The sequence below is a fragment of the Dermochelys coriacea genome, chromosome 1 (genome assembly GCF_009764565.3).
Source record: "Dermochelys coriacea isolate rDerCor1 chromosome 1, rDerCor1.pri.v4, whole genome shotgun sequence".
Classification (NCBI taxonomy): domain Eukaryota; kingdom Metazoa; phylum Chordata; order Testudines; family Dermochelyidae; genus Dermochelys; species Dermochelys coriacea.
In genome coordinates, this window is record NC_050068.2 from 23,341,209 (window position 1) to 23,609,949 (window position 268,741).

At 42.3% G+C, this 268,741-nt stretch overlaps 1 protein-coding gene across 1 annotated transcript; it reads right to left on the bottom strand.

Annotated features, from left to right (window-relative positions):
• Nucleotides 1–1,318: 1,318 nt before the first annotated feature.
• NOX4 (NADPH oxidase 4) lies at nucleotides 1,319–167,592 on the bottom strand. Its single transcript, XM_038415634.2, has 18 exons — nucleotides 167,469–167,592; nucleotides 166,234–166,329; nucleotides 152,784–152,894; nucleotides 151,527–151,611; nucleotides 150,536–150,633; nucleotides 148,148–148,175; nucleotides 142,335–142,407; nucleotides 138,138–138,218; nucleotides 129,401–129,620; nucleotides 126,599–126,763; nucleotides 126,382–126,444; nucleotides 100,882–100,942; nucleotides 80,015–80,096; nucleotides 31,259–31,378; nucleotides 18,562–18,670; nucleotides 17,697–17,765; nucleotides 15,091–15,191; nucleotides 1,319–8,442 (listed from the first exon to the last, which is right to left on the bottom strand). Exons 1-18 carry the CDS (start codon nucleotides 167,523–167,525, stop codon nucleotides 8,322–8,324), a joined length of 1,740 nt encoding a protein of 579 aa, XP_038271562.1. The 5' UTR covers nucleotides 167,526–167,592; the 3' UTR covers nucleotides 1,319–8,321.
• Nucleotides 167,593–268,741: the final 101,149 nt, after the last annotated feature.

The window sequence follows — 268,741 nt, forward strand, 5'->3', positions numbered from 1 at the left end:
AACAAGAGAATTCAGCCCTTAGAGTAACAATTAAGATCAAAATATACAGGAAAGACAGGTGCCTAGGTGCTTTTGATAATCCCACTATAGGTTCCTTACATTCCTTTGGAAATGCCTACTTTTTTAACCCAGTGTTTCAGCTGGGAACATATGTAAACTTGGAGCTGAGATGGTGTTTCCACAGGTCAGTTTGAATAAAATGCACTTTAGGAGAGGGAGAAATAATGGAACCTTGTGTTGTTATGGGGCAGAGGTAGTGCTTAACCAATGGGCTCTTGACTATTCTGGGGTGGCCTCTCTTTCCACCTTATGTGAATTTCCAGCCTGGTCCTGAGGAAATTGTTGTCAAAACCCAAAACAACTTCCGCTCACAGTTTTAGTTTTGATAATTCAACATTTTCCGAAGAAAAACATTTTTTTTTAAATTCCTGACCCACTTTACTCACACCGCTGCTGTGTTCCTCTTTCAAACGGCTGGTTCCCCTCTGTCTATATCTTGCCTCTGCCTGGGAGTTCACAGAGAATGCTGTGCAGCATTCCTAACCACACTGCACTGAGTGCAACTCAGGACACATTCCACTCATTACATGTGCTATCTGGTCTTTTGCCTTTCCGTGGGATTATTAGTGGGAGAAGGCAATGCTGGGATGCTTTATTTATTCTGTTCAAAGCAAGTGTTACATTTTGAACATGCAAACAACTCTACTCGGAACCAGGAGAGGATTCTTCATCACTGAAAGAAATGATGCAGTATTTCAAAACTGAAATAAATGCTCTGATATAGATGAATATATTCTTGGCTACATTACTACAGTGTGAAACGAAGGTTCTCACTCTCTTTCTCTTCTAAAATTCTTCCCCAGGGGTGGAGGAGTATCAGACTAACAATGTGACCTTGCAATGACAGAATTGTAATGTGCTACTGGTGCACCAGAAGTAATGCAACAGCTTTTCCCCCCTCAGTGTTGCTATGTACAGTAGACATTTACGGAACACTGCTTCTCATTTTCAAGTCTGTCCTTACCTAGGGTCAACAGCAACTAACCCAAGATTTATTTATCAAACCGTCAGTGCCACTTGGAGTGAAGGACTGTGCTTGCAAACAGGGAGTGGCTGTGAAGCAGTTAAAAAAGCATTGCACTCCGAAAAATAAAATGCAGTAAAGACAAAAGCTGATACGGCCTTTTAAAAATTGTAAATTAGAAATAGCCAGTGGTATTTGTATTTCAAATGTACTACATACTTCTAAGGCATTTAACAAATTATTACAGATTTCCTCTGAGTGCCAGTATTTTTACTCTGATTTTTGCATAGGAAGGGTTTTTCTTTGCAACCATTAGTTCAGAATCATTGCGATAATATATCTGCACCTTATTTGACAATGGGAATGATTCCTATGGGTTCTGGTAAACCAGGGAAAATTTCCCTTCTGCATCGTGGCTGCTCCCTGGCTCTAAATATTTCCTATCTACTCCATTTGAGGAAAATATCCTTCCTCCCTCCCCTCTAGCTAGAGCTTTTTCTTGAAGGATCTTTGGATTAATATATTATGACACCATTTACCCGCAGCTTCAGGATCTTCTCATGGCTTCTCCCCCTGCCCTGGGTCAGAATATTACAAATCACCAGGCAAAAGGGTACATCTAGGGTTGGAGGATAGGAAGATTTTGACAGGAGGCATAGAGGAAGGCACTTATGTTGTGTGTGGGTGATTTTATTGAAATTTGACATGGTCCTGTGCTCAGACTTTCAAGGTCTCTGCTAAAAGCCAGGCTGTCATTTGATTTGTTGCTTTCCGCACCTCCCCCATTATAATGGTATGTATCTAGAGCAGGGGTTTTCAAACTTCATTGTACCAAGACCCCCTTCTGACAACAAAAATTACTACAAGTCCCCAGGAAGGGGGACGGAAGCCTGAGCCCACCTGAGCCCCGCTGCCCTGGGTGGGGGCTCCAAAGCCTGACCCTGAACCCCACCACCCTGGGCAGAGGGACAAAAGCTCAAGGGCTTCCACCCAGGCAGGGGGCCTGTAACCTAAACCTTGGGCCTTGGCCCCGGGCCCCAGCAAGTCTAAGCCAGCCCAGATGTTCAGAAGTGGGCCATAATGTACTTGGCACATTACGTGATGGATTTCTGTGATACTGTAACTGCTCCCCTCAGTGCTACAAGGTAGGTAATGTGATAATACAATAGTGATTAATTATTAATCAACATACATTAATATAAGCACTTGAAGAAATGGCCTTTGTTGCTTTAAACCTTTGGGTATGACAATGCATTGCACATGTTGAGCCACTGAAAGGTGTCGTAGGGCCGACTCTGACCAACTCATGGCACTGAGCACCCCCAGCTTTACTGGAGAATCCTTAAAACTTCCAGGATTTGCTCAGCTCCTTGACAAATCAGGCTCATATTGGGGACCAAAGAGTCTCATCTTAGTGACATGCTCTTACACCAGTGCAACTTCACAGTAGCCCCAATGCACGTTATTACTCTTGATTTCCACCAGCAGAAGAGGAGATTCAGACTTGATATTAAAATTCAGAGCACGGTGGAAACTCTCCAGTTGGAATATATGTACCCATGCAAGATGCACTTCCATTACAGTAAAGGTCAGTTCAGCTTGCAAGCCTGAAATATTTTTATGAGCTTCCAATCTTTACTCTTTTAAAAATATTGCCTCTGTGAAAAAAATGGTAGTAAAATGGGATGTATAATCTACAGAGGAGCAGATCCAGCTTTTTCTTAAATCATGCTGATATGCATATGAAATAACTGCTCAGCTGAGGTAGAAATTAATCCTCATACCAGTTATTTCATTACAAGTAAACCTTGCTTTTTAATAGCTGTGTCTTCTTACTCCTTGCCTGCTACTGGCATCAACTTGTTAGCCTCCTGCAGGCTTCTTCAAACAATGTCTTACTGTTTAAAACCACAGCCCGGTGGGCTGGCTCTCTCTGAATGCAGGGTTTTTAGCTCGGAGAACAAACCTCTTCCTAAACCATTACTCCTGTGATGTATTTTTTAAATGGGAATAGAATTACAGCTTCCCAAGCAGTCAGCCTGTCATGCTCACTATTTACACCTTCCCAGCCAACTCCTAGTCGGCCATTCTCCTCCCATTCACATGCTAGTAGTATTTAAAGCCCTGGAATGAATTCTGTTCTTGTTTGTGCTGGATGTGAATCTAGAGGTATTGCAGTGAAGCCCACGGGTTATGTCAGCATGAGATCAGAACTGGCCTCTGGTGTGGCATGTCTACTAACATGAGACATGAAAATCATCAACATAACATAGGACTGGAAGGGACTTCCCAGGCCATCCAGTCCAGTCCCCTGCTACTGCAGGAAACCCCATCATATAATCCCGTTCATAAATTTATCAACTTCCATCTTAAAGCCAGTTAGGTTTCTTGCCCCAGCTTCTCTTATTGGGAGGCCGTTCCAGAACCTCACTCCTCTGATGGTGAGAAACCTTCTTCTAATTTCCAGCCTGAATGTAATCATGGCTGGTTGACAGCCCTTTGTTCTTATGCCAATGTTGACCTTAGGTGCTTCTCCCTCCCTGAGGTTTACCTCATTGAGCATGAGGGCTGAAACTCAGCCATGCTGCAAAAAGCCCACACGCAAGGATCACTACAAAACGTACGTAGTGGGATTGTGGTGGAGATGGCATGTGCAGCTGCACATCCTGTGTGCTATAGAAGGGGTCTCCATGCTGGCCCCAAATAGGCTGCTGCAAAGGGAGATTTATGGGAAGGCCAAGAAAGGGGCCATAGGACATTGACTATCCAGATCCTACAACCCTAATTCTCCTGTAGAAGAAGCAGCACTTTCTACCAGCACATGGACTGAAATAATGGCCCCAGAGGTGTGGCAGTGCAACTCAGGAATGTGCCTGCAAATGGTGGGAATGGATATCATCCTTTGCCAACCCTACCCAGTCCCCAATTGTCTCCATTCAGGCTCAGTTATGCAATCCTTAGTGCCAAATGGCAAGCACTTACTCACATGAGTAGTCCCAATGACTTTACTGTGACTGCTTGTCAGAGTCAGCACCCGCCAACGTAAATGCTGCACTAGTCTCCTGCACCAAGTCCAACTCCTCAGGGGTTGTTAGAGAGGGCAGAATGTCACACAAGACAGTGGGGGTGGCTTCAATCATGGGATGAGAGGAGTTCGTGCCATTTTCAATGCACAAAAATAAAAGCACTGAAAGATTGGTGACACATAAGGCAGAGAAAGGCACCTCCTGTAAAAACCTTTGTGTAGTATCAAGCAAGAAATGGTACAATACCCAGAGGAATTCTCCCTAACAGTATGGAGTTCCTGATGGCCTGGCTTATATGGCAAGTTTCAAAGCGCAAAGAGACGTTCAGTTATGTAAATCTGGTTGATCTGTAAATGTGGAATTAAGCACTCACTTTCCTGGCATTTATTTTTCTATCTTCTTTGTCTAGGGGTGAAAATGCTGTGTAGTAGAAGGGCACTACACTGTTTTTTTGCCAGTCTGTACACTCAAAAGCACTGCGTGTAGTGCAGCCTCCAGAAGGGTCTATTTGTCAATAACATTTGCTGCTACTGAAGTCAACAAGGCAAGATTTCAGTGTCAAAATCCCCAGCTCTTAATCTTTTTGCTGCTGTAAAAAGCATGCCTCAAGGAAAGCAAAGTAATTCAGGCTTTGAGCCTCTTCAATTCACTCCACAATGTAGAGAGAGTACTCAGACCTGAGCAATTCTGAAAGATCCAGGATTCAGAGCACCACAAAAAATAATAATGCAAATAAAGACAAAAGCAACTTTTGTTGTAGCACTGCCAAAGTGGTTCAAAAACATCAAGTAAGCCTAACAAAACCCCTCTGAGGTAGATGGTATTAATCCCATTTTATAGATGGGCAAACTAAGATACAGGAAGGCAAAGTGATGGCCCCCAAGATCAGAAAAGCCAATGCCTTAAATGGAAGTTGAAGCCAAGGGTTCTAACTATTTATCCCCTGTTCTGTCAACCCTCCCTAGCTATATACTAGTCTTCTAAAATTCATAAGGACAGTACCAGCTCCTCCTATCATTTGGATTAAGAGGAGAGTTCATTATTCTTTTAGTTATAAGGCATCACTTATATTTGAGTTGTGTCAAGCTATACAACCTAGAAAAGTGTTTGCTCTTTGTATGTTAACAGAACAGCTATATACCAGAGAGAAAGCAAGCAACCATAAACATTTTTATAGGTAGTTGCTAGAGAAGCTAAAGCAACAGAATAAAGATCATTATATCTGCACTTGTGGTTAACACAGGGATTCTCAAACTGGGGGTCGGGACCCCTCAGGGGGTTGTGAGGTCATTACATGGGGGGGTCATGAGCTGTCAACCTCCACCCCAAATGCCTCCAGCATTTATAATGGTGTTAAATATATTTAAAAGGGTGTTTAATTTATTAGAGGGTTGCACTCAGAGGCTTGCAATGTGAAAGAGGTCACCAGTAAAAAAGTTTGAGACTCACTGGTTAACAAATAAGAACATAAGAACGGCCATACTGAGTCAGACCAATGGTCTATCTAGCCCAGTATCCTGTTTTCCGACAGTGACCAATGCCAGGTGCCCCAGAGGAAATGAACAGAACAGATAATCATCAAATGATCCATCCTCTGTTACCCATTCCCAACTTCTGGCAAACAGAGACTAGGGACACCATCCCTGCCCATCCTGGCTAACAGTCACTGATGGACCTGTCCTCCATGAACTTATCTAGTTCTTTTTTTGGAACCCTGTTGTTATAGTCTAGGCCTTCACAACGTCCTCTGGTAAAGAGTTCCACAGGCTGACTGTGCATTGTGTGACGAAATACTTCCTTTTGTTTTAAACCTGCTGCCTATTAATTTCATTTGGTGACTCCTAGTTCTTGTGTTATGAGAAGGAGTAAATAACACTTTATTATTTCGTTCTCCACACCAGTCATGATTGTATAGACCTCTATCATATCCCCCCTTAGTCCTTTCTTTTTTAAGCTGAAAAGTCCCAAACTTATTAATCTTTCCTCATATAGAAGCTGTTTCATAGCCCTAATCATTTTAGGTGCCCTTTTCTGAACCTTTTCCAATTCCAATATATCTTTTTTGAGACGGGGTGATGCAGTTATGATATCACTTGTCATAAACTAGCCACAAAACCCCCCCTGTGCATGGCAATATCTCATCGCTGTACAGATTGCTGGCAGCATTGTATTACATTTAATTTTAAGCTAATACAGATGGCAATAGAAATATTCATTATTAATATAAAGGGTCTGATTCTGCAGTTTTACATTGCAGTAACTATCTACAGAAGGTCTGACTAGCTGACCATAATGGTCCCTTCTTGTCTTAAAACTCTATTAATCTACAAATCATTTAGTGAATTAGGCCCAAAAATCAATGAGTGGGATTTAGGCAGCCACTGAACTTCAAAGGGATTTGGGCACCTAACTCCTTTAGGCTCCTTTGCAAATCCCAGCCAACCTGAAAACAACCACTTTCCCCCTTCCATTTACTTCAAACTGAGTAGAGTCAGGGGCTGGTGGCATTTGTTTATCTTTGGCATAGACAAGTGCCAGGAAATTTTCTCCTCACCTCTCTGCCAAGGCCCTTCAGACCAACTATTCCAGTCATGGTGTCTCCTGAGCAGCAGCTGCAAAAGCCGAGACCAACCTCATTTTCACTTGTCACACAGGCAGCAAGCCAATATATGAGCTACTGAAAGAATGCACCCCTCTTATTACAGACATTGATATTAACAGACACCAGTGCAGGGCCACTTCTGCATGCTGAAAATTAAAAAGTCCAGGTGATAAAAAAGGGTGAGTTGAAAGCCATAAACTAAATCAAAGTGCTAACATATGGAAGAGTCACAGTTATGAGTGGCGCTGAGACCCTCCTGCTTCAGGGTATGCCACAAACATTCTAGAGGTGATGCTCTTGAGGTGTGGGTGAAGATTAAGGGCCAGATCCACTCAAAATCAATGACATTCTATTAAAATCAATGGAACTATACTGATCCCCGATTGTGTACGTCTTTAGTGCCCTATTTATCCTCAGAGCAGAACTTGACTATGAGGAAACAGAACTGGGGCATTAAAGAAGAAATAAAAGAGACCAAGGCAATGGGATATGGTAAGTGTTGCTCCTCAGGACCAGTGGGTTCTGATTTCCTCCCACTTATTATGTACAGATTGGGAAATGGACGGTAGGAGAAAGAGCTCATGTTCTGAAGCTCTGGGAAAAGAAAAACAACAACAATCCTGTAGACCTGGCCAAGGCTTCCATTAGCACACCCCAAGTTAAAGGGTCACAGAATTGAGGCTAATTCCTACCATATTATAAATGGTGATGCAAATGACACATCTGCCCCAATTCTCCTCTCAGTTATATCGGTGTAATTCAGCATCAATGCACTCAAGTCAGTTGAGAGGCTGAAGTCAATTTGAGTCACTATGGAGTACGTGAGCTGTAAACTCATCAGCAGAGGCACCTAAAAAGGACAGCTTGAACTCATTCATCCTTGTGTGTGTGTGTGTGTGTGTGTGTGTGTGTGTGTGTGTGCAAAGTGAGTGTGACTTCCAGGGTGACTTGGGGGTATAGCAGAAATATCCTATCTTGCCTTCTCCTGCTAGTTGTTTTTCCTGATCCAATTCCCACTAGGTGCATAAGTCATACGCTTTTTGTGAACTCATTCAGTATCAAACTGGGGTAAGCCCTCCATATATATCCCTACCAGACAGCTATCCAGTATGTAGGTAGGCTAGGGAGAATAAACTTTTATATTTTACATACAGAATCCCAACTTCCAATATTTAAATCATCTAATATTTTTGGCCTGGAGCTTCTCCATTTCAAAGCCATTTCATTTGTGTGCCAGTAAAGAGCACCATCTGTCTTGCAGAGCACTTTTAATTCTGATCAATCTGGTGTTCGTTTAACCAATCCCAATTTTAGAGGACTGAGGTTAGCAAGCTGAAGTGGAGAAATTTCAGATGTTCCATGGATTGTTCTTGAATCAGCTATAAAAGCAACCGTGTGTTTCCGTTTTTTAAATTAATTTACAGACTGATAAATGAATCATCCCCACCATCATAAATATTTTCTGAGATCTTTTGGCTTTGAGCATAAACACTTGATGTGACTTGGTACTCTGCTGTGTCCCTATTTCAGAATTTTAAATAATCATAAATAAGAAAACCTGCTACTCTTTGGTATATTGTATCTGCTTAGTACAAAGCTCTGACTCTTAAGTCTTACAAAAAATAATTGCACTTCTTTCTTCCATAGAGTCCTGTTAGTCCCAAGACTTTCAGCTGAAGGATTCTTTATTGTATTCGAACCTTGTCCCGTAGGAGTTGCTGCTGTTGCTCAATTTGTGGAGTACCTTGGAGATTTCATTTGGTCCACAACAGAAAACGCCAACAGTTTTCCTATTAAGAATGAAAAGTGAATCACCACATGCCAGATAAATTGTGAATCATGTCTAAAGGCACACAGAGCTGGATTCTAATCTCACATGCCACAGAATTACACTAGTGTCATATATTTTAAGGCCAGAAAGGACCATTAGTTCATTTTATCTGACCTCTTGTATATCAGAGGCCATAGAATTTCACCCAGTATTGAATGCAATAACTGGTGTTTGATCAAAGCACATCTTCCAGAAAGGCATCCTGTCTTGATTTGAAGACATCATGAGCTCAAGAATCCACCACTCCCACCGATTAATCACCCTCACTATTACAAATCTGTGTCACTGCAATGACTTCATTAGTGTAACTTTTCATTTATACCACTGTGAGATCACAATCAAGTCTATGATGATTCAATCCTAGCTTTACCTTTTAAAGCTAATTAAAAGGAAGCACTACCAGATCATGCATTATTTCTAGCAGCAGCAGAATGCCTCTATTGCTACAATGTTCTTGATTGAAACATTCAGATTGAAATTCTGCCCTCCCGCTATCACACAATCATAGAAGATTAGGGTTGGAAGAGACCTCAGGAGGTCATCTAGTCCAACCCCCTGCTCAAAGCAGGACCAATCCCCAACTAAATCATCGCAGCCAGGGCTTTGTCAAGCTGGGCCTTAGAAACCTATAAGGATGGAGATTCCACCACCTCCCTAGGTAACCCATTCCAGTGCTTCACCACCCTCCTAGTGAAATAGTGTTTCCTAATATCCAACCTAGACCTCCCGCACTGCAACTTGAGACCATTAGTCCTTGTTCTGTCATCTGCCACCACTGAGAACAGCCTAGCTCCATCCTCTTTGGAACCCCACTTCAGGTAATTGAAGGCTGCTATCAAATCCACCTCCCTCACTCTTCTCTTCTGCAGACTAAATAACCTCAGTTCCCTCAGCTTCTCTTAAGTCATGTGCCCCAGCCCTCTAATAATTTTTGGTGCCCTCCACTGGACTCTCTTCAATTTGTCCACATCCCTTCTGTAGTGGGGGGACCAAAACTGGACGCAATACTGCAGGTGTGGCCTCACCAGTGCCGAATAGAGGGGAATAATCACTTCCCTCAATTTGCTGGGCCTGATGAAATTCCTCCTAGGGAATTTAAGTAACTAGCTGAAGCAATCTCGGAACTGTTAGCAATGATCTTTGAGAACTCATGGAGGGTTGAAGTCCAAGAAGACTGGAGAAGGGAAAACATAGTACACAACTTTAAAAAGGGGAATAGAGTATGTGGGAAATTATATACCAGTCAGCCTAGCTTTGATACTTGGAAAGATACTGCAACAAATTAATACACAATCAATTTGAAAGCACCTGCCAAACCAACCTAATTTCCTTCTTTGACCGAGTTACTGGCCGGGTGGATAAGAGGAAGCAGTAGCTGTGGTATATCTTGATTTTAATAAGGCTTTTGACACAGTCCCACATGATATTCTCTTAAGAAATTAGAGCAATATAGTCTAGATGAAATTACTATAAAGTGGGTGCACCACTAGTTGAAAGACCTCCTCAAAGAGGAATTATCAGTGATTTACTGTCTAACTTAGAGGGCATATCTAGTGGGGTCCTGCAGAGGAGGTCAGTCCTGAGTCCAGTACTATTCAATATTTTCATTAATGATTGGGACAACAGAGAACCGAGTATGCTTATAAAATTTGCAGATGACACCTAGCTGGGAGGGTTGCAAACACTTTGCAGGACAGGAATAGAATTCTAAATGACCTTGACAAATTGGAGAATTTGTCTGAATTCAACAAAGCAAAGTACTTCATGTAGCAAGGAAAAATCAAATGCACAAATGGAAAACAACTGACTAGGTGGTAGTACTGTTGAAAAGGATTTGGGAGTTATAGCAGCTCAGAAATTGAATATAAGTCAACAATTTGATGCAGCTGCGGAAAAGGTTAATATAATTCTGAGGTGTATTAACAGGAGTGTTATATGTAAGACATGGGAGGTAACTGCCCCACTCTATTCAGCTCTGGCGAGGCCTCAGTTGGAGTTCTGCATCCAATTCTGAGCACCACTCTTTAGGAAATATGTAGACAAAGTGGAGAGTGCAGAGGAGAGCACCAACAATGATAAAAGGTTTCCTGCTAACAGTCTTCAAATATGTTAAGGGATCGTCTAAAGAGGAGGGTAATACATTGTTCTCCATGTCCATTGAAGATAGAACAAGAAGTAATGGGCTTCATCTGCAGCAAGGGAGATTTAAGTTAGCCATTAGGGAAAACTTGCTAACTCTAACGGTAGTTAAATTTTGGAATAGGCTTCCAAGGGAGGTTGTGGACATCTCCATCATGGGAGGTTTTTAAGAACAAGTTTGACAAACACCTGTCAGAGGTGGTCTAGGTTTACTCAGTCCTGTCTCAGTGCAGATGACTTCCCAGGGTCCCTTCCAGCCTTACATTTGTATGATTCTATGATTATTTAAAATGAAAAAGAAAAAGCTGAAATGAGCATTTACCAATTTTTAAGAAGCACATGCAGAGATGCGGGTTCTTATTATACATTCATTACTGAAGACTTAGAATGTACAGTTACACCTGTTACCATTTATCCACAATACTAGTGCACACCATAGCAGCGCCAAGGAACCATTTGGCCAGATGATGTGAATATTAACGGTAATCCGTGTTCTATGTTAGGAATTCATTATTCAAAAGGCACACGATTGTTAATGTAGTTGGATCAAATCCAGATCCCAGAGTCCTTACTCAATTCTTATGCAGAGTAAACTCCGACTGAAGTCAATGGCAGTTTTGTTCTAGGAGTCTCAGTTTCAGCATCCAAAACCTGAGGCACCCAAAATCAGTGGCCACTTTTGAAAATTAAGGCCTATGTATATTGCAGAGAATGACAGTGGCAGCTTACTGGTACATATACTCTATTTTAGTGTGCAGTTAAGTTCACGTCACAATTAACTGCATTGTCCCCTAAATTGCACTGAAGAAAGTCTGCACTGCTAGACAGAAAAAAAAAGTATACTCTAAGGGTACTGACAAATTTCTGGAAATATGTGCCTTTGAAAGAAGCAAATGTATCATATAAAGTCCACACTTTCAAACTTAGGTATCTAAAGTTAGCCAGTTAAATCCATAATTAGGCCACCTGAATAACAGATGGACACTGACTTTACACAACGAAGGGAAGCGAACATTAGCATTGCAAAAGTCAGGAAATGTCACCCCAAAAGTTGTATGTGCAGCCAAAACAATGGCCGTGTCCCGATGTATTACAATACCATTTTTAATTATATGATCCCACATGGTTTACGATCTTTCCATACACATTCAGTACCCCCCCACCCTCCCGCACTGTTGTGTATTTACACTGAATTCCATTGTCGTAATGGTCCAGTGTTGCACTATTGACAAGGGGAGAAAAATAAGTGGCCTGATTTTCGGATGCATTGAGCAAATTTTTGACCGTTGACTTCAACAGGATCTGTTGGTGTTGAAAACTTTTGAAAACCAGATAGTTTGTGCTTTTGTGGATGAGGAGAAGGGCAAGTAAGCCTTGAATCAGAATTTTTAATCTTATTGTGTATTTAATTGAAAGCCTTAATGTTATTAAATATTTGTATCCATTAGTTTAATTAAGTACAGTGAGGTACTTAATTAAACTCACTCTAGGTATTTACATAACCGTAATCACCATAGTATCTGGCCCCTCACAATCACTAACAGATTTTTATCCAGACAGCACTTCCATGAGTAGGAAGCATTTTACAACAGGGAACTGAGTCAAAGAGAGGTTAAGTGACTTGCCCAAGGTCACACAGGAAGTCTGTGGCTGAGTCAGAAATTGAATCCAGGGCTCTCAAGTCCCAGTCAAATCAATGCCCTATCCACCAGACCACCCCTAACAATAATACTTAGCACTGCTATAGCACTTTATACTTTCAAAGTATTATGCAAATACTAATTCATCAATCCATACAACACCCCTGTGAGGCAAGTAGGCATGTGAGCATTATTATTTCCATTTTACACATGGAATCACTGAGAGAGAGATGAGGTGACTGGCAATACAATAAGAGCCAGAGCTAGGACTTGGGATTTTCTGATTCCAAACCATGCGTTACATTCCTTATAGATGATTCTCTTTTCTAGCATAGAGAAAATGTGCCTTATCTTTCCCCACCTTCTTTCCCCACATGTTTTAATTTCTTCGGTCTAGCTCATTCTCAGCTTTATGTAAGAAGCATATTGCCATTTGGACCCAGCAAAATTTAAAAGCTATGATAATATCTCAGAAGTATATAGCGCATTTTTATCCTGAAGATAAAAGAATAAAAAAAGGGTACAACCCTTTCCCCAAATAGTTTGCACGAAAATCCTGAAAACTGGACGCATAACGTACGCTCCGAACTGTCCCAATGCAAATACTGTAGATGTGGTATAAAATATCAACAGTAGATGGTGCACTTTTGCTCCTCTTAGTTGAACTGAAAGAATCTGAACCTGATGCTGGATTGAATTAATCTGTTAACTGTTCAGAGAACTATTACATTCTAGCAGACCTCATACTCTTAGACATGAGCTTCCCTGTCTGGGAGTCATGCAACCAAAACCAATGGTATGGCTGAACTGATCCCTAGTTGCATGTTTGTTTATGTAGGGCTTTTAGTAACCATAGCCAGAGTCATAGAATCACAGGAATGGAAGGGAGCTCAATGGGTCATCTGCACTTGGACAGGACTAAATATTATCTAGAACATCCCTGACTGGTGTTTGTCTAACCTGTTCTTTTTTACTAGAAATGTAAAATAAAAACTGGGAAATACTTTGGATGTCACCAAATAAAGACTGCAAACCAACCATGTGTGTGTCTGCAAACACATCCAGAATCCTGAATGCCAATGCTAGACTTGTTTGGCTAAAAGAGGAACTGTTTGTCTTGCCCTTATTTAGTGGTGTGCATATTGCACCAGGGCCATTCAGAGGGAGTTACTGACAAATGGGAAGAAGTAGGAGAAGACGCAAAAGGTCAGTGAGCTGAAAAATTGAATTATGGTGAAAGGTTAAAGTCCCGATCTTGCACCTGTTAAGTTCTATGAAAGTTAATGGGACGCCTTATCTACACAGCGCACGTAACTAAAGCGTCTGCAGGATGGTGTCCTTACTGAGCTAGTCTATAGCCTCAGCAAAAGGGTGATATGGGCTGAGGAAGGACATAATAAGAGTCTACAAATAATGTAAAAGGTGTTCACAGTCAAGGATGCAGAAGCATTACAGAGGTTGTATAAGACATTTTGCTTAGAAATCAGGATGATGGGCATCTTAGAGATACAAAGATGTAAGGGAAAGTGGTACTTGAGGATCTAACCAGGAGGGATGAGATGAAATGTAGAAAGGAAAAATCATGAAAAACATCTTGAAAGCGATGTGCATTTGGGTGTGCAAGAGTCTCCCAGGAGAAATGATGGAAGCTCCCATTATTTTGGTCTTTTAAAAAATAGAATGGACAAAAGATTAAGAAAGAAATAAGAATGACACTTAAAGAGTTAACATTCCCCAAACTGTGCAGGAGGCTGTGATTACAGGACCAACCTAGCAGCAGATCCACCTCTCACACTCTCCCAGTCTCCTTTGCCATGCCCCTATCTCTCCCCACCATAAAAAGCAGGACTGCCCAGAGCTAAGCCCCTGCACAGCTGTTCTCCATGTTGCACAGGAAGTACACACCTCTACCTAGGCCCCAGTTCCTGCCTTTCCTCCTGCACATCACCGAGTGGCAGTATTCATATATATTGGTTTGCATTACAGTAACTCCCTAACAGGGAGCATGGCTCCATTGTGCTAGGCAATTTGCTTCTTTGGGGGAATAGCAAGACTAGTACCACAGTGTATAGATTAGATCTTAAGTCCTAACTCTAAGAGATATCACATACCAAGTGCTCACAGTGAGATCAAATAAGATTTGCTGGGGCCCAGTCCTTCTCAGGATCTAATCCTCAGTAACCACAGCATCAAAGAGACTGGTTTAACAACTGGGTTAAATTAAATCCAGAAGAGGTGAGTCAATACTTTGGTGTGTGTCTCATTTATTCTACATCTGACTTGTCTAGACTGTAAGCTCTTCCTCGTACAGTACTGATTACAGAGTCAGCTCTTAACAAACAATAAATAGCACATGTAGCCCTCAAAGAAAATAGATCTTCTGAATAAAGACATAACACAGTAGAATACAGCCAGAATACAGCATTTCTATTATTCAAGCAGTAAATCATAAAAGTCACTGCAGAAAGCACCAATTATATCTTTCAATATAAAACTGGCATATGTTGCAAAATACTGATTATAGCAAAGGATTAAAACATGTACAATCTCTGAGTAGCAACACAGAAATATGATTTTTATTTCTTGGGCCACTGAACAGTTTAGTTGCAGGAGAAAATGAATGGCTTTGATTGCTCAAAGTGAAAGATTTTTTTTTTTACAGTCCATCTCTCAGCTGCAACACATTCGATAATATCAACATCAGCAGCTTGAATGTTACATGATAAGATAAACCCTGAAGTCATTTCCATACAAATATAGCTATTTATTAAACATACACAATCCCCATCTCTCAAACTCTGGCAAAACCTATCAAGATTGGTACTTACTGTCTGTTACACTTGGCTATTTCATCAAAAAGGAGTTTCCAACGAGGTCGTCCAATCAAAAGCCTTGAATTCAGGACCTGGTATTTTTCACCAATTATCTTCTGTGAGAAACAATAAATTCAGTTGCTGTGTGTTTGTAAATTGTTACACATCACTCAGAGCTTGTATACTGGTCTGGTAAATGCCCTGGCTGATTTACCAAATAGTTGAAATGTAAAAACTGAACTAAGTATCAAACCATGTGACTTAAATTGCAGCCATTTCTATGTATCAATACCTCAGCTCCTTGCCTTTTGAATAACCATCTTCAGGCTTGTGTGCTGTTTCTTATATAGCTGGTTATTAGTCTCCACATTATTTTTAAACCAATTTGTCAATTCATACATAGAGCAATAGTTATATTCTCATTACTCACTCCCTAGTTTGCCTTCACTGCTACCCTTAAAGGGACACTATCCATATAGAAAAATCACATTTCTATCTGAAGTATTTTTACCTACTATTGGTACAGGTAACACCTAAGCTAACTGGGGCTGAAAAAGTGAGAAGGGAAACCTTTAGAGGATGGTTTACCAGTTGCTTAGAACAGCCTCAGCAGCATCAAGCACCAAAGCTGCATCCTTGGAGTGAGCACAGGATTCTTCTAGCAATTCTAACAAACTAAAATCCCAGCGGCCTCTCTTTATGAAGCCAAACCTGTTTCAACTGCATTGTATTACCGTTCCTTGTTTGACTGTCCTAATATAATGTAACATGGCTGGAGAAGAATTATATCTGATTTGATTTTCTGCGTTCACCCCATAATCGAATGATCTAAACCATTTATTATACTAATACAAAAGTACATTCTAAGCTTGAATCGTTTTACATGTTTTTTTTTTTTTTTAACATGGCTGAAAGCAATTTCTGGAAATAAAAATGGGTTTGATTCTCTGGTTCCTGCATCTCGGGTCACTCATTTACACCAGTGCAGAGTGAGTAAAACGTGACACTATTCTGGTTTGGTAGCATTTTACACTCACTTTGGATTGGTGTCAACGACAGCACAAGTGCAGGGCAATGGAGACTTGCTTCCAGTGCTCCCTTGAACTATCTGGAGTAACTGTTCAAATCTGGATTTATGCTAGTGTAACTGAAGACAAAATTTAGCCCTCACTATACACTTCTATACTTGATGCCACTTTTTCTACCAAACAGTCATAAAAAAGAAAAGGAGTTCTAATACAAATTCAATTGCTACTGGACACATAGTTTAAGAGTAAATATTCTAAACTTCATTTCAGTGATATTCAGGTTTATTCTCCACCCCCCACTGTTCCTCAGACGTTCTTGTCAACTGCTGGAAATGGCCCACCTTGATTATCGCTACAAAAGGTTTTCTTCCTCCTCCTTCCCCCCCACTCTCCTGCTGGTAATAGCTCACCTTAAGTGATCACTCTGGTTACAGTGTGTATAGTAACACCCATTGTTTCATGTTCTCTATGTATATAAATCTCCCCACTGTATTTTCCACTGAATGCATCCGATGAAGTGAGCTGTAGCTCACGAAAGCTTATGCTCAAATAAATCTGTTAGTCTCTAAGGTGCCACAAGTACTCCTTTTCTTTTAGTGATATTCAGCTTCATCTTGGATGTTCTGCCTTGAACCTGGTCATTTCTTACCTGATAATTAATAATATATTGGATTATCTCCATGCCAGCAGAGACATCCCATCCAGATATTTGGAATTAGCATTGAATATTTGGAAGATTGTTCAGAATTGTTGCTAGCAGATTATTTAGCTGAAGCCCAGCAGCAAGCCCTTTATATTGGGGTAGTTCTCATCAGAACTATACATTTTATCTTGTCTTCATCTGCTAGAAAGGAGAGCTAAACCCAATGGACCTGATTCTTGACTGCCTTTCACCTTTTGTAATAATTTAAGGGTTGATCCTATGCCAATCAAAGTTAACGGCAAAGCTGACATTCATTTAGAGTGTGAAGAAGCGGGTCCTTACATTTGTGCTACATCAGTGAAAAGTGGATGTAAAACGCTAACACCCAGGTCACCGCATCCCATGTATAAATGGCTACACAAGGTTCCAGCTAGTGGGGAATAAATCCAACTCTCTAAACTGGCATGCTGTGAACAGTTCAGTACATTTTCTGGCTGCATACTTTTAAAAGTTTAACTTCTTCAAACATTCGAGACAAAAACAAAACAAAAAGAAACTAATCGGGATTTTTAAAAATAGTCAGTTTCTCACAACGTGTTTGCTTTCAAAAGTTTGGGGCTAAAATTATTCCAGCCTGATTCTCAGCCCAGGAATGATGCAAGTTTCCCACAAAGCCCTGCCAACTGTCTAGTCTGTGGCCGGGCCTGGAAGGACCTCTTTCCTAGAGGAGGGAGATATGGATCTCTGCCCACTGATAATCAACTGAATGCTACCAGACTTTTCTTCTAGTATTCTGGGGCTGGACTTGTGATGCAGTCTTACTGAGAGAATTAGCTTTTATTCCCTGCTTAAATCATCTGCAATCATTCCATGTCATGCTTAACTGGCAGTTTGTGTTGTCTACCATCATCAGATCTACTTAGGTTTACAAACAGCATTTAGCCACATACCTGTATCCCATCTGTTTGACTGAGGTACAGCTGGATGTTTATGTAGTCTGGGCGGTTTTCCTGCCAAAGCTGGGAAGATCAGAAAAACATCAAGTGAACTAATACGCCTCTTCTTATATAAGAATGCAGTTGCTCTTGTTCAGTACCCTGATTAAGCTTGATCTTCACAGCAGATACAATGGACACTTTAATGAAAATGACACATTTACATATCTTTCTTTTACCCAGAAGCTTCTTTACATCGCAGGATATGTGAACAAATTCTTCTAAAAAGACTTTAAAATAGTTTTAAAATCCACCTGATCTCTGTTTTTACAATTAGAGTTGACTTCCAATTCCCATAAACTCACCCACCCACCTCCTTCAGTCCGCTCACCAGATGAGTAGGGGTTTCACTTTTCTTCAAAGGAAAGGATGCACCCAGACTCCTTAGATGCATGTTCTTTTCCCTTCTAGCAAACTTCTTGACCATGCAAGGAGACTGTGCATCCCTGAAGAAAGGTCACATAACCCAGATTTCAGGGCCTGTCCCAATATCCTTGCCTGTTTTAGAAAAAACAGTGAGTAAAATCCTGGCTCCACTGAAGGAAATGGCAAAACTTCCATTGACTTCGGTGGGGGGCAGGATTTCATCCCTGTTTGGTCCCACATGACACTTTGAACCTGTCCTTCCATGTACATCAACAACAAATTTCATCTGCCATTTTGCTGCACAACCACATAACTTACTTTGGTCCCTCTGAAATCCCAGCCTTCTCTAGTCATGTTTAATGGAAACACTTTTGTTACTAATCTAAATATTCAAACAGATGTGTTTATTGTCAGTAACCCTTTAAAACCAGCCCTGTGTAATCGTCCCCTTTACCTTGTTATACAGCATACACAGCAAATCTGCAAACCAGCGAAAAGACTGGATTTCCCTGCACACCCAAATAAAGTAAAGTCTTCTGAGCTTGTAGCATTGCCAGTTATCACTATAAAATGAAAATGATATGTTTGGGGAATTAATTAACGCTAATTAAGATGCTTTATATTAATTGTGCAAATGTTAATTTCCATTTCCATTAAGTGACGTTAGTTTTCCCCCCATCACAATGAAATGCCCAAATCAGTCTAAAATGATGGACTTAAATACTGAACTCATAACACAGAACAACATGCTTTACAGATACTGTCTTTATAGCCAAACAGTATATACTGCACACTGACTGCATATATGACATAAGGTAAGAATGTTGATTCATACATCATAACCAAGATGAAAGTTATCTAAAAGCAAAGCTGCCTCTGCATTTCAAATACATAGTGTGGATTCTTTATTGCAATTATTATGAAGAGTTCACAAACTCAGTTCTTCCCAGAGGAGGTGATGCTGATGAATGCAAACTTCACAGAATGCAACTCCAAAGCAAAGTTAGGGGCAAATTCTGCATTCAGGTGCATGCAAGCATCAGATTATTTCTATTATTACTTCATATTTATATTGTGGTAGTGCACAGAGGCCTAAACAAGGTCAGAGCCCATTGTGCTGGGCAAAGGTATAGTTCCCAAAGAGCTTCAACAGATAAAGCATGTTCATGGACAACATTTGGCACTTAGTTTAGAGAACATGACACTTGTGCCAGGTTTCCTAATGGCGATGGAGACAAAACATGATTTTAGTAAAAGAGGGATGATCACAATGAACCGGGCTAGAAAATAAACATGAAAAAAAATATACTGAATAATAGATTTTTTTAAAAAGTCTGCATGATTTTTTCTCAGATCAGCCATGGCTGGTTTTATGTTATTGTTACTTATCTGTAATTTAGCCATTTAGCAAAAAGAAAAGGAGTACTTGTGGCACCTTAGAGACTAACAAATTTATTAGAGCATAAGCTTTCGTGAGCTACAGCTCACTTCATCGGATGCATTTGGTGGAAAAAACAGAGGAGAGATTTATATACACACACACAGAGAACATGAAACAATGGGTTTATCATACACACTGTAAGGAGAGTGATCACTTAAGATAAGCCATCACCAGCAGCAGGGGGGAGAAAGGAGGAAAACCTTCCATGGTGACAAGCAGGTAGGCTAATTCCAGCAGTTAACAAGAATATCAGAGGAACAGTGGGGGGTGGGGTGGGAGGGAGAAATACCATGGGGAAATAGTTTTACTTTGTGTAATGACTCATCCATTCCCAGTCTCTATTCAAGCCTAAGTTAATTGTATCCAGTTTGCAAATTAATTCCAATTCAGCAGTCTCTCGTTGGAGTCTGTTTTTGAAGCTTTTTTGTTGAAGTATAGCCACTCTTAGGTCTGTGATTGAGTGACCAGAGAGATTGAAGTGTTCTCCAACTGGTTTTTGAATGTTATAATTCTTGACGTCTGATTTGTGTCCATTCATTCTTTTACGTAGAGACTGTCCAGTTTGGCCAATGTACATGGCAGAGGGGCATTGCTGGCACATGATGGCATATATCACATTGGTAGATGCGCAGGTGAACGAGCCTCTGATAGTGTGGCTGATGTGATTAGGCCCTATGATGGTATCCCCTGAATAGATATGTGGACAGAGTTGGCAACGGGCTTTGTTGCAAGGATAGGTTCCTGGGTTAGTGGTTCTGTTGTGTGGTGTGTGGTTGCTGGTGAGTATTTGCTTCAGATTGGGGGGCTGTCTCTCCTCTGTTTTTTCCACCAAATGCATCCGATGAAGTGAGCTGTAGCTCACGAAAGCTTATGCTCTAATAAATTTGTTAGTCTCTAAGGTGCCACAAGTACTCCTTTTCTTTTTGCGAATACAGACTAACACGGCTGCTACTCTGAAACCTGTGATTATGCAAGGCACTGAATTTAGCCGTATAGAGTGGAAATCTGTCAACTTCATGAAAAAACTCGCACAGATACAGACAGACATCATCTTCCTCTCCAAATGCAAACAGATGGACATCATACCGAAAGGACTGAAGGTAAAAAATCCATTACAATCTACATACCACACAGACTATGCTGACAGCTTGTGCCACACTCTCTCAAGGAAACTGCGGAACCACCTGATCAACATCCTCTACAGCAAACAGGGAAAGATTAAGAATGAGCTCTCAAAACTGGATACTCTCATAAAGAACCAACCTTCCACACAAACTTCCTCGTGGCTGGACTTTACAAAAACTAGACAAGCCATTTACAAAACACACTTTGATTCTCTACAAAAGAAAAGGACACTAAGCTATCTAAACTACTATATGCCACAAGGGGCCACAACAATGGTTCCCGTAACCCACCCAGCAATATTGTTAATCTATCCAACTATACTCTTAGCCCAGCGGAAGAATCTGTCCTATCTCGGGGCCTCTCCTTTTGCCCCTCCACCCCCACGAACATGATACAGTTCTGTGCTGACCTAGAATCCTATTTTCGACGTCTCAGACTCAAGGAATATTTCCAACACACCTCTGACCAACATATTAACCCACAGAGACCTTCCTGCCAACACTACAAAAAGAAGGATTCTAGGTGGACTCCTCCTGAAGGTCGAAACAGCAGCCTGGATTTCTACATAGACTGCTTCCGCCGACGTGCACGAGCTGAAATTGTGGAAAAGCAGCATCGCTTACCCCATAACCTCAGCCATGCAGAACACAGTGCCATCCACAGCCTCAGAAACAACTCTGACATCATAATCAAAAAGGCTGACAAAGGAGGTGCTGTCGTCATCATGAATAGGTCGGAGTATGAACAAGAGGCTACTAGGCAGCTCTCCAACACCACTTTCTACAAGCCATTACCCTCTGATCCCACTGAGAGTTACCAAAAGAAACTACAGCATTTGCTCAAGAAACTCCCTGAAAAAGCACAAGAACAAATCCGCACAGACACACCCCTGGAGCCAGGACCTGGGGTATTCTATCTGCTACCCAAGATCCATAAACCTGGAAATCCTGGACGCCCCATCATCTCAGGCATTGGCACCCTGACAGCAGGATTGTCTGGCTATGTAGACTCCCTCCTCAGGCCCTTCGTTACCAGCACTCCCAGCTATCTTCGAGACACCACCGATTTCCTGAGGAAACTACAGTCCATTGGTGATCTTCCTAAAAACACCATCCTAGCCACTATGGATGTAGAAGCCCTCTACACCAACATTCCACACAAAGATGGACTACAAGCCGTCAGGAACAGTATCCCCGATACTGTCACGGCTAACCTGGTGGCAGAACTTTGTGACTTTGTCCTGACCCATAACTATTTCACATTTGGTGACAATGTATACCTTCAAATCAGCGGCACTGCGATGGGTACCCGCATGGCCCCACAGTATGCCAACATTTTTATGGCTGACTTAGAACAACGCTTCCTCAGCTCTCGTTCCCTAATGCCCCTACTCTACTTGCGCTACATTGATGACATCTTCATCATCTGGACCCATGGAAAAGAAGCTCTTGAGGAATTCCACCATGATTTCAACAATTTCCATCCCACCATCAACCTCAGCCTGGACCAGTCCACACAAGAGATCCACTTCCTGGACACTACGGTGCTAATAAGCGATGGTCACATAAACACCACCCTATATCGGAAACCTACTGACCGCTATTCCTACCTACATGCCTCTAGCTTTCATCCAGATCATACCACTCGATCCATTGTCTACAGCCAAGCGCTACGATATAACCGCATTTGCTCCAACCCCTCAGACAGAGACAAACACCTACAAGATCTCTATCATGCATTCCTACAACTACAGTACCCACCTGCTGAAGTGAAGAAACAGATTGACAGAGCCAGAAGAGTACCCAGAAGTCACCTACTACAGGACAGGCCCAACAAAGAAAACAACAGAACGCCACTAGCCATCACCTTCAGCCCCCAACTAAAACCCCTCCAACGCATCATCAAGGATCTACAACCTATCCTGAAGGACGAGCCATCGCTCTCTCAGATCTTGGGAGACAGACCAGTCCTTGCTTACAGACAGCCCCCCAATCTGAAGCAAATACTCACCAGCAACCACACACCACACAACAGAACCACTAACCCAGGAACCTATCCTTGCAACAAAGCCCGTTGCCAACTCTGTCCACATATCTATTCAGGGGATACCATCATAGGGCCTAATCACATCAGCCACACTATCAGAGGCTCGTTCACCTGCGCATCTACCAATGTGATATATGCCATCATGTGCCAGCAATGCCCCTCTGCCATGTACATTGGCCAAACTGGACAGTCTCTACGTAAAAGAATGAATGGACACAAATCAGACGTCAAGAATTATAACATTCAAAAACCAGTTGGAGAACACTTCAATCTCTCTGGTCACTCAATCACAGACCTAAGAGTGGCTATACTTCAACAAAAAAGCTTCAAAAACAGACTCCAACGAGAGACTGCTGAATTGGAATTAATTTGCAAACTGGATACAATTAACTTAGGCTTGAATAGAGACTGGGAATGGATGAGTCATTACACAAAGTAAAACTATTTCCCCATGGTATTTCTCCCTCCCACCCCACCCCCCACTGTTCCTCTGATATTCTTGTTAACTGCTGGAATTAGCCTACCTGCTTGTCACCATGGAAGGTTTTCCTCCTTTCTCCCCCCTGCTGCTGGTGATGGCTTATCTTAAGTGATCACTCTCCTTACAGTGTGTATGATAAACCCATTGTTTCATGTTCTCTGTGTGTGTGTATATAAATCTCTCCTCTGTTTTTTCCACCAAATGCATCCGATGAAGTGAGCTGTAGCTCACGAAAGCTTATGCTCTAATAAATTTGTTAGTCTCTAAGGTGCCACAAGTACTCCTTTTCTTTTTGCGAATACAGACTAACACGGCTGCTACTCTGAAACCTGTTAGCCATTTAGGGGACACAATCCTTCCCCTTAAAACTATCTGAGTGTCTGTTGTGGGGACAGTTTCACCATGTGCTTGATTGGTTGTTTGAAAAGTGTGAATTGGGAGTGCTTTGTTCCAGTTAAGCCTTGAGTGGGCCTGACTGTAATTAAAAGCCAGTCAGCTGCAAACCAGCTGAGCAGCGAACAGCAGAGAGGCTAACAGAGGGAGTTTGCCTGGGAAGAGCCCACTGAGGCTTACATCTTGCCAGCTTCTCCGAGTAGTTACCACAACTCCTGAAAAAAGAAAAGGAGTACTTGTGGCACCTTAGAGACTAACAAACTCACGAAAGCTTATGCTCAAATAAATTTGTTAGTCTCTAAGGTGCCACAAGTACTCCTTTTCTTTTTGCGAATACAGACTAACATGGCTGCTACTCTGAAACCTACAACTCCTGAGGAAGCTCGTAGAAGGAAGGTAATATGGTTTGGGAGTATTCAGCTGTTGTGACCTGCACTGGATGTGTCATGTTTGTCTTTCTTCCATAGGACAGAAGCGACTTTGTCTGTACAAAGTCTTCATATTGGAAGAGAAGGTTCCAGGTCTGGAGCAACTGGTATTGACCCTGAATTGCATAAGAAAAACTGAAGATTTCCTGGACAGACGTCAGGATATGCTTCTACGGACACAACGTTCTGAAGATTCAGAGCAGGCTGCACTGCGGGGACAGGAGGATGGTGAAGAAATTTGGCAGCATGTGACCTCCAGAAGAAAAAAGGGGAGCGTCCATATACCAGCAATGCAGATACAGGTAAGTAGCCGTTTTCATGTTCTCTCCACAGGTATTAATGCGGAGAGTGGATTAGATGATACATCTGAGGGAAGGGAACAGAAGGAGACTCCGCCGATTGGAAGGCATGAGATGCACTGTCCTAGGGATGGGGGTTCCACGACCACCGCTCCCAAGAGAAGGAAGCGGGTGGTGGTGGTCGGGGACTCTCTCCTCCGGGGGACTGAGTCATCTATCTGCCGCTCTGACCAGGAAAACCGAGAAGTCTGCTGCTTGCAAGGAGCTAGGATTCATGATGTGACGGAGAGACTCATCAAGCCCTCGGATCGCTACCCCTTCCTGCTTCTCCACATGGGCACCAATGATACTGCCAAGAATGACCTTGCGCAGATCACTGCAGACTACGTGGCTCTGGGAAGAAGGATAAAGGAGTTTGAGGTGCAAGTGGTGTTCTCATCCATCCTCCCTGTGGAAGGAAAAGGCCAGGGTAGAGACTGTTGAATTGTGGAAGTCAACGAATGGCTACGCAGGTGGTGTCGGAGAGGCTTTGGATTCTTTGACCATAGGATGGTGTTCCAAGAAGGAGGAGTGCTAGGCAGAGACAGGCTCCACCTAACAAAGAGAGGGAAGAGCATCTTCGCAAGCAGGCTGACTAACCTAGTGAGGAGGGCTTTAAACTAGGTTCACTGAGGGAAGGAGACCAAAGCCCTGAAGTAAGTGGGGAAGTGGGATACGGGTAGGAAGCACGAGCAGGAGCACGTGACAGGGGAGGGCTCCTGCCTCATACTGAGAAAGAGGGACGATCAGCGAGTTATCTCAAGTGCCTATACACAAATGCAAGAAGCCTGGGAAACAAGCAGGGAGAACTGGAAGTCCTGGCATAGTCAAGGAATTATGATGTGATTGGAATAACAGAGACTTGGTGGGATAACTCACGTGACTGGAGTACTGTCATGGATGGATATAAACTGTTCAGGAAGGACAGGCAGGGCAGAAAAGGTGGGGGAGTTGCATTGTATGTAAGAGAGCAGTATGACTGCTCAGAGCTCAAGTATGAAACTGCAGAAAATCCTGAGAGTCTCTGGATTAAGTTTAGAAGTGTGAGCAACTAGGGTGATGTCATGGTGGGAGTCTGCTATAGATCACCGGACCAGGGGGATGAGGACGAGGCTTTCTTCCGGCAACTCTCGGAAGTTACTAGATCACAGTCCCTGGTTCTCATGGGAGACTTCAATCACCCTGATATCTGCTGGGAGAGCAATACAGCGGTGCACAGACAATCCAGGAAGTTTTTGGAAAGTGTAGGGGACAATTTCCTGGTGCAAGTGCTGGAGGAACCAACTAAGGACAGAGCTCTTTTTGACCGGCTGCCCACAAACTGGGAAGAATTAGTAGGAGAAGCAAAAGTGGATGGGAACCTGGGAAGCAGTGACCATGAGATGGTCGAGTTCAGGATCCTGACAAAGGCAAGAAAGGAGAACAGCAGAATACGGACCCTGGACTTCTGAAAAGCAGACTTTGACTCCCTCAGGGAACTGAGGGGCAGGATCCCCTGGGAGAATAACATGAGGGGGAAAGGAGTCCAGGAGAGCTGGCTGTATTTTAAAGAATCTTTATTGAGATTACAGGGACAAACCATCCCGCTGTGTAGAAAGAATAGTAAATATGGCAGGCGACCAGCTTGGCTTAACAGTGAAATCCTTGCTGATCTTAAACACAAAAATGAAGCTTACAAGAAGTGGAAGATTGGACAAATGACCAGGGAAGAGTATGAAAATATTCCTTGGGCATGCAGGAGTGAAATCAGAAAGGCCAAATCACACTTGGAGTTGCAGCTAGCAATAGATGTTAAGAGTAACAAGAAGGGTTTCTTCAGGTATGTTAGCAACAAGAAGAAAGTCAAGGAAAGTGTGGGCCCCTTACTGAATGAGGGAGGCAACCTAGTGACAGAGAATGTGGAAAAAGCTAATGTACTCAATGCTTTTTTTGCCTCTGTCTTCACGAACAAGGTCAGCTCCCAGACTACTGCACTGGGCAGCACAGCATGGGGATGAGGTGACCAGTTCTCTGTGGAGAAAGAAGTGGTTCGGGACTATTTAGAAAAGCTGGACGAGCACAAGTCCCTGAGGCCCGATGCGTTGCACTCGAGAATGCTAAAGGAGTTGGCGGATGTGACTGCAGAGCCATTGGCCATTATCTTTGAAAACTCATGGCGATCGGGGGAGGTCCCGGACGACTGGAAAAAGGCTAATGTAGTGCCCATCTTTAAAAAAGGGAAGGAGGAAGATCCTGGGGACTATAGGTCAGTCAGCTTCACCTCAGTCCCTGGAAAAATCATGGAGCAGGTCCTCAAGGAATCAATTCTGAAGCACTTAGAGGAGGGGAAAGTGATCAGGAACAGTCAGCATGGATTCACCAAGGGCAAGTCATGCCTGACTAATCTAATTGCCTTCTATAATGAGATAACTAGCTCTGTGGATGAGGGGAAAGCAGTGGACGTGTTGTTCCTTGACTTTAGCAAAGCTTTTGACACGGTCTCCCACAGTATTGTTGCCAGCAAGTTAAAGAAGTATGGGCGGGATGAATGGACTATAAAGTGGATAGAAAGAAAGTTGGCTAGATTGTCGGGCTCAACGGGTAGCGATCAATGGCTCCATGTCTAGTTGGCAGCCAGTATCAAGGGGAGTGCCCCAAGGGTTGGTCCTGGGGCTGGTTTTGTTCAATATCTTCATAAATGATCTGGAGGATGGTGTGGATTGGACCCTCAGCAAGGCTGCAGATGACACTAAACTGGGAGGAGAGGTAGATATGCTGGAGGGTAGGGATAGGATACAGAGGACCCTAGACAAATTAGAGGATTGGGCCAAAAGAAATTTGATGAGGTTCAACAAGGACAAGTGCAGAGTCCTGCACTTAGGACAGAAGAATCCCATGCACCACTACAGACTAGGAGCCAAATGGCTAAGGCAGCAGTTCTGCAGAAAAGGATCTACAGATTACAGTGGACGAGAAGCTGGATATGAGTCAACAGTGTGCCGTTGTTGCCAAGAAGGCCAATGGCATTTTGGGATGTATAAGTAGGGGCATTGCCAGCAGATCGAGGGATGTGATCGTTCCCCTCTATTCGACATTGGTGAGGCCTCATCTGGAGTACTGTGTCCAGTTTTGGGCCCCACACTACAAGAAGGATGTGGAAAAATTGGAAAACATCCAGCAGAAGGCAACAAAAATGATTAGGGGACTAGAACACATGACTTATGAGGAGAGACTGAAGGAACTGGGATTGTTTAGGAAGAGAAGAATGAGGGGGGATTCGATAGCTGCTTTCAACTACCAGAAAGGGGGTTCCAAAGAAGATGGATTTAGACTGTTCTCAGTGGTAGCAGATGACAGAATGAGGAGTAATGGTCTCAAGTTGCAGTTGGGGAGGTTTAGGTTGGATATTAGGAAAAATTTCTTCACTAGGAGGGTGGTGAAGCACTGGAATGCGTTACCTAGGGAGGTGGTGGAATCTCCTTCCTTAGAAGTTTTTAAGGTCAGGCTTGACAAAGCCCTGGCTGGGATGATTTAGTGAGGGATTGGTCCTGCTTTGAGCAGGGGGTTGGATTAGATGACCTCCTGAGGTCCCTTCCATCCCTGATATTCTATGATTCTATTTACAGATCGTAAAGACCCATTGGGGACCATCACAGCTGCCTTCTGGACTTCCAAAAATTCAGCAGTATAGATGCTTATTAGGCCAAATGTCATGGCCAGGGGGCAAGGTGTGGGATAATGGCATAGCTGCTCCATATCTCCTACTGCACAACATGACTTGCAGTAGCCACTATGGTCCCATATACCAACTTTCTAATTGCTGATAACTGGACCCCCCTGCCCTGCCTCATTCCCCTAAGGCCCCACCCCTGCCCCACCTCTTCCTCCAGGCCCTGCCCTACTCCTTTTGCCCCCTGCACCCTGCTACTTTCCTCCCTCTCCTTTCCTCACAGCTGGATCCTCTCCAGCTCCCCGCACCCGCCCAAGCTGGGCTCCCTCTGCTCTAGAGCTGCAGCCTGATGTGGAGCCTGCCTGTCTGCCCAGGAGATGCAGGTAGGAGGCAGTCCTGGCTGAGCAGGGGCTGGCACAGTCTGATGACCTGGTGCCTCCCCACCCTGCCTGTTGTAACCAGACTTTTGGTGTCCCATCTGTACACTGCCAGGTCCCCTATTCAACTGGATTTTCTGGTTGAAAACCAGGCACCAGCGAACCCTAACATCTGGGCCATTTTGCTAACGCATCTGTGTAACTGATGGACATGCCACCGTCCCTTTCCATATGCCTAAACCCTCCTCTGCAGGCCTGCAGAGGAGCTGTGGAGCAAATACTTCATGGCACACAGGGTATGGGGACTCTGACCCCTTGTGTGAACTATCCATAGCCTGCAGAAAGGTGCTGGCTGCCCTGGGCTTCATGCCTTGCATGTCTGTAGTGGAGTGTAGCATCCTTAATGTCCTGACACCAGCTGCTGCATGTACAATGCTGTCCTGCAGACAAATGTTATTTCTCCCAATTTTGCGTGTCATTTGTGCTGGGAGAAACCAGAGCCAAGGTAATGGTCTGATCATATGGGGTGAGATCACAAATACAGTATCCTATGTACAGTACGTAAGCAATAAACTGTAATCATTTACTCCAGCGCATCATTCTAAAATGATAAAAGAAAATAAATGTGTCTCAGCATAAATGAACTGAAAGATATACAAGAGGATTCACTGGGGACCACCTTTTATCAATTCAGACTTTTGACTTGAGCAAACACATGCCAGTGGGAATGAGCTAAATTGAATCAATGCGAGGTTGATCTGTCGTGTTTTGTGGCATGCATGTGAAGTGAATGGCATGTCAAACATACATTGTTGGGTTTACCTACCGTAAGCTGTGACATGATAAATGTGCAGTATCATTACACAGCTAAAGATGTGTGTATAACATGCCACGTCCACTGATACGCACGTTACTGAATATTACTACTTTAATTAATCATTAATGTATAGACACCTGACCCATGCCAAAAAGCTTCTGACTCTCTTTAAAAAAACAATCATGATTTATAATAAATAGACAACATTTATTAGATACCTGAGTGGAGTATATCTAGGCTGGGAGACCCCAGCTGCTCAGAAAATATCAAAATCACCAAAACCAAACAGAAAACAAAAGACTGCATCCTCATCCTGAAGGATACCCCGATATCCTCCACAGCTGCACGTCCTTAACAAAAAGGGCTTTGCCTTCCTACCCCCTCAAGTTTGGACACAACAGTTACCATTTTCACCCCGCCAATCTTAATTTCTTTGAAGAGACAAAAAACAACAGTCAGCCTATCCAGAAGGCAAGTGCTCTGTATTGCTGATATCCTTACATATTAACAGCAAAACATATCTTGCTGTTGCTATTGCATAATATTGCAGTGCATGACACGCAAGGTTCACTGTAATGCTGGGCTACGTCATGCAATATCTGGAATCATCCTATTTATCTGGTATTGAAAACATTCACTGGACACTAAGCTGCTGTGGCAACGTCTGTACAAGCCTCTCACTGCCTCTAATAATATGCTGATAGAGACAGCCGTCTCATTACCTAACTGCTGGCCCATAGTTATGATATGTGACTTTTTTCTCAACACTGTCAGGGATAATCCATCCTGGAGAAAATGGTCAGGATATCCATGGGGACTCCAGTCTTTTGGCAGAAACGAAAATGCGCTTCAGAAAATGGTACTCCCCATTCAAAAGTGTATGACCTCAAGAGGTCAACTAGTCCAGTCCCCTGCTCCTAGTTGAACAATGGACTTTCAGAGATGAAAATTAGTAGGAAACCTGTTAGGTTCTTTGAGGGCTGCACAAGGGCACCAGGAGCTGCCACATAAGAGCCTGATTTTCAGAAGCGCTGAGCACCCATGACTCCAACTGAGATTGAGGGGAGCTGAGTGAGCTCAGCATCTCTTAAAATCAGGCTTTAAAAGGTTTTAATTTTACTCCAGCTACCACTGATCTCTGAACAAGTATGTCATGTATGAATTGTAAAACACTTTGTAAGCTTATTTCAACTGTAAGCTCTTTGGGTAAGGGACAGTCTTTGCTCTGTTTGTACAGTGTCTAGCACACTGGGGCATTGGCCCAAGCCTGGGTAATAAAAATAATAATGAAGATTCACTGTTGTGTAAGAGTGGGATTGGGAGAAGTTTGACAGCCCTGGTGACTCATAGACAGCCACTGAAAACTGTGTCTTACTGGATTTTAAAATGTTTTAAATTAACAATAATAATAATTTTAGAAGAGGCAATTAAGGTTAGGATTTTCAAAGGGGCTTAAGAAAATTAGGTGCCCAAGTGCCATTTAAATTCAATTGGAGTTGAATGCCTGACTCCTCTGAGTTCCTGTAAAACACTTAGCTTAAGTGTTCTTGAAATGACAGGCAAAGAGCTTTGACTGAAGCCAAATATACATCACACTGATAATGCTCAAGCTTCCCCACGTGAGGAAAATGTACCTCAGTCCTGACTCTCAGCACCCCTGTTATCTCTGTCCCTGACCTTGCCCGAACACAGACTGGGGAGTTTTCCAATTAAAAGGTTGGGATTGTAAACAAATATCCCCATGGACTCGGCAGAGCTCAAACTCAGTTTTCACTGGTCGCTGGATGGGAAGATGTGTCTATAAGGCCTTTAGGTACCACTGTGCCACCTAAGGTACTTTTTCAGCATTGCACTTTTAGCATTCATTGGGAATGAACAGCCAGCATGAATGGATTTGGGATTTTCAATGGCAGATCTCAATCCTCCTCCCTGTTCCTCTCTCCACAGGAGGGTAGTGTTACATGAACAGGAGTTATGCACATGCTGGAAACATTTACAATATGCAACTTGGAAGTAACTCTGGGAAAATGGCTTTAAACAGGGTAGGCTCACATACAGCAGCGTGTTGAGTATTGATGCGAATGGAGTTACTCCAATGCCTCCTGCCACACAGAGGCTAACCTCATAATTCAAGGATTCTTCAGAGGGGCTCCCGAAAGGACCGTCTATGTATAGCCTGCAGAAAAAGCAGAAATACTTTTCAAAAAACACATTACAATACAATACAATACAATACAACACAATACAAAGGATGCAATGAATTTAAAGCCTCTACAGAAACAGTTTAAGTTAAATATTATTTCTGGAACTCAGAAGATGAAAGCTTTCCCTGGGAAAGTGCATGTGATGGAGGCTGTAGAGAGTAACCTAGGTCAAGATTGCACAAAAACTTAGGTATACCGGATCTCTAGAGACTCTGCATGATTACATGGGATGGCACATTTCTCAATGATGTGGACAGAGAGGGCCATACTATGGCTGCCCTTGCTACAGTGGAGACCGTAACAACTTGGCTGGTTCTGCTGGGGAAAGCAAGAAGCACTGCCTTGCATTGCCCATTAGGCTAGCAGTCCCAGAGGAGGCCTGCTTCCTGAACATCAGGCATGGCTGAGATAGCTAAACTGCCTACTCCACATTTTCGTAAGTGTAGCAAGATCCACTCCCCAGCAACCTTCCCCTCGTGTCCCATTATACTTTACATGGGCATAATGACTCCAGGGAACATAAGGGTGATATTGCACATCCTGCTCATGCCCTGGAAGAGGCATAAATTAGCACAAATGACACAGTAACAAACTATAAAAGGATAACTGAATGATCAAGAATGGCAACAGGGTGTGATACCTCTAGCATTTCAATTTTAATAAAATAAAATAAAAAGGGAATTTCAATAGGAAGTCTTCACTTAGGGTAACATGTTCAAAAGTGCCTATGTGATTGGGAGTCTAAGTCTCATTTTCAAAAGTCACTGAAGCACTGAGAAGCTAAGTCTCATCGAAAGTCAACGGAACTTACGCTCCTAAGCCACTAAATCACTTCTGAAATGGGATTTTGGCATTTTTAAAAATGTTACCTCTAATTTTCTGTGGCAACTTCAAAAATCCCGGCCCCAGTCATTAGAAGAATTACAGACAACTCTATAAAATGTGTTGAACAATTTCACATAAATCAAGGTTATCTTTTTATTAATATAGTAAGCATTTGATGCAGTTTTAACCAGAAGTACTAAGAAAAGGAGTACTTGTGGCACCTTAAAGATTAGAGACTAATAAATTTATTTAAGCATAAGCTTTCGTGATCTTATGCTCAAATACATTTGTTAATCTCTAAGGTACCACAAGTACTCCTTTTCTTTTTGCGGATACAGACTAACATGGCTGCTACTCTGAAACCAGATGTACTAAATATCAGAATAGATGGACTTACACAAAAAAGAGCTAGGACTTTGTTTCTCCATTGCATTACATTTGCTGTAGCTATTTACACTTGTGCAAAGCAAGCATAAAACACCAACATTTTGATGGGCTCAGGTGTAAAGGTAGTGGAGAATTGAGCCCAAATAGTCCCAGAATATCCCATATAGGCAGCATCTGGATGTTCAGCTAAATATATTATTCATATGACAATGATTTAGGAAAACAGGTTACCTTATTTGTCCCAGAACAAACATTCTACCCCTAATTGGTCAGACTTTATACTGAGGTCCCATTTAAAAATAGTTTATAAAGTGTTAGTAGATAATTCCTAGCAATTTTATGGTTACTCGGTTGTTATAGTTATTAAATCCCCAAAGTCATCAGGTAGCTTATACCCATGGGTTGTAAACATCTACAACATCTTCTAATGAAGTGCATATGACCCCTACTATGCATCTCTCTGATGTGCTTATAGCAGCTATTAATCATTTATTAACCATTTAGAAACCATTTATGAATGGAACCTTAATATTATAAGTGACTGTGAAAACTATTAGTTTGATGTGATTGATTTTTAGTGCACTTGCATGCAAAATGAAACCAACATATTAAATGTTTAATTTCATCATTTTCAGTAAAGTTCTATAATTTCTCTCCCTACCCCAGAATTCACCATTTATAATGTTTAGTGTTTCATTTACCATCATATATGAATCTCATTATGCCTCCATAATTGCTTTTGCCATTGCACAAAACAAAGGTGCAACAATATCAGAAGCACTGCCAACCTCCCCTCTTTACCTGGTTGACTCTTCTCAAATTAGCAACTGATCCTTCTATAACCTAGCTAGATTTCTTTTTTAAAGTCTTGGGGCTATTACATTATTGATCCTATTAATGACATCATAAATACCTTTATGAAATCCCAGTACTAGTCAATACCAGAAAGCACAGTGATGAGCATGGCACAAAAACAGATTAGGCAGAAATATGGTCAGATAAAAAATGGTTACTTACTTTCTCGTAACTGTTGTTCTTCGAGATGTGTTGTTCACATCCATTCCACATTGGGTGTGTGCATACCGTGTGCATGAGCATCAGAAACATTTTCCCTTAGCGGCTCCCCTCAAGCCAGCGGGCCCCCCGAGTGGCGCCACTGCACCGTGCATATATACCCCTGCTGGCCCGACCCCTCCAATTTCTTGTTGCCAGCGACTCCGACAGAGGGGTAGGAGGGTGGGTGGTGGAATGGATGAGAACAACACATCTCAAAGAACAACAATTACGAGAAAGTAAGTAACCGTTTTTTCTTCTTCAAGTGCGTGTTCACGTCCATTCCACACTAGGTGAATTACAAGCTTACCTCTGGAAGAGGGTAGGAGTCATGGAACAACTGCTTGGAGGACCGCTCTGCCAACTGCCGCGTCCTCTCTGGCCTGCTGGTTGACCACATAGTGGATCGTGAAGTGCACCGAGGACCAGGTGGTTGCTCTGCAGATCTCCTGGATCGGGACCTGTGACAGGAACGCCGTGGAAGTCACCTGCGCCCTGGTCGAGTGGGCCGTGACCGCCGGGGCCGGAACACCTGCGAGCTCATAGCATGCCTGGATGCAGCTTGTAATCCAAGACAAAATCTGCTGCACCAACACTGGGAGGCCTTTTATCTTGGCCACAGCCACAAACAGCTGCGCGGATTTGCGAAAGGGTTTGGTGCGCTCCAAATAGAACGCCAGTGCTCGACGCACACTCAGGGTGTGCAAGCTGCGGTGACTCGGGTCCGTATGGGGTTTCGGGAAGAACACCGACAGACAAATGTCCTGGCCCAAATGGAACTGGGAGACCACCTTAGGGAGGAACTTGGGGTGCAGCCGGAGCTGCATCTTGTCCTTGTGAAATACTGTATACGGTGGCTCAGAGGTGAGGGCCCTCAGTTCGGACACCCTTCTGGCTGAGGTAATGGCAACCAGAAGTGCCATCTTCCAGGAAAGGTGGAGGAGAGAACAAGTAGCGAGGGGCTCAAAAGGGGGTCCCATGAGTTTAGAAAGGACCAGGTTAAGGTTCCATGGAGGGACTGGGAGGCGGGAATAAGGGAACACCCTCTCCAACCCTTTAAGGAACCGTCCCACCATTGGGTGGGAAAACACCGAGCCCCCAGAGAACCCTGGATGACAGAACTACCGGGGCCTCCACCGACAGTTCTAGGAGTGATGTGTACCAGTGCTGGCAGGTCCAGGCTGGGGCGATGAGGATTATCGCCGCTCTGTCCCTGTGCACCTGGCTGTTGTCACTGGAAACTGGAGCAGGGAGGCCACCGCTTGTTGGATAGTTCGGAATCGGGATACCGGAAGGCTTGACCTGGCCTGCACCGCATCCTGGACCGCCCCTATGAATCCCACCCTCTGCGTGGGTACGAGCGTGGACTTGGGGACGTTGACCAGGAGCCCCAGCTCACAGAACAATCTCAGGGCCACCTCCACATGGCCCTGCACCTCCGCCTTGGGTCGGCCCACCAGGAACCAGTCGTCGAGGTACAGGTACACCCGGATTCTCTGCCTCTGTAAGAAGATTGCCACCACCGCCATGCACTTTGTCCTTAGGGCCGCTGATAGACCAAATGGGAGTACCGCAAACTGTTAATGTTGTTGGCCCATGGTGAAGCGTAGGAACCACCAATGTGCTAGGAAGATGGCAGTATGAAAGTACGCGTCCTTCATGTCGAGGGCAACGTACAGTCCCCCGGATCCAGGGAAGGGATCATGGTGCCCAGAGAGATCATGTGGAACCAGGCCTTGACCTGGAATTTGTTGAGCCTGAGCAGGTCTAGGATGGGGCGAAGGCCCCCTTTGGCCTTGGGGATGAGGAAGTATTGGGAGTAGAACCCCTTTCCCCTGAAGCCGTGCGGCACCGCCTCTACCGCCCCCGCCTCTAGCAGCAAGCGGACTTCTTTCTCTAGGAGATGCTTGTGAGAGGGGTCCCTGAAGAGGGACAGGGAAAGGGGGTGGGAGGTGGGGAGAGAGGCGAACTGCAGCGAGTACCCGTTCCGCACCGTGCGCAAGACCCAGTGGTCTGACGTAATGGTGGACCATGCACGGGAGAAACGGGACAGGCGGTTCAGGAAACAAAGGAATGGATCCGGTGACTGGTCTGGTATGCTGTCCTCGAGCACACCTTCAAAAGCCTGGCTTAGTACCTGGCTGGGGTTTGTGCTGGCCTTGGTTGTGGCCTGGAGCGTTATTATTATTGGTATTGCGCCGTCGCCTGTTATCCCTGCCTCATCTATGGTAAGGTTCATGCCTATGGCGAGGCTGGTACTGGCGTTGAGGGGGAGGCTGCAGCTTAAAGGGCTTCCTCTGGGTCGCCAGGGTGTGCATATCCAGCGACTTGAGCATAGCTCGCGAGTCCTTGAGGCTATGCAGCCTTGCGTTTGTCTGGTCCAAGAAGAATCTGGACCCTTCGAAGGGGAGATTCTGGAGTGTATTCTGGCCCTGAGGGGGCAGGTCTGACTCCTGGAGCCACGCTGAGCGCCTCATGACCACCCTGACGCGATTGTTCTAGCCATCGTGTCTGCCGAATCTAGGGAAGTCTGGAGAGAGATCTTGGCTACTGCCTTGCCCTCGTCCACCAGGACCATGAACTCCTGTTGGGAACCTTGTGGAAGGTTGTCCTTAAACTTCCCCACTGCCACCCAGGAGTTGAAATTGTGACTGTTGAGGATGGCCTGCTGGTTCGCAATCCTCAACTGAAGACCCTCAGATGAGTAAACATTTCTGCCAAAAAGGTCCAGGCGTTTCAGCTCCTTGGCCTTAAGGGCCGGGGCCTGCTGTCCATGGTGCTCCCTTTCATTCATCGCCGAAACCACTAGGGAGCATGGACTCAGGTGGCAGAATAGGAACTCATAGCCCTTAGATGGGGCGAAGTATTTACGCTCCACTCCTTTAGCCATTGGAGTGCTGGAGGCCGGGGTCTGCCATATAGTTGGACTGAATGGTCTTAATGAGCAGGAGCGCTATTCTGGATGGACCTTTGGGGCTCAAAATGTCCATCATGGGGTCCTCCTGCTCAACCGTCTCCTCGGCCAGCAACCCCAAATTTTGGGTGACCCTGTGCAGCAATTCCTGGTGGGCTCTATGGTCTATCGGCGGAGGACCGGACACCTCTGTACCCGCCACCGCCTCATCGGGGGGAGATGAAGAGGTTAGCTGCTGCTCAACCCCCTCTGGTTGGTCCTCCTGCTCCACATCTCCCGAGGTAGGGGCGTCCGGCTCAGACCAGGGCGGGAGTCCATGGGACGGCATCAGGCTTGGTGCTGGACTCTCCGGTCTATGCTGGGGGGATGCTGGAGGCCTGGATACTGTTGCCTCTGGCACCGCCTGGTGTCAGAGCGGGGACCGGGACCGCTGCACCGAGTAACTTGCCCTAGACGGGGCCCCTTGGCGCTCCTGATAGGCCCAGGGGGTCCAGAAGGGCCAATGGCCTGGCAGCCCCCATTGAGGTTGCTAGCTTCCCTGAGGGTCCCTGCTGTCCGGGCCCCGGCGCAGGTAGCTATAGCGGCCAGAGCCGACGCCAGACTGCAGCGATGCCAATCGTGAAGGCCATGGCAGTGCCAATGATGTGCACAATCCTGGCTGAGTGGGACCGGGAGCAGTACCAGTATCCTCGGGACCGGGACTGGGATCGGGACCGGGACCAGTGTTCCCTGGACTGGGACCATCTGCGGGAGTCCTCTGGTGAGGGCCGTCTCAGCTCCTCCCGGTGCTGGTCTCTGGGCGGTACCGGAGAGTAGCATGCCCTTTCTGGTGCTTCTTTGCGTTGACCCGCTGCCGGTGCTGCAATCTTCTTCTGGACCACTGGCAAGTGAGAGTCTGCAGAGTCAGAGCTCAACCGGGACCAACTCCAGCAGCGGTGCTAGGACCATTGCAGGCTTACCCCTCAACGGCTCCCGAGACATGGATGCCGGAGGCTTCTCCCCATACAGGAGGGGGCTCGCCGCTGACAGCTCGATGAGGTCCTTTGCAGCCTCAAAGGTGCCAGGCGTAGAGGGCTGATCCGTTATGCCCTGGAGCCCATCGTCCGCACTGAGCTCACTTAGATTTGGGCTCAGTAGGGCTTGTGCTGCCGGGACCGCCCGTGTCAGCGCCGGTACTGCGGCCTTCCCGCTTTTGTCGGCGCTCGGGGCCTTGGGAGGTGCCAGCCTCCTGTGTGGGGAATGACCGTGCCTTCCTTTAGGCTGTGCCGGGGGCCGCACCGGGGAGGACAAGTGGTGCTGGGGCCTAGCCTGGCGCTCCGGGGCCAACAGTTTACGGTGCTTAGCTGGTGCCGGGTCTCTCAGCAGCTCTGGGGCACTATGCACAGAGGAAGCCTGAGCCAGCATCGGGTGTTCCGGGCCCGGCGGCTGCAATGCAGCCTCCATCGACAGCTGCTTTAGGCGAAAGTCTCTTTCTCTCCTTGTCTTTGGCTTAAATGCCTTGCAAATCCTACACCTTTCAATTTGATGTCCGTCCCCCAGGCAACGCAGACACAAGTCGTGGGGGTCACTAACTGGCAAGGTTTGCAGCACGTGGCGCAAGCTTTGAAGCTGTGGGGCCGGGGCAGGTGCTGGAGGCCTCCAAGCACCTAATCACTTAAATGTCCACAATCTGTATATAAACAAACTGATAACACATACTCTAAAGGCTAAGGGACTGCTCTTCTACGAGAGAGAGAGAGAGGTTGTTCCAACGCCGCCACGGATGGTAAGAAGGAACTGGAGGGGGTCGGGCCGGCAGGGGTATGTATGCACGGCGCAGTGGCGCTACTCGGGGGGCCCACCGGGAGCCGTTAAGGGAAAAAATTTCCGACGCTTGTGCACGCGGTGCGTGCACACCCAATGTGGAATGAACATGAACAAGCACTCGAAGAAGAACTTCATTTCCAGGCTGGGGAAGAAATTTAGCAGGATGTGTGCATGCATCTTGTAAAAATAGGACTTTGTTTCTATCTTTTCATAAAATATGTTACATTTTTCTCTAGTTACTTAATAAATGTACCAAATTGATATATAAACTATATAAATGGGTGACGTCACTCATTACTGAACCGATGCCACTTCTCAAGTGGAATAAAGCAGTTGCTTAACAGACCACTGCAACACTACATAGCCATTTAATAGAGATGGTAAAAAAGCATCCATTACCTAAATGAAATAGCAGTGGGAATGTAGATAGCCACACTGTAATTAATCAAACTGGGATTTGGACCAGAGACCTCTAAAGTATACCTAGACTGCAATGTAAGCCCAGGGTTAGTAAAACTCAAATGAGCAGACCTTGGATTTGTTAACGTAGGGCTTGAACATCTACCCTCATTTGTAACCCCAGGCTAGGAATTGTTGAACCTGGGTCGCAACCTGGGGCTCCAGCCTCTACATTACATTATGTCGGCCTGAGGCCAATCACTCACATCCAGCTTACCTAGCACCCTACCAAAATGTGGCTGCTCTAGCCCTTTGTTCATGATGCAGTAAGGGAAAACTGGACTGTTCACCAAACTTGACTGTCCAGAGGACAAAGAAAGTCAGCCCATGGGGTTTTGGAATATTTTTGGTGGACTCCCAGGGTCCAGTGGGGCTGTGTCTACATTGCAAAGCAATATGGCTTGAACCCTGGGTTAGCACCATTTGTGCATAGATAGAAAGGGGGTTAGGCTTGAACCTGAATTCAAACCCTGGGTTTACATTGCAGTGTAGACTTACCCTTAGAGAAAATTGCCATAGACACTTTAATGACAAATAGTATGCCTCTCAGATGTACATCTCATCCCTAAAATGGCACTTCCAACAGCAAAGTAATACCTAAGACAGTTGAGGTCTAATTCTGGAGTATTGGTGGAGAGATAAAAAATCTGTACTAATCACTAGGACCAATTCCTGCAGCCCATAGGCATTCCTTGGATGTTTCTCATCCTTGTATTAACCTAGCCAGACCCTGCTTAGCTTGTGAGATCTAACAAGACCACAGCCAAGATGACATTGAAACAAGCACAGAACAAACACTTGTCTTGCATTTTTTACAAGTTTCTTTTTCTTTCTACTACAAGGTTTTGGTTCTTCCTTGAATATATAGAGTCATGGCCAAAATCATGAAAAACCAAAAGCAAATCAGGCAAATTGGACTTCTTTTACGTCATGTCAACACTTCCCCCCACTCAACTGATAGTAATGAGAAGTTTTGCATAAAACCGGCATGGCCACAAATGAAACCTAACCGTGTTCTATTGAGACAGCCAAGCCAAAGGGAGTTGATTTGATTTCTTGTCTTGAGCTTAGTCCCAGATGCATCCTGTTACTAAGAAGTTTTTATTTAAAAGCATCATTAATTTAAAATGTATAAAGGGATTACAATCTTAATAAAGTTTTATTAACTCCCCCTAGCAAAGCAATTCAAATGAAGTCCCTTTTTTCACATTTATTAATTTTCAGGCTTAAGGGCTGCTCTCAATTATTTTAGCACAACATCTCAAAACACCGCAGAGGGGAAGCACAGGGGAAAAAAATGTGCCACAGGAAGAATCACGGCATGGTGTATACATATATATTTTTAAAAAAAACCCTCAAAGAAACTTGGAGCGTGTATGAACTCTGTAAAAGTAGAACGCCTCTGTTGTATTCCACTAAACAACTCCAAATGCTGCGGCTAGGTCTTGCCTTTTTTCAAGGCTTTGGGGGGGAAGTTAGGGGGACCACAGGTGATGTTAATGGAGCAATAAGCTGGATAAGGGAGTTCATTTAAGAGTTCATATAGTATTCTGATTAAGGTAGTATCAGAATTTGTATCTTGAAGAAAAACAGTTGGAATCTGCGTACTGAATGTTATTTAAATTTTATAAAACACCAAAAGGTGTAATCCTAGCCCCACATAAGTCAGAGGCAAAACTCCTATTGACTTGAGTGTGGACAGGATTCCACCCAAGGAAATGAGCGTTGGTACCATAGCTACCTGATCCAGAGCCCATTTATGCCAATGGATGGACTCACACTCACTTCAACAGGCTTTGGATTAAGTCTAAATAAATAGGAATGTGTAGGTTTTAGTCCCTCCCTTTGTAATCTGCTAGACCAATACTTACCTGCCTCACAGGGATGATGATGATAATTCTTTTTCCTTTATGATGCTTTTCCTGGTGAGGGTTGTGGTGGAAGCATGGAGAGTAGGGAGGACCGGACCTTCTTTTCCTCCACAACAGGTTCCAGCTCCTCCTGGGGGATTCCCCAGTATTCCCAGGCCAGCTGGGAGATCCCTCCAGTGTGTCCTGGGTCAGTCTCAGGGCCTCCACCCGTGGGATGTGCCTGGTAGAGTTCCGACAGAAGCCACCCAGGGGGGCATCCTTATCAGGTGCCTGAACCATCTCAGCTGATTCCTCTTGATCCAAGGAGTAGGAACTCTACTCTGAGGCTCTCCTGCATTGCTGAGTACCTCACCCTGTCTCGGAGAGTAAGCCCAGCCACCCTGCGGAGAAACCTCATTTCCACTTGTGCCTGCGATCTTGTCCTTTCAGTCATTACCCAAAGTTCATGACCACAGGTGAGGATGGGGATGTAGAGAGACCTGTAAACCAAGAGCTTCATCCGAGAACTCAGCTCCCACTTCACCACCATGGATTGGTACAGCACCAGCATCCTTGCTGCCGCCACACCAAGCTTCTGGTTGATCTCACGCTCCCACTTGCCTCGTGAACAAGAGTCCTAGATACTTGAGCTCTTCCACTAAGGGCAGCTGCTCCCCGCCTCACCTTGAGAGAGCGGCCTTTCTTCCAGGAGAGGAACATGATGTCCAATTTGGAGGTGTTGATTCTCATTCCAGGTGCTTCACACTCCGCAGAGAAACGTTTCTTAACTAACATTTGTAAAGGACTTGGACACAATTGAGTAAAAAGTGCAGAATATCTCTAAGATATGGCCTTTCCTATCCATGCATACAGCTACAACTCTCGCCCAGGCCCTTATCATCTCACTTCTCAACTACTGCAGCATCCTTTTCCCTGGCCTTGACAAATGCAATCTTACTCCACTCTTATCCATGTCACCCCTCTCTTTATATCTCTCCTCTACTCCCCTTTCTCTATTGCATCAGACGTACGAAGCTTCTCTTCACTTCCATGGTCCTTCGCAGCCTATCACCCCTCATTCACTATCCAGATGTCAACTCCTGCTTCCAATCAGCCCAGGAGGTCAGTCTCCATCACCCACACGTTACATTTTCAAACAAGTATCTTTGTGCTGTCTCCCATGCTGCCCCTTGTGTTTGATGTTGGAGTCCTCCCACATCACAAAACTACTTCAATATGCCTAGATAACTGCCTATCACACTGACCAACATTGTCTCATTGTTTCCTTGTACCCCCTCCCGCATTTGTCTGTCTGTAGCCATCTGTTGTCTCTTGTTTTACACTTAGATTTAAGCTCTTTGGGACAGGATCTATCCTTTTGTTCTGTTTTTAAATAGCATCTAGCACAATATGGTCCTGGTTTATGACTAGGACTCCTAAGCACTATGGCAATAAAACTGATAAATGGGCCAGTACTGGAACGTTAAATCTGGGTATATATAGAACATAAATTAGGCACACAGTATACAAAGGTATGTGAACAGTTGTTCCTGTCTCATTTTGAACATTTGACCCAAAATATAGGTTGCTTAGATTATATTAGTACAAGTATAGAGGTTCACATTATTTTACCTTCCAAGTAAACCATATCTGTCATTATCGCAGAATACATGCAACAGCAGGGCAAGTTAATAAACAGATCTCCAAGTAGTTGCTTGGTCTTAGTTAGGTAACATACTGTATCTTACATTAATATTTAAACTTCACATAATTAACCTAAACTCTGAAAGCACTGTGCTCAGAAAACTTGTCATTGTTGACAGCATTTCAATATCCTTAGTCTTTTTCACATTACACAATAATTAAATCACGTAGGAGCAACAACTGAATAACATTGGAGTGCACCTTGGTTTGGAAGCATTTCCAAACCTACAATATGCATTGCTTTCCCTGATTTAAAGTGTAAACAAAAGGTGACATCTGGCATGTGAAACTGGAAATTCCCTTGTGTTCTCCTGACATTGAAAAGGATGTTTTCATTAAAGAAAACAGCAACCACTTAGACATCAGCTTTTTGAAAACCCAGTGGGTCCAATTAGCTTCATATATTTCTTTTTACTTCAGATGTCAAAGTACTAATATTTTAATTCAATTTATATTAGGGTTTTCATTTTGAACGGCTTGTGCTCAATTTCTATCTGATTGACTATGCAATTCTTTCTTTTCAACATCAAGCACTCCTTTTTTCTTAGACAATGCACAGTGGCTTTTAGAGGTTTTTTCCCCCTTTTTATAGAATCTGCTTTCTTTACAGTATTTATTGGTACAATGTCTAAGTTATAATAAAAAGTTTGCTCAAAACCCACATGGAATCAATTACCTTCATATTTTATTTTCACAGAAAGATTCCAAATTATTATTTCAGTGTAAGTTCTAGCAAATAGTTTGTTTTGAAACATCTCCACTAGATTCCTTTCTTATTGACTGTGCAAATCTTTTCTTTCATATTTTCCCTTAGACCATAAAGATTGTTATCTTCTTTCCCTTCCAGACAGAATCAGGTCTTTTTAGAGAAACATGTACTAATCTGCAGTATAGAGATGGAAATTGTTCATTTCAGAAGCTATCTAGTAGGTTTTTAAAGCATCATACAGGAGAAGCCTGCCTCGGAAATTTCCCAAAATGTTACATGGCTTCCTGAAATAAGGGGAAATTTTTTTTAAAATAAGACCCCACCCCTCCGCTCCTTGCATTTATAGGATACAATTTCCAAGTAGGATACAGTGGGTATGCCGACAAAAGTGCATGTGTACCTAATGCACCTTTAAAACCACAAATCTGTGTACACAAAAGGTAAAAAAATTCTCTCCTTTTGCAGAAGGACCTTGGGGCATACGCAGGACATAACTGGGACATAGGCTTTGTTGGCTCTCTGCACACAGGCATTTGGAGGTGGTGGACCTGCCGTGATTCTTAACACAGGTGACTTGGGATGGATTTCCTTTGTTTCAATTGACATTTTTATATCAGAAAAGTAGAATGCTTTAAAATAAGGGGTTGGATTCTCTGCTAAGGTCTCAAAGCGTGTCTACACTGCATCTAAGAGGTATGATTCCCAGTCTGGGTAGACAGACTCATGCTAGCTCAGTTTGAGCTATCACGCTACAAATAGCAGTGGGGACATTGCTCAGGCTAGCCACTCAAGTACAGACCCAGGGGGGGTTGAGTGGGCTTGGATTCAGGTGGCTAGCCTGAGCCATTGCCAGTGCTGCAATGTGCACGCCGAAGTTCCCTGTAAGCTGTGCGGCCATGCAGCAGCCTATTTAGCACCAAGCAGATGCTTAGGGGACCCGCCACAGCTGGGGGAGCGGCGCCCCACTTAGCCCAGCCCCCAACCTGCTGGGGTCGGGTGCCTATCCTGCAGCCCCAGCCCCGGAGCTCCCACGGCGGGAACAGATGCCTCTCCCCCCAAGCCCAGGTGCTGCTGCAGGGAGAGCGTGCTGGGGGGGAATCCTCTCTCCAGCACCCCAAACCCCTCATCCCCTGCCACACCCTAGAGCCTGCATACCCAGCCGGAGGCCTCACCCCCTGCGCCCAACCTCTGCCCAGCCCTGAGCCCCTCATCCCCGGCCCCACCCCAGAATCTGCACTGCCAGCCAGAGGCCTCACACCCCTGCACCCCAACTCTCTGCCCCAGCCCTGGGCCCCCTCCCACAAGAACCCCTCCGTCCCATCCCCACCACATGAATTTTGTTATGTGCACCAATATGGAGGCGATGTATCACACATCACCTCCATATTGGTGCACATAACAAAATTCATTCCGCCATAGGTGGGAAAAATTAGAGGGAACACACTTCTGTTTTTAGTATGCTAGCGCATGCTGAGCTAGTGCAAGTCTGTCTACCCAGGCTGGGAATCACATCCTCCCCGTTGCTGTGTAGACATACCCAAAGTGGCTGGAGATGGTTGGTAAAGAATCTTCTCTCCTGTGTCAATTGCCCACAACCTCTGGCCATACGATGAAGGAGGGAGTGTGCTGGAAGCATGGGCATGATGGACAGGACATGAAAGGGGGTGTGGAGTAACAGCTTTGCTACACCCAGTTCTCCAGCCCTAATCTGCACAGGGGCTATGTGGCTGTGATGGGGTGTACTTACCCTGCATTGGTTCAGCAGGGGTTAACCACACAATGTGGGCTGAGGAGGATACGCCCCCATTGCCCCTGCTGGGACCCAGGTATAAAAGAGTAGCTCAGCTCAGTCTGGCTGGAAGCTGAAGGGAGCAGATGTGCTTTGCAGGCTCCTGCAAAGAGGCTGCTAGAGCTCCAAGACACAGAAGCCAGATGGGCTGAGCTCCAGCTGACCCCCAGCCACCTGTCACTACTGATGGAAGAGAGACAGCGGAAGCCTCAAGATGGCCAGACTCAGAAGGAAGGGTAGGAAGTAGCCCAGGGGAATTAGACTTTAATCCCGTTGTGGAACTGGGGATGGACTCAGCATGTTTTGCAAGGACCCCTGCTGATCCTGTGGCGGACACACTTGCCACAGACAAGGCCCTATGTGAGTAGGGAGGGCCTGGGTCCTCCTGTCCTGGTTGCCACCACCCCTAGTGGTGGCCCACTCTCCTCTGGCCACTAGGCTGTGCTGCCTTGCCTAGGAGGGAAGGTCCCATGGACTCTGACCACTAGGCTGTACTGCCCTGGGAGCCAGGGCTACTATGGCAATGTGAGAGATTAGGCCACTTGGGTCATGAAACCCCTGCCTTAATTCCCCCACGACCCAGTGTACCTACGCCGTTACAATGGTCCTGAGTTTAGGAGCCACAGTTCCTCCCTCTCCAACCTGCCTGACACAGCAGGCCGGAGTAGAGTATCCAGGCCAAAATGTTTACTTGTTCGCTGTCAATAAAATCCTTATTCATTTGTATTTATTGATAACAGAACATTTAATAACTTAGGCCCCAATCCTCCATTAGTTCCAATAGAATGACTATCAAGGAGAATCCACATGAGTGCAGGGGCTAGCAGATCCCAGTTCAGTGTTGGGGCTCAGATACCACAGTGGTGAAGACCATGTAAGTACAGAGTGAAAGATAATTTTAGAGAGAAAGTGGCCCTATACATAATTAAATGTGAGATTTTCAAAGATGCTTAGTGCTGGCCTAATTGCTTCATTGCTAAAGCTTTCATTGAAGCTAATGGGAGTAGAGCTAGACCAATGCTGAGTGCTTTTGAAAACCCCATCGTTCATTGGTCAAGACATGATCCTGTACCATCTAGGAGGCAATAGGTGTGTTACTGCTAGCTTCCCTAATAACTGCTTGGATTCCTTCATAACTGAATAAATATTGTGCAATGTACTTAAAGAGAGAACCAAAATTTCTTATTACAGTCATTACTGTCTTTATTGTAGACAGGTAGCAAGAATTTAGTCCATCTACTTATTGAAGTAAAAAGGTCTGTAAAAGCGTGTATATGAATTGCAAGAATTAAGACGCTTTTGTTCTCTCAAAGAAGTATGCATATTTTCTGGACCAAAATTTTTGGTTCAATATTCTTAATGTTATATATATTTTTTTTTCCTGAGAGCTTTTTTATTGCCTCTTCACAGAATGTGTCTAAAATGTTCCTGTGATTAAATGTTACATATAATTTAATTTCATTATAACAAGAAATCCAATATTCTGTTATTTCCTTACTACTTTCCTAATTACATCAGATATTCTCCTAAACTTCCTGAGAAATGTTTTGCTCTTCCACAACATTGTCTCATCAGTGTTGTCTACATAAATAAAGTTAAACAAGCAAAACATTTACATCTTTAATAGTGTCAGCCTTTTGAGAACAGACATGCTGACTAGTACAACTTGTCTCTCTGAAGGCTAGATTCAGATATAATATAGGGATACCAGAAGGTTTCCTTGGGCATCTGCAAACGCATGTAGGAATCTGAAAGCTGAGGTGTATATACTGAATCCAGTCCTGAAAAGCGATGTTGAAGGTGGTTGAGGGGATGTCAATTGGATTTCAAATCTCTCCTTTGTATATTATTTACTGATTTATTAGGTGCCATGGTGATTATCTGTTCGTTTCCTACAACAAATTATAATTTAGTTTTAAAATAGTCAACAATAGCAATGCATTTTCCCCTGGTGTCCCGTTTTTATTACTATGGGAACTCATAATCCCCTGTATTACGATGCTTGGAACCCACACTGGAGTTTCTGTCTGTCACACAGCCTGCCCACTTCTCCTTAGCAGCAACAATACTCTGTTCTGTCAGTGTAATCACTGTGCCCTGCCTCTGCTGGCATCACCAAATCAGACCCTTGACGCTCACTAGGCCAAATTCTATGCTGAGTCAATGCAATGCCACTGACTAAATCCCCATTTAGGATTGCACACAGCATACAAATAAGTGCAGAAATTAGCCTGCTATCTTTAGACTCCAATTCAAGTTTTTCGCACCTACAACAGTTACACATGCTTCTTGGCTATTTGAACTAACACTGAAGATAGATGGGAATCTAACTATGCAAGAGACCAAGCAGTACTGCCAATGCTCAGATATTTGCAAGTTTAAAAAAAATCACAGCATAAAATATTTTTTATGTTGCCTTAGGATTCACCAGCAACTGCCAATGAGGACTTTGCTGTGCTAAGAAGCAGATCCTCATGCAGCTGCTTTGCATCTATAAAAACCTTGTTTTGTGTTGCTTTGCCTTGCTCAAGAAAGGATCTTACCTCCAAGGCAAACATTATTTTCTGGCAAAGCAGCTAAAACAATAAATAAAATCATGGAAATTTTGTCCCAGTTTTTCAACAAAAATGTACAACAAAAAATTTGCAACCAGCTCTATCAGCTTGTCCAAAAGTGGGGGGGGGAGGAAGTGGGGAAAATATCGTAATTTCTCTATTTTTCATCAAAAACATTACTTGATCACCATTTTCTGATCAGTGCTACTTAGTTTTCTTTTCAAATCCTGAAATGCTGAGTTGCTGCAGAAATGGAGAACTGCCAGTCAAGAAGGAAAGGCTAGATGATAGGTAGAAATCTAACCACCCAAGAGACCAACCCAAGGATAGGTAGGTGGGTGGGATGTAGGATGCTGGAAGAGGAAGACTATAAGAAACAGAATTACTGGTAGGTAATTTCCTCTTCTCATATATATAATTTCCCATTTTACAATGCAAGCTTTGCACTAAATAGGAGTAGCAAGCAGAAAGACTCAGGAGGAGGAGCAGAACACCACTAACCATCATTATGGATGATTTTTTCTGAGTACAGGAGAGAGAGGTAAAGCATACAGCTAGCTAACTGCCCACAGTGCTTAAAGGTTCTCTCAACTACGTCCCAAGATCCACTCAAGGGACCTGAGTAAGAGGAGCTAACCTCATCCTGGCAGATGCTAAGGCTTAGCCTGACAGACAGATGTAGGTGTGTAAAATCCCGGTTAAATATCTGCAAGAAGGAAGGCGGAGGATAAAGAACACTCCATGAGCACTGGAGGAGTGAACTGATATAAAACCTATTCTATCCCAATACATGTGGCAAAACCAGGAATGTCAAAATCTAGGTCAAGCTCAGCCATTCCAGGCTCCTCTGACTATGCAGCAGGTGTAATTTCAAAGTGAAAGGGATAGATAGAAAGAAAGATAAAGAGAATAGACTGGTTTATATGGTAAGTTCTCCAGTGAATTAGGCACTTAGAACAGGGCAGATCAAAATGAACTAAAATCTTTGAATGCAAACATAACTGACTTGTAATGGGGCCACAAAGACAAGGGGATCTTAACATATCGCATAGCTAAATATAAATCCTTTGCTACACAATATGTAATAAACTACAAAGAAAGGTGTCCATAAATCATTTCCACACACTGAAGGTGAGCTGGGTAAGTAAAGGAGACTAATCAAGGCAAAAAGCCATCATCCCCCTGGAGAAACTCCCTTGATTCATAGCAAGAAATTCTCTCTCACAATCAGGGTCTTTTGATGGAAAGATCTACTCCTGAATTAACCTACCCAAAGCAGAGAAAGTTTCCATGATAGGCAGTCTCATTGGGGGACAATAGCGGGAATAGCTAAAGAGGTTAGAAATCCAGTAGGCTTGAGGCTCTACAGAAGGCAGAAGACTAACTTAGGCAGACTACCTCAGTCCCATAGTTTCAGTATCTTGCTGATTAGCCTGTTTTCCGGAGAGGAAGATGCAAAACTAGCAAGACAAAAATGGATGGGATCCATATCCTCTGAAAGCTGCAGTAAACCAGGCTGTGGGTGGTCAGGTCTAGTAGTCTAAATGAAAGTTCAGCCTACTGGTCAGAGCTAGGTCCAGCGGGACAGAGTCCAAGAGAAAAGCAATGTTCAGTACTGAAGGGACAGAAGCTGAATCCCAGAGCTTGGGTATAAACCAAGGTCACAGTCAGAAGGTGTAGCCTGGAGTCAGAGCTGGCAGTGAGAAGCCAAAGCTGAAGGATTAACCAGAGTCACAGTCAGGAGGCGTAGCCGAGGGTCCGAAGCCAGTCCCGGGCTGGGGCAGGACCCGGTACAGGCTGGCATTGGGACTTTAGCAGGAGCAACACTAGGAGGAAGCTAGCCTTGCCCCTGACACCAGAGTTGAGGATCAACACCAGTAAATAAAACGACAAGAGAAGAGCAAGAGCTACTGGATCTGTAGTGGAAGTTTCTGGAGGAGACATAGGTCGAGGGATGAACCCACAGAGCAGTCCATGGATAAAAGCTGATGTTGCTACCAGAGAATTCCACCACATCCAATTATTCCAGCCCTGAGTAGCTACTTGACATCTTAGTTGCCCTTCACTGAATATCCTCCGTTTCCCCTCCGGCCCCCCCAAATAGTGAAGGGCCCACTACGCAGCATTCCAACCTCAGTTTGCTAAGACTGTATATCACAGCATCATTATTCGTAAGTAGTACAGTCTGCATGTCCTAGGATAGAGTTTCTCAATCTTTTCAGGTTGTTGAGCCCTTTTAAAGCCAAAAATATTCAGGACCCCTTTATATTTACTGTAAAAGAAAGAAGAAAATAATGATTCAATGAGAAAAGTGAAAATCCTATAGAATTTGTTTGTGTTTTCAAGAAGTTGACAGAGAACATATGACCTTGAAGGGCAAGAGTGTACAGAGAGTGGGACAGTGAGATTTTCTTTGCTTTACACTGCAATAAAATTTTCAAACCCTTCTGACCCTCGAGATTGCCCTTCATCACCTGGGGTTTCATTACAACCAGCTGAGAAACACTCTCATAGGATTATGTTATTATAAGAAACTGAACCAAATGAGGGCCTGATCCTGTGCAATTATTGTCACCACAGTGATGTCATATCCTTCCTCGGTGTGAAGCCGTGAAGGAATAAGGATGTATGAGGTAACTATCTGCATGATTCGGCCCAGCATATAAGCTCATCTCCCCTTTTTATGGTCCAGTGGATTGAGTAGAGACGAGGGAGAAAGGAGATCAGGTTCCCCACCTCTCGCATTGATTCTCTGTGACAATTTGAGGAAGACATTTAACTCTTCCCAACCGGGGGAATGGGATAACAATACTTTTCATATCTAGGTGCCACTCTACAGTGCAAAGTACTATCCTAGCTCATTTTTCTGTATTACTGTTTTTTGAGCAGTCGTCTCCCTTTTAATTCTTTGATTATTTTACTCCAGGTGTATTATTGGACATTTATGCATATTAAAGCTCATCTCCTTTTTACTTGCACTAACCTCTTTAAGCTTGCCAGATCATTCTGCAGTTTCAATCCAATTGCTCTGGAATTTACTATCCTTCCTGGCCTGATATCACCTGAGGTTTTAATGAATATGACATTTACATTTCCCTCCTTGTCGTTCAATATTTAATATATTGAAAGGAATGGGTCCCAAGATGGATTGCTGCATATTTGATACTTCGCTCCATTTGAAACAGTCTGATTTAAAACTTTTCATTGCTTGAAATCTGTCAGCCACTTTTTTTAAAATCCATACTAAAGAACTCTTATTTATGCCGTACTTTTCTAAATTTTCTGTAGATCAAATTCTGGAAAAATTAAAAGAAGTTAGTGGAAAAAATCTCATTGACTTCACTGGGACTAAGATTTGGCCATAGGTGATTTGAAAGTTCATCAAGCACTTTTATCTACCAGAATGCATCCGATGAAGTGAGCTGTAGCTCAAGAAAGCTTATGCTCAAATAAATTTGTTAGTCTCTAAGGTGCCACAAGTCCTCCTTTTCTCATACGACCTTTGTTCATCACAGGATGTAGTGATTTAAATCACCAATTTTAATCATGATTTAAATCTTCTTTTTGTATGTTTTACAACCTGGTATCTAGATCGTTCAACCATCTAACTACGGCATCATTGAGGAGGACCAGGTGATGTTGTCCACCCTCCAATCTTCTAATTGTGCACTCCTTTACTACATGTTTGATCACCTGCATCACTGCCCCACAGTCACCTGAGAAGATTTGGGTAAACCGGATTTCTGAATCGTAGCAGACACTCTGGCCATTCCAATAAGCAGCCTGTTACGCCTAGTCCAGGATCTGTGCCCCAGGTTGCAAACTGGTGGGTGTAAATTAGGACTTCTGAAGTTCGTCAGAATGTCTCTCTCTCTCTATCCCAGAGGTGTTGTCCCTCTGCAAGAACAAAGCTGCCAGCCCTGATATGCCATTGTTCATCCGAGACTGACTGTGGACCAGCGGCACTGGACACGAATGGCTGCTGCAAAAGGATTTTGTGAAGTTAGATATGGTAAGTCAGCAGGAATTGGAGGTGCAGGCATTTTATTTTGGTGGTGAGCTGATCTCCTTCAACTCCAAATCAATGAGATGCATATGCTGACTTCTGCCCCAAACATTCCGCTGGAGCAAATACCAGTGCCAGGATTGAGACTTGTAGTACATTTGCTTCTGCTTATCAAGAGGTCCCTGCTAGCTTTTGTATCAAGACAATGCAGGAGGGTGATCTTTTTCTTTAAATCTTGTAGACAGATTTAGATACGGTCCAGTTTTGACTCCTAAATAAGTGACAACTGTCTGGAAAGGGAGGGGACGATCTTCAACACAAGGGGTTGATTGGCCAGGCGATTGTACAGATGGAAAGTTGTGGTGAATAACTTCATCTTGGGTGGACTGCCCTCAACTGAATCCAGCCTGAACAAAGGGCAATTGTGGTTTAATAACCTGGTTGATGCGCATCAGAAACAGTGTCTCCATAATCTTGTATGTGACACAAAGGAAAGAGATAGATGGATAGCTCTTCGGATCTCCCAGCAGCGTTCATGGTTTCAGAATGGCTATGGCCTTTGCCTTGCGCAGGATTTTTGGATCAACAGCTCTTGGAATCTTCCAGCATTTTTCCTGGGGATGCAGTTGTCCTCGAAATATCAAGTAAAGAATTAAAGCAGCCAGCTTTTGGTCCTATGTGAAGTAGGAACTCTATATGGATATAATACAGGCCAGAAGCCTTTCCTGTTTTCGTAAATGCTATGGCACACTACAGATCTTTATCTGAAAAAGAAGTTGCAGCTTTGAATCTGCACAGGAGCCTGCCAACTCTGTAACATTAGTTTTGACTACACAGCTGAAGGACTTACCCATGTTCTGTGTACGGCCTTGGGATGGGATGTATAACAGCATTTGTGGTGACTGAAAACTCCTTTGTGCTGAGGATGGTGGCTCCAGAAAGTCTTCTGATGGTCTGCCAGGCTTTCTGGCTAGAATGATTAAAGTCCATCCTTTTCATTGATTATATCTGGTTTGAACTGGCAGTTGAATTAGTTCCTTGCTCTTATTAATGGCTTCCTATTTGTTACCAGCGAATCTGAACTTCTGGTAGAGCTTACTCTCCTCTGATGACCAGCCCAGGATATACTTTCAGCGACAGCCTCTACGGATTGGTTTCTTAGCAACTGCCTGAACTGATTTGCAGAAAATTTGATAGGGCATATGTACTATCTTTTCATGGTGTCCTCTGTGAGTGGTGCAAAGTGAAATGAAAGCATACAAAATGCAGAATGCAGGCTCATGTTCTAAGCAAAAATCAGCCTGAAATAGATGTCCTTTGAGGGGGCACCTTTCAGGGCCGGCATCGCAAGCACTAGCCCTGGGGCCAGTTCTCAAAGATGCTGCAGTTCAATATCAAGGGGATATTGGCAGCACAAAGGGATATCCTTCTCCATATAGCTACAACCACAAATGCATGTAATCTTCCCCCAGGATATGCACTCCATCACAGATTATTTAAATCAACATTTCCTGCTTGTTGAATGTAAATAATCAATTTTAATCGTGTTTTGCATTTCTACATTTTTAGTTATTTTCCTAAAGAACGGCTGACTCATTAGTTGGCAGCCACTAAAACACATTTATTTGCAACAAAACACAGCCTTTTCATTAACTTTGGTGTTTGCTAACCATGAGGATACACTATATCTATATACATTTATTGAAAGTTATAATGCTAAACTTACATTCATGCAGATGCTTACTTTTTTATTTTAAAAAATGGTTAAAGATGCATTTCTTATTTACTAGATGATGGTTATTTTTTAAACTTTTGGTTTGTGCCATGCTGGTTGGATGGAATTTCAAATTCAATTAAGAATGCATAAAACAGCAATTTTATTCATTTTAGTTAGTTAATTAAATACAACTACCTTAAATGTGCTGGAAACATAAAAAAGTTTATCAACAGGTTTTGTATTTAAAATTAACTGATTAATTAAACAAAGGAAATGTTATCTGTAGTTAGCAAAGTGAACCGATTATTTCTGGTCACTATATCCTTCAAGATTTTAGAAACTAGTAGATCTCATTCCCTCACACCTAGTTTGCTCAAAAATTAGAAGAAGAAAACAAGCTTTCCTGCTGTTTTCAACTCCCAGTTGGTTTTGTAACTTTGAATGAGCTAGTCATTCACAGAATCATAGAATATCAGGGTTGGAAGGGACCTCAGGAGGTCATCTAGTCCAACCCCCTGCTCAAAGCAGGACCAACCCCAACTAAATCATCCCAGCCAGGGCTTTGTCAAGTTTGACCTTAAAAACTTCTAAGGAAGGAGATTCCACCACCTCCCTAGGTAACGCATTCCAGTGTTTCACCAGCCTCCTAGTGAAAAAGTTTTTCCTAATATCCAATCTAAACCTCCTCCACTGCAACTTGAGACCATTACTCCTCTTTCTGTCATCTGCTACCTCTGAGAACAGTCTCGATCCATCCTCTTTGGAACTCCCTTTCAGGTAGTTGAAAGCAGCTATCAAATCCCCCCTCATTTTTCTCTGCCGCAGACTAAACAATCCCAGTTCCCTCAGCCTCTCCTCATAAGTCATGTGTTCCAATCCCCTAATCATTTTTGTTGCCCTCTACTGGATGTTTTCCAATTTTTCCACATCCTTCTTGTAGTGTGGAGCCCAAAACTGGACACAGTACTCCAGATGAGGCCTCACCAGTGTCGAATAGAGGAGAACGACCACGTCCCTCGATCTGCTGGCAGTGCTCCTACTTATACATCCCAAAATGCCATTGGCCTTCTTGGCAACAACAACACACTGTTGACTCATATCCAGCTTCTCGTCCACTGTAAACCCTAGGTCCTTTTCTGCAGAACTGCTGCCGAGCCATTCGGTCCCTAGTCTGTAGCGGTGCATGGGATTCTTCCGTCTGAAGTGCAGGACTCTGCACTTGTCCTTGTTGAACCTCATCAGATTTCTTTTGGCCCAATCCTCTAATTTGTCTAGGTCCCTCTGTATCCTATCCCTACCCTCCAGTGTATCTACCTCTCCTCCCAGTTTAGTGTCATCTGCAAACTTGCTGAGGTTGCAGTCCACACCATCCTCCAGATCATTAATGAAGATATTGAACAAAACCAGCCCCAGGACCGACCCTTGGGGCACTCCACTTGATAGCGGCTGCCAACTAGACATGGAGCCACCCACTGAGTCCAATCTTTCACTTCTTGTAAGCTTCTTTTTTGGGTTTAAGATCAGCAAGGATTTCACTGTTAAGCCAAGCTGGTCACCTGCCATATTTACTATTCTTTCTACACACTGGGATGGTTTGTCCCTGTAACCTCAATAAGGATTCTTTAAAATTCTTTAAAATCATTGTACTGAACGAGTTGAATTAACTGAAATAAAGAAAATATTCCCTCTGCACCTGCAGAGGAAGAGGCTACTGCTGTCAAAAGCTGGCTTCACACTTCAACAAACTCTGGTTCCAGATGCTTAGCCAGTGACTTCCACCAGTTCAGTGGTTTGACTTTCAAACTTGGCAGCAAATGTATATCAGTTAATATTTCTGTATTTAATTTAAAGGATTTTAATAGATTACAATAAATTTAGGCCCTAACATAGATTGCCAATTTCACACTTAATTTTTCATAAATCTATTTAAAAATACATTTAATTTAACTTAAATTAAAATTAAATCTGATTTAAATAAAAAAATCTGATTTTTTTTTTAATTAAAAATCAATTTTTATGCACCCTGGTCCACCAAATTGCACTCAATAAAATCAGCTATAAATAAATTATGATTATTGTCATGGCAGTAGCATACAAGGACTGCAAACAGAGAGGGGGCACCAATACCCTAAGTAAAGCACAGCACACACACACACACACACAAAAGGCTGTCTCTTCTTCTGATAGGTAATGTACTGGTAGTAAGCTATGAGGTGACTTTTATGAATCCATGTTGTTCATTATGAATCCAATATGTCCCTCCTATCCCTTTGTCTTCTGTGGAATCCCCTTACTGTTTCAAATATTAGTTCAAATATTTTACTTAGATCATAAACTTTTGGGACCTGTCTTTTTGTTCTCTCTTTGTAGAGTGGGTTCCTGGTTCTTGGCTCAGGCTCCTAGTCATGACAGTCATACAAATACATAATAATCATAATAATAATAATAATAATAATAATAAAATACTTTAAATAAAGTCAGACTAACAAGTTAATCATTTTGTCACTGTCCCTTTGTAGACTCTGAGATCATATTTACCTTTTCCCTAATTGTTACGTACTTTACCTCTTTGCCAAGACGTCAACATGTATTACTAATGCAATTATTATTATTTCTATTGTGGCAGCACCGAAGGATCCTCACACATAGACTAGGGCCTCATTGCACTAGGCACTGTGTAAACATTTAACACAAAGACAGACTCTGCCACAGAGAGGAAGGATGGTTCAGTGGCACTAAATCCAAGCCTGAGGAGACCCAGGTTTAATTCCCTGCTCTGTGACCTTGGGCAAGTCATTTACTCTGTGCCTCAATTCCCCATCTGTTACATGGAGATAATAGCACTGCCCTATCTCACAGGGGTGTTGTGAGGACAAATATGTTAAAGGTTGTGAGATGCTCAAATACAACAGGAATGAGGGCTGTATAAGTAACTTAGATAGACAGAGAGCTCACAATAAGTTAATAAGGGGGAAGGAAGGAGAAGATAACAGTGCACATACATGTATTCCTATAAATTAATAGTTATAAGTGATCACCAGCCTAACTGATAAGGTGGTAGTTCTGTACATTTTGATGGGGAATTCTTGCCAAGTGCCAGAGACAGCATGGAAGAAAGTGTGAAGACATCTGTGGGAAAAGCTAACAGGTCTGCAATTTCCTCTACTAATTTGTTTGGAATTCTTGAGTGTTTCTCACATGGCCATGATGAATTTTAACAGTAATAATGATATGATACTTGACTCAGGAGCATCTTTTCTTTAAATTATTTTCTTTTTCAAAAGCAATGTCTCTTGAGTTTTGCATCCACAACAAAGTTTCTCAATAGGGAAGGGCTAACTATCCACCAGTTTGGAAAAATAGCTCTCAAATATTTCAGTGATAAGAAATCATCTTCTTGGACAACATAAAATGGATATAACAGGAGGAACAGCTATCAATTTTAAAAACAGAAGTAAAACTGGTAAAGTAACAAAATGTTTTGTGTTGGGGTTTGTTTACTCATCAAAGCAAGATGCTTTCCCTTATACTAAAGGCTTTACATGGAGAGCACAAAACATTAGATTTAAGGACTCAAACATTCCGGTGCAATACAACTACTTTGCAATGGTGGCAGAATCTGACCGCAGATCCAACCTAATTACCAATGGAGGGATTACACACCGTAAGAGGTATCCTCTGCTAATGTATAGCTGATACAACCACACATTTGCACCACCCCGTCAATATGTGCCATGCAGTCATTGCATGTAGCTGAGGATCTGGGCCAATAAGGACAGCAGATTCAAAAACAGAGATCACGATGCCAAACATCCATGTGAATCTCAAGAATCCAGCTATTAATAAAGCGGTCAGTTCGATTAGGTTGTTTAATAATGTGAAAACAAAAGCCATATGAACAAAGAGCAAAATCCTACCTTGACCGGCACACTGAAAGGGAACAGAGAGAAAGCTCAGTGCCACAGGAATGTGACGGGCTCATGGCCCAATTCTATGGGGAAAGGCAGGGAACAGTGCCTTGACTCAGATGCACTTTGTTGCCCTTCTGAGTAGGAACCAAATGCTGACCAGCATTCTGCTGGCTAGTGCTTGATGCTAATGGGAGCACATGTGCTAGCCAGTTTGGAGGGCTAGCAGACACCCTGACCCAGAAACTACTTTCCATTGAGGACACAGAGATCAGGCAGGTAGATTAGCCTAATATGTTGCTGCTACTTGTGCAGAGCAAAGAGGATCCTCTCCTACACCTCCTTGTGCATCAACACAGCATAAGGCAAGCATCCACTCCATGTCAATCAATACCTATAGCATATCATTATTTTTCTGAAATATAACTGCAGCATCCAGAGACCCCTAGTATACAGTCAGGGCCCTGTTTGCTAAACAAGCTCAATAAAATTGTTTTCACCACCCAGAATAAAACCGTTCCTTCAAATTTCAGTCATCTTTCCCATTAAATGCGTAAAGAGTGATGATACACAAACCCACACTTCTATCTTTTTGTCAAGGGCAGCATGAAATGGAGTGTCACTCTGCTCCCTTCCAAATCAGCTGGACTCAACTCAAAACTACAAAACTTTTTCTTCTTAAGTTCACTGACAAGTTCGAGGCCCCATGAACTGGGGCCAACTTTCACATACATGTCTCCTTTGAACAAAATAGGGTCAACCCAGAGGCCAGCTCAGAATGATTGCTCTATATAAGGAAAGCTTCCTCTTTGTCTTCCTTTCATTTAAAGATAGTAAAAATATTTTGGTCAATGCCTTAATATATTTTTCCGGTCAGCTGTGATCCATTAATATGGTAGCACCTGCTCTCCCTTCCCAGATAGGAACAGAGACACAGACACTGAATAACTTAGCCGTCGTCAGCCTTTAACTAATGGGTTTTGAGACTTTATTTATAGACTCTTCTAGTATGATGTGATAGCATTTTAGCCATAGACAGTAACAATACAGAAAGGCTGGTTTTGTGATTAAGGCACTGGACTGAAACTTAGGACTTCTGGGTTCAATTCACAGCTCTGCAAGAATGTCTCTTATCCCAGGATGAATCTAGTTCTCAATTCCTGGGTTTGGATAAAGTAAGCAGATGCTTTATGTGTCACTTTTCCTGTAGGCACTACTGATGTAGGAATTCACTCTAACTAAGCCAAGCCCTGATCCCGTATATCTGGATTCTCTGGAAGTCTGCAATGATGGGAGAGTTCCATGTAGATTTTCAGGCTCCCACAGCATCACTGAGCCTTTATAATCCACAAATAACTAGAACATCAGTTTTATGACTCATTCAGAAAGATAATGTTGTTTCAGCAAGAAATTTACATTATCTCCCTCATACAAGTTAAAAATACACATCATGGTTTAAATTTGTGTACTCTCACATGGTATAGAAATATACAGAGTAAAATTCTGACATTCTTAACTGTCCCTCACTCTGCAGGAAGTCCAAACTGACTGCCCATGTGCTGCGAAATTGCCACTGATCACATCCATTTCTCCACTCTCCCTAGCCATATAAAAATTTCTGCAGAGAAAATGTTATAGATTTTGAGCTTTCCACCAGGCAATTTCAATGCATTGATTTTGCAAAAAATCTTGAAAATAACTGGAGATATTTCAAACTCTGCATGGTAGGGTCCTGAGATAAGTTAACAGCTTTAAATGACTGTTCTAGGAGCTGCAGAACACTGCTAAACAGAAGTGATATGATGATAATTCAGGTTCTAGCCCACGAAAGCTTATGCCCAAATACATTTCTTAGTCTCTAAGGTGCCGCAAGGACTCCTCGTTTTTGCTGATACAGACTAACATGGCTACCACTCTGAAATCAGAAATAAAGTGTTTCACAAGGAACTACTGTGAAAGGAGGGGTAATTATATCTTAAATACTCAAGAGTTTAGAAAAGCCGCAAGAAGGGTCATCCTGCAATTACACTTTTTGCCCACCAGGGGCTCATGTGGCGCCAGAAGAGAGGGTAGCTGGCTCATGGGCTGGAGCAGCCAGCCGCGGAGAAAGGATAGAGTAGAGGCTGCTTCCTCACAGCGCCCTGCCTGCAAGATCAATTGAGGAGCCATGGGATATGGGGGGGATGGACAGAGTGGGACACACGGGGTTGTTGGGGGGGGGTCATACAAGCTGGGATTCAGAAGGGCAAGTGGGGGGGCACAGATTGGGATGGGGGCCACAGGAGCCAGTGGGGTGACAATATTGAGCCAGGGACTGAATGGGAGTGGGGGTGCAGGGCCACACAGGGATGGGGGAGGGGCGTGCAAGGACACATGGGGACATGTGCAGATATGCCTGGCTGAATGGGGATCCAGGGATAGTTGGGGACAGGGCAGATGTGCCTGACTAAATGGGAGAGGCTAAGGGTCAGCCAGGGTCCACATGCGGGAAGCTCCCCAACTCCCTAACAATCCCTCACCCCAAAATAAACCCTGTTCAATATTTCTCCCACCCGCACCCAACAACCCTCCAGGTTCACTCCCAAGCGCCTTCCCAGTAATTACTCCCCTCTCCCTCAGCTTGCTGACAGGTATTTTGAAATAAATTACAAAAATAATTGAAACTGGTATGATTATATTGTGTTACTTTGACAACAAAATATGCTGCATTTTAAAATATTGTGCACATATTTTTTAATTTTTTGGCACAGAATTAGGAGTACAGAGTACCCCAGGAGTACAGAGCTTTAAGACACCGTGCATGTAATAAGGTGTTTACAGAGGATGACTAAGGAGTGGGGAAGTCCCATAATATGCACCCATATGAAGACCAGGCAGATTCTGGCACTAAATCAGTCTAGTACTGTATGCAAATGTTGTTTGACTTCTTATCGGACATAAGATACCTCAACAGGAATGAAAAATAAAGTCATAAAACAAAATGTCACATGAAGCCTGGTTGGTTTCTAAAAACAAAGCATATTATTTTAATATCTTTTCCTTTAGCTTAAGAATATAATAACAGCCATACTGGGTGAGACCAAAGGTCCATCCAGTCCAGTATTTTGTCTTCTGACAGTGGATAATGCCACCACGCCCCAGAGAGAATGAACAGAATAGGTAATCATCAAGTGATCCATCCCGGTCACCCATATCCTGCTTCTGTGCAGCTTTTGTCATTACGGTGGGAGGGGGGAACAATCTCGTTAGCTTCTACTGCAGTGAGTACAAAGACAGACTCATTTCACAGGTGCACTGCTTTCTGTTAGGCGAAGAGACTGTTACCAGTAATTATGTGATTAGAACAAACAACATAAGACTACATCAGCGCCCACTAAATCTGTGCTGTAGTTTACAAGTTTCTTCCTCTCTGCCACATTTTTATCCCTCAAAACATTTCCGCAAGAAGGGAATAAATAATCAGGGACTCTAAACACCATCCAGTATATTGTATCAGCGCAACAGCTCATTAAGGATCCTTTATTCTAATAGCTTTTGTGTTTGGGGTTTACCTACTTTAATCTCCAATTCTCCTCACAGAACAGTTTCAGAAACACTCAGGATGGATTTGATACCTAATTTGACTGGCTCTTCCTGTTCTACAGCTGCTAATAGTGTTTTCCAGCTGCTAACTGTCCAGCTGTTCAAAATCACTTATGATTCTTAAAGTATATTTAATATGGGGTTCAAAGTATTTTTCCTAGGACCAGATTTGGCCTACTAGGCTTAATCTCTCGGGTGTAAATTTTTAACCGTGAGGGTAATTAATCATTGGGCAACTTACCTAGGGATGTGGTGGATCCTCCATCACTGGCACTCTATGTGAAAGCTGGATGTCTTTTTCTACAAGATGCACTATAGCTCTAACAGAAGTTAAGGGCTTCATGCAGGAATTACTGGGTGAAGTTCTTTGGCTGGTGTTATACAGGAGGGTCAGGCTAGATGCTCCTAATGGTCATATCTGGCTTTAAAAGCTATGAATCTCCTGTGCTTCCTCAAGGCTCATGCTTCCTCTACACAAGGTAGGGTTGTCTTCTCTATATGCAACCAACTAGTTTGACTAGTGTAAAAGGGAGTGGGACAGGGGTGGGATCATGGCTCAATATCCTCCCTGTCCCTCCAAACCACCTTTGGGGGGGCTGGCACACCAAGGAGGGAGTGACCCTTGCACTAAGGACAGCTCATGGAATATAATTTTTCTTAGGTCCCACATGGGTGTATAAAGGGGGGGATGGTGGGAGGTTTCTTGCTCCCTCCTGCACTTTGTTCACATATTCAAGGGCCGGGAATAGTATGGACCATAATATTTTCCATGTTTCCCTTTTTAATCGTACATGAAATTCATATACCTTCATTTTAAAAACAGAATGCTCCTGATTTTAAAAATCTCTAGGAACATTTGTGACGCAGGCACCCGCCACCTAGGAACTGGACAAAGACCCATCAAGTCATTTCTACAAAGCCCAACAGACAGACTAGACATTAGCAATGACTTTCAGTCACTTCTGTCTGGGACTGAAGCAAAAACGAATGCCTACAGCTGGTCGAAGTTTGCAAAATAAGTAAATAAATAAATAAAATACATCTGGAGGGTGGGGGCAAAGGGGAGAGGAGAGGGCATTTCTCAACCTGCTCTGATCATAACCTAGCAGTGAAAGAACCTGGATTATTTTACCAATTCTATCAAAATTCCTCATCCTGATCAGGAAATTTGAGAAAATTGTAGGTGCTAGACACAAATCCTGAGGTGCTAATGCACAGGCGTGGGAATAGTATGGAGTGAACGACGTTGCCCCTTTGTGGCTGGCCCACAGCCCCGAGAAGGAAGCTGCTAGTACCATCATTCGTGAGTCTTTTGTTCGTGATTCTTTTTGTTCAAGAAGAAAGGGTTTCTGGAGCTGAAGGATTCTATGCCTTCCCTGGGTATGAGTCCTATATAAGGCCCTTTGTTGTCAGTTTTTACCAAAATATTCCCAGGTTTTACAAAAGCCATTATTAGTTTTTACCAATTTCATCTAAACTTTGAAAGTGCTGGAACTCCCCAGACTTAGTTTCCTGCTCTGGAAGGACAGATGGACAGCCCAGGTTACCAATCAGTAAGCTCTCCTTCCAGAGTGGGGAGCTGGGTTGGAAATAGCAGAATGACTCAGACATCGGTGTATGTACTATTCTGAATCCCACATCCACTACATACACAATACCAGCTTTATAGATAACATGGATAGTTATCAACATTCAAAAAAATAAAAGCTAGTGAACAAGTTTTCATGCTAAAATGGGTCAAAAATTTAAAAAAAAACAAAACACCTGACTATCTTTTAGAACTTAAGGGTTTGGTTTTTTTAAAGCTTTGGAAAAAAACAAAACAAAACAGGAGAAGAGAGTGATAGTTACCCGGATATTTACCCAGATATCTACTACATTCATTTTTTGCACTGATTTTCACTCATTTTTAAAAATTTTGTAATACACGATACATTTGTACTGAGAACAAATGGCCTTAGTCATACAGTAATTCTGTCTGTTGACTGCAATACAAAGTTTTGTGGTTTCTGGTTTTATTTTACTCTAATTGCAACAGCAAAATCACAGAGAATAATTATCTTGCTAAAATCATTAGTAATATGGATAAAACAGTGTCATTAAAGAGAGCAACGATTTGCCCAAAGCAACAAGCAGTGCTATGAAACTGGAGCAAGGTAGGCTATTTCCAGCAGTTAACAAGAACATCTGAGGAACGGTCGGGTGGGGGGGAGAAATAACATGGGGAAATAGTTTTACTTTGTGTAATGACTCATCCATTCCCAGTCTCTATTCAAGCCTAAGTTAATTGTGTCCAGTTTGCAAATTAATTCCAATTCAGCAATCTCTCGTTGGAGTCTGTTTTTGAAGACTACATTGTCTACAGCCAAGCTCTACGATATAACCGCATTTGCTCCAAACCCTCAGACAGAGACTAACACCTACAAGACCTCTATCATGCATTCTTACAACTACAATACCCACCTGCTGAAGTGAAGAAACAGATTGACAGAGCCAGAAGAGTACCCAGAAGTCACCTACTACAGGACAGGCTCAACAAAGAAAATAACAGAACGCCACTAGCCATCACCTTCAGCCCCCAACTAAAACCTCTCCAACGCATCATCAAGGATCTACAACCTATCCTGAAGGATGACACATCACTCTCACAGACCTTGGGAGACAGGCCAGTCCTTGCTTACAGACAGCCCCCCAACCTGAAGCAAATACTCACCAGCAACCACAAACCACACAACAGAACCACTAACCCAGGAACCTATCCTTGCAACAAAGCCCGTTGCCAACTCTCTCCACATATCTATTCAGGGGACACCATCATAGGGCCTAATCACATCAGCCACACTATCAGAGGCTCGTTTACCTGCGCATCTACCAATGTGATATATGCCATCATGTGCCAGCAATGCCCCTCTGCCATGTACATTGGTCAAACTTCAAACTGGACAGTCTCTACGTAAAAGAATAAACGGACAAAAATCACACGTCAAGAATTATAACATTCAAAAACCAGTTGGAGAACACTTCAATCTCTCCGGTCACTCAATTACAGACCTGAGGGTGGCTATCCTTCAACAAAAAAACTTCAAAAACAGACTCCAATGAGAGACTGCTGAATTGGAATTAATTTGCAAACTGGATACAATTAATTTAGGCTTGAATAGAGACTGGGAATGGATGAGTCATTACACAAAGTAAAACTATTTCCCCATGTTATTCCCCCCCCACCCCATCCCACCCCCCACCGTTCCTCAGATGTTCTTATTAACTGCTGGAAATAGCCTACCTTGCTTGTCACCATGAAAGGTTTTCCTCCTTTCCCCCCCCCTGCTGCTGGTGATGGCTCATCTTAAGTGATCACTCTCCTTACAGTGTGTATGATAAAACCCTTTGTTTCATGTTCTCTGTGTGTGTATATAAATCTCCCCACTGTATTTTCCACCAAATGCATCTGATGAAGTGAGCTGTAGCTCACGAAAGCTTATGCTCAAATAAATTTGTTAGTCTCTAAGGTGCCACAAGTACTCCTTTTCTTTTTGAGAATACAGACTAACACGGCTGCTACTCTGAAACCTTTTATTAACAAGTTGTGTTCTATTTCCACTGATATGGCAAACTTTGTGCATTCTAGAAGAAGGTAATGTTGTCTTATCATTATGAGCTGATTATGGCCTTCATTATTTTTATAAAGAGCCTTGCTACATAAATAATTTTCAGGTAAAATTGATGTGTGACCAATTCTACAGAAGGTTCACAAATGCTGCTCAAATTTTAATTCTCATTATAATCTGCTGGTTCTTGTGTAATATGAAGAGTAGGGGAGAGATGTACCTAACTCTCCCTTGTATTTACTCTCAGGAACAATAATAAAAATGTAGGGCTGGAACGGAACCTCAAGAAGTCATTAGCCAATATTCGCCTCCCTCCCTTGCAATGAAGCAGCATTAATTGTACCTAGACCATCTCTCTACATCCTCTGTAAGTGGTTAAAATTCAACACGGGTCGGAAGTGCTCAAAAGTTCTTACCACTAAGTGGATATTCAGTTACCTATGTGACAAGACCTTTCTTATTCAAAATACTGATTCTAAGGGACAGGTGTCTTCATTGGAAAATCACCAGCACGTTTGGGAAACCCAATGACATGTGTAGAAGAACTGCCATGGATTGAATGGACAATAAATCAAAATTACCTTCTCAATCATAGAGTTTTTCCTTCTAGGTCAGATCTAAGTCATACTGGTGGGGTAACAGGGAAAGTTTGCAGTGACACTATTGTGTGCTATACTCACTCTGAGGTACAGGATTCCAGGTTCCAGAGAGATCAGTCTGGCACTGTTCACACATATTGAAGTTTATAAAACATGTTAAAAATATTTACAGGTAAATTTTATGAAGCAAGAATGATGCATATTTCTGAACTGGGAACATCTTGCCTTTAACTCCATTGACAGATCTCCTGTGAGACCCAGCACAGTGTCAAAGTGCATTTCTGGTCTCAAAAGTGATTTTGGAAATAGTGCCATCGAGGGTGAGATGATTTCCGTATGTACAGTTCCTCAGTTACTCTAGATCACAGTTGTCTTCATAACAAATTAAAAGACTGGATCAGCTCAGCCCTTCCCATGCTCAAACCCAATGCAGGGGACGAAAGAGGGAAATCTCTGTGAGGAATACCCATGGAAATTCCCTGCATTGTCCCACTGATGGGCAGGGTTTGCCCTCGCAGCAGAAAAAGCCAAACGGTGATGCACCCAAACCTGGTGGATTCCCAGCAGATTTTTGTGCAGTCAGGTCACACAAAGGTCATACACTCTGCCTCCCTAGTGGTGCATCCTGGCCCCCAGTGGGCACAGATGTCTATAAGAAAACTGGAAAGATCTACAAAGGAGATAATACCGCCATGTTACCATTTCCTGGGTATCTCTGCAAGGAGAACTGCTCCCTTGAGACTGCTGTGTAGATTCTAGATGCACAGAGAAGCTTCACTGCACCTGAAGAGGTTTGTTTTAAAATGTTCTCTGGAAGAACACTGCCAGAGAAAACAAAATATGCACTCTCTTTAATTTCAAGCTGACCCAGTATAAGAAAGCAAACACATTTTGAGTTGCAAGGTCAGTCTTAAACTGGTTTTAAGCACAGAGATGCTTGTTTACCCTGGGAAAGCTGATGACTTAGATGGTAAAATGTCATAAAAATAACTGAGCCAATGGGGGCGTAAAGCCTGGAAGAAATTCTGCAAGTAATTAATTTAAATCTTCCTTGGGGAGGGGGAATGGTTTCTCATCTCTTACATGAAGACACATGCCTCATGTCAAAACAGGGAAAATGTAATCTGAGAACCAGGTCAAGCTCTTGAACAGCCAACATGTCTTACTGTGAAATGTGTCCAACAAAATGGCTGGCAAACTTTAAAGAAATCTGGAACCATCAAAACTGTGTTTTACAAAAGTGAAGGCCATAACAGACCAGTCTTGGCCCAGTCATTTAGGTTAGTTGAAATTTATCTGTTGACACTATTTTTTATCACGACTGTCTGCTTTCGACAGAAAATTTTGCTTTTTCATACACAAACTGAATGCTCAAAAACCGACTTACTTTTGATTTTCATCTGAAAACTGAAATAATTCTGAAAGGCTACTGTGGTGTCTCATGGAGTTGTAGGTTGGGTGCCTTGTGCTCCAGTTCTCCTCCATGGGCTGGGTTCATCTCCCGTAATGCACTGCAGCCATGTGATTGCCATGATGAACTGTGACCCCTCACTGCAAGGGAAGCCTGTTGTGCATCATGGGTGATGCTGTCCAACCACAGAGTCCACTTACAAATTAGAATGGAAACATGAAGCACCAAAACGACAACTCTCATGAGACCCTGGGGGGGCATTTCAGAATCCAAATATTCCAGTTTTGGGCCAACATACTATGGGTTTTATTTATTTTTTTTGCCAAAAATTCAAATTTTTTCATGGAAAGTTGTTACAAAAATGACCTGGCCCTTCCCCAAAGTATATCCCAAATATCCTACGGCATGCATCCGACGAAGTGAGCTGTAGCTCATGAAAGTTTATGCTCAAATAAATTTGTTAGTCTCTAAGGCGCCACAAGTCCTCCTGTTCTTTTTGTAGCTACAGACTAACATGGCTGCTACTCTGAAACCCAAATAGGTTGTCTCTTCTGTTCCTATCCTATACTTTGCTGGCTTTGCAGTTAGCCCAGCCTTCTATAGGAACCAAAGTACAATGACAAATTGTGCAAGGGTGTTCCTTCTAATCTCTAATCTCGGCTGTAAATAATCACCTCATCTACATGAGGTTCCATCACATCCCTCTGTAAGTGGTTAATTACCCTCACTGGGGGCAGGTATACATTAAATCAGTATGCACACAGTTTTATGAAAAAACAATTGTTTTTTATATCACCAAATAAGCAAAATCAAATCAGTTGTAATGTCCTATCTTGCATGATATTTGCAGTGCTGTTTTAACAGTGTTGGTCCCAAGATCCCACAGCTCCTCCTTAGCTCTGTAAAACAAAAAAGTTTCTCCCTTCCACCAGCAAAAGTAATATACTATACACTATTATGACTATCTTATATTAGTCATTTTTAAACAAATGCATGATTTCATCTCCCAGATATTTTGAAAGGTTTATGAATCTTTTATTTCCAGTCAGCAAACCCCACCCTCAATTAGAAGTGATGAGAGGCTTTGAATAAAACAGTTTAACTATGTTGTACTATACAGACCACCAAAGCTAAAGTCGAATTGTTGAAATTTAGATGACTTAAAGCTTAAAAAAGCATATGTAGCCATATGGAACTTTAAAACAGCTAATATACAAGTAAAATTAAACTCCCAGTGCACAGAAGATTTTGTCTCACATCTACCTTTTCAAAGTGTTTGTAATTGCATCTTCAAAATTTGTTAGACTGTGGGTGAAATCTTATCTCCCTTGAAGTCAATAGCAAAACTCCATTGATTTCAGCGGGGCAAGATTTCATCCTACCTTTTTAATACTTGCATTTGTAGTATCTGAAATCTACTACTACCATTTTTAAGACTAACACTGCTCCTGGAATGAGCTTCATGTACTGCTCCATTGACTCGACAGATTCTGATGTAACCTACACTGAATTCAGCAGAAATCTGTCCACACAGAGTTCATTGTAGGATCAGGGCCCCAGCAGGCAAAGGACAGGGTGGAGTTCTTGCCCTTTCTCTATCTGGGGCCCCAAAATTTGCAGCTGTGCTGTTTCTTTCTTTGATTCTAATCCCACAATCTTTGTAGTTTTGCGTAATCCAGACACAATCCTTGCACTTTTATTAACATGGATACTGCTGTGGCGTGATCTTTTTCACCTGGATACCAGTTACTAGCACAATTTGGTTATAATCAGAAGGCGTGGTAGGCTTCACTAATACAATATCATAGATCTAAGGAGCACTTCTTAGAATCAGGACTCAAAATAAGATCTTCAGGACAAGATCCTTCTTTTAACCAATCTGTTAGCACAGGGGCCAGAATTATGAAGTCCCAAACCTGAGTGAGAACTCTGGATGCTACCTAAATATAAATAATAATAACTAATAATTACTGATTAATTATAAACATTGGCACAATTCATAAGCAACTGTCCCATGGAATTTCCCCTCACTGCTTCCCCTTCATCCTCTGTATCAAGTTCAAACTCCTTGTTCTTGCATTCAAGTTCTTGCCACACCACACCATCCTGCCCTATCTTCTACTGTGTTCCTTCACCCCAGCTCCCTCTAGTCCACTAATACCACAAACCTCAACCATCCCTTAGTTTCTCTTCCCCATTTCATACGGGCATCCTCTCAATTTCTCCACCAAGCAACCTTCTCCTTGTTAAAATCCCTCCTAAAAAAAACAATTTATTTTGTGCTGTCTACAAGAGGCAAATACATTTGTCATAAAAACTCACAAAAAAGGAACCCACAAAGACAAATGAAACATGAACGGAACCATCAAAATGTGCATGGGCTGTAATTGATAGCCATGTGATCTTCACAATGTGACTCCCCTCCTGAAACTCTGTAGATGACTGCTGTGCTCACCAAAAGTTATCTGAGCAACATACAGAGGGAAATGAAACAGATGAATATAGGGTAACTGTTACAATTGTACCAGGTCAGTAGGTGGTGCTGCAATAGTACAACTAATAATCAAAGGCAACATACACCTCGCCAACACTCTTAGCATTATACAGAGACTCACCCCGTCCCTGCGTGCGGACGATACCTTAAGTTTATAATCCTGGGCCTTCTCTTGCATTGGCATGCTGGGTGGGCAGCCGTTCAGGCCAGCACCCTGTAAGTCTGGCAAAGGCAGTCCCGCGTGAAACAAGGAGGAGTGAGGCAATTCTGTATTGTGACATCCTACGCTGCACAGTACTAGCTGGCAGTAACATGTGTCATATCAGAGAGCAAGAGCCCATATTATAAACCCCCCCACATTTCTTCTTAGATTTAATGTAGCTACATCGAGTCTTAACACATCCTCTTCAACCAGAGAGTAAAAAGAAAAGGAGGACTTGTGGCACCTTAGAGACTAATAAATTTATTTGAGCATAAGCTTTTGTGAGCTACAGCTCACTTCATCGGATCCAGAAGAGTACCCAGAAGTTACTTACTACAGGATAGGCCCAACAAAGAAAATAACAGAACACCACTAGCCATCACTTCCAGCCCCCTACTAAAACCTCTCCAGCGCATCATCAAAGATCTACAACCTATCCTGAAGGACGACCCATCACTCTCACAGATCTTGGGAGACAGGTCAGTCCTTGCTTACAGACAGCCCCCCAACCTGAAGCAAATACTCACCACCAACCACACACCAAAAACACTAACCCAGGAACCTATCCTTGCCACAAAGCCCGTTGCCAATTCTGTCCACATATCTATTCAGGGGACACCATCATAGGGCCTAATCACATCAGCCACACTATCAGAGGCTCATCTACCAATGTGATATATGCCATCATGTGCCAGCAATGCCCCTCTGCCATGTACATTGGCCAAACTGGACAGTCTCTATGTAAAAGAATAAATGGACACAAATCAGATGTCAACAATTATAACATTCAAAAACCAGTCGGAGAACATTTCAATCTCTCTGGTCACTCGATTACAGACCTAAAAGTCGCAATATTACAACAAAAAAAAACTTCAAAAACAGACTCCAACGTGAGACTGATGAATTGGAATTAATTTGCAAACTGGACACCATTAAATTAGACTTGAATAAAGACTGGGAGTGGATGGGTCATTACACAAAGTAAAACTATTTCCCCATGTTTATTCCTCCCTCCCCCACTGTTCCTCACACGTTCTTGTCAACTGCTAGAAATGGCCTACCTTGATTATCACTACAAAAGGGTTTTTTTTCTCTCTCCTGCTGGTAATAGCTCACCTTACCTGATCATTCTCGTTACAGTGTGTATGGTAACACCCATTGTTTCATGTTCTCTGTGTATATAAAATCTCCCCACTGTATTTTCCACTGCATGCATCCGATAAAGTGAGCTGTAGCTCATGAAAGTTTATGTTCAAATAAGTCTGTTAGTCTCTAAGGTGCCACAAGTACTCCTTTTCTTTTTGTGGATACAGACTAACACGGCTGCTACTCTGAAACCCAGAAAGTGTAGCTCAGCAGTAACTCACTCTTTCCTCAATCATCTGCAGCACAATCAATAGCTGCCGCTCTCAGTGCCTAGCTGTGGTGAAGGAGTCCATGACCTAGTGATCAACACTGACAAGTTGTCAATTGGAATGTAGTTTTACCCTTGGTCGTGTGACTTCAACCCTGGCAACTCAACAAAAGGGCCCTGTCACAGCTTTTTCTTGGCCCAGACCCCACAGAGCAGCAGCTCTCTGCTCCAGCTCTCTGCCTGGGAAATGGAGCCTGCTAACCCTTCTGCAGCAGCTTCTGATCCAGGAAGCTTAGTCCAGCCCCAGCAGGTGCCCACCACTGCATCATGGAATTTACAGTCCTTCAAAACCAGCACACAGCAGTGTTTCTCAACCTTTCTGAAACCAGGGACCAGTTTGCTGCCTTCCTAAATTGTGTCAGGGAGATCTCTCAAACCGGTCATTGAGAAACCCTGGTGTAGAGAGGCCTGTCTAATCAGTATACCTCTGATAGGGTTCAGAGGCTCCTTGAACAAGGGGCCTAACTTTAATTTGGCTAAATTAAAGTTAAGAGGTGAATTGATCACAGGCTACAATTATCTACATGGGGAAGGGATTTCTGATAGTAGGGGGCTCTTTAATCTCACAGAAAAAGACATAAAGAGATCCAGTAATTAGAAGCTGAAGCTAGACAAATTCAGACTAGAAAAAAGGCCCCGATTCTGAACATTGAAGGTATCACAGGGTACCTCTGGCACTACCTAGTGAATCTCACTCCCTGGCTAGGTCAAGTAGTTTCACAAGCACACACCAGGCTGTTTATCTCTCACCGAGATGAGTATTTATTCCTCTCTTACACAGTAATACAATAAAACCTGTTTACACGCGAATGTCAGGAATCAAGCCGTCATGACTGTGTGTTAACGGACCGCGGGTTAAGAGAGCCATGCTAAAATATTTTAAGATATCTATATATACAGATGTATAATTATCTAGGATTATATATGTATTCACAGCGTACCAAATACTGCAGGCCTATCTGTTAATGGCGCTTTGCAAGAATATAAATTCAAATGTGTAATCTAATAAAAACATTTTTATTACTACACGGGGTGAAAGTAACTCAGGACACTTACTGGTACAGGATGGGGGCGGTTCTGGCCCCCGGAAGGGGTGGGGTCTCGGGCAGAAGGGGTGGGGTTAGGGGTCAGCATCCCCAGGCAGCCCTTCCAGGCCGCCTAGTCTGCGCTGCCCGGGGTTCCCGTGGCAATTTAAAGGGCCCAGGGTGCTGGACGCTGCTGCTGTGGTAGCGGTGTCCGGAGCCCCGGGCCCTTTTAAATCGCCGGCGCAGCTGCTCCCTTTGCCCCCCACCCCTGTCCGTCGGCGGCCGAGGGAGGGCAAAAGGGGTAGGGACCTTAAAACGCTGCAGGGTCCTTTGCTATGGCAGTGCTTTAACATTGCTGCAGCCTCTCTCCCCCCCTACCCCGCGTCGGCAGCCCAGCGCTGCCGCGGCAAAGGACCGTCCTTAAAGTGCTGCCCCTTCCCCATGCCCCGTCGGCGGTAAAGACATACAACACGTTTCCGCTCTGCACTTCCAGTCGATTTCTATGTCAGTGAGTTAGTGAGCAAATCTGTAGTACTACATAGCAAGTTCCTGTACCGCGTGTTAAATAGGTAGCACTGGGAGGCATGGCGCTACCGCCCGTTAAGCAGATTCGCGCGTAAAGGGGTCTGTACTGTATCATGCAATGCAGGTTTATAGTAAGGGTATGCTTGCCTGCAGCCCTCACCCCTCACCCTAGCCCCAGCCCAGCCTTTAAGCTGCACCCTGGCCTTCTGTTTCTTCCTCTTATATTCTCCCCAGTTACCTTGTTAGCCCAGTGATTGCCACGCAGGTGCTAACAATCCCCCAACAGAAAGTGTGTAACTGCCCTCAGCTGGGCCTGTAGCCTTCTCCAGATTGTAGCAATGTCAGTGATCAGCGTGCTGCTGATACCTAAAATGTTACCTACAGAGGTGGTGAATTTTACATCACTTGAAGTCTTTAAAACTAGACTGAATATCTTTATAAAAGATATGTGCTAGGTCAAACGAGCAATGGGCTTGAAGCAGAAATTACCAGCTGAGGCTATATGACCTGTCTTATGTAGCAGGTTAGATTAAATGATCATAATGGTCCCTTCTAGGCTTAAAATCTACGAATCACCCAAGAAGTTTCCTTCCAAGACAGGGAAAATAAGACTTGACATTATTGGTATTTCTATGGTAAAAACAAATAGAGAAAAACACAACATACTTTAAAACATTGTATCAGGCCTTCTGTAGTATCACGAAGATGCAAAAGGGCCACAAACCTAGTTTAATTATTTCTTTCAGGTAACTTTTAAGTAGGGAGAAACTTGCTAGAAGTGGATGGTGCTGAGAATATTTTATGCAAGGATTTGCTGTGTCTCTAATTAGCACAGTTCTGTGCAATATTACCTTCTTTCTAGCATGCTTAACTTAACAACATAATTCCCTATTCAAATGCAGTGACTCTCAGCTCTTTTATATTTTTCCCCCTGATCATTTTCTTTTTATCTTTGACAAGCATCCAATTTGGCCCCTTTCAGAAGTTTGACATTAGGCAATGTGAGATGATTACATGAATGCTGATTCTCCTCTCACTCACAGCAGAGCACATCAGCAGTAACTATACTAAAGTCAATGGGAAATTATATGGGCTAAGTGAGAGGACAATCAGGCCCATGATATTTAGAACTAAGCTGGATGTTCTCTGAGAATTGTTCAAGTGTCAGAGTCAACAACTTGATTAACGAACATAATTTTGTCTTCTTCAAGACCAATCTTTTATAGTTTGTGTCTGCCGCTCACTCTTGCCTCATTTGTGGATTCATGTGTAAAAGGCAGACATCTCATAAGGTAGGCAGGATATTGAGTCAAGTCAGATCTCATAATTACCTTGAGGTATTACAAGACTATGCTAAGGGCAACATTTTCAAAAGCAGATAAGTGAGTTAGGAGCCTAAGGGCATGGCTACACTGCCCCACATTTCAGACTCAGGGGGTGTGAACAGCAGTGCGCACCAAAGTGCTGCACGGTAACTTCCCAGTGTGGACACTGCAGATGTGAACTTAAAGAACCCGAATTTGCACATATGTAGTACTCGTTGAAGAGGAGTTACACCTGATATACACTAGTGTGAGTGGAAGAACAGGTCCTAGGCATTTATATGTTACAGTTCCTGTGCACAGACTCTTACCAGGCTGTTACTATTCTGTGTGCTATGTGCCTCACCCTGTTTGACCACCCTATGGCATCCTCAGCTGTGTGCTTTATGCTTGTATTAGGATGTGAGAATTCTCACATGACAGGATGTTTTAACTTGCGCTAACAGTTGGATTTTGTTCCTAAAAATATTTTACATTGTGGGTGGGCTTCTTGGGGAGGTGGCAGCTTCAAATGATGCCTGCCTTTGATTTCATAACCATAAGCCCCATTCTCTAAAAGTTACCAAAGGAACTTGGGTATGTAGGAATAGCCCAGTCTGTGACAGTGGCCAGTACAAGTTGCTTCTGAGGAGGGTTCAAGAAACCCTCCAGTTGGCAGTTACGGGATAACCTACCCCAGGGAAAGCCTAAATAGTTAAGTCCCAATAGTTAGAGGCTGGAGACAGTGGAGAGGAGACAGAGCTCTCTCGGGGGTTGGCCCAACACTGTGGAATGAACTCTCCCAGGAATTAAGGACTATCACAAAACTCCCCAGCTTGTACACCATTTCTTTGCCTTTGCCTTTTCAAACAAACACAGAGCAACATGAGTGTATTTATGTACTGTTATTATTAAAAAAAAATCTAAAATAAAATACCCCCCACTCTCCCTGAGGGAGGAGAGGATGAGAGAACTAACAATGACAGATGTTAGTCACATTGCTTAATGCACTATTGGAAGGTGCTCAGATACTACAGTGGTGAGTGCGGTGTAAGAACCAGAACGGAACAGAATAGAATTAAGCCCTGAAGCATGAAGGTTTATATCCCTTTCAAAAATGCTTATTTCTTTAGTATTTACTAATACACTTCTGGATATCCATACAAATATTTGGTTCCTGTCTGAAACCTAAGCTCTTGATCTCAACGATATCATGTGGCAATGAGCTCCACAGGTTAATTGTGTATTATGTGATAAAAGTACCAAGTTTGGTACCTCCCATTCATGTCACAGTCACTTTAGGGATCAGAATACCATGTGAAACCAAATCATCACCAATGAGTTTACAAATTATTCTGCTGCAGGCTGATAAATGACAGACTGCATAAGCATTGCCAAAGTTTAAAGGACGGTAACATCAAACATCCGAAGTCAATGCAACAAGCATTTGTCCATTGTAGGGTTTTACAGTACTATTTGAGGTTTATGACCCTTGTGTGTATGTTGTATTCTTGTCCAATTCAAAGCAACAATACAAAACTTAATGCACGTATAGACGGCTGCCAACATGAAATTGATTTTCATTTCCATTCCAAGATCAGTGCCTGCAGCCCATTTCAAAACCCACTGATGCTGCCATTGGTCACCATTAGAAACTTTAAACGTTAATTTGAGTTGCTTCCTGCAGGAAAGCTGCTTCATAGATCTAACTCCAACCCTACTGGACTGTGGAGCAACAGCACTTCTGTTGCAGTCTCTCATTCTCACTCCATCATGCTGCTCCCCAGTTTGGGGATGCGCACATTGTTGTTTTTTTACCTCATACCATCCAATCCCACTTCTTCTGCCCAAGGTCTGCTCCTCTTATCTGTCCTTCCCATCCCACCAATCCCTAATCTGAGAGCCGCTTTCCTACTCCATGGGCCCCTGTCCAAACAAAAGATGCCTCATGTTTCTGAAGAAGAAGCAGAACAAGCTGTGAGGTGGGTAGGGGTGAAGGGCCAGGGGCAGGGACCGTGTACTACTCTGTGTTTGTATAGTGCCTGGCACAGTGGGGCAACATTCTTAGTTGGACCCTATGCACTACTGTAATAACTAACTATGAATCTTAGTAAAATCTGGAACACATGGACAACCCTCCTTTCTCTCTTCTCCTTTTTCACTGCCACAGACAGCAGGCACAGACAGGTGACTTGACAAGCTCAGCATTCATAAACTCATTACATTAGTAAAGCGAGAACCTGAGACTATGGGGTAGCAAGGACCTAGAGAGAAGTGCTAGGGATGTTTAGTTCCCATTCTCTTTCTTTGGTGCTTACACCCATCATATATTTGTCAGCTGGTCTCATGTTCACCCTCCCACCACTGGACATTACTTAGCCAAGCTATTCACAATTTTTCCTATCTTGTTTCCAGGCTCTCTCTCTATGAGCTCTGCAAACTGCCTAGATCCCATGACGCCTTCATATTAAGATGAATTTATGGGCCAGATCCTCAGCTAATGCAAAGAAGTGTTGTTCAACTGAAGTCAATGCAGAGGTGCTGATTTACAGGATCTGGCTTTATATGGTCTCAACTTCCATACAGTGGAAATCGACACAGAATAGGACAAAGGTGAAAGGGGAATGAGGGTAAGGTCTATATTATGAGGCTGACTACGTTCCCCATATTGATGAGCTCAAACGTATGCTCAATGGTAAATGGGACAAAATACAACATGGTTTTACAAAAGGTAGATCGTGCCAAACCAACCTAATCTCCTTTTTTGAAAAGTTAACAGATTTTTTAGATAAAGGAAATGCAGTGGATCTAATTTACCTAGATTTCAGTAAGGCATTTGATACCATGCCACATGGGGAATTATTAGTTAAATTGGAGAAGATGGGGATCAATATGAACATCAAAAGTGGATAAGGAATTGGTTAAAGGGGAGACTGCAACGGGTCCTACTGAAAGGTGAACTGTCAGGTTGGAGGAAGGTTACCAGTGGAGTTCCTCAGGGATCGGTTTTGGGACCAATCTTATTTAATCTTTTTATTGCTGACCTTGGCACAAAAAGTGGGAGTGTGCTAATAAAGTTTGCAGATGATAAAAAGCTGGGAGGTATTGCCAATTCGGAGAAGGATCGGGATATTATACGGGAGGATCTGGATGGCCTTGTCAACTGGAGTAATAGTAATAGGATGAAATTTAATAGTGAGAAGTGTAAGGTTATGCATTTAGGGATTAATAACAAGAATTTTAGTTATAAGTTGGGGATGCATCAATTAGAAGTAACGGAAGAGGAGAAGGACCTTGGAGTATTGGTTGATCATGGGATGACTATGAGCTGCCAATGTGATATGGCTGTGAAAAAAGCTAATTCGGTTTTGGGATTCATCAGGAGAGGCATTTCCAGTAGGGATAAGGAGGTTTTAGTACCGTTATACAAGGCACTGGTGAGACCTCACCTGGAATACTGTGTGCAGTTCTGGTCTCCCATGTTTAAAAAGGATGAATTCAAACTGGAGCAGGTACAGAGAAGGGCTACTAGGATGATCCGAGGAATGGAAAACTTGTCTTATGAAAGGAGACTCAAGGAGCTTGGCTTGTTTAGCCTAACTAAAAGAAGGTTGAGGGGAGATATGATTGCTCTCTATAAATATATCAGAGGGATAAATACAGGAGAGGGAGAGGAATTATTTAAGCTCAGCACCAATGTGGACACAAGAACAAATAGGTATAAACTGGCCACCAGGAAGTTTAGACTTGAAATCAGACGAAAGTTTTTAACCATCAGAGGAGTGAAGTTTTGGAATAGCCTTCCAAGGGAAGCAGTGGGGGCAAAAGATCTATCTGGTTTTAAGATTCTACTTGATAAGTTTATGGAGGAGATGGTATGATGGGATAATGGGATTTTGGTAAGTAATTGATCTTTAAATATTCAGGGTAAATAGGACTAATCCCCTGAGATGGGATATTGGATGGATGGGATCTGAGTTACCCAGGAAAGAATTTTCTGTAGTATCTGGCTGGTGAATCTTGCCCATATGCTCAAGGTTTAGCTGATCGCCATATTTGGGGTCGGGAAGGAATTTTCCTCCAGGGCAGATTGGAGAGGCCCTGGAGGTTTTTCGCCTTCCTCTGTAGCATGGGGCATGGTTGACTTGAGAGAGGCTTCTCTGCTCCTTGAAGTCTTTAAACCATGATTTAAGGACTTCAATAGCTCAGACATGGGTGAGTTTTTTCATAGGAGTGGGTGGGTGAGATTCTGTGGCCTGCGCTGTGCAGGAGGTCGGACTAGATGATCAGAATGGTCCCTTCTGACCTTAGTGTCTATGAATCTATGCTTCTACCAGAACTCCCAGAGAAATCAGGTGCATCAATAGTCACCAACCAGTTTGTAAATGAACTGCAGCCAATGACTCATGTCAGTAATGAGCAAACAATTTTGTACTGATTAATGACATTATAAGCGGCAGTCAATTACTTATGAAAACATCTGTAAAGAATTTTTTTAATTAGCTGCCAAACCCTGGCTGATTCCATGTGTTAGGATCAGTCATTCTTGTCAAGCAATGGTACATGTTCAGCCAATCATATTGTTGTACGATAATGCAGGAACATTACAATTTAAAACAGCATTACAGCTCAGTAATATAAACAGCTTGAGATTCTGGTGAAAATAATTTACTGCATGATTTTCAGAGAGGCTGAGGACCTGCAGTTCTCACTGACTTCAGCAAAGAACTGCAGCTGCTCAGCATCTCCGCAGACCTAGCCATTAGTTACACTACAAGTATACTATACCTTCAGGAAAACTAGCCATAAATCTTACTGTTTTTACACAGTGACATAGTCAGAGACCTTGATCGCAAAAAATAAAAACACATATGTCTTTGTTTAGTCCTCAGTGCATAATTCTTTATAGAATACAAACATAATTGAATCGGTCCGCCAGTGTTATCACTACTATCATTAGAACCAAGCAAATTACACCGGGGAAGAGAACGTGCCTGTGAAACCAAAAAGGGAAGGGCGAGGCAAAGAAGAGAACTATGGGCAATACTTTCAAGAATGCAATGAAGCAACAAACCAAAACTAAAAACTGACCCTAGCCCAAACAGTTTCTATACTACAAAAAAGGAGCCCAACCAGAGCCTCCATAAAGGTTACTAGGAATATTGCTATCCCATCTACTTTACATGGAAGGCACTCAGATACTCTGATGATGGTCTGCAGTACAAACCCACAAAACAGGTAGGTTTTGACAATGAAATACTGGCTTTCAGAAAGTCAATGGCACTGACTTTCCATCAACTTCAGTGAATCCATGATTTTATCCTCGGTATTTTAAGATTTTTGTGCTCATGGGACATGTCTTTTTTTCAGCAAGTGATGAACATCTAACTCTTTAATTATTGCATGTTCTAGAAAAATAAGGGCTTGCCTATACAAACTTGGTGCACAGCAAGCTGGGTGTAAATCTACCTTGCACTAGCCTGCCACACATTAACTACCAGTATGGACCCTGTTGCCGTGCATTAAAATTCCATAGTGCACTTTAATCCCATTTTGAAATTAAGTCTGAAATTTTAATTTACAGTACACAAGAGTTACCTTCTTACAGCAAACAGTTTCCCAATCATTTCAAGGATTCAGTTAAAAAATCGCCCGCTTGTTTTCAAAACTACTCTTGGACTTGCTCCAGCCGTTCTCACGTACCTCTCCTCCCCAACCCTGCTCCCTCTGTTCATCTAACGCTGGCCTTCTTGCCATTCATCCACGCAATCTGGCCATGGCTCAGGAAAGAACCTTCACTTCTGCAGCCCCTGCCATCTGGAACAGCCTTCCCACCTCACTGACTCATATCAACCCTCTGCTGAAAGCACCTTCCTTCCTTTTTCATGTGACTCAGTTTTCTTTTTTCTCTTTGTTTTAATTAAGTCAGCAAAAATGTTATTTATTATCTAACTCTGCTTTTCTTTAGCTTTGTAGGAATAGCATTAGAATCATAGAAGATTACAGTTGGAAGAGACCTCAGGAGGTCATCTCCTGCTCAAAGCAGGACCAACCCCAACTAAATCAATCATTATTGTTCAAGACACTCAGTAAAATGACACATTATTGCACCGTATGAGATTTTTGTCAGGAGCAATGTTAAAGGAAGATATGTCACATTAAAACCTTTGAATGGATTTAGAGGCTGAAAGACAGAAACTTTCTAACGGGGGTAATCTCTTAGCTCCCCCACATCACTTATGGCATTGCTTTTATAATAGAGAAGCATAACATGAGGGGTGTTATACTGCTTGCTCCCTAGCATGCATGGCTGTTCCTTTGGTTTGGCTGCCCACGTGTCCTTAAAAAGGGCAGTCAAACTGTTTTTAGCACTCACATGATTCCATAGGAAAGCTTGTTAAAATCCAAATGAGTCTGTCAGCACGAATGATGGAATCCCACAAGACAAGAGCGGGGATTAGTGTGACAAAACATCTGCCTATGTCGACACATAATGTCAAGTGAAATGAAGCTCCACCAGACACTGATCCATGCAGCTTATCATCCACACTCTGCCACTGACTCCTCTGTGACAGCTGGGTGCACTTGCAAGATATGTCTGTTTCTTCCTGCCGCATGTGTGAAGAGCACAAGGCTTATTCTATGGGAGGCTCCCTGACAGCTCTGCCTCGGAGCTTATGCTGAAAGCATTTATAGTGCTATAAATGCTTCACCCTCACTATGAATTCACAAAGACTGGTTCTCCTGAAGAGGCAATTTACTTACTTGGGGTAATTCCTTTGTTGAAAGTTGGGTAGAATCTCTGTGTGCTGACTTGAATGGAGAAGCAGTAAATCTCGAAATCTTTCTGTCAAAGGGGAAAAAAAAATAGATCCAAGGTTGTGACTTCACGTTGTAAAAGTTCACCCCATGAGTAAGCAAGCAGTATCCAACATACATTCTCTTCCGTGGTGTTGTTTTAACTGAGGTACAAAAGCTAGATAATTAATAATCAAAACACTTCCACTAAAACCGCTGAAAACACTAGAAATCACTCTTCTCTATTACATTTTATAATAATAATGCTGTTGTATTTACTATTGGTTATTTTTTCATTCCAACCCAGTAGCACCTATAGGCCCCAACTGATGATATCAGTCTCTACTCTAGTTTTAGGTATTATTGTAATGATATTCTAATTTGGAAAGGATCCTGCCACGTTCGTGAAGGGGTCAATTCTAAAGGTTAAATGTCTAAGTTGATTTGATTAGATCTGTCAGCAGTCTTTGATATAACTGGCCAAAATGTACTGAACACATTTCTGACAAGCCTGCAGGATCTGGTAAGGTAAATGGGGATAGTGGCTTCATTCCTTCCAGTCTAAGACATCTCTAAGAGTCACTTCTCATCCATCCATATCCCCACATGTGCTTTCTCAGAGGTTTCATTCTGTCATTTCACCAGCTGAATATGAGTACAGTGCCATCTATGCACTACATTACACCTCTTTGGCTCCTTTATGTCAGATCCTGATGGCACAGGTTCTTTGCTTTCCCTGTGCCTGGTTGAGACATGGATCTGGAAGAGACTGACACGAATGAAACACTATGCTATAAAGATAGATATGAATCTGACTGGAAGGGGAATCAGTGTCAGGAATTGGTGGAGGCTGTGTCCGCTCATTCCCTAGTCAAAGAAGCTTGCCGTTTTCAATTATTTTTTGATCTGTTTGCTCTTGGCTTCTCAGAGAAGTGTAGTGACTTGATAATGCTGACTGTACCACATCTATCCACGATCTTCCTGCCTCTAGGTTGGTACCCTACAATGTGCTCTATGGACATGGCCTAACACCCATTGAAGCTTCAGCCGGTACAGAATCAGTTAAATGGAAAGTGAGCACATTAGTCCTATGCTCTGCAAACTGCAGGGGCTTCCCATCTCTTTCCCAATGCAATTCAAGTTATTGGTACTAATCTGTAGAGGTCTATATAATCAGGGACCTAGCTACCTTACAGATAACAATGGTTGACACCACATTTATCAACAATCTTTAGATGTGGATGGTGGAGGGCTGGAACTGGTGTGGGGGTTCTGTGGAAAATACTTGGCTGCGGAACCGACTCCCCCGGCCACCTTCCAGAACTTGAGTTTGTTGGCCTACAGTACATGGTGTATGACATCTATTTGGTTAAGCATTTGCTTAATGTTACATCTTCCAGGCAGTTTAAATTAGTGTCTGATGAATTTATTTTGAAGACATGCAGCCAAGTACCACAGCAATAGATGCCTGTAAAGAATCCTACAGTAAATCAATATTTTCTGATCCATGATATACACACATATCTATCACCAAAGTGGAATACCATTCTGTGTTTAAGTGGCTAACAGCTGTCTCTATGCAAAAGGGAGTTACGCTCAGATGCTGCAGTTTTCTAAAATGCACATTAAGACAGACACACATGTGAATTGCTGATGGTTGAACAGTCCCCAAATTGTGCCATGAGTTTGACCAAAAACAACCTTTTTATTCCCATAAACTAGTATCAGTAAACTCATCTGAAAATCTTCCACACACGGGTCTCATCGTATCCCTGCTCATTAGGGAACTTTCACACATTTTAGCTAACTAAAATTTCAAATGTTGCATTCATTGACATAAGAATTTCTGACTCTTCCCTGTGACATTTTAGGTTCCTGCGTGGCTGCGCCCATGAATTACTCTCTTCAATATAAAGCAACATTTAATAACCAGTAACAGATGTAATATGAGCAATGTGTTTCATTTTGGGCTAGAATTGGGCTAGATTGCTGGCATTTAAAATTAAAAAGGTCATAGAGCTGTTTTTAAACTAAGGGCTGGGGGAAAGCCAACAGGTGCAGAAGACCACATGCTTCAGACAGAGACATCCCTTAGCGGAGGATCTATTCATGGAGATTCTCTATGTCCTAGTAAGGACGAGACGATGGAAGATGATAAAATACAGATAGGATCTGATGAGAAACAGTCAGATGAAAAATAGTCTCATTCAACTACATCATGTAATGGGAGATAGCTAAAAAGTGACAAGTTTTCAAAGTGCTTATATACCAATGCTAGAAGTCTAAATCAGTGGTTCTCAAACTAGGGGCACCGCGTGTTCAGGGAAAGCCCCTGAAGGCTGGGCCGGTTTGTTTACCTGCTGCGTCCGCAGATTCGGCTTATCGAGTCTCCCACTGGCTGTGGTTTGGGGCTCCAGGCCAATGGGGGCTGCAGGAAGGGCAGCCAGCACTGCTTTCTGCAGCCCCCATTGGCCTGGAGCGTCAAACTGCGGCCAGTGGGAGACATGATCAGCCAAACCTGCGGACGCAGCAGGTAAACAAAGTGGCCCGGTCCACCAGGGGCTTTCTGAACAAGCGGCGCGCCTAGTTTGAGAACCACTGGTCTAAATAATAAGATGGGTGAACTAGAGTGCCTCATATTAAATGAGGATATTGATATAATAGGCATTACAGAAACTTGATGGAATGAGGATAATCAATGGGACACAGTAATACCAGGGTACAAAATATATCGGAAGGACAGAACAGATTGTGCTGGTGGGGGAGTGGTGCGATATGCGAAAGAAAGTGTAGAATCAAATGAAGTAAAAATCTTAAATGAACAAAACTGTAGCACAGAATCTCTATGGATAGTTATTCTATGCTCTAATAATAAGAATTAGCAGTAGGGATATATTACCGACCACCTGACCAGGCTGGTGATAGTGACCATGAAATGCTCAGGGAGATCAGAGAGGCTATTAAAATTAAAAAAACCTCAATAATAATGGGGGATTTCAACTATCCTCATATTGACTGGGTACATGTCACCTCAGGAAGGGATGCAGAGATAAAATTTCTTGACAACTTAAGTGACTGCTTCTTGGAGCAGCTAGTCCTGGAACCCACAAGAGGAGAAGCAATTCTTGATTTAGTCCTAAGTGGAGCACAAGATCTTGTCCAAGAGGTGAATATAGCTATACCGCTTGTAATAGTGACCATAATATGATTAAATGTAATATCCCTGTGGTGGGGAAAACACCACAGTGGCCCAACACTGTAGCATTTAATTTCAGAAAAGGAAACTACACAAAAATGAGGAGGTTAGTTAAACAGAAATTAAAAACTACAGCACCTAAAGTAAATCCCTGCAAACTGCATGGAAACTTCTTAAAGACATCACAGTAGAGGCTCAACTGAAATGTATACTCCAAATTAAAAATCATAGTAAGAGAACTAAAAAAGAGCCATCGTGGCTAAACAACAAAGTAAAAGAAGCTGTGAAAGGCAAAAAGGCATCCTTTAAAAAGTGGAAGTTAAATGCTAATGAGGAAAATGGAAAGGAGCATAAACTCTGGCAAATGAAGTGTAAAAATATAATTAGGAAGGCCAAAAAAGAATTTGAAGAATAGCTAGCCAAAGTTTCAAAAAGTAATAGCAAAAAAAAATTAAGTACATCAGAAGCAGGAAGCCTGATAAACAACCAGTTGGGCCACTGGCCGATCGAGATGCTAAAGGAGCACTCAAGGATGATAAGGCCATTGCAGAGAAACTAAATGAATTCTTTGCATCGGTCTTCACGGCTGAGGATGTGAGGGAGATTCCCAAACCTGAGCCGTTCTTTTTAGGTGACAAATCTGAGGAAAAAGTATCAGGGGGAGCCATTTAGGGTTAGGGTTACTACTGATGTCACTCTCTCTCGCACCTCCCTCCCATCCATGCATGTCTAAATTAGACTAAGTTCTTTGGGGCAAGGAGCTGTGCCTTTATTTTACTGTGTTTATTCAGATTTAAATAACTAAATAACTAAAAAGATACCTAAAAAGATACCTATCCAAGACTCTAGGCACCCTAACACACCATTAATACCACCAATCAAATCTCAGCAGCATTAAAATAATCAGTTCCACAGGATCTCACCAAGATAGACACCTACCAAAACCCCTTTCCATCCCTACTAAGCATCTACAGCTCCCACTTCACTAGCATAGATAATGTATTGACTTCTACTCCAGTTCTGAGTACACAGCAGCTCTGAAAAGACATATCCTATTCTGCTTTGGCCTCACATTTCCAAAAGACCACAAGCCCCCGGTTACACTCATGCAATTCCATTTACTTCCATGGAATTATTGTATATAATGGAGAAGAGAATACTTTATAAAATTTGTAATTACTCTGTCTTCTAGTAGTTAACAATTTACACAGGCAGACTGGTGCATTTCAAATGACATTTTCCCTTTTTATTATATCACTATCCATGACGTTCTCAAATAGACTTGTGTGATACAGTCGTCTGTAACTGTTATGGAAATTAAATGGAAATGACTGGAAAATATGGCATACTAAGAGCATTCCAAACGATCTACCAAGTCATGTTTTCTTATTCCAAAATGTGCCATTAGTGGAGCAAAGTGTCTTGAATGGAAATTAGAGCATGATGATAATACCTTGCATTTCTCTAATATTTATCAACCAAGGATCTCAAAGTGCATAACAATTAAATCGCACAAAAATCCCTGGGAGGTAGATATGCATTATTATCTCCATTTTATAGATGGGCACAGTATGACAAAGAGAGGTTAAGGCCTGATTTTTCAGAGGTGCTGAGCACATTCAGCTCCCATTAATTTAACACTTCAGAAGATCATGCCATAAGTGATTGCCCAAGCTCACATAGTTCATCTGTGACAGAGCTGGAATAAAAATCCAGGTCTCCTGACTCCCATTCTTGTGTCCCCCCGTTTATGAAATACATAGGAATTAACAACAATACATTATCTATGCTAGTGAAGGCAGAGGATCCTATTTCTGTTACTAAAAAGCATGTTGAGAATAGATCCATTAAGTCAGAATAATGCACAAATACAGTTTTAGGTGTTCCCCTCTATACCTAAGCCTCCTCCCTTTTTTTGAGAGCTTCAGATGTCCCTGAACTCTTAATGGAAACATTGTTTGTACTGGACCAGATTAACAGTACAACTGAAGTTAATTGCTTTTTACAGGATATGAGGCTGCTTAAGCATATCTGTACAATTATCAGGGTTTTTTTTTTTTAATCAATGTTAATAAGAATGAACAGAAATGTAATTAGAAAGTGACTGTAAAATGAGTGAAGTGAGAGACCAAAAATGCTTCCCTTTGTCAGCGATGCAGAATAGAATATTGTGGTCCAAATGCTTAGCTCACTCCAAAGTTCTCCCCATAGGGATGCACTCATAGTTTGGAATATTTGTAATTATCCTTCTGTAATTATCTATAGCACTTCTGCTTTCTTCTGAGACACAGGTCTCAATTCTACCCTAAGCTACATGGGCGTTTGCAGCCATCATCAACTTCAAACTTAAAATACCTGCTTAGTTTTATGTAAATTCACCCTGTTTTTATACATCCCACTTGTTGTTACGAATAGGTCCTTAAGCTGCTGTTTACCATCTTGCAATAATTTTTTTTTTGCTAAGTCAGCTTTCATAAAACTGTCGAGTGCTTTAAAATGAAGTCCAGACCCTTCACTCAGGTCTTGTCTCTGAGCCTTGAAAATTTAGAAGCACAATCATAAGCACTTCCTCAGTGCCCTATTTTAAAAAAAGTAAGAAGGGTTTAAGGTGATGTTTTTGCCAGTTAAGGGCTTAAAATGGCAACTATGCTGAGCAATAAGAGTCCAGTGTCCACTGTTTGTTTTTGTCCTGTGACTTATTAATGTCTGAAAGTTTCGGAAATTAAGGAAATGCTGAATATGCATCTCCTCTTGAAGAAAGTCTGTATTACAAATATTCTAGGTAAGACTGAGATGTGGGGAAAAGAGACTTAATGAGATAGAACATTCATAAGTGGTTAGAGCACAAACCACAAAATCCCTGAAACAAATTCCTTTTGCTACTACTAACACATAAAAATGGTTTCCTATCAACACTAACTGCTATCATTTGCACACAATTAATCCATCCTGTATTTAGTTCACACATTTAAGAATAAAGAAAAGGAGTACTTGTGGCACCTTAGAGACTAACAAATTTATTAGAGCATAAGCTTTCGTGAGCTACAGCTCACTCACGAAAGCTTATGCTCTAATAAATTTGTTAGTCTCTAAGGTACCACAAGTACTCCTTTTCTTTTTGCGAATACAGACTAACACGGCTGCTACTCTGAAACCTGACATTTAAGAATGCTGACTTTCCTGCCTCCCATGCCCTCTCCAGTATCTCACTCATACAGCAGAATGATCTGGGTATATTTTTATTTGTAGAGCTGGTCCGAGAAAATATTCTCCCCACAGAAGTTTTAAGGTTTTTGGTGAAAACCTGAAACCTGCAAGTTTTCATTCAAAATCTTTTGACTTTGGGCCAAAGTATTTTGATGACAATACACTTTTCGTGAAAAAGAAATTTTTTTGTCAAAAGCCCAATTTTCCATTGTAAAACACTCTTGATAGAATATTTTCTACCAGCCCTAATTATTTTAACTACAGTAGCATCGATAGGTTCCAACTGAAATGTGTGTCCCATTGTGCTAGGCACTGTACAAACACATACTAAAAGACAGCTCCTGCCTGAAAGACCTTACAGTCTAAACAGACAAGGCAGACAAAGGTGGCAAAGAGGGAGTATTATTAGTCTCATTTTATAGAAGGGGAAGTGATGCACCAAGAGATTAAGTGACTTGCCCAAGGTAACAAAGAAAGTCCATGGCAGAGCTGGGAACTATTCCCAGATCTTCCAAGTTCCAACCCAGTTCCTTAACCACAAGATTGTCCTTCCTTTCAAACACACTTCATGTTATACCTATTTCCCTTGGGAAGGTACAGCCAACTCCACAACACAAGTTCATATAAAGTGCTACAAGGCTAATAGTGCTTAGAATGAATATAGAAAGAGAAGGAAAAAAAGAGTTATACTTTATACCTAATCTTTTTATGTAAATGTTTTAAGCCCTGACATTGGTGTTTGCCCTGAAAAGTTTGTGCACGCACAACAAAGGGCTCCCATTGTACCTGCTCAGAACTGGGTGTAGGAGGATTTGGGGGAATTCTCTTTGTGCTCTCTCCAGTCCTTGTAAACCTGTGGGGGGCGGGGCAGGAACATTAACACTGGAATCAGGATATTGGTTTACTTATTTATTTCACTATAAAATAAACATTGATGCACTGAGACCAGCACATGGCCATGGCTTCAGCGAGTATGTGTAAAAACAAACACTATATATATACATACACACACACACACACATACATACACACACACACACACACTATAAAAAACATTAACCAGATCCATCAAGATACTCAGAAGTGTAAGATATTTTTATACATATTTGTCCAAGTGAGCAGCAGCAGCCCTACTTTGCATGTAGATATTCAAGTAGCAGCAATGAAATACTGGAATGAATTCCATCCCAGACTGAAACTTTGCATCCATCACCAGCAGAAACATCACCCCATGACTGTGATCTTTTGCAAAGTACCAGCTGGCCTGTCCATTCGCATTTGGTCTTATTTTAGACCTTAAGTACTGGATCATTTCACGAATGGTTTTCAAATACACATTCATTATGGCACTCAAGAGAAACACACAACTAACTACTATATAATGGCTTAAAATTAGAGTGGACAAAGCACTAGAACTGGAGGGAATAATCTTGCACTTGCAGGGCTGGACTCATGGCCTTTTCCATCTGTAATTTCTGAGATATCCAAAGGGTATTTTGAGGCTGTTAAAAGGCCATTGTATGCAACATCCCCTTCATCCACTATTTTTTTAGTACTCTGCAGCTCCCTACATCCCCAAACCATACAATTAACCATCCTCTGAACAAAGTGTGTTCACATTCCATTCCAATAAAACACTAAAGTAGTATTAATGGGCTCCCCCTACACAAATCTAGGTGGCAGGGCAGGGGAGGGAAGAGAGAGACAGATACTATATGTAGTAGGAAGTGAGCCTAAGACATAAGCCCTTGTATCAGAGGCCGGTATGAGGCCTGAGCTAAAGTAGTAGTCAAAGCTTTACTAATATAAAGCAAAGACAAGCTGTGAGCAAGAGGCAGGACCTGCTCACAGAATCTGGTAAGAACAGGGCTGGATATTGCAGAAATACATATTCCTAATAAGTGCTAGGCACAGAGAACTCACGCAAACACATCCCAATATAAAGGATGGTACAAAAACATTCCCCAAGGATAACAGGAACACACTTTAATTTAAAAACACTGACCCCTCCTAAAAGATAAGGTCAAGATGATCGTATGTAATAAAGATGTTCTGATTGAACCAACATGTATTAGGTGATGGCTAATAACTAGGGGGCAGTAACTAACTATGTCAGATTTGATTCCAACTGGGTCAGAAATAGCCAAACCAACTCCCACTGTGTTTAAGTACATCTACTTCCAAACACAGAACAGGCTCCCTACTAATTGCTGAAAGTGCACTGATGATCTTCCGAAGTAGGGAACAGCACTAGCTGAAATACATGGGAGATGTATTTGGATAGATAATTGGGCTTTTGACAAAACAAATGTTTTCACACAAGTGTCCGCTTTCTGATGAAAATTATAATTTTTGTTCAAAAAACCCAAACACTCAAACACCAAAATATTTCAGCCAAAAACCAAAATATTTCAATTTGGCTATACCATTTCACTGCCTCAAGTCCTTATTCTCTTCTATGCGCCAGGATTCCCATTCAGACTACATCTCCCACGATGCAGGATGGCCAGGGACTCCCATGATGCTTTGCCTCTCCTCTCCAAGAGGAGAAACTATGGTCATCATGGGAAATGTAGTCTGATCTGGAAGGTTGGCCTATAACAGAATGAAAGCTTCAGGCAGCCGAACTACAACTGCCCTGAGGCAACACGGCAATATTTCCAAATCAAAATTATTAATTTTTAGCAAAATATTTTGGTAGTCAAATTTTTGGTCCCCCAACGCCCACCAAAATCAATCTGTGAGAATGTAAACAAACAATTTTTCTGGTTTTCATTAAAGTTTTCTGCAGAAAAAAAATCATTTCCCCAGTAGCGCAAATATTGATGTTTCTGCTGAATAACCAGCGTTGCAATAACTAATATGAAAGACGATTTTAATATAGAGTATCTGGGACCAATTTAGTAAAAAATGTCACACATTACATAAGCCCAAAGTCACATGATATCCTTTTTTACCTCACCGTTACCAAGAAGTGGGGTTCAAAATGAAAGCAGGACTAGGTGCAGGAGGCTGGTGTATTTATAATGACAGTGAAATGAAAAGCATGGTGAACAATGGCTTGTCAGATGTTGCATTTCATGGTGGTTGTGCCAAGCCCTTGCTAATTACTGTCACAGCAGACCCTCCTCTGCTGAGCATGACCCTCATGCCTTTCATTGCCATGCAAATACACAAGGCTGCAACGCCATTCACATTTTTGATAAGCAATTGCCATTCTGCTGAAATCTCTCACATGATTGTATTTTCTTGTACTATCAATCACCTGCTAAATATTAGATAATCGTTAATAATCACCTGTCTCATTAAGGGGTGCCATGTACATCATATTACAACCATCATTATTTGCTCATGCACTAGAAATTCAACCAGAAAACTGTGTCCCATTTCGCTCATCTGAAGTTTCAAAATTCGATGCAATAGTCTGGTGAATTTGGTGCTCACAGAAGTTACTGGACTGACAGCCACAAAGACTGAAGCCTTTTTTATTCTTATTCTTCTTCACAGAATGGGTACAGCGTGGACAGCAACAGAGAAATGCCTCTATCTCCACACAGCCCTGCCAATGTCTCAGAGCTGATCTGGAGTGACAACATCTACGGGGAGAAGATAATTCAAGTTCCCATGCCTATTCAATACTTTAACTCTGCTGAGAATGCAGTGTGATACACTCAGGACAGACAGCTTCAAGGGCTGGGGGGGAGGAGAGGGGTTAGAAAACAGTCCCAGAAGGTTAAAAGGCCTTCCTCCCTATCAACTGAGGAGGGGTAACTACAGATCAATCAGGTTCAGCTGAGAAGGAGTTACCAGAGATCAATTAGAACCAGCTGAGAGAGAGTTACCTGAGGTCAATTAGGATCAGCTGATTCCAACTAAGGGCTGCCTGAGACCTTTTTAAACCCTCCCCTGTTGGCAGAAGAGCCAGGAAAAGAGAGAGAAGGAATCAAGCTGCCAGTAGGCTAGGAGCAGCAAAACAGCAAGCCTCATCGGGGGGTGGGGGAGGCTGCATTCCCTCCCATAAGGGAAGAAAAACCAGCCCAAAAGACTGGCTGAGAGAAGGAATGCACTGCCCCTGTGCATCCTAGAATGACTGTTTTACCCAAGCCCGTCTCACCAAGGCTAAAAACAGCTGAGGTTGGTGACACCGAGATGGTACCTTGCCACAGCAGTTAGTGAAAAGTTTAGTTATCCTAACACCTGTTCACTCTACAATGGTCGGAGACCATCAAATCATTTGTCATACAATCAGGACCATCTAAAATAGGTAACCATCAATCTTCAAAAGTAAGTCTTCACTGGTGGCACCTTGCCTGAATTGAGTGCTTCTGCCTTGACATGTACAGAAAATTGCTAGTTGGCCAGATGTCACAAAATGATGCTTTTGATTCTAGGCTTCATCACCGTTAATGTCCTCTCTTGAGCCGTGCCCTACACCCTAATGGATTGGGGTGTTTATAGTTTTTTATTTTAGCAGCCATGGCAGTTGATCGGTGGTGCTTGTTATAACTTGGGAGGAGGAGTGGTCTTTGCAGATAAGCAGTTGAATGTGAGCTCCTAGCAGGCTGCTGTGGCAAAAAGAAGTTAACACAATCCTAGGATGTAGAAATGGAGCATACTGACCAGGATATTACTGTGTATAGCATTGCTGATACCACTACTGGAACAATGAGTCCAGAACAATGATTCCAGTTCTAGTGTGCACTTTTTTAAAAGATGTTGAAAAGCTGGACAGCATGCAGAGAAGAGCAGCTAGAACGATCTGATGTCTTGACACATGATTTATGATGACAATTTAGGAGCTCAATCTATTTTTTTAATCAAAGAAAAGGTTCAGATGTGAGTTGATCACGGTTTCTATGTGCCTACACACATGTAGAAGATATCTGACTTTATGATTCTCTTTAATCTAGCAGCCAAAAGAATAACAAGATCTGTTGGCTAGAAGATGAAGTCACAACCATTCAAATTAGAAATAAGATGCAACGTTTTTAATGGGATACTCTAGTTCAACCACCAATTATTGGGCTGGATTGCGTTCACTCCAGGATAGGAATTGCTGGGTGAAATTCTGTGCCCTGTGTTGTGCAGGTTTGAGTAGAAAATTGCAGTAGTCCTTTCTGGTCTTAAAATCTATGAAGCTATAAATAACTGTAATTTATTATAATAGTTAATATTGTAAATTTTTTTTGAATTTTTCAAATTTTACGTGTCTAGGGGGGTGCACTGTGTTCAGGGACATGCATCAACAGATGGTCATGCATCAACAGATGGCACCTCCATGTCTCCCTGGAAATCCACAAGCACCTAACGTTCTTAAAAGGTACACACAGGACTGGGAAGTTCAGCCAGGCACCCTAAATTCATGGTTTAAAGCACCCCTGCCCTCTCTAGGGAAAGCTGGCACATCGAGGATGGAACACCACTAAACATTTCTAAACCAGAGATATTAAAATCTGTCTAATTTAGCATAGAAAATCCCAGGACAGAGACCTTGTATTCTTCAATAACTCATAATGTAGCATACAGGATAATGGTAATGATTACAGAGAGAGATGACCATACAAAAGGTGGACCTTTGCTTATAAAGCCACAGGATAACCTGGATTTGGACCTTTATATTCTAATGATCTTCTTTAGTAAAGTGTAGCAAACGCTACTAATGGCCCTCTCTCTCTTACTATATTTGCAAAGTTTAAGCAGCATAATTGTTTTGAAGACCAAGTAATAAGGGTAACTCCTATTCCAATTATCTGAGAAACTGGACCTCTTTGATACTTGCAAATTAATGTGTCATACATACACAACATATGCACTGCCACCCAACAGTCATTAGACTGTTTCAAATAGTCTTACAAGTTCTTTGTGGCAGACATTATCTGAACATATGTGGACAATAGCCAGCAAATTGTGGATGCCACAAGTAATTAAAAAAAATCAATTACCACACACACCTGTGAAATATTACTGCCCTGATTTACAAAATGGGAAATAGAGGCACAGAGAGATAAAGTGTCTGTCAGACACAATGAAACAGATCAGAAAAGTCAACCCGCAGTTGATCTTTCAAGTCACAGTTCAGTGTCTTAACTACAAGATTAATCATCTTCTCCTACACATAATACATTGAAACATAAGAAAAACCTAAATCATTCAATCATAGAATCATAGACTCCCCAGAACTGATCCCTACAGGACTCCATTCGATATGCCCTTCCAGATTGACAGTGAACCACTGATAGCTTCTCTCTGGGAACGATTTTCCAACCTGTTATGCACCCACCTTATAGTAGCTCCATCTAGTTTGTATTTCCATAGTTTGTTTATGAGAAGGTCATACAAGACAGTATCAAAAGCCTTACTAAAGTCAACATATATCACGTCTACCGCTTCCCCCCTACCCACAAGGCTTGTTACCCTGTCAGAGAAAGCTGTTAGGTTGGTCTGACTTAACTTATTCTTGACAAATCCATGCTGTTATTTATCACATTATTATCTTGTAGGTGTTTGCAAACTGATTACTTAATTATTTGCTTCATTATCTTTCCAGGTACTGAAGTGAAGCTGACTGGTCTGTAATTTCCTGGGTTGTCCTTATTTCCCTTGTAGCTGAGCACTGTATTTGCCCTTTCTAGACCTCTGGAATCTCTCTGGTCTTCCATGACTTTTCAAAGATAATTGCTAATGGTCATGTTAATGTCCCCTTCTTTATTTTTTTAAAAGTAGTCATTGAGAGTTTGAAGTGCAAAAAATGAAGGTTTGGGCATAACAGGAATTGTCAAAATAGGATCTTCATTGTAGGAAGGCTGTTGCTATAGGCTAATTTTCAAGCCAAACAATCTTGACTGTTTCCTTTAAATTAGGAAACAGACTACTCCAAGAAAAGCTGACTCAAATAACAGGGTGTATTATACTAAATCAGATGGAGATCAGTTTAAGCAAAATCATCCAGGTTAAGAGTAAAAAAATTCACAAATGTAAACTGGCTGTCATTAACTTTCCTTTTGTAATAAGAGCACTGAGGATTTCATTGTCTAGCTAGTAAGCGAAATTTGTCTCTGTCTCCTTTCTGTTAATGATTTATTTTAATCAATTTACAATAATAAATCAATCAATCAACATTAATGGCTCTAAAGAGTAAAACTTATATTACTTATGGCAATCTTTGGCGAATGACATAGCTATCTAATTTTTATGTTTTTATTACGAATATTCAGTTTTAGGGCTGGGCAAAATTTTTCAGACAAATAGTTTGTTTGCCAAAAAAACACAGTAAACCTGAAACTATTTGTGAATTGGCTACAAATAGTTTTGGCCATTCACAAAACTGCAGGATGAGGAGCTGCTGCTGTGGCTCCCACCTGTCTTTATAACCTTCAGCCAAGTGATCTGAGCATCATGTGGGATGTGGGAGACCCAGGTTTGAATCCCTGCTCTTGTACAGACCCCAAAACGGACCTTTCTGTTTCACTGAAAAGTCCCCACAATTTCAGTTTTGGTTCAACCTCAACTGATTTTTCTTTTCAGTTTTTCAGAACTGCACCAAACCGATAAATCAGTTCTTCGCCCAGCTCTATTTAGTTATAAAAATAAAATAAAATAAAATAAAATAAAATCAAAGCTCTTTACGGCTCATTTCTGCAACTCTAAAGCATAGAAGTACTGAATTCAGTGGGGCTGTGGGTAAGGGTTGCAGAATCAGGTCCTTATTGAACTGCAAGATCAGAAGGCTTCGTCAATAATGTGGGAGTTAGTCTGAAAATCGGATAGTTAAGCCTAAAGCCTTAGCGTGCCTAACAGAGTCCTACTGTTGCTGATTCTGGAACGTTAAACTGAGATTTAATTCTGCTGGTGTGACCGACTGTACAGCTCTGAACATGGTATCATCTCTCGTGCTGCTTTTACTCCCAAAAACTAATGTAATAGAAGAGGAATATTATTAAAGCATATTAGCATGAAATGAAATAGACCAGGGGTTGGCAAACTTTCAGAAGTGGTGTGCCAAGTCTTCATTTATTCACTCTAAGTTAAGGTTTCGCGTGCCTGTAATACATTTTAACGTTTTTAGAAGGTCTCTCTCTATAAGTCTATATTATATAACTAAATTATTGTTGTATGTAAAGTAAACAAGGTTTTTAAAATGTTTCAGAAGCTTCACTTAAAATTAAATTAAAATGCAGATCTTATCAGTTTAGTGCAGTGGTTCTTAACCTGGGGTCCATGCACTCCCTGGGGGTACAAGATGCCCTTCTGGGGGTGTGAGACATGCAAGATTTTTTTAAAAAGTAAATCATCGAAAACACAAATTAAGCACAGGCACATAAGTACAACTACTTTGTTTAACAAAACCTATGTATTTATTAACATTATACATTTTTAACGATTACTGTAATACACAAAGTTTTTACGTTTTTAAGTTTTCAAGTTTTTAAGCTAATTGTAGTGTAATTTTTTGTAAGGGCTGCAGAGCGCTGGGCCCAGATCAGGAGCAGAGTCCTGGGCTGGCTGCCAGTACCCCAAGCCAGCAGGAGGGCTGAGTAGGGCCGGAAGACCAGACCCCGGCTGGTAGGGAGTTGGGCGGCTGGAACCCCAGACCAGCAGTGAGGTGATTGGGGTCGGCAGTTGGTATCCCAGCCGGCAGCAGGCTGAGCGGGGCCGACGGCCTGGACCCTGGCTGGCAAGAGGCTAGTGGCTGGAACCCCAGACCGTCAGCGGGCTGAGCGGGGTGGCGGACGGAACCCCAGACCGGCAGTGGCACACCCGCTGCCGGTCTGGGATTCCGCCAGCTCCTGCCAGCCAGGATCCCGGCTGCGGGCTGAGTGGGGCCAGCAGCTGGGACCCTAGCTGGCAAGGTGCCGGAACTCCAGACCGTCAGCAGACTGAGTGGGGCCGGCAGACAGCACCCCAGACTGGCGGTGGGCTGAGCGGCTCAGCCTGCCGCCAGTCTGGGGTTCCGTCCGCTGGCTCCTGCCAGCCGTGGTCCCGGCCGCCGGCCCCGCTCAGCCTGCTGCTGGCCGGGGGTTCTGTTCACTCAGGCTGGCAGTGGCTGAGTGGGGCCAGCGGCTGGGACCCTGGCTGGCAGCAGTGTGCCAGTAAAAATTGACTCGCATGCCGCCTTTGGCACACACGCCGCAGGTTGCCGATCCCTGTAATAGACCCAAAATAGAAGGGATCTTGAGGGAATGTTGATCACTGTTTTTATCCTTTATTTGTTTACTAACTAACAACTGGATATTTTAAAAGAAACTCAGCAGCAATCAATAACTTATTAAGATAATAGGACAAGTTTGTCACATCTTTCACTCAAACTCCACATTCTCTCTCTCTCTCTCTCTCTCTCTCTCTCTCTCTCTCTCTCTCCATTCTGAACCAAACTCAATTAGGTTGTGGTGACTATTGATTACATGTTCGGCTATCTCAACAGTTTTAATTGCATCCCTTAGGTTTCTGAAAATGAAATTTCACTCTCTTTCCAGTTCCTACATTTACCACTAAATTTTATCTGGCTGAAATGGCTCACAGCACATCACAACTTGCCCCCAGGAATACCTTCTATACTCAGAGCTGTGAGGGGTTAACCCAGAGCCCATGCAGCCATGTCATCACTACATGAGGATTCCCCATCCCAGAAAATCCCCAGCTGACTGTTCAAGCCAGTTTTCCAGCTCAAATAGCAAGAATCAGAGTCCGAAACATCACAAGATTGGCTTAAAAATCATGAAACTGTATTTGGTTTCTGGCTTTGAAGCCTCCAGGGTGCATTCAGTTCATGTTTTCAGACTTTTCTCACATCCATGAGGAACAGAAAGTTATTTTTTTCCTGTTTAAATGAAAGCTGGGATTTTCCTGAAACCACTTGACTCCAGGAGCTAGAGCTTTAAGAAAATCACCAAGTGTGGCAAGAGTTGGCAACAATGATAAAGGACATACTGTATCTGATTCAAACCAGGATGGTCAATATCTAAAGCTGAGGAACCTCATTGCAATATTTATCCTCATCTCCAAACCAAGCAGACCAAAGTCACACGTCTACTGCTTCCTGGGCCCATGTAGTAACATACAGGATAGTAAGAGTACCAAATTCAATTGAAGGCCAACACAGTGCTATTATACTGTCCTTATAACAACGTGATAAACAACGTGATAAACAGTCTGATAGCAGAATGATATCATTACAGAATAAAAATTATTAAGGCACAGTACAAAACCAATGCTTTTAGTATAACCCTAACCAGTTTGTCCCAGCAGACATTGTAATATATTTCAGCCTTTTTACTGGATTTATGAAAAATACACAGTTCACCTTAATTCTTCTGTGTGCTGTATATTTATTTTCCATGACAACATCTTCCAGAGCTGCAGAAGACCATGTCTATTTCAGTGCTATCAATATCACTTTCTGTCTAAAAACCTGAAGTACAGTTAATGAGCGAGACACATTGTTTGCTACAGTGTGGTGTTTTGCTGCTGGACAGATCATCATGGCCTATGGCCTCTCAATTCCCTTCAGGGGTGCTAGTTGAAATTTCAGCTTTAAAGCACAACTAGCAACGGTACTCAAAGGAGCAGCAAGAGAAAGAAGCATAATAGGCAACAAAGCTGACAACAAATATTAAGCCAAAAAAAATTGTAAAAGGACATCTGTAAATGTTCAGCTAACAAACTTCCCGGGTCTGGAGGAGAACAGGGTCACCAGCCAAATATCAGAGAAGTAGGACAAACAGGTGTTAATCAGCCAATGTTTATTTACTGAATCTGAGACACTATAAGGCTTTGTCTACACTGAAAAGTTTTGCACTTTAACTATGCTGGCAAATGGCAAATCTATCTTAGGTACTTTTATGGCCCCCATCACCATTGTATCAGATCTCCTCCCGATCTTCAATGCATTTGTCTTCCCAACACCCCTGTGAGGTAGGAAGTGCTATTATCCCCATTTTACAGATGGCGAATTGCCTAGGGCAAGGTCCCCTCCTCTCCTGGTAGATACTGGTCCAACAGCGCTTTACTCCAGTTTGGGAAGCAAAATAAACTATACTGGCATAGCACTTTTATGCTGGTAAAACTGCACATACACTAGGGCTTTTAATGCCATCGCTATATCAGCAAAAAAAATCTCACCCCTAACCATCACAGCTCTGCTGGTAAAAGTTTTAAGGGCAGATCAGGCCTAATGAATCACTTAGATGGCACTTCCCATCTGCCAAATGCTTTATCATCAACTTATTAATCCTCAAAACACCTATGGGAGACAGGAAAGCACCTTACAAACAGGGAAATTAAGGGGAGAGGGTTATATTGCTTGCCCGGCCACAAAAAGAGTAATTGCCAGAGGATAAATTAAAACTTGGGCATTCTTTATTGGCAAGCCTGTGCCAAAGGCCCACCTGTGTTGTGACCTTACCTTAAAAGAGGGGCCTGATAAAGTTTTGGGGTGATACCCAGTACATTGTATTTCATTAAGCATAAGCAGACTGGTTTATTAGAAGCCCCCATCAAGTCATTTAAAATAAAACAAAATCTTGCATGGATTGTGATTTCCTTTAAGAAATCTTACACAAGGAATTTCTTTGGGCACAATCTAGCCCTTTCAGATAGATGTCTTCCAGGATTCCATCTCTTCTTTCTCTGCCAGTTAAACACCAACCTGTGGCCCTGGAACAATGGGTGTGGCGTTCACAGGAGTTGCACAGTCTAGCCCTACAGCCACGGATGCTTGAGCAATTCTACAAGGGACCACACATACACCCCCAGCAAGGTGGCTGTTCCTTTCCAGGAACAGAATTAGACACTCCACCAAGCCCCACTGCCCTAAATGGATACAAATCAGGTTGCTATGGATTCAAATACAGGAAAAAAGATTGGTCTTGTGTTTGAGGAACTAGACTGTGGTGCTGCCACATGCTCCCTGTATCACCTTGAGCAAGTAATTTAGTTTCTCTACGCCTCTGATCCCTATCTGTAAACAAGGAATAATTATACCTTCCCTCCCACCCTTTATCTGGCCTGTCTATTTAGACCAGGGGGTGCCCAACCTATGGCCTGCGGGCTGCACATGGACCACCAGAGCATTTCATAAGGCCTACTTCAACACAATATACTAACGGCCAATTCACTAGCATTCTGTCATCATGTTAGTTTACACAACCTATCTAACTACATATGAAAAAAGCTGAACTTAAAATATAAATCAATACAGGTGCCTTTAAATCTTATTAAAATATGTAGAATCCATTTGGCCCACACAAGGTTGTGCTTTGGTTTATGTGGCCCTCCTGTGTAATAAGGCTCGGCACCACTGATTTAGACCATAAACCCGTGGGGCAGAGACTGTTTCACGATATGTTTTTGCAGGGCTTCCCACAATGGGATCTCCAGTACTACTGCCATATGATTATAAATTAAAAGTCCTCTTATCTGCACCCAAAAGTCACCTTCAGGATGAAAGTTCTGCTGAAAAAAAGGGAGACCATGCGCAGCCTTTCTGAAAACGTATTAATTAATGTGCCAGATCCTCAGCTGGTATAAACTGGCATGGCTCCACTGACTTTAATGAAACTACTTTGGTACAAATTGGCTGAAGATTTGGCCAACAGGCTATTCCCTTTAAATGAGTCTCAAACCTACATTTTTCCTCCCTGTTGAAATATATTCCATTGTATTAAATCACTATTTCTTAGGAGTGAGTAATTATATTGCCTGAAGATCCACTAAATATCTGCTTCTGGCCTGAAAATGTACTTCTGAAGTCATAATTATTCATTAAGAAGCTACTTCCTGCATCTACTGGGATGGTAAATTTATATCTGCTGGAACCTAGGCAAGAAATGATCTTCCATCAACAGAAACCTCCCACAAGCAGTTGCCAGCTCAATTATCCTTCTATCACCGCCTGCATCAGGGGATGTGGTAATCACTCTTTCAAACTTGTTCTGACTTCAGCACTACACACATCTCCTACCCACGTGCAGTTGCCTCCCTGCCCCCAAATACCCAGGCCACAAGGTTTTCCACTCAATTTTTAGAAAAGCACAAAGCCCACATGAGTGACTTAGCCCCCTCCCCCCCAAAAAATCTATTGTAGGTATGCCTACAGCAGCAGGGCATATCTGCTCCCTCAAGTGGTTAGAGCCAGAAGGAACCCAGATTACCACTTCTTCATGGCATCTCACAGGTGCAGACAGCAGGAGCAGCAGCCAGGGACGTGGGAAAGTGCTCTAAACTAACCAGACTGTCTCCGATTCACCATATATCTGCACCACCGCATCTCTTTAATTTACACATTTAATTGATCTCTCTGCAATACAGTGTGAGTTCTCAATGGTATCGGGTGTAAATTATTTGAAATGTAATGATGGGATACAGGAAGAGAGCTGGAAATAACAGGAATTCAAGCTGAGGAGACAGGCCTGAAGGAAAGTACAACTGTCTATTTTTATTATTATTTATTAACCAGGCTTATTATGGTTGAGCCTAAGGACCAACTGAGAATGGGGTCCCACTGTGCTAGGCACCGTCCAGACACAGAGCAGAACAGAGTCTCTACCCCAGAGAGCTTACAATCTAAACTGATAGCACAAACACTAGCTAGGGGAAAGGAGTATAACATACCAAACCATGTCTACTAAAACCAGGCAGCCAGTCGCACCTGCTGAAGTTCCCACCCCCTCAAGAAAGATCAGTTAGTTAACACCTTCCCCACCTTGTTTGTTCTTTAAGCAGCTCTCTGGTCCTGGGGAGAAGTGGTGAGTAACAAGCCCACCCCACATTGATGAATCAGAGTAAGTGAATACAGAAGACATTCTTCTACAAAAAACAAATGAGCCGGCTTCCTGCTAAGACAGAAAACACAAAACTGGAAAAAATCAGCCATCAGACACCAGTGACAACTATCACCTCAGTAAACAGCTGTCACCTCGAGCAGCAAATTAGAATTCTCCTCTGCATGGAATCCGGGTTGACACCTGTGGTCTGGAGAACATTGACAGAGCAGCGGAAGAGCAGAGGAGAACATGAAAGCAACCTGTAATCTCAGTGTGCCATAGGTGTTAATTAACCTGGCAGCCAACCAAACTGCTGGTATTAAAATCCCCTTATCTAGGGAGTGCACATTTCTGCAGGCACCATTACACTTGGCACAGAGTCAGCAGGCTATTGTAAAAAGCATAGAGACTAAGGCACATTACTAATAATTAGCTGACAATCAGAACACCTGTTAGTACTAAAAAAAAGTGTTATCTAAAGAAATACACATCTGAAAAAGTCAGTGGTGGCATTGATAAAGCAATAAAAGCAACTTTTGAAAAATAAATATGAATGACTTCTAGTGAGAAATCCTCATAATCAAAGTATGATCATTGTATTCAAGCCTTCAGGGGATAAAATTTCAAGTGAAGGAATTTGTGCCTAAAAAGGAAAGTTTGTTTCTACATACCTGTCCAGTCTCCCACTATTTTAAGATGGACCCCAAATGTTGTTTTGGTATCTGTAGGACACTGAAAAAATTAAATAAATTAAGGAACATTTCTGAAAAATAATTAAATAAACTGAGATTTAAGCACAATTTTGAGGCCAGATCCTTAGCTGGTGTAAATGAGAGTAGCTCCAGTGATTTACACCAGATGAGGAGCTGTCCTTTTATTATAAAGCAATTGCAACTTCAGTAAAATGCAGAAGGTCTAGAACAGAATGATTAAGGCTCTAAACATTCTTATCTCTCATCGTGATCAGGGAACAGGCCTGGGATGTATCCACCTTGGATGTGATTTAGAATAGCCACTCCTCTAAGTTGCGCCTAGCTACAATGGCTCACAAGAGACTGTTATGGTAACAGAGGATTGCAGGAGTGCAGCAATGCTCAGTATTGCCAACCCCAAGCATTCAAAAATCACTAGCCAGGCCCCCAAATCACACATTGGGAGTTCTTTTTAGTTTCCTTCTGGCTTTTCAGCCTTTAGGGTTCATATTTTCAAGCTTATCCTCACAACCATGGGGGCTAAAAAGTTACTTTTGTTTTTTTTAAATGAAAGCTGAGAGTCTCTTGTATTCAAATGACTCCAGGAGATCAGACTTTAAGAAAAACACCAGATATCATGGGATGCATGATAAAATCAAAAGAGTAGGCAATATTGCACTTCAGCCATGCCCCTATTCTGGAGGCCACACAGCGGCTTACGCTGGACAGATGCCAACTGAGGATTCCCCCCACACCAAGCTTCTATTAAAATAAAAAACTCAATAATATTGGGGGATTTCAACTATCCCCATATTGACTGAGTACATGTCACCTCAGGATGGGATGGAGAGATAAAGTTTCTTGACAACTTAAATGACTGCTTCTTGGAGCACTTAGTCCTGGAACCCACAAGAGGAGAAGCAATTCTTGAGTTAGTTCTAAGTGGAGCACAGGATCTGGTCCAAGAGGTGAATATAGCTGGACTGCTTGGTAATAGTGACCATAATATAATTAAATGTAACATCCCTGTGGTGGGGAAAACACCACAGCAGCTCAACACGGTAGCATTTAATTTCAGAAAAGAGGACTACACAAAAATGAGGAAGTTAGTGAAACAGAAATTAAAAGGTACAGTACCAAAAGTGAAATCCCTACAAGCTGCATGGAAACTTTTTAAAGACACCATAACAGAGGCTCAACTTAAATATATATCCCAAATTAAAAAACATAGTAAGAAAACTAAACAAGTGCCACAGCAGCTGAACAATAAAGTAAAAGAAGCCGTGAGAAGAAAAAAAGACATCTTTTAAAAAGTGGAAGTTAAATCCTAATGAGGAAAATGGAAAGGAGCATAAACACTGGCAAATGAAGTGTAAAAATATAATTAAGAAGGCCAAAAAAGAATTTGAAGAACAGCTAGCCAAAGACGCAAAAAGTAATAGCAAACATTTTCTAAGTACATCAGAGGCAGAAAGCTTGCTAAACAACTAGTGGGGCCACGGAATGATCAAAATGCTAAAGGAGCACTCAAGGATGATAAAGCCATTGTGGAGAAACTAAATTAATTCTTTGCATTGGTCTTCATGGCTGAGGATAAAAGAGAGATTCCCAACCCAAGCCATTCTATTTAGGTGACAGATCTGAGGAACTGTCCCAGATTAAGGTTTCATTAGAGGAGCTTTTGGAACAAATTGATAAATTAAACAATAATAAGTCACCAGGACCAGATGGTATTCACCTAAGAGTTCTGAAGGAACTCAAATGTGAAAATGCAGAACTACTAACTGTAGTCTGTAACCTATCATTTAAATCTAGATAAATTAATGGAGGATAGGTCCATCAATGGCAATTAGCCAGGATGGGCAGGGATGAGTGACAGGGAAAGGATCACTTGATGATTACCTGTTCTGTTCATTCCCTCTGGGGCACCTGGCATTGGCCTCTGTCAGAAGACAGGATACTGGGCTAGACGGACCTTTGGTCTGACCCAGTATGGCTGTTATTATGACATTAGGAGCCTGAATACCTCAATCTCTGTGCCTTTGTTCCCCATCTATAAAATGGGGTAATAGCACTGTCCTACCTCACACAGGGCTGTTTTAAGGATAAGTACATTACATACTATGTGGTGCTCAGATACTACAGTATTGGGAGTACCTGAGATAGATCTCTGCACCTCTGCTGTCCCATCTATGGAATGGGGGCAATAATACCTTCCAACATCTCAAGGCTGTCACAGGGATAAATTAAATTAATATTCGTGAAGCATTTTAGAGATGAAAAATGTCATTAGAGCTGGGAGAGTCTTATAGAATCATAGAACTGGAAGGGACCTTGAGAGATCATCTTGCCCAGTCCCCTGCACTAAAGGCAGGACTAAGTATTATCTACACCATCCCTGGCAGGTGTTTGCCCAACCTGCTCTTAAAAATTCCCAATTATGGAGATTCCACAACCTCCCTAGGCAATTTATTTCAGTGCTTAAAATGAAGGACTAAAGAATATCTGGTTCCACTTTAATTTATTTGATTTAAGGGACTGCTTTTTGTTTGTTTGTTTTTTGAACAAATCCCAAATTCAGGACACAGTTTTATTAAGATTTATGATCGTGAGACAATTTGGGGTATCAGAAGGAAACCATGCAAAACAGAACTGTTCCTTATGATTTCCTCCCCAAACCAGCAGAACTCATGGATCGTGAAGCCAGATGAAGCAAAATCAAAGGAAAGTTTTCATATCTCCCTGCAAACTGCAACTACGAAGTTCTGGGTAGCCATCGCACCTTCTATTCTATCCAATCCTGTTCACAATCTTATACTGTACTCACCACCATGGAACCTGAACCCCTTTGGAATAAAGAGACTTTGCTCAGACATCAAAATTCCAAAAAGATGTATGAAGCCCCTGAAAAGAACTATACAGTTTAAAAATGAGTTATATATTGGTATATGTTGTTAGCTATGTTAACATTCAGATAGTGCTAGAATGCAGGCGTAAGCATTCAAACAAACACTCACCCACTTGCCACTGATGGGCATGTTTGTCATAGATTCATAGATACTAAGGTCAGAAGGGACCATTCTGATCATCTAGTCCGACCTCCTGCACAGCGCAGGCCACAGAATCTCACCCACCCACTCCTATGAAAAAACTCACCCATGTCTGAGCTATTGAAGGCCTTAAATCATGGTTCAAAGACTTCAAGGAGCAGAGAAGCCTCCCTCAAGTCAACCATGCCCCATGCTACAGAGGAAGGCGAAAAACCTCCAGGGCCTCTCCAATCTGCCCTGGAGGAAAATTCCTTCCCGACCCCAAATATGGCAATCAGCTAAACCCTGAGCATATGGGCAAGATTCACCAGCCAGATACCCAGGAAAGAATTTTCTATAGTAACTCAGATCCCATCCATCTAATATCCCATCTCAGGGGATTTGGCCTATTTACCCTGAATATTTAAAGATCAATTACTTACCAAAATCCCATTATCCCATCATACCATCTCCTCCATAAACTTATCGAGTAGAATCTTAAAGCCAGATAGATCTTTTGCCCCCACTGCTTCCCTTGGAAGGCTATTCCAAAACTTCACTCCTCTGATGGTTAAAAACCTTCGTCTGATTTCAAGTCTAAACTTCCTGGTGGCCAGTTTATACCCATTTGTTCTTGTGTCCACATTGGTGCTGAGCTGAAATAATTCCTCTCCCTCTCCTGTATTTATCCCTCTGATATATTTATAGAGAGCAATCATATCTCCCCTCAACCTTCTTTTAGTTAGGCTAAACAAGCCAAGCTCCTTGAGTCTCCTTTCATAAGACAAGTTTTCCATTCCTCGGATCATCCTAGTAGCCCTTCTCTGTACCTGCTCCAGTTTGAATTCATCCTTTTTAAACATGGGAGACCAGAACTGCACACAGTATTCTAGGTGAGGTCTCACCAGTGCCTTGTATAACGGTACTAAAACCTCCTTATCCCTACTGGAAATGCCTCTCCTGATGCATCCCAAAACCGCATTAGCTTTTTTCACAGCCATATCACATTGGCAGCTCATAGTCATCCCATGATCAACCAATACTCCAAGGTCCTTCTCCTCTTCCGTTACTTCTAATTGATGCGTCCCCAACTTATAGCTAAGATTCTTGTTATTAATCCCTAAATGCATAACCTTACACTTCTCACTATTAAATTTCATCCTATTACTATTACTCCAGTTTACAAGGTAATCCAGATCCTCCTGTATAATATCCCGATCCTTCTCCGAATTGGCAATACCTCCCATCTTTGTATCATCTGCAAACTTTATTAGCACACTCCCACTTTTTGTGCCAAGGTCAGTAATAAAAAGATTAAATAAGATACTGGCCAGACAACCTATGGACTGCAATCAGAAGCTTGGACTAATGGGACCACTTTATCCATGCAAAGGTAAAGTTTGCAGTTCCTCACCTAGACTGCTCCTATTGAAGCTTTTCTGAAGCCCACATGGAGCATGCAGCACCTTTGCCCAGCTGTTTGCCAGCAGGTCTCCAGTACAACCCTGATGCAGAGCTTAAGTTCTGAGGTGGGGTTTTGTGCTGGATCTCTGCTCTGTGGGTAAATTTCTCTACCCAGGGAGATGGAATGATTTGCTCAATCCAGATGTCTGGAATTCCAGTTCAGCACCTTTTCTACAAGACAAGTTTGTGGCCGGCGCTCACTGGAGGTACCACCCCAGAGCCCGACTGCCCCTGAATCTCATGCCCAGCGCCTGCAGGAGGTGCCAGTTGCCCTCCTGCATTCCGATCATCACAAAGCCTGGTTTTATAAAGAAATACAGAGGTGCCGAACCAGATTTAGAAAGAAAGAAAGAAAGAAAAACATTATTTTAATTAATATATAAGAAAGATGAATTTTCACTTTTAACTGAGGGGCCACAGGCAAGAATTAACCCCACCCTCCAACCTGCCCAGTCACTGTCAATGCACACTGCGAAAAAAGACTATCCTTCCTCTCCTGCTAAAACCTCCCTCCATCCAGTGTTAATAGCAAAACTCCCTCGACTCATGTGGGTACAGGTAAAGCCCATTGTCCTTTACATCAAGGCTTCTCAAGCTATCGGATGTGGGGGACTGGCAATTTTTTTTTTCCAATGTGCACTCAGACCGGCAACTGATGGCTCACGGACCGGCACCGGTCCACAGGCCACCACTCTGAATAGCCCTGCTTTATATGACTTATGTGAATAATATTCCCTTCTGCAGTACTCTGAACAATAACACCGTAACATCAGGATTTATTTCTTCTCACATTTTAGGAAGTATATTCTGACACCACAGGCCTAAGGGTCCCTTGGAGGGCTCTAGAAAACCTTATTGTGCTATTAAATCTTCAGAGAGGAAACAAACCCATCATGTAGGATATATAGAGCCTAGTTTTTAAAGCCTTAGTCATATTTTTATTATATAAATAGTACATTCACATGTTCTGTTCCTCTGAGATCAGCTAAACTTGAGAACCCTGGCCTTATCCAGACTGCCAGACAAATGAGTGCTTGGGTGGACATTAGAAACTGATGTTCATCATCAGAAGCAAGCTCCGCACAGACCAGGACCCACAATTCAAAGCAGCCCCAGACTCTGCCAGAACAACAGATGCAAAACCTGCAGACATCTCTCCACTGCTACAATAATCAACACGCGCCCAACCCAACAACCTATCTTTCAAGATCAATGGATCCTACACATGCCTATCACAGCATGTGGTATACCTCATCCAGGACACTATATGCCCCAATAACAACTATGTGGGTGAAATCAGACAATCACTATGCTCTCAAATGAACTCATACACAAAAACAATAAAAGACAAAAACACCACAAAATCGATGGGCAAAGGCTTTTTATAAAACAATCACCCCATATCTGACCTCTGAGAGTATGTCTAGACAGGGATAAAAAAACAAACAAACTCTCGGCTCACCCAAGGCTCGGGTTCCCAGTCTGAAAAATTGCTGTGTAGACATGTGGCCTTGGCCCAAACATCTACATAGCAAGTTCTAGCCCCAAGCCCAAGTCAGCTGACCAGAGCCAGCTGCAGCCATCTTGTCATTCAGAAGTGCAGACATGAAAATATGCAAGCCTTGGCATATCTAAATAACACATGCCATTGACAGGTCTCTGCACACAATTACAGTAAATGCATACATGACTTAAAATCTGAAATTTAAGCCTATACTCTTTGGCATCTCTGGTCTCCAGAATAGAGTACCGCTAATCCCTGATTCAGGAAAACAAGTCTATTCAGGACAATATTTAAGCATATGCTTAATTTGACAGTGATAAATTGCACTGAAGTCAAAGGGACATAAGAATATTCTTAAAGTTAAGCACAAATTTATGTGCTTTCCTGAATTGGGACCCTACAAAGTATGTATATGACCTTTAGCCAAACTACAAGTGTCTGCGTGACTTCAGGAATGCATGAACGCTTTTTGCAGCTCTAATTAAAGACAATAAAACTTCTCCGAGATCCCTAGAAGATAATTTAGCGACTACAAAACTTGTTAGGATTATCCACTCCTAGGACATACAAGTTGTTTTAAGAACAGTATTTTAGTCTTTCTAAAAAGACGTATTCACTAGAGTACCAATTTGAGAAGGTTATTTCCTAACCATATTCTAGGACTGTCACAGCAAAGGAAGACCTTGGACAACGTTAAATGGATTATTTCTGTACAAGGGAGCTGTGAATGAACCCTATTTGATGTACCAACCTGATAAAAATGCTAGAGAAATTATTCAAATTTGTTGTTGCAAATAAACTGTCTGTGCTTTCATGAAGCTATGCTCATCTTAGTCTGTCCTCAAACCAAACATGCATATCTCAAAAAAGTGGAATATTTGATGTCATAAGGTCTTCCAGCAATTTTTGCTAAAATGTTCATCTGCAGGCATTCAGCCATCCTCCAGAGATTATGGGACAGAACCTCAACAAGTGTCAATTGGAATAGTTCTATTGACTTTGATGGCGCTATGCTTATTTACATCACCTGAGAATATGGCCCTATACCTTCAGAGATAAAAGTCTTTGTATTTGAAATGGTAGATTTCCTGCTAAGAGGTTTAATGAAAAGTGAGATGTAGAATGCCGCCCCCCCGCCGCGCACATGCGTACGCACACATACATCCTTTTTGTTTGTTTTGCATTCTGCCATTTGTAACACTGGAATTGACATTTTATAACTGGAGCAAATTTATGGAATATAATTTATTCTGCTCCCTTAGCTGAGAAAAAAACCTACTGTTTCTGAGTCTTCACAGACACATGTTTAATAGGAAGTTGTCTGCCTATATGTGATTTTCAGCTAACTCCATGATGTAAATGCAAAATCTAGCACTCAGGGGACTTCATGTGGATTTGTGACAATGCCTGGAAGACTCTGTGTTCATAAACCAGTTTATGGATTAGCACTCATCTGTAGATGTCGTTTATTTCAATCATCAACAGAAAGAATATGGATAATATTCTTAATTTAACTAATCCAAGTTTAATGTATTACTATTACTAATACATACTAGAAATATACTTGATTTTATTTAGTGGCATCAAAAAATTATGGACCAGTTTCTCTAGTGCAAAGAAAGTGTAAAAGGCTACTAAATCAGAGTATAACAGTTTACACCCACTTTACACCAATGTCAATGACTATACCAGGTGCAGAGCAATGGAGAATCTGGTCCCATATGTGTGAGAGCACAACAGACAGGAAATGAAAACAGATAGGTCTTGTAAATTATATAACCTACAGTATTTAAGGTTCTTAGGGCACTGGTACCCATTCCCAGCCTAGAACTCTTGCAACAACCAGGGGCATGTTCACTAGATGGCCCTTGACTACAAATTTGCTCTCTGTGGTGGTTCACTATGGATTTGGTGGCCTTTGGCATATGTTTCTGGCTATACTATTACTCTGGAGGAGCCATTGGCTGGTGGATGCACAGACAGCACTGTGGAAAGTTCATCATCATCACGTAAGAAACAGAGGCTCAGAGGCATCAGAAGTCACATGACAGGACAGTAGCAGAGCCTGGCCTAGAGCACCAACCTCCTAAATTCCAGTCCAGAGTCTTACTCACTAAGCCAAACAATACCTCCAGTTTGAGAGAAATATTTTTCCTGGATTACCTCAAGTAATTTGGCTTGGCACTGGGGATAGCAATGGAGGGAAGAGGGAAAGAACTCTCTTTCGACTGTGGCACACTACACAGAATCAACATCAGCCTAAGGCACAGAGTGGTTTCCACAAACCTAGTACTTCCAGCAAAAGTGAGGAGCCAGACAATCTGGATCTCAGACCTCTCCAAACCACCCACCTGAGATGGCTGTGCAAGAATCCCTTTCTGAGCTGGACTCCACTAATGCAAGGCATGTGCCTCCAATGGAGAAGCCCCCCTGCATTCTGCCTTCTGATGAAATGGAACTGCTCTGAATCTACTGCTCAGGGGCCCTCTGCACAGGCAGAAGTGGGAACAGGACTAGTCGTTTATTGGCAACGACAGCTATGATGTGTGCTATGGCTGGCAGAGGAATGAAAAGGAGCCCTGTCCCCATTTCGACAGCTAAAAGGAAGGTCATGGCAGAGCTGGATTCACACAAATGAACAAGCAGAGAGAAATTCTTTCTAAGAGGTTATTTCACTTTGGGAAAGAGCCGCAATATGATTCTAAGCTGGAATTTACAGACATCCTGGCAGGCACTGTAAACACCATGCACTCCTGCAGCTGGTTCATTGTCATGGTGATTGCCTCCAAGGATAAAACTGCTCTTTTGCAAACCTTTGCTGTATTGTCCAAGTTTGTGACCTGGAACCAGTCAGATCAGTTATGCAACTCAGACAGAAAAGCACTGAAGAGTTAATGTACATGAGAAACTGACAGAACTAAACCCAATTGAGCTATATTTTTTTTCCCCTCACAGAGGAGGTGGGGGTGGATTTTCAACTTTGCCAATCAGCTGCAAAAAGAATTTGGGCTTCAAAAGTTCAGTGAGCCATAGTTTGTCTGGTTTTCACAGAAAACTGATCTAAATATTCCCAAAACAATTTATCCTGAGATTAGAAAACAACGAGGAAGAATGATGACAAATACAGGCATGCTATATAAAGAATATAGCCAATACAGAACAGCTAGTCTTAGGTCGGACTCATGGAAAGTGACCATGCTAAATCAGGCTACCCCAGTTTTAACTAATGAACCACACAGTTTAAAAGACAGATGTCAGAAAAAGGTGCCTGTAAGGTTGTTGGGGGTTTTTTAAGACATGTTAGTGTCTGAAAGAATGAGCTGTATGGGAAGAGTCTTCAAGGTGGCTCCATTTATTTCTATTGTGGGCTACTTTGCAAATTTGGCTTTGTTTAAACTCTCTCCATATTGGGAACTTGGCCTTACGAGTGACTTAATTTAACTGAGAAATGTCTGCAGACATTATAATTTGGTTGTACAGGGGACAACCCTAAAACAGAACATGATGTTGCAACAGGGGTGTCTGAATGAACAAGGTGAGATCGTTGTCTTTAAATCTAACATCCCTCTGAGGCAGCCAGAGAACTCACAGCAGGGCTGCCTCTCTTAGAGCTCTATGTAGCTCAAAAGCTTGTCTCTCACCAACAGAAGGTGGTCCAGTAAAAGATATTACCTCACCCACCTTGTCTCTCCCTTAGGGCTGCCTAACAGCGGCAACATGCCCCAAAGAGTTCTTTCACTTTCCATTCCCTTGTCCTCTTTCTGACTCAAAACACTTGTAATCCAACTAGTGAAGGAAAACACCCTACAATAAAGCCACAAAAGGTGCCTAGATTCTACATTTTAAGGCCAGAAGGGACCAGTATGATCATAGACTCATAGGACTGGAAGGGACCTCAAGAAGTCTTCTAATCCAGTCCCCTGCACTCAAAACAGGACTAAATATCATCATCTTCTTACCTTCTGTATAACACAGGTCACAGAACCTCGCTCCATGATACCTGCATCAAGTTCATATCTTCAGTTTTGCTTTTAAAAAAATATCTAATCTTGATTTAAGACTTTAAATAATGGAGACTTCACTACATCTTTGTGTAATTCTTTCATTGACTTGTCACCTTTACTGTTAAAAATCTGCACCTTATTTTTAGCCTGAAATTATCCAACTTTTTGTTTCTTTGTTTTCTCTGAAGGCAAATGCCAATGTACAACATACAAGTTGTAGATGTCTTGGAAATGTCAATAGGCCAACACTTTCCAGACACCCAGAGACCAATCTTCAGAGGTGCTAAGTATCCAAAACTCCAACAAAGGTCAAAGAGTGTTTGGTATCTCTGATTTTGGGTGCCCCGATCTTTGCCACCCTAGGCTGAGACATCAAGCGGATGATTTTCAGAGGCCACTTTGGGAAATTTTGACCATATTCAATAAATAATAAATAACAGTATCTTAGCTTTTGTGGATACAATTAACTTAGGCTTGAATAGAGACTGGGAATGGATGAGTCATTACACAAAGTAAAACTATTTCCCCATGGTATTTCTCCCTCCCACCCCACCCCCCACTGTTCCTCTGATATTCTTGTTAACTGCTGGAATTAGCCTACCTGCTTGTCACCATGAAAGGTTTTCCTCCTTCCCCCCCTGCTGTTGGTGATGGCTTATCTTAAGTGATCACTCTCCTTACAGTGTGTATGATAAACCCATTGTTTCATGTTCTCTGTGTGTGTGTATATAAATCTCTCCTCTGTTTTTTCCACCAAATGCATCCGATGAAGTGAGCTGTAGCTCACGAAAGCTTATGCTCTAATAAATTTGTTAGTCTCTAAGGTGCCACAAGTACTCCTTTTCTTTTAGCTTTTGTGGTAAGTAAAGGATGAACAGCCTAAGCTCCACAAAGTTTTATTGCTACAGATTTACCACTAAGATATACTTCTATTGTCCAGATCAGTATTTCTCAACCTTATTCAAGGTTAAACATTTTTGCAACCCTTTTCCCCTTACATGTACTATAAAAGTAAGAGTACAAGAAGCATCACTTATCATATAATTTATCTGTGTGTTTCAAGAGGTTGGAAAATAATACTTGACCTTGAAGGGTAAAGATGTGTGGGGAATGAGGGAGCGAGATTTTCTTTGCTTTAGATTGTAATAAAATTTTCAACAACCGCCACCCTCCCAATTGTATTTTATGACAAAAACCCTCTAGTTCAGAAACACTGGTTAAAACTGTGTCTGGCACTTAAATGAATTTGGGCCCAGCTCTCCTGTTCCAGTCCAGATGTACTCTAGTTTGGTGTAATGAGGAAGGCAGAGCTGCCCCTGTGAGTTTTATGAGACAACCCAAAAGGAAGAGGAGATCCAGAATCCAGAAGGGCTGGGGCTGTGTGAATATTTCTAGAGAAATAGAAAGAGCTCAAAAGAAGAGCAGAATTGGGCTGAGAGATTCAAGAAAGGAATGCCTCTGAAAGTCGCGGTGTGGGAGTTCGCTGGTTGAGCAGAGGAGCCAGATTAGACTGGCTAAAGCAGAAGGCAGGGATTCAGTCAGGGGGTCACCTACAAACTTCCCTAGGGCAGAGAACCACAGCCAGAGAGGGCTAGAGAGGACTGAAAGCTGAGAGAAGCAGAGGGAGATGCCTGCTTACTGTCTGAACGGAAGAACTGAAGCCAGAGAGCCAGAGAGAGCTGAAGGGTGGTGAATGATAGAGGGATATGGAGGGATGAGCCTGCTGATGTCTCCAGGTGACAGCTAGAACAAAACAGGAGTAAAATAGGGTGGAAAAACACCCCAGCTAGAGGACTGGGGTGAGGCATGATGAAACATGCGGGAGCTGTACCTGAGTGGTAAGAGACGCTGGAGCTGTAGTCAAGAGATGGATTGTGGTGAGAGTCGCTGAAGCTGAACTGGTGTATTGATGTACTGTCAGGACTTGAAAAATTGAATGTACTGTTTGAATGATGCTGGGGAATTCTGAATTAGAGGGTTGTGAGACTGTTGCAATAAAATAAATCCCATGAAGAGCTATTTATATTCAGACAGTTTGTGTGGAGTTATTGGGGACTCTGGAAGAGGGAAACTGAGGCGGGGCTGCTTTCAGGGATACCTTGAGGACACAAGGGGGTGCCCCGGAAGCAGCCACCCTGTCGCACACTGGCATGGATAAGGAGGGTGAGCAGTATGCCAAAAGCATCTTCCTATGCATGCAATTTTGCCCCTGCACAGGGGTCATGCACAACAGCAGCCCCTGCGTACAAGAACTATCTGCTAGTTCTTCCAAAGAGGGCAGGAAGGATACCACAGTGATGGGAACAATATCAGACACCAAATAGAACAGAAGGGGGAGGGAGGATGGCTGGCTCTGCTCATAGCGGTGCACCGAATGGGATTCCCCTCAGAGCCCTGGGAGCTCCTTTTGGGGTTCCACCACTCCACACTGCCTCCAACACCAGCCACTGCCTGGCAGAGACCAACAGATCCACAAACAGCTGTGTAACTGGACCCTTTCCATGCCTTTCAGCCACGTTAAAAAAGTTTGTAGCAACCAGATGTGGAACTGGTTAGAAACACCCAATGAAGAGAGAAATGCAACCACAAATTTGACTAAAAATTTGAAGAGGAACTCTCAGAAGGTCAAAAGAAGTGAATTGTGGACCTATGGAGTGGTGTCTCAGGACACGATACCATTATGGAACCAGAATTAAAATATTTACGGACTATTGCACTACCAAGCAAACTGAAACAAATGATTTTGCTAGGCTCTCTCCCCTCCAGACCTTCCATCCCTGCTACTACAAGTGCATGGCTTACCAATACTTCTAAACGGCAGTTGATTGAGGAACCTACTCAATTCAACTCTGCCAAGAGGAGCAGTCAGAATGGCCATGTCTCCTCCCAACCTTGGAGGTGTCATAGTCAGATGTGAAACTGTGTCCTTGCACAATGAAACACTGAAAGTAGCAAAGACAGAGTGAAATCAGAGTTCAATGCATAACATACAGTCAATTTTTTTCCAGATTATGAACCAGAGTGTGGCTGGTCAATGCGTGGATGTCCACGGAGGCAGAGGAGGAGAGTGTAAGGAACCGCCCACACGCAGAGTCTGGTACAAGCACAGTCTCTGCACTTTGAGTGTAGAGACTTCTTTCTGCTGACACCTGCTAGAGCACAAGCCATCCCAAAAGGGGCCAGAGTAGAGGCCGGTCACAGAGTTTAAGCACAGAAGGGTCTACAACATTGTCTACTCTGACCTCCTGTATATCACAGGCCACTAATACCGTCCAGTACCCGTACACCAAACTCAGGTCCATGGCAGTTTTGTGAAGTCCATGATGCCTCTTGCTGAAGGGTGATGCAGGGGCTAGTCTTCTTTTTTACCCCATGTGGTAGTGAGATGGGGAGGAGCTCTGACTGGGGTGAAGCAGCTTTGTACCACCCCAACATGGAGCATCAATTAATTGCCATTATCTGGTCCTATCTTCCTAGGCTGACCAAAATATGGAAGAGTTTTATTCCAGTTAAAAAACACCTCCGCACTCCCAACTTCATTAGCTAGCCATTTCTTCGGCTCTCCTTTATCCTGCAAGGCTCAGAAGTCCAGATCCTAAAAGGTGGCTGGGCTCCTAATTTTCACTGAAATCAGCCTAAATACCTGTGAAGATAGGGGCCAGAATGTTGTATCCTGAGCATATGTATTTAGAACTCCCAAACATACAAACAATTTTGTCTTGCAAAGGTCCATCCAGCCAGGATGGACCTTTGGTATGACCCAATATGGCAATTCTTATGTTCTTGACAAAGCAGGAGCTATCAGCAAAAGAAAATCTCAGTGACTATGTAGCAAACCCTAAAAGATCTCAGCTCTTGTAGCTGTTATAGGTGGATATTTGTAAGTATCTGAAGTATAAGTCTACATGTGTAAAGTTTTTTGTTTAGATAAACTGGATGTGTAAAACAAAAATCTAAAAGCAAATGGATGTAAGGCAGCACACAATGAGCAAGAGAAAAGTTAATCTACACTATTTTTGTTGCACTTAAATTCTTTTCCACACAGCTGTTTGATTTTCTCTTTGTATGAAAAGCAGACAAGCCCCTGGGACTTGCATAAGTTTGCCAGCAATTTACTTCACAATATCTGCATCTCCCTGAGTGTTCTGTAGATCATCTCATAAAGCCAAGTTTACCATATGCAAAAGAATTAAGAACTTAATAAAGCTCATTAAAAACATATCACTTTTAGATTTGTTTTTTTTTCTTGTATTAATCTGCTAGCATTGGGCCACTTCCTGATGTTCTTACCTAGTTTTTACAAGGGCAGACTTCTAACAACTTAAAAAGATTAGCTATCTCGGAATCCGGCCCTTGGGCTTTTCCTGTTGTACATCATTTGTTTCTGGAGTTTACCGTACAGTACATAGGCATCTCCAACATTTCCCAGTTTTGTTCTTTGCATAGTACTACATTACTTGCTTGAAGACACTGAGAATCAAACTTCACTGAGGGAATGTTAAAATTCCAGTGAAGTCAATGGCAGACTTCCCATTAACTGCAATGAATTTTGGACCAGGCCTCCAACAAGACAATAATGCAATCCACGGCTTTGTAAAATAAAAACCTACCTCACTAAAGCAAAAGGAAGCATTTGCTTCCACATTCTTCTTTACATTTGTTTAAATAATGTTCACATTTTCATTTGTTCAGATCACTAACAAGGTGTCAGGCACAGACTTGACAGCTTCAGAGCACTAGTCCTCAAACCACACATGCCTAAGTTAAATTTGTCAGGCTTTTTAAAGCCTTAGGTCAACTGAACTTACATATTTCTGAGTCAAAGTGGGAAGTAAAAAAAATAAGGAAAGATCAGAGTTCAGAGGAGAAGCCCATGAGGATGGAAAATGCATAAATAAATAATAGCCTGGAGACACCTAGAAGCAATATTAACTTTTTTCATGTACACAAGTACACTATTTTAGATAATTCTCTCTCTCGGCTTCATTAACTATCACTTCTTTATAGAATTTTATATTTTGAGAATGTCTAATCAAACAAGATTTGGTAACTCCCTCTGCTCATTCCTTTATACATGTTTGGATTTTGTGCTAACATTTTGAATATCTCTATATAAAAACATGCCTTATTACCCATGGAAACAAGTCTACATAATACAAAGGAAACCCTGGTACATGCAGTGAGCCATGAATTGGATCTATCCAACATTGTACATGAATAAGGAACTCAAGTTTAAATGAGTCCCTCAATTTTTCTGCTCAGACAGAAACTGTCATTCTAAAAAGGCAAGGTCTAAAGGTTTTTAACTGCAAATACTACCACAGTGATTTGCTTCACATTAATACATTGGTTTTCAACCTTTTTTCATTTGCGGACCCCTACAAATTTTCAAATGGAGGTGCAGACCCCTTTGGAAATCTTAGACATAGTGGGTCCACAGACCACAGGTTGAAAACCACTGTTCTAGGGTAATGACATCCTTTTGTGTACCACTTAATCATAGTCTGCAGACCCGCAATGGTCCACAGACTCACTGGTTGAAAATCACTGTGTTAATACATAAATACTGGATTTTGGCTAATGCAATGCAACGAACAGATAAAAGCACCAATGATATTGTCAAACTTTTTGGACCCTACCCATACATTATTTCCAGACTTGTCCAGCTGCAACAGCAATAGCATTTAGAAGTAAATTTTTGATCAAACACTCAGTCAACAGACAGGAATAGATAGCCTACTGTAATACTACATGAAAATATTAAATTTCAACAATGGTCTATGGCAGGGAGCGGCGCCCAGCACATCCCTCGGCCCATGCCGCTTCCCGCAGCTCCCATTGGCCTGGAACGGCGAACCGCAGTCAGTGGGAGCTGCAATCGGCCGCATGCAGACGCAGCAAGTAAACAAACCATCCCGACCCGCCAGTGGATTTCCCTGATGGGCCACGTGCCAAAGGTTGCCGATCCCTGGTCTATGGCCTACTTAGAACCTCCTTCCTGTGGGGAAGTTGATCTCACACCTATGGGATGAGAATCTAGAGGACATAATGAAAAGCTAGTCATTGGAACCGAAGGCACAAAAACTGGGGAAGAAGTCTCCTCTTCTCTAAAAACTGTTGCAGCAACAGGCCGGAAAAATTTTTTGGCTGTGCAGGTGCCACTATGATGGTATCTGTCCCCATTATCTATATTTCATGGAGATAGCGATTGGAGAGATGGATGTGTAGGCCAGGTCTTGAATCAAGCGATTGAGGTGTCTTTGGGTATGTCTAGTCTGCAGTAGATGTATCTGAGATAGCTTTGATCTAGCTAACTTGAATAACAATAACAGTGAAGTCGTGGCAACAGGGGTTGTACAGCCCAACTCAGGACCCTGGGTAAGTACCTGAGTGGCTAGCCCACACTGCCCTGGCTTCACTCCTATTGCTATTTGAGCTAGCTAAATTAAAGCTGGCTCAGATATGTCTACACATGCTGCAATCACACTTCTCACCATCGTGTAGACTACCCTATATGACCTGCCAGTGTGTCTCGGTACACGACAGCATCTTGGAATCTATGCATTTAGTATACGTGCAAACAGATTCATTGAAGAATACGCCACCATAAGACATATTCATCTGAAAAGTCAGCCACAGTCATAACCATGCTCAGTAGTGGAGGCTGTAAACCATTTGCAATCACTAATGAGACCAAGGCCAGTGCTTTGGAGGCACTCCACACAAAAATGATATTCACAAAAAGTGAACAGGCTAGCATTATCATGTTATTCACAGAAAGAGAAGAGGCTAGAGTCGCTCTGACCTGCATAGGTTGGACTAAAGAAGTCTTAACAGTGAGCCTTCATAACTTAACAGCGTGTGGATTTTTAATGTTAGCCACAAGTGAGTGTTGGAGGATTTATGGTGGGTGGCACATACTTCAACTATTGCTAACAACAGAAGGTTGGCGTGACACTACACCCAATATCCATCATAGTAATATTATTATGATATGATCATGGCATAATTATGATGCATTTTGTACAAGATGGCTCACGTAAGGTGTCACTGGAAAAGTTATGATTTGCTGACTATGATTATCCTATTTGTATGCATGTACCATTTTTGTATCTGAAGTTATAAATATTGACTATGGATCTGTATTTCAAATGGGCTTACTCTGGGAAACACCCACAGCCAGTCTTTCAGGTACAACAACGAAGAAGCCAGACAGTGCTAATGGCTCATCAACAAAGAAAATGGGCTGTGCAATAGCTTAGCTTTCCTGTAAACGTTTCGGCCAGCTTGTATATAATGGCTGCCATGACTCTGCAAGGACATGTGACCAGACCACATGACTCTGACCTCCGTTTTGGGTACCTGTATTTTTTCACAAACTGGTCTGGGAACCAAATTTGAAACAAAGGGTTCCCGCCATATGGAAAAGCTATATAAGGCAGGGAGTGACATCATCTCTTGTTCTTCACTCCCCCACAACTCAACACGTGAGAGAAGTTCTGAAAGAAAAGGACTTGGAACCAGGGTGGGGAGCCCAAGCTGCAAAAGCAAGTGCAGCTTGTGCCTTGAGAATCTGCAAACCTACTTGTATCTGCACTCAGGGTGAGAAATTCCTAATTCATATCCAATCTTTCTAGTATTTTAGGCTTAGTTTGCAGTTTTGTTTATTTACTGGGTAATCTTTTTTTTTAATCTGTTTGCTATCACTTTATAATCACTTAAAATCTATCTTTTTGTAGTTAATAAACTTGGTTTTGCTTTATCTAAATCAGTGTACTTTGAGTGAAGTGTTTGGGGAAAACTCTCAGCTTGGTTAACACAAGTTTGTTGCATATTCCTCTCCACATTGAGGGAGGGGCGAACCGGATAATAAATTCATATTGGTCCGAGTTTTGACCAAGGCAGGGCGGTACAGCTCTGGGGTCCTAGGCTGGGAAGCTAGAGGTATCTTGGTTGTAGCCTCTCTATTGTTGGTTCACGTGCAGTGGCTGGTCAGAGATCCTGCATGTAACTGCAGCTGGGTGTGTCCCTGCCTGAGCGAATGCTGGTGGGAGTGTAGGACTGGGAGTGGTCTACAGCTTGTCACAGCAGCACAGTGAGAGAGGCTGCTGTGGGTCAAGCTGGTGGGTCAGAGGGAACAGTGGAACCCCAGTTCCAGGTGGCACCCCGGGGGGAAACCGTCACAGTTGGGTTACGAGGAAATGATGGAGAAAGGATGAAATCTCCATGCGTGAAGTCACAGAAAGATTCCTAATTCATATCCAATCTTTCTAGTATTTTAGGCTTAGTTTGCAGTTTTGTTTATTTACTGGGTAATCTTTTTTTTTTAATCTGTTTGCTATCACTTTATAATCACTTAAAATCTATCTTTTTGTAGTTAATAAACTTGGTTTTGCTTTATCTAAATCAGTGTACTTTGAGTGAAGTGTTTGGGGAAAACTCTCAGCTTGGTTAACACAAGTTTGTTGCATATTCCTCTCCACATTGAGGGAGGGGCGAACCGGATAATAAATTCATATTGGTCCGAGTTTTGACCAAGGCAGGGCGGTACAGCTCTGGGGTCCTAGGCTGGGAAGCTAGAGGTATCTTGGTTGTAGCCTCTCTATTGTTGGTTCACGTGCAGTGGCTGGTCAGAGATCCTGCATGTAACTGCAGCTGGGTGTGTCCCTGCCTGAGCGAATGCTGGTGGGAGTGTAGGACTGGGAGTGGTCTACAGCTTGTCACAGCAGCACAGTGAGAGAGGCTGCTGTGGGTCAAGCTGGTGGGTCAGAGGGAACAGTGGAACCCCAGTTCCAGGTGGCACCCCGGGGGGAAACCGTCACAGTTGGGTTACGAGGAAATGATGGAGAAAGGATGAAATCTCCATGCGTGAAGTCACAGAAAGATGATGATTGATCTATGTTCACTAGAGGTACTTGGGCCTCAGATAGTTGTTCCTCTCTCATTGAGGAACTTGAAAATAGTGGGCTAAGATTTACTGTGGTCTCCACAAATGCTGCAAATGGCAGTACAGAACTCTACAGCCAAAAGAGATCTGATGTCACAGTACCTCAGTGCCACTGGATTTCAGTGCCTCAAAGAAAGGAGATTTCTTCTGTGTCTCCTCTGATATTTCAGCCATGTTAAGATTGGAACTTGTTCATTGGAGCTAAGCATGCTCTAGAAAGGACTGAGAGAAAATAGCTCCTTCTGCTTTCTCTGAGAATGGCACAATTAAACTGTGATGCTGGGAAAGAAAGGGTGGTGAGTAAAATTCTGCAATGCCAACAGTAGTCCTGCCTTCTCACTATCAGATGAAGTACCAAAGCCCATACCTGTGAACTGACCTGGCCTCAAACTGAATAGAGCCTCCATCTGAAATGCAATGCCAAAGGGACAGTCTCCAGCAGACACCAGGGTACTGCTTCGGACAGTAAAGCAGGGTAACAGAAATACCTCAGCATTACCAGGAGATGTGTAAAGCCAGAGAGCAGCATCAGCTCTAGCTCAGAGGGGTCTGTGCTTGCATAGTTTTCAGTACCTTAAAAAAAAGCCAAGAATAAAAAGCTTCCCTTTTCTGCCTTTCGCCCCCCTTTCATTATGACCCAACGCAAAACAGAGGGACACAGTGTGATGTGAGCAAGTTAAAGAAGAGAAGTGAGGGCTTATGGAACATACCCCTTCTTGCTAAAGGAATCAAGTTACGGCTCCACCTGTTCCAATTAAACGATGTTCTGCATACTAGAGAGCAGTAGAATGAGCAACTTGAATAACCTTAATGAAGAAAAGAATTATGGTCTTGCCAATTAAACGCTGGACAGGGACGCAAGAGGCCAGGGTTCAGTTCCCAATGCTGCCACAGATTCCCTGTGTGACCTAGAGCAAGTCACTCAATATCACTACAGCTCAGTTCCCCATCTGTAAAGTCCTTCCCTTGGTCTGTCTTCTCTAAGTAGATTACAAGCTTTTGGGGGCAGGGATTGTCCCTTACTATGCATATGTACGGCACATGGCATAGTTGCGTCCCAATCTCAGTTGGGACTTCTAGGGGCTACAATAGTAAGTGTTGATATACTGTTATGCTGAAGTGTTGAACTACTGAAATCTCTCTCGTATAAAATTTAGGAAACCCTTGTTGGACACTAAATAGGACAGCCCTTTGGCTTCCAATCTTTTTGAATTTAGAACGGAATCACCAGTTTCAGAATCAGCTATACTTTACTGGCATAAAACAGAAGATAATGAAGCCACTTTACGTGATAATTCAGCTTTGCCATAATGCCTAGATACCATGGTGATGGGCATATCGGGAGTTGATTAAGATCATCATAACAGGCACCCAATGGACAAGTCTCTAAAACCACCACCACAACACGCCATTATATAACAGCCTTGTTGGCAGTCTCAGTAGCAAAACCAAGGACTGAATGGGCCATGGAATCTCTCCCATCAGAGGTGGTGCTTCCAGGCTACACATGAGGCACATCAGCATGACGTTTTTGAAGAGCTTGCTCTATTTCTGTATGTGCTAGAACAGGGGACGTCAGTCTGCAAGGTCGTCAATACAGGACTAAAGTCACATCAAAACAGCTGAAAGAAATAGCCCCTCTTTGTGAAATACAGTGTTGAATTCTAATTAGAGATGGGAGCACCACTAAAAGGCAAAGGGGATCCAAACAGCTCTACATTTCTGGAAAGTTCTGCCCCGCTCCAAACCACGTGGCTGGCTCACACCTCTATAATAGTCTGAATCAAAACCTCAGATCTGAACCACTCCAACCTTTAGCTCAGATCCACAACTGAAATTTGGTTGTCAGTGAATGATCCTGGTGCAGGATAAAGGCTTAACACAGTCAACATTCCGTGTGAAGACATACCAAAAAGATGCACATTCTTTTAGTCCTGTAAAATAAGCTACATTGCATCTCCACAAGAAAGTCAACATAATTAAATTAGCACAGCTACCCCATACAATATACTTAATGATATTTAGGGTAGATGCAAATTTATTTATTAGCCAAGCTACATATTATAGCTTGTAAAAGATTGTGGCTTGCTTTGATTCCTTAGTGGGTTTAACTGAGACCACATGAAAGGACCCTGTAACTTCTATAGCTCTTTACATTTGCAAAATGTAAAGTTGTATGCTCCAAGGCATAGAGCCAAGCACCATGTGCCAACACAAGAAGTGATGCCAACATTACATAAAAAGCTACTTCTCTTCTAATATTGCAATGAATATTTTAAATGAGAATCCCTCTTCTGAAGTCATTCATCAGTAAAAAGGAAACGTGCAACCATAAATTACTAGGATTGTGGTTTCATGCTGCTAGCAAATAATCATCTTTGTGGTTAAAATGGGGAAATTTAATACTCATGAGTGGAAGATCTAGAACTGAGACTGAAAGAAACAGAAGACAAAGATTTCTACAAAACTCTCCATATAAACTATTGGCCTTGATTCTCCTCTCACTCGCGTAGTTAAGATCAGGAGCAACGTTGCTGACAACAGTGGAGTTGAACCATTTTAAAAATGGTGTAAATGAGAGGTTCCCCCCATAAATGTGTACATTTTTTTTGGAAGGGGGAAAGAAAGGGGAGGAGAATTTTGGTCCGATGGCACCAAAAAGAGTGAAAGCAATGCTTTGAAAATCTGAACTGAACTTTTACAGGACCAGCACTATGGTGTTTGAAACAAACATAACATAAACAAACATGATGTTTGCTATTACTGAAGAGCCTTAAGAGATGGCTCCAGGCATTAAGAATTAAACTGCATGACAGAATACATAAAGTCCACCCTCCCAATCACAGAGAAACTGCTGAGCAATTAACACGTGTAGAGAGATGTTCTGGAGACTAAAGGCATGATTTCCAGACATGACTACTGATTTTGGGTGCCTCAATTCTGGGTTCCCAACTTGCAACACCTTAAATGGGCCTGATTTTCATAGTATTCTGAGCATCAGCCCTCTGAAAATCAGGTCCCTTTAAGGAATTTCAAATCAGGCACACAAAAATGGAGACATCCAAAAATCTCTAGCCCCTTTTGAAAATCCCAGCCAAAAATATATATTTACCCAGAAATATAGGACTCACGAGATTAATCTGTGTAACACAGAGAGAGGAACATCTTGTATCCTAATTAAAAGTGATATACAATTTTTTTTAAAAAAAATATCCTTGCCAACAAAAAAAGTAAAATGCCTTGAACATTCTTGTTATCTTGTTAGGCAAGCCCCCTATTAAAGTGCATAATGAGCCTGTCGCCCTGATCCAAAGCCCCTCAAAGTCAGTGGAAAGATTCTCATTGATCTGAATGAGCTCTGGACAAGGCCCTGTGGGAGTTCAGAAGCCGTGGCACACAGGCTGCAATAAAGGAAAGATTCCATATTTATTTTATTTTACTCCACTAGGGTTTTGTTGTGAAAAGTGATAGAAAATTCTCATCTAACAGTAAAGAAATTGGGCACACAAGGGTCCAAGTAGAAGAGTTTTTGAATACCACACCAACCAGCACTTCGGGAGTGACTGTTCGATTCTCTGAAAGGGACCTAGGAAAATAAATATTCTTACATCTGCTTAATAGAGAGCATATTGACAAAAGTTGTACAGAGGTAGCTGGGAACCAGTGGGGAGGGTGATGTACCCTATTCAAGGATGGTGCAACTTCTATTCTATTGCAAGCTACCTGAGAGCTCCCAAAATAATTTGCTGAGCTGGCCAGCAGGATTCCTCCAGGGGACTGCAGAAGCTGTGCTACCTCTTCTTCACCACTCTGGAAACTTGAAATTTTGAGCAAGACAAAATGAAAGCATGGATAAAAATAAATGGAATTTTCATATTAGAAAAGAAAAATGTGTTTTCAAGTAGCAAAATGTTTCAGTCATTGGGGCAGGCTGGAGGAGGATCAATGACTGCATGGATCCAGTGATTTCACAGGCTGCACAAGTGGCACTGAAGCCTTTGATTGCTGATCCAGCTTAGAGGGTAAAATAGCAGCCACAGTAGGAGTAGGAAGGAGAGCAGCTCTGAGCCCTAGGTAGTGATACGGACGTTGTCTCGCCAAACCCATGTACAAGTTTCATGCCTTACCCCTTCCACCGGGGGGGGGGAGGAAGCGGGGGGGAACCTATTAAATTGCACAAATTACTCCACCTCTTTACAAAATGTCATCTCATTTACCTCACTTGGCTGGGATCTAGTGTACACTCTGGCTGCAATGGAGACAGGTGGGAGTTTTGCCAGAGGCTTCAATGGAGCAGGTATTGGGCTTCCATCCCAGCCTTCATACTGGGCATTAATCCAAGCAGCAACATATTAAACCTTTTTTTTTTTTTTTTTTTTTTTAAAAAGAGAGAGATCAATAAAGATGCAAAGCCCTCCTTCTGTGCCTATACTCCCCTTCCCTCCAGCCTTTGTCTATTGGCATTGCTTGCTGCATTATGACCATTGTAAGCTCCCAGATCTAACACTTTTACTTGTCTATTAAGCACCATGCACATTATAAAATAACGAGATTATTATTATTATTATGATTATTATTATGTAAAAGACTAAGAAAAGCTGACAAAACTCACACTGAAATCGTTAATGTTTGCTACCTACAAGTAGGTCAGACAGAAGCAGGGGGGGGAAATTACTGAGTAAAGATATTGCCGACATACCGTTAAGCCTCGTCCTATGTCTAGCATTATATTGCAGCGAAAAAAGCTTTCTAAGCAAAGAAGCAGCCCAAGGCAGAACAATTACCTAGAAAGACATCTGGAAACTACTGTCCCCTGCCTAAGCTGGACAGAGAAGACTATTATAAGTCTAGATGTTTCAAGTCCTTATTATGCAATAAACCACCCAGTAATAGCATCTACTCTAGTGTAATTAAAGTGCTACTGAAATACATTTGGGGCAATAAAAATCAGAACTAATGTCAAAATAGCAATTTAATATGAAGGAATATTTAAAGCAGTACATACTATGTTATATAAGAACATAAGAACGTCCACACTGGGTCAGACCAATGGTCCAACTAGTCCAGTATCCTGTTTTCTGACAGGGGCCAGTGCCAGATGATTCCAAGGGAATGAACCGAACAGGGCAATTGTCAAGTGATCCATCCTCTCTCGTCCAGTCCCAGCATCTGGTAGTCACAGGCTTAGGGACTCCCAACACATGGGGTTGCATCCCTGACCATCCTGGCTAATAGACATTGATGGACCTATCCTATAGGATGTTAACATCACCCTACTTCAGTATAGAATGCACTGTACATAAGAGAAAGCTACTTTACCATCTCTTCTGCTACAGATCTAAACTAAAAGGAGTACTTGTGGCACCTTAGAGACAAACAAATTTGTTAATAAATTAATAAATTTGTTAGTCTCTAAGGTGCCACAAGTACTCTTTTTCTTTTTGCGAATACAGACTAACACGGCTGCTACTCTGAAACAGATCTAAACTAATGTATCAACTAGATATTTGTACTCCGCTGAAAATATATAACACTGTATTTGAATATAAAGGATTTATATTGACTGAGAAACCATATCTGTCTCACCCAATCTTGAGATTTGCTTCTTGCAACGGGTGCCATCACTGTAACAGAGTTTTCCAAATAGTGGGCCAGATCCTCAACTAGTGCAATCAACTTGATGTCAATGAACTTGCCAATTTACACCACTGAGCCCACTTCTGCAGTCTTTCCTTTGGCAAAGTTCCCATAGGGGTCAATTCAAAGATTTGCCAGAGTAAAATCTGCAGGATCTAGTCAAGTGTCCTTAATTATAATGGTCAATTCCATGCTAGCTTCTAGCAGCAGTTATTATTTTGGAACCTGACATCACACTGGCCATTTGTCCAATCTGTCAACTTCAATACAGGGAGAATAATCAAAAGATATTTTCTATTTAATATTAAATTAAATGGGTCTGATTCTGGTCTTTTCACACTTACAATGGGGTAAATCAGTTATAATAAGAAGACAAAATAGGCCCATACTCTCCAACTGTACCATCTCACTGGTCCTACATCACTGGTAAACTTCACAACAAATCACAAACACAGTAGAAGACTGAAAAAAGAACTTACTTATGGACTAAACTAAAAGAAACTGATGCAATGTCTTTGTTTAAGTTTATTTCACCAAACAGACAAAAAAAAATTTGTGCCTAATTCCACATAAAGATTTTCAGTGCTATTTTGTTTATATTTGAATGAGCAAAATAGAATGGATATTTTATTAATTATTATTATTATTATTTCCCACTAATGGAAGTTAGAAAATAGGTTCCTATTATTATTTTCTCAACAGTAGACAAAATTAAATACACAAAGTGCTGAGAGACATAACAATCACTTTATATTCACTGTAGCCTCTGAAATGAACCGTAAGCTCTTATTCAAGGAATTTTCATTGTGAATGAGAGAGAACACTCCCTCACCAAAAATAAATAAATGGGAAACTACTTCAAATGCAATAACTCGAAGTAAATGGATTTCTTACCATTGTGAGCGTAAATGGATGGCTTTCTAATGCTGACACTCTTGGACAGTGCAGAACAATGTACTGAAATAAATCACCCAGAGAAAAATGAATGGTAAAAAAAGCTATGTTCAAAACATTCGGTTATGGCTGCTACTAACAATACCCCAAAGTTAAAAGCATCCCTCAACCCTTGCATAAGAGAAGCTGGAGTTCTATGTGCTGTGAGTCAACTCACCTGACCAGGCCTTGCTTTAAAGTTTTCTTTCCTCATTCGTAGTTCAAGGACATTAGAGGGATGGCTTATCACTGAAGTTATCGTGACTGGTTTGTAACTGCGGATATAGCGAAAGAGCCTTTCAGCACAATATAAGCACAAAGGTCCAGAAATCCAAAGCCAAGTCTGCAGAAGAAAAGCAAAAATATTATTTCAAGGAATCTTTTTCCTTTTTTATTTCAATGACTCTTATACAGCCTAGTTCTATCATCCTTATGGTGACTAATGTCTTAGGCTATGTCTACACTTATGGCTGCATCTGAAATACAGGCACTACACATGTAGCCACAGGTCGCAGTGAAAAGCCGGCTGTGTCCACACATGCCACGGCGGTGTTTAGGTCAAAATGTGGGAATTCGACTAGATGACCCTCACATTTAACCTTATGGCTCTGTGATTTTACATGTCACAGTGAAAGGCTCCAATGAGGCAGTAGGACACTACACTGCTAAAAATAGCAGGGTAGTTACGGGAGGCACTGCGTGGGCATGTAGAGAGCCATGCAGAGCATGTACCCTGGGGGTTCAGGCAGGTAAAGCACTCTACACTACGCTACTGGCCTAAGCCGTATCTCAGCATGCTAGCTGAGCATGCAATGTCTGTACTCTTATATGCCGCCATAAATGTAGACACAGCTTTAGAATCATAGACTCATAGAATATCAGGGTTGGAAGGGACCTCAGGAAGTCATCTAGTCCAATGTCCTGCTCAAGGAGGACCAGTCCCCAATTAAATCACCAGGGCTTTGTCCAGCCTGACCTTAAAAATCTCTAAGGAAGGAGATTCCACCACCTCCCCAGGTAATGCATTCCAGTGCATCACCACCCTCCTAGTGAAATAGTTTTTTTCTAATATCCAACCTAAACCTCCTCCATTACAACTTCAGACCATTACTCCTTGTTCTGTCATCTGGTACCACTGAGGACAGTCTCGATCCATCCTCTTTGGAACCCCCTTTCAGGTGGTTGAAAGCAGCTATCAAATCCCCCCCTCATTCTTCTCTTCTGCGGACTAAATAATCCAGGTTCCCTCAGCCTCTCCTCATAAGTCATGTGCTTCAACCCCCTAATCATTTTTGTTGCCCTCTGCTGGACGTTTTCCCGTTTTTCCACATCCTTCTTGTAGTGCGGGGCCCAAAACTGGACACAGTACTCCAGATGAGGCTTCCCCAATGCCAAATAGAAGGGAATGATCACGTCCCTCGATCTGCTGGCAATGCTCCTACTTATACAGCCCAAAATAACGTTAGCCTTCTTGGCAACAAGGGCACACTGTTGACGCATATATAGCTTCTCATCCACGGTAACCCCTAGGTCCTTTTCTACAGAACTGCTGAATAGCCACTCAGTCCCTAATCTGTAGCGGAGCATGTGATTCTTCTGTCCTAAACTCAGGACTCTGCACTTGTCCTTGTTGAACCTCATCAGATTTCTTTTGGCCCAATCCTCTAATTTGTCTAGGTCCCTCTGTATCCTATCCCTACCCTCCAGCATATCTACCTCTCCTCCCAGTTTAGTGTCATCTGCAAACTTGTTGAGGGTGCAATCCACGCCATCCTCCAGATCATTAATGAAGATATTGAACAAAACCGGCCCCAGGACCGACCCTTGGGGCACTCCACTTGATACCGGCTGCCAACTAGACATGGAACCATTGATCTCTACCGGTTACTTTGCAAGTAGTCCCAATGGAGGAGGAGGAGGTGACTGCCGTAATCACAAGGCAACAGAATCATTCTAAATCTTTCTCTGGCCCAATTAATATTGAATTATTCAGTTATTTAATTAAAGTGGAGCAACTTCAATAGGAGAGATTCCCACATCAGCATGTCTCATAGCCCAGCAGTTAGAGCACTTGAGGGGTGGTAGACCCCCATTCAGATCCCTTCTCCTCATCAGGCAGAGGGGAACTTGAACCACGGGTTTCTCACATCCCAGGTGAATACCCTTATGGTTAGATTAAAAGTTATAAAGGAAGTTCTCCTTTCCTTCCTCACCCCAGCTGTTTTGTGTGAACTTGCCTGAGCGGCCTGCTCCAGTAGGTGGCTTTTGGGCTCACCTATTGAACTGGGCCTGGCACACAACATAGGTGTTTGTCTGCCTACCTTCTCTGGTTGTGAATTGCTCTGGGGCTTAGGCAGGACATAGACACCCAGATATCTAGAGGGAGCCAGCAGTACGCATGCCCAGAGGCAGAAACACAGGTGCTGAGGGAACGTTTACTGCAAAAAAAACTTAGCCACTGAGTGAATTTAGGCACTTATGGTATTCACCAGTTTTGTGGATCACAGTGGAGCACAAACTGAGACTTAGGTGCCTACGTCTTGGGTTTAGGTATCTAAATAATTTTGTGAATCCCACCCTCACAGTCTAAATAGACAAAGGATGGGAGATAGGAAGCATTCTTAGTCCTATTTTACAGATGGGATTTGGCCACAGGGAGATTAAGTGACTTGCCCAAGGTCACACAGTGTGTGCCTATACAGTCTGCCGCAGCCAGTCTCCCAGGCCGGTTCGACAGACGTGGGCTAGCAGGGGCTCACGATGCTGCCCTAAAAATAGCTGTGTAGACATTGCGGCTCTGGCTGGAATTCAGGCTGTAAAAGCTGGGGGGTGGGGTGGGGTGGGGTGGGCTGATGCCTCATAAGGTTTTAAAATTTTCCATTATTAAAACTTCCGGTCCAGAGAAGTAATAATTAGTGGTCATGGCTGACTGAAAGACTTGGCATTGCCTGTAAAACCTGAAACAATGGATCATACAGACCTCTGGGAAGTGCGACTGGAACTTGGGTTCCTCAGTGCAAATTCTCACAAAATTATTTTGTACAAATGGTTCCAGTTCTGCTGGGAAAGGCTCAGGAGCGTATTCAGGAAAAGGCTCTTCAGAAGTGCCTGGCACTGGAATATCCTCTTGGAGAGTTGCGTTAGGATGAAAGCAGCCAGGAGGGTGTTCCTCTAGGTTAGTCTGGTATTTAAGCACTCCTCTACAGGAAACAAACAAACAAAAAAGACACTGAAACAGCAATCAAAATCAACCGACTTCTCTAAATTTGTAGAGGATTTTATGGGCCATCACAAAGCTGATCACAGGCTGATATTCCGCAAGCATTTTAACTTTGTTTTACCTTCAGGAGTTTGAATTAACTTGACACGTTCCAACAATAGATCCCTTTGTCACTAGAGTGGAGGTTCTGCAACCCATCTGGCACTCCTGATACTACTTGAGGGTAGGAGAAATCCTCGGAGAGAAATTAAATAATTCCATTTGCAATTCAATCACACCACTGCTATTTTCAGCCACACTCTGTGTGTTATACAAGCCCTTGTTTTAATGCAATCTTAAACACAAGTGGCCTAACAATATTGCAGAATTATAAACTGCAGGGAGCATTCCTATCATTCAGTGTATTTCATGTTTGTGCATGACAGCATCATACATGAGCTACATCCCACTTCTGAAAACCCACTTGTCAAATGAAAAAAGTCATTATGATGGGGTGTTCACCCCACACTGGCCCTGACGGAGTTAAGGAGGCTCCAGATGGGGACAATTAATCTTCATAGTTGCACCTGAAGGGAGGCCGAGGGATTTATAAATACTAATTGCTGGTAACGCCCAGCTGGGGGAGAAGCTGGGTAAGGAATATAAAGAGATGAAGTCTTTAGTAGCAGGAGGCCACAAGGAGAGAGTCTGTAGTCACTCTCTGAGAACAGAGAGGTGGGGAGGAGGAGGAGGAAACCCGGGGGGGGGGGAGAATAAGCCCTGGGATCCTGGCCCTGGAAGCAGGATCAACTCCAGAGGAGTTGTGGGAAAATAAAGGCTGAGAAGCTTGGGTACGAAGAAGCCCAGGGAAACAATAAAAAAGGGTGGGGGGGAGCCTGAGTTCCCGTACCAGTCACTCGGAAAGGGCACAGCACTGTTGGTGGTGCCACCCAGACATCTGGTCTGTTGAGACTTTGATACCCTGGAAGGGGGGGACTATACAGTGATCTACCCGGAGGGCTGAATTGCAAAGAGGGAGCCCTGTGAATTATGGGAAGAGAGACCATCGCAGCCATGGATTGACTATTGGCAGGGACTGCCATTTGGGACGAAAGCCACTATGACATGCCTGGCCAGGAAGAGGAGCTCTTGTGGTGAGTGTACCCCAATACAGTGCTCCATCAAATGTGTAGTATAGAGAGAGAGCCTGGAGCACTGGGCCTGGTGCAGGGCCTGAGGCCTGAACCAGCGGCCGTGAACCAAAAAGTCAGGCCATGTATTAAAACAGATGCTCACACGTTCACTGTTCGGTACATAAACTTGGCAAAGTTGCTGCTAGCATACATATACACATAAATATATTTCAGAAGGTTAGTACAGACACATCACAATCTAGTACAAGATAAGATGGTTTAACAGAATAATAGGGATGTTTTTCTGAAATATTAAGAACCAGGTACAAGGGAAGGTAACAAACAGATGTCATGAAACATGTAAGGCAATACATAACTTGTTAATCCCAGTTGTTTGCCTCAGTCTGTAAATGTCGAGGTACCTTACCTTAGCCCTTTGTGAGGCCAAGGGGACAGCAGAGACTCCCGCTGCTGACTAAACTGCTCCTTGCCACAGGGCACTCATGTGTTAATGTATTTGTCCAAGTTGTGCGAGTCACTAGGACTGTGCCTTGAGGGCAATAAACCTGGCTGAGTGCCTTTGTCACCGAACCATGCCTGTGGTTTCTCTCTGAGTAACATCGAGGTTTGCTGGCTGAGCAAGCGGTGCTCTCTGCTAGTGCTGATAACACTGGAGCTCCAAGGACAGAAGCACTGAGCAGCTGTAATGGCTTAGCAGCTTTGACAGCGTTGCCGCAGCAATGACATTCCACACTTCTACAAAAAGCAGGGATCCAACCTTACAAATGATACTTCTGGAGCTGTGCATGTTTCTCAGGTGAGAGTTACATTTATATTAACATGAACGTGCATGGGATTTTACAGACACAGTTGGAGAACAGAAAGAGGAAAAATACTAAAGGAAAACTAGGATTCCTCTAGACACTATATGAATCATTAAGAAGGTAATGAGATAAGTAATATAACTCCTTGTTCTGCTGAAGCCTTCCTTTGCCATCCAAAGAATTTGGGCTTGAATTATATCAAAATCATGGCCTGGGATGGTAGAAATATAAATGGCTAAATTATACCTTTTAAGAGGCACGGCTTTGCTGGGGAGAGGAGGAGGTTTCTGGCCTGTGCAGCAATGCTTGGGCGAAACGTCTGTAGCATTACACCTCCTGAGTGCTGGATTCAATGTGGTGAGCAACGCTCCTAGTTCCACCTTTGAAACACGTAATCGATACCCCACCCACACACCAGCCATCCTGGCACTGTTTGGTTCACAGGAGTGGAGGGAAGCATGGTGGTGGCAGCAACCTTCCCAACCCAACCTTGCCCTCCTGACAGGATACATGCTGCCAACATGGTCTAATGGTTAGGGCACAAACTGGGGACTTGGGAGACCAGGATTCAGTTCCCTGCTTCACTACAGACTTCTTATGCGACCTTAACCAAGTCATTAAATCCTACTGCCTCAGTTCCCCCATCTGTTACATGGGGATAATGACACTGCTCTACCTCACAGGGTGTTGTGAGGATAAATAAATTAAAGATAGTGAGGCGCTCAGATACACTGGTAATTGGTGCACACAGAAGCACTTCAGACAGATAAGATAGCAGCATTAGCTACTCACCCCACCAGAGCATTGGAAACCCAACTATGGCTTCCCCCTGCATGCTTAGATATCCTGGTAATGGGCTAGACAGATGAGATAAGTTTCGGATACTCTGTCACCCCTAACACAGAAGATACCCAAAGTGGGATAGTAATATTAAAACACACTTTTAATATTTGTCCATTACAAATTGTCACACACAAGCCCTTTAATGGTTGCACTTCACTTTGCCATGCATGAACTCATCTACCACTTGGCACAAGGTAATCGAATCATTTACAAGGCCCCATGATAGAGTGTCTCTAGGCATTATTTCTAATTAAACAAAAAGTTACAAAACCAAAAAACAACACGGGTTAACTAGATTTTTGGGGCTGTCAGTGTTTCAGGATTGCAAGATGAGTGAGTGAGAATTTTCTGATGGTTCACATGACAAATTTCTGGTTTTGCGATTTCTACAAGTTAACTAATAATTATGGGAGCTGAAAGTGAATTCACTGATTGAAGCCTACTAGTCATGGTTGGCAACATTCTGTACAACAGGTGCCATTGCCAGGGCGGCATCTTTAGTGCTATGCTATGAGTTCAGAAGCTCCTAAGGTGAACTGCAATTCCACTACACTGACTCTTCCACCTATTCAATGTTATTCTCTCATTAACAACAACAATAAAAATACCTCGCTCTTGTATAGTGCCTTTCATCCATAGATCTCAAAGCACTTTACGAAAGAGGTCAGTATCATTATACCTATTTTACTGATGGGGAAACTGAGACACATGAAGTGACTTGCTCAAGGTCTCCGAGCAGGACAATAGGAGAGCTGAGCATAAAACCCAGTTCTCCTGAGTCCCAGTTAAGTGCTGTAGCCACTTGTCCACACTGCCTCTCTTGACAGCATGCTGTACTTCGCTGTGAAATACATTCCAAAGGTTGAAAGACCCACCCATAAAATTAGACTGGAAAAAACACTAGACAATATCCTCAGGGAAGATTTGCAAGGAAAGGGGCTAGAATTTCCTCAGAAAAACATAGTAAACCTTTTCCCATTGTTAACTTCCACGATTTTTGTGGGAATCTACAAAAAGAACAGAATCAGTGATATTTTTCTACCTTCTACTCAATATTTGTATAGAACTTTTGTTTTTATTGTCATTAATATTGGGCCAAAAGTAAATAGGCATAGCTCCATTGACATCAACTGAGAATCTGGCCAGTGTCATTATTATTATTTATTGTCGTGGTAAAGACGCCCTCAGAAAGATCAGAGCCCTATTGTCCTTGGCACTGTTCAAACACATCATAAAATAGCAACAGCCCTGATGAGCTTAAAACTAAAGCTGGTTGAAATGTGTCTGTCACAAGATGCCCTTTTTCCAATTTGTAAAAAATTGTTGACATTGTTTAACTTTTTTTGTTTTTTCTCAAAAGATTTCATGCCTTTATTTTTTTTCAATTCTTAACCATTCCTAAAATGTTTTCAATCAAAAAATTATGTTTATCAAAAACAGCGCTGTTCCATAAATACAAATCTTATTTACCAAAAAACCCAGTCTTGGGTAAACCAAAATCAAAATTGTTGTTAACTATTCTGATAACGTTTGAAATAAAAATTTTGAACAAAAGAAATTGAAAAGGAATCAAAAAAAAATTTTTTAATGGTTAGTTTCGAGTACTTCAAAAAGACAACAAATTTGAAAATTTTCATGAAACTAATTTTGGTATTTTGACTAGCTCTACTTATAATCTAAACAGACAAGAGAGAAAAAAGATGGGATGAAAGGAAAAATTCAGTAAGATGGCGAACTAAGGCACAGACAGATTACCAGATTTCCCTCAGAGTATCCAGAATATCTGCAGCAGAGCTGGGAATTGAACCCGAAATCCTGTGTCACCTTAGGAAGAGGGCTACTCTTCCTCTCATAGACTACTCTTCAAACTTCTCTATACAGAAACGTAGTGCACAGCAAGATGGGATGTAAATCTACTGCACACCAGCCTGCCACCCACTAAATGGCCATGGGGACCCTGTTGCAGCACACTAAAAGTTCTGCAGTGCACATCAAAATGCACTTCAGAACATCTAGTGCTCGGTAGCAGGGTTTACATGGCCACTTAGTGTGTAGCAGGCTGCTGTGCTGTAAAATTACACCCCAGCATGCTACACATTAAGTATCTGTACAGTCAAATCCTTCCCTCCCCCTACCCTTTAAAAGTGTACATGTATACATATATTATATATAATCTGGTCACCTCTCATGTCATGTCAGGATTATAAAATCTTCATTTTGATAATAGCGTTTTTGCTTTCATGTAGTGTAGCCCCAGCTTTCACTGAAAATGGAATCTTAAACAAGCTACAATACATCCAAACCCACATTATATAAATGAAAGACTAATCCTGTTCTTTGAACATTATACTTTTTGACACATTGTGTCCAATACACAAGATATTATCGACTAAAAGCGACACACAATCATGAATCATTGTCCAAAGGCACCGATTCTTTGATAAACTATAAAAGCTATTACCATAGCTACAGCCACTGAGAAAGCTATGCGCTCCTTGATAAATTCAGTAGGACCACATTATTCACTTCTATCCCCTCCTCCAATCTCCGATGAAGAATATATTTAAAACACAGGAAAATAAAACTTACAAACATGTCCCAGTTTTCAGATCATCAGCCAGTATTTAATAAAGTATATGCTGTGAAGACACCATTCCAGCAAAGCACTTAAGCATGTGCTTAACTTTAATACATTAATTTAATTACTTAATATTTAGTCCTACTGATGTTGAGTTAGCTGCAATGATGTATGATTTATGTTTGGGGTTTTTTGAGGATTATCTTGGCATCCTCTCTCTGGTGTCCCAGGGTGGGTTAAGCTCTGGTACTTCTGGATCTGATCGAGGACAATGAATGGGTACAATCTTAAAAATTCTTCACCGGGTAGGAGATGTCTAAGTCCTTTGACAACTATAGTAATATCACTAGGGTCAGATCCTCAGCTGGTGCAAATTGGTGTAGCTCCTTTGATTTCAGAGGAGCTAGCCCAATTGGCACCAGCAGAAGAGCTGGCTCCAAATGTTTTAGTAATCCTTATGTTTGTAGAATAATGTCATGAAAGCATCTGCTTTGTGTTTCCTATTGACTTTTTGCTATTGTTGGCTTTAATACCAAAGCCTACTTAAAGTTTGGGGCATCTGTAAGTCACTGAAATGCTTTGTAGGTCTTGCTGCAAAAAGTACCTCAACAGCACATGCATTAATTATTAAGGCTTAGTTCTCTTCTCCCCCTGGGGTGAGGATGAAAGAAACAACAAAGCATACATGACAGATGTTAGTTGTGTCACTTAACGTGCTACTGGGAGGTGCTCAGATACTGTAGTGACCCGGGCAGTATAACAAAATACATAGAATAGAACCAGGAAACACCCCCAGGAGAGGATCTGGGAGGAAAGGGCATGGAATATCGTAAAAAAATCCCCTTTCAGAATCTTCCCCAAATCATTCCAGTGCTGCGAAGACTTTTGTCCTCTGAAGAATGAGCTGCCATTCCCATGCAAATCTCAGCCACCTTGGGACCCCTTGTCCATTCCCCTGCTCCTTGACAGCTCAGCTCCTTTGGAATCATGCTGATAGTCTTTCCTCCAGCTGCCAGTGCCCTGGGTGGGGGAGGGGGGTGTTTACTGGTAACTTTATTCAAAAAACCTTGCCAACGGTTAGGTGTGCTGATACCACAGCCTATCAAGCCAGGTCAGGCTTGACAAAGCCCTGGCTGGGATGCTTTAGTTGGGGGGTGGTCCTGCTTTGAGCAGGGGGTTGGACTAGATGACCTCCTGAGGTCCCTTCCAACCCTGATATTTTATGATTCTATGCTAATATTGTCTCATTGTTTCCTTGCATTCTCACCTGTCTGTCTCTCTCCACCTGTTGTATCTTGTCTTATAATTAGATTGTAAATTCTTTGGGGCAGGGATCATCATTTTGTACAGCACCTAGGACAATGAGGGTCCTCGTCTATGACAAGGGCTCCTAATCATAATAAAAAACATCTGAATTAAAAGAAAAAAACATGCTTCTGTTTGAAATGTTTTTTAGCTTCTATTGTTACAAGTTACATCTTACATTTACTGTAACTGATAGAGGGTAGAAAAATGTTTTCCTCTAGATTTTAGTTTGTGTATGAGACAGCACTTTGTGCAGAGTCATTGTCACCAATTCCCCTGTATAGCCAGGCAGGTTCCAGTCCTGCAAGAACAGGGGTCTGCACAGGGAACCACCTGCCTTTTATTCAGTGAGAGATGGGGGCCTTAGTTTGTCAGATTCCCCTGTGGGTCTTTCATACAGCAACAGTGAAGGGGTGGGGAGAACCTTTTTAAAAAAAACATGAAAAAGTTAGGAATCATGGTCCAATGTAAGAACCTGATACTTGGAACTCTTTTTTTAAAAATGCTCTAGATTTCAAGTTTACAGTGCTATATTTAACAGCTTGTAAAATCCAACAGCTACTCATTGTTTACCTTCAGACCCTAACAAGAGAGACAAGATGAGTGAGGTAACATTTTTTACTCGACCAACTTTTGTTGGTGAAAGAAACAAGCTTTCAACCTACACAGAGCTCTTCAGGTCTGGGAAAGGTACTCAGTTTCTCACACCAGTGCAACTCCTGTATGCATTTAGCTCTGACTATGAGTAGCTTTCCCAGACCTGAAGAAGAGCTCTGTGCAGCTCAAAAGCTTATCTCTTTCTCATCTCAGTCTAAATCAGGAGTAATTCCAGGGAACTTAATGGACGAGGTCCTTAGCTGGTGTCAATGATGCAGCTGCTTTGACTGAAATGCAGCTGTGCTGATTTACATCAACTAGGGATCTGGTCCAAAGGAGTTGCATTGGTGTGAGAAACTCCACAGCCTTGCACCTTGTGTGGTTCTGTGAGGATGTAACCAGAACCTGGGTCTGCAGGACAGGTGACACCTCCACACCACTACCTGGCAGCAATGGGAAACCTGTAGGCATCATCACATACCTCCTGTGGAGATACAAACACCGGCTTTGACCTCTGGCTTCAGTACTGGGAGGCCAACTCCAGCTTTCAACCTCTGGTTTTGGAACCTGGACTCTGACAGTGGCTTTGATCCTGGGCTTCAGTACCTAAATTCTGACTCTGGCTACAGACCCTGGCTTTGCCTTTTGAATGCTGGCTCCATCCCTGCCCACTGGCATGAGTACTAAACAGCCCCAGTCCTGGAGTCCAGCTATCACTCTTAGATTCTGATCCTGGTCTACCTGGACTCTGGCTCTGGCCATTGGGATGGTCAAGCCCTGCTTGTAACACTTGTGTGGTCATTTACACCCATAGAATGGTTGTTTAAAATGGTTGAGGAGACAGAAATAATTGTTGTGATACAGCAATGGGGATGTGGAGAAAGGAGAGACAAAGGGAAGAGAGTGACCTCACTTCACCCTTTGCCAGCAGCCAGCCAGGGTGGTTCTGGGGCCAGACATAAACAACATTTATTTTAATTACCACCACAACTTGGTGGAATGGGCAAGGCTTGGGGTTTGGTTCAGGTTTTGACCCTGCTGTGTTCTAATCTGCTGTACCAAATGATGCACCAACCACAACACAAGCTTTACCTGAGCAATTGCCACGGTTAAATACTGACCAGCACAAGGTCACGTCAGGAAGATGCCACTTGGCTCCCTGCCTCAATGCTCTTCTTTGTGAGCTGTACCCTCCTCAGTGTGCTTATGGAACAGGGACTGTTTATTTTGTTACGTACCCAGAAACGTGCACCAGCAGCAGCACATAGAAGACAAAGAAAAGGTTGTGTGTGTACCAGAAGATATCGTAGTTCAAAAACCTGCAAAGAATAAACTGTGGTTTAATGTCATTTGCAGGTACTACACTCAGTCATTGCTAATTACAAGCAGCTCTGTGTATCTACATGAAAATTATAAACATAAAAAAATCAAAGTCCAATTCAGCTATGGTCCAAAATTCAATTCAGTTATGTAAAAAATATACACACACATTTGCCTACATTGAGTTGTTGAAAAGAAGGAGAGGCGACTCGATAGGCATGGAAGTGAGGGAAGGAGAGCAGGGACTAGGAGTCCATGCAGGGAACTAAGGTATGGAGACTAGCCTGTTTTCCCAGGTCTCTACACAGCCTTCTACCCCACCCCTGCTGCCATAATGGCTCCCGGGCCCCAAAATTCAGCCTATAACCACAGTTCTGCCACCAACATTGGCTCATTCAGGACACACCATTCGCCCTGATGCTCTTGTAGACATTTATATTTTAAAATATTGAAAGTAGCTATTAAGCATTTTAAATACAAATGGGTGTAATGGGAAGTGGGTAACAAGGTGTATGGAAGGGAGGTAGTCAGAGAGTTGAGGGAGAGGGGAGAAGGACTGAAGTAGGTACAAGTAGCCATGATGCACACGCAGGGAACTGAGGCAAAGGGCAACATGGAAGAAAGTATGAAGATACTTCAGGAGTTAGAGCTGACATACAGAGAGGGTTTTCTGGAATCCAGGGCACACAGAGATAAATTGCAGGGAACAAGCAGTGCCACATAAGTGCAGGACAAAGGGGAAGAAGGACTTCCTTCTATTGATGATTTTAAAAACCAGGGAAATTCTCCCCACATAAAAACTCTGTGAACTGTCACTTAACTTTATTCCTTTCTCCATGAATACAATCATCTCTCAAAAAAACTAGGAACTCACTAGCTAAGGAAATATTCACCCATAAGCTACCTTTCTTCACAAATACACAACACAGCACATTCCAACCCTATACAGCAGCACAACATATTCTCTTCCAATACAAACCCTTATCCCCATCCACAATACAAATCAAAAATTAAATCAAACACAAACTTAACTCTGACTATATAATTTAAGAAGCTATTCTTAAGACATTGCAAACATACACTAAGTCCCTTTCTGAAATGTTTTTGTCTCCTTTTACCTAGACAGCTTATATCTGGCACATTGCCTAAATATATACATTATTTCTTTTTACTAAATCAGAACCTTTTAAAACACATCAGACTGCTTCTTATCTACTATCTGTCATTCAAAATAGACATTTATCAAAATCTAATTTCCTAGAAATCAGAGTTCTTGAAACCCTGAGTTCAAATTGTGTATTTAATTCCTACTTTGGAAAATTGGCCTTGGTATGTGCGTGGTTGTAGATTTGCATTGGAAGGAAATGTGTATGTGATGGTTTATAGGATAATAATGTGAATGACTATTGTTATATATGATTGAGAAGATAGCTTGTGTATGAGCAGTTTGGAACTTATTTAGGAAGCCCTGAATAAGTGGTGCCCTATATTTTAGTGATTGAGTTCATGGGAAAGGCCCTGGAATAAATTTAACTTGTAATTGGATCACACTTCAACATTTTTCTGTATGTTTTATTACATTTTATAATAATTCAACCCCCCTTCTAGCAAATGGCTCTTGAATGAAAAATGGAGAGTTTCTACACAAGCTATTGCATGGAAGAAAAACATTTTAAAAAAATTAAGAAGATTTTTGAAGAAGTGTATTCAACTGATTTTGTTCTAAAATTCATATGTCAGAAACTGTTTATCCATTTCACCTCACATTTGTATCAAGCCTTTATGTATTGCAAATATAGAGATAGCATGAAGGGAAGTGGAAAGAGTTTTCAGGAGAAGACAAAGAGGACATTAAGGAGCAGATGGGATTACAGGAGGAGAAACAGGCTTAGACATGATAGGTGGCTGCAGAGCTGTGGAATGCTTGAAGAAAAGAAGCTTGATCTTTATACAGAAGAGGAAATGCCACTGTAATGAATCTAGAAGAAGAGGCATTGTTGGAGCACTAAGAGAGAAAAATGAGTTTTTGATGGGAGTGGAGTTTTAGGGAGGGGAGACTGAAGGGCAGGAGGTTGCAGTAGTCAAAACGGGATACAACTAGTACACAGTCTTGGAAACAGAGAAACCTTTGTTGCTTGGATCAGGAAATTACTATGATAAAAATTTAACACTGTTCATTATTTCTAAGAATGTTTGCATTGCATCTCTTTCTCTTTTTTTATTTAAACAAATGCTGCTATTATTTTCTAATTTATGTTGGCCTTGGAGAAAACAGACTTTTGCTTTTGGAAAAGCCCTGCAGAGCTGTATCAGTCTGAAGTGGTCATTTAGTGTTTCCAACTTTTATGAAATGGGTTTGGCGTTGGAGGCAAAGCCTTTAGCATAGCTTACATCCTGCCCAATTATCTTGAGATCTTATCTTGAGTCTAGCAGCACTGCAGTCTAATCCTGCTCAAATTCAGTGCTTCTGTAGCTCCACCTGGGGCTGCCAATTAACATAAGAACGTAAGAATGGCCCTAGTGGATCAGATCAAGGGTCGATCTAGCCCAGTATCCTGTCTTCTGACAGTGACCAATGCCAGGTGCCCCAGAGGGAATGAAGAGAACAGGTAATCATCAAGTGATCCATCCCGTCGCTGATTCCCAGCTTCTGGCAAATTCCCAGTTTCTGACCTCACTAAGGTCCTGATACAGGAAAGCATCCGTGTTCAGGAAAGTTTCTTAAGTACATACTCAACTGATTCCTCAATCGAGGCCTAACAATAATAATAATAGCTAGCTAAGACATGCTGGTTCAGTAATGTAACTTACATATGCCTAACTGACCTAATTGGGACTAATCTCTCATGCTTTGAGTTAGGCACATCTGGAAGTACCTTATTGAATTGGGATCTAAAACCCCAATTCTGCAAACACTTGATTCTTGATTCTACAAAATCATTAATCTACCCAAGTGAGTACTTGATAAGGACTACTACATTAGCAAAAGTTATGCATGTATTTGCAGGATCAGGGCCTAAGGCTATAAAGGCTATCAAACTCGATCCTGTAGGCTGTTGAGCACTCTGACACTTAAGTCCTTGGAGCAGGCACCACACAGCATTAAGTTGCTGGTGTTCACAAGGACTCTGCACTGAAAAGGGAAAGATACAGTTCCCTGCTCATTTTCTCTCTAGACCAGGGATCAGCAACCTTTGGCACACGGCCCACCAGGGAAATCTGCTGGTGGGCTGGGCCGGTTTGTTTACCTCCGGTGTCCGCAGGTTCAGCTGATCGCGGCTCCCGCTGGCCACAGTTCACCTCCCCAGGCCAATGGGGGCTGCGGGAAGCAGTGGCCAGCACATCCCTCGGCCCGCGACGGCAAACCACGGCCAGTGGGAGCTGCAATCAGCCGAACCTGCAGACACTGCAGGTAAATAAACCGGCCCAGCCGCCAGCAGATTTCCCTGATGGGCAACGTGCCAAAGGTGGCCGATCTCTGCTCGAGACTGTCATCTCCATTAATAAGGTTACCTGAGGCTTTGACCAAGAATTATGTTCAGTTCATATGTTCATATGTGTTCAGTTATGAAATATGGTACCCAGAATTCTTAATATCCCCTTAAAAAGACACTAAGTCAACTAAATGGCACATTTCAATCTGAAGTATTTTGTCAATTTATTGCTACAAGTAACACCCAAGAAAGGATGAAGTAAAACTACATTAACCTCTGATTTTTCCAGATTTACTTTGTGTATTTGACAGCACTTGAGTACAATTAGTTTCACTGGTTCTGTACAGTCAGTTTACTGTGTTGGTTGTGTGGATCTTTCACACAGTGACAGGGGAGAGTAAACTGTCCAGATTCCGAGTTGACCATGTCTCTTTAATAAATCTACGCTCTGAAAACATCATCTATTTGCATATTTATTGTACAAATACTGATTCCAAAACTTAATGTGCTAGTTTACCTACAAGTTAGTGCAACAAATGGAACAAGATATTTGATATTTTCCTTCCTATTATATAATGCCTGTTACATATCGTTGTAGTTGCTCTGTATTCCTTCTAATCTGTGGCAGAATATGATTGCTCAGATTGTGATGTTCAATGTAATAATCAGATTAAGTCTTACCTGATAGCATATGTAGAAGCTGTGCACATTAGGAATAAAACTAACACCATCAGGACCCCAGTCAGTCCTGGAACTGCAACATAAACACACATAGATTTAAAATTGTATTAGGAAAAGGTACCCTCATCTTTTATGACCATTTAAAGTGCTGGTCTGTATTAGGAACACAAATCATGTATTGACCAAAATGATTTATTTCATTTGTGTAATTTATTTATTTCTAAGAGCCAATTTTCCAAATGAACATATTTCAGAGAATTTTGTGCAAAAGAGATTTTCACTGTTATTTTCCCCTCTCCAGATGGAGAATATGTTTTCTTCCTTGCATTAGTCCAACTATATACAGATATATCTAAAATTCACAAATTACTGTTCGCTTCTCCTCTTGTATCCCCTTTGCATCATGAACCAGCTGGATCTCAGCAGGTACCTTTCTAACAGCACAGGCTTTCAGTTTGCTGTAAAGGCTGGTTTTATAATAGCTTTTGAAATCTCTGTCAAAGCAAGTTACTTGCAGAACATTTCCATTTTAATTTTGAGTGTTACATTTTTTTTAAATGTACAGCTCTCCAGAATAGCACAATTAAAAAACTGGTCACAGAAAGAGAATTTCAAGCAAATCAATTGCAATGCCAGCTGTTGCTAAGATCATTTGCAGACCCATTTTACCCTGAAATGGGAAAAATGCTGCAATTAGTCTTCATGACATAGTATAATGTTTGAAGTTGTTGACTGTAGAACAAAACCTGCGAGAATGAGCTGCAGTCAGCATTCCAGAGTGATAGGACAAAGATTTTAAATTACCTACATTAATGCTGGCATCTGATTTTCAAAGTTGGTGGCTTAAGAATTATGTATAATGAGCAAACACTTAAAAGCCATGAAGAGTTACATGCGAATATTTTACCTCTTGAAGAAAGCAAATCATTCAGGGTTTTAACATGTAAGGACCCAGGCCTGCAAAGCCACATACTTAATATTATTTAAAGCCAATAGGACCACTCACAGTGTATAAGGTTAAGCATATGCCTAAATCTCTGCAAGATTATGCTCTAAGAGCTTGATCCTGCTTCCACTGAAGTCAATGGAAAAGCTTCCATTGGTTATAATGGGGCAGGATCAAGTCATATTTGCTTCCAAGTGTAGGCCAAAATTTTCAGAAATGACAAGTGGTTTTAAGTGTCTCAATTTTTGAGTGCTCCATTTGAGACTTGACTTTTAGAAAATACTGAGCACCAGAAAACCAGACTACTTTAATGTGCCTAAAGTTAGGGACCCAAAAATTGAGACACCCAAAATCAGTACTCATTTCTGAAAATCTTAAGATGAAATCCTGGCGCCACGATCAATGGGATTTTTGCCAAGGACTTCAGTGGGTCCAGGATTTCACCCTAGATCTTAGAAAAAACAAGGAGAGTTGCAATACAATTTGTCTCCTTTCTCTTCATTTATTCTTTTTAAATATAGATTTTCAATCTGTGCATGCCTAAAATGTTATCCCATCCTCCTCCCATTACCCCTCCACTCCACTCAAAACACAGCTGCTAAAATCAGCTTCCTAAGCCTTCATTCCAATCATGTGAGCCCACTCTTCAAATCCACAAACACACTTGTCCTTCTCTTCTGCATCAAATTCAAGATTCTTGTTCTCACCTACAAACCCCTTCTCAACTCTGTCCCCTCCCTTCTTATCTGCTTTTATTTATTTTCCCTTTATCCCCCCTCCCCCACACCATTCCTGATACTCCTTTAGTGATGGCAACCTTCAACATCCATCTGTTTCTCCCACAAGCCTCTTCACACTTCCTAGTACGCTGTCCCTCAGCATTGAGTGTCCTCACCGGATTAATCCATAAAGTTGTCATCCTCCTCTGCCTCCAAAACCCATTTCGGATGTGTTGCCTTCAAGAAATCAGCCACCAAACCTGACTGTCAGCCCTTGGGGGAAGGACAGTCTTTTTGTTCTGTGTTTGTACAGCCCCTAGAACCATGGGGACTAGTCAATGGCTGGGGCTCCTAGGGCACTATGGCAATAATAATGACTAATGGATAGCTCATTTTATTTAAAATGAAGATGAATGGGAACTATCCGTTTGTGCAATAGCTACCTATGCACCCCTGCACTCTTATTGCTGCAACCCCTGTCCTTCCTTCCATCCTCTTGTTGTTGCATTTGTTGCCTCCTGTCTCAAATTAGATTGTAAACTCTTCAAGGTGAGGACAGTGTCTACCAATGTGTTTGTACAGCACCTAATAACAACAGGTCCCAAACTTAGTTGGGACATCTAGGCACTACCACAATTCAAATAACAACAATAATGGTGATTCAAAATGGTTGCTGCATTCTCACCTGAATGCTTCTGCTATTTTTTTTATAAGTTAAACTCTTAAAAATTTAAAATTATACTAAAAAAAAAAAAATTAAACCCCCCACACCTTAAGCCTTAAACCACCTGTGCCAAGTATTGATTCATACACTGCAGGATATGCAATCCCCCTGCATGGTTTTGATCTCTCTAGGCTGGGGAGCATAAATGAAAACCTGGCCTCAGTGAAGAAAATGGAAGGTCTGATACTGACTTCAGTGGGACAGGACTTCAACACGTGGGCACAACGGGCTGAAAGAAGGATGCTATTAAATTACTGATCTAGAGAGTCAGGCCAAAACATCCCTTATGAGTGAATACACTGAGATGTGAAGAGGAATGAAAATGACACAAGGTTTTCCCCTTGCTCCCTTAGAGAGACGGGTTCCACTTTGCAGGCTCTCACCCTAATACAGTGCATTCCCCAAGATCCACACAGCTCTCAAGGTATCCACAGAAGTAGGGTCACTCATGGAGAGGCTGTGAGCTGTACAATGTGCACTCAGGGCCTCTCCCTGATCCAAGGCAACGCTGTTTATACTTTATTTGCACCTCCTATTAGATGTTGGTTTTGATGAACCCTCCCTCTTCCTCCTCCTTAGTCTGTGAACAACCCTCACCTTGAACACCCACTGAATGCCACCTGCACTACTTTTATCAAAAGAAGGCTGAATGGAGAGATGATTACTATCTATAAAAACATCAGAGGAATAAATACCAGGGAAGGAGGGGACACAAGAACAAATGGATATAAACTGGCCATCAACAAATTTAGGCTTGAAATTAAGTGAAGGTTTCTAACCATCAGAAGAGTGAAATTCTGGAACAGCCTTTCAAGGGGAGCAGTGGGGGGCAAAAAACTTAACTGGCTTCAAGACTGAGTTTATGGAGGGGATGATATGATGAAACTGCCTGCAATGGCATGTAACCGATCTACAACTGCTTGTAGCAAATATCCCCAATGGTTAGTGATGGGACACTAGATGGGGAGGGTTCTGAATTAATACAGACAATTCTTTCCCAGGTGTCTGGCTATTGGGTCTTGCTGAAATTCTCAGGGTCCAAATTACTGCCATATCTGGAAGGAATTTTCCTCCAGGTCAGATTGGCAGAGACCCTCGGGAGTTTCTGCCTTCCTCTGTAGCATGGGGCCCGGGTCAACTGCAGGTTTAAACTAATATAAATGGTAGATTCTCTGTAACTTGAAGTCTTTAAATTTAAAATGAGGACTTCACTAACTCAACCAGAGATTATGGGTCTATTACAGGAGTGGGTGGGTGAAGTTCTGAGGCCTGCAATGTGCAGGAGATCAGACTAGATGATCATACTGGTCCCTTCTGGTCTTAAAGTCTGAGTCTATGCCAGTTAGGCAACAGAGTTACATTACCATTTAGATTATCACTGGTTTTCTATGGAAGCTGCACCAGCTGACACCTGGTCTAGATTTGGCTTAGAACCTTTGACAACTGTGTTTTCTATAGACTTCTAATTCCAGTAAGTGCAACAGGAGCAAGAGACACCGGACCCCATCCTGTAGTCCTTTCAAATGAAACTTTTTTTGGCTTGTTTCTATGCTGTCTTGCACCAACCCCTACCAAATCAGAATAGCAGCATTCTATATTCGTTCTGAACAGGGGTGCTCAAGGTGAAACACAGTAGAAAATCAGACCCCGTAGGTGCCAATGGGAGTTGTGTCTGAGCCAGGAGAGCCTGCATCAGGCCCAGGGAATCCATTCCATAATAATAATAATAATTCCATAATTGTTCTCTGTCATGTGCATACAGCTAAAACCTCTTTGCTCATTTATTTTTATGATTATAGTTGCTTGCTTTCATGTTGCAGCTGAATCATTCTAAAGTTGAACTGATCCTGACATAAACCAGCTGAGACAACCAGTCAGTGTTTTGGTTACATTTCTTTTTCTAACGTTAGATAATACAGAAATTTAGTTTTAATATTATGTAGAATCTCTGTTTGAAATTATGTTCCACTGACTCATCTGCAGAATAACAGCAGTGAAGACTTTGCTCACACCACTCCAAGAATTTCTATAACTCCTCCTTCCTGACTACTGGATAAGCAAACCTAGGTTCATCTCATCATATGCTTGATGTAACAAATGGCAGATTTGTATAATACCAACACAGAAACTAAATATTTTGTCTGGAGTGCGATGATGAAAAATGGCGAACAGTTATGGGGTGTTTTTTTTTGGTTTGCAGATAACAAAGCAATACATTATCAAGCCATTATATTGAATGCATATTTTCTAAATATTCTAATTGAGGTTACTGAATCAGTATTACATAGCCTCAGTTAGATCACAGTTTTCTTTTGAAAATAGTGAAATTTTCCCTGCAGTCATTTCAAGTTGGGGGGAGGAGTTATTATCCACTGACACTCTGTGGGGCAGCAGCTTTCACCTTTGTTTAAGGTTAATCTCGCCTCTGAGGGACTGAACACCCTCAAATCTCACTGAAGTCAGGCAAGGAAGTTGAGGTTCCTCAGTACCTTGCAAGTGCTAAGCCTTGCAGGACTGGGCAGTCCATAAAGGACAGGTAAGCAGATGAAGTGGGTCAGTTGTCATAGAATATCAAGGTTGGAAGGGATCTCAGGAGGTCATCTAGTCTGACCCCCTGCTCAAAGCAGGACCAATCCCCAATTTTTGCCCCAGATCCCTAAATGGCCCCCTCAAGGATTGAACTCACAACCCTGGGCTTAAGCAGGTCAATGCTCAAACCACTGAGCTATCCCTCCTCCCCGATGTCCTTTAACAACAAAAAGCCCCTAAAGTCAGGCTCAGGCTACAACCTTGCCCTTCAGTTTGCCTCCTTCAGAGACTCACTCCGCTTCTAAATATTAGGAGAGATCTATTGAGTGGCCTGTATTAACTTGGAGCAACAACCTGGACTAGTCATCCCCCATTACTCCCTGTCTCCATCAACTTTGCTCCATGACATGAGGCTCTACAGCAGTGGTTTTCAACCTTTTTTATTTGTTGACCCCTAAAATTTTCAAATGGAGCTGCGGACCCCTTTGGAAATCTTAGACTTAGTGTGCAGACCCTGAAGTACCCAGGGACCACAGGTTGAAAACCACTGGTCTAGAGGGTCCACCCTCTGATTTATTTTCTCTCTTCTCCAAAAACTAAAGGCCTCATCCTTCTCTTGCTGAAGTCAATGGAAGTTTTGATTTTGACTGGAACAGCAGCAGGATAGGTCACCACAATCATTTGTATATTGCTGTGTGGATACAGTGAAATACCTTTAAGAACACTTAGGTACACTATGGTCCCAGCTCTACCCCTAGAGACATGGAGGTAAATCCCACTGGGGGTGGAAGAGAGACCCTTGTCTAGCTGACAATATGTTTCTGGTTTGATTGCAATATGAAATCTAAACTAACTAATCAGCTTATCAACTCTGTGCAGAACATTACCAACTTACCAGTAGTGAAAAGGAGTTTCCTGGGGTCCTTAAAAATAGACACAAAAACAAACAAAAATCAGTTGCTATTTATCATTTTATATTTCTTAATATAAGAAACTGCTTATAATTTCCACATGCCTTGCTATGACAGTTGATCCCTAAACCTGGCTGTAAAAAGTGGACTGTGTAACTGGTAATAGAGAACAATGACAACTACGTTTCATCAATGTAAACTGAACCTTTTGCCAACCCTTGCAACCATTTGCAAAAACCAAATGCACACTGAATAAGAAAGCAGAGTAGTGAGACAATCAGACACTTCTCTGCTTTCATAGATAATCATTTTACAAAACAACTTTCCCTAGCTACTACTGAATAGTTGTAGGAGAGGGATGAGATTTTAAAGCTGAATATAAAGACAAGGGGCAACTATGTTGCTCCCATTGAAGTCAACTGGAGTTTTGTCATGGACTTCCCTGGGAGTAGGAGTGACCTTAACATGGCTGCCTCAAGGAGTTCACAATATCAAGCCAAATGCTTCTCTCCACTTCCTTGTGGGAGGTTCGGGGGGAAAGAGCAGCAGATCTGAGTGGCGGGGAAAGGGCAGAGTGCCAACTCTATAGCATGCTTCCACAATCCCCTTGATCCTTAGGAAGTCCCTCTATGGCCTTGTCTTCACCAGTGGGGGGGGAAAGTGTGTTCTTAACTCGAGTTAACTACCTCGAGATAAAATCCTACTGGAGGCAAGGCAGTTAGTAGTTTTGGTACGAGTTAGCTGGTTGCGTTAAAGACAAGGCTCCTCCATAGGCTTTAACTCAACCTGCTAACTCATGTGAAAACTTCTAACTGCCTTGCCTCCACCAGGATTTTGCCTCAGGTTCATTCATTCAAGTTAAGAACGCACCCTTTTTTTTTTTTTTTGGTAGTGAAGACCAGGTCCATGAGGATCAGGGGTGAGAGGGGCAGGCTGAGGGAAGAAGCAATTATGGAGCAAAGGAGACAGTCACCCTCCATGGAATAATTCCTCCACTCAACTTCAGAAGGACTCTGTGAGCATAAGTTAATGCTGACCTTATAAGCACTAAATAATTCCTATTTCCCCACCACTTTGGGCAAAACCTACCACCCAAAGAACAGTTAGGGAGCAATGCGCAGTGGGGAAGCCTGTGGGAGCATTGCTCCTGTAGGCAGTGCAAAGGCAGGAGAAGACTTTAAGATTTCCTCAGGCGAGAGTGTTTCCCACAAATGACTTTAGGCCCTACATTCTGATATGATTTAAGGAGGATACATCAGAGATAGAAGAGCCAGCTGAGTATGGCATTTTGCAAGCAGAATGCAGCTTCCAGCCTAATTCAGGCAGACAACTAAAGCCAAAATAAAAGTATCTGATACTGTTCCCATTCATGCCAACAGCAGTTTTGCCATGTCTTGACTTGAATGAGAGCAGGATTGGCCCAAATCTTGTCATCCTTTAATCCATATGTCACATTACACTGCCTGCAAATGCAGCATCTATTCTCCTGCCTCTCCCATTTTATAAGGTCCAATGATAGCAGCATAAATGATTCAACAAGGCCTGCCCAGCAGCAGGGCAGTAAACTAAGACAGAACAGTGAAGTGACTTGCCAAAGGGCACACAGAAAGGCAGTGGGGGGAGACTGCTGCTGGAGATGTGGGTCTCCCAGAACCACCCTCGCTCACATGTCTGGGGACTCTCAATCCTTTTGTTTAGACGTCGGTAGGAGGATTAAAATGATAACGGATACCACCTTAAAAATTAAACCATCATCCTGAAAACTCTCCACCTCCACGGAAATCTTGGTTCTCTAGCTTGGTTCTCTAGCCAAACAACTCCTGTTACATAAACGGAAAAGAAGCCTGCCTCCAGGGACAGAAGCTTGGCTCAGCAATGTGGCTGTCCAGGCAGCTAAAGAGCACGTAACATTTTGGAGAAGAGGGACCACAAGACAAATTGGCAAAGATATGGTCTAACTTTTTAGAAATCTATAATTCCTAGCAAATAGAAACCAAGCTGTTGCTCTCCTTTTCCTTCCCTTCCCCCTTTCCTTTCTTTCCTTTCCCTCCCTTCCCATTCCTTTACTTTTCTGTTCTTTTTGTCTTTTTCTCCCCTTATTTTTGGGGGAGTGAGGATTAATAAAATATAAATAAATAAGTGAAGTAACTTGCTCAAGGTCACACAGAAAGTCAGTGGCATGCCCAGGTCTCCTGACTCCAATCCTAGCACTCTAGCCATCGAAAGGAAGAAAAAAAAAATCAACAGGATACTGCATTTTCACAGTATACAAGACAAGCACCACTTGTAGATACACATCACTCATGGAAACTAAAAGGCACCATACAAGTTACAACTATTTCAGGGAAAATATAAAAGAACAGATCACCCACCTCACCGCGGTAGTTTGCTGCATTTAGTGCCAAAAATTCTTCAGTATAGTTTACAGAGAAGTTAAGGACATTCACCAGGTGTGCGGCAACATGTAAGACTATAAAACAGAACAAATCTCAGTTCACTAAGATGCATTTTGAAGATTATGTGAAGCCCCTAACCCTGATAGCTCATATGTGTAGGTGGATCCCTGTTCTTACACACATGAGTTTGTAGATCTGGGTCCCAAGTGACTGACTAGGCTGATTCCATCATTATAATTTAGTCTATCCTACTCCTAGCCTTTAAATATAAACTACCTGTTTATCATTTTCTTTTGCATATTTGGAACATTAAATTTACTGACCTGCAGATTTTATATAAGACCCTTCTTTATGGAACTGATCCAGCTCTGACTGAAGTCAATTGGAAAACTCCCATTCCCTTTAGGGGAAACAAGATCAGTCCTAAGACACCATATGCTATTTTTGTACTAAGTGAGTTGGACAGATAGGCGGATATGAAAATACTACTCATTTTGAACCTTTTAAAGTACTGTAATTTATTTTCCCATTATAATTTTGATTAGGAAACTGAATCAAAGGACCGTGTCAAAGCTATGTTCACACTTCATTGAAAGTGGCAATATTTTGTGATATTTACCTGTATTGCCCACACGTTCGCAATAGATCTTTTCATCTCTAACATTCATACCTCCTCATTTAAATGGACTACATGTAGTCTGAAATGAGTTAGGACGGCAGCTTTTAATTTGATTTCATATATGAAATAAGAACTGACACTTCAGAACCTGTAACTTTTAAGGAAAGTCTTTCCTCCCAGATTTAGATCCCAGACTTCAAAAATGTCTGAGAAAACATTCATATATCTAAACAAAGAAACACAGAGAAAAACTACCCCAAAACGTACTGCACAAGAAAAGTCACAAGTGACTTGTATTGTTTAATATGCTTCCCACATGAGCTAGTGCTCAGCACAATAAAATCTTACCTGAAAAGACACATATAGTAACACCACATGTTACATGGAAAGTTTTACTTTTATCCAACAGCCTTCTTGTTTTCCTGCTGGCAACCTAGTAAAAAAAGAATTCAAGCAATCTCTCTTCTAAGATGAAGCAATGGAAAATAAAGTTAAAAGTAACTGATGTTCTAGACATGATTTCTTTGTCAAATTAACTTTTATACGAGGCTTAATGCTATTTGATCACAACACCTACATTTAGCAGGAACAGGATTAGAGACATAGGGTAACTCCATGGGCTTGATGCAGAAGTTACTGGAAGATGTTGTTTGGTGTGTGTTATTCAGGAGATCAGACTAGATCAGCATAATGTCCCCTTCTGGCCTTAGGATCTATGAATCTATACACTAAAAGTGAATTAACTTTTTTAATGTAAATGATCAATAGCACAGGACAAGGTATTTGTTTACACCATGCATTTGTTCACCTCATATCATTGTCAGGCACATGACAGAGGACACAGGATAAGGACAACAGTTATCTTCAATTTGCAACCATCCAAAAAGTGCATCTAGTAAGTCTGTATTACTTGAACAGTGTTACTTACATTTTTGTCACAAGTAACTAATGAGTCACAACTCATGGAAATTACTGTTGACTGGATATTTATTGAGACCAAAGCTTCTTTAGTTTGTCAGATTTCTCTTTCTAGAATGCCCAATATGTTATTTATTTGGGATTCAATCACGTCCAATAGCTCACACAGGAGGCAGCGTAGAGTTGCAGAGTAAGGGAGGTATGTCCACTTTTATACTCTTGGTGCTCTGTATTTAATCACTGCATGGCTTGGGGTGGGGCCACAGCCCACATTTCTCTGTGGTAAGGTAGGAGCAAATAGTCCTGATATTCAAAGCACACACCAGCTATTGAGCACGAGAGGAAAATGGGGGAAAGGCTTCACTTGCGCTCAGTCTTCTTGTGCACACGGGCACAAGATGACCTTACTTACCAAAGCAAGAAATGTTCTTAGCACTGGGTCCAACCCAGCTACCAGCCAAGTCAATATCAATACTTTCCTTGGCTTCAAAGGGATCCGGAGCAGGGTCCATACACAATGCATCTACCGTGCACATCTAGGATACCTGTCTGCAGACCAGCACTATCTACAGCCAAGCAAATTAATAATAACTAAATATGTGTGTACTGTAACCTTTCTAATATTTCTTAGAAATCTGTCTATGTGCATGGTCCTTATTAACTGATTGTATTCTAAATGTTGTTTACCTTCTGAGATCCTCGGAGGAAGGCCAGGAGAATACGGCACATCGGTAAAAGGACCAGGCTGCAGTTCAGGTTGAGGACAGATGCTGAAGCTCTGCTAATACACAATCCTAGCTGAACAAACACAGCGAGAGTCAGATTATAGAGTGATAGTATGGTCCAGTGGGTAGGGGGCTAGGCTAGGCTAGGATTTGGGAGACCCAGGTTCAATTCCCTACTCTATCACAGTTTCCTGTGTGACCTTGGCCTCTCTGTGCCTCAGTTACTCCTATAGATAAATAATAGTACTTCCCTAATAGATAGGGGAGTTGTGGGGATAAATGCACTAATGACTGTGAGGGGCTCAGGTACTTTGGTTGGGGGGGGGGCTTTGATAGATTGTAACAAAATATATATTACACCCTTAATGTCAAAATTTAAGGTGGCTTTACAAAATGAACTAAATTTGTCCCAAAATAAACAATTTTGAAGACCCTGTAGAGGAGGGCGACCAGATAGCAAGTGTGAAAAATCAGGACGGGAGTGGGGGATAATAGGTGCCTATCTAAGCGAGAGCCCCAAATATCAGGACTGTCCCTATAAAATCGGGACAGCTGGTCATCCTACCGTAGAATAATTAAAAGAATTCTTTGTTCTTCCCTAGAGGAGCTTTGAGCTGCCCAGTTGTTGCCTCTGAGAGCAAAAGAATCTGGAAAGTTTTTATAAGGGGCAGGATTCAGTAAGTAACTATAGTATCTATTATATATACTATATATAGTATCTATATAAGTATCTATTATAAGTAACTATAGCTATAGTTCAGTCCTAGCTACATAAAAGGAGAGAGAAAATCTACTGTGAGGATTTGTTGACCTAATCAAAGGCCATGGGAAAGTAGCCCAGGGAGTTGTAGCCGTCACACAGCAGTTCCAGGAGGCACTCTAGACAGCTGCATTCCACAGGGCCCTGGGCTGGAACCCGGAGTAGAGGGCGGGCCCGGGTTCCCCCCAAATCCTCCCAACTCCTGGTCAGACACAGGAGGAGTCGACCTGGACTGTGGGTTCAGAAAAACGGCCAAGCTGAGGGCTGCCACGAAGCTCCAAGGTGAGCAAATCTGCCAATAAGCACAAGACCCACCAAGGTAGAGCAGGAACTTTGTCACAGTGACCATAGGGGTTACACAGCCATAGTTAAAGAGAAGGAAAGGATTAAACAGCATGAAGATCCTCATTAGCCACTTAACTAAAATTTAATGACTTTGTGATAAATGAGCCAAAGAACAATGTCATACATTAATTCAGCTAAAATGGAAATAATTGTGCCGCTTCAGAGACTGTTGGAATAGACTCACAGTAGGTCCTTACCAAGTCACACATGCTAATAAGCACATTCCCTAATTTGGACCCCAAATCAGCAATGGGGAGTCGATAGCTGGGAACTCCACTCACCAAAGCTTTTATAAAATATGCTACATCACATTTACTGGTCCACTTGGATCCTAACTAATTAAACCTAAACCTCACGTCAAATAAATGAGCAACGTACACCTTCTGATGCCTTAACCCTGTATTTTGTTGTCTTATTGTATTGTGTTTGCTCATTCCTTTGCTAGTTCACAAAATTTAGCAATTTGCAGCAGTCTCCCAGTTATTAGTCTGAATTTGCATTTTCCTGTTAGCTTTTACAAAAGATGCAGTTAGACTGTCAGTAGATAAAGACATTTTATTCCTAAGAGACTTCTGTAGAAATACATCATCTCGCACACACAAAAAAAAGATTAAAAAAGTATACATGTTAAAAGACAAGTCATTTTTGCATAGGTGTATTTTTAAAATATAAATAAAAATAAAAATATAGTATCAATTTTTAGGTTACGGCTGATTGAAATTTTTGTCCTTTTTCAAAAAAAAAATAAAACATAGCTATTTTTGTAACATGTAACCTCAAATGTAATCAAAACAATTTCAGGTTTTTTTCACTTTCTTTAGGGGGGGAAAAAGAAAGGAAAGGGGAAAAAAGGAAAGAAAAAAAAGACAGGTGGAAACCAGGAGAGGAGGGTCAGTTTACAGTTAGTTGAAAAATTAAAAAAAAACAAAACCTGTGAAGTGTTTTGGAAAAAAATGAAAAAATTGTCATTTCTTTCTACACTTTTTTGTGGCAAACACAATTTTTCCACCAGCTCTAATATTACATATACACACACTCTCAAATAAAATAATTAACATACACTTCTCATTTAGAATTCACACAGTCTACCAAGACTACGTCCACTGTAACATTAGAGGAGGTGCTGTCTTCCTGATGAGGCATAAAACTAAGATCTAAACTCGTTATAGTCATTAAAGATACCAGGCATATTTTATAAAGGCAGAGGTAATAACCCTGGTTTCTTGGCCGATTTCTGACATGGGCAGTTATATTGCCCAAACAGTATTAACTCATCCTCTTTGATTCCTGTCCTGTTATTTAGAGTTGCTGTGTACTGTTTAGGAGTGCCACTTGCCACTCCAGAGGGGTTATATTACAGCAATAGATGAAGAGATGCCTAAGTCTTGATTACGGATTATTGTATAAAGGACAGAGGGGACAAATTCCTGTGGATCCCTACCAGACACAGAATCACAGAAAGATGGTGATGGTAACAATGATCTTATTTTTACATGGTACCTTTCATATAGAAGAATCTGAAATCACTTGCACAGGTTTGGGCCTGGCGGTCCCCTGTACTGGGAAAGGAAATTGTGGAAGGTTGCATGCCTGCACAGAGTTTGCAATAGTGGATGATTCTCCCTTGTACGCCCCATCTCTTTGTAGTGAGTTTGGCAACAAAGCCAACGGGTACCTGATATACACACAGATTGTAGGAGATCTTCAGTGAAGTGGGTCACCTGGGGGGAGCGTCTGTGCCTCCACATTGGCTCCCAATCCCCCCAGCTCCTTTCAGTCCTCTGAGTTAGAGCTGAGCTTCTAGGTGTTCCCCCCATCAAACACTAGCCTCCAGAGAATGAAGGGAGACTCACAAATGTCCCTAGTGTTGTGATGATGGCATGAAGGAGTGATCACCCACTCACCACACACATTCAACCAGGACCTGCTCTCTGCCATATCAGGGATCTAGACCTCTCCTGAATACCAACTGAGCTGCTTCCATGGGAACAAGGATAAGTGGGATTTAGGTAAAAGAGGCCACAGTCATCAACCCACAGTTCAAAAGGGGTAAAAAAAAATCATTTGAACATTGTGGCATTCATAGTAAACATAGTACTTCTATTTTCTTGCCATAGATTAGGTTTAAAGTGATTCCCAGGTTATGCAAAATGAATCATTTTAGAACATCACAAATATTTCTGGAGTATCAGAAAAGTGGCAGTGTTCTGTTTCACTCTGGCATATCTGCATATGCTGAATTCTGGAGAGATGAAGTTTGTTGTTATTTTCATTAGTTATTATTTCTGTTAAGGAAGTCTAGAAATGAGTTGTATGTGTCAAAGGAATAATTTTTAAGAAACTGACATTAAACATTTTCATTAGAGGCTTTTGACACAAAGAACAGGTTAGAGAATCTTAGTGATGAAATGAGAAACACGGCAATGATCTAAACTACAGTTTATGCAAAATCCAGAAATACAATGAGACTGCTAACAGTAAACATTCCAAAGCTCAAGAATTATAAGCAAAGCAACTGGTAAACTTTATAACGTCTGTTATCTGGCACATGTGATACATCACAAGGATATTGAACAGGACATTTCTGCTTGGGTTGAAATGTACAGCATCCACGCAGCCATTATCTAACAGTGCTTTTATCAGATTGCAAGCTCCTAGAGGCAAGGGCCATGTTCTGTTTTGTTGTTCTGTTTGTACAGCGCCTAGCACAATGGGGTGCTTGTCCACGACTGGGGCTCCTAGGCATTACAATAACACAAATAATTCGTAATAATAATTAGATGTGATTATCTCACAAAAATTACAATGGAATCCCATGTCTATTGTTAGCTGAGCCCAGGGTGATTACTGTTTTGAACATTATTAAACATGTGAAATTATTTCTTGTCAGAATCATAGGGTTAGAAGGGACCACAAGGGTCATCTAGGCTAACCCCTGCCAAGATGCAGGATTTGTTGTGTCTAAACCATCCAAGATAGATGGCTATCCAGCCTCCTTTTGAAAATCTCCAGTGAAGAAGCTTCCACAACCTCCCGAGGCAGTTTGTTCCACTGTCCTATTGTTCTTACAGTTAGGAAGTTTTTCCTGAGATTTAATCTAAATCTGCTATGCTGTAGTTGAACCCATTGCCTCTTGTCCGGCCCTCTGTGGCAAGAGAGAACAACTTTTCTCCATCTTTTTTATGGCAGCCTTTCAAGTATTTGAAGACCGCTTTCATGTCCCCCCTCAATCTCCTCTTTTTCAAACTAAACATGCCCAGTTCCCTCCACCTTTGCTCACATGGCTTGCATTCCATCCCTTTGATCATCTTTGTCACTCGCTTCTGGCTTCTTTCCAGTTTCTCCACACCTTTTCTATACATTGGAGACCAAAACTGGACACAGTACTCCAACTGAGTCCTAACCAGCACCAAGTAGAGTGGTACCACCACTTCCCACGACTTGCATGCTATGCCCTCTGTTAATGCAACTACACGGCTATTTTTAGCACTGTAATATAAGCCCAGCAAGCCCAAGTCTGTTGACCCGAGCTGGAGTCTTGCTCCCCTGGACTCTGTAGACACACCCTAATGGTTCCAATTGAAGGAGCGCCCCAAAAATCTGAACCATGTATACGTCACGCGGGCTGGAAATAGCTTAAGGAAAAGCACTGTATGCAGCATTTCAGCAGCCCATCTTCCACCATCAAAATGAGGAGGACTGCAACAGGAAAGTTTGCTCAGAGTTTTTTCCCCAAACTTCAAAATGGCTCAGTTCTGCTTTAGTATGCAGAGTGGGTATTTTATTTTATTTCATCTGAACTGGTTTGTCTATCACTAGTTTGCACAAACATAGTGTGACACACTATACCTCGGGGGAGTGCCCCCATATTCATCATTTATATATAAATTGTGATATTTCATATAAAGCATGCCATGTGAGGTATCGGAGGAAAGGTTATGATTTGCTGAGAGCCATTGTTCTATCTAAATATGTATATTAGTGCATAGGAAGTTATGAGATTTTGTTGTATGGTTGTCACTAAAATATGCTGTGAGTTAGGGAATTGTCCAGATATTAGATCCCCAGAGACAAGGACAAGGGAGCTAACCGATGCCCGGGTGGGTGTCAAACAACCATCCAGAGCCATTGTCCAGCAAGGGAGTTACAATTCAATGACTCATTGCACAAGGCCACACCAGGGGAGTTGCTCAACCAACCTGGCCTGGTGACTCAGCAGTGCCTGGACTTATGCACATCATGGACTAAGGGTATGAAACAGAACACAGTGGCCCCATGCTTAGTCCTTTCTCTTCTCCCCCACCTACGCTGACAGCAATGAGAACACTGGAGCAGAAAAGACTGGTCCCCGGGCTAAGAGAGAAAAGCCTGCGTATGAAAGATTGTAACCAACCTGCAGTAACCACCGGGGTGAGAAAAACAGCCTGATCTAGATGTTGCCCAGTCTAATAGGGTTGAGAGTTTAGACTGTGTGCTTATATTTTCTTTTCTTTTGGTAACTAACTCTGACTTTTTGCCTGTCACTTATAATCACTTAAAATCTATCTTTTGTAATCAATAAACTTATTTTAATGTTTATCTTTATGAGTGAGTTTGACTGAACTGCTTGGTAAATCTGCTCAGGTCACAAAGGCTGGTGTATACCCACTTTCCATTAATGAAGTGGTGAAATCAATTAATAAACTTGCATTGCTCAAGAAAGGGTCCTGAGCAGTGCAAGACGGTATATTCCTAGGGTGCAGGGCTGGAAGCTGGGGGATTTGGCTGGTGCCTTTCTCTGTGTGATCCATGAGTGGCTCTGGGAGCATTCATGCAACCTAGCTGGGTGTGGGACTCCACATGCAGTTGTACTGGAGAGGTTTACTGCTTGCCACCAGTAAGGTATTGTGAGAGACAACACAGAATATAAAGTAAAGGGGGCATAGTGGTCCCACAGTCCCAGGTTGAACCCTGGGGATCCTGTCACACACAGATTTTCACTGGCTTCCCAGAAGTAACTCACAGAAAGTTGTTGGGCCAGATTCAGAATTCACGTACACTTGTTGTCATAAATACAAAGGGAAGGGTAACCACCTTTCTGTATACAGTGTTATAAAATGCCTCCTGGCAAGAAGCAAAATCCTTTCACCTGTAAAGGGTTAAGAACCTAAGGTAACCTCGCAGGCACCTGACCCCAAATGACCAATGAGGGGACAAAATACTTTTGAATCTGGAGGGGGGGGACAAAGGGTTTTGTCTGTCTGTGTGATACCTTTGCTGGGAACAGATCAAGGATGCAAGCCTTCCAACTCCTGTAAAGTTAGTAAGTAATCTAGTTAGAAAATGCGTTAGATTTCCTTTTGTTTAATGGCTTGTAAAATTCGCTGTGCTGGAGGGAATGTGTATTCCTGTTCATGTATCTTTTTGTAACTTAAGGTTTTGCCTAGAGGGATTCTCTATGTTTTGAATCTGATTTCCCTGTAAGGTATTTACCATCCTGATTTTACAGAGGTGATTATTTTACCTTTTCTTTAAATAACATTCTTCTTTTAAGAACCTAATTGATTTTTCATTGTTCTTGAGATCCCAGCGTTTGGGTCTGTGTTCACCTGTACCAATTGATGAGGATTATTATTATCAAGCCTTCCCCAGGAAAGGGGGTGTAGGGCTTGGGGGAAGACATCTGCAAGTGGGCTCTTTCCCGGTCCTTTGTTTAAAACGCTTGGTGGTGGCAGCATACGGTTCAAGGAAAAAGCAAAGTTTGTACCTTGGGGAAGTTTTTAACCTAAGCTGGTAAGAATAAGCTTAGGGGGTCTTTCATGCAGGTCCCCACATCTGCACCATAGAGTTCAGAGTGGGGAAGGAACCTTGACACTTGTGTTACACTGGTATGACTCCGCTGACTTCAGCTCAACCAGCATGACTTTGATAAACAGCAGGCTCTTTGCATGCTGTATTGGCACCAACTGACCACAAAGATTCTGGACCCAATTGGTAGCTGTACTCTGCTTTTTGAACATACCCTAGCGGCCACTCTTGTGCATGTCTGTCCTGCTGGAAAAGTGGGCCTTTTTTTTTTTTTTACAGCAATTATGATGTGCTCATAGCAAACAGTTTGTCACAATTGCCACGAAAAATGTATGATTCCTTCTGACCGTTGGCACACAACAGTATTTGGAATATATTTCTGTTAACCCTGAGGAGAGAGAAATATGTTAAACCAACTGTCACCCAGTTCCTTATGATCAGCAGTATTATGTCAAAGTACAGCAGGGGTAGAAACAAGTATGTGCTATAGGGGATGACGAAGAAGGCTGCAGGTTTCCCTTACTTACAGAGATAGTAAGTAGGCCACTAGTAGCTCATTGTCTCTATGAGATACCTCCCCCATTTGCTGCCCCCATATGTTCTCCACAGTAGGCTATACCTCATCTGACTCATGAGTATGCATGTCCATCTATCCCATAACTTCACCCACCCCCAAGATGTTTCCCCCACATGACCACCCCCTCAGAATTCTCCACTCACTCTGGTGTAAATCTAGAAGGCAACACTGAAAGCGATGGAGTTATAATGGTGCAAAGGAAATGAGAATAAGGCCCCTAGTCTCTGTGTACTGAACTGTCTAGGTACATTATAGGGGAGAGTGATGGAGGACAGGCAGGAGTGGAGGAGGATGAGAATCAGCCTGCCTTTCTATGAAAAATTAAGAAGTGCCCTCTGCTGGAATCAGGTTGCCGCCTAAATGGGCCAGCGACCATTATTTGTATTTTGTCTTAGTGATCTTTAATAAATACTCGCCTATAATCCACTGCCTTCATATTAATTTAGGTTCATTTCCACCAACATCATTACAAACAAAATGTGAAACACCTTGTAAAAAAAAAAAAAAGCAGGACACTTCCAAAGAAGCGTGATTCACGTATTTTGATGGAAAATGTCACGTGGTTTCAATAATGCTTTGTGTAAGCTTTTACTGAGCAGAAATCAAATTGGGCAATGTGCTTGATGTGACAAGCTCATGCGCTGTTGGAAAACAATGGATAACGCAACACATGAGTAATGTCTAGAACCACAGGTTGTGGAAGGTCCAGAAATAAATTTGAGAGCTAAAGCTTCACTTGATAAACAGCCAAGAGCTCAAAAATGTCACTAAGTAACTCACTCTTTCCAAGTGATCCCTAAATGGTCTCTCAACTTCCTTTGTGCTACCTGGGCAACTTTAACACTATCAAGAGTGGACCTTTGGATTTTTAAACAATGGAGAAGATATTACTTCACATAAGTAGCACATTAAATTGTTTCATGCAGAGCAAAAGGAGGAAGCGAACCCACCAGCTGCTGCTCAGAGTCCTGTCTCTCTCAGTACGTAAAGGCCCCTCCATTATCATCATATCTGAGCACTTCACAAGCTTCTAATGTACTTTTCCTGACAATAAACCTGTGAGGTAGGGAAGCGCTATCATCCCCATTTTACAGATGAGGAACTGAGGGTACATCTATGCTGCAAAAAAAAATTCTCAGCAGTGAGTCTCGGAGCCTGGGCCAACTGACTCAGATTCTCGGGGCTCCTGCTACGATGCTAAAAATAGCAGCGTAGACATTCCCACTTGAGCTGGAGACCCCGCAAGGGGGAAGGGCCTCAGAGCCCAGGCTCAAGCCCAAGCAGAAATGGTCTCCACTGCTATTTTTAGCCCTGCAGCACAAGCCCCACAAACCCAAGTCAGTTGACCTGGGCTCGGAGAGTCTCCACCATGGGGTGGTTTTTTTTTTTGCAATGTAGAAGTATCTGAAATGACTGCCCCAAAAATCACACAGGAGGTCTGTACTAGAGCAGGGAATTGAAACCAGGGTCACAAGCTAGCATCCAGTACATTGAACCACCTTTTCTCTCTAGGCAAGCACGAAGCCAGTACGAGCCAGGGAAGCGTATGGGGGTGAGGGGGGAGGGAATATATATAGATATGTCTGAGTGGGGAGCAGGAATGGGTGGAGTGCACTGCTCTCCAGCTATTCCCAGCACCATAGGGTCCCATGGGGACCACTGCCAGCTGGTACACGTCATCAGGGAGTCCCCAGGCTGCTCTAACCTGGGCTGAAGCAAAGAACCAGGGAGTCACAACTGGTTCCTGGTTTTCTGGGTGCTGCTGCTGCAAGGGGTGCTGAAAGAATGCTGTAATGGAGGAAATATGCTTTTCTTGGGTTAAGCAGGATATTTCAGCATTAGCACAAGAAGAAACTAAAACTATTTAGCATTAATATAAACCACACGATGCCCCAAAGTTCTCAGGCAAAGTTATCGACAACGCTAAGATGAAAGTTAATGTCACAATTGCATGCACTGAAACCTAATATTAAGTTCAGGAAATACATTAGAAGGGAGATCACAGATAAGACCTCAATGAGTAGGGTATTATTTCACATGTTAAACTCATCTTGAAGCACAAAATAAAAGGACCAAGACTCAGAGTCCATCAATGAACTTCCATCCATGCCTCAGTTTCTCTGAGTCAAAATTATTTATAGGATCTCTGTGGGTGAGGCAGGCTCCACTGTGCACTTTACTTAATTTTTACTCATTTGCCTTTTGTTTGTACTGTATATTTTTTCCTTATTCCTGATCACAGAGTACATGCAAATGTCACACACTTTACAATCTGGGAAGAAAGAAAAGTTTGGAGTTTGATCTTGGTTAAGATCAGGCGCTTTTTAAAGAAAACTTATTCATATCCCTAGAGTCAGCCAAATTTGGCTGGAACTCTGGCAAACACAGCTTTTCTGGCTGGATTTATTTATTTCCAGAAAATGGAAGTGGGAGGAAAAAAATCTACCAGAACATTTAGCACCTCATTTTAGCCTGTATATGTTCCTAAAAGAGGGCACTTTGGAGGCAGAGAGCTATGTAATCCCATCCTCAATTAATTGCAATTCTTTTAAGGTTATGTTAAGTCATTGGAGGCACACTGGAGTCAGACAGGTTTTAAATGTTTGACACATGGTTATATATTTACAGATACAGCTATATCTAATGTTTATATAAATATAAATAAATTAAATTAGGAACCAGACTCTAATCTCAGTTACACTGGGGTAAATCTGGAGTAACTACTGAAATCAACAGAGTTACTCTAAATTTACACTCGTGTAACTGAGATCAGAATCTGATGCAATGCAAAATAGGGAAGGGGCAGGAGAGAGCAAACAGCAGCAGATTTAGTCCCTTCCCCAACCCAGGGGAATGGTCTTCATAACAATACTGAAACTCTAAATTCTTGTGGCTAACTGTATGAGTCATTTGCTTTCCACACCACTTGGAACCCATTAATCCAGACCACTCCTCTGAGACTGTTTTTGGTCTGTTTCTTTCTTCATATCCAGTGTATGCACCTTATATATGTTACCTGCACGTACCATATGAGCTCTGTTACTCCGCTGGAGACAATGACACTACCTGAGCAAAGTAAGTCATTGTCTGATGTGTAACAGAAGCCATCAGAGCCTACGCTGATCTCCTGCCTAGATATCTCTTTGTGTTTTATTACCTAGACATATTAATCTGGGGGGGGAGGGGAAAGGGCTGATATAGGATTTTATTTGCTTTTTATTTTTCAAAAACAGGGAAGATTTAACAGTGCCCTGACCCAGAGCAGATGACATAAAGCTAGAAAATAAAGATCAGCCTCTTGTCAGCACTCCTGTGTGACACACGCATGTATTGTCCTTCTAAGTATGTTGGCATTTTATATCATGCTCCCTTTGAAGGAACATAGTCCCCTTCTGAAGAATGGGACTGTATTATACACTCTTTACCTGAAGACTGTGAAGGGATGATCCTGCTCTAAATTCCCATGGAGTCAGTTGTGAGAGAAGGGTGCTCAGCACCTCAAAGGGCACAGGTTGCAGGATCAAGCCCAAAGAGGCTTCTCTTTTGACATGTCTGGATCTCTAATCCTGTCTGGGTCACGGTTTATTGAGCAGTGCTGCTATTTCGGGGATTTCCCCCTTCTCCCCACCCCTTTTTTCCATATTTCTGTTGCATTCATCCTCCTTTGTCATTAGGTGCACACCTTATCATGTAGACTATAATGTAAACATCAATAACAATCAGGAAACACACTGCACTCATCTCTGTCTCAGGGAGTTAATCAATCCAGCAAACCTGGTTGAAAGTAAAGTTAGCTCTTCAAGGTTTAATGGATCTACGTTCATTCTAAGGCCTTGTCTATGCTAGACTATTGGGGAAATATCCCTCCATTGCACAGATATCACTGCACCTATTCTCTTCTATGCAAGTACTTACTCTGTGCTCACCACCCTAGTATCTAAGCTCCAATGGTAATGTAGACAGGACTCTGACATTTTTACCACAGTTCTAGAAGAGACAGCGGTAAAAATGCTGAGGGCTACTTGAGTACTGGATGCATTAATGCTCCCAATGTTGGTACTATGGATGAAGCTCCATCTGAGGTAGCACAACAGCGAGAGGTCTCCCAAAAAATGTTCATACAAACACCCTTGATGGGAGCACTGCAAAAGAATTAAAAAAGCAAACAATGAATGTTAAAGATCTGTACAGTGCAAAGAATGAGCTCTTTGTTGGCCCTTAACAGATGATAACCCGAATAGCATTGTTGAATTGTTGAGTCTGAGAAGAGAGGACAAAGGGTTAAAGGAAACTTTACAAAACACCAGAATGGCAGAAAGAGAAGGCAGACAGAACAATATAATAGGCAGCAAATTGCCTCCAAATCAGACACGGACTATGTTGATAATTGGACACGTGAGTTAAAGCCTTAAACAATATTGTGAAATCCCAATACAGGAAGAGGAGCTTAAATAACAAAGGAAAAAATAAAAGCTTCTAGTAACAATTTTTGCTACACGAAACACCTACTGGAAGAAGCAGACTAATAAACACATCTGGCATCCCTTGCTTACGAGGCAATTAAATACAAAATAGTACGATAAAGCAAACAAAGTTTCAAGATGCCTAATTCCCTCCAGACTATAGTGGGAAAAACAGACTTCAGTGGAGTTGCACCAGAAATTTGCAGGGAGAAACTTGGCCTCAAATAGCAAAGTCTTTATCATGCTAAAGCAGCAGTAAATGAGATCTCAAGCCATTGTATCATCTGGAACATATTCCAACCAAGAAATAAAGACGACATCAACATAATATATTGTAAAATGCTATGTGCAGCAGTACCAGTATAGGTAAAGGATGAAATAGGACTTCTCTTTTCACTTATGTAATACTCCCCCAACAAGTTCCTTTTAGGGATGCAATTTCTCCAGTATGGTCTCATGCCCAGAAGATAATTTCTTCCATTAATGACTAGTTGGCCATTTTAGAGTTATCCAAAAATGAAAAGCAAAAAAAAAAAAAAGAAAAAAGAAAAAAGGGAGGAGGAGGGCATTATTCAACAGTTAAGAAATTATCTCCCATACTTTTTTCTCCACTTAAAAATACAGATTTTTATTTACTCAGTTTAATGTAGCTGTAAGCACGGAGGCTTGAGAGAGACAGAGAAAGAAAGATTATATAGCTTGCCTTGTAAACTGACCGGAGGGAATGTGCAAAGGGGAAAAAATATAATGAGGAAAATCTGGCCCTGGGTCATATTATATATGGACAAAGGATTACATTTAGTAGTCACAGGCAAATAACAAGCACCATTCCATCCCTGGTTAGTGAGAGAATGCTGGGATTCTTACTCAGGTAGTGTTCCTGAATCAGAACCAGAACTCCTTCTTTCCCACCAGCCTCTGACTAATAGATGTATCTAAGGTCCTATTTATTTGCGCCGTATCTGTGCCCCTCAGTACCTTTAACGCGTTTGTGCTCACAACACCCTTGTGAGCTAGGGAAGTATTCATACCCATTTTACAGATTGGGGACTAAGACTCAGACAGCAAAAGCACCAGATTTTCATCACTATATTTTTCCCCTTTCGCACATTCCCTCTGGACAGTTTACAGTGCAAGCTAATTGTACCAACTCAGCAGATACTGATAACTTCAAGAAAGAAAAAGACCTACATCTCACCACCTAGAAACTATTTCCGGTGGGTCCATCACTGCAAAGGCAAAGTGGAGATGTCAGCATTACACAGGTAGATGCCATCTTTTTTCACACTGATCACCAGAAATTAAGGCAAAAAATGACAGGGCTTATAATTATTTACTAACCAAACACACAGTTTCTTATTGATCTTCCATTGCCCCCCCCCCATCTTCAAGGGCTATTAAGCAACCCCAATTCTTCCCTCAGCAACGCATTTCTGCTCCCGACTCCCCTCCCCACCACCTTGGAAAAAGGATCACTTACACCTAGCATCTGATGTAAGTAGTAGTACTGCGGCCCATGGTAATACAGCAGGAAGGTTTTCCAGAAGAGCCACACATTCAGGGAGAGCCAGAAAAGCTAAAACGAACAAGACAACAAGAAAGAAGGCATGTCAGTGAAAGGCACATTAACAATCCAGAACTTCTCAATATTTCTTTCCATCACACAGCACACATGCAATGAGCTCTCTAAGGCTTTTGCAGCTGAATGAGAAAACGAGTGAAAAGACATTACAAAAACAGCCCCTGCTGGCTGTAAAACTTTTTGTTCTCAGCCAGCCTCCCAAAAGTTTGCATTTGAGGTTCAGTCCTTTACAATCTTATGTAGCATCTTGCATGCAAGCGGTCTATCAAAACTTATAGAGTTAGACGCTATTAAAGAGTCAAAGAATAAATAAATAGTGAAGGAAAAGACAAATTATGAGACCTAAGCAAGGAAAAGCAGCTTCAGATGAGATCCATGCTTTTTCTGCTCCAACCCTCCAGAGGCTAGAACACAGATCAAACCCACATGCACCACACATAGACCGCTACAGCTCGCTTCATCGGATGCATCCGACGAAGCGAGCGGTAGCTCACGAAAGCTTATGCTCAAATAAATTTGTTAGTCGCTAAGGTGCCACAAGTCCTCCTTTTCTTGTTGCGAATACAGACGAACCCGGCTGCTACTCTGAAACCACACATAGATACACATGCATTCATTATCCCTTATTTATAGGGGTGCTGAAAGCATTTTTGTAGTGCAGGTGCCCAGAGTCACTGAACCACTGTAAACCCTGTCTATGATGGAAAGCACTTCAAGCCACCCAGCCTCCCTAGCCCCAGCACCTAGGCCTATATAGCACACACGTATACACCCAACATACGGAGACATCTGCCTGTATACACGCAAATCCCTAGGACGCTCAATGGACAGTAGCCACCCAACCACCCAAGACACGCGCGTGGAAATGGGACCCGGAGCACACGGGGCCAGGCGACGCCCACACGCGTGTGAAGCGCCTTTCAGGCAGGGCTGCGGGCCCGCCCGCCCGCGTACCCCCAGAGCCAGCAGGGGTCCCCGCGCACCCGCAGCCGCGGCCGGAACACGGCAGGCGGCTCCCCGCGGCCCCGGCACCCACGTGCGGCAGCGCCAGGCTCGCGGAGCCCCCCGCCCCCGCGAGCTCAAACTTCCCCTGGGCGAGCTTGGCCGCGCGCGGCGGCGCCGCAGCATCCTACCAGACAGAGGTGCTTGCTCCCCTCGTTGGCCAGCCAGCCGCTCCCGCACGGCGCCATGGTGCGAGTCCCGCGCCTGGGCCAGGGCTTCCAGGGGGCAGCCGCTGAGCCGCTCCCGGGCCGGCTGCTGCTCTTGCGGCGGCTCCGTCCTGCCGCCGCCGCCGCCCCTCCCCGCCTTCCGGCCGCCGCCCCCTTTGCTCTCCCTCCGCGCGCCGCTCTGCCCCCCTCCCCGGGGGGCCCGGCCGGGGCAGTCTCGCGCTCGGCGTGCTCCGCGGCAGCGGCTGAAGCCCCTGCCCTCGCTCTGCCCGGGCTTGCCCGCGGGGCCTGCTCGCGCCTGGGGGAGGAGGAAGGGGCAGAAGGGGGGCAGCGGCGGGGCACGCTGCAGCCAGGTGCAACTCTGGGCACAGGGGGCATCAGGAAGATGGCCAGACAGTGGCCGGGCAGGGGAAAGGCTGGGAGAGGCCAGGGCGCAAGGGGTGCGATTTGCTGGGAAGGGGGGGGGGGAGCCTTCTGCAGGTTGTCAGAGGGAGATGGGGGTGATGGAGGGGCTCGTGTTCCTCGCTGGAGGATGCATATCAGCACCTCTGCCCCATGGTGATGGTGGTAAAGGCCCAGTGTAGCCAAATGCCTAGAATTCAAAGCCTAAAGATCTCTGGGCTCTAGGACACTTGATGCAGTTGTAAGAACACTTTCCTTATACACACACACGCAAACCTGAGCGGAGCTGTGACCCCACGGGCCACTAAGGTTTGGCCCCCTCCATCGTGCCAGCAGGGAAGGGGCTTTGCCTTTACCACCCAGCTCCGATCGGGGTGAAGGGTTGGGCCCCTGCTTCCTCCCCGCTTCATTGCACTCTTGATGAGTTCGGGTTCTCAAAAGCGTTCCCCCCCCCCAGCCCATTTTCAGTGCCCAATTGTGCATTAGCGAACAAAAATATATCATACATCAAAAAAACTGTTCAAAGAATGAAGCACTTGAAAGTTAGGAAATGCCAGATTTACCATTGTCGGCATGACCTTATTTCTGTGATGTGATGAGAGGAAGCCTAGCCCCACCTGGCTCTTTTCCACTCTTGCCCTTAAAATTGAGGGAAAACCTGCCCTACCTGTTGCCTGTAGAGGGGGGAAGTGGTCGCTAAAGCCATGTGCCTAGCCCAGGGAAGGTTGGGAGAAGCCCAGCCCTATCTCTCTCCCCCTCTGCAGGTTGTGGGACAGCCTTCCCCATGGAGGGGGAGGAAGGGAGCACTGGAGTCAAATGACTGAGGGGAGAAGCACACCACATCATAAAAAGGCTGACAAAGGAGGTGCTGTCGTCATCATGAATAGGTCGGAGTATGAACAAGAGGCTACTAGGCAGCTCTCCAACACCACTTTCTACAAGCCATTACCCTCTGATCCCACTGAGAGTTACCAAAAGAAACTACAACATTTGCTCAAGAAACTCCCTGAAAAAGCACAAGAACAAATCCTCACAGACACACCCCTGGAGCCCCGACCTGGGGTATTCTATCTACTACCCAAGATCCATAAACCTGGAAATCCTGGACGCCCCATCATCTCAAGCATTGGCACCCTGACAGCAGGATTGTCTGGCTACGTAGACTCCCTCCTCAGGCCCTACATTACCAGCACTCCCAGCTATCTTCGAGACACCACTGACTTCCTGAAGAAATTACAGTCCATTGATGATCTTCCTAAAAACACCATCCTAGCCACTATGGATGTAGAAGCCCTCTACACCAACACTGCACACAAAGATGGGCTACAAGCCATCAGGAACAGTATCCCCGATAATGTCACGGCTAACCTGGTGGCTGAACTTTGTGACTTTGTCCTCACCCATAACTATTTCACATTTGGGGACAATGTATACCTTCAAATCAGCGGCACTGCGATGGGTACCCGCATGACCCCACAGTATGCCAACATTTTTATGGCTGACTTAGAACAACGCTTCCTCAGCTCTCGTCTCCTAATGCCCCTACTCTACTTGCGCTACATTGATGACATCTTCATCATCTGGACCCATGGAAAAGAAGCCCTTGAGGAATTCCACCATGATTTCAACAATTTCCATCCCACCATCAACCTCAGCCTGGACCAGTCCACACAAGAGATCCACTTCCTGGACACTACGGTGCTAATAAGCGATGGTCACATAAACACCACCCTATATCGGAAACCTACTGACCGCTATTCCTACATACATGCCTCTAGCTTTCATCCAGATCATACCACACGATCCATTGTCTACAGCCAAGCTCTACGATATAACCGCATTTGCTCCAACCCCTCAGACAGAGACAAACACCTACAAGATCTCTATCATGCATTCCTACAACTACAATACCCACCTGCTGAAGTGAAGAAACAGATTGACAGAGCCAGAAGAGTACCCAGAAGTCACCTACTACAGGACAGGCCCAACAAAGAAAATAACAGAAAGCCACTAGCCATCACCTTCAGCCTCCCAACTAAAACCTCTCCAACGCATCATCAAGGATCTACAACCTATCCTGAAGGACGACCCATCACTCTCACAGATCTTGGGAGACAAGCCAGTCCTTGCTTACAGATAGCCCCCCAATCTGAAGCAAATACTCACCAGCAACCACACACCACACAACAGAACCACCAACCCAGGAACCTATCCTTGCAACAAAGTCCGTTGCCAACTCTGTCCACATATCTATTTAGGGGACACCATCATAGGGCCTAATCACATCAGCCACACTATCAGAGGCTTGTTCACCTGCGCATCTACCAATGTGATATATGCCGTCATGTGCCAGCAATGCCCCTCTGCCATGTACATTGGTCAAACTGGACAGTCTCTACGTAAAAGAATGAATGGACACAAATCAGACGTCAAGAATTATAACATTCAAAAACCAGTTGGAGAACACTTCAATCTCTCTGGTAAACTCGATTACAGACCTAAGTGTGGCTATCCTTCAACAAAAAAGCTTCAAAGACTCCAACGAGAGACTGCTGAATTGGAATTAATTTGCAAACTGGATACAATTAACTTAGGCTTGAATAGAGACTGGGAATGGATGAGTCATTACACAAAGTAAAACTATTTCCCCATGTTATTTCTCCCCCCCACCCCACCCCACCCCCTACTGTTCCTCAGATATTCTTGTTAACTGCTGGAAATAGCCTACCTAGCTTGTCACCATGAAAGGTTTTCCGCCTCCCCCCCCCCTCCCCGCTGCTGGTGATGGCTTATCTTAAGTGATCACTCTCCTTACAGTGTGTATGATAAACCCATAGTTTCATGTTCTCTGTGTGTGTATATCAATCTCCCCTCTGTTTTTTCCACCAAATGCATCCGATGAAGTGAGCTGTAGCTCACGAAAGCTTATGCTCAAATAAATTTGTTAGTCTCTAAGGTGCCACAAGTACTCCTTTTCTTTTTGCGAATACAGACTAAGATGGCTGCTACTCTGAAACCTCTCCAGTATAGTTGCTCTGGCAGCTCATTGGTGGTCCCAGGGCAATGGGTGCTGAGTCTGCTGCTGCTTCTTTGCCTGTGATATGAGCCCAGCCTCAGAATGTTGAGTGATTTGGGCAGCTGCTTAATTCTTAAATTGAGGTCCCCGAAGAGCAAGGCTCAGGAGGGCAGCTATGCTGAGCAGTGCTATTGCTAAGAATACTGGAAGCAAGCAAAAAAACACCATACCTTGAATTTTGAAACTGATCAGAACTATCATTTGAGGCCAGAGCAGTGATGACATCAGAAAAAAAGATGTTACTGTTTAACTACCTGGTTCTTTCTTCTTTTTTTCTCTCTCCCCTCATTTCTGTTGGAATGTATAGAGAAACTGAAGCAATTTATAAAGTAGAGCCAATTGATAAAATTTGCCCTGCACAATCATTTCAGAGGTTGAATATCTGGGAAATGTTCTGAATTGAAAATAAAATTTGAAGGATGTACATCGCCTAGCATAATAGAATATCAGGGTTGGAAGGAACCTCAGGAGGTCATCTAGTCCAACCCCCTACTCAAAGCAGGGCCAATCCCCAATATTTGCCCCAGATCCCTAAACAGCCCCCTCAATGATTGAGCTCACAACCCTGGGTTTAGCAGGCCAGTGCTCAAACCACTGAGCTATTCCTTCCCTGGCCATGGGGCGTGGTTGAGACCTTAATCACTAGCACCACAGACATAAAACAACAAATAATTTGACCTGTGTTATTGCAGGCTTGACACTATGCTACACTGCAGGTTCTTCTTGGAGATGTCTCGGGAAATGTAGTTGATGCAGAACTTGACTGCCCACTTACTGAATACTCTTCCTCACGTGGAACAGAAGACACATGTTTCAGTGACTGTACTGGCCACCATCTCATTTCCAGGAGTTCCCTTCAGCCCTTAATAGTTTGGATCCAGTGCTCAATTTGTAATGAAAGAGATGCCGGGGCTCAAGCAAATTTTTTACATTCATAACTGATGCAGCAAGTCTAGATGTGCCGGGGCTATGAACTGCTAAGCTTAGAGGTGCCGGGGCTCAGCTCTGGCAAGCCCTGACACAAATTAAGCACTGTTTGGGTCCTAGCTAAATTACAAACTTCCTCTCTCCACATATCTACCAAATCGTTGGGAACAGCTGAGGCACATGAGCTAACATCCCAAAAATGTACATGAGAGGAGGCAGGGTGGCAGACCATTTTCAGCTGAGAGCCCTTGACTCAAGTTTGCTCTCTCTCCTTCTTCAGACAATCTGAGTTTGCAAGTGGTAATGCAGAGCCCAGCTACTATAACAAGCTTTTCCAGAAGGGGGATTGAAGGGTTAAGTGGGGAAGCAGAGAAAGTTCTTGATATTTTGTATTTAATCAGTCTAGATATACTTTGGCACATGTTTTAAATTCTTTGTAAGTGCACCAAATTATTGGGCTTAGTGTAGGAGTAGCTGGGTGACATTTAATGGCTTGTGATATACAGGAAGTCCAATCAGATGATCTAATCATCCCTTCTGGCCTAAAAATCTATGAAACTATAATACAGGGTATAAAGTGAAATAAATAAATAAATGAGTGCTAATGTGGCCTCTCAAAGTTAATTTAGGGAATAAAAGTGGTGTCTTATTTAATATATTTTGTTATATATTTAGCTCTTTATTTAATATATTTTGTGACATGTATTTGAAGCTGATGCTCACTCATCCTCACCACACTGTCCTAAACGCACAGTGGCTCTTCTCCAGTTTTCATACTGTTCCACCTCATCCATTGTCTATCTGCAGTTGTGTTGGTTGGAATACACTAGATGGAGCACTGTGTATTCAATGCAATACTCTTCTTCCTTCAAACACTCTATGATGAGATGATTTCTTCTAGATTATCAACACTAAACCTAAATTCACCCCCCAAGTCTATCTGCATCCGATGAAGTGAGCTGTAGCTCACAAAAGCTTATGCTCAGATAAATTTGTTAGTCTCTAAGGTGCCACAAGTCCTCCTTTTCTTTTTGTGAATACTAACACGGCTGCTACTCTGAAACCTGTTATTCTACTCTCTCTCTCTGTGATACTCATGACCCCCTCACCAAAGTACCTGAGCACTACAGAGTTTTTAACATATTTAGCCTCACAACACCCCTTAAAGTAGGGAAGTGCTGTTACAGATTGGGAAGGTACAAGGAGACTAATGGTAAACTTTTCAAAAGCACCTTCGGCCCAGATCCACAAAGCTATTTAGGTTCCCAATGCCCATTGAAATCAATGGATGTTAAGAACTAAAAATCTTTGTGTATCTAGGCCTAGATGACTAAAGAGCCTAAGTCTCATTGACTTTCAGTGGGGCTTAGGCTCCTAAATCACGTAGATACTTTTGAAAATTTTACCTTACATGACTTTCCCACGGTCACGCAGGAAGTATGTGGTAAAGCAGGGAATTGAACTCTAGTCGTCCACATCCCAGGCAAATAGACCTCATTTCCTCTCTACTACTACTACGCTTTGAAAATAGCAAAGTAACAATGACAGCTAGTTACTTGGACCATTATTATTGTTTACACAGGAAGGTTCAGCTTTATATGATGCTAAAGATTTCTCTCTTCATCTTACCCCTCACGTCAGAGTTTTTTGCTCTCCCTTGATAAAACAATTAATAGATTCAAACAAGAACACTGCAGGTGTTAGAGCAGTGTAAAAATAAAATAGAAGAACTTGCCCATGCATGATTTCCTGCATTTGTTAAAAACATTCTGATTAAAGTTAAGCCATATGCTGTTTGTCTATAGTGTGTGGTTCAGTATCACGTCACAAGGTTAGAACGATGTTCAATATTTATATCGCTATTTTCAATGCTGAGTAAGAGGAATATCCTACACAAAGGACATTGCATTTTGTATCATTTCTTTTATTTTTTGAAACTGGAACTTTTCATCTGTTGCATACCATATGATAAACTCTGTTAGGAATGGCTCCCTGACTGACTCTACAGTCTCCCTAGGGTCTGAAGCAATAGCTGCTTCTGAAGATCTGGGGCTAGAGCCTCCAGAAATGTAAATCAGAGTACTTCATTGACTTCGGTGGGGCAACAACAGTTGGCACTAATTGAAGAGCTGGTTCTTGATTCTTATAGAAATAGCAAAACCAGTAACTAGCCATTAGAGAAAGTGTTTGTTAAATTTAGCAATGACATTAACGGTGTACGTTTTGCTTCTGTTAATAGCCCTCCTAACCACTGAGCCCAGTTTTCACTGTTAAATTCCATGCTATAAGTATCACAAAATATAGCATGAGGTCATGTAGCATTATGTCCTCAAACAACCTCCCACACATTCCTGCTTTAAACAAGAAAAGACTGAATGCCAACTCCAGTGCACGGCAGTAACACTGATTAATATAATGGAATGCAAGAAAGCAGCACATGCAGGAAAAGTGTGTATAATAAATAAAGCTGCAGTGCATCCATGACAAACCAGTGAAACGTACTACTTGCATTCATTCCTCCTACTGATTATAAAACTTGCCTTGGGTTTGTAGGTACTTTACAGACCCACACAGTGAGAAGAAAATTACGATGGCAAAGTCTTATAGCTCTTAAAAGGCTTAAGGCTCAATCCAGCTTCCCCTGAAGTTTTTCCATTGACTTCAAAGTAAGTAGGATCAGAGCCTTGCAGAACAGTACAGTACAATAGGTAAAAGCAGATTAGAATTTAGTTGTATATAGTAAATATAATAATTCCTAGATTTTTAAGGCCAGGTGGGATCAAAAGGATTGTATAGCCTGACCTCCTTCATTTGGATTGGGCCAAAAAAAATTTGATGATGTTCAACAAGGACAAGTGCAGAGTTCTACACTTAGGAAGGAAGAATCCCATGCACCACTACAGGCTGGGGACCGACTGGCTAAGCAGCAGTTCTGCAGAAAAGGACCTGGAGATTACAGTGAACAAGAAGCTGGATATGAGTCAGCAGTTACCAAGAAGGCCAATGGCATATTGGGCTGTATTAGCAGGAGCATTGCCAGCAGATCAAGGGAGTGATTGTTCCCCTCTATTCAGCACTGGTGAGGCCACACCTGGAATATTGCATCCAATTTTGGTTCCCCCACTATAGAAGCGATGTGGACAAATTGGAGACAGTCCAGTGGAAGGCAACAAAAATGATCAGGGGGCTGGGCACATGACTTATGAGGAGAGGCTGAGGGAACTGGGGTTATTTAGTCTGCAGAAGAGAAGAGTGAGGGGCATTTGATAGCAGCCTTCAATTAACTGAAGGGGGGGTTCCAAAGAGGATGGAGCTGGGCTGTTCTCAATGGTGGCAGATGACAGAACAAGAAGCAATGGTCTCAAGTTGCAGTGGGGGAGGTCTAGGTTGGATATTAGGAAACATTATTTTACTAGGAGGGTGGTGAAGCACTGGAATGGGTTACCTAGGGAGGTGGTGGAATTTCCATCCTTAGAGGTTTTTAAGGCCTGGCTTGACAAAGCCTTGGCTGGGATGATTTAGTTGGTGTTGGTTCTGCTTTGAGCAGGGGATTGGACTAGATGACCTCCTGAGGTCTCTTCCAGCCCTAATCTTCTATGATACTATGATAACACAGGCTAAAGAAGTTCACCCATAATTTCTGTACTGAGCCAACATCTTCTGTTTGATATAGAACATATCTTAGAAAGATATCCAAATCTTTCTTTAAGTGATGGGGAATCCACCACTTCGTTAGGCAAGTTGTTCCAATGGTTAATTACCCTCACTGTTAAAATGTGTGCCTTATTTCCAGTCAGAATTTGTCTAGCTTCAACTTTCAACCACTGGATTTTGTTAGTCCTTTTTCTGTTAGATTAAAGAGCTCTCTACTATAAGAAGTCTTTTCTCCATTTAGGTACTTGTAGACCATGATCAAGTCACATTTTAATCTTCTCTTGATAAATGAAATAGCTTGAACTTCTTAAGTTTCCCACTAAAAATCATGTTTTCCAGACCTCAGATCATTCTTATAGTTCTTTTCTGACTCCTTTGCAATTTTTCAACATCCTTTTTGAAGTGGGGACACCAGAGCTGGATTCACTAATGGCCTCACTAATTAATAAATGGAGGCAATATCACCTCCCTACACCTAACCGATATTCCCCTTCATCCAGTTGTTACATTTGGACTCTTAGCTACAACATTACCCTGGGACATTATGTTCAGTTGGTTATCTACCATGACCCTTAAGTCCTTTTCAGTGTCACTGCATTCCAGGCAGGGGTGAAAGTAACTTAAAGGACTTACCGGCATGCAGGGCCAGGGTCCTGAGCAGGGGCGGGCCCTCAACCAGAAGGGGGCATGGCCTCAATCCAAAGAGGCGGGGCCTTTAAATCCCAGGCCTCCAGCAGTGGGGCTCTGGCGGCCATTTAAAAGGCCCCGGGCTCTGGCCACTGCAGGGAGCCTTGGGCCCTTTAAATCATCGCTAGAGCCCTGGGGCTCCCAGCTGCCACAGCTAACCTGGAGCTCTGGCAGCAGGGCTCTAGTAGCGATTTAAAGGGCCCTGGGCTCTGGCTGCTGCCTGGAGCCCAGGGCCCTTTTAAATTGCCGGCCTGGGGAAGCTGCCCCCTGACGGTACAGTTGGCTGTGTACGGGCTTACTTTCAACTCTGATTCCATGATATAATTCCTCCGTTTTGTAATGTGACCTACATTCTTTGTACCTAGATGTACTTCTTTGTTCCTTGCATTTGAGTGTATTAAAACACATTGCTCAAATTAATCTTGCTTACCAAGTGATCCAGATTGGTCTGTATAACTGACCTTTCACCATCATTACTTACCACTCCACCAATTGTTGTGTCAGCTGCAAATGACACCAGTAATGATTTTTATTTTCTTCCAGATTGGTAATAAAGATATTAAATAGCTTGGGATAAGAATACACCCCTACGGAATCTTACAAGATTAGAAACACCCCCTTTGGATAAGAATACTTTGCCATAGAGTAGATACATAGGAAGGTCTTTTTCTTCTAAGGATCTGAAAGAGCTTTAACAAAAACATTAACTAATTAAGCCTGAGAGCAACCCCATGGAGTAGGTAAGGCCTACACAGGAATTAACTTCACCCACAATGCAGCCACCTCTAAGGTAGAATGAGGCAGCTATTTAACAGTGCATAGCAATGTTACAGAACATTTTAGGACAAGAAGTGGAGAAACCAAGTGGAATTGCTGCTAGTATTTTAGATAGATAGAACATAATTTCCAAAAATGGAATTTAGCTAGGCCATTGGGATTAACATTTCTGCTCTTGCAAAAGTTCCTTGGGATCTTTAATTATCAAGACTCTGATTTATATCTCCAAAAGACAGCATCTCATAGAATCATAGAATATCAGGGTTGGAAGAGACTTCAGGAGGTCAACTAGTCCAGCCCCCTGCTCAAAGCAGGACCAGTCCCGAACTAAATCTTCCCAGCCAGAGTTTTGTCAAGCCTGATTTTAAAAACTTCAAAGGAAGGAGATTCCACCACCTCCCTAATTAACGCATTCCAGTGCTTCACCAGCCTCCTAGTGAAAAAGTTTTTCCTAATATCCAACCTAAACCTCCTCCACTGCAACTTGAGACCATTACTCCTCCTTCTGTCATCTGCTACCACTGAGAACAGTCTCAATCTGTCCTCTTTGGAACCCCCTTTTAGGTAGTTGAAAACAGCTATCAAATCCCCCCTCATTCTTCTCTTCCACAGACTAAACAATCCCAGTTCCCTCAGTCTCTCCTCATAAGTCATGTTTCCAGTCCCCTAATCATTTTTGTTGCTCTCCGCTGGATGTTTTCCAATTTTTTCACATCCTTCTTGTAGTGTGGGGCCCAAAACTGGACACAGTACTCCAGATGAGGCCTCACCAATGTCGAACAGATGGGAACGATCACGTCCCTCAATCTGCTGGCAGTGCTCCTACTTATACATCCCAAAATGCCATTGGCCTTCTTGGCAACAAGGGCACACTGTTGACTCATATACAGCTTCTCGTCCACTGTAACCCCTAGGTCCTTTTCTGCAGAACTGCTGCCTAGACATTTGGTCCCTAGTCTGTAGCGGTGCATGGGATTCTTCCATCCTAAGTGCAGGACTCTGCACTTGTCCTTGTTGAACCTCATCGGCTTTCTTTTGGCCCAATCCTCTAATTTGTCTAGGTCCCTCTGTATCCTATCCCTACCCTCCAGCGTATCTACCTCTCCTCCCAGTTTAGTGTCATCTGCAAACTTGCTGAGGGTGCAATCCACAACACGGGGCATCCATTCAGTGCCAGCTCAGAAAGCACTGTGTCAAATAATTTGCAGAACCTAGGGATACAGTGCAATTGTCTACAGTGCAATTAAACACCTGCAGCTGGCCTGTGTCAATTGACTCAGGCTTGTGGGGCTATGCAGTGTGGACATTTGGGCTTGGGCCTGAACCCAAGCCCATCTACACTGCAATTTTATAACTTCTTAGCGCAAGTCCCATGAGTCAGAGTCAGATGACACGGGTCAGCCACGGGTATTTTATTGCACTGTAGACATATCTAGGTGTCCCAGAGAGGTCTCTATTCATGTACTAATTTAGTCCAGTCCAGCCCTATCTAGCTGTGAAGTTCTAAAAGAATACTATACAACATGCAACTGAAGGCTGTTTTTAGAAATTGTGAAGAGCTTTACAAAGGACTAAATTAAACAGGTGTGTGGAGGGGTGGTGAGGGGGGCAGTGGTTACTATGGTAAATACCACATCGATTAAGCATTCATAATTGCCCAATTCCTGGAAAAGCTTTACTCTCAGGAATCAACAATGCTACAAGTGTCAGAACCCCAGATCTAAGGAGTTGGCGAGTTGTTCCTTGTTAATCTCAGCCAAGCTGCTGCACACATCACTACTACAGAATTAACAATACAGAAACAATGCCAAAACTAAATTAGAATGCCAGAGGCAGAGGACGAAAGGAAATTAACTTGTGACTAAATGGACTAAAGATGACTTTTAATCCTCATCAAGAAACCACTCAAAAGTGCAAGTTGGAAGCTGCCAACGTCATGGGAAAATCTAAAAACAGAAAAGGGAAAACAGAATGCGCCAACAAGAAGCATCATGAACGTGCGGCTCTGAAGTTTTCTGTCTTACATTTCCTAGAAAGTCTCTTCTTACCCCAAGAAGCTTTCCAATTTTATGCAAGAGTAAAATCCTGGTACACTGAAATAAATGGCAAAACTCCCATTGATTTTCACTAGAGGCAGGATTTCATCCCTAAAGACAAGGTGGGTGAGGTAATATCGTTTATTGGACCAACTGTATATTGTCACATTTCAAAACTCCTCTTACAATATGCTTAATGGCCAGATTCTGTGATTCTTGTGTGTATAGTATCTTACCTCTAGGCATAATCCTAATGAAAGAGTACTACTCAACATGAGTAAGGGTGATGGGATCTGGCCTGAATTAGCCAGGCCCTCTACTTATTCAAGTCGCTTAAAGACCCTAGTCCCATCAGCTATACCACTGAAACTCATTTTCAAATAGTTAAATAGAGATCATACAGAATTCCAACCGAGAGCCTCAGAGATTACATGTGAAATCCAGGCCCTACTGAAGTAAATAAGAGTTTGCCAATGACTTCCGTGTGGCGAGGATTTTACCTTAAGGTCTTGTATTTGTCCTGAAAATGGGTCCAGCACTGCAACAGTTGTATAAGCATCAGAACACTGTCCCATCCTGTGCTTCATTACTGACCTGGAAGGGGTCACTTCACAGGATGTTCATTCCATCTGGTGCAATATGGCATTTTGTTATTCTGTCTCTGTTTCCATTTCCTGTAGTCTTTAGCCTTGCTGCTGCAATTACAACAGGGCTTCAAAACAGTGCCAAGGTAGTGACTTTGTGAGATGAATAAATCTAGGAATTGTTAGAAAAAACGCCAACTCATGTCATGTTGGCCACTGACCAACTTAACAAGTTTTGGTCATTACCTACCTGGGCTGCACTGAAACCAGCAATCTAGACATTAAAGATTCCATTACCCATTACCAATCCCCTGAACCAGCTCACTTGACTCATCTCCAGAAATTTTAGTCTGATTTTAATACTGTCAAATCCTTCTTTTAATTAAATTCTGATTGCACTTCTGGAGAAAGATCCCTATTATTGTTCCAATTTCTTAATCATATCCTTTATCATAATGAGTCCAACATTTTTGCAAAAATAATAATAAAAAGTAGCAATTAGTAGCAGTGTGAATATACATATCTCTTCATACAACCGAGCAACATACATCCTGGCCCTAATCATTAGGGCCTAATATGTTTACAATCACAGGTACTGCAAAATGCCAAGATCTTCAACTTATCCTCCATGCACATTAACAGCATCTAAGGGCAGCCAGCATAATTGCTTGCTGAGCCAGGGTCTTACGCAGGGGTAAACCTGGACAACACTGCCAACATCAATGGAATTACATCAGTGTAACGGAGAACAAAATTTCATCAACAATTCTCATCTTCCCTCTTTCCCCCAGCACTTACTCTAACTAGAGGCATTAGAATCCACCCTGGCATGGAAAGCTGCCAATATGAGAATTTCCATTTCAAATTCTCTTTGTAGGTTTATGATTTACTTGTGTATATGTAGTTTACATGTAATAGATGATGAGACATTGATGAGACAACTCTTTCAAAACAAGCCATTCTTTTGCAGTATAACTGGGTGTAATAAATTGGGCAAATGTCAGCTATTTTCAACCCGTTTGGTGGTTCATTTCCATACCCTCTACAGGGGAAATTTGATGTCTTGTCCATGTTAAGATACATGATTTACATTTTACTGTTTGTAGTGTTTTGAATCCAGATGAATCCCAAAGCATCTTACAAACTCTACAAACTGATGAAAGGCTGTTACCACTTTGGGTGAATTATGGAACTGTTTAACAGAGCACTTTAATAATATCATGACAGCTAGGTCATAGGTCTCATCTGATATCTTCTTGCCAGTTTGAGAGAAATTATCTTTTGAATGGTAAACATTCTTTAACTTCTTATATATTATAGGTTGGGCTTTTGTCTGGATATTCAGACAACTATTAAATTCCCACAGTCTTTGAAAGATCACGCTGTTTTCTTTCTATGCCAGGGAATCTTATGGTTCCAAAACATTTTCTTTTGCCTTCTCCTCATGGTATCTGACTGAAAAGCTCACTACTATCCCCTTGATATATCTCAGTTCTAACTTTTGTGTGATTGCCTACTGACCCTAAAGATCACCCCAAGAACTACTACTAGCAAACAACACCATAATTTGTTCAGCTCAGATTCTCAAAATGATTGTGTAGTATTCCTGATTTTTATCTCATTTTGGGGAAAATCTCTAGGATTAGAGATGGATGGACTGGAAAAAAAAATTGCCCTCATTTCCAAAGTAAGAATTTATCTTCTATTGCTCATTCTTCGTCTCAGACATGAACACTCGGTAATCTAGAACAGACAAATGACATTTATTTTCCATTATGCTGGCCCTTTAGTATGGCAGCAGGCACTCCTTAGTATTTTTGCACTTCAATGTTATAAAAAGACTTTCCCTACAATAGCTTCCCTACAATAGCTTCTCTTTCCTTCTACTGCTTTCTTACTCACACACACAAAATTCAAAATGCCTCAAGTGCAGAATGACATACCAGGTGCTTTTGAGCAAATATTTTTGGCTAGTGCTTTCTTAATGTACTTATACCTCAGTATAACCTGACATACTATTAGGAAACCATAAATACACATTCTGGCAGCTGTGAAAGGGTTAAACAAAACTCACTGTCAAGTGTCCAGTGTGTAAGGGTGATCAAAAATCAAAGGTCAATGAGAGGTAACATTTTGTAATGACTTTGTACAATGCAAAATTTGCTAGTTGCATTCCTGACAAGTTTGTTCCATCCCTCCCAATCCCCCTTATTCAAACATGTTAACATTTTCTCACTGATTAAGGGTATGTGAATGAGGGAGAGGGAATGGGTAGAAAAAAAATTCTGTATTATTTATTCATAGTCAGCTCTTTGCCAGAACCAAAACCCCTTATTCTTTCCTGGAATTAAGTTGCTTCTAAAAGGAATTAAATAATTTAGTCCAATTCTATAGTTCATCTGTAGGCAAAACACCCAATATCTTCAAGAAGTGCTAGACATCTGAGGTTTTGGTATTTCCTAAATGTGTAAATCTATAAGTTTATTTTTGAAAAGTTAATACCAGCAGTATTAAGAGGTGCCCGAACAAAGGAAGATCTTTCACTAGCTGGTCATGTTATTTAGCTGAACATGGTTTTCTTACCTAAATGTTTCATTTTCAAATGTTACTTTGCTTTATATCCAAGATGGGTGTCAGGAACAACCTTAATAATGCTTTCAATTCTATCAGAAAAGCAATCGTAAAGGTAGGCCTCTAGACACAGTTGGACATTTACAGACCCTGAACTCTGGAGCTATTGCACATCTGTACACACAGAGCAATACAGACTGTATATTTAAAGAGATGGATACCTCAAATAGGAATTGTATTGGGTCACCAGATCAAATTATCTATAAAAAGAAAAAGAGTACTTGTGGCACCTTAGAGACTAACACATTTATTTGAGCATAAGCTTTCGTGAGTTACAGCTCACTTCATCAGATGAAGTGAGCTGTAGCTCACAAAAGCTTATGCTCAAATAAATTTGTTAGTCTCTAAGGTGCCACAAGTACTCCTTTTCTTTTTGCGAATACAGACTAACACGGCTGCTACTCTGAAACCTGAAATTATCTATAGTGAGGCTTGCTGAAGTTTGTTGTCCTCTGCCTTTTGTTCCTGACATCTTGGGAAGAACTATTCAAACTGGCTATCAAGGAGTTATCTATTTTTATGCCTACCAGCACATAGTATCTCCTCACAGTCATTAATGAGTTTATCCTCACAATACCTCCATTATGTAGGAAAGTACTATTATCATTAAGGCTGCGAGTTTGTCACGGAGGTCACGGATTCTGTGACTTTCTGGGACCCCCGGGACTTCTGCAGCGGCCAGTGTGGCTCAGGCAGCCCCTGGGCCAGCCACACCAGCCACTGCTGGGGCAATCTCAGGCCACTGCGCCCTCCTCCCACAGCAGCAGCAGGAGTTCGGATGGGGGGTTGGGGTGCTGGAGGGGGTGAGGGCTCTGGGCAGCACCTTCCATAGCCTGTTAGGAATATAGGATTTTCCATTTTCTTTCGGTCCTTCGTAAATCTGGTGTGCTTCCTCCTGGGTGTAACCAATATCCAATGTTTCAGAGTAGCAGCCGTGTTAGTCTGTATTCGCAAAAAGAAAAGGAGTACTTGTGGCACCTTAGAGACTAACAAATTTATTAGAGCATAAGCTTTCGTGAGCTACAGCTCACTTCATCGGAATCCGATGAAGTGAGCTGTAGCTCACGAAAGCTTATGCTCTAATAAATTTGTTAGTCTCTAAGGTGCCACAATATCCAATGTGAGACAGAAAGAAACCATCCATTGACTCCAAAATCTATGTTGTCTATTGGGCATTGCTGCACAGGTGGGTGGGAGGAGTGCACGCATTTGCTCCTGACCACTGCAAATATAACCTTTCTACCTCACAGGGTTTGAACTGGGGGACTTCAGCACCATAGTATAGACATCTACCATGTTAGATAAAGGAGTAAATTCATTAGCTACCAGCAGTAGTAGGTTATTATGCACTAGTGAACCAGGAAATAGAGGGGAAACACCACATACCACTGCTAGAGTGGCCTGCAGCAGCAATCATCATATGTCTTAAATCATGAGGCCTCATTGTTGTTATCTTGCAGGTCCAGAGAAGCTCTATTAGGATGATCAGAGGAGTGGACGGTCTATTTTATAAGGAGACTAGAATATCTTGGCTTGTTTAGCCTATCAAAAAGAAGGTGGAGGGGGATATGTTTGCACTCTATAAATATTTTAGAGGGATAAATGCCAGGCAGGGAGAAGTGCTATCTAAGCTAAAGAACAGTGTGGGCACAAGAACATGTGATATAAACTGGCCATGAACAAATTCAGGATGGAAATTAGAAGAAAGTTTCTAACCATCAGTGGAATGAGGTACCGGAACAGCCTCCTTGTAGGAGCTGGGGGGTGGGGGCAAACAACTTAATTAGGTTTAAGAGAGAGCTGGACAAATTTATGAGTGTGATTATACAACAGGATTGCTTGTGATGGCAGGGGGACAAGGCTCAGCACCCTGGGGCTCACATCTGGGTCACATCCTACGTTTCTAAAAGCTCATGCTCAGGGTTGGATTTCCAATTAGGCACCGTAGGCAAGTGCTGATGTTCTAGTGAAAAGTGGGTTAAAAGTTTCATTTTTTACAGAAAACATGAAGGTCAGCTGTAGGTGGGGAAGGGGGACACTGGGGGGGGGAGGGGCACTGAAGATGCTGTGCCTAGGGGTGTGTAAGGTGTAAATCCGGCCCTGCTCATGCTTCAGGGTTTCCGGCCACCTGAAGGGTTCAGGAAAGGATTCCCCTCCCCGCTCCAATGTATTCTGCTTTGTTGGTGGTGGTGATTGGTTGGTTTAGGGGTTTTTTGTTTTGTTTTGTTTTGTTTTTAATCTAATTCTTCTGAAGAATCAGGGATAGCTATGTCTAGAGATGGGGAGATGGGACACCAGACAGGGTATGCCAGAGCTCTGACCAAGCATGTTCTCTCTCAGGTTCTTGGCTGGATGGATCTTGTTCACATGCATGGGGTCTAACTGACCACCATATGTGGGTCTGGGAAGGAATTTCCCCCCAGGTCAGATTGGCTGTGACCGTGGAGGGTTTTTGCCTTCCTCTGCAGTGTGTTGATGTAGGTTATTTGCCAGGTTTATCAGGGTATATCTCACTTGATCATTTCTCTCCCTGCCATTGTGGGGCCTCAGGCACTGGTGCACCTCGGTCCCTCCTGTGGCACATAATAGTCTAGTATCTTGTGGGCTGTAATACTTTGATCTAATTTTGGTTGTTGGCTTTAGTGGTGCGGGTGCTGAGTGGTGTTGGTGGCCTATGATATACAGAAGGTCAGATGAGGTGGTCCCTTCTGCCCTTAAATTTTATGACTCTGACTGTATCTTAGCATGACTACATGATATTTTATTTATTATTGTTAAGGGTACACATTTGGCATGGCCATGAGTGCCCTGACATGAACATTCAAAATAAAATCACAGAACAGAAAAAAGCCAAGTAACATTTTGAATGTTTATTAATTTGTTTTCCCTGTTCAAATACCTATCAGCAACATTGTACTCAATTTCAAAATGTTTAACAGGAGCACGGATTTTACATTTATACTTTATTTTTTCAAAATCTTAGGAATTTAACTAAAAAAATGTATAAAGGCTACTTTTTGTACAAAATACCCAGTGCTTTGGAGCATAAAGTTGCTGGTGTGGTTGCTTTTTGTAAGATAAATATATTACCTTTAATTTATTTATTAAAGATATTATAGTCATATGTGGGAAAATATTTGATTATTAAGTGCTTATATATTGTACTGTACAGTCTTTAAATATGTTGTAGGCTATAGTTATGAAACTCACAATTGCCTGATGTATGCCAAGATAATGTTTGATCTGGAGTACAGCTTCATTCTTTTTTTTTCCTTATAGCAATGAACAACTGTTATTTATAGCTCATGTTACTGAAAGAATCTAAATACCCATGTATCCTAAAGAATGCTGATTGCTAACTGAATGTTCCTTTTATGAGAACAAAGAATGGGAAAACAACCTGTGTGTGCAGAGTTCCTGAATTTTTTGGGAAAAAAAAGTTGGAACATTATTTGATGGTGGATTTAAACAACTCATTTATCACCACCTACGTTCTAAAAGCAAGTGCAATTACAGATTGAGAGGTGTAAATAAAGGAATGAACAGTATATATTATGTGCAATTATAACTGTCACCTTTCTGTCTCTTGGGTTACTTTGAAAATTCACTTGCCTGGCCAACTTAAAGTGTTTTCCCGAGAACATGTTTACTGAAGTGTAGAAAATGTGACTAATTTAACTAGACATTTCATATGCCTTCATTATTGTACAATATAAACAAAATTTAGAAGAAAGGGCAAATAACTAAGGTATATATTGCATTTCCCCTACCCTCCAGTAAAAAAACAAAACCCCCAAACACCATAATAAAATCTTGCAACATTGTTTTCAGAGATTATTTTCTATTTAACTAGTATGCTACACTAAGAACTATTTTTATGGTGTTTCATTCAGATATAAAATGAAGAAACTCAAAGTGCTCCAAGAAGCTTCCTAGAAAGATTTGATGGGTTGGTGACAGCAAATATTAGCTCCCTGTGTTATTTTAGCCTGAAGTTTTCATTTTTATTGGTTCCATTTCAGAGATAATAAAGCTAAGCTCATATAGAAAATGGTCTTGAGATGCGTATTTGCCAACTTTGAAAAAAATGTTTCAGGAGAATTTTCCAAATTTGTTGGAGGTCTCAGGGCTGCCACTGGAGTTGTTTGTGTATATCATTGCAGCCATTTGTGCTCATGTGCTACTTTTCAAACATTAGAACATCATAACTGCTAGTAATAGTGATTTTAGAAGCACCCACTGTAACTGACGATAGAAAGGAAGGACAGTCTTACGAATAAGGCACAAGATTGAGACTCATGAGATCTGGGTCACATTCTTGTCCTGCCACACATTTGGAGACTGGGTAAGTCTCTTTATCTCTCTGTTCTCATTTCTTGATCTGCAATATTTCTATACTTTGTGGTGCTGTTTTGAGGCATGGAAGTATTGTTGGTGATGGTGATCATTTGAAAGCTACAGTGACTGGAGCTGTAAGTACATAGAAAAGAAAACTGAAACAAGTATGGAAGCTTTTTAATGAGCCTCCATTCCTTCTCTTTTTCTTCTTCTTCTTTTTCCTTTATTCCACTTTTCCTGGTGATGGTTGCAGCTTTCTAATAAGCCTGTCCTTCGATCACTGTCCTTCGATTGGGGTATATAATTTTTCCTCAGGGAAAAGCAGAAATAACACTATCATTTTATTATGAATAGCCAGCAATCCACCAGAAATAACGATCATTTGAAAATCTTTATAAGAACCACTTTCACATGTAGCTTCAAATTGGCCATTTTGTATTGTAAACTCTATCAGAATTTCAATAATATACCCAGAACATTCCATTTGTGATCAAACATTATTATATGTATTTCCTGGTAATGGATCAAACACAGGAACTGCGATTTGTCATGTGTCTTTTACAAAGGCTTTCATGCATTCTCAAACGCAGTTGTTCATGAACAGGAAGGGCTAGAATAATCCCTCATAAAGAGCCACGGCAATAATCCTGAGTAATGAGCAAAGTTTCCTACATTTTTTCAAGAGAATTCTTAAAAGTGAAAGGGATGTTCTAATGGTACGATTCTTTCAGACCGTATGTTTTTAATTGCTTTCTTTTTATAACCTGGGTTAATTTTTTAGAAAACTGGTGGTTTATACCAAATCAAAATAATACATCTTCCATGAGTTCAAAGATTTATATTGACCCCCACTTGTCAGGTTTAGGCTATAGTACATTTTTCTCCCTCCCCCCCAAAGATAAATGAATGGTTATCTATCCACGGAGACTACTGTTTGTTATATGTTCTTACTTGAAATATTGATTAAGGAATTAGTTGAAAATTCAAAAACCCTTGAGGGTAGAATGAGATAAAATTAAACTTGTGGAGCCTCCATTAAAAGTAAAAAAATGTAAGTGGTTGAATGACAACAAAGGATAAAGTGACTAATAACTCTGGTTCTGAATTTCAATAATTTAGCAGGCTGTGATGGTTTCAGAAAAGACCTCAGACATACAGGAGAGAACTCATTTATCAGCTAAATCTGTGCACCCTATTAGAATGATTAGAGCTCAAGGAATCTATTGATGTAGTAGCATGAAAAAAATTAAATGCTTACTGCTTCAAGGCTAAAGGGAGAATTTTAAAGCAAGAGACCAGCATGAACTATCTTAAACTTAAAAGGCTGTTTTGCATCTAAGGAAACATGAAGCATCCCTGTCACTACCTGTGACAGATCAATTAATCTGTCTACAATGTATATTTGATAGGGAATTGAATTAATGTTAAGAATGAATTGTAAGATTACATAACTCCAGCATCTTTAAAAGCAGACTAAGTTGATTTCAGGGAGACACCTTCAGAGAAGACAATTAACTTGCTAAAGTATATTGATCAAGGCCAGCGGAAAAGGTAGGAAGCCTTGGAGTTTGGAAAAAAAAACAAAGGATGGGTTAGAAGAACAGTGCAGTGGTTAGGACACTAGTCTACCCCTCAGGAAATGGAGGTTCAATTCTCTTCTCTGCCAGAGACTTCCTGTGTAACCATGGACAAGTCACTTGTGGCTAGATGCACAAAGGGGATTTAGGCTCAGCATTGCAATGCCTAACTTCAGCTGTCTGCTGCCTTGTGGAATCCACAGCCCCAAGTTAGGTGCCCAGGCTCCTTACACAATACATGGGGAGAGTTAGGTGCTTAAGAATAGGATCCACAAAAGCTGGGAAGCTAGTCAACAGAAAATGTTGTTGAGGAGGTGGAGCCTATGCCCTGCCCCCATCGGGGATGTAGGTACCTAATCCCAGTTGGATTATCTGCCATGAATTCTCACCTTGAGTTAGGTTACTAAGGCAGGTTGGCCCTTTCTCACATGATGGTGGTGCCCCCCCCACCCCTTCCACACAATACCCCATTGCTTAGCTCACCTCACCTCAACCCAGGTTCACATGCTCAGTCTGCCTAAGAGGAGCAATTACTTGCAGACCCAGTCTCCTACCTCCAGGGTGAATGCACTGGGCTATGGGATGGTCTAGGGTGAGACTCCCCTGGTGAAGCTATTCCACTTTGCAAGAAATACTAAAACAGTCATTGGGCTAGAAAGAGTGAGAATGCTCTATAGCCCTGTGATTAGGGCACTCCCCTGAGATCGGGGAGACTCTGATGAATATTTATGTATTCTATAAAAATAGGCACAGCTTCAGCAGGAGAGATTAAAGTCCACACCCAGAATACCACTTTGCTCAGGGGTTATAGCACTTGTTGGGGAAGTGGGAGGCCTAGACTGCGAGACTCTGTTCCTCTCTGGCAGAGTGGGGATTTGAACCTGGATCTCCCACACCTTAGCAAGTGCTCGAACTACTTGGCTATTTCTTTGTCGAGCTAGCCGTATTTTTCCTGTGCCTCAGTTCCCCATTTGTCAAATGGGGATAATAGCACTGCCCTACCTCACAGGGGATTGTGAGGGAAAACACTTTAAAGATTGGTTTCAGAGTCGCAGCCGTGTTAGTCTGTATTCGCAAAAAGAAAAGGAGTACTTGTGGCACCTTACAGATTAACACATTTATTTGAGCATAAGCTTTCGTGAGCTACAGCTCACTTCATCGGATGCATTTGGTGGAAAATACAGAGGAGAGATTTATATACACACACAGAGAACATGAAACAATGGGTTTTATCATACACACTGTAAGGAGAGTGATCACTTAAGATGAGCCATCACCAGCAGCGGGGGGGGGGGGAAAGGAGGAAAACCTTTCATGGTGACAAGCAAGGTAGGCTATTTCCATTGCATTCTTACAACTACAATACCCACCTGCTGAAGTGAAGAAACAGATTGACAGAGCCAGAAGAGTACCCAGAAGTCACCTACTACAGGACAGGCTCAACAAAGAAAATAACAGAACGCCACTAGCCATCACCTTCAGCCCCCAACTAAAACCTCTCCAACGCATCATCAAGGATCTACAACCTATCCTGAAGGATGACCCAGCACTCTCACAGATCTTGGGAGACAGGCCAGTCCTTGCTTACAGACAGCCCCCAATCTGAAGCAAATACTCACCAGCAACCACACACACCACACAACAGAACCACTAAGCCAGGAACCTATCCTTGCAACAAAGCCCGTTGCCAACTCTGTCCACATATCTATTCAGGGGACACCATCATAGGGCCTAATCACATCAGCCACACTATCAGAGGCTCATTCACCTGCGCATCTACCAATGTGATATATGCCATCATGTGCCACAATGCCCCTCTGCCATGTACATTGGTCAAACTGGACAGTCTCTACGTAAAAGAATGAATGGACGCAAATCAGACGTCAAGAATTGTAACATTCAGAAATCAGTCGGAGAACACTTCAATCTCTCCGGTTACTCGATTACAGACCTGAGGGTGGCTATCCTTCAACAAAAAAGCTTCAAAGACTCCAACGAGAGACTGCTGAATTGGAATTAATTTGCAAACTGGATACAATTAATTTAGGCTTGAATAGAGACTAGGAATGGATGAGTCATTACACAAAGTAAAACTATTTCCCCATGTTATTTCTCCCCCCCACGCCACCCCCCACTGTTCCTCAGATGTTCTTGTTAGCTGCTGGAAATAGCCTACCTTGCTTGTCACCATGAAAGGTTTTCCTCCTTCCCCCCTCGCCCCCGCTGCTGGTGATGGCTCATCTTAAGTGATCACTCTCCTTACAGTGTGTATGATAAAACCCATTGTTTCATGTTCTCTGTGTGTGTATATAAATCTCCCCTCTGTATTTTCCACCAAATGCATCCAATGAAGTGAGCTGTAGCTCACGAAAGCTTATGCTCAAATAAATGTGTTAGTCTCTAAGGTGCTACAAGTACTCCTTTACTTTAAAGATTGTGAGGTACCAAGACTGTGGTAATGGGGGCTATATAAATGCCTTAGACAGACCCAGACAGAGACAAAGTAGGTGAGGTAATATCTTTTATTGGACCAGCTTCTGTTGGTGAGAGAAGCAAGTATTGAGCTTACACAGAGCTCTTCTTCAGGTCTGGGAAATGTACTCAGAGCCTTACAGCTAAATACAAGATGGAACAGATTGTTTAGCATAAGTAGTTAACACATATTTCAAGGGACAATTCAAGGTAGAGTAGTCCATTAGCACCCCTCCAGTCACAGGGAGGAAAGGAAGGGAGCGGAGGAAGCAATTGAAAGGGGGTGTTTACATAGTAGTAACACGCAAAGGTGGAACAGAAAGAGTTTTAATGAAAAATGAAAATTGAAAGGTGGATAAGGAATTGGTTAACAGGGAGACTACAGCGGGTCTTACTGAAAGGTGAACTGTCAGGCTGGAGGGAGGTTACCAGTGGAGTTCCTCTGGGATCAGTTTTGGGACCAATCTTATTTAATCTTTTTATTACTGACCTCGGCACAAAAAGTGGGAGAGTATTAATAAAGTTTGCAGATGATACAAAGCTGGGGAGGTATTGCCAATTCAGAGAAGGATCGGGATATCATACAAGAAGATTTGGATGACCTTGTAAACTGGATTAATAGTAATAGGATGAAATTTAATAGTGAGAAGTGTAAGATTATGCATTTAGGGATTAATAACAAGAATTTTAGTTATAAACTGGGGACGCATCAATTAGAAATAACAGAGGAGGAGAAGGATCTTGGAGTATTGGTTGATCATAGGATGACTATGAGCTACCAATGTGATATGGCCATGAAAAAAGCTAATGCGGTCTTGGGATGCATCAAGAGAGGCATTTCCAGTAGGGATAAGGAGGTTTTAGTACCGTTATACAAGGCACTGGTGAGACCTCACCTGGAATACTATGTGCAATTCTGGTCTCCCATGTTTAAGAAGGATGAATTCAAACTGGAACAGGTACAGAGATGGGCTACTAGGATGATCCGAGGAATGGAAAACCTGTCTTATGAAAGGAGACTCAAGGAGCTTGGCTTGTTTAGCCTAACTAAAAGAAGGTTGAGGGGAGATATGATTGCTCTCTATAAATATATCAGAGGGATAAATACCTGAGAGGGAAAGGAATTATGTAAGCTCAGTATCAATGTGGAAACAAAAACAAATGGATATAAACTGGTCATTGGGAAGTTTAGACTTGAAATTAGACGAAGGTTTCTAACCATCAGGCGAGTGAACTTTTGGAATAGTCTTCCAAGGGAAGCAGTGCGGGCAAAAGACCTATCTGGCTTTAAGATTAAACTCGATAAGTTTATGGAGGAGATGGTATGATGGATAACATAATTTTGGCAATTAATTGATCTTTAAATATTCATGGTAAATAGGCCCAATGGCCTGTGATGGGATGTTAGATGGGGTGGGATCTGAGTTACTATAGAAAATTCTTTCCTGGGTATCTGGCTGGTGAATCTTGCCCATATGCTCAGGGTTTAGCTGATCGCCATATTTGGGGTCGGGAAGGAATTTTCCTTCAGGGCAGATTGGAAGAGGCCCTGGAGGTTGTTCGCCTTCCTCTGTAGCATGGGGCATGGGTCACTTTCTGGAGGATTCTCTGCTCCTTGAAGTCTTTAAACCATGATTTGAGGACTTCAATAGCTCAGACATAGGTGAGGTTTTTTGCAGGAGTGGGTGGGTGAGATTCTGTGGCCTGCGTTGTGCAGGAGGTCGGACTAGATGATCATAATCGTCCCTTCTAACCTTAATATCTATGAATCTATGAACACTACTTGAGAGAGGTGCATGGTATAATAAAAGAAACCTGAAAGGTCTAACAGGGCTGTGAAGGGAAAAATCAAAGGAATAAGGTGCATGACAAGTTGACTGGCTGAAAGGATCAGAATTGAAAAAGGAAAAAAAGCTCTCCCTAGGCGCACTAACCCTGGCAAAGTATAAGACTAGTTAGTCAGGCTGTTTCTTTTGTTTTTAACTGATTTTTCTTTCTATTCTTAACAAAGTTCATTTTAATTAGCCCCTCTGATGACCAGAACTTAGCAAATAAGGCAGTAGCTACTCAATATTTCTTTTTATCGTCTTCATTCAATGTGTGTACCCATGACTTAATTGCTGTGGTGCCATCCAAACGCCATACTGAACAGAAGACATTTTGTTTCTTTGGGAGCTTTTCTATTGTGCTCATTACTGGAGAATTCAGGCACCTCACAAACATGAATGCAAATAGCCACCTAGTGAGGTGTGTGTGTGTGTGTGTGTGCAGGGGGAGTATTACTAATCTCATTTTACAGCTAGGGAGCTAACGCATAGAGGTCAATGCTAAAAATTGCTAAAGAACCTACCAATTAATCTGAGTGCCTCAAGGGCTGGGTGCCTAACACATACCGAAGCACAGACCCTCAAAGATATTTAGGCTCCTAGCTTCCACTGAAGCCTTTAATTATTCCTTTCCTCCAATTTCTTATTGTGTTCTGCCTTCTCAAAACACAACAAAAGTTCTTCAAGGCCAAGGTCTGCCTTCATCTTTGTATCCAACCAATAATAAATAGCCCCTTCTATAAAGTCTTGGCATCCACAGACTAGCAGGGAATTTGCTGTTCTGTCCTTCTCTAGACACAAACAAAACTTTACTTCTTCAAAACGGAGGTCCCTGCCCGTGGGCGACAGGTATAATAGGCAAGGGGAGGCGTTGCCTCCCCTAGCACAGCCATCTCTGCCGCCAGGGCCATGGTGCCCCCCACCCGCAGTCTCTTCCCCTCCCTCCTCTGACCCTTCTCCCATGTCTTGCTGCTGCTGCCTGAGATGAATCTTCCTCCTCTCCTCTACCCCATCTCCTTCCCCCTCGGAGGTCCCCGCAGCTTCCAGCCACATCTTTCCTCATCCCCCCCTCCCCGAGGGGCGCAGTGTGTATGTGTGAAAGAGAGAATGTGAGCGGGGAGCCAGTGGCAGACAAGGGGTGGGGGTGTGTGCAAGTGGAGGGGATCCCTGAGTAACTTTACACAGTGAAAAAGCCTTCCAGAGACCTAGTAGCAGAGATCACTGAAACTGATAGAGAGTCATTGAAGTGGTACTGAAGCCATTGGTCACAGGAAGCCTTTGGCCACATTCAGCTGGCTTTTATATTGTAGGAAAATGTGTTACTGGGGTTAAAACAGTTTCCAAATGAGGAGCCTTCAGTAGTCTCTGTACCCAGAAGGAGTAAATGCTAACTTGGCTCAAGGAGGACCTGATATAGCCAGTGAGTTTATTTCTTGATCTAGTCGTTTTATTCAAATCTTATTTAAATACATGAGTCTGGCAGGGAATTCTGTGTAAGAAAGGTGATTAAACTACTGCCCTAATGCAGGCTGTCAATGACAAGCACTTTTTCAAAAGGGGGAGATTGGGCTTCAGGTTGGCGCAGGTAGCCTGGCTTTTCATCTATCTCTATACAGCATACACCAAACTCCCTGCCACACAGAGAAGACTCTATCTGGCAATTGAGCTATACCTGTTGCCTGTTCAGTTCCCTTGGGGAATGTTATTAGTGCTTTAAGGTGAAAAGGGCAGAGGGTGTCACAGGGTGGAGGGGCAACAGCACGGGGCAGAGGTGAGTGGCAAGCCAGCTGCACAGCAGGTGGTGATGGGGGTCTCATGGCGGGCAGGGAAAAGGGTGGGGGTGTGCGGAGGCAAGCAGCAGGTGGGTGGGTGGGGGAGGAGGTGAGCAGAGGGGAATCTCGGGGGGGGGGAAGGTGAAGAGGTTAGTGGTGAGCCAGCTGTGGGTAGGGGCGGGGCTGTGGGCGAAAGAGGCAGGACAAGTAGTTTGCCTCCCCCAGGGGAAGTTTCACCCACCATCCATGCCCCTGCATCAGGGGCTTAGAACTTTGGCCCAGAACCTCAAAGATATTTAGGATCCTTCATTCCACTGAAATCAGTGGAAATTAGGAGGCTAAGTACCTTTGAGGATCTGAACCTTACAGTTGAGTGCATTAAAGATGCTGCTACAAAGTTACAAGAGACTCTATAGGCAAAGAGTTTCATCAAAAGGGAATGTGGGAAAAATAGCACTAAGAGGTATCTCAATTCAAAGTAAGTTAGTTTTTCTTTGTCTTTTTGGCTAAGCAAAAGCATTAAATAGTGGTAAAATAAAGACTAAAAAGTGAGGGGAAAAGCTGAAGAGCACCAGAAATCTAGAAGAAAGTTAATGTTTGTCTATTTATGTATTATTTTAAGGAGTCATAATGATGGCTTTAGGATGTTTCATTATTATTACTACGATAATTTAGATTTGAGCAATTTTTTTAATTCAAGGTCCTTGAGAAGAAGCAGCAGCCAAAAAAAAAAAAAAATCAACTAGCAACAGCCCTTCAAATTGAGATAAACAGATACTGGATTCGTGCAGACTAATTTCTTTGCTATCTTGGCCAAGTTTAATATTTTTGTTTTTCTGTATGAAGTTGCTGAGTTTTTAATATTTGAGTGATTGTAGAGCGTCTACATGTACCTGAGAGAGGACAGAAACAGAGGATGGAACATCCAGCAATTGGAGAGGGATGGCTTCACTGGAATGTGTATGTGACTTGACTCATTTAAGGCCACAGACTGGTCTTATTTACACAATTGTAGATCTTGAATAACTTCAGTAATGTTTCTGTGGATTTTCACTAAGTTAACAGGGGTCACAATCTGGCCTTTGATCTAACCGAGTCTGGATATTGTAAAGTGTACCAGAGTATTCAGTCTTACTACACACACAAAGAAACACAAACAAGTAGAAAACAAAGATATTCTAAACATATTGTATCTGGAAAGAAGCAAGTAATAAAATAAAATAATAATAATAAAACTAGTTTTTATATAGCACTTTTCATCAGTAGATCTCAAAGCACTACATAAGGACATCAGCATTGTTATCCCTATTTTACAAATGGTGCCATACCTATGCAGCATAACCCTGTAGTGTAGACTCAGTGTACAATGACAGGAGAGGTTTTTCCATCACTATAGGAACACCGGCTTCATGAGCAATGGTACCTAGGACCACAGAAGCATTCTTCCATCGACTTAGCTGCATCTACACTGGGAGTTGGGTTGGCATGGCTCTGGCACTCAGGGGTATACATTTTTCACACTCCTGGGTTACCATAGCTTTGTCAAACTAAATTTTAAGTGTAGACGAGGTCCCAGTTACACAGGTACCATGCAGTTGTGCCAGTGTAAAAGAGCAGGGTTTACCAAGGGTTTTTAATTCGGATCTAATCTTAAGAATGAAAATATTTGTTTTTCACTTTCAAAGCCCTTCATGACCTATCCATAGCCAACCTATCATCATCTCTCATTCACAACTGATGTTGACTCCTGACTCTGATTGACCCCTGAGGCCAGCCTCCATCACCCACTTGTTACATTTTCAAACAAGCATCTTCATGCTTTCTCCCATGCTGCCCCTCATGCTTGGGGAGGAGGAGCTCCCTGTAAACATCCACAAAGCTGCCTCATTATTCTCCTCCAAATCACTCTGTGATGCCTATAAAACTTGATGCCTATAAAACTTGACAACAGTTAGGCAATAGATATGTTGTGACTATTGCCTATCATGCTTATCAATACTGTCTCATTGTTTCCTTGTCCTCCTCTGTCTGTTTATTTAGATTGGAAGTGTTTTTGTTCTGTTTGTACATCGCCAAGCACAATGGGGTTCTGGTCCATAGCATGATAGTAATACAAATAGATAATGAGCAGAATTTAGCCATTTGACAACCACTGTGCCTTTTTTGACTGTATTGTTTGTACAGTTATAAAAAATACTTTTTAAACTGCTAATAATTCAATCACCTCTTTAGCTGGTTAAAAATGTTAGTTTAAAATAAATAAATTAAAAATTTAAATTAAATAAATTAAATCAAAAATAAAATGCTTTACCCTTAGGAAATAACATTATTGACCATACCAATAATGAAGATATTTCTGATGAAAATGTTCAAGACCAAATTCAGCTCTCAGCTACACTGGTGTAAACCTAGGGTAAGTTCTTGGAATTCATTGGAGTTACTTTAGATTTACACCGATTTAAAGTGGAGCAGAATTTGGGCTCCAAAACTCCTGCAAATGGGCACTATCACAAACTGCATTAAGGTATCTAGTTGAGAAAGGTTCAGGAAAGAAATAGAGCTTAGCCTAAACCATATTCAAACACACCTGAAGCTAAGGGTGTATGGCTTATGGAACCCAATTCAAGCTCCAGACCTCAATTTTGTGTTAATTCCTATGTCTATAGTGGACCAAACAAAAATCTTGGATCCAAATACCACTGAAATTTGTGCTGTTCAGACTTGGATCTTAATTTTGTGGCTTATTCTGTAGCCTAGTGTACATGCAACTATTGGAGAAAGTTGGGGAACTGCAGTGCAGACAATCATGCCACACATTTCTGGAGTCACATGGTTATCCAAACATACTTGAGAGAATAATGACGGGAGAGAGTTTTTAAGCCACCATGTGAGGCACTTTTGTAATGTATAAATCATCTGAAATGCAGCGAAGTTTGTCAAAGAGCGCAAACGCATCAATATGTGAATGAATGGTGTCTAGCACAATGGAGCTCTGATCTTGACTGGGTCCTACAGGAAATTCTGTAATGAAAATAATAATACAGTTTAGACACTTAAAGCAAGGACAGTATGTGAAAAGTGAGAAGACAGACAAAAAAATGTTACTCCTGGGGGAATTCTGTGCCATGGCACAATGCAGAATTTTGCAGAAATTAAAGTTGTGCGCCCTGAATTTCCTTTCCTCCACAGAAATGGGCAGCAGGGCTGCTATCCACCACTGGACTCGGCAGAGCCCAGCTTGCATATGGAAGACATTGCTGGGGGGAAGGAGAGGGAGCTAGAGGGTTTCTGACCACTGCAGTTCCCAGCATGCCCTGAGGAAATGCAGGAAACTCTGGGCAAGCCTGGCACTGAGCGTCAGGCTGTTTCTCCCTCTGAATACTTGGGCTCTGGGGGCAGAGGGAACAGGTGTCTGGGCAAAGGGGGGGGGCAGAAGCTGGGCTCTGGGGTGGGTATCTGGGCGGGGGGGCCCTGCGGTCAGCTCTGGGGAGGAGAGGGTTTGAATGTATTGGCTGTGGGGGCCCTGCAGGTCGGCTCTGAGTGGGAGGGGTTGTGGGTGTCTGCCCCCCAGCTGGGCTCTGTGCAGGGAATGGGGCAGAGAAACAGGAATTGGTTGTTATAGGGGTTTCTTTAAGTCTTTACTCCTGGGGGAAATTTTGTAGTTCTGTATTGTTGTTACAGACATACTTGCTGATGGATATTTTGAAATAAATTACCAAAATAAATGAAACTTGTGTGATTATGTGGCTTTATGTTGACAAAATTTGCTGAAATTTAAAATATTGTGTGCAGAATTTTTAATTTTTTGGTGAAGAATTCCCCCCAGGAATAAAATGTATAATCAAACAAAGACAACTGACAGGGTTTGGTCAAAATGAGAAGACACTGGTAGATGTAAAAGAAAATATTAGTAACTAATAAAATCAACAGTGAACTCTGTAAGAAGAAAATACTAGAAAAGGAAAAACAAAAACTCTATCTTACAAATATCCTTTTCCCAGTTAAGAGATAAATGAGATAGACAAAAGAGAAGATGGTGATGCTGGAAAGCTGTACTGTGGTTGCAGAGAAAGTGTTCACTAGAAGATTTTGAGGAAGAACTGCAAGAACTTTACTCAAAGAAAAGCCTAAGAAACAACTGGAAGCAAAGACCTAAAGAAAGGTTTTGTACTTTGAACAAAATGAAGGCTGAACTCAAAGAAACATGTGATCACTATGGTAACTGCAAGTGGCCAGTGGGGAAAAGAAAGAGCAGCTTATATCAATCAGCAAGTTGAAAAATATAATGATCTTAGCTAAAAAAATACTGGGCTATACAGTGCCATTGAACTTTCCATTTATTCCAGGGAAGAATCCTATTTCATAACTGATGGCACAATATGACCTATTAGGAGTACAAACACAGGGAGAAGAAAAGACATGAAGCTTCAGAAAGAAAAAGTGATGTGAAAGGGTATCTGAGAAGCAAGATGCGGAAACTTATACTAAAACAATCAAGAAGATTTACTGTAAGAGAAGGAAGAATCTATCATGGATTCCCTGAAAGACCCTGAAGAAATCATTTGTAAGGAGATATCAGAAAAACATTTGATTGCCAGGCAGGTAGAGGCAACTATATCAAAGACTCAGGTCACATGTTCTGCAGAGCACAAAGCTAACCTAGAGGCAGAATAGGAGAAAGGGAAAGAATTATAATTATAGCAACAGAACTGGTATTTAACCATAGCTAAAGAGAAATAGCAGAAGGTCATTTGAAAGAATGTGAGAATGCTAAGAAAGAAACTGAGGAAAATGGTAAACAGAAAATACTGGAAGAGAAGAGCCCTGGGAATAATGAAAGGAAGAACTCCCAGTCCCTACTACTTATGAACAATGAACTAGCTATGGCTAGTTCAACAAAACATTAAAATGTAAGCAGCAATTCACTGCATGCATGAAAATAATTACCACACCATTATAGAAATCCACAAAGATACACACAAGGTTCTTGCACCAGCCAAAAGAGATCAAGAAAAAACCAAGAGTATCTCATTTAGACAGAGTAAAAGAAAAGCCATGAATGGAACAAACTTAAAGGGGACGGTTGATTCAGAATATCAAGAGGTTCTGCTTCAAAAACTTTTCGCTATGGGTGTATGAGTTGCTGTCACCTTACACTTCAAATATGGATGACACTGGAAATGGGCTTGAAAGGAAGGGGATTGGATCTGATCCTAAACTGGCTCTAAACCAGTGGTGTGCAACCTGCGGCGCACAGCCGCATGTGGCCCATCAGGATAATCTGATTGCAGGCCATGAGACATTTTTGTTGATGTTGACAGTTCGCAGGCATGGCCCCCCGCAGGTCCCAGTGGCCATGGTTCGCTGTTCCTAGCCAATGGGAGCTGCGGGAAGCGGCGGGCCGCAGGGACATGTTGCCTTTTTAATGGCAATCACTAAAGTAAGGGAAAATTACACATTCAGACTGTGGAGAGCTCTCTCACTACTTGCCATCATCAAACCATTAATATTTAGCATTAAATGTGATTTAAACTAGCAGTCATCTAGTAACTCAGAGGACAGCTCCAGCATAAGTGAATGTGAACTGGTATAATGAATTCTAAATATTAATATTAGTAGTGTAAATAGCAGTAGCTAAGGACTTTAGGTTGCTTAGATAGTATTACTATGCATTACTAAATGCATCCGATGAAGTGAGCTGTAGCTCACGAAAGCTTATGCTCTAATAAATTTGTTAGTCTCTAAGGTGCCACAAGTACTCCTTTTCTTTTTGCGAATACAGACTAACACGGCTGCTACTCTGAAACCTATTACTATCACAGTTTGTATTTCAGGAAGTTTTGGAATTCAAGCTTCTTGAGAAGAAATAGTCAAAGAACAGAAGAAAAACAACCTCCAGCCACTCCAATAGAAATAAATAGACTGGATTGTTACAAACTCAGTTATTTTTTCCTGGCAAGATATAATATTTTGTTTGTTTTTGTTCCCTTTTTCTGGACCAAGTTGATGAGGTTTTTAAAAAATATTTGCCTACATGTACCTAAGGAAGGAGAGGATGTGCCCAGAACAGAGCACAGCATAGAATGTTCAGACATTGGAAGCAATGACCTCACAGGACTTTTGCATTACTTGGCTAGTTCTAAGATGTCAGCCTGAGCTGGCTAGTTCTAAGAAGTCAGCTGGCTATAAACCTACTCTAGTATTCATCTGAGAATTTGATTAATCCATTAGTAGAGGCAATGGGAGACATGGATCAGTGTTCACATCACACTCCCCATCAGTACCCAGCTCGGGTCAGAGAAGCTAATGATCCAACAGCAGACCAAATTCGGTGATGAATACACTTGAGGCACGTTATGCATATGCTAAGAAGAAGTGGAAGCAATACAACAACCTCCCTCCCCCCGCATGTTAACAACAATGGGAATATTGAGAGTTTAAATGCGCAAGAGTTAAAAAATTCTCATGTTAGCTTTCCTACAGGAGTATTAGCTACTTATAAACAACTGCACCAAAGCATACATTTACCAGCATGAGAAGTTATCCAGCATACTTTAGGCAGGATGAGCAATAAGGCCCGTTCATGCTGCTGAGGGACTTTTACTTTTGAATGGCCTTGCTTTTGTTAAATTCTCAGTTGGAATAGATTTTCATTTAATTTCATTCTTTTAAAGAAAGTGAATAAAACTTTTAACATGGAAAAAAAATAAAAGAAAGGACCAGGTTTCAGGAATAATTTGTATAGTGGGGGTGCTGAGAGCCATTGAACCAAATTCTAAACCCTATATACAATGGAAACCACTTCAAGCCAGGGGGTGCTGCAGCACCTCCAGCACCCCTAGTTCCAGCACCTATGGAAAGGACCTGTACATTGATCTGACACTTCTGTTCTAACAAGTTCATCTGTTTCAGTTTGTCACTATTTATATTCTTTGTGTCCTGCTCTCCCGTTTCTCCAGGTAGCCACCACAAACCACCAAAGCACCAATCAGCATTCAGCCCCCTCATCATTTGTCCCTTTTTCACCAGAGCCTCAAACCTTAAACCAATTTTCCTCATCATTCCTTGTTGAGGCTCCTGATCAGAATCCCAATCTTCTGGGCAGCAACCCCTCCAAATCCTCATTCATTTGCTCCCTATCACCTCCACCAGCAGCAACCTGTCCCAATCAATTTCCCTCTTCACTTCTGCAAGCAGTCTCTGCCAGTATATCCACCACCTTCAGTAGCAAACTTCTCAGCTCAGCATATTTACTACAGCCCACTTTACAGTGACTTTGGCGGAGGCTACACAACACTCTCAGCAGAAATAGTCATTATGGGAAGTTAAAATAACTTGATTCAGCAGGTAGCTTCTTTCATTCCAACATAGGGCTCCTCTGTCTCCCATCACTGGACTTATTGCTTCTCTTCTTCCCTCCTTGAAAGGCTCTTGGCCTGAAATGAAACATACTCTACCCTACAGTGAAGCAATAAATATCCCCCTTCTTATCACCCTGGTGCATATGCACTCATTCATGTGACCTGTCTCAATTGTTTTGGCTGTGAATACCAGCAGGGTAGAAGAAAGGTTGACCAACACCAAAAAGAGGTATTTCAATTTTGCAGAAACCATATTTTCTGTCGAAATAATTCAGTGGAAGATTTCTGATCCACTTTAGTCCTGACTTATGTAGAGCCAGCAAAACTTCTTGTTGTGCCATGCAAATGGCTCCCTCTGTGCAGCTCTTTACAGATATAATGCAGGTAGGAATTTTAGGGAAAAGTTTTACAAACTTGGAGCTAAGTTCTGTTGTCATTTACATTGGCATAATCCAGAATAAAATTCACAATGTCAGTGCATTTCACTGGATTACCACAGTATAACTGACAACATAATTTGGCCCTTGGTGCTCAAGTTGTGTTTGCAGAATAGATTTGCTCACAGGTCCTTGTGCATCCAAACCTACCTTTGCACTTGCAGAAAGGATAGGTGCACATGCAATCAGATACCTGTAGATGCATGTAACAGTTTTGTATGCCCTAATGGAAGTTTTGCACACTCAATTATTTGTGATTAGGTGCCAGCATTTGAAAATTAGAGAGACATGTGGCTGAAGTAATATTTTTTATTGGACCAACTTCTGTAGGTGAGAGAAGAGCTTTCGAGCTACACAGAGCTCTTCTTCAGGACCGAGAAAGGTACTATATCCGGCTATGTCTACACTACAGAGCTTACAGTGTCGCAGCTGCACCAATGTAGCTGCACTGCTGTAAGCTCTCTAGTGTAGCTGCTCTAAGCCAGCGGGAGAGAGCTCTTCCGTCAACATAATTAATCCACCCCTAATCCGCGATGGTAGCTATGTCAGCAGGAGTGCCAACAGCACTGTCCACACCAGCACTTATATCAGTGTAAGTTATGTTGCTCAAGGGGATGGCTTATTCATACCTAAGTGACATAAATTATACCGACATAAGTGGTAGTGTAGACATAGCCAGAGTGTCACAGCTAAATTCAAGGTGGAACAGATGATTGAGCATAAGTAGTTAACACATATGCTAAAGGAGCATTCAAGGTTAAGTACTCTATTAATGGTCTCTTGAATGGTCTCTTAGAATATGTGCTACTTATGCTAAACTAGCTGTTTGACCTTTTATTTAGCTATGACATTCTGAGGACCTTTCCCAGACCTGAAGAGCTCTGTGTAGCTTGAAAGCCCGTCTTTCTCACCTTCAGAAGTGGGTCCAATAAAAGATATTATTTCAGCCACCTTGTCTCTCTAATATCCTGGGACTAACACGGCTATAACAATACTGTATACAGCCTTTGAAAAAGTTACCTTGAAGTCGCAAACATCTCACAGTACATTCTCTTCTCCAGTAACAAAGTCAGATATCTACATTTAATGGAAGAGCTTTGTGTTTCATTTAAAGTTTCTAGGTTACACCAGTTTAACCATGGTAGTGACTATTGCTTTTCTGAGGTAAATCACCTAGAAGGCTATAAAACATAATGGATGAATGTTTCCTTCCAGGCCAGATGTAAAGAGCAGTTAAACAAGCCTACACATTATAGCTTAAAGTGCTTTCCTTACAGAAAGACTATATAACATCCCTGGGAAGTCACAAAAGGGAAGAAAAATACTACTTTGCAGCAGCTTCAAAAAGGGAACAGCTGTGCTGCAGAGAAGTAGGGATGAAAAGTCTTTAGAAATAGGAGAACAATAGTTACATTTAGGATTGCATAATTCATACTGTGATAGATTAAAAGTACAAATACCACACAGGCGGACTATGAATCTGAATGAATGCAAGCTTTATATATAATTATTTTCACTCAACTGTAGACTTATTGTTAATTATATAATTAGGGAGAGAGATTGTCACTTACTTCTCTGTATGAGTATGCAGACAGAGGAAGGGGGTGGAAGTTTCTGACTTAGTCCCCTTCCTGGGCTACCTGTAACATAAGTGTCATGTGCTCCAGGGGCCTGCTGCCAATCTCTTGTGCATATATGTTGGGGAGGGGAGAGGAGGGCAGGGGGTAGATGGAGGCCTGGTTTCCATTTCTCAGTCCACAACACATAAGCCAGAGTAGCTGAGCCAGGGCAGAGAGGGAAGAATCTACCCCACGTGTGTAGCTGGTGCAGATTACTCTCCCTGGGGAGAACCAGAAACCTGAACTATGCATTTATAAAAATAACATTAAATTTTAGGCTCCGTCCTTCAGTTCTTCTGCACCAAGTCCAAGTCATTAAGAGTTTAGGGGGTACAAGTGTAACCCTTCTGCCAGGTGGAGCTGGCAGCAACCAGGGCCGGGTTCAATATCTCGGGGCTCCTTTTCAACAATGCAACACAGAACCGGCTCGAGCCCCCATCCAGTAACCTGGGAAAATTACACACCTCCCCTGGGCTCCTGGGAGAGGCAATACTTCCCCACTTACAAGCACAGAGTCTGAGTGTAGCAAAGAAATTTTAATGAAAGGAGGGAAGTCACTAGGCATTAATTAGGGAAAATGCTGCAAGTAGGATTCATAATCATAAAACTGTGAGCAGGGCACCCACCCCAGAGTGTGTGGGGCAGAGTCTTTTACCTCATGTTCTTGAGTTCTACAACCAAAAGTTCCTTTTCTGTGCCCCTCTCTGCTCCCTCAGCACACCCCACTCAGAGTGGTTGTCCTCAGTCAGTGAGGACCCAGGGTTCAGAGGTGCATCTGTGTGAGTTCCCCTCCCACCTGAGGAAGAAGGCACCTTGTTTGCTCCACCATCTGAGCACTTGCTTGGTTGGCTACCCCGCCAACCGTGGTTCCTCTCCTATGGCCAACCTGCCAGCAGTCACTCTGCTCCCACCAGCTGACTGTTTGTTCAGCTCTCGCTGACGACTCTGCTCCCACTGGCCGGCCTTCTGCTGCTACCTGCCTCTCTCCTGTGACCTCGGTAGGTCAGTCTCTTAGTGATTGTCAGCTTATAGCAGGCTGGGCAGAAACACTGTCCCACCACAAGTGATTTCAGCTCTCATTTTAAACATTTAAAACAACAAAGGCTCCTAATGGAGCCTATTTAGCTCTATTTTGAACAGTGAGGAGGAACAGATTAAACCAAACCAGGGACCCTTAGGGAGAGTCTACACCCCTCTTACTTTCACAGAGGTCTGGCATTCAAGCACCTGGTTTAATGAGGTCTTTTCAGCTGAGGGTGACCCCCTAATTTTGGGAGAGGTTAAGCACAGTTTTGCTCCTCTTTATTCATACACAAAAGACTACAACACTGATAACAGCATTTCACTACCCATGCATTCAGAGATTTGTAAAGGGATTTGTAACCCAACACCAGCAAAAGTTGATCATTTTGAGCCATACTATGCTATCTGCTTGATATCTAAGCAGAGTAGGTGTGTTCATGTAAATACAGTTTGCTCCTGAAGTCTCTCCCCCTCCCAGCTAGCTCTCAGAGGAGAGTTCATTCAGACCCTGCTTACGCAAGGAAGGCTGGATCAGATCAATATTGTATATTTTAATGTAGGCTCATATCATATTTTTCCTGAAGTAAATTCTCAAGCTCTGTAATATCTTTTAAATACTAAAACATTTGAAGAGAAAAAAAATGTATGAAAAAAGTGAGATTCAACATTCCCTTCAATAAAGATGTCTCTGTTCATTAATATTTGACTTACATGGGCATATAATATGATTTCTCTTGGCAACCAGATGGGTATTTGTACTTGAACTCAGAGTATTTATAAACAAAAACATATTCACTTGAACAGCCTCTAGTATCATCAGCATTGCTCAGTTACTTGTGAGCTGATTTTAACTATAGGCAAAGGGCATTTTGTGTGGGTGTGGAGAACTTTAACTTTGCTTTGCTTAAGTTTGAATATCTTTACAGTATTTCAGAGAAGGAAGTTCCAGCAGTGTGTAACAGGGATCAACAGTAGCACATGGCAGCAAAGCCTGGTGGACAGAACACTGGGCTTGGAACACAGTGGGCTTGGTTCTATGCCCAGATCTGCCGTTAACTCTCCGTGAAACTGTAAACACATTATTTCATCTCTCTGTGCCTTGGTTTCTCTCTGTCAAAATGAGACTGATGACACTTATCCTCATTTAAACTCAACTTGAGTTCTGAGGGTGAAAAATGCTGTAACTGCTAAGTATGTTATTATTCATGCCATATTTAGTGAATCTTTGCCTGCCCTAGCACAGTTTGTTCATGATACTGTTGCTGCCTCTGATACCTGAAAAATATTTTGATATTATCTGATGTTGGTACTATTGTTTGCTCCTCTGTGACCTATCAAAGGGCACACTTTGCATATGCAGAATATGAATAGGAGGGAAATCAATTTCCATCTATTATATAAAGAGGACTTGGGCCAAAATCACTGCTGGCCTTAGTGAATCTGCAGTCAATGGAGCTGGGTCAGCTTAAGCCAGCAGTGAATTTGACCCTAGGAAGGCTGTATTTAAGTAAATACTAGAAGCTGTATTCTTCCAGTTAGGGAACAGATAAAGCAGGAGAAATCCATAAAGCAAACAAGTGCAAGTAGGTACCATAAGCTCTTTGGGGCTGAAACATTCTTTTTGTTCTGTGTTTTTACAACATCTAGCACAACAGGGTCTTGGTCCAGGATTGGGGGTCCTACAAGCAACTTAAGTACAATAATAATGAATGAGAGAGGCATAATCTACCTTGTTTCTGAAGTTTAAGTATACACAAGAAATAATCCTGATCACCAAAACCAGAGGAGAAATTTCAGTGAGGTTGAAGAAGTGTGGGGACTTGTTACTATTTAGGGGAAATATGAGTTTAAATCCTGGCACCTGACTACAATGGAAGTCTTAAGGAATCATTGAAAGTTAGGAACATCGGACTGTTCTCTTCTTCCCACCTTGACAGGACCTGACCTGAAACATACTCCAGCCTACAGTGAAGCAACGCATATATTTCCTGCTTGTCTTCCTCTTGGTACTTGGTGATCAAATTCACTGCCCTGCTATTGCAGGCAACCCCATCAGATAATCCCATTCTATATTAAAAATGGTTCAGATAAATATCCTGCCAAAGCCCAGGGCCCAAACAGGGGTCTTAAACCTTTAGCCTAATGCTATTTTTTTTTAACCCCTGTGCTCTCTTTTATTACAATTTAATGTTGTTTGTCTTTGCACAAACAAGGGGAGAAAACCCAAGGTCAGGCTATTAAATTCAAATTCAAGCAGAGTAACAGAAGTTTCTTATCTTCAGAGTTGTTGAGTAACCCCAATTCAGGTCAATAGTATCTGCAGGCATTTAACATCTTTGAAAATCATGCCAGCGCTCATACTTGGAGCAACTCCCCAAATAATTTAAACTTTAGACAAGCTCACCAAACATGCTCAAGCCAATAGGGTTCCAGAGCATGCTGATTTGGGGAAAAATACTGGAGCTATCAGCCTATGGTGCACAGAGCCTCAGACACTCCCAATCAACATCAGAAAAATCCATGTTTAGATTAGAATTATTGATTTAAAAAGAATCTGGGGTCAGATTGTGATTGTAAGGCACAGGCCTTGTTCTGTGGGGTGGGGAACGAGGCAGATGGGGTAATGGAAGTTCTCTGAGGAATTCTGGCTGATTTACCAGGAATTCTTGCAGAAGCTCTGGGGAAGTGTGTGCCACCCTTTTGAAGGACAAAGCATGTGCTAATACACACATTGGCCCAGCTCTACTGACCAGTACAAAGAGAAGTAAGTTTATATTCCAGCTTCTCACCACTGCTTTGGGGAGACTAGTGCCATTGGCAGCAGTAGTTTCATGCATGGTCCCACCACAAGCATGGCCTACTTGGGCACTAGGGCACGAATGATGGGGGAGAAGACTCCTTGCTCCCTATCCACCCTAGCACACCAACACATGGTCAGCCAGGCCCCAGCCTTTAGTATTTGTTGATTACCTAGTGTAGTGGTCCCTCAGTCTCAATGGTCTGCCGTCCACCCCCAGGGTGGGGCAGAGCAGTCGGCAGCCTTTAGCCTAGCCTCTTAGCTAGGACAGACAGCAATCACAGTCTGAGCCTGAGGGCCTACACCGAGTGTGTGGCCAATCCCCATCTGTGGGGTTGGCAGCAAAGGGGAAAGGGTAGCGGGACACTTAGCATGATCAGATGTCCCGATTCTATAGGGACAGTCCCGATATTTGGGGCTTTTTCTTATATAGGCTCCTATTTCCCCCCAACCACTGTCCCGATTTTTCACACTTGCTGTCTGGTCACCCTACGGACACAGGCCCACCCTACTCGACCAGATCCCAGCCCATCCCTGTTAGTGGCGAGTAGTCCCACCACTGGATTGGTGGTCAAGCCAAACTCTGCTGTCTCATTTCTTGGCAGCATAACCTGACCAAAGTCTGGTTCTCCTGGGCTACTTCCTACCACCCTCCATCAGCATGGCTTCATAGTCAGTGAGTCCTCAGTTGCTTCAAGGTAGACAGGCAATGGCAGTGCTGGTAACTCCTCCCTGCTCTTGGTCTCCCCTGGTGGCAAGGCATGGCACAGCTCAGTGCCTAGTCTGGAGTCCTGCAGAGGGCTCAAGATATCTGCCTCCTTCCCTGGCTCAGCCACAACTGAGTTGTAGGACCCTTTTTTTAATACTTCCTGTCCTGCCCCTGCACTTCCAGCATGGGGAGTGGGGCTGGTTCGGAGAGGGAGGGTGTAGTGGTCACTCGGTCTCAGGCTTGGAGGGAGGATACTCTGCATCACTACACCTATATATACAACATGTCAGACAATTTACTTGTCTGAAGTGTTAAGATTTGCAATGGGGGAGAAATACATGAATAAGACTACGTTACCATACTGCCACACCAGAATCAGTGAAAGCTGGCTTTAGGTCTCAGCATTAGATGGACGTGACTGAGGATTTTTGAGGAGGTGGTTGGGGAGGGGGCTGGGGGAACAGATTATTATATTTTATTAATAGATCAAAAGCTTTTGAACACAAAGAATTCCATTAAGTAACCCCACAAAAGAGAGTGGTATGTTTTAGTGATCTGGACAAAAACAAAAGAGACCCAGCATTATGGTAAGTGGTTTCTGGAGAGGTCTGTTCATATTCAGATTAAAACTATTTAGCTAGGTACTTAATTCACTCTGAGTCCACTTACACAATTTCACTTGGCAATTACTCGGGCCTTGTAACTGAGCTAATGGCAGGTTAAATTCATGCCCAATGCCATGCACACCATCTACCTCCCAAAGCAGCAGTAAAGTTTTATGCATTTTTTCCTGATGATCAAATAGAATTCCACTGAAACAATACATATTCATTGGGCCCAGTCCAGAGGGGGGCCCCAAGGAACATTCAAAGAAGTGAAGACTTGAGTATTCATTATTGTTGCCATTTGCCTTTCTTCCACCCCCACCAATGAAACTATTTTAGTGTGGGAAAAAAGGTACAAGGCTGACGGTTCCAGAGTATGAAAATCTTTATGTACAGGATGGGGAGTAGTGATACTATTGCAACTGAAGGACTGGACTAAGACTTGGGTTCAATTCCTGGCTCTGCTACAGACTTCCTGTGTGATTTTGGGCAAGTCTGCTAAGTTCTCTATGCCTTGAGTTCCCATTTGTAAAATGGGGACATTAGTTCTTTCTAAGGTATTAATTTTGTCCCCCTTACTGTAGTATCTGAGCCCTTCAGAGTTTTAATATAGATATCCTGACAATACCCCTCTGAGGTAGGGCAGTGCTAGTATCCCCACTGTGATGTGTTCAAGATCATGCATAGTGGAGCAGGGAATTAAACCCAGGTCTCCTCTGGTCTAGACAAGCACCCAAACCTTTGTACCACCCTTCCTGTCACACAACTGGTGCACTTCTTAAGATGGTGCATTTCTGCTTCCCTACTTCACTTGGTGTAACAAGGATCAACCCATGAATGATCATGATACAATAAAAAAATCAGACACTATAGTGATGGCAACTGTGACGGGTTCCCCCCAGGGTGCCACCTGGAACTGAGCTCCCTGACCCACCAGCCTGGGCTCCCTCTCAACTGTACTGCTGTGACAACCTGCAAAGCATAGGAAGGCTACAGCCAAGGCAACTCCCAGCTCCTCACGCATGCACCCCTCTGGAGTATAAACCCAAAATTATATTGTCTTGCACTGCATGGAAAACTGTACAGCGTAAGCTCATAAAGTTCACCCCCTCCCTCAATGTGGAGAGGAATATGCAACAGCCTTTGTCCTTTGAACTAAGATTCCCATACACTTCAGTCTAACTCACTAGTTTAGATAAAGCAAAAATGAGTTTATTAACTACAAAAGATAGAATAATTTAAAATCTAAGTGATAGAAAACAAATCAAAGCAGATTACCTAGAAAATAAAAAAAATGCAAACTAAGCTTAATATACTAAATAGATTGGATAGGATGAGAATCTGCTACTTCATAAGAGAAGATACAAGCAGGCTGCAGACTCTTAAGGGCAAGCTGCACTTGCTTTATGGCTTGGAATCCCCAGGTGTTTCATTCACAGGCTAGAAATCCCTTTAGCCTGGGTCCAACATTTCCCCCAGTTCAATCTTTGTTCCTCAGGTGTTTCCAGGACTCTTCTTGTGTGGGGAGTGAAAAACCACAGATGATGTCACTCCCTGCTTTATATAGCTTTTCTATATGGTGGGAACACTTTGTTCCAAAGCTTGGTTCCCAGACCAGTCTGTGGAAAAATATTGACATCCCAAGATGGAGTCCAGAGACATGCGATCTGATCACTTGTTCCTTGTGGAGTCATAGCAGCCATTACTTACAGGCTGTTTGGAGCGTTCTCGGGAAGACTCACCAGGTGGGAGATAAGCTTCTCCTAAGGCCTATTGTTTTTCCTAGTGGCTCATTTCCCTGAGTAGGCCCTTTCCAACCAGCTATCTAGACTGAAAGAATCTTGCCTTGTGGGCGTTACCCAGGTGTAACTATATTTGAAATCCAGATACATAGTCAATATTCAAAACTTCAGATACAAAAATGATACATGCATACCAATAGGATAATCATATTCAGCAAATCATAACTTTTCCAATGACAACTCACATGACTTATCTTGCATAAAATACATCATAATTGTGCTATAATCATATAACAATATCACTATGAAGAATATGGCATGCAGTGTCACAGCGACCATCTAAACACCTAGACAAATAAGTAAAAAGAGCCTTGAAGTACTTCTTCAATCTACTCTATCATTGACCCTCAGCCAGGGGTGAAAGTAAGTCGAGTGACTTACCGGTACTCTGGGGCCAGCTCTGGCCCCCAAAAGGGGCAGGGCCTAGGGCAGAAGGGGCAGGGTTGAGGGGGGTCAGAGCCAGCCCAAGCCCACCCTTTAAGGTAAGTGCCCCCCCCACCAGGGTAGCAGCAGCAGCCCGGGGCTCCGGGGGCTATTTAAAGGGCCCGGGGCTCCCCTCTTCTACTGCCCTGGCCCTTTAAATAGCCGCCGGAGCCCTGGGGAAGCAGCGGGGCTCCAGCGGCTATTTAAAAGACTGGGGCGGCAGAGGCAGCTGGAGCCCTGACCCTTTAAATAGCCCCTGGAGCCCCTGCTACCCTAGGGCTCCGGGGGCTATTTAAAGGGCCCATGGCTCCCCTGCTTCTACCGCCCCGGTCCTTTAAATAGCCGCTGGAGCCCTGGAGTAGTGGCGGCGGGGCTCTAGCAGTTATTTAAAGGTCCCGGGCGGTAGAAGCAGGGAAGCCCCAGGCCCTTTAAATAGCTGCCGGATCCCTGCAGCTGCTACCCCAGGGCTCCAGCAGCGGGACTCTGGAGGCAATTTAAAGGGCCTGGGGCTCCAGCCACTGCTGAGAGCCCCAGGCCCTTTAAATTGCCCCCGGGGAAGCCTGGCTGCCCAAGTACGGTGCACCGGCTCTTACCGGTATGCCGTACCAGCTTACTTTCACCTCTGCCCTCAGCCCTGAGCTGCAGAGACCACACTTGGTGTTACTCCCTGTTCAAGCCTTGACCTCTTTTTTTAGATGGCTCTCACAAGTTCCTTCACACTAATTGCAAAAGTGGTAATTTCTGCTAGGGACACCTTCCTTCCAAAGAATGCCTGGTCACCAAACCTGTGCCTCAGTGTTCTTGTCATGGTTAATAACTTTCAAACATTTAAGAAACCCAAAAAACCTCTCTTGCTTGCTCTCTCATGCACACTTTTTGTTGTGGTTACTGGCTAATACTTTATTAAACATAGTTAAGTTAGGTGACTTTCTCGGGAAAACATGCGTGGATATAACCACAATCGCATGTTAGTAGCCTGAGGTTTTCAAATGGCTAGTTGATCTTCTTGCAGTAAAATGATTAAAAAAAACCTAGATTTAAGAATTGTGTAATTGTCTTATACATAATGGTTTGTTGTGGTAGTATAGCCACTGCCTACCATGCCATTCAAAAGAGAATATTGCAAGAGAAGATGACAGACTATTGATGGTTGATTGACAATACAAAAATCTATTTTCCTTGTAATTTCTACATCAAGTTTTTCTATATATTGTTTGAAAAGAAATTATAGCTGCCCCATTCATATCTGCCTGCAACATAACAGTTACTTCATGTGATACAACCTACAGAATGAAAAGGAGTACTGGTGGCACCTTAGAGACTAACAAATTTATTAGAGCATAAGCTTTCGTGAGCTACAGCTCACTTCATCGGATGCATTGCTTATGCTCTAATAAATTTGTTAGTCTCTAAGGTGCCACCAGTACTCCTTTTCTTTTTGCGAATACAGACTAACACGGCTGCTACTCTGAAACCTGTGAATCTACAGAATGTTTCCTTGCAGAAGGCTCATTACCACCATGCTTTCTGAGAATACAAAACTTGTCTTAGAAATGTAAATATATCTTTCTTATAGGAGCTTTACTAAAATATGATGAGAGACAGAATAAAGTAGCCTTTAGGCTCCAGGTTAGCCAGGTAGTTAAACTTGAAGCATTTGAGGTGTTCACTGATGTTACACACTGTTAATCAATGGTGCTTCCAATTAGGCACATATGTAAGTACCTTGATAAGTCAGGGATTTAATAAACAAAGCAGCAGTGAGAAGAAAATCAACTGCCCAAGTGATTAATCTGTAAAGTTTTGGGAGGCAACCAATGGCACTATTACAGATATTTTCCATGTTCTGTTTAACTGAATGAATAGGAAGCTAGATCTTAGAGAATACACAGTTCTTTCCCCCACATAAGCACCAAGTCTGCACATGAAACAAGGCAAATTCTATGAGGAGAAAGAATAGAGCATCAGCTTGGAAACACACAGCAACAATATTTCTATCTGAAAGATAACCTCCCCCATGGTAACTTTGAGAGTAGACAATCAATGCTGTTTCCCACCCTCTGGTGTTAACATCTAATAAGTAAATGACTTCTCTCTCTCCTATCCAATAAACCCCACTCAAGGTTTTGTATGAGTGGGTAGCATAGTCCCAGACTTGTGAGGATCACTCTAGCTGGCCTATCTCCAGGCCCTTGGGAAGCCCTGTCTGCTCCAGTCCTGAGGCTTCATTACCTACTCAGCTATAATAATTTCAGTTTTATTTAGTGGCTGGGTAGGAAGAGCCTTCCCGGAGTTCACTCAGGTCTGCTGCTGTCCTCTGTGGCTTTGATGAAGAACTCTGTGTTACATCACCTCAAAAGCTCTCACAGCAAAGTCCTCAGTCTGCCAGTCTCTCCACATAGAGTTCTCTCAAAAGGGCAGGATGTTCTAGGGAGAAGAACTAGTGGAATATAAAGCCCTTAATTGGACACATCCTCCCCCGCATTTCAGTTCCACTACCCCACCAGTTCAGACTTTGTCTATAGTGATGGTGACTCCCAAAGCATCACTACAGGCATTCTAGGTAGAAAGCTTAGATATATGAAGCTCTCTCTGCAGCCATACTCCCCCACACCTGGGAGGATTTGTAGGACTTTAACCAAGGTCTGCAGCACTACCACACTGCTACCAAGCAACCTGGGCATATCAATGCACCACACATTCTGGGAGACCAATCATTGCAGGAAGTGTTGCCCAGGGTAGAGATGACCAGCAGCCCCTCCCATGACATCTGTTTGGCCCAGACCTACTATTTAGACCTGAAGAGAGAACCAGGAAGTCATCTGTACAACAAGGCAGATCCCTGACCTGCTGCTGAGACAGACTCCGTCTTGTTCCTGGTTCCTGCTTTCTCATCTTATGTCTGGCACCTTGCTCCTGTCTCCTCACCCTGCCCTCTGATTGTTGGCTATTGGCTCTGGCTTGACCCTTGGCTGCAGCCCTTGACTATTGATTCTGGCCTGACCCTTGGCTCTGGACCCCACCTGCCGACTCTGGTTCAATGCCTCAGGCCCAACTGCCTACGGCTATAACCACTGAACATGACTGCCCATGGCCCAGTTCTTGACACGCACCGTTCACTAATAGATTGTGGTAGAGAGACCCTTGCCCTCTTGAGCTTCAGGCCACAGGGCTTATGTAGAAATCTTGCCATCTGCAAAGCAACAAAAATGTGATATTGAATTTTGCCTCTTCCCTCATTCTTACCTATCTTATGCACCCAAGTGTTCTGGTTCATGAATTAAAAAAAAACAAATCAAAAATTTACATTTAAAATCACTGAAATCTTACCCCCATGTTCATGCATATTCAGCAGAAGAGAAAAACCCAACAGCATGGTATTACTGAAATTCAATATGTTCCACCAACAATAAAAAAAAAATCAAAAGGAAGTACAGGTCAAGTATATTTACATATGCTGATTCAGTTTTTAACATTGACAGTTAATTCATTATCCGGGGAAGATATTAGTCGTTCTCCAAAAATCTTTGATCATCCATTAGCAGCATGCGTCATTAAAGGATGAACGTGTGATATTATCGTCAGGAAACGCAAATGGCTATGCTAAATGGACTAAATCAGCATTTGATAGGTTAGACACCACATCCAGAGTGCTCGGAACAATATCATTATGACACCGAAGCAGTACCCTTTTAATACAAAGGACAGGTTCGTACACAAGAGTTACTGGTAAAGTTAAAGTGATACAACCGCCCTAGGGTGGATGCAGTTATACAGATGTAAATGTGATGGATTGGTATATATGTTCTTATACCAGTATAGCTGATTCCTGAACAGGAAGGGAAATAAGATGTACAGGTACAAAGCATCTTTGTATTGGTATAACTGTGTCTACACAAGAAGAACTATCTCACTAATAGAGAAATAAATAAATATCACACCCTTAATTAACATAGTTATACAGGTGGAAAAAGACCAGACACACAAAGAGAGATACATAAAGGATAATATAGAGCACAAAAATGGAGAATATGTGACATTTATGAATCAAATATGACATATTAGGTTCAAGATAAGGAAACCTTAACTCTTGGCTGTTGTGTCCTTTCCTTGTTCCCCCGCTGGCCAGGGGCTGGGATGACGTGTGGACCAGAAAGCAGACTGGGAGCCAGGAAGCCACAACATTTTGATATTTTGGGTTTGGGTCCACACCCTCTGCTAGAATCAAGAACATGTTTCTTTACTTCTCTTCAGCTTATCCTGGAAAGAAGCAAGGTTAAGTATTGATTGATCCATTGGCATTACTCTGCACTTTTGCTCTCAGATGGTTTAATTAGAAAGTCATTCCAGGGAGAGTCTTTCCTCGAGTTAGCACTTCGGATTGGGTTCCACATGTTCACCCAAAAAAGAAAATCCATGAGAAAAACAGTGGCATGGACACATGGAAGGGGAAAATATCTGCAAGGAATTATTTCCTCTGTGTCCATCCTATACCACTATCTTTCTCTCTTCCCCCACGACATGCCATGCAGAAAAAGGGTCAGTGTTCAAAACTGGGGTTGACTGATAGATAAAAGTCTGTGGAAAGGCCCAATCTGGCACTGACGTCTATTGAATGCTCTCTTGGTATCTCTACACAGCAGTTGGGAAGTATGATCCACAGCTCAGATAGACATACACATGCTAGCTCTGCTCAAGCTACCGTGCTAACAATAGCAGTGTGGCTGTGGTGGCATGGGCAGCAGCTCAGGCAACCTGCCTGAGTACAGTCTCCCCAATCCCCAGGGCACATACGTGGACAGCTAGTTCAAACCACTGCCTATGCTGTAGTGGCCACACTGCTATTTTTAGCATGCTAGTTCAAGTAGAATTACTGCATATACATGTACCCAAGCAGGAAATTATACCTGCAGTTGTTGTGTAGACATACCCTCTGACTCTCCTCTAAAGCATCGCAGAGCACAGCTAGAGATTGGTGACCAATAGCAGCATGGTTACTTGTGCTGTACAGGTGGGAACGGATGAATGCAATGAAGTGCAGAGAAAGAATCCCTCCATGCTACTGGTTATGTTCCACAGGTTTGGGTAATCCTTCATTGTCTTACTAAGCCCTGTCCCTGGGTCTCATGGAACTGGGAGTTGTGGGCTAGAAGATTCTGACTGCTGTACATTAGTTTCCCCTCTCATTCTGTTTTGTGGGAAGAGAATCTGTGGGCCACAGTACTTTATACATATAACTATTTATACTTTCCTAAAATCTATTTTTAATGACATTGAGCACTGTTCACACACTGAAAATACCTTCTGTATAATAACAATAAATTGTCAGGTCTTTAAGTGTTGTATAAATGAAGACTGGAAGCAACTGCATAATTATAAGGAAAACCTCACATTAAAATGAATGTGCAAGGGGCTATTCTAAACTGCAAAAAGGACAGGATAATTTCTGGGTAATGAACTAATCCACTGTTAGAGGGAACAAACTGGCAGCTTTTTGCTGGGCAGATAATATAGTGGTCCACCACATCTACTGTAGTTAAGGAAATTTTAGCTGCATAATTAAGAGGAAGTCACTGTGGGCTGAGATCCCTCAGAACTTTTAAATTGTGCACCCCTTAAGTCCAATGGTGGAATCTCCTCAGTGGTAGTTGCTAAGCAAAATATTATTTGTATTATGGGACCCCATTATCTTTGGCTGTACAAACACAGAGCAAAACACAAAGCACTTACTGCTAAACAGACAAGGGATGGGAGGGGAAACACAGACAAAGGCTAAGTGACTTGACCAGAGTCACACTGCAGGTCCATGACAGAGTATTAAACATTCTACTGGCCAAATTAGTGACACCTGTGGAACCCCAGTGCCTTTACACAAATGTAACCGAAGCTCAGTACAGTAGAACTTCAGAGTTACAAACACCTCAGGAATGGAGGAATTGTTCATAACTCTGAAATGTTGGTAACTCTGAATAAAATGTTATGGTTGTTCTTTCAAAAGTTTACAACTGAACATTGACTTAATACAGCTTCTTTACTAAATAGAAGAAAAATACTGCTTTTAACCATCTTAATTTAAAGAAAACAAGCACAGAATCCGTTTCCTTACCTTGTCAAATATTTTTTTTTAAACTTTCCCTTTATTTTTTTTAAAAAAAAAAAAGGAGTACTTGTGGCACCTTAGAGACTAACAAATTTATTAGAGCATAAGCTTTCGTGAGCTACAGCTCACTTCATCGCATCCGATGAAGTGAGCTGTAGCTCACGAAAGCTTATGCTCTAATAAATTTGTTAGTCTCTAAGGTGCCACAAGTACTCCTTTTCTTTTTGCGAATACAGACTAACACGGCTGCTACTCTGAAACCTGTGTTTATTTTTTTAGTGGTTTAAGTTTAACACAGTACTGTATAATATTTATTTGGGGGGAGAGGGGGTCTCTGCTGCTGCCTGATTGCAGACTTCTGGTTCCTAATGACTGTGTGTGATTACCCGGCCAGTTCATAACTCTAGTGTTTCACTGTACATAATTCTCTTGATGTACAAGAAGAAAAGAGACTCCAGCTCACTGTCCAGAACCTCTGTTGGATCTGGAAGTTCAAAAAGTGAAAGAACAAGTAAATAGAGGGCACAGATCTATTGAGAATGGGACTGGCGTTACTTTTCATAGGGAATTTTTCTACAAAACAGCTTTTCCTTGGAATATGCCAATATGTAGGGTAACCAGATAGCAACTGTGAAAAAACGGGACGGGATGAGAAGTAATAGGAGCCTATATAAGAAAAAGTCCCCAAAAATGGGACTCTCCATTTAAAAATGGGACATCTTGTCACCCTACCAATTTGTCAGAAATTAAACTTTTCACAAGGAATGGGTTGGTTTAGACAAACACTTTGTCAGGAGGGGTTTCGGGTCCAGGATAGAATTTCTGGCTAGAGAAAATGCCCAGTCCCAGAATACCCAACAGCGTGGTGGGCCAGCCACTCACCAGGGATGAGGGAGCCATGGGCTCAAGTGCCGCTACTGCCTGTTGGTCCCTGGGTGCCGTTCCAGGATTGGTTATGACAAGCCTGGAATAGCCTGGGACTGGTCTACCCAAGGGCCACTGCTCTCCCTGTGCCATCCTGCCACACTTGCAGTCCGCATGGGTGCCTCAGCTTGATCCCCCTTGTTATAAAAGAGAGGGGGGCAGCTGGCAAGGCTTTCTCTGTGAGGACTCCAAGACTCTGCAACTTGCACCCCTGCTTAGTCTGAAATAGCCCACATTTGGTGACTTTCTGCACATGCTGTGGAAGACATCTGCATGGTAGGATCTCTGGAGAAGGCTGAGGGTGTACTTCTGAGATGACAAAAGGGGGTAAGTGACCGACTGGCTGAGTTCCTGTGGAACAGATTTTAATGCTGCTGAGACTAAATTTAATTACATTCATTGTATGTTGAGGCACATAGATTTAAAATAAGTTGCCCCTCCAAGGCTCTAAGTAAATAAAAATAAATACATACCACTCCATTGTGGACTGACTTAAAACCCATAGAAAAGAGCCTGATTCACTACTGTTTTATTCCATTTTTACACCAGTGTCACTCTGTTGATCTCACTGGAATAACACAGGGGCAAATCATGGCCCGTGTTCTCATCTAATATTACTATTAGCCTCAACAAATGACATCATAATGACAAAACATGACATATAGTATAGACTCTGCATAATAGAAAGTAGCTTGAAAATCCCACTTCATGACTTATTGTACAGCACTTGCCTTGAGTTTCAGCCGCTTCCTTTCTGAGGTTCAAACACAGTAGAAGCCATTTCTAACCTGAATCTCTCAGGACAAGGTGAAACAAAAATCCATTTCTCAACTGTATTTCCTGGTTGGTTAACGCTGCAGCTGAAGCTGTATGGAAAGAGCAACAACTGTAAACAGAGAATTAGGCTGTGAAGGATTCTGGATTTATAGACAGTGGCACATGGTGTGAACAAAACTAAATAGTTAAGTGCTCTATTCATTCAAGAGATCCTCTGGCAGCTATTGCACATGGGGAGAAGAGAATCAAGCCATGTCAACTAATTAAGTCTCTAAAGAAAATCTTTTCCTTGGCAAGTTTCCTGTTTTTAATTCATACTGTAGCACTAACAAATTTTTGAATGGCACCTCCAACTCCCCAAATGCCTTTTCCTCTTTTCCCATTCCTTGTCCATTTTCTGCTGACTGTTCTGGCACAAATAAGCATTGCCAGGTGTTACTATAGTGTACATTACTAAAACAAGCCATTCACACAAGGAATTACAAGATTAGTAGCATGTATCAAAACATTGCTAGAATCATTTTGCTTAGGCAAATAGGCCATTGTTGATAAGGGAACAATTCTCTCTCAGCTCATATCTGATCCAAAATCTATATACTGAACTCACTATTGTCCCGGTCAACTTACTGAAGTAAGATGTCAATTTATTCAAAACAATTCATAAAACATTTTAAACCTAATAAAAATACCCAATGATAACACTCTGCTAAGACTTACCATTACTGAGGGACACAGCTTCAATTAAATACATCTGCAGTGAGTAATAGCAGGCTCTTTGGAAGGAGTGCTGGAAGGAGAGAGGTCACTAATGAAAGATCTAAAACAACAGACTACAACCAGATCAAAGAACAAACCTGCTCCCTAAGGTGTGGGGAAGAAAAGGGTTTTTCATGCTTGATCTGCAGGCTCTTTCTACATGACTTAAACCAAGCAAACAATGGCAACTACACAACATTGTGATCCAAAGATGTCAGATTTCAAATGAAGAAAGTCCAATTACAGAATGAGCACAGTTCGTAGGAGGGAACCCCATTAAGAGACTTTCCCCCCCCTTCTTCCTTGCCAGTTTGTTGTGCAGTCACGCATGCAATGTCTCTAAACATTCCTCTACACATTTTTCCAATAGGTCAAGAAATAATCCTCAAAGGAAATGACCCTTCATTAGGAATCATGAACGCAGTCTGGTGATCAGAGCTGGCATTTGAAATCAGATACTGGATCAGACCTTAGAAAAACTTTACATTTACCAAAGATTAGACTGGTGCGATTTACAGAGGCTAGAACAGTGGGCATCATGCCAACTACTATTCATCAACACCATTGTTGCCTCTTACACCAGCAGAGAATGTAGCTGTTGGAATGCAGAGACTCCTGGGTCTCGCCACAGACTTGTTTTGTGACCATGGCCAAGACGCTTTGTTTCCCTGTGCCTCAGTCATTTGGCAAGAGTGCTGGGAGGCTTAATTAATGGTTGTGAAATACTTTTTGAGATGCCTACATGAAAAATGCAGCAGATTGTTATTACAGCCTTTTCAGCCATACTTGCAATATACGGTTCTATTCTTTTATTGATCTAAATATTCAGGTCTAATTTTTTTTTTTTTTTTTTTTTTAAACACATAACTAGTGATTTTTGTTGACTCAGTTTCTGCGTGTCCAGGAAGGAACATCTTAAGGGACTCTGACTTTCAGAGGGTGCTGAGCACCTCCCCTCTGGAATCCAGATCCTTACAGTGGTCAAGTTGGGCATCCAAGAAATGGAGGACTCCCCCCAAAAATCGCTAGTCACTTTTGAAAATATAGGCCTAATACCTGGAAACCTGTTGAATGTCTGATGCCATTTCTCATTCTTTCCTTTACCTGCAGTTCTTTTTAAAGACTTTTTTTTTTTAAAGAGGGTGGTTAGGAAAGGAAAATGAAGGACATGGAAGGGATTTGGAGACACTGGACCAAACTGAAACATGTTCTAAGCACTTTATCCAGTTCTAAATGTGCCCCCGGAGAGGAAGCGTAAGGAGAAAAGATATACACATTGAGCAGAGCTGATTGATTCCCTCCCCCGCCCCCAGAGAAGTTTTTGAAGAAAGCTACTTGCTCATTTTGTTCAATTTTTCCCCCTCCATTTTTCAATGAAAAAAGTGTAAGATGAAATAAAAAATCTCTTTCCCTTTTGAAGAGTTTTTTTGTTTGGAATTCCCCATCCCCTGCAATTCCTACATTTTTACATTCACCCTTCCTTTTCCAGGGTAGGCTGGAGGGAGGAGAAGGAAAAAGTAAAGAAGATTTTTGTTTCACTTTTTCTTTTGTCTCCCCTTTTCTAGTGGGGAAGAGAAGAGGGGAAAGTAAAGGTATGTCCCACTAGGCACTCTACACATGTCTAGCTGTGCAGTTACCCCCCTATTGTTCACACTCAATCCCCTGAAGCACATCTCAATGTGAGTAGATGCCATACTAGCTAGCTCATTGAAGTGTGGGTAAAGCACATGTTAGCTGTAGTAGCCCCATACCTGGCCTACTTTGCTGTGTGGAATGGGGAGAGGAGTGGGTACCTAGTCTTGAGTTTCAGTAGTTCTCCATTCCCATTGCCACAATGTACTGTATCCATTTCTTCCTGAGCCTCAGACAGTCTATAAAGGTCCCTTCCCCCTGTATGCCATGGTAGTTGTGTGCTGCACTGACCACATCTCACTTGCATTCTGCTGCAGCCTGGAAAGTTCACTATGACGGATGAAAAAGGCTATAGCTCTGAGGTCAACTAGCTGGCTCCCAGAGCATACCTGAGTTTCAGTAAAAGTCTGGGTAGAGTACAGCATCCTGCGTGATTTTGGCTATAGCAGCAGGAACATCCACATGTACCATGACACTGAGGGAAACTGGAGGAGTCGGGCATTCACCAGACTGCTGTTCAGTGCCCGGAACAGATGAAGCACCGAAGGAAAGCCCATGACGCTACCACTCGGTCCACGAGGGCTCGTGCCACATGCCTGTTTTATGAGGAATTGGACCATGTGCTCTCACGGGCCCCCAGCACTGAGCCTGCCGCGGCTCACTCTCCCCTGCTGAACCCAGCCAGGCTGACCATCCAACAGGACCGTGATGAGGGCGAGGGTGAAGAGGAAGCGGAGAACATCAAACTCCCAGAAGGTGAGGAAGAGGTGATTCTTCCTAGAGGTGCAGGTTGAAGAAACCCTCAGTGAGAACCCTGAAAAGGGACTGTTATCTTGACAGGAATCAGAACCCCACACTGGTAAACTGGAACAGCCTACCTCCTCCCTGCCCCCAAATGTCCGCCTTGTGTCGGTGGCAAATTTCAACTTTTAAAACCAAGGGCATTTGAAATTATGTGCACATTTTTTCCTCCCTAGATAGGCCATGCATTGCTCTGTGTTTTTGTGTACATGCAGTACAGTGCTGAAGCCACGCCACTGTCCCACCCCATGCCTCTACAAACCTCCTCCACTGTTCCCCCTCCAGTCAACACCCGGCCCCAAAATGATCTTCCAGCAAGACAGGTTTCTCAAACACTTCTGAAGAGCCACAATTACAGGGTATGTGGCTTGCCTTGCAGACCACATTATGTAAACACTTTGGAAAGGAAAAAAACAAACAACAGTGTGACTCTGTGTCTGTCCATTTCTCAGCCACTTGTCAGGCAGCAAGTGTCTCAGGTGGGTGGCTTAGGTCTGGACCTTTAGAGCTGGCTGAGGGAAAGATTTCCACTGCCATTCTGGTTAACAGTAAAGTTAGTAAAGTGCAATGTCTCACCCTTCTATTCCCTTTCTTTCCTGGCAGCAAGGCAGGCTTCTGGGGCCAAGTGGAAAAGGGGAGTTTCAGTCCAATCTCATGGTGGAGCAGAAACCAGGATTTAAAGCTGTCTGAGGGGAAGTTTTGCAGCGCTATAATAACTGTCCTGGGACCCAGAAAATTTGCAGTCTGTCATCCCTTTCCTCTCCATTTTTTACAGTGGTCAGTCAGGCACCCAGGCAGGGATCTCAGGGATGGGTAGGGGATGTGTGTGGGTCAAGTCTCCTCTTGGATGAAAGCCCCCCATCCTCGTGTAACCCACACACCTTCTGGGTGTGGTGTTCTGTCCCATCTAGTGGCACCAAGACCACTTAGAGTGAGATTAATGAGTCTTCTCTACAACCTTAGGTAACAGCCATAGCTTTTAGCTCATGCAGTAGAGGTTCATGCATTTAGCTCCAGAGGTCCCAGGTTTGATCCTGCCTGCCCATGAAGGGAGTCTGTCGGGGTTACGCTAGCACAAAATTATGTTGATTTCCAGTCTAATTTTCTCCCAGTCTTGGAAGCCTGATCAAGCAAATTTTCATTCAGCATGAACTCTAAGTGGTCCTGAAGGGTCAATGGGAGGGCAGAACTGTTTGGGCACCTTTATAACTCATCAAACCTCTCCATTCATTAACATGTAATGAGGGGACCATTCTCACAAACATCTTCCTGGCACAGATTGGGGGATCCCCACCACAGGATTTGAACAGCCACTTCTGTTTTCCATTCAAGTATTTGAAATAACACTGTATCCTCCAAAGGTAGACCAGCCTTATAGGGAAAATATTTAACTGGTAACAGAGCCTCAGGAAGGAATCACCACCCTCCACCCCCGACCCTAGCACCACCACTCCCTGATGATATGGTGAACATTTAAATTTGTTAAAAATTCAGTATGTTTGTATCTCATGAGCAGCCACAGCGTTCTAAGGATCAGGGCAAAGACTGTGGAGATGGATTGCATTCCTTAAATGTTTAAAGGTATCAAAATCGTGGCTTTCTAAAGCAAAGTTGCATTATATTAACATAAGAGCAGCCATACTGTGTCAGACCAAAGGTCCATCTAGCTTAGTATCTTGTCTTCCGACAGTGGCCAATGCCAGGTGCTCCAGAGGGAATGAACAGAACAGGTAATCATCAAGTGATCCATCCCCTGCGCCCACTCCCACTCCGGCCAAAAAAAAAAAAGTCCTTAGATTGTTGGAGAAAGTCCTTAGATTTACCCCCGGCCTAAAATATAATGCTCTCTTTCTTATTCAATTGGCAATACCTTCAATTCCTGAAAGCGAAACCATCCCACCAAGAGGGCAGGAGCAGAACCCCAGAGAGGGCAGAAGACGACATAGAAGGGCCATGTTTGCTGCGATAGAGCAGAGAAATCAGGAGCGGTTTGAGTTTCTGAGAGTAAGAAGAGCAGGTTCTGCAGCAGAAGAAGAGGTTTGTGGCCCTGGAAGAGGAGAGGCCACATACAGAACGGGAACATACTTTTATGTAATGGCTATTTGGACTAGGTTGACCAGATGAAATGGACAAAATATCGGGACACATGGGGGAAGCAAAAAAAAAAAAAAGCGGCCGGAGTTGCCAAAACAAAAAAAAGGGGGGGGGCCAGAGCTGAGTTGCTGAAGGAAACAAAAAAGGCTGGAGTGGCCAAAGCCGCAATATCGGGACAAATGGCGTCCCAACCATGCATCGGTCAGGACAAAGAACTAAAAATCGGGACAGTCCCGATTTTATCGGGACGTCTGGTCACGCTAAATTGGACTGATGTGCAACAGAGTGCAGTATCTGCCTGCTAAGGCCCCAGGACCAGCTTATAGGTCTCCTCTTCCTCCTCCTTCATTTGCAGGCCATGTTGCAGCTACACTGGTAGCTCTGCAACCAAACATCCCCCTGACCAGGAAGGAGGACAAAGCTGGGCCTGCAGATGTGCTAGGAAATCCACAATTACCAGCATCTGCAGTCCCTTTTCAGAGACTTCCTGAGCCATCCTGCCTCACCATTCTCCCAACTGAGTAGGAGGTTAACTATTCAAAGAGATTAAAATGTCAGGGCAATTCTCAGTTGATATTTTTCTCCTTTGGAAACGAAGCAACATAAAAGTTTTCAGATTCTTGACTTCTGACACAGTGTACAGAAAACTGCTTGTGAAATTGTTTTGTTGTTTTTTTAATATGCTGCCCTGAGAAATATTTTGCTCTCACTGGGACATCTGTGTGTTTGTGTGGTATTGTGATATCCTCTGCCTGTTAAGATTGAGTTGTACACAGAGGTTCTTCTACTTGTTTGTATTACATCTTTTTTTAAAAAAAAACAAACACATTTGACCATCTACCTCACCTTTTCAGTAAAATTTATTTCACTGAGTGTGTCTTTTCTGTCTTGTGTATGGTGAACGGATGTCCTTGGTTGTAGAATGAGACTCATTGAATGGTGTAGAAAATTTTGCTGGGATGACTGTGAAAATCTCCCCCAAAGTTGAGAAATATCTTAGGGCTTGTCCACACTAGCACTTGCTTTGGTATAACTTAAGTTACTCAGAGGTGTGAAAAAGCCAGCCACCAAGTGACGTAAGTAACACTGACCTGGTGTAAGTGTACCACTAACAGTGCTACAGCGACACATAGTATAGCTGCGCTGCTGTAGCAATTCTAGCGTAGAGTAGCCCTTAGTGATACACATCATAAATGATCTGGAGGATGGTGTGGATTGCACTCTCAGCAAATTTGCGGATGATACTAAACTGGGAGGAGTGGTAGATACGCTGGAGGGGAGGGATAGGATACAGAAGGACCTAGACAAATTGGAAGATTGGGCCAAAAGAAATCTAATGAGGTTCAATAAGGATAAGTGCAGGGTCCTGCACTTAGGATGGAAGAATCCAATGCACCGCTACAGACTAGGGACCGAATGGCTCGGCAGCAGTTCTGCGGAAAAGGACCTAGGGGTGACAGTGGATGAGAAGCTGGATATGAGTCAGCAGTGTGCCCTTGTTGCCAAGAAGGCCAATGGCATTTTGGGATGTATAAGTAGGGGCATAGCGAGCAGATCGAGGGACGTGATCGTTCCCCTCTATTCGACACTGGTGAGGCCTCATCTGGAGTACTGTGTCCAGTTTTGGGCCCCACACTACAAGAAGGATGTGGATAAATTGGAAAGAGTACAGCGAAGGGCAACAAAAATGATTAGGGGTCTAGAGCACATGACTTATGAGGAGAGGCTGAGGGAGCTGGGATTGTTTAGTCTGCAGAAGAGAAGAATGAGGGGGGATTTGATAGCTGCTTTCAACTACCTGAAAGGGGGTTTCAAAGAGGATGGCTCTAGACTGTTCTCAATGGTAGCAGATGACAGAACGAGGAGTAATGGTCTCAAGTTGCAATGGGGGAGGTTTAGATTGGATATTAGGAAAAACTTTTTCACTAAGAGGGTGGTGAAACACTGGAATGCGTTACCTAGGGAGGTGGTAGAATCTCCTTCGTTAGAGGTTTTTAAGGTCAGGCTTGACAAAGCCCTGGCTAGGATGATTTAACTGGGACTTGGTCCTGCTTTGAGCAGGGGGTTGGACTAGATGACCTTCTGGGGTCCCTTCCAACCCTGATATTCTATGATTCTATGATCAGGGATGGGGAAAGTGGTGGGTATGTTTTTTTGCTGGAACACATCCTACTTTTAAGCAGAGCTGATGTCCGCCAGCAACAATTCAAAGTTTGCAAATCAAAATGTGCTGAGCCTACTTGTCATGGAAATACTCACCTTTATCTTCACAGATGTTGTGCAATGCTAAGCACGTATAAACAGAGCTCTCCACATTGCCTACAAACCCCGCTGGATGCCAATACCAATGAGACTTGAGCCTGCCAAGTCTCTCTCCACCACCATCCGACAGCTACTGAGCTTGAAAGTGAATTTTCTTTTTCCAGGACTACCAACGCAGAGGTATGGTTTCATGAGTGAGTAAGCAGGGCATAATAAAAAATAAAAGTTGGCACAGATACACCTTTCATCACAATATCATCTCTGGAGAGTAAAGTCCCTGCTTCACCCTTCAAGTACAGCCTGATCCCCCCGCACCCTGGCTTTCCTGGGCTCCTGACAAGTATTCATGAATCTCTCTGTGATCCACCACGCATTGCAGAATGATGGTAATGAAGCCTTTGTGGTTCACATGCTCACGGTCTTGACTGGGACAAGGGTGGTCAGACCAGGAGTCAGGGATCAGATACCAGGAAGTCCAAGTCCAAGTCCAAGATAGGCCATAGGGCAAACCAAGAGTCAGGCATCAGGAGGCAGGCAGGGTCAGGTTATCAGGAAATCAGGGCTAAGTGCCAGGTTACAGATAACAATCAAAGAGCAAAACCAAGGACAAACCAGGGTCAGAATCCAGAGTCTGGGATCTATTGTGAGCAGGGTCTGGAGCAGAGACAGTCAGGCAGTCTGCATTGTTGCTCAGACAGCTTCCCATCATGGCTTTCTGGTTTAAGTATTGATACCAACCAATCAGTGGGCTGCAAGGGGCTGCCACTCAAGTCCTGCTGGGTGGTACTTTTCACTAAGCCCAGCCTAACATGGTTTCCTGTGGGAGTCTAGCCTAAGCCTCCACTGGTGATGTGGCAGCATTAGCAGTACAGAACCCCCATAGTCTCAGGTTTCTGCCCTGCAGATTCTTACACTCAGCCCTTACAGCAGACAAACTATGGACACATGAGAGCCACTGATGACCCCTGCAAAGTTCGGGGAACCCCATACTCTGAAAACCAGTTATTAGTTCAGGTATGTTTCTTATGCCAAACCACAGTGTTAATTGCCTCACAAACCTCCACAACCACAACTCCAGGTGATTTGTAACAGACCTGCAAGCTACCTGGTGTAGCCAGCTTTCACAAGGCAATAGCAACCCACTTCTGAACTGGCCTGGCTTCCCTAAATTGAGTGTTCCAACACTGGAGGCTTGGTGCAAGCGCTTCACATAGCTCCATGAAGGTCTGTTACCTCATGCAGAAGTTCTGCAGCCACTGCTGGTCATTCCACCTCTCCAGGAGGATGTGATCCCACTACACCTGTGCTAGTTCTTCTGCGCCAGAAGCTACAATAAGCCAAAACAGATTCCATTACAGTAGCAGCGTTCAACATATCTGTCCCACTGTGTGATAAATGAATTTTCTTTCTCCCTCCAGGATTACTGATTTTGATGTGTCACAAAATGGTGCTGAAATGCCATCCAGTGTTTGCTGGGCACCTAGTCCACTGCATAAACATTGTACTGATATACGGAGCAGGACCACATCATCCAACTGATTCATGACTTCGACCCACCTTTGCACGGTTAAAAGTGAGGGGCAACGTGATCCGGAGGTGTCAACAGCAAATGTGTGAAGGCAGGGAAGAGTACCAACATCACACCACAAAGCCGTTCCTAGAGTGTCTCCATGTAATGCACAGAACACTAGAATATGACCTCTGAAGAGGTAGCACTAACCTCGCCTAGCTAGAACAGCAAGTGGGAAGACAAATGTACACAGTATTCTATGTGTTTAGCAAAGCAAACCAATGGTGACTCTCAAGGCAGGTTTGGCTGGCATGAGCCAGCATGAACATAGGCTAGCACTCACATACATGCACCAGTGTAGACATAGCCTTAACGGAAAGGAAATAGGAATTCTGCTCTTTGGAAACAAAATTTTCCTTTCAAATATTTTTTCTGAAAAAATAATTCACAATAATTTATTTCAGAAAAAGTGTTTGAACCCCCCCCCATTTTTGGTGGGAAAATATTTGGATGAAAAAATTTCAAGCAAACCTAATATTAGTGAGTAGAAGAAGAAATTGTCCCACGGGTGGAGCTACTTCAATTTGTTTTCCTGTAGCTGTGCTTGCCATGATGTTGCTTGTGAAATGTGTTCTTTGAGGTGAGCCAACATGTCTCAGAGCTATCATAGTGATTGGTCTCTTTTAGTTTTCTCTCTATGACCTATCATGTCAATGAAGCACGAAATGACAGTATGCTGAAAAGATTTTAGTTTCCGGTTCTACTGCTCAAAGTACTGGTATGGGTGCTCAGAGAAGGGATGAGATGCCTTGGAACTTCCCCCAGGAGTGACCCTTTATGGAGGGAGTCACCAGTTGGAGCTGTTACACAGTCTTCCAAGTTCTTTTTCTTAGTATCAAGGTTCCTTCCCCACTCTGAACTCTAGGGTACAGATGTGGGGACCTGAATGAAAGACCCCCTAAGCTTATTCTTACCAGCTTAGGTTAAAAACTTCCTCAAAGTACAAACTTTGCCTTGAACCATATGCTGCCACCACCAAGCGTGTTAACAAAGATCAGGGAAAGAGCCCACTTGGAGACGTCTTCCCCCAAAATATCCCGCCAAGTCCTACACCCCCTTTCCTGGGGAAGGCTTGATAAAAATCCTCACCAATTGGTACAGGTGAACACAGACCCAAACCCTTGGATCTTAAGAGCAATGAAAAATCAATCAGGTTCTTAAAAGAAGAATTTTATTTAAAGAAAATGTAAAAGAATCACCTCTGTAAAATCAGGATGGTAAATACCTTACAGGGAAATCAGATTCAAAACATAGAGAATCTCTTTAGGCAAAACCTTAAGTTACAAAAAGACACAAAAACAGGAATATACATTCCATCCAGCACAGCTTGTTTTACCAGCCATTAAACAAAAGGAAATCTAACGCATTTCTAGCTAGATTACTTACTAACTAACAGTTGTAAGGCTGCATTCCTGATCTGTTCCCAGTAAAAGCATCACACAGACAGACTAACCCTTTGTGTCCCCCCCTTCCAAATTTTAAAGTATCTTAACTCCTCATTGGTCATTTTGGTCAGGTGCCAGGGAGGTTATCTTAGCTTCTTAACCCTTTACAGGTGAAAGGGTTTTACCTCTGACCAGGAGGGATTTTATAGCACTGTATACAGAAAGGTAGTTACACTTCCCTTTATATTTATGACACTTAATATGTGAACAAGTTATAAGCCTTGGAAGAAATGTTCATGGTAATGCTAGATTTTGGTTGTACAGCGTTCTGTGTAGTGAGAGCTGTGTGATCAGCAAGATTTTGTTCTCTGACTCAGTCTCTGATAAGAGTCAATTCTTGATGCTGACTTGCTCCCTGAGAATCAGGCAATGGTGTTGGGCTGAAATAAAGAATTTCCCTGCATGCTGTTTGACCACACCTGTGCCAGGATTGAGAATGTGTGTTTATTTGTATGTGTGTAAATAAAAACAAGATATACTTAGAATATACCCAATCTGTGCAGCACCAATTTCTCTTCTAGTGGGAAGCCAACCTGCAATGCCCTGGACATCGCTTATTGCTTGGCAGAGGGTGATCACATTGGAAAAAGGAGCAACCGACCCTACTCGTGAGTGGCACAGCCACAAAAGCCAAGTGCTCACATTCAGGCCAGTGTCTGTTATAACTGGAGATAATAAAGCTACCTTAGATATTTTCAGATAGAAATTGACACTTTTGAATTTAAAACTGACCCCTTTGTACCTTGCTGGTATTAAGTTATTCTATTTGTGTTTCATTTAACATTGGAATGTTTCTGAGGCTAGTCAAGAATTTCACAAGTTCATTACCCTTATCTGGCTCTTATTCTTCTTCACAAAGTATCTGGTAAAATGTAGCAAAACGCTTCAGTAATTTACTTACTGTCTTCATGAATTTTAAATGATTTAGGAGTTTTATTTTTTACCATTCTATATCTCACTTGCTTCCTTTTAGTAGACCAGGCCCTTCTATCTTTGTTGCTATATTCAAAATATCATTGTTTAGCATATCTGAGTTGTTCACTTTTATTGTTTGATATAGAGAAGAAATGGTTTCTGTGTTTAATATAAGATTCTAAATTTTCCCAGGTCTTTTTGGTTTCTGATCCCATAATGTTTTTCCCCCCTGTCTGGAGGCATAGCTAGTTAGTCCACCCCTTAACATAGCTTTGAGTCCTTGACGTTACTGATAATGGTCTTTTTTCAGTTTTTACAAGATTTCTGAATTTTTTTTGTTCTAATGAGTTTAAGTGCCAAGATTTAGTTGTTGATTTGAATTTGGTCATCAAATTGAACAAGCTCTTTAGGGCACAGATTGTTTTTTGGTTCTGTGTTTGTACAGCAGCTGGCACTTTGCAGTCCTGGTCCATAACAGGAGTGCCTAGGTGTTACCACAATACAAATAATATTAATAATATAACATACTTATGATCTGATAAACCCAGAGACTACAGTTGTACATTCTTCCACTCCAGATTTTGTTTACAAATATCTGAAAATAGTTTACCCTCTTAGGAGTATTATCAACTATTAACTTAAAAGATGGCAAATTCAAAACTGATAAAAAGAAATACTTTTTTCACACAATGTGTAATTGTACTGTGGAACTCATTGCCACAGGAGGTTGCTGAGGCTAAGAGCTTAGGAACATTCAAAAAGGAATTGGAGATTTATATGAACAACAAGAAGATCAATTTATTATAATTATAATTTTTTTCAATAGGATATTAAACCTTGTGCTTCAGGGTTCAAGCTATTCTTTAATTATTAGAGACCAGGATGAGACCTAATGTGGGAACGGATTATCCCTTATCTGCCTAAAGTGCAGGCTTCTTATACCTTTCTCTGAAGCATCTGGTGATGGCTGTTACGAGACAGATACTGGATTAGAGGGACCTTGGGTCTGATCAAGTGTGTCAGTTCCTATGTTCCTATTCATAGTTTATTTTAGAAAGCTTCCTGCTTCCAGTTATCAATTCCATCTACCAGTTATTGTGCAATTACACTGAATAGGATTTTGAAGGAAAATGCGATGTTGGGACTGGTCTATCATTAAATGTATCTTACAGGGGAAAAATCATTCTTTTGCTAAACACCTACCCAAGGCACATGCCCTACTGAATTCCCTTTGTGTGCTGCACCTTCTGCAAAAAGGGAGGTTTCACCCATAGAAAGCGTTATTATTTGTTCATTTGAGATTATCCAGTAATTATTCTGGGCTGTTGTTGCACTGTAAGAATCTACATTTGTAATGGTTGAAAATTTTCCACCAAAATTATTTAGACAGAAAAATTGGGGTTTTGACTAAATTATTTTATTTTATGGATGAAATGTGTCTGCTTTCCATGGGAAGTTTCAACATTTTTTTGAAAAGTGAAAAACCTCAAACATTTGGAGGCTTTGGCCAAAAGCTGAAAAAAATTGATTTGGAAATGCCACCATGGTGCCTCCTGGGAGGTATAATTCACATGCCTCATGCCCACATTCCCCTCTTTGGGCCCGGTTCCCCAGCTGAACTATATCTCTCATGAAGTACCATGGCCACAGACCCTCATGATATATCTGGGTGTCTCAGCAAGACACTGGTGGATCATGGGAGATGTAGCCTGGCCACAGAGGAGAATAAGGTACCCAAACTTCAACTCCCCAGAGGCACTGCAGCTGCATTTCTGAAAATAAACTTTTGATTTTGAGACCAAAAAAGTCAACATTTCCCACAGAAGAAAAACCCATTTTTCCAACCAGCTACATCCAATTTTCCAATCTACATCTTGATCCTTTATTGAAATCCAGGAACTGATGTTAGAAATATTGTGGAATCAAAATTTTATATCTATAATGCATAGGGCATTGGTATATTCATCTGGGAATCCCTTTTTGGGGCTCTTCTTTAGGATTCACAATTAGTAGTATCCTATGATATTTAAAACATTACAGAGGAAAGTGATATTTTTCTTTTTACCGTTTTCTTACAGTTTGTAATTTTCTTCACATTTCTTTCTTCCTTTGAGAAGAACCATACAGACAAAGAGCAAAATTTGGAATAAGATAATAAAACAAAGTACAAACTCAAATTTTTCCAAATCTCTGCCTTCTTCCTGCCTATTCCCAGCCTTTATACAGAATCCTCTGAAGGCAGAACTCACCACTTTTGGTGTGCAACTTTATAAGTGAGCAAGCTTCTATTTTTACCCCTTTTAGCCTTTATTTTTAGATTGGGACTCTAAATATTATCAGACACAAAAACAAAACCCTAACAAAGGAAACTAAAGTATGTCTCAAACTCAAGCTTGATAACTTACAGACCCCTTTAAGTAACCTTATAAAGATAATTCCATACTTCATCTTAAAATAGAAACATTGGAAGGTATTAACAAAGAACCTCAATTAAAAAACATCCCTCAATATATTCAGACTAGCTGAAGGACCAAAATCCATGTGTCCTTCAGAGATCTGACCTGTCATCTTTGAGTCTGTAGTTCAATTTCAGTTTATCTAACTCAAGAAAATAATTGAGGCATTTGGCATCCCACTAAATCCATCATGAATCTCTTTACTATGGGGGAGGGATAGCTTAGTGGTTTGAGCATTGGCCTGCTAAACCCAGGGTTGTGAGTTCAATCCTTGAGGGGGCCATTTAGGCAAAATTGGGGATTGGTCCTGCTTTGAGCAGGGGGTTAGACTAGATGACCTCCTGAGGTCCCTTCCAACCCTGAAATTCTATGATACATACTCAGAAATTAAGTGTCTTTCTATTTTATTATTGATAGAGACCAGATATTAACTCTGGTTTGAAAACAACATAGTAGCTTCAACCAGTGACAACAAATACTTTCCTTCCCCAATTTAGCAGGCCTGCTCAAATCCGCTGAAAATTGACTAATGGCCCTTGAAATGGAATTGGGTACTCATGAAATGGATATAGGGGCTTTGTTTCTGGTGCAGCAATTCTTTCTCCCATTGTTTATCCTTTTCATTCCGCAGTGTGGTCCATCATTTCTGAGCTCCAGTAATTCCAGTCTTCTGAGTAGAAGGCAAGGTATGGAAAAAATCTGACCAGTGCTAATAATGGCTAATCCCTGCAGACCTAACAGAGGTAAAATTCCCATTGGAGATCTGATGATGTCAGTACAGAAACTAAAATTAGTGTAATTGCTAATATTGCCATTAATCATGGAAACTTCTCACAGGCTCTTTATCAGCAAGTGTTTGTGGGCTAGATTCTCAGATGTAATAAATCAGCATAACGCCACTGAGGTTAATGAAGCCATGCTGATTTACTACAGCTGATGATCTGGCTCTATGCACTTATCTGCTGTAGTTATGTTCTGAGTGCTAATCAGAAAACTACATGAGTGCAGTGTGATCAAGAGAGTACAAAGTGGAAAAAATAATTCAAGAAAGAATGGGAAAGAAGGCCACTGTCCTTAGGCCAAATAAAGCGAGCAGTAAGAAGGATTGGAATCTTTCTTCCACTCTGTTTACGTAGAACTCGATACACACAGTAGCCATTTTTTCTTTCATTTTTCCTTGTATTCCTAGTTCTTCCAATAGTATATTGAAGTCCATTTTAGTCATTATATTCTCTTAGCACTAGATATAAAGTACAAATCTCAAATCTCTAAGTAATCTGGGATCCTAAATCCCATTTTCAGAAGTGATGTAATCACGTAGGAACCTAAGTCTCACTGAAAGTCAATGGGCCTTAGTGTGTCTGAAGTGCCTGGGTCACTTCTGTAAAAGGGACATAGGCATTTTTGAAAGTTTTATCTATGGCAAATGCATTCAGAAAAATCAGACGGTTTGCAATACATCTAGGAGAAGTGTTCACAATCAGACAAACCTCATTGCACTAGCTTTCAGATTCCTGTGTCAAATCTCAGACGATGTACGTCAAACAGTTCATTAAATTCCCCAACTTTCTGAGTGCACCTGGGTCCAATACTGAATGCATCTGGGCTCATTTATGATTTTGCATTAAATCAAGGGACACTTGGCAGTTCTGCTTGAGATTTTGATTTTGGATTTGAGATTATTTGAGCACCTCTGGCAGCATTCAAAAGAGAGTTGGGTTGTATTTTTTAAATAGATGCTTCAAAAGAACTATTAATTCTATGGACCATATTCTGCCCTCATTAATATCAATGCATATTCATAATGACTCCTTTGATTTTGTGTGGAGTAATTCCACTGCCCACTGGATTAAGCAAGAGCAAAATTTAGCCCGAACACAAATTTGTAAGGGGCAATATTTTGTTAATTTTTCTACTATGATAGAAAAGATATTATTAAAGTCACCAAACAACAGCATACACTAATGCCCTGACTTGCAGATGTGCTGAGCACTGAACTCCAGTTGAAGTCGATGACAATGAAAGCTGCAGGTGCTCTGAAAATCAGGCTGTAAAATGTTGGAGGTTCTGCTAACATTACACTACTGGAACACTGCTCTTTTGTATTGATAATGAAATCACCAAACCCCAGGGAGAGAATCTGAGCCTTGTTACGCATGTGGGGCAAATCAGTCCTTTCACTAATGTATTTAGAACATATGATGTAATAACCACTCCTATTGTCACATCATCCATCAAGAAACTTAAAGCACATTAAAATAGAGTCACATTAAAATAGAGCATTGCTCAGACATCTGTAGACTTTATTTTAAGGAGAAAAAAAAACATTTTCTGAAAGATTTGCCTAAGTGGCAGACCTTAACTGTTTGGTTCTCAGAGATGGGATTTCTGGAGGCAAATTACCAAAGTGAAACATTGGTAGTAGTGCAAGACCAGCAGGAGCATCTCAGGGCTGATTATCATCATTAGCCCCACTGCTATTAGCCCCATATTTTCTCAGTCCTCCTCACTTTCAAAAAAGCTGACATCATAAATAAGCCCAATGTTGAAGATATACCTATACTTTAAAAAAAAAAGCCCAAGTGTTCAGATATTAGCTTAAACAAAATAATAAAAGGACTGCATTTTTAAAAGATGATATGCAAACAGAAAGACTTGTTCTTAGTGATGTCAGCACAGGGCTGGGAGGCAGAAACTCCTGTGTTCCAATTAATTTTTTAGTTGAGTGGCAGTTCCAAAAATTTGGAAAAAAAATTGTTTTGGGCTGAACCGAAATTAATTTTTTAAAAAATGTTTGGTGAATCAGAAAAAGTTCTTGTTGTATCAGCTCTAGAACAGGGTTCAAACCTGCCTCTGCCACAGCCCCCATGCATGCCCTACCCCTGGCGCTAAAGACTATGAGTCAGGGGGAGTGGGAGGTAGAGCAACATCACCATTTTGTGAATGGTAAGAAATACATGTACCAAATTCATGAATAGTTTTGGATTGACCAAAACTGCATTCTTCAGTAAATGAACTATTTGTCTGAAACATTTCACCCAGTTCTGGTTCAAAATATGCACTCTGACTTCCTATTGACTCAGCCAAATCATTTCACTTCCATCCCTCCGTTTTCCAGTCTGGAGAAGGGCTATCGTAGTGCTTGCTTAACTTCCTCTCAGGGGCATTTTGAGGATTCATTATTTAAAATAAAGCATATCAAAATATTTGGGGAGCTAATGTGACATTTGACAATCATCTCTTTGTATTTCCATAGAACCACAAACGGCTAGAAGGGACTTGAGCAGTGGTGGATTTAGAGTTAGTGGGGCCCTGTGCTCAGCTTCATTTTTGGGGGCCCCCCACGGGACTCAGCCAAGAAAAAGAACATTCTTTCTTATCTCCCCCAACCCCCTGTTTTTCATACTTTTTTTCTTCTTCCTCCTCCTATATTATAAGTAATAGGAAGTAAATGAAAATGAAAAGTGAGGTACTTTGATTGTTTTTATAGTCTAATTTTTTTTTCACAGACCACTTGAAAAGTGCTGAGGGTCTCGGCCAGCCACTTAATTTCAAACTTTCAAATATTGTTTGTACCGTTAGCTGACTATTGTAAAGTGCTTTCCATAAGAGTGCTTTATAAAATAAACATCATAACCTTTCCTCGGTCCATCTGAGTGGAGTTCTCGGACCACATTTTGAGAACTTCTGGTCTAGATGAAAGCTCGTATTTGCATTACACTAATGTGGAAAATGTGTAAAAATAAAAAGTATAGATGATGTATGTATGGAAAAATAAAAGTTAACTTCCTCTGAAGAAACTTATTCAATTTGAAAAAAAATATTTATTTAGATTGCTTTTCCATACTTTTTCTTTACAAAATCATCAATTAAGTCATCATAAGTAATATTTTGTAAAGAAGCACTTTCAATTGTATCTAGCGAAACCACAGCTTGTGTAGTTGAGGCAGAGCGCTGGGAGAGAACTCTCTCAGTGCTCTAAAAAACCCACCTCCACGAGGGGCATAGCTCCCAGCACTGATGCACTGTCTACACTGGTGCTTTACAGCACTGAAACTTGCTGCGCTCAGCAGGGTGTTTTTTCACACCAGTTTCGGCAGCCAGCCCCATCCTCCGGCTGGCCCACTCCACTTGCGGGCTCTGTGCCAGTTCCAGCGGCCAGCCTCATCTCCCGGCCACCTCCCCTCGCGAGCTGTGCCCCAGCAAGTGGCGTGAACACAGACTGGAGGACTCAAGAGGAGCAGGGGGCAGCCACACAGCTGGTGGCTGGAAAGAAACAGCTGTTTCCCCTTACTGTGTGGCTGCCCAGTGCTCCTCCTGCATCCTCTGGCCCACGTTTGCGGCACTCGCCGCCACCCATACCTCCCACCTGCTCCCCGGAGGCTGCAAGTCAGCCTCTCTCCCTGCTCTCCTGCCCCCCACAGCTTCTGCCCCTGCAGTTCCCCCCTCTCAGCCCCCCGGTGGAGTGGGCTGCCCGAGTGAACGGCCTGGGGCCCCCCTGTTGTTGAGAGCCCCTGTGCCCGGGCATGGCAAGTTTCATGGTAAATCCACCCCTGGACTTGAAAAATCACCAAGTCCAGCCCCGTGCACTGAGGCAGGACCAACTAAACCTAGACTATCCTGATGGGTGTTTGTCCAACCTGTTTTTAAAAACCTCTAACGATGAGGATTTCACAACCTCCCTTGGAAGCGTATTCCAGAGCTTAGCTATCCTCATAAACAGAAAGTTATTCCTAATGTCTAACCTACATTTCCCTTACTGCAAATTAAATTAATTACTTCTTGTCCTACCTTCAGTTGACATAGAGAACAATCGATCACTTTTCTCTTTATAACATTACTCAACATATTCAAAGACTGTTACCAGGTCCCCTCTGAGTCTCCTTTTCTCAAGAATAAACATGCCCAGTTTATTTAACCTTTCCTTATACATCAGGTTTGCTAAACCTTTTATCATTTTTGTAGCTCTCCTCTGGACTGTCTCCAATTTGTCCTCATCAGCCTTAAAGTATAGTGGCCCAGAACTGGACACAATAATCCAGCTAAGGCTTCACCACTGCCAAATAGAGTGGGACAATTACCTCTTGTGTCTTACATACAACACTCCTGTTAATGCATCCCTTTTCTCTACCCTTTGTCTATCTTGTATGTTTAGACAGTAAGCTCTTTGGGGCAGGGATCATCTCTCACTACACATTTGCATAGTGCCTAGCCCAATAGGATCCTCATCTCAGTAGGGCTTCTAGGCATTACTGTAATAATAAATAAAGTAATGTTTGCAAAGCACATCTAACTCCATATGCAAGAAAACCATATGTGGTATAATTAGAGAGCATCTTTCATTGCTTGGTCATTATATGGCATGTACTGCTGCTTTCCTCAAAATGCCCAGACTAAGTATTTAATCACTGAAAATATGAGCTTAAGATGTAAATGAACTCAAGTCAACCATATGTTGCATTTGTAACCCTTCTGCCCATCAGAGTTGGCAGCAACAAGGGCCAGGTTCAGTATCTAGGGGTTCCATTCCAATAACACAATGCAAAACCGGCTTGAGCCCCCACCCAATGACCTGGGACAAATATATACCATCCCTGCTAGGCGCCTCCAAGAGGCAATACTTCCCCTCTTGCAAGCACAGAGTCTGATTGTAGCAAAGGCTTTTAATAACAGAGAGAAACAATGTGGAATTGTTGGGGAAACACCACCAACAAGATTCATAACACAACCCATGAGCAAAAAACCCACCCCAAGCAAATTGGGGCGTATCCTTTCCCTTTGGTTCTTGATTCCAGCAATCACCCAAAGTCCCAAAAGTTCAACATCCCAAAAGTCTCTGTCCCTGGTCAGTGCAGCCCCAGAGTTTGAAAGTTTATCTGCAGAGTTTTACCTCCCAACCTGGGTGGAGATGAGGGGAGGTTAAGGGGCACCTTATGTGGTCCAAAGCCGATTGTCCCACCTCTCCATGGGGCTCCACTCTGCTCCACCAGCTGTCCCACGAATCGCTCCACTCTGCCAGCTGTCCCATGAGCTGCTCCAGCCGTCCTGCAACCTGCTCTACTCCAAGAGCCACTCTGCTCTGCCAGCTGTCCCGCAAACTGCTCCGCAATATATCTTCAGGCTCCCCCGCTACTTAACACAACACTCAGTGATTTCAGCTCTTAGTAAGTTTAGCTCTTTTGTGATTTCAGCTTGTAGTAGGGGAGCCTCAGTGCTGGTGCATCATCCGCCCAAAGTGAATTCAGTTCAGCAGCCTGTAACTAGATTCCTAATGGAATCAAAATTAGCTCTGATATTCCACAGTGGAGAGAGGAGGAAGTGCAATTAGCACATAAAGCCCTCACCATGGGGCCCATACCACCAGGTATTAATACCTATCTCCAGCCTCTCTCAATTCACTGAGTTTTGGAGCCTAGTGAGTGCTACTTAGTTGATGACGAGTCCCTCCATCATAACAAAAGGCCAAGTACAGTTCCCCTGTCCTTGATTCACATAATCAGGATAATAAGAATTTATTCTTCCTGCCCCAATAACAGAGAAAATGGGGATCCCACAGCAGCCAAAGTGACCATTTGAGCAGCTATGGGGTCATGCTAGGCGGGGTGGGTGTGCCTATGCAAATGAGATCAGCACCTGAAGTTCTTTTCCACAACTTGGCACAACTCACCACCAGATGTCAGGGTGGAGTTCATCCTGACTCTGCTTACACATTTATTACCTACCATATCATTAAAAACCCTACATACCATCCTCCCACAGCTTTTGTCTAAAATCTAATCTAGACATGGACTAGAACCATGAAGTTCTGGCTTGATCTAAATTGTAAGGTACAAGACTGCCTGGATAGAGGGAGTTGGTTTGGGCCACGCACTGTTTAAAAGAATTTGATATAAGTATTTGGTTCCATGACCAAGTTGCTTAAAATTGACAAACTGGCACTGAACAAAATATTCTCATTGGCAGTCAGTAGCACTGAATAGCATAAAGGAGAAAATGCAGAAGCATGAGAAGTGATAAAGGAAGTGGAAAATCAAGATAATGATGCTACATCCTCTCAATGCATCCCCTGCATGATTCACACTACAGAAAGCAGCTAATACAAAGTGTGTTCTCGCAGATGACTCAGCAGTGGCATGTGTACAGCAGTCCAGATCTGACTGAGGGGTTTCAGCTGGTATTTCTCAGTCAGTTCTCAGAGCTCTTGCTGAGAAAAAATATTATGCGTGATATTAATCCACTCAGTGGGAACGGCTCTTGCTGGTATCACTGACTTCAGTGCTCCACTCTGCCCATAAACACATATCTTAAATCATTATCCGATTAGCTATCCTTAATGGGCAATCTGCAGTCCCGAATGGGCAGTATATCATTAGTCTGCATGACATTTAGAGCCCATTTGCCTGACTGATAATACAAGCTCTGCAGATCTTGCCAGCTCTTCATCTGCTGTTAGTCTTTAGATAGGCTGTTTAGTGACAGGGAAAGCGTGATTTGAGCAAAGCTTGGGAACCAGAACTAATAGTCTCTCTTCCTGGCTCTATGGTCTTGGGTAGGTCACTTAACTTCTAAAAAAAAAGGAATACTTGTGGCACCTTAGCGACTAACAAATTTATTTGAGCATAAGCTTTCATGAGCTACAGCTCACTTCATCAGAATCTTTCCCTGTTTGCTGTATAGGATGTTGATCAGGTGGTTCTGCAGTTTCTTTGAGAGTGTGTGGCACAAGCTGACAGCATAATCTGTGTGGTATGTAGATTGTAATGGATTTTTTTACCTTCAGTCCTTTTGGTATGATGTCCATCTGTTTGCATTTGGAAAGGAAGATGATGTCTGTCTGTATCTATATGAGTTTTTTCATGAAGTTGATAGATTTCCACTCCATACTGCTAAATTCAGTGCCTTGCATAATGACAGGTTTCAGAGTAGCAGCCGTGTTAGTCTGTATCTGCAAAAAGAAAAGAAGTACTTGTGGCATCTTAGAGACTAACAAAAAAGCAAACAGATGGACATCATACCAAACGGACTGAAGGTAAAAAATCCATTATAATCTACACAGACTATGCTGACAGCTTGTGCCACACACTCTCAAAGAAACTGCGGAACCACCTGATCAACATCCTCTACAGCAAACAGGGGAAGATTCCGATGAAGTGAGCTGTAGCTCACGAAAAGCTTATGCTCAAATAAATTTGTTAGTCTCTAAGGTGCCACAAGTACTCCTTTTCTTTTTGCAGATACAGACTAACATGGCTGCTACTCTGAAACCTGTCACGTAACTACTGAGTCTCAGTTCACCTCTCCATAAAGAATGTAAAATATCATTTTTACTGGGGGAACCGAGGTTGGATTATTTAATATCTCTAAAGTGCTTCAAAATATTTAGATCAACGGGGCTATGTAAGTGTACAGTGTACAATGTAAGTGTAAGTGTACAGTGCTGTGTTAAACGTAAACTACTAAAAAATTAAGGGAAAGCAGAATTTGTCTTCTGCATTGACAAGTTTAAAAGCTTTGTTAAGTCAATTTTCAGGTATAAACTTTTGAAAGAACAACCATAACATTTTGTTCAGAGTTATGAAATGTTACCTCCATTCCTGAGGTGTTCATAACTCCGCAGTTCATAGAATTGGAAGGGACCTCAATAAGTCATCGAGTCCAAGCCCCTGCTCAAAGGGGAACCAATCCCCAATTTTTGGCCCAGATCATTAAATGGCCCCCTCAAGGATTGAACTCACAACCCTCAGTTTACCAGGCCAATGTTCAAACCATTGAGCTATCCCTCCCCCTGCTAGATTCCACTGCATTATGTTTTCATTTTAACTAAGCTTTGCTATGTATGTCCTTTAGAATGTGAGCATAATTTGGGGAGGCAAAATTTTCCTTAGCTGTAGAAACATGAGTCAAATGTTGAAGTGAAAAGATTTTTATTGATAACTTGTGATTCATCTGAACCAACCTTTATCCAAGAAAGCCAGATGCCCAGCAAGAATAATCCTCTTGCCCCCTCCCACAATGAGAAATAGCAGAGTCCTCCTTACTTACAACTCTAGATTTCAAGGCCAGAAGGAATCAATATAATACATATTGTCCAGCTTCCTTCACAGAATTTTACCTTGTAATTCCTGTATGTAGAGACATATGAGAGAGAGAGAGAGAGAGAGAGAGAGAGAATACATATATTCACAATAATTTGGGACCAGAAATATCCACATTATATATCACACACAAGACCCAAATCTCTGCTCTGTAACTCTATTGAAATCTTTGTGCAATGTTGTGACAAGAAGGTGCATTCTATAATGGCAAGGTTGGGATGTGCTAAACACTTGCAGATCCCATCCTAAGCCCCCTTTTCATAATGGATAAAATCTTGACAAAAGTCATGACAAAGCTCCCATTGACTTCAGTGGGGCCAGAATTTCACCCAGTTTCATTAGAAAAGGCATCTTCAGGTGCACCAATTCCACCATTATTAATACTCGGTGTGTGCATTTACTGTGCACGCTTACTTGTCCCGGGAGTTTCATTTCCCTAACAGCGCATTTGCCAGACACGGGTTGGTGCCACACAGTAAGGAATGGGTTATTACTCTCTTCTCTCTCTCTCCCAGTAGCATCACCCTCACCACTGGAAATCAAGTCTCATTGTGCTAGCATTGGCAAGTGAGGCAAGAGAGGATATAGTAGGTGCAGGAAAGAGCATAGAGAGCAACTCAAACTAGAAGAAAGCAATCTTTTTCTAGGGAAAGGCAGTGATTCTGCTCAACATTTTGCAGACACACAGTGAAGTACTGTTGTCCTCTTTAAACTCCCTATACATTTGTAATGCTGTAGTCTTCGTTCTCTATAGCTTAAGTAAGAGACAATGCTCAATAGAGATTTCCACTGAAACGTATTTGTAAGCCTCTATAAATCTTGGTAACAGTAAAACAAGAGTATGTACTGTAGCTAATATACTATTGCAGTTTGTAATGCTGCTGTACCTGTGTTGGCCCCAGGATACTAGAGTGACAAGGTGGGTGAGGTAATAGCTTTTATTGGACCAACTTCTGTTGGTGAAAGAGACAAACTTTTGAGCTAACACAGAGCTCTTCTTCTTGTAGGATGGAAAGCAGATGTAGTACAGGATCTACACATGGGATTAGAGAATATCACCGAGGCTTTTTAAGATTGTTCAAAATATGAGGTTCACAAAAAAAGCCTAGCATAGTATCGGAGTATTTATACTGTTATCCATATTGTGACTTCCAGTTAATAGATTACATTAATTATAGCAACAACAACAAAGCCCCCTTGGCACTATTTATGCACAGCTTGATTTAATTGGCACCAAGCCAGCAGCAACAATAGTGCTTCATCCAAAGTATAATTTAATGTTTTGACTCTTTGATTTCAAGACTCCCCATGAGTGAAGGAAAGAGACAGAGTGAGTGAATGTGTGTTAGCAGGGAGCCATTCTGCATAATAGCCATGAATTTCAGCACATAACTGTCTAATTAATTTCCATTGTCTTCAAATGTAATCATGCAGAAGCACTAGAGAAAACACCTGTTCTGTATAAGTAGGAAAAATACTTATATGGCCAAAATCGGTTACTATGATGTAACTCAGTAGAGTTACTCTAGATTTACATCAGTGTAAATGAGACCATTGTGTCAGTTCAGTGCCATAGGGCTTAATAATGATGTGAGTAGAATATAGACTTTATGTTGCCTCTCTGTAGCAGGTGAATTTCACCATGAGAGTTTACTATGGCAATCATTAGCACTTAGAGTGCTGGTGGTGTCTTCTGTCCATACCAGTTTGGACAAAAAATAATATACACAGTTTGCATTTAGTTACCCTAGATTAAAAATATTAGACTGGTGTCCATTTTATTTTATATTGATTCAACAAGATCTTTCCAAGACCTTTATTCTAAATTGGCTTTCTGATTGTGGCCACAAATCAGGTAGAGGTGCAAACTGTCTGATCTGGATCTGCATTTTTTTGTATGTGCATGTAACAAAATACCCCTGGGGAAATTATCAGCAGCAGCGATTGAACTAAAAAGCATAAATTTCTACTGCCCAAGCTACAAGATCTATGTTAGAGCTATGGCTAGAAGGTTTTTAAGGCCTGGTTTGACAAAGCCCTGGCTGGGATGATTTAGTTGGGGTTGGTCCTGCTTTGAGCGGGGGCTGGGCTGGATGACCTCCTTAGGTCTCTTCCAACCCTAATCTTCTATGATTCTATGATCAAAGGCTGTATAGATTTAAACCTCTATATGGGCTAGTCTGGCACTAGTTGGGATTTTTTCCCCACAAATTTTCATCTGAAAATGTCTCTTTGTTGAAAAGGAACCTTTTGGCTGTAGCGTGTCATTCTGACAAACCTTTCATTGTGAAGGTTTGTAGGTACAGGATGGAATTTCTGGTGAGAGAGAGAGAGAGAGAGAGAGAGAGAGAGATTGAGTGAGCAGGCACATGCATGCCTCCCCCTGTCCTCAACAGTCCAGGCGATTAGATCACTCACCTGGGAAGTGAGGGACCCAAGTTCAATTTCCAGCCCCACATCAGGCGAAGCAGCAACTTCAACAATAGAGTCAGTCAAAAGAACGTAAGAATGGCCATAGAGGGTGAGACCAAAGGTCCATCTAGCCCAGTATCCCATCTTCCGACAGTGGCCAATGCCAGGTATCCCAGAGGGAATGAACTGAGCAGGTAATCATCAAGTGATCCATCCCCTGTCGCCCATTCCCAGCTTGAGGCAAACAGAGGCTAGGGATACCATCCCTGCCCATCCTGGCTAATAGCCATTGGTGGACCTATCCTCCATGAATTTATCTAGTTCTCTTTTAAATCCTGTTATAACCCCAGTCTCTCAATCTCTTATGCTGAACTGTTCAACTTTTTTATAAAGTGAATATTCATTAGTCCAGAGAGACTGACTCAATAGCCTGAGCCGTAGGGCTCTGTAGAAGACCCAGGTTCAAGCCTCTGCTCTTTCACAGCCTAGGTGAGTGCCCCAACCACTTCGCTTTTCTGGGGTGAAGGTCAGTGTCAGTCTCTCTCTCTCTTTCATTTGTTCACAAAAAAATTCAAAAAGTCATTTTCATTTTGATGCAGAATGAAAACCAGATTCAAAAATCTCGGGTGGGGGGATTCTTGTTTCTTCAAAATTCTTGTTTCCCATCTACCCATAGTCCAGGAATCCATGGGAGACAGAGCGCCACACTGTATAAGCCTGGGTTCCATGTGGGAATGCAGGTTCAAGTTGCACCTGTGGAAAGGGAGACCAAACCTCAAGTGGCCTTGTGATGATATATCCTTTATATCTAGAGAGCGTAATATCATTTTCATTATGACTTTTTTATTTATTTCACTTTCACATAAACACAGGCAGTAATAATGCATTTCATTGCGGTGTTGTTTTTATCCTTTGCCAGGACATGTTACATACACTCAGAGTGGTTTTTCATACAGCCACACAATGTAAGAATGTGGTTTTGATTTTGATAGGTTCCAGCCCTTGAACATTTCAATTTTTGAGAATGCATGGCTATCAAAGACAACACATTATTCAGCCCAGTTCTCTTATCTTTGTAATATGATGCAGTAGCCCCTACGGTCCCCAGTGCTGGATAAGATCCATCATATTAACAATTACATAACAAAAACACTGTGCCTGCCCTGCAAAATTTACAATCCTAATGTAAACTAGTAGGTGGTTTCATCAGCCAGGGAATGGAAATAAGATTGTGTTATTTTTCACAGCATACAAACAGAGATGTTAAAGAAAAACCTAAATACTCTTTCTGAAAGGTTGCAAGATAACACTACTTTATTAAAATCCATAACCTTAACACACAAAGAACCAAAACCAGACAGAGACAAAGCAGGCTGCTCCTTAAAGCAGAGAGGCATGACTCAACCCATCTTGTTCTAGGCTGGATCTTTGCAGCCTGACTCAGATTGAACACTTTTCTACAGAGTCCACTAGCCTGTAAGCAGGACCAGGAAACACCTTAAATTTGAAGTGATAGCTTGTAATTTTTAACACAGTTTACAATACACTACAGGTTCCATTCCTCAGTCCTTTTAAGGCCCTTTCCTCACAGGGCAATAATTCCCCAGAGGCTTTCCTTGCTTTAGCCAGCCTGGAGAGGAGAAGGTACACCTTACCCATTATGCCCCTTTGACCCAGTTTCCCCTTCCATTTACACTCTGTCCTAAGCAAACACGTGACCAGCTGGGACTTCCTAACCCTTTACAGGCTGCAGCTTCTCTACCTTGTCATTCTACTGATCTCCCTTCTTACCAGTTTTCCGTGAAGGTTTCCCCATTGGGCTCAGTTGAATGACTCTCAAACTTATACTGATGGGAGAGGAGACTCAGGCCCAAGACGTTCCATGTGACTCACAAATGAGTTCCAGGTAGATGCGCTCTAACTCAGGGGAGAACACATCCCAGTTTGAGCTTCAGGGATCGAACTGTCACTTGTTCTATTGCACATGGAAACTCAGCAGCTTCTCAGCTTTTCTTGTTAATTCAACCAAGTTAATAAGTAATTATTGCAGATCAAAAAGTTCTCCTCCCCCTGAGTGGGATGCATCTCATCAGACTGCAGAACTTTTAAGATAAATCAGGGTAAGAAAACTAATTCTCTCGCCTTTTAACACATATTGAAGAAAAATATGGCTTTACACCAGGGGGCTAATTCCACAGTCGTCAGCTCATGAGCACATTGCAGAATGGATCCAAACTCCTCCAAGACATCTGAGGAATACAGATCCAAATCTGGCTATTCCTATAGTGTGTAGCAAAGTTTAATTTTAACATTACAGTGCCAGATAGTATGCTATTTTCTAGCAAAAGTATTATTAAGTTCTTTATTTCACTTCTTAAAGAATTTATGCTGCATTAAAACAAAATTTACGAACATTTTTTAGGTTCTTTACAATAAATAGAGTAGGGAAAACCCCCAAAATTAAAAAATCATGAGTTAGATCTCCAAATCTCCTGAGATTGGCTTAAAAATAAAGAGATTTTTGATTAAATGATGAATCTGGAGCCCTTTTTGTTTGCCTTCTGGGTTTTTATGAGCTTCTGAGGCATACACTGGTCATGTTTTCAAGCTTTCTCTGCAACCATAAGGGCTAGAAACATCTTTAAAAAATGAAAACAAAGATGTTCACATAATCATTTGACACTAGGAGTTGGGACTTCAGGAAAAACACCAAATATCATGCAACTCAGGATAAAATCATGAGAGCTTGCAACATTGTAGTGATAAATACAATCTAGGTACAACTATGGCCCTCCATTCCCATAGAAACAAAGTATTCCACAATGTTTGATATACATATCCTTACAACACTCCTGTGAGATAGGGAAGTAATTATCATCCCCGTCTGACAGAGGCACAGAGACTAAGTGAGTTGCCCAAGATCACACAGAAAGTCTGGTGGAGCAGGAGTTAAATCCTGCTGCTCAGGACACAGACCAGCACTCTAACCACTGTGCAATTCTTACATTCTTCAGCTGCTTACATTTTTTGACCTCATAGCATTAAGCCAGGTTTCACATAAACCCAGATCCTGCAAGTTGCTGAAACGGGGGCAGAAAGATAAAATGAGTTTCATAAGAGCCAGGGCTAGGGTCCTGGTATTCTGCCTCTCGCTCCTATGCTTTTAAACCACAAGACAATCACTCATCCTGCAGCAGGAGCAGGATGCCATGAAGAAAACCATGTTCTAGTAAGACTATATGCATAACTTAAGACTCACTGGGTAAAGTTATGGGTCTCCAATTGAAGTTCCTGTTAAGCATATGATATTACTCTGTATGGCAGCAGTTTTCAAACTTTTTGAGCTGAGCCCCCACTTTGAGTTACAATTTTTGGTTGCCCCCCTCCACCCTGAACTGACAAAAATAGACACATGCAAGGCTGAATGGCCTGCTGAGGTGGGTTGGCGGTAAAGGTGGTGCTCCCTCCCCGAACCCCCACCCAGAGTCGCCGCTCACCCCCACCCCCAAGCATTCCTCGGCACACCCCTAAGGCTGAGCGGTCCACAGTTTGAAAACCTCTGCCACATGGAAAGCCTTGTGTGAAAGCAGAGTATGATTCAGGCAAGGGGGAAGACATATGGGCATGATCTCATATAGGGAGGCGGCATGGAGCTAGGAGATCTTGTTTCCATTTGCAGCTCCGACACTAGCCTCTGGCATGAGCTTGTGCAAGTCACTCATCCCCTCCGGGCATCCGTTTTATCACCTATAAAATGACACTTTTACAAAGTGCTCCAGGATCTATGGATGAAAAGTGCTGTATAAAAGAAATTAACGTTTTTAATTATGAAAAAAACTGATTAAAATAGTTCAGTCATCAATAAAGGTGCATCCCATGGTCAAAAGAGACATGGAATATCATACATTTAACCATTTTACAGAGTTTACATTCTAAATGTTAAGATTGTTATAGGATGATTATATGGTATAAGAATGTGTAACCCAATGCCTTATGGATAATTTTTTTAATTATGAATATGAAAGATTCTGTAAGTCTGCAATTCATTGTCTTGAGTTTTTTGCTTTCAGTTTGTTGCATGCCTCCTTGATTTACAAGTGGTATTTTATATTTTATTTCTCTGCCTGCAGAAACATAATAGACTCCTCCCGGGTCAGTATGTTCATATCGTGAGGGCATTTGTATCGAAGCTGACTGCCTATACCAGTCTGGTCAATTGTCCTGGTAGCTGAAATGGTCAAAAACTCCTCTGCCACTGAGGCAAAAATGACTAATGAAACCTTGTGAAAGGGCCAGTCCTGTGTGTTGGCAGCAAATGTAAAATTGGTGCCTAGCACATTTGAACAATTGTCTGGAACAGCTAAAGCTGTTTTCCCTATCAAGATGAGGAAATTGGTACCTTAACACCAAGCAATCATTGCCATTAGCACTGGTTTGGTTTTGGTGGCTTTCTTGATATAACCATATCATTAGAATGTAAGACCAATGAATTCTGAAGCACGTGAACCAAGGAATGTCACTGCATGGCCAGCAATCATGTGGACGCCAAAAGCTTCAGGGGCAGAACAAGCTTGCCAGTGATTGAGAGAAACTGAATATCCAGCCAGACCACCTTAATGACCTAGCGAGGGATCGATCCAGGTGGCGCTCGAACTGCAAGGAAGCCACGTCCCTCTGGGATTTGCCAGGATAATGATAAACATAAAGGAAGAAAAGAATTCAGTGTCTGTGCATGCGTGGGGTGTAAAAGCAGGAAGATTTTGGTTTTGCTGACAGGAAGATGAAACATTCTCAATGAAATTTGCAAATAGAGACATTACAAAGGTAATTAGGTAAAAACTGTCTAGAACTTTCGCTTCATTAATTGCTTAATTATCCAGAAATAATTTGGAAACAAGCAAACATAAAAGAATGTTTCCCTAGTGCTAAACTGCAGAAACCCTCTGGTAATTCACACCTACATATTTTCCTGATCTAGGTCTTCATGCGTCAAGTACATTGAAACAAAATATTATTGCTGAATAAAAAGGAGGACATACTGTTTTAAGCAAGTGTTTACCATATATGAGGGTCTGCTGCTACTGAAAATGATGGAGAATCTTTTATTGTGTTCAATGGGAGCAAGCTGGGGCCATTATGCCTTGATCCCTCAAACACTTATGCGTGTATTTAAAATTACTCCTGAGTAGTAACACTGTAGTAAATGAGAATGCCACGTGAGTGTTTGCAAGATCAGGGTCTTAGAATCCAAGGCCAAAATTACCCAGAGCAGTGTGTAATTTTGAGCGCCTGCTTTTCAGAGTTGATGAGGGTCAGTAACTCTCCTTGAAGTCAACAGAAGCAGTGAGAGCTCAGCACCTTTTGAAATCAGACTAAAGTGCCTGGAGCATCCCATAAACAGAAGCACCCCAAAACTAGAGGCTACTCTTGAAAAGTTGCCTTCAGATACTACATACAACATTTTCTTTTCACTTCAGAGATTGCTAATAGGACCCAGAACTTTTCATCGCTACACCATCCATTCAAACCCAGAACAGAGAGGCAGGAAAGATGGGTCTTAAGTCAAAAGTAAGTCTGAACATTCCTGTAGGTCTGCATCACAGACTTGTCCAAAGACATAGCATCAGAAGCGGCACTATAAGGGAAATGGGAGATATCTACAGCTGCCACATGTGCCATGGCAGCAACCAACCCTCACTGAGTAAGTAACCCATTGTGTAAGGAGCTGCCTGTTTGTTTCTCCCCCAGCCTGACAGCCCAGAATTGTAACACACACCTGTACAGCAAACTCTTATGCGTTCGCCAAATGCAGAGATTGTCTATACCATCATGAGTCACCTATTAGCCTTTTACTTTGCTTTAACCCCAGGCTCCATCTCTGGCACAGCCAGAGCTTGAAGGGTGGCTTGCGTCTGTTTGCTTGTTTGATTTAATCTTGAAAGATGCCTCCCTGATCTAAATCGCCAACAGTTATTTACAGCCAAGAAATCCAAATGCCAGCAGAATCATATGGACTCTCTCAGGAAAGAGAAGGTATGAATATCAACAGAGATAGAAGTATTATACCCAGATTTTAGTTACAAAGGGCAGTAAAACAAAGATGTCCCCAGAAAGAATGAATGTATGGAATAAGGCTGTGCAATTAGTATAATGACAAGCATAAGTGAATGCAAAGAAAGGATACAAATAATTATGTAGGAGTCAGGAGGGGTGGAAAGTAAACTTCTGAGCATCATTTGTTGTGAAACTGAGACAGACACAATACAGGAAAATGAACATGTAGAAATATTTGTACTTACTTAAGGAAACAGCCAACACAAAAACACTTAGAATAAATAAAAAAGGCAGTAGCACAAAATCTTTAAATGAAAAGCGAAGTGGGACTGATACAAATAACTTAGTCAAATTGAAAGACCCTTTGTGCCACAAATCCCCTGGAAACAGAAAAACCCATATCATAAGTACCACCACAATGAATAATCATCTAACTCTACAAGATGGCAGTGCGGCATTGAAGCAGAATTTAGGGAAATGATATTCCAAAAAAGAGCTAGTGTGGATTTAACTAACACTAACAGCATCTATTGGCTGAAATTATAAGGTTAAAAAACAAACAGAAAGGTATAATATAACTCAAATCATGGACCACACAGTGTTCGAACCCTCAGAAACGACCTGATCAGATCAGCAGTCTAAAAACTTTAAGGAAGAGGAAAGGACACTTCAAAATGAGGGAAATACTTCCTGGAAGGAACTAAGCAAAGTAAGAAAAAGAGAAGACCAGGCTACCAGATGAAAATGTGGCCTGGAATAGACACCCCTACACCTGCACTCAGTAAAGTAATAGCACCTGCCTCTTATGCTAATGAAAATAGAATGTGGAATAAGAACAAGATCAATGAACCCAAGGAAATAGAAACAACTTGACTTCCAGAGCCTCTCTCTCACAAAACTCTCTAACCCACAGTTCTTAGCTGATAGACTAATGGGAATACTAAAACAAAAAAACTACCAGTTCCTAAAAAGGGGGAGAAAAGTGTTCTGTCAACCATCCCACTATAGATGGCAAAGCCTTAGAAATCTGCTCAGGATAGTGAGTGTACAAGAGCTAGCACAAAAATCAAAAGGGATTGTTATCCACAAGAATAAACAATCTCTACAATATTGATCAGAGAAGATACAGCACTGCTAATAATAACAAAATAGCAATGCCAGCATACCTGCTCCAAACTCACTAAAGTTTACATCATTCACTTCAACAACGTACCCAGACATTCACCGCTGCACACCTGAACAGAGATAGGAATATTGGCCAATCTAATCAAAGACCTGTCTCTGGACCAAGATCTAATAATCATAATCATAATACAACTCATCCATATATCTCAAAGCACTTTACAAAGGAAGTGAGCATCATTAACCCTTTTTAAAACAGAAGAAAATGAGCCCCAGAGAAATGAAGTGACTTGCCCAAAGGTCCCCAGTAGATCAGTGGCAGAGCCAGGTGAGACCCTGGATCTTGTTCCACTGAATTCCTCCCATAATGAGCCCTTTCACCCAAGAGCTGGGCAACACAGCAGTCAGCCAGCATATAACTGACATGGAAGAACATCAGTCCAGAGCATGACCCTCACCACACCAAGACAAACAAAGCCACTCTAGTTGAGCGCCACAAATCAAATGTAAAAAGAAAAGGAGGACTTGTGGCACCTTAGAAACTAACAAATTTATTTGAGCATAAGCTTTCGTGAGCTACAGCTCACTTCATCGGACTGACACACAGATATCATTATAGATGAGGAAAAAAAGCTACTAATCATAGGGAGGGATTCTCTCTTCTGCTATGGTTCTTGCATGCTGGAATATGAAACAAGCAGGAACAACTCAACAGCGTTCTGTCATACTGTTTTAAGGTGGAATTTTGTATGTTTTTAAAAAATCATTATCTGAATTGATACCAACTCTTTGAATAGGGGGAAAAAACACCTGTAGATGTATCCTCTTAAATTTTCATTGTGGCTGTGACACTGGCAGGCCAGATGCCGGATCTTGCAAGACTTCAGGCATTAGCTAATAACTGACAAACTCATAGGTGGAGACCAGACTAGTTCACCTGTATGTTAGTTTTTCTCAAAATAGGTATTAGTCTTAAGGAATTTTTTTTTGTGTTTAGACTCTGTGAAATGCTTGTAAATTGCTCCATGCATTAATATCACTTGTAATGTCTGTATTCCATGTTATAGGAAAATATATAAATTTTGCTTTATAACTTTTGAAAATGTTTGCTCTGAACTTGTGAACTCATCCATGGAAATTATTCCCTCTGCCCACCCAGGAAGACTATCAAAATTTAAGTGGGCCTTTATAAGACAAAAGCTTTGTTAATTGACCCATCCACCCATGGAGTAGTATGTGCAGAAGGCCTCCTCCCACCACTTTGAATGCTGGAAGAGGGAAATAAATATAGTTGATGTGAAGATTTTTCATCTCTTTGCTATTTGAACTCTCATAAGGCAAGAGAAACCAAACTGATGCCATAGATCACCAGGGGTTACATCCAGGGTCCCCACTCTGAAAGACATTTTGAATTGACACATCACTACAATTCTGTCACTCTTAGGATTTAGATGATAACTCATTGGTGTGTATATATTTGTTTTCTTTTGCCTCTAAATAACTCTCTTATTTCTTTTTTCTGATTAATAAACCTTTCAATAGTTTATTACAGGATTGGTGACATATGTTGTCTTTGGTGTAAGATCTAAGGTATCCGTTGATCTGAGGATAAGTGACTGGTCTCTTCGGACTGGAAGCAACCTGGATATGGTGTGATTTCTGGTGTAAATAACCATTTATCACTAAGTCCAGTCTGCCTGCGTGGCAAGATAGACAGGAGAGTTGAAGGGTGTCTCTGACTTCATGGTGAGACTGTTATAATGATCCAGGAATTCACATTTTTACTGGCTTGGTGAAATCTAATTATAGAACTCCCCACCAGTTTGGCGTATCAGCCCTGGTTTTGACAATCTGCCCAGAGACAGGCACTCACAGTCGGGAGCTCCTCCACACAGCACAACAGTGGAATCTGTAGCCTCATTTACAGTAAGTGCATCATGGAACACAGAATGTGTCTGTAAGGGCTTTAAAATAACAAGAGCAGCAACTAATTTTAAATTAACCATCATGAAGGAGTATCATGATCCCTGACCTGAGAAAGCCTTTTAAAAAGGAGGAGGCTATCAAAGAGCCGTCGCTGTAAACTATTGCTCAGCACAAGAGCTGGCAATGTTAAATATTGTTTTGCAGTCCAACTAGTCACTGCAAAACTGATAGATTGCCACAGAATCTTACCCATACTTGACTGGTTAGGTATGCTTGAACTGAAAAATAGTCACCATACAGAGTTGCTCTGATGTGGCTAGATAGAGCATTTCTTCCATTATACGCAGTACATCAGCAAGGACATCACTGGGCAAATGGTTGATGAACTTGTTGCCTAAATTATGCTCATATTTATGCTGGAGTTATGCCAGTATAAAAGGAGAATATGCCCTATGTTTCCATGGAATATTCAGAGCCAGGAACTCCTCAGTTCCACTCTGAATTACATGGATGCAACTCCCGCTACAGTCAATCGGAACTGTATCCATGTAACCAAGAGCAGACTTGGGCCTCTGCAGTTTGCAGGGGCTAGACTGTGATCTCCTAACTCACAGTGTGTAGCACCGTACTGTGCAAGTCGTCCCGTCAATTTGAATGCCACGATTCATGGGGCAAGTGAGGGCTTGTTCAATATGAGTAAGGGCATTATAATCTGGCCCAGAGTAAGCTCACTACAGTGTCCTATCCCAGCTGTAACAAGCAACTTGTCTGTTGGTATTACCACCCAGATTAGGTTTCAGAGTAGCAGCCGTGTTAGTCTGTATTCGCAAAAAGAAAAGGAGTACTTGTGGCACCTTAGAGACTAACAAATTTATTAGAGCATAAGCTTTCGTGAGCTACAGCTCACTTCATCAGATGCATTTGGTGGAAAAAAACCATTTTTCCACCAAATGCATCCGATGAAGTGAGCTGTAGCTCACGAAAGCTTATGCTCTAATAAATTTGTTAGTCTCTAAGGTGCCACAAGTACTCCTTTTCTTTTCACCCAGATTAGAACACCATTAACTGACAGATAAAGTTCTGCAGACCAAATCCTCCAGAAGAAACAAGTAAGAATTGGATTTCATTGTATTCTTGTTAGACAGAATAACCAGTCCTTAACCTTTTCATCAAGAACATATCATGTTCATATCAGGGCCAAATTCTTCTCTCCAATATACCAGTGTAGATCCAGGGATATCAATGGCACTATTCCAAGTTTGCAATGGTTAAGCCTGGCCTCTAGTATTCAGAGACAGAACGAGTTTTGGCAAGTCTAAGAGTTTCCACAAATTTACAGTAGGAGACTGTCAGTTGTGACTGCAATGCCAGTAGTCATCAAATCAAGGCATTCAAAGGTACATCACTCACCAAAGCAAAACACTTTCCTTTGCACAAAACCAGAGAGACGTAAGCTCCAATTGGCCAGACCCCAATTTTCTCAAATTTGCGTCTGAAACAACAGCAAAATAAGCTCATTTATTTTCAGTCACCTCCCTTCATCTAATAATGGGAGCCCTGGTTTCAACTATTTTTTTCTGAGTCTGATGCAAAATGCATGCCTTAATCACCTTGTCATTCAGGGCAGAAAGTTTAAGTTTAATATGATACATGGAGGCAGCAAAGGGGGACCTGCAAATGAACCAGATGTTGCTGGTTCATGATGATCACTGTGCAACCTATTTGTATATGGTTCTCATTTATCCAGCAGCAGCTGGAAAGAACAGCTGGTGCTGGGAATTCATCAGCCATATTTCATCAACACACTTTCTAACAGAATGTTACAGGAGTGACTGTGAATGCTGATAGGTTTTTATTGGAATTAAGGGAAACTATAGTAGGTAACCGGAGTAGGAGCAGACAAAGATTAACCAAGACCAATTAACACAATAAAAAGATAATCCTTCCTAGTGTCTTGAAAGAAGGAAGTAGAAAGATTCTTTGAGCTGAGGGGTAATTATTGTAAACCAATTCCACATAAGTAACCTCAGCAAGTCCTCTAACTGAGCTAAAAGAAATAAAGGAGAAAACACAGTGATCTAACTGCAATCAAAGCTTTACAAACAGCAGTCGAGAAGCATCTATATTAAAGCAGGCCTCGGGCAGTACTGTCGCTCTGATATTAAAGGTATAAATGTTCCATCATATTTTTAGGAGGTAATTATTTGCTAGAGAAGCCAAATATATGACTATATAAAGTGAAGTCTAGTTGCCTACGGGCACATGAATAAAGTTTCATATGCACATGTAATAAAGAACAGTGTATGCATATATATAGAAATATACAATTAAGTGTGTAAATTGTCAGACATTCAAATCCATCCATGCTACAGTTTGCCTTGCCACATGGGAAGCACTGAATACAAGGAAATCCAATTCTTACTTGTTTCTTCTGGAGGATTTGGTCTGCAGAACTTTATCTGTCAGTTAATGGTGTTCTAATCTGGGTGGTAATACCAACAGACAAGTTGCTTGTTACAGCTGGGATAGGACACTGTAGTGAGCTTACTCTGGGCCAGATTATAACGCTCTCACTCATGTTGAATAGTATCTTGCCCCATGAGTCGTGGCATTCAAATTGCCTTACAATTGCCACACACACAATTTTAACTCCACTGCCTTGTAGAGATACATTTCAAGAATCTTCAAACATATGATCACATACCGCTTCACAACCAGAAGCAGCCAAAGCAGGGACTGCTGCACTGGAAGAGTGGTGGGGGAATGGGTCCTAGCCAGAGCCACCCCTCTCCATATCACCCCCTTAGATCTAGAACCCCAATGCTGGCCCCAGACCAAATGGTGCCCCCCACTTCTTAAAGTTTTGAATACCTTATTTTTTGTTGCATTTGTACTGCATTTCATAGATATCATAGATATCAAGGTCAGAAGGGACCATTATGATCATCTAGTCTGACTTCCTGCACAATGCAGGCCACAGAATCTCAACCATTTCATGACTTTGATGTGCAATTTGCATGCATGTTTTATCCTTATCATATAAGACAATAAATTTGCATGCTAGGATCCGTAAATCTGTCTTTATTCATGCCATATATAAGCAAATAAAAAATTGTTTCCTCTAAACGCAGAGAAACTTTTTAATTTTAAGAATAACTGATATGTACTAACATGAAGAAATTGAAGTGTGCACCAACATTGGGTAGACCAGGATTACAGTAGGTGACAGCCTTAGAATGTTAACCCTAGTCCTTTAGTTCAAAAGGTCGCTTTTTTCGCCTTTGCCCTTGCAAACTGAAGCACTGCATCAGAAAGATCCAAAAACTGGCCAATGACATTTTCAAGCGATAAAATAGCAAGCGATGTCAGTCTCTCCTCAGCCGTTGTCTATCAAAGGTATGTTTTAATGAGCCTGAACTTCGAAAACCTGCGCTCGCCACTCAAGGCTGTGACCAGCAGCATGAGCTGAATCCTCAAAGCTATCCACACATTAGGAAAAGTGTCCTTCACCTCTGCATCATGAATGAATTGGAGAACTCATCATGAATGAGTGGAGAGTGCTTCCCATGTGGTAAAATGTGAGGGATGTTGTCCAGTTCAACATAGAGGTGTTTATCTTTGACGTCCAAACATTCCCCATATGTCAGTGTCTGGTGAAGGTCCATACAATTGTTCAAGAGTATTTTCCTTTCTGCCAGCATTTTATTAAGGTCATACAAAATCTCCCCCTCCTTCCCCCTGATCTTTTTATGGTGCTTCATTTGTCTGAACCTTTCTTCAATGGATACTTGAGCAGTCTCAATGAGTGAGCAAACATCTCCCTCTGAAATTTGTCTTCCGAGCTTCCCTCAGCTTATCTCTGCCCTTGTAACCAAACTGTCTCTTCTTCCAATGAATACAAGTTTCCCTGAAGACAGGCTTAACTCCTAAGTTTTCCACCGTTTCTTTGGCTGCAGTGGTGGCATCTTTGAGTCCATTAACTTTGTAGGCCACAACGAAATCAAGGAAGCTTCTCATCAAAGTAGTAGCAGTCACAATGCCCATCCTCTGAGTTTGTAATGCCTTGCTTACAACATTTAGTTGAAACAGGATATCATTCCAAACCACAATTGAGATCAGAAATTTGAAGTCAGTGATCTAGTTTGCCAGGCTTTGCACCTTGTGTCGGATTCTGAATTTACTTGACTGCACCAGTTCCATCAGGGCATCATAAACCTCAGTCACTTGGTACCTCACTGGCCTTATGCTGTCAATGCGGCTCTCCCAGCGAGTGTCACTGAGTGGCTTCATGGTCAGATTTGTAACATAGTCTGTAAGGCTCTTCAACTGATAGTTGATGCTAAAACAGGATGTATATCTTTTCCAGAACTCTGAAGAGAGATACTGAATCTAAAGATGACTTTGCATCTGACTCAACCAGGTTGAGGAAATGGCAGCCATAAGGCACGAAGAAAGCTCTTGGATTCAGCACAAGAATCCTTGCCTGGACGCTACTGTTTCTTCCCTTCATGTTCATGCCATTGTTGTAGCCTTGACCGCAGCATTCCTGAAGCTTTATTTTATTGTCATTCAAAACATTCATAAACAGTTCTGATAGGCCTTTTCCAGAAGAGTAGTCCACAGACACAGATAAAGTGTTCCTTTACTTGGATACAGCCATCCTTGTCATGAACAAATCTTACTGTAAATTACATCTTTTCACTGAGACTAATGTTGGGAATGCAGTCCGTTATTACGGCATAGTACTTTGCTTTGCCGAGCAGCATCAATATGCTAATGAGCACCTTCCTTGCCATAGGGTCAATCAATTCATTTTGAATTGTTTTGCTGCAGTAATGGCTCATAGCTTCTTTATGAATTACTCGACAAAAGGGTGCATGCATTACATTGTTGTATTTCCCCAGGAGCTCTACCAAACAGAGGAAATTACCATTATGTTCAGTGAACAACTTATCAGACAACCCCTGGAAAGCCAAATTATTCTTTGCAAGAAAGAGAGTAATATTCTCTTTGAGCTGGGACTCAACTTCCATCAATTTGGAGTAGGCCATAAAAAGACCAGGTGACTTTTTATGCTGATTCATGTTGATTCAGAGCATCAGCTAAGTTATGCCAGTAATTGTACCTCAAAAGCGCAAGCAAGACTTGGCATTCTTGTTAAATATTTTGCAACAAAAACAGAACACTTTGTCAGTTGATTTTGAGTAGACTAGCCAACGCCGATTCAATTTCTCATCATTCTCCAGCACTCTTTTGCAGTGTGACTTTGGGAAGTGTCACTTCTGCTCATTTATTGGAAACATCATATCTTCCATTTAGCCCCAGCCCATTCAAAATTGCATGTTTAGGATCACCGGCCATAAAGCAGGATCTGATTAATTGATTTGTGGTGTGCAATTTTTCTCACTGCTGTTTTTGTCATCTGATTCTTCTTTATCGTTTCTCTCCTTTTCATGTAAACCAGATTTTTCTTTGTCATAACTCTCCTTTACATCACCAGGAAAACTGGACAATTTCCCACCATTTTCCTTACATTTCCATTCCTTATCTTCAGGTAAATTGGCTAGTTTCTTCATAGTAGGACTTACATAGTTTACGTTTCGCTCCTCAATTTCTTCTGCATTGGGACAATCGCTACTGCCTAAAGCCTGGTATATGTTGTTCTGTTTCAGATATTTTTCCATCAGATTTGTTCCTTGTTGCAAACTAGATTGCAGTTGAGCTTTTCGCATCCTATACTGAGCTCCTGAAGGCTTCTTCAGGGGACATCTTTTATTTTCTATAAGGGGAAACAGACAGTATTAGGAAGAGCAAAAGTCTATGTTCTGCAGTCTTAGAAAGTCATCAAACATTATTATGTGTTAAGCATGGCGAAAGAAATAACAGTATTTCTTTTATGTTGTTGCATAGATAGGGGTTTGATAGGTATTGTGGTCAGATGTTGGCTGCGTGTGTGTTCATTCAGTGTGCTGTCCCAACTCTGAGCAGATAGAGGAGATACCAGACCTCAATTAAACTGCCCAATAAATCCACAGACTCAGTTTTCAGCAAAGGCACCCAGTCAGGTTTACTGTCGACGAAGCATGGTAATAGCACCTGGCAGACTCTAAGAGGATACTAAAATACGTATGCCCATAACAATGGACACAGCTCAGTCAGTGGCGGGACTTTCCACTGCTCCTTAGGCTGGCTAAAGATACTCCCTCTAAGATACATCTTTATACCCTGATGCAAACAAATTACATACTGTCATCCTGACCTTATCTTTTAAGAGGGGTCAGTGTGTTCCTGTTATCCTTGGGGAATGTTTTTGTACCATCCTTCATATTGGGATGTTCTGGTACCACTTAATATCAGGATGTGTATGCGTGAGTACTTTGTGACTAACACTTCTTAGGAATGTATATTTCTGCAGTATCAGCCCTGTTCTTGCCAGATTCTGTGAGCAGGACCTGCCTCATATTAAGCCTCTAATACAAAAGCTTATGTCTCAGGCTCTCTTCCTATTACAGGTGTCTTTGGTGTCTCATTAAATATGTCCTTTATTAGTTGCTACTAACACTCTTCAAGTCTTAAAACACAAGTACACTTTCAAATTACACAATAAAACAAGGTTCACAATATCGCAGCTTGGCTCTCATTTCACTTTGTTCTTCTATCTCACTGACTGATTGGCAATGCCCCGTCCCTTGTGAGGGCATAGCTAACAACACTCTAGGAAGTTTGAAGAAAATGTAGTTCTCAGAAAGTTTCACGAGATTCTACAAAGGTCCAGAACATTCTAGGAGGTTAGTGAAAAGTGAATCCACATACGGAATACCTGGAACATGTTACTTCAAACATTCTATTTTCCCTTTTGTCGCTAACAACATAAACAGCACCCCAAGCCCAGCGCCCCCAACACCTGGCACCCCAGGCAGTCTCCTGGGTCTCCTGCCCCTAAATCCGGCCCTGCAGAACTCCTCCACTCTAAAAGCACTAGAACCCAGGTGGTATCTCCCCTCCTTCCCATTGCCATGTGGCCTTGGAAGAAAACTGCAGAAAGAAGCCAGTAAGAGACGCCAGTCGGCAGAGGAGCAGAAGCAGACAAAGCAGGGAGATCTAGATATTCAGAGCACTTGCTGCAGTTGTGACTGGTCTTGATCTGCCCTCTGCTGGGTAGCCGATGCGCCTTTCCCCTCCCTCACAGTCTCACTCTACATCTGCCCCTGCCTCCGCCCCTTCCCCCTCCCTTCCCTTTTCTTTTCATTTTGCTGATTTCACATGGTGCTCCTGTTTCATGCGATTGATTAACACAACAAATGCCCTCTAAAGGCTGCCGGACATCAATTTGTCGATCTTGCGGTATGATTAGCAATGTGAAATTTGAATATTGCTAATCACCTCTCTTGCCATACAAAAGAAGAAGATAATCCCCTCCTAACTAAACCCACCTTACCACCAAAAATACCCTGGAACTAACATAACATTTTCCACTACCACTTTGCTTCCTCAGCTTGTGTATTAGACCCATTCTCCCACCCTTTGCCTGTCTTGTCAATTTAGATTGTAAATTCTTTGGGAGCTGGGACCGTTTGCTACTCCGTGTTGATACAGTGCCTAGCACAATGGAGCCTCATTCTTGGTTGGCCCTTAGGCACTCCCATAATAAACATGGTTAATGAATTAATTCTCAAATGCAATAGTGCATCATGCAATCTTTTCCCATCACCTTACATACACGTTTCTCAAATGTATTAGACAACTTTATCTCCCCCTGAACCTGCACTGTTGGACTCATGCTAGCTGTTTTTTCCATGCAAGCAATAAATCCCCACCCCCAAAGAGTAAAGCGTCTTTAAAAAGATTTCCCCCTGTAAAATAAATGGTACAATCTCCTGTATGTAAATGTGCAGTATCAGTTTTACCTCAGGAAGGGAGGGAGCCATGACTCATAAGAAATTAAGCCCTCTTGTGGGTTATGAAGCTTATTTTCCCCCAGGCACAGAGGATAAATCTGGTATAACACTGCCCACAAGACACATATATTGTTTATACTAGAGGGAATTCTGAATCAATGCTAACAAGAAGAGGTTCTGCAGTAACCCTACTGTGGATGGTAAATCACAATCATTTTGGTTTTAATTAATTCACAAATAAGTTATCAATCATCCTGCCTTTCACAGTCAAGCTTACGGCACAGCATCCCAGCTGACTAACAGTCTTTTCAATCTGAATGACAGCCAATTGCACCTGTCCAGACCTTAGTTTATATCTTCCGCATCTAAGGACCAAACTCTGTTTTAACTTACATCCCACGTAACTCTACTGAAGTCAGTGGGATGTCATGTGGTGAAGTCAGGGCAGAATCTGGCCCCAATAATTTAGAATTCAAGATCACAATGGGCCAGAGCCTCATATTTAAAATCCAGTCATAGACTGATGCAGTTGTCTGACAGTGATTGACAGCCTTATGGGCCATCTTTGCTTGGGTGAATGTCAGCACGACAGCTAGTTGGACTGATGGAGTGCAGTCAATGATTGTGCATGCATTTCAACTTTACGTACACATGAATCTGAATCCTTCCTGCACTGTCTGATGCCACTTAGGGCATAAACAAGGTTCCACCATCCCCATCTATCCTAAGCCATTCTTTGCTTGTCTTTCATGTTCTGAAGTCCTATAAGCTTTCTCTCTCTAAGCACCATTTGACAGGAGGATTCTTTCCATTGGCCCCTATGGCCTATTCCTCCAGCTGCAATGGCAGATGCTCCAACTTCATTCTTAGCATGTCTCAGCTATTCCCATCTTCTTTTCTGAATAATTTTAGAGATAAGAGGTTGTAGAATTATCTGCTGAACCTCAGTGTTTGTTATGAATTCATTCCATTTAATAACTAGTATTTTTAAGGCATTTGCTTTCAAAGGCATTTTGAGATCTGTCTGTACCTTTTGGTGGATTTCCAGCTTTCACATCCGTAAGAGCTGAAGATTCATAGTTTGATCATTAATTTTTAGATTTTCAATCACCAAATCATGTTTCAGCTGGTGAATGCAGCTGCTGTCTTACCAGTTCGTGACATAATTTTCTTCTGGACATCCCATTTGGCTTGCAGGTTTATATACGTACACCTATATATGGAAAAACTCAACATGGCCTTGCCACGGAGTCATGAAAAGTGCTTTTGTTATACAATGGTATATCTAGCAGTAGCTAGTACCTGAAAAACCATTACTCCGTGTACAAAGCAGGGCAGTTTTTGAGTAGACTGGAACAGAGATGTACTCAGATGCTGAAAGCATGAAGCAGGAAACTCTTAAGACACACAGTGCTGTACATCCTACTCATTCTGATTCTTATCTTAACTCGAAAAAACTATTTGTTTGTAGTTTTAGTCCCAGAACTTGGAACACGAGCCTTATCCTCATATTTCTAGTAATCATATAGAACACTCTCATCCAGCAGATGTTATCTACCCTGACAATGGGATGGATTCTTCCATCCATGAAAGCTACTTTGTGCTGCAAACATAGGACACGGTGGCTGGAGAAGGTCAGGGGAGGATTCCACCTGTGCAGTTCTGCCACATTCCACACCAGCTACCTCTCCAATGGCATAAGGGAATGGAGAGGGATGTGGCAGGGTTATGGTGGAGCAGAGCTTTGCTATGCCTGATCATCCACTAGTGTAAGGTCCATAATTTGGGTTAGTTCCTAAGCAGTTCCTAAGTTCAGGAGCCACAACCGTTCCCTGTGGCCACCTCTGCTAGGAGTGAATGGAGAATCATGTATGCAGAATGTTACTAAGTCAGGAAAAAGAAAAGGAGTACTTGTGGCACCTTAGAGACTAACAAATTTATTAGAGCATAAGCTTTCGTGAGCTACAGCTCACTTCATCGGATGCATTTGGTGGAAAAAACAGAGGAGAGATTTATATACACACACACAGAGAACATGAAACAATGGGTTTATCATACACACTGTAAGGAGAGTGATCACTTAAGATAAGATGGCTTATCTTAAGTGATCACTCTCCTTACAGTGTGTATGATAAACCCATTGTTTCATGTTCTCTGTGTGTGTGTATATAAATCTCTCCTCTGTTTTTTCCACCAAATGCATCCGATGAAGTGAGCTGTAGCTCACGAAAGCTTATGCTCTAATAAATTTGTTAGTCTCTAAGGTGCCACAAGTACTCCTTTTCTTTTTGCGAATACAGACTAACACGGCTGCTACTCTGAAATAAGTCAGGAAAAATATACTGCACTAATATCTACCATGATCAACGCGTAGTCTTTTCAGCCCCTTGAGGCCTTAGCACTCTAATCGGCACCCCCAGAAATAGTTTTTTGTTACTATCAGATTGGGCATTCCAGGGCACTTGGAGAGGGAGTCTTATCTGACCATTAGAATATGGGACTGGGTTTCACTCCTAGTTCTGCCATTAACTAGCTGTGTGACCCAAAGCCATTTAACTTCTCTATGCCTCACTTTCCCTGTACGTTCATGGATAATTATTGGTGATGACCAATTGAGCAGAATGTCATTCACAAGAGTAAGACTGGTCCACACCCAGTTTGTGTATATGATATAGCTATGTTGGTTGCGGGGGGTGTGTGATTTTTTTCTACCAAATGGTCATACCAACACAACCCCTTGGATGGAAGTAATTATGCAGATAATCAATGTATTTATACGGTATATATAAATGTGTAGCTTCTTCCCCTTCCCATACAAAAATAAGTTGCACCAGTAGAAAGCACCTTTATACCCGTATACCTGCATCCCCACTGAAGGGGGGTGTATCACTTAAACTATACCAGCATAGTTAAGCAGTACAGCTTTTATTTAGGCCTTAGATTTTCCTTTCACCCATTTTACCTCCATGCTAATCTTCCCTGCCTAAATTCTGGGTATATCAGATTTTAAAATATATCCCAACTGTATGTCTTTGACAGAATAATACATTCTTTCCATCTACAGAAGCAATTATCTTGCAATTCCCACTTTAGCTATCATATCTCATTCACTATTGAGATGTTGACTCCTCTGACTGGCCAATGACACCAGCCTCCATTGTCTATTTGTTACATTTTCAAATGAGCACAATTGTGCTTTCTTTCATGCTGCCCTCCCGCTTGGGAGAAACCCCTCATAAACATCTGCAAAGCGACCTCATTATCCTTCTAAAAACTCTCTTTTGCCCTCATGCCTACAAAAATCTTGACAGTGGTTAGTCCACAGATATGCTGAGACGACCCTATCATGCTGGCCAGTATTGTCTCATTGTTTCCTTGTACTCTCCCAGCTGTTTATCTCATCAAGCTTTGTCTCATCTTACACTTCGATACCTAAGCTCCTTGGGGCAGGGCCCATCATTTGTTCTCTTGGTACAGCACCTCGCACAAAGGGGTCATGGTTCATGGTTAGTGATCCTAGGCTCTATGGGGAATACAAATAATGAATTTGTAATTTCTCATCTAAATCCCAAACTGCCAAATTTCATCTGAATTAGAATTTGTTATAGGAAATGTAAATCTGCTCTAGTATTTATACTTTATGTAGTAGAAAGAGAGAGCCTAAAGCATGGGCCTGGTGCAAAGCCTGAGGCCTGAACCAAAGTCAGCAAACGTTATGCTCTGAGCAACAGTCAGGCCCTGCCAAAAGCAGCTGCTTGCCTACAAGTCAGAGTCCAGTACACGGACTCAGCACCAGTATTGCTAGCATTGCTAAAACACACTGAATATGTGACCACATTCCAGCAGGCACAAGAACACCCCACTCTAGCACACGATAAAATGCTCTGACAAAAGTGAGGAATAGGGATAGTTTGTCTGAAACATCAGGAGAAAAGTACAAGGGGAGGTAACAAAAGTCATGGAACGCGTAAGGTGATACATAAGTTGTTTATCCCAGACTGTTTGTCTCAGTCTATAAATGCGAGGATACCTCGCTTTAACCCTTCGTCTGGCTTAGGGGCAGTGGAAAGTCCCACCAGTGACTGAGCTGGTCCATTGTCAAGGGCATATGTGTGTTAGTGTACCTGTAATCACTGAGCTGGGGCATTAGTCCCGTGCTTCATTGGCAATAAACCCGACCGAGTGCCTTCGTGACTGAACAGGTCTGTGGTTATTGGGTAGTTCAATCGGAGCCTGCCATACGGGCTATCTGGTCGGAGCCAGTGCAGCAAGCAAAGAGAATGCACACTCACAGCCAAACATCTGACCACGCGTACCTGCTTCACAATAGTGTTTTGTGTCTGCCCTAATCAGTGTTTAGAAGTGGCTTCAGACCCTTGGATGACAACTGCAAATTATGGTTAGTTTCTGACTCTGTCAATTTACACCCAACTGTCTCTTTGCAGCAGTGCAGAGGAATGAAGGCTTCACAGAAAATATGGAGAGGCAACCCAGGAAACAGGTTCCTCTGCAGCTCTCTGCTCCCGGTAAGGAGGATCATAACTTCAGGTATAAAGGAGGAACATAACCCAAAAAAGCACCACATGTCCCTCCAATTAGGAAGCCAGCAAAGCTGGCAACATGGATGATTTTCTAAATTGAGCAGTGAATTCAGAACTGATACCTAACAACCTAATAACAATGTCCAACCAAGAGGGGAAAGCAAGCCATTTAAGGCCTACTGTAGATCTTTCCTTTGAAAAAGTACCAATTTAGACAGCTAATGATTGATTTTCCAGGGTAAGGTAGCCAGCAGGATGATATAATATGTTGTATTATTGCTTGATCAATGAGTGGTGAAGTTAACAACCTGTCCAATATGGGTTTAATACATATAATGACCAGAAATACCTCAATGCCTGACTAACATGGAAAGATGACAGCGTCTATTTTGCAGATAGCCATGAAGAAATACAACCTGCAATGGTATCGCCATCATCAGCTCAAGGACCCCAAGAATATATATCTTTGTACTGTACAAGTGGCAGGCTGGCAAGAACAAGTAACTGCACTGGGCACTGGAAAATTTGCCTACACAAAAATAGCCTAATGAACAAGCTTTTCACTTTCATATGTGGTCAAACTACTGAACCAAAAAAAAGTTTTCTTGACGTTTGATTTTATACACTTAAGAAGGACTCTTGTCAAAGGTTTAGATACTAAATTTGATCCACCTTAAGACTGTTAGAAGTCTTGTTTATTTAGTATTATTGACTATCCATTTTATTTAAACTACCTTTCTGATAAATCCAGTTCTGGTTACCTGGTGCATTGCTTTTGTTGGGTCTATAGTATTTCAGGGCTTAGGTTGCAGTTTCCTTTGGCAAGGACCACATCCTATTTTGTACAATACAAATCACTGTCACCAGTCAATAAGGGCTGGATTGTGTCATTTAGACAGCCTTACAATTTTGTCTAATCTTCAAGCCCCACTTTGGAGCCATGAAAGTTTGGATGAATCTACATAGGTAAATGAGAGAAAGGGTGGTCCAGTGGTTCAGTCACTAGCCAAGGACTTGGTAAATATGGACTCAACTCCTTATTCTGCCACAGACTTCCTGATGGACCTTGGGCAAGTCTCTTAGGACCAGATTTTCAAAGGTATGTAAGTATCTAAATATGCAGCTAAGTGTCTAGTGGGATTTTCAACAGCCCTGAAACAGCATATGTATTGCTTAGTCATTTTTGAAAATTCCTCTGTCACCTGTCTGTGTTTTACCCTGGTGACAGTGGTGGTGACAGTACAAAGTCCTACTACTTTAGAAAGAGTAGCCAGCTTAAGATCACTATTCCCAAAGCCATACTTTCAGTGTGGATGAGGCTGATGCACAAACAAGAGGGTTTTGGCTCAAATTTGGGTGAATCACTTAGGATTTAAAGAGATACAAATCTTCATCCAAAACTCACATTTGAAAGCACCGGAAGGACAAGCAATGCATATGACAAAAATATCATGCAAGAGGCTGAGTTGGTATATTTCCAGCTCAGTTGGAACCAGGTGAATCTAAACATTAATGAGAAAGCCTATTCTGGTGAATTTTCCTGCCTACTACTTAACATGGGGCCCAATCCTGCAGTCCTTGTTCAGGCAAGTATTGACTGGTGTGTAAATAGTGCACCCTAAAAATATTGTGGTGTGTTAATTCCACTCGAAATAATGCTAACTACTAGAATGGGTCAAATTATTCATTGAAAATAAATTATCCCACAAAATTAGCTATTTCTCTGTTTGCAAATTGTATAAGCTGATCCTGATTTCAGGACTTTAAAAAGGGTGATGTAATTATAATGTGACTTATTTGTGTACTACTGCATTCTTTTGGAAGGATGTGGGTATCATTCTTTTACGGGCAAAAATGACAGGAAGGGAATAAACAATATTTGCAAAAAAAACTCACTTAAAGTATCTGATAAACTGGGGCCTAAGCATATGCCCAGTTTCAAGCACGAGTAGCTCCATTGGGCCATTTGTGCTTAAATTTAGGCACCTGCTTATGCACCTTCCTGAATTAGAGCCCTAAAAAAACAACTTCAGAACAGTTTGTCCAAGGATTTTATTATTAGGTGCCATGCAATGTATCCAGTGAAGAATGTTTCTGCTAGAGCTGAAGAGAGTAAAGAAAGAGAACATGCTTTTGTGAGCATTGTCAATTGTTCTGAGGATTTGTCTTGACTAAGGGAAAGGCTTTTGTTAGAAGGGGATAGCACATGTTAGCTAACTAACACATTCTAAAACTCGGGAGTAGACAAGTTGTACTTTAGCAAGTCTTAGCTGGTTGAGTTTGAGCCAAGGCTTGTTAGGAAAGGCGGCACAGAGAGGTTAACTGACGCTCCCAAGGCCATACGGTGAGTCACTGATAGAGCCAGGAATTATACTGGAGGCGCCAATATTGATATATATGGGGCACGGGAGCACATTCAACAAAAAGAATACAACAAATTACATCTAATCCACTTACCAAAAAAAATTGATAAATCACACCAGAAACTACACATAACAATCAGAGAGCAGGGGTGGGAACTTAGTCAGAAGGGCATAATGTGATAGCGATGGCGTGCTCAGTTTTTGGGTACACTGAAGAAAGAGTGGGGTTGGCCTTCCAAACCAAAAGTGTTGCCAGGGACAAATCTCTGAATCAATATGATCCTTTCCAGGAACAGTGTAATAACTGGAGCATGTTAGACCTTCTGGAAGCATTTTTCACTTGCACCTTTGCCACCTTGAATGTACAATCCCACATGATGTAATATAAGGCTCACCCAATGGATGTCACATTGTTTTAATGTAACATATTTCATAATGGAATCTGTATACTTTTAGATGCAGGTGGCTGTGTTTTTAGGTGTATCAGTGACTTAATGTGAACCACACCCCTTGCTGTAGACAGCGCCGAATTGTAACCCATCTCTGGACCCAAGGCAAACAT

Bases quoted from the DNA above. Each gene is read 5' to 3' on its own strand.
- NOX4 (XM_038415634.2), bottom strand. From the start codon at position 167,525: ATGGCGCCGTGCGGGAGCGGCTGGCTGGCCAACGAGGGGAGCAAGCAC. The intron at 126,445-126,598 runs GTGAGTTGACTC...GATTTATTTCAG, and splicing joins TTAAAGCAAGGCCTGGTCAG to TACATTGTTCTGCACTGTCC. The intron at 15,192-17,696 runs GTATGTGGCTAA...TGTTTCTCACAG, and splicing joins GTCAAACAGATGGGATACAG to AAGATAATTGGTGAAAAATA.